We start from the raw sequence: 272,720 nt of genomic DNA on the forward strand, positions 1-272,720 counted from the left end.
AAAACCTCCAAATTAAACTACAAGTAAACTCCGCCTCAAAATGAACATGACTAATGACATGGCTAAAAACTGAAAAAAGAAAAATGAAAATACAACTAGAGTTATACTACCAACGTCTAGACGAAGAGGGCGAAAACATATTCGTATTTTTTAAAATATTTTCATACGAGAAACACATATAACAAATCTTTAATTTAATTAATTATTCTTTGATGAGACCCTAGACGTCCCTTTCATAATTTAAGCACCAAAATGAACTAGACGTTGGTAATATAATTCTAGTCTAATATATTACAAACAGGACAACCAGTGACCTACGCTCGGTTATGACCGGATTGCTAGGAATGTGGTCTAGAAGAAGACTAACTTTGATAGGGAAAATCACCGTAGTGAAAACTTAAGCACTTCCTTTACTCAATCTTTTATTTTACTCGTTATCTAGTCCTTTTGCAGACTTGATACAAAATATCAATTCAATCTTGCATAGATTTATTTGGGATTACAAACCTGATAAAATAAAACGAAATACACTTATTATGGGATATGAGGAAGGGGGGCTTTAAATGATTCATATAGAAAGTTTCCTGAAATATCTAAAGATTAAATGGGTTAAACGATTTCATGTGGGCAATGGAGACTGGCAAACATTAGCAAAATCAAAATTTAAATAACTTGGAGGAGATAGGCTTTGGAATTTAAATAAGCAGAAAATAAAGGAAATAGCAAGTGTAATTACAAATAAATTTTGGAAAGATGTTCTTCTATCCTGGAGTGAATTGAAAAGTGATGATCATCAGTCTGATATTTTAAATTATGTCACCATAAAGCATTTTAAAAATATTTAAATTATGACGAAAAGGGATTTAAAACAATTAGGGATTTTCTAGATGAAAATTTACTATTTTTACCATTTAATCAAATAAAAGAAGTCTGTCATAATCTAAATTTTCTGCAATATTTTGCCTTCATTAATAAAATACCAAAGGAAACAACTGAATCCATACGAATCACAGATAACAATGATGGAGATCTAGAGACACATCTACACAAGCTACTAACTAGAACAGACCATAAATACATTTACCACTCCGTGTTACAAAAGCAAAAATACTACCCTGCATCTAAACAAAGAGAAATGGAAAAGAGATCTGGGCATAAATAATGAAAATACCTTAAACTGGGGAAAAATATATACACTGTAGTGTTTGTTTTTAAAACATGTCCAGATACAAAAACTACAAAATTTTCAATTTAAACTCTTACATAGAATTTTAACCACAAATAAATTTCTATACAGAATTAAAATTGTAAGAGGTGAAAATTGTACTTTCTGTGAAAAAGAACAAGAATCTTTAACACACCTCTTTTATCAATGTGAAAACGTATATACATTATGGGAAGATTTAAAACAGTGGTTAAACAACATGCAAAAAAAATATCGCAATTTATGAATGGGACATAAAGGGAATTTTAATTTATTATAATGATTTTATTTTGATTAATCACTTGATATTAATAACAAAATAGTATATCTACACTTGTCGCTTTAGGAATGTAAAACCATCCTTCCCATGGCTTAAATCTGTAATCTCTGTACAGTAGGAAGTTGAACGGAAAATTGCCTTTGAAAACAAATCTTTTATCAATTTTGAGGCTAAGTGGTCTCCCCTTGACATTTAAGTCGGGTCATCTTCTTTTAATATCCAGAATACAGAATAATCCCTCCTGACAACCTTTTCATAGTCTCATGAGTCTTATACGTATACCCTGTTTCAAACTTACTAAGATTTCTTTATGCATATAATATTAGTTAAAAAAACCTTATATATAACACTGAGTTTTTTTTTTTCATTTTTTCTTTGTTATTCTTGTCAGGTATCTAACTGTGTCTATATATATATATATAACTATATATGTTTGTAAATCACATCTACATATGAGTTATTTTTAACATTTCATGTGACTATCAGTAGGTAATTTGCCAGTAATTATAATGATATAATATTCTACATGAATTGATACCTGATATTGAGCTTAAGATTTTTTGCAGACCATGCATACCACTCGTACTTGTTTCTTTGATATATTAAATGTAATATTTGTCTCTGTCTAAAACCTAGCAGGAAGCCTGGACCTGTTGGGTGTTTATGTATGCAGGTATGTTTTGTTTTGTGGTGTCAATGACAAAAAGACATTATTTGACATTATACCTCATGAATCAATTACAAATTAAGGAAACCTCACGTATTTTATCTTTTGATCATAACTACTGTCTCAAGTGTCAATATTATGGTATTATACGATAAACGTGCAGATTTGCATCCTTAGGGTGCCTAATCACAAAGCTAACCTGAATTGACTCGGGAAGTTTCTAGATTAATCGGTCGTTCTAGAACGTTTTCGATTATTTACAAATGACACATATATCAATTTATTAAATTTTAATTTAATTAATTATTCTTTGATGAAAACTAAGACGTTAAAAACAGCTTAATGTCCCTTTCATAATTTTAAGCACCAAAATGAACTGCTTGTATGCAGATGTAATATGTCTGACATTAATATGTTAATATGTTTATACAAGTATCATATGGAAATATTCATTGACATATACGATGTATATACTAAACATTAATTACGTAAACTAATCTTCAATGAATTGAAATTGACTACGTTTAGAAAAACTTCTTTTTGTCAGATTACTTTAATATACTTTAATGTTTCTGCGAAACGTATGATGTAGTATGCCCCCTTGAGGTGCCTCATAACAAGGCTGACCTAAATTCATTCGGGAAGTTTCTAGACCAATCGAATCACTGGAACGCTCTCGATTATCTAGATCATTCAAGAAAGTATACTATAGTAGGGTATATAAACATGGTGCACACAAGCTGTGATCAGAATCAGAAAAGAAGTTCGACACTTCTACTTGGAATACACACACAGCGGACTTAATACACGGTAGTGTGTATATATATCCAGCCTTTAGCGAGCGAGGGAGTGATCGACACGCAATACCTAAACAACAATAACTCTACTTTCGATTTGACATTTGAAGACGAATATGGCAGGCTCACGTAAATCTCCAGCTATTGGAATTGACCTCGGCACCACATATTCCTGTGTCGGAGTATTCCAACATGGGAAGGTGGAGATTATTGCCAACGACCAGGGAAACAGGACCACGCCTAGTTACGTGGCCTTTACGGACACGGAGAGACTGATCGGAGACGCTGCCAAGGGCCAAGTAGCAATGAACCCACAGAACACTATCTTTGATGCAAAACGTCTAATTGGTCGGAAATACGATGACCATAATGTCCAGTCGGACATGAAACACTGGCCATTTACGGTGGTCAGTAGCTCCGGTAAACCAAAGATTCAGGTGAACAGCAAATGCGACACCAAGCAGTTTACACCAGAGGAAATCAGCTCCATGGTGCTTACTAAAATGAAGGAGACGGCTGAAGCTTTCCTTGGTGAAAAGGTCAAGGATGCTGTGATCACTGTACCAGCCTACTTCAATGACTCCCAGAGACAGGCGACAAAGGACGCTGGGATCATCGCCGGACTGAACGTCCTGCGAATTGTCAATGAACCAACGGCTGCTGCGCTGGCCTATGGACTAGACAAGAACCTCAAAGACGAGAAAAATGTCCTCATCTTTGATTTGGGAGGAGGAACATTTGATGTGTCCATTTTGACGATCGACGAAGGATCGATATTCGAGGTTAAAGCTACTGCTGGTGACACACATTTAGGTGGAGAAGATTTCGACAACAGAGTTGTGAACCATTTCGTACAGGAGTTTAAACGGAAATATGGAAAAGACTTGAGTAAGAACAGCAGGGCTTTACGAAGGCTTCGCACCGCATGTGAACGTGCCAAACGAACCCTTTCGAGCAGCAGCGAAGCAAGTATAGAAATCGACTCTCTGTTTGAGGGAATCGATTTCTACAGTAAACTCACCAGAGCTAGATTTGAGGACTTGTGTTCTGATCTTTTCCGTGCTACTCTAGAGCCTGTGGAAAAGGCACTTCGTGATGCTAAGATGGACAAATCGAAAATCCACGAGATTGTCTTAGTTGGCGGATCTACACGTATACCAAAGATCCAAAAGATGCTCGAAGATTTCATGAACGGAAAACAGCTCAACAAATCCATCAATCCTGACGAAGCTGTAGCGTATGGTGCTGCAGTTCAAGCTGCCGTTCTTACCGGCGACAGCAGTGACGTCATCAAGGACGTCCTTCTGGTGGACGTGGCTCCACTGTCCCTCGGAATAGAAACAGCTGGAGGTGTGATGACCAAACTGATCGAAAGGAACACTAGAATTCCCACGAAAACATCTCAAACGTTTACTACGTATTCTGATAACCAGCCCGGTGTCAGTATCCAGGTGTTCGAGGGAGAACGAGTCATGACAAAGGACAATAATCAACTGGGAAGGTTTGAACTAAACGGCATCCCACCTGCACCCAGAGGTGTTCCACAAATCGAGGTCCAATTCGACATCGATGCTAATGGAATCCTCAATGTGTCGGCTGAGGATAAAAGTACTGGGAAATCCAACAAAATCACCATCACAAACGACAGGGGACGTTTGAGTAAAGAAGACATTGAGAAAATGGTAGCCGACGCAGAAAAATACAAAGATGAGGACGAGAAACAGAGGAAAAGAGTTTCTGCCAGAAATCAGCTGGAGAACTACATTTTCAGTGTCAAACAGGCGATGGAAAATGTTGGTGACAAACTTTCATCAGAGGAAAAATCCACTGTGTGTCAGGGATGTGAGGACAATTTGAAGTGGTTGGACAGTAACACTATGGCGGACGTGGAGGAATACGAATATAAACTAAAGGAATTTCAAAAACTGTGTTCACCTATCATGACGAAACTTCACGGGAGTTCACCACAGTCAAATGGCGGGGCACCCAGTGGAGGTTGTGGTAGAGAAGCACAAGGAGGGTCAAGTACTGGCCCGACGGTAGAGGAAGTGTACTGATCATTTTGCTATTGCTAGTCATTGTAAATTGAAAAGGACAATCTTGAATATTATATTACCATGTATTTGATTTTTATATGTGTGTTTTACATATACAACGAGGACATTATGTGATAGTTTATTATTTTAATGGTATTCTATGTGCAATTAAATTGTGATGTACAGTCAACAAATGTTGATAGATCTTGTTTGAATGAATCATACTCTGTTTAAGCAGTTATGTTTGTCGTTTTTATATTGTTATTAAATAAAATTGTTAAAATAAATATAAGGTTTTTCCTTGTTTTTTCTGTATTGCGCATAATTTCTTATACAACTGAGTCCTATTCAATTCGATATGAAATTAAAAACCATCTTCTCATTCTATTACAAACATAGGAAGGAAACGCCGGAGTAACGTGGTGTGAATAAGAGTGTAAAAAAATACACACATTGAAATCAACCAATCGGCCATTCATCCAGCGTTTCATCTCTAGGACTATATTAGCCAATGAGCGTCTTAATTATGTTTCATCTAATTGCAATCTCTATTTAAATTTATATTTGGTAAAAACTTGTGCTCTGTTGGCGTTACCAATTAAATAAAGTTACATTCTCAAATGAGAACTAGGTATACATCAACGGAACCAACAGGCAAACTAAGAGCATCAAACACGTCCAGATTCATTTCGCATAAAAAAATAGAATATTTCTACATGAAATCATGTAAAGTTCCCCTTCCCTTATTTTTCAATATTTGTGAACCCTTGTGTTATGAGTTTGTCAGAAATGGAAAACCTCACAATTCAAATCATCATGTTTATTATACAACTTGATGGCAAAAAGCTGTCCATGTTGGTTTCGTAGTAGGAAAAGATCGAGATAAGCAGCCCATGTCAAGAGTCTGTGTATCTTTGCGTTCCAGTTATGGTGGATACACACGATTGACGTAGTCTATAGATTTCTTGTTGTTTAAAGTCAAGATCTGTCAATATATCCGAAGGTGAAATAAAAAGACTTTGCAAGGTCCTTTTTACCCGTTTTGTTGGAGTATTTCAATTAATGTGTTTGTTAGTTTCACTTATAAAATTCCGGCTGTTGAAATCTGAATATTAGCAGTCATATATGCTATTTGAACTTCTTGATCATATCAGTGTTAGCATTTGGTAGGTCGGTTTCTTTGAATCTTAATAGTTTTCACTTGCGTTGAACTTCGAATATTAATTTTATTAGTTTCAATACTATGTAACTGACTTAATTTCCTGAGTTCTAAATATAATCCCTATCTAAATTTAGTGTTCTTTTATTGCACTGCTTCTGATAATTCATATTTTAAATTATGACAGATTTGGATAGTTATGAAATCCAATCTGTCTTTGCCTTGGAAAAGTGCATGGTTATAGTACCTTTCAATACTAGGCATATTCGCACAGAATTAAAAACAATCGTGGTTTCCCCGTGAAGGTCACTATTTTCACTTTCAACTTTAGCTTGTTACATATTAATTTTTTTTGATACAAAATCCGCATCTATAGCCGGTCGAGGTCTTTGTGATGTGTGTTTTAGTGGATATTGATATTTTCCATTTGTGTTGATCTTATAGGAATTGACGCTAGTTTCATCACGTAGATGAATCATACAATAGCTCATAATTAGGATTTTCCTGCATAAGAACGAAGTTGTTCAAGACCTGTTGATTTATGCACAACTTGTCCATGTATGTAAACTGATAATTGACTAGATTTACACAGATCCGATCCTAAAGGTTAACACTGTCTTAGAAATGAACTCGTTTATGACTACAGCTTGTGTTTTTTGTAATTTGTGAAGAATAGCTAACTCGAGTGAAAGATATACCAAATACCACTCACTTTGTAACCTCTATATGTTCCTACTCGGAATGGTCCATGTTCATCAGAACACTAGGGTCTCAAGTGTTTTTCTCCTTTGATGTTAGCGTGATTGGGTAAGACACTTTACTTTCATTTATTTTTTAAAAATTTTTTTGAGGACATGCGACAGGAATTTCGTATGTTTTTTAGCGATGTAGTGACTATCTTCAACAATTATACCACATCACAAAATTACCCAACCTCTTAAAGAGGCAATCAATCCAATAAAACAAAATTCAACACGGAGACCCCGCCTCCATAACACCATGGCTGTTCACGAGGCGATAAAACCTCCAAATTAAACTACAAGTAAACTCCGCCTCAAAATGAACATGACTAATGACATGGCTAAAAACTGAAAAAAGAAAAATGAAAATACAACTAGAGTTATACTACCAACGTCTAGACGAAGAGGGCGAAAACATATTCGTATTTTTTAAAATATTATCATACGAGAAATACATATAACAAATCTTTAATTTAATTAATTATTCTTTGATGAGACCCTAGACGTCCCTTTCATAATTTAAGCACCAAAATGAACTAGACGTTGGTAATATAATTCTAGTCTAATATATTACAAACAGGACAACCAGTGACCTACGCTCGGTTATGACCGGATTGCTAGGAATGTGGTCTAGAAGAAGGCTAACTTTGATAGGGAAAATCACCGTAGTGAAAACTTAAGCACTTCCTTTACTCAATATTTTATTTTACTCGTTATCTAGTCCTTTTGCAGACTTGATACAAAATATCAATTCAATCTTGCATAGATTTATTTGGGATTACAAACCTGATAAAATAAAACGAAATACACTTATTATGGGATATGAGGAAGGGGGGCTTTAAATGATTCATATAGAAAGTTTCCTGAAATATCTAAAGATTAAAATGGGTTTACGATTTCATGTGGGCAATGGAGACTGGCAAACATTAGCAAAATCAAAATTTAAATAACTTGGAGGAGATAGGCTTTGGAATTTAAATAAGCAGAAAATAAAGGAAATAAGTGTAATTACAAATAAATTTTGGAAAGATGTTCTTCTATCCTGGAGTGAATTGAAAAGTGATGATCATCAGTCTGATATTTTAAATTATGTCACCATAAAGCATTTTAAAAATATTTAAATTATGACGAAAAGGGATTTAAAACAATTAGGGATTTTCTAGATGAAAATTTACTATTTTTACCATTTAATCAAATAAAAGAAGTCTGTCATAATCTAAATTTTCTGCAATATTTTGCCTTCATAAATAAAATACCAAAGGAAACAACTGAATCCATACGAATCACAGATAACAATGATGGAGATCTAGAGACACATCTACACAAGCTACTAACTAGAACAGACCATAAATACATTTACCACTCCGTGTTACAAAAGCAAAAATACTACCCTGCATCTAAACAAAGAGAAATGGAAAAGAGATCTGGGCATAAATAATGAAAATACCTTAAACTGGGGAAAAATACATACACTGTAGTGTTTGTTTTAAAACATGTCCAGATACAAAAACTACAAAATTTTCAATTTAAACTCTTACATAGAATTTTAACCACAAATAAATTTCTATAACGTATATACATTATGGGAAGATTTAAAACAGTGGTTAAACAACATGCAAAAAAATATCGCAATTTATGAATGGGACATAAAGGGAATTTTAATTTATTATAATGATTTTATTTTGATTAATCACTTGATATTAATAACAAAATAGTATATCTACACTTGTCGCTTTAGGAATGTAAAACCATCCTTCCCATGGCTTAAATCTGTAATCTTTACAGTAGGAAGTTCGGAAAATTGCCTTTGAAAACAAATTTTTTCTTTGTTATTCTTGTCATGTATCTATCTGTGTCTATATATATATATATATATAAAACTATATATGTTTGTAAATCACATCTACATATGAGTTATTTTTAACATTTCATGTGACTATCAGTAGGTAATTTGCCAGTAATTATAATGATATAATATTCTACATGAATTGATACCTGATATTGAGCTTAAGATTTTTTGCAGACCATGCATACCACTCGTACTTGTTTCTTTGATATATTAAATGTAATATTTGTCTCTGTCTAAAACCTAGCAGGAAGCCTGGACCTGTTGGGTGTTTATGTATGCAGGTATGTTTTGTTTTGTGGTGTCAATGACAAAAAGACATTATTTGACATTATACCTCATGAATCAATTACAAATTAAGGAAACCTCACGTATTTTATCTTTTGATCATAACTACTGTCTCAAGTGTCAATATTATGGTATTATACGATAAACGTGCAGATTTGCATCCTTAGGGTGCCTAATCACAAAGCTAACCTGAATTGACTCGGGAAGTTTCTAGATTAATCGGTCGTTCTAGAACGTTTTCGATTATTTACAAATGACACATATATCAATTTATTAAATTTTAATTTAATTAATTATTCTTTGATGAAAACTAAGACGTTAAAAACAGCTTAATGTCCCTTTCATAATTTTAAGCACCAAAATGAACTGCTTGTATGCAGATGTAATATGTCTGACATTAATATGTTAATATGTTTATACAAGTATCATATGGAAATATTCATTGACATATACGATGTATATACTAAACATTAATTACGTAAACTAATCTTCAATGAATTGAAATTGACTACGTTTAGAAAAACTTCTTTTTGTCAGATTACTTTAATATACTTTAATGTTTCTGCGAAACGTATGATGTAGTATGCCCCCTTGAGGTGCCTCATAACAAGGCTGACCTAAATTCATTCGGGAAGTTTCTAGACCAATCGAATCACTGGAACGCTCTCGATTATCTAGATCATTCAAGAAAGTATACTATAGTAGGGTATATAAACATGGTGCACACAAGCTGTGATCAGAATCAGAAAAGAAGTTCGACACTTCTACTTGGAATACACACACAGCGGACTTAATACACGGTAGTGTGTATATATATCCAGCCTTTAGCGAGCGAGGGAGTGATCGACACGCAATACCTAAACAACAATAACTCTACTTTCGATTTGACATTTGAAGACGAATATGGCAGGCTCACGTAAATCTCCAGCTATTGGAATTGACCTCGGCACCACATATTCCTGTGTCGGAGTATTCCAACATGGGAAGGTGGAGATTATTGCCAACGACCAGGGAAACAGGACCACGCCTAGTTACGTGGCCTTTACGGACACGGAGAGACTGATCGGAGACGCTGCCAAGGGCCAAGTAGCAATGAACCCACAGAACACTATCTTTGATGCAAAACGTCTAATTGGTCGGAAATACGATGACCATAATGTCCAGTCGGACATGAAACACTGGCCATTTACGGTGGTCAGTAGCTCCGGTAAACCAAAGATTCAGGTGAACAGCAAATGCGACACCAAGCAGTTTACACCAGAGGAAATCAGCTCCATGGTGCTTACTAAAATGAAGGAGACGGCTGAAGCTTTCCTTGGTGAAAAGGTCAAGGATGCTGTGATCACTGTACCAGCCTACTTCAATGACTCCCAGAGACAGGCGACAAAGGACGCTGGGATCATCGCCGGACTGAACGTCCTGCGAATTGTCAATGAACCAACGGCTGCTGCGCTGGCCTATGGACTAGACAAGAACCTCAAAGACGAGAAAAATGTCCTCATCTTTGATTTGGGAGGAGGAACATTTGATGTGTCCATTTTGACGATCGACGAAGGATCGATATTCGAGGTTAAAGCTACTGCTGGTGACACACATTTAGGTGGAGAAGATTTCGACAACAGAGTTGTGAACCATTTCGTACAGGAGTTTAAACGGAAATATGGAAAAGACTTGAGTAAGAACAGCAGGGCTTTACGAAGGCTTCGCACCGCATGTGAACGTGCCAAACGAACCCTTTCGAGCAGCAGCGAAGCAAGTATAGAAATCGACTCTCTGTTTGAGGGAATCGATTTCTACAGTAAACTCACCAGAGCTAGATTTGAGGACTTGTGTTCTGATCTTTTCCGTGCTACTCTAGAGCCTGTGGAAAAGGCACTTCGTGATGCTAAGATGGACAAATCGAAAATCCACGAGATTGTCTTAGTTGGCGGATCTACACGTATACCAAAGATCCAAAAGATGCTCGAAGATTTCATGAACGGAAAACAGCTCAACAAATCCATCAATCCTGACGAAGCTGTAGCGTATGGTGCTGCAGTTCAAGCTGCCGTTCTTACCGGCGACAGCAGTGACGTCATCAAGGACGTCCTTCTGGTGGACGTGGCTCCACTGTCCCTCGGAATAGAAACAGCTGGAGGTGTGATGACCAAACTGATCGAAAGGAACACTAGAATTCCCACGAAAACATCTCAAACGTTTACTACGTATTCTGATAACCAGCCCGGTGTCAGTATCCAGGTGTTCGAGGGAGAACGAGTCATGACAAAGGACAATAATCAACTGGGAAGGTTTGAACTAAACGGCATCCCACCTGCACCCAGAGGTGTTCCACAAATCGAGGTCCAATTCGACATCGATGCTAATGGAATCCTCAATGTGTCGGCTGAGGATAAAAGTACTGGGAAATCCAACAAAATCACCATCACAAACGACAGGGGACGTTTGAGTAAAGAAGACATTGAGAAAATGGTAGCCGACGCAGAAAAATACAAAGATGAGGACGAGAAACAGAGGAAAAGAGTTTCTGCCAGAAATCAGCTGGAGAACTACATTTTCAGTGTCAAACAGGCGATGGAAAATGTTGGTGACAAACTTTCATCAGAGGAAAAATCCACTGTGTGTCAGGGATGTGAGGACAATTTGAAGTGGTTGGACAGTAACACTATGGCGGACGTGGAGGAATACGAATATAAACTAAAGGAATTTCAAAAACTGTGTTCACCTATCATGACGAAACTTCACGGGAGTTCACCACAGTCAAATGGCGGGGCACCCAGTGGAGGTTGTGGTAGAGAAGCACAAGGAGGGTCAAGTACTGGCCCGACGGTAGAGGAAGTGTACTGATCATTTTGCTATTGCTAGTCATTGTAAATTGAAAAGGACAATCTTGAATATTATATTACCATGTATTTGATTTTTATATGTGTGTTTTACATATACAACGAGGACATTATGTGATAGTTTATTATTTTAATGGTATTCTATGTGCAATTAAATTGTGATGTACAGTCAACAAATGTTGATAGATCTTGTTTGAATGAATCATACTCTGTTTAAGCAGTTATTTTTGTCGTTTTTATATTGTTATTCAATAAAATTGTTAAAATAAATATCAGGTTTTTCTTGTTTTTCTGTATTACATATAATGTCTTATACAACTGAGTCCTATTGAATTCGATATGAAATAAAAAAAAAAAAACAACAACATCTTATTCTATTACAAACATAGGAAGGGAAACGCCGGAGTAACGTGGTGTGAATAAGAGTGTAAAAAAATACACACATTGAAATCAACCAGTCGGCCATTCATCCAGCGTTTCATCTCTAGGACTCTCGCAACTAAATTAGCCAATGAGCGTCTTAGATTATGTTTCATCTAATTGCAATCCTTATTTAAATTCATATTTGGTAAAAAAGTGTGCTCTGTTGAGGTTTTCAATTGATTATAGACGAGAGATGAAAGAGGTTCTAAGAAGTATTTGATTTCATGAAAATGTAAAGTTTTTATTTTTCAATATTTGTGAGCGGACTTAGACAGGTGTAAAACAAACACCAAGAATATACCAGCATGACAACATAATTATAATTCAAAATCTACTTCCATTAAACTAGGGCAAAATATGAACAAAATAAATATTTTTAACGGAGACTTAAAAGACTGAGACTGAAAAAGCACAAGGAGAATAAGGCCAGGTGTTCCAGAGGAGTAAGTGTCTAGTAAACCTTGGTCAATTCAATTAAATAAAGTTACATTCTCAAATGAGAACTAGGTATACAACAACGGAACCAACAGGCAAACTAACGCTCTTCTATCCTGGAGTGAATTGAAAAGTGATGATCATCAGTCTGATATTTTGAATTATGTCACCGGAAAGCATTTTAAAAATATTTAAATTATGACGAAAAGGGATTTAAAACAATTAGGGATTTTCTAGATGAAAATTTACTATTTTTACCATTTAATCAAATAAAAGAAGTCTGTCATAATCTAAATTTTCTGCAATATTTTGCCTTCATTAATAAAATACCAAAGGAAACAACTGAATCCATACGAATCACAGATAACAATGATGGAGATCTAGAGACACATCTACACAAGCTACTAACTAGAACAGACCATAAATACATTTACCACTCCGTGTTACAAAAGCAAAAATACTACCCTGCATCTAAACAAAGAGAAATGGAAAAGAGATCTGGGCATAAATAATGAAAATACCTTAAACTGGGGAAAAATATATACACTGTAGTGTTTGTTTTTAAAACATGTCCAGATACAAAAACTACAAAATTTTCAATTTAAACTCTTACATAGAATTTTAACCACAAATAAATTTCTATACAGAATTAAAATTGTAAGAGGTGAAAATTGTACTTTCTGTGAAAAAGAACAAGAATCTTTAACACACCTCTTTTATCAATGTGAAAACGTATATACATCATGGGAAGATTTAAAACAGTGGTTAAACAACATGCAAAAAATATCGCAATTTATGAATGGGACATAAAGGGAATTTTAATTTATTATAATGATTTTATTTTGATTAATCACTTGATATTAATAACAAAATAGTATATATACACTTGTCGCTTTAGGAATGTAAAACCATCCTTCCCATGGCTTAAATCTGTAATCTCTGTACAGTAGGAAGTTGAACGGAAAATTGCCTTTGAAAACAAATCTTTTATCAATTTTGAGGCTAAGTGGTCTCCCCTTGACATTTAAGTCGGGTCATCTTCTTTTAATATCCAGAATACAGAATAATCCCTCCTGACAACCTTTTCATAGTCTCATGAGTCTGATACGTATACCCTGTTTCAAACTTACTAAGATTTCTTTATGCATATAATATTAGTAAAAAAAGCCCTTATATATAACACTGAGTTTTTTTCCCTTTTTTTTCTTTGTTATTCTTGTCATGTATCTATCTGTGTCTATATATATATATATAACTATATATGTTTGTAAATCACATCTACATATGAGTTATTTTTAACATTTCATGTGACTATCAGTAGGTAATTTGCCAGTAATTATAATGATATAATATTCTACATGAATTGATACCTGATATTGAGTTTAAGATTTTTTGCAGACCATGCATACCACTCGTACTTGTTTCTTTGATATATTAAATGTAATATTTGTCTCTGTCTAAAACCTAGCAGGAAGCCTGGACCTGTTGGGTGTTTATGTATGCAGGTATGTTTTGTTTTGTGGTGTCAATGACAAAAAGACATTATTTGACATTATACCTCATGAATCAATTACAAATTAAGGAAACCTCACGTATTTTATCTTTTGATCATAACTACTGTCTCAAGTGTCAATATTATGGTATTATACGATAAACGTGCAGATTTGCATCCTTAGGGTGCCTAATCACAAAGCTAACCTGAATTGACTCGGGAAGTTTCTAGATTAATCGGTCGTTCTAGAACGTTTTCGATTATTTACAAATGACACATATATCAATTTATTAAATTTTAATTTAATTAATTATTCTTTGATGAAAACTAAGACGTTAAAAACAGCTTAATGTCCCTTTCATAATTTTAAGCACCAAAATGAACTGCTTGTATGCAGATGTAATATGTCTGACATTAATATGTTAATATGTTTATACAAGTATCATATGGAAATATTCATTGACATATACGATGTATATACTAAACATTAATTACGTAAACTAATCTTCAATGAATTGAAATTGACTACGTTTAGAAAAACTTCTTTTTGTCAGATTACTTTAATATACTTTAATGTTTCTGCGAAACGTATGATGTAGTATGCCCCCTTGAGGTGCCTCATAACAAGGCTGACCTAAATTCATTCGGGAAGTTTCTAGACCAATCGAATCACTGGAACGCTCTCGATTATCTAGATCATTCAAGAAAGTATACTATAGTAGGGTATATAAACATGGTGCACACAAGCTGTGATCAGAATCAGAAAAGAAGTTCGACACTTCTACTTGGAATACACACACAGCGGACTTAATACACGGTAGTGTGTATATATATCCAGCCTTTAGCGAGCGAGGGAGTGATCGACACGCAATACCTAAACAACAATAACTCTACTTTCGATTTGACATTTGAAGACGAATATGGCAGGCTCACGTAAATCTCCAGCTATTGGAATTGACCTCGGCACCACATATTCCTGTGTCGGAGTATTCCAACATGGGAAGGTGGAGATTATTGCCAACGACCAGGGAAACAGGACCACGCCTAGTTACGTGGCCTTTACGGACACGGAGAGACTGATCGGAGACGCTGCCAAGGGCCAAGTAGCAATGAACCCACAGAACACTATCTTTGATGCAAAACGTCTAATTGGTCGGAAATACGATGACCATAATGTCCAGTCGGACATGAAACACTGGCCATTTACGGTGGTCAGTAGCTCCGGTAAACCAAAGATTCAGGTGAACAGCAAATGCGACACCAAGCAGTTTACACCAGAGGAAATCAGCTCCATGGTGCTTACTAAAATGAAGGAGACGGCTGAAGCTTTCCTTGGTGAAAAGGTCAAGGATGCTGTGATCACTGTACCAGCCTACTTCAATGACTCCCAGAGACAGGCGACAAAGGACGCTGGGATCATCGCCGGACTGAACGTCCTGCGAATTGTCAATGAACCAACGGCTGCTGCGCTGGCCTATGGACTAGACAAGAACCTCAAAGACGAGAAAAATGTCCTCATCTTTGATTTGGGAGGAGGAACATTTGATGTGTCCATTTTGACGATCGACGAAGGATCGATATTCGAGGTTAAAGCTACTGCTGGTGACACACATTTAGGTGGAGAAGATTTCGACAACAGAGTTGTGAACCATTTCGTACAGGAGTTTAAACGGAAATATGGAAAAGACTTGAGTAAGAACAGCAGGGCTTTACGAAGGCTTCGCACCGCATGTGAACGTGCCAAACGAACCCTTTCGAGCAGCAGCGAAGCAAGTATAGAAATCGACTCTCTGTTTGAGGGAATCGATTTCTACAGTAAACTCACCAGAGCTAGATTTGAGGACTTGTGTTCTGATCTTTTCCGTGCTACTCTAGAGCCTGTGGAAAAGGCACTTCGTGATGCTAAGATGGACAAATCGAAAATCCACGAGATTGTCTTAGTTGGCGGATCTACACGTATACCAAAGATCCAAAAGATGCTCGAAGATTTCATGAACGGAAAACAGCTCAACAAATCCATCAATCCTGACGAAGCTGTAGCGTATGGTGCTGCAGTTCAAGCTGCCGTTCTTACCGGCGACAGCAGTGACGTCATCAAGGACGTCCTTCTGGTGGACGTGGCTCCACTGTCCCTCGGAATAGAAACAGCTGGAGGTGTGATGACCAAACTGATCGAAAGGAACACTAGAATTCCCACGAAAACATCTCAAACGTTTACTACGTATTCTGATAACCAGCCCGGTGTCAGTATCCAGGTGTTCGAGGGAGAACGAGTCATGACAAAGGACAATAATCAACTGGGAAGGTTTGAACTAAACGGCATCCCACCTGCACCCAGAGGTGTTCCACAAATCGAGGTCCAATTCGACATCGATGCTAATGGAATCCTCAATGTGTCGGCTGAGGATAAAAGTACTGGGAAATCCAACAAAATCACCATCACAAACGACAGGGGACGTTTGAGTAAAGAAGACATTGAGAAAATGGTAGCCGACGCAGAAAAATACAAAGATGAGGACGAGAAACAGAGGAAAAGAGTTTCTGCCAGAAATCAGCTGGAGAACTACATTTTCAGTGTCAAACAGGCGATGGAAAATGTTGGTGACAAACTTTCATCAGAGGAAAAATCCACTGTGTGTCAGGGATGTGAGGACAATTTGAAGTGGTTGGACAGTAACACTATGGCGGACGTGGAGGAATACGAATATAAACTAAAGGAATTTCAAAAACTGTGTTCACCTATCATGACGAAACTTCACGGGAGTTCACCACAGTCAAATGGCGGGGCACCCAGTGGAGGTTGTGGTAGAGAAGCACAAGGAGGGTCAAGTACTGGCCCGACGGTAGAGGAAGTGTACTGATCATTTTGCTATTGCTAGTCATTGTAAATTGAAAAGGACAATCTTGAATATTATATTACCATGTATTTGATTTTTATATGTGTGTTTTACATATACAACGAGGACATTATGTGATAGTTTATTATTTTAATGGTATTCTATGTGCAATTAAATTGTGATGTACAGTCAACAAATGTTGATAGATCTTGTTTGAATGAATCATACTCTGTTTAAGCAGTTATTTTTGTCGTTTTTATATTGTTATTCAATAAAATTGTTAAAATAAATATCAGGTTTTTCTTGTTTTTCTGTATTACATATAATGTCTTATACAACTGAGTCCTATTGAATTCGATATGAAATAAAAAAAAAACAACAACATCTTATTCTATTACAAACATAGGAAGGGAAACGCCGGAGTAACGTGGTGTGAATAAGAGTGTAAAAAAATACACACATTGAAATCAACCAGTCGGCCATTCATCCAGCGTTTCATCTCTAGGACTCTCGCAACTAAATTAGCCAATGAGCGTCTTAGATTATGTTTCATCTAATTGCAATCCTTATTTAAATTCATATTTGGTAAAAAAGTGTGCTCTGTTGAGGTTTTCAATTGATTATAGACGAGAGATGAAAGAGGTTCTAAGAAGTATTTGATTTCATGAAAATGTAAAGTTTTAATATTTTTCAATATTTGTGAGCGGACTTAGACAGGTGTAAAACAAACACCAAGAATATACCAACATGACAACATAATTATAATTCAAAATCTACTTCCATTAAACTAGGGCAAAATATGAACAAAATAAATATTTTTAACGGAGACTTAAAAGACTGAGACTGAAAAAGCACAAGGAGAATAAGGCCAGGTGTTCCAGAGGAGTAAGTGTCTAGTAAACCTTGGTCAATTCAATTAAATAAAGTTACATTCTCAAATGAGAACTAGGTATACAACAACGGAACCAACAGGCAAACTAACGTTCTTCTATCCTGGAGTGAATTGAAAAGTGATGATCATCAGTCTGATATTTTAAATTATGTCACCATAAAGCATTTTAAAAATATTTAAATTATGACGAAAAGGGATTTAAAACAATTAGGGATTTTCTAGATGAAAATTTACTATTTTTACCATTTAATCAAATAAAAGAAGTCTGTCATAATCTAAATTTTCTGCAATATTTTGCCTTCATTAATAAAATACCAAAGGAAACAACTGAATCCATACGAATCACAGATAACAATGATGGAGATCTAGAGACACATCTACACAAGCTACTAACTAGAACAGACCATAAATACATTTACCACTCCGTGTTACAAAAGCAAAAATACTACCCTGCATCTAAACAAAGAGAAATGGAAAAGAGATCTGGGCATAAATAATGAAAATACCTTAAACTGGGGAAAAATATATACACTGTAGTGTTTGTTTTTAAAACATGTCCAGATACAAAAACTACAAAATTTTCAATTTAAACTCTTACATAGAATTTTAACCACAAATAAATTTCTATACAGAATTAAAATTGTAAGAGGTGAAAATTGTACTTTCTGTGAAAAAGAACAAGAATCTTTAACACACCTCTTTTATCAATGTGAAAACGTATATACATCATGGGAAGATTTAAAACAGTGGTTAAACAACATGCAAAAAATATCGCAATTTATGAATGGGACATAAAGGGAATTTTAATTTATTATAATGATTTTATTTTGATTAATCACTTGATATTAATAACAAAATAGTATATATACACTTGTCGCTTTAGGAATGTAAAACCATCCTTCCCATGGCTTAAATCTGTAATCTCTGTACAGTAGGAAGTTGAACGGAAAATTGCCTTTGAAAACAAATCTTTTATCAATTTTGAGGCTAAGTGGTCTCCCCTTGACATTTAAGTCGGGTCATCTTCTTTTAATATCCAGAATACAGAATAATCCCTCCTGACAACCTTTTCATAGTCTCATGAGTCTGATACGTATACCCTGTTTCAAACTTACTAAGATTTCTTTATGCATATAATATTAGTAAAAAAAGCCCTTATATATAACACTGAGTTTTTTTCCCTTTTTTTTCTTTGTTATTCTTGTCATGTATCTATCTGTGTCTATATATATATATATAACTATATATGTTTGTAAATCACATCTACATATGAGTTATTTTTAACATTTCATGTGACTATCAGTAGGTAATTTGCCAGTAATTATAATGATATAATATTCTACATGAATTGATACCTGATATTGAGTTTAAGATTTTTTGCAGACCATGCATACCACTCGTACTTGTTTCTTTGATATATTAAATGTAATATTTGTCTCTGTCTAAAACCTAGCAGGAAGCCTGGACCTGTTGGGTGTTTATGTATGCAGGTATGTTTTGTTTTGTGGTGTCAATGACAAAAAGACATTATTTGACATTATACCTCATGAATCAATTACAAATTAAGGAAACCTCACGTATTTTATCTTTTGATCATAACTACTGTCTCAAGTGTCAATATTATGGTATTATACGATAAACGTGCAGATTTGCATCCTTAGGGTGCCTAATCACAAAGCTAACCTGAATTGACTCGGGAAGTTTCTAGATTAATCGGTCGTTCTAGAACGTTTTCGATTATTTACAAATGACACATATATCAATTTATTAAATTTTAATTTAATTAATTATTCTTTGATGAAAACTAAGACGTTAAAAACAGCTTAATGTCCCTTTCATAATTTTAAGCACCAAAATGAACTGCTTGTATGCAGATGTAATATGTCTGACATTAATATGTTAATATGTTTATACAAGTATCATATCGAAATATTCATTGACATATACGATGTATATACTAAACATTAATTACGTAAACTAATCTTCAATGAATTGAAATTGACTACGTTTAGAAAAACTTCTTTTTGTCAGATTACTTTAATATACTTTAATGTTTCTGCGAAACGTATGATGTAGTATGCCCCCTTGAGGTGCCTCATAACAAGGCTGACCTAAATTCATTCGGGAAGTTTCTAGACCAATCGAATCACTGGAACGCTCTCGATTATCTAGATCATTCAAGAAAGTATACTATAGTAGGGTATATAAACATGGTGCACACAAGCTGTGATCAGAATCAGAAAAGAAGTTCGACACTTCTACTTGGAATACACACACAGCGGACTTAATACACGGTAGTGTGTATATATATCCAGCCTTTAGCGAGCGAGGGAGTGATCGACACGCAATACCTAAACAACAATAACTCTACTTTCGATTTGACATTTGAAGACGAATATGGCAGGCTCACGTAAATCTCCAGCTATTGGAATTGACCTCGGCACCACATATTCCTGTGTCGGAGTATTCCAACATGGGAAGGTGGAGATTATTGCCAACGACCAGGGAAACAGGACCACGCCTAGTTACGTGGCCTTTACGGACACGGAGAGACTGATCGGAGACGCTGCCAAGGGCCAAGTAGCAATGAACCCACAGAACACTATCTTTGATGCAAAACGTCTAATTGGTCGGAAATACGATGACCATAATGTCCAGTCGGACATGAAACACTGGCCATTTACGGTGGTCAGTAGCTCCGGTAAACCAAAGATTCAGGTGAACAGCAAATGCGACACCAAGCAGTTTACACCAGAGGAAATCAGCTCCATGGTGCTTACTAAAATGAAGGAGACGGCTGAAGCTTTCCTTGGTGAAAAGGTCAAGGATGCTGTGATCACTGTACCAGCCTACTTCAATGACTCCCAGAGACAGGCGACAAAGGACGCTGGGATCATCGCCGGACTGAACGTCCTGCGAATTGTCAATGAACCAACGGCTGCTGCGCTGGCCTATGGACTAGACAAGAACCTCAAAGACGAGAAAAATGTCCTCATCTTTGATTTGGGAGGAGGAACATTTGATGTGTCCATTTTGACGATCGACGAAGGATCGATATTCGAGGTTAAAGCTACTGCTGGTGACACACATTTAGGTGGAGAAGATTTCGACAACAGAGTTGTGAACCATTTCGTACAGGAGTTTAAACGGAAATATGGAAAAGACTTGAGTAAGAACAGCAGGGCTTTACGAAGGCTTCGCACCGCATGTGAACGTGCCAAACGAACCCTTTCGAGCAGCAGCGAAGCAAGTATAGAAATCGACTCTCTGTTTGAGGGAATCGATTTCTACAGTAAACTCACCAGAGCTAGATTTGAGGACTTGTGTTCTGATCTTTTCCGTGCTACTCTAGAGCCTGTGGAAAAGGCACTTCGTGATGCTAAGATGGACAAATCGAAAATCCACGAGATTGTCTTAGTTGGCGGATCTACACGTATACCAAAGATCCAAAAGATGCTCGAAGATTTCATGAACGGAAAACAGCTCAACAAATCCATCAATCCTGACGAAGCTGTAGCGTATGGTGCTGCAGTTCAAGCTGCCGTTCTTACCGGCGACAGCAGTGACGTCATCAAGGACGTCCTTCTGGTGGACGTGGCTCCACTGTCTCTCGGAATAGAAACAGCTGGAGGTGTGATGACCAAACTGATCGAAAGGAACACTAGAATTCCCACGAAAACATCTCAAACGTTTACTACGTATTCTGATAACCAGCCCGGTGTCAGTATCCAGGTGTTCGAGGGAGAACGAGTCATGACAAAGGACAATAATCAACTGGGAAGGTTTGAACTAAACGGCATCCCACCTGCACCCAGAGGTGTTCCACAAATCGAGGTCCAATTCGACATCGATGCTAATGGAATCCTCAATGTGTCGGCTGAGGATAAAAGTACTGGGAAATCCAACAAAATCACCATCACAAACGACAGGGGACGTTTGAGTAAAGAAGACATTGAGAAAATGGTAGCCGACGCAGAAAAATACAAAGATGAGGACGAGAAACAGAGGAAAAGAGTTTCTGCCAGAAATCAGCTGGAGAACTACATTTTCAGTGTCAAACAGGCGATGGAAAATGTTGGTGACAAACTTTCATCAGAGGAAAAATCCACTGTGTGTCAGGGATGTGAGGACAATTTGAAGTGGTTGGACAGTAACACTATGGCGGACGTGGAGGAATACGAATATAAACTAAAGGAATTTCAAAAACTGTGTTCACCTATCATGACGAAACTTCACGGGAGTTCACCACAGTCAAATGGCGGGGCACCCAGTGGAGGTTGTGGTAGAGAAGCACAAGGAGGGTCAAGTACTGGCCCGACGGTAGAGGAAGTGTACTGATCATTTTGCTATTGCTAGTCATTGTAAATTGAAAAGGACAATCTTGAATATTATATTACCATGTATTTGATTTTTATATGTGTGTTTTACATATACAACGAGGACATTATGTGATAGTTTATTATTTTAATGGTATTCTATGTGCAATTAAATTGTGATGTACAGTCAACAAATGTTGATAGATCTTGTTTGAATGAATCATACTCTGTTTAAGCAGTTATTTTTGTCGTTTTTATATTGTTATTCAATAAAATTGTTAAAATAAATATCAGGTTTTTCTTGTTTTTCTGTATTACATATAATGTCTTATACAACTGAGTCCTATTGAATTCGATATGAAATAAAAAAAAACAACAACATCTTATTCTATTACAAACATAGGAAGGGAAACGCCGGAGTAACGTGGTGTGAATAAGAGTGTAAAAAAATACACACATTGAAATCAACCAGTCGGCCATTCATCCAGCGTTTCATCTCTAGGACTCTCGCAACTAAATTAGCCAATGAGCGTCTTAGATTATGTTTCATCTAATTGCAATCCTTATTTAAATTCATATTTGGTAAAAAAGTGTGCTCTGTTGAGGTTTTCAATTGATTATAGACGAGAGATGAAAGAGGTTCTAAGAAGTATTTGATTTCATGAAAATGTAAAGTTTTAATATTTTTCAATATTTGTGAGCGGACTTAGACAGGTGTAAAACAAACACCAAGAATATACCAACATGACAACATAATTATAATTCAAAATCTACTTCCATTAAACTAGGGCAAAATATGAACAAAATAAATATTTTTAACGGAGACTTAAAAGACTGAGACTGAAAAAGCACAAGGAGAATAAGGCCAGGTGTTCCAGAGGAGTAAGTGTCTAGTAAACCTTGGTCAATTCAATTAAATAAAGTTACATTCTCAAATGAGAACTAGGTATACAACAACGGAACCAACAGGCAAACTAACGTTCTTCTATCCTGGAGTGAATTGAAAAGTGATGATCATCAGTCTGATATTTTAAATTATGTCACCATAAAGCATTTTAAAAATATTTAAATTATGACGAAAAGGGATTTAAAACAATTAGGGATTTTCTAGATGAAAATTTACTATTTTTACCATTTAATCAAATAAAAGAAGTCTGTCATAATATAAATTTTCTGCAATATTTTGCCTTCATCAATTAAATACCAAAGGAAACAACTGAATCCATACGAATCACAGATAACAATGATGGAGATCTAGAGACACATCTACACAAGCTACTAACTAGAACAGACCATAAATACATTTACCACTCCGTGTTACAAAAGCAAAAATACTACCCTGCATCTAAACAAAGAGAAATGGAAAAGAGATCTGGGCATAAATAATGAAAATACCTTAAACTGGGGAAAAATATATACACTGTAGTGTTTGTTTTTAAAACATGTCCAGATACAAAAACTACAAAATTTTCAATTTAAACTCTTACATAGAATTTTAACCACAAATAAATTTCTATACAGAATTAAAATTGTAAGAGGTGAAAATTGTACTTTCTGTGAAAAAGAACAAGACTCTTTAACACACCTCTTTTATCAATGTGAAAACGTATATACATCATGGGAAGATTTAAAACAGTGGTTAAACAACATGCAAAAAATATCGCAATTTATGAATGGGACATAAAGGGAATTTTAATTTATTATAATGATTTTATTTTGATTAATCACTTGATATTAATAACAAAATAGTATATATACACTTGTCGCTTTAGGAATGTAAAACCATCCTTCCCATGGCTTAAATCTGTAATCTCTGTACAGTAGGAAGTTGAACGGAAAATTGCCTTTGAAAACAAATCTTTTATCAATTTTGAGGCTAAGTGGTCTCCCCTTGACATTTAAGTCGGGTCATCTTCTTTTAATATCCAGAATACAGAATAATCCCTCCTGACAACCTTTTCATAGTCTCATGAGTCTGATACGTATACCCTGTTTCAAACTTACTAAGATTTCTTTATGCATATAATATTAGTAAAAAAAGCCCTTATATATAACACTGAGTTTTTTTCCCTTTTTTTTTCTTTGTTATTCTTGTCATGTATCTATCTGTGTCTATATATATATATATAACTATATATGTTTGTAAATCACATCTACATATGAGTTATTTTTAACATTTCATGTGACTATCAGTAGGTAATTTGCCAGTAATTATAATGATATAATATTCTACATGAATTGATACCTGATATTGAGTTTAAGATTTTTTGCAGACCATGCATACCACTCGTACTTGTTTCTTTGATATATTAAATGTAATATTTGTCTCTGTCTAAAACCTAGCAGGAAGCCTGGACCTGTTGGGTGTTTATGTATGCAGGTATGTTTTGTTTTGTGGTGTCAATGACAAAAAGACATTATTTGACATTATACCTCATGAATCAATTACAAATTAAGGAAACCTCACGTATTTTATCTTTTGATCATAACTACTGTCTCAAGTGTCAATATTATGGTATTATACGATAAACGTGCAGATTTGCATCCTTAGGGTGCCTAATCACAAAGCTAACCTGAATTGACTCGGGAAGTTTCTAGATTAATCGGTCGTTCTAGAACGTTTTCGATTATTTACAAATGACACATATATCAATTTATTAAATTTTAATTTAATTAATTATTCTTTGATGAAAACTAAGACGTTAAAAACAGCTTAATGTCCCTTTCATAATTTTAAGCACCAAAATGAACTGCTTGTATGCAGATGTAATATGTCTGACATTAATATGTTAATATGTTTATACAAGTATCATATGGAAATATTCATTGACATATACGATGTATATACTAAACATTAATTACGTAAACTAATCTTCAATGAATTGAAATTGACTACGTTTAGAAAAACTTCTTTTTGTCAGATTACTTTAATATACTTTAATGTTTCTGCGAAACGTATGATGTAGTATGCCCCCTTGAGGTGCCTCATAACAAGGCTGACCTAAATTCATTCGGGAAGTTTCTAGACCAATCGAATCACTGGAACGCTCTCGATTATCTAGATCATTCAAGAAAGTATAGTAGGGTATATAAACACGGTGCACACAAGCTGTGATCAGAATCAGAAAAGAAGTTCGACAGTTCTACTTGGAATACACACACAGCGGACTTAATACACGGTAGTGTGTATATATATCCAGCCTTTAGCGAGCGAGGGAGTGATCGACACGCAATACCTAAACAACAATAACTCTACTTTCGATTTGACATTTGAAGACGAATATGGCAGGCTCACGTAAATCTCCAGCTATTGGAATTGACCTCGGCACAACATATTCCTGTGTCGGAGTATTCCAACATGGGAAGGTGGAGATTATTGCCAACGACCAGGGAAACAGGACCACGCCTAGTTACGTGGCCTTTACGGACACGGAGAGACTGATCGGAGACGCTGCCAAGGGCCAAGTAGCAATGAACCCACAGAACACTATCTTTGATGCAAAACGTCTAATTGGTCGGAAATACGATGACCATAATGTCCAGTCGGACATGAAACACTGGCCATTTACGGTGGTCAGTAGCTCCGGTAAACCAAAGATTCAGGTGAACAGCAAATGCGACACCAAGCAGTTTACACCAGAGGAAATCAGCTCCATGGTGCTTACTAAAATGAAGGAGACGGCTGAAGCTTTCCTTGGTGAAAAGGTCAAGGATGCTGTGATCACTGTACCAGCCTACTTCAATGACTCCCAGAGACAGGCGACAAAGGACGCTGGGATCATCGCCGGACTGAACGTCCTGCGAATTGTCAATGAACCAACGGCTGCTGCGCTGGCCTATGGACTAGACAAGAACCTCAAAGACGAGAAAAATGTCCTCATCTTTGATTTGGGAGGAGGAACATTTGATGTGTCCATTTTGACGATCGACGAAGGATCGATATTCGAGGTTAAAGCTACTGCTGGTGACACACATTTAGGTGGAGAAGATTTCGACAACAGAGTTGTGAACCATTTCGTACAGGAGTTTAAACGGAAATATGGAAAAGACTTGAGTAAGAACAGCAGGGCTTTACGAAGGCTTCGCACCGCATGTGAACGTGCCAAACGAACCCTTTCGAGCAGCAGCGAAGCAAGTATAGAAATCGACTCTCTGTTTGAGGGAATCGATTTCTACAGTAAACTCACCAGAGCTAGATTTGAGGACTTGTGTTCTGATCTTTTCCGTGCTACTCTAGAGCCTGTGGAAAAGGCACTTCGTGATGCTAAGATGGACAAATCGAAAATCCACGAGATTGTCTTAGTTGGCGGATCTACACGTATACCAAAGATCCAAAAGATGCTCGAAGATTTCATGAACGGAAAACAGCTCAACAAATCTATCAATCCTGACGAAGCTGTAGCGTATGGTGCTGCAGTTCAAGCTGCCGTTCTTACCGGCGACAGCAGTGACGTCATCAAGGACGTCCTTCTGGTGGACGTGGCTCCACTGTCCCTCGGAATAGAAACAGCTGGAGGTGTGATGACCAAACTGATCGAAAGGAACACTAGAATTCCCACGAAAACATCTCAAACGTTTACTACGTATTCTGATAACCAGCCCGGTGTCAGTATCCAGGTGTTCGAGGGAGAACGAGTCATGACAAAGGACAATAATCAACTGGGAAGGTTTGAACTAAACGGCATCCCACCTGCACCCAGAGGTGTTCCACAAATCGAGGTCCAATTCGACATCGATGCTAATGGAATCCTCAATGTGTCGGCTGAGGATAAAAGTACTGGGAAATCCAACAAAATCACCATCACAAACGACAGGGGACGTTTGAGTAAAGAAGACATTGAGAAAATGGTAGCCGACGCAGAAAAATACAAAGATGAGGACGAGAAACAGAGGAAAAGAGTTTCTGCCAGAAATCAGCTGGAGAACTACATTTTCAGTGTCAAACAGGCGATGGAAAATGTTGGTGACAAACTTTCATCAGAGGAAAAATCCACTGTGTGTCAGGGATGTGAGGACAATTTGAAGTGGTTGGACAGTAACACTATGGCGGACGTGGAGGAATACGAATATAAACTAAAGGAATTTCAAAAACTGTGTTCACCTATCATGACGAAACTTCACGGGAGTTCACCACAGTCAAATGGCGGGGCACCCAGTGGAGGTTGTGGTAGAGAAGCACAAGGAGGGTCAAGTACTGGCCCGACGGTAGAGGAAGTGTACTGATCATTTTGATATTGCTAGTCATTGTAAATTGGAAAGGACAATCTACCATGTATTTGATTTTTATATGTGTGTTTTACATATACAACGAGGACATATGTGATAGTTTAATTTTAATGGTATTCTATGTGCAATTAAATTGTGATGTACAGTCAACAAATGTTGATAGATCTTGTTTGAATGAATCATACTCTGTTTAAGCAGTTATTTTTGTCGTTTTTATATTGTTATTAAATAAAATTGTTAAAATAAGTATTAGGTTTTTCTTGTTTTTCTATATTGCATTTAATTTCTTATACAACTGAGTCCTATTTAATTCGATATGAAATAAAAAAAAAAAACAACATCTTATTCTATTACAAACATAGGAAGGGAAACGCCGGAGTAACGTGGTGTGAATAAGTAAAAAAATACACACATTGAAATCAACCAGTCGGCCATTCATCCAGCGTTTCATCTCTAGGACTCTATAAATTAGCCAATGAGCGTCTTAGATTATGTTTCATCTAATTGCAATCCTTATTTAAATTCATATTTGGTAAAAAAGTGTGCTCTGTTGAGGTTTTCAATTGATAATAGACGAGAGATGAAAGAGGTTCTAAGAAGTATTTGATTTCATGAAAATGTAAAGTTTTAATATTTTTCAATATTTGTGAGCGGACTTAGACAGGTGTAAAACAAACACCAAGAATATACCAGCATGACAACATAATTATAATTCAAAATCTACTTCCATTAAACTAGGGCAAAATATGAACAAAATAAATATTTTTAACGGAGACTTAAAAGACTGAGACTGAAAAAGCACAAGGAGAATAAGGCCAGGTGTTCCAGAGGAGTAAGTGTCTAGTAAACCTTGGTCAATCCAATTAAATAAAGTTACATTCTCAAATGAGAACTAGGTATACAACAACGGAACCAACAGGCAAACTAACGAGCATCAAACACGTCCAGCTTCAGGTCGCATGTAGAAATAGAATATTTCTCCATGAGATCACTATGGTGATCTGAAAACTTCTCCCCCTCTCCCTTATTTTCATTAACCTACATCTTTTGAACCCCTGTGTTATGAGTTTGTCAGAAATCGAAAAACTCACAATTCAAATCATCTCGTTTATTATACAACTTGATGGAAAGCTGTCCATGTTGATTTCGTAGTAGGAAAAGATCGAGATAAGCAGCCCAAGAGTCTGTGTATCTTTGCTTTCCAGTTATGGTGGATACATACGATTGACGTAGTCTATAGATTTCTTGTTATTTAAAGTCAAGACGTCGTCAATATATCCGAAGGTGAAATGAAAGACTTTGCAAGGTCCTTTTTTACCCGTGTTGTCGGAGTATTTCCCTTAAAGTATTTGTTACTTTCACTTATAATTTTTTTTGATACAAAATCTATATCTATAGCCGGTCGAGGTCTTTGTGATGTGTGCTTTAGTGGATATTGATATTTTCCACTTGTGTTGATCTGATAGGAATTGACGCTAGTTGTTTCATCACGTAGATGAATCATACAATAGCTCATAATTAGGATTTTTCTTTCATAAGAACGAAGTTGTTCAAGACTTGTTGATTTATGCACAACTTGTCCATGTATGTAAACTGATAATTGACTAGATTTACACAGATCCGGTCCTAAAGGTTAACATTGTCTTAGAAATGAACTCGTTTATGACTACAGCTTGTGTTTTTTTGTAATTTGTGAAGAATAGCTAACTCGAGTGAAAGATATTCCATATACCACTCACTGTGTAACCTCTATATGTTCCTACTCGGAATGGTCCATGCTCATCAGAACACTAGTATCTCGACTGTTTTTCTCCTTTGATGTTAGCGTGATTGGGTAAGACACTTTACTTTCATTTTTTTTTTTTTTTTTTTGAGGACATGCGACAGAAATTTCGTATGTTTTTTTTAGAGATGTAGTGACTATCTTCAACAAGGAGACCACATCATAAAATTACCCAACCTGTTTAAGAGGCGATCAATCCAATAAAACAAAATTCAACACGAAGACCCCGCCTCCATAACACCATAGCTGTTCACGAGGCGATAAAACCTCCAAATTAAACTACAAGTAAACTCCGCCTCAAAATGAACATGACTAATGATATGGCTAAAAACTGAAAAAAGAAAAATGAAAATACAACTAGAGTTATACTACCAACGTCTAGACGAAGAGGGCGAAAACATATTCGTATTTTTTTCAATATTTTCATACGAGTAACACATATAACAAATCTTTAATTTAATTAATTATTCTTTGATGAGACCCAAGACGTCCCTTTCATAATTTAAGCACGAAAATGAACTAGACGTTGGTAATATAATTCTAGTCTAATCTATTAAAACCAGGACAACCAGTGACCTACGCTCGGTTATGACCGGATTGCTAGGAATGTGGTCTAGAAGAAGGCTAACTTTGATAGGGAAAATCACCGTAGTGAAAACTTAAGCACTCCCTTTACTCAATATTTTATTTTACACGTTATCTAGTCCTTCTGCAGACTTGATACAAAATATCAATTCAATTTTGCATAGATTTATTTGGGATTACAAACCTGATAAAATAAAACGAAATACACTTATTATGGGATATGAGGAAGGGGGGCTTTAAATGATTCATATAGAAAGTTTCCTGAAATATCTAAAGATTAAATGGGTTAAACGATTTCATGTGGGCAATGGAGACTGGCAAACATTAGCAAAATCAAAATTTAAATAACTTGGAGGAGATAGGCTTTGGAATTTAAATAAGCAGAAAATAAAGGAAATAGCAAGTGTAATTACAAATAAATTTTGGAAAGATGTTCTTCTATCCTGGAGTGAATTGAAAAGTGATGATCATCAGTCTGATATTTTAAATTATGTCACCATAAAGCATTTTAAAAATATTTAAATTATGACGAAAAGGGATTTAAAACAATTAGGGATTTTCTAGATGAAAATTTACTATTTTTACCATTTAATCAAATAAAAGAAGTCTGTCATAATCTAAATTTTCTGCAATATTTTGCCTTCATTAATAAAATACCAAAGGAAACAACTGAATCCATACGAATCACAGATAACAATGATGGAGATCTAGAGACACATCTACACAAGCTACTAACTAGAACAGACCATAAATACATTTACCACTCCGTGTTACAAAAGCAAAAATACTACCCTGCATCTAAACAAAGAGAAATGGAAAAGAGATCTGGGCATAAATAATGAAAATACCTTAAACTGGGGAAAAATATATACACTGTAGTGTTTGTTTTTAAAACATGTCCAGATACAAAAACTACAAAATTTTCAATTTAAACTCTTACATAGAATTTTAACCACAAATAAATTTCCATACAGAATTAAAATTGTAAGAGGTGAAAATTGTACTTTCTGTGAAAAAGAACAAGAATCTTTAACACACCTCTTTTATCAATGTGAAAACGTATATACATTATGGGAAGATTTAAAACAGTGGTTAAACAACATGCAAAAAATATCGCAATTTATGAATGGGACATAAAGGGAATTTTAATTTATTATAATGATTTTATTTTGATTAATCACTTGATATTAATAACAAAATAGTATATATACACTTGTCGCTTTAGGAATGTAAAACCATCCTTCCCATGGCTTAAATCTGTAATCTCTGTACAGTAGGAAGTTGAACGGAAAATTGCCTTTGAAAACAAATCTTTTATCAATTTTGAGGCTAAGTGGTCTCCCCTTGACATTTAAGTCGGGTCATCTTCTTTTAATATCCAGAATACAGAATAATCCCTCCTGACAACCTTTTCATAGTCTCATGAGTCTTATACGTATACCCTGTTTCAAACTTACTAAGATTTCTTTATGCATATAATATTAGTAAAAAAAGCCCTTATATATAACACTGAGTTTTTTTCCCTTTTTTTTCTTTGTTATTCTTGTCATGTATCTATCTGTGTCTATATATATATATAACTATATATGTTTGTAAATCACATCTACATATGAGTTATTTTTAACATTTCATGTGACTATCAGTAGGTAATTTGCCAGTAATTATAATGATATAATATTCTACATGAATTGATACCTGATATTGAGCTTAAGATTTTTTGCAGACCATGCATACCACTCGTACTTGTTTCTTTGATATATTAAATGTAATATTTGTCTCTGTCTAAAACCTAGCAGGAAGCCTGGACCTGTTGGGTGTTTATGTATGCAGGTATGTTTTGTTTTGTGGTGTCAATGACAAAAAGACATTATTTGACATTATACCTCATGAATCAATTACAAATTAAGGAAACCTCACGTATTTTATCTTTTGATCATAACTACTGTCTCAAGTGTCAATATTATGGTATTATACGATAAACGTGCAGATTTGCATCCTTAGGGTGCCTAATCACAAAGCTAACCTGAATTGACTCGGGAAGTTTCTAGATTAATCGGTCGTTCTAGAACGTTTTCGATTATTTACAAATGACACATATATCAATTTATTAAATTTTAATTTAATTAATTATTCTTTGATGAAAACTAAGACGTTAAAAACAGCTTAATGTCCCTTTCATAATTTTAAGCACCAAAATGAACTGCTTGTATGCAGATGTAATATGTCTGACATTAATATGTTAATATGTTTATACAAGTATCATATGGAAATATTCATTGACATATACGATGTATATACTAAACATTAATTACGTAAACTAATCTTCAATGAATTGAAATTGACTACGTTTAGAAAAACTTCTTTTTGTCAGATTACTTTAATATACTTTAATGTTTCTGCGAAACGTATGATGTAGTATGCCCCCTTGAGGTGCCTCATAACAAGGCTGACCTAAATTCATTCGGGAAGTTTCTAGACCAATCGAATCACTGGAACGCTCTCGATTATCTAGATCATTCAAGAAAGTATACTATAGTAGGGTATATAAACATGGTGCACACAAGCTGTGATCAGAATCAGAAAAGAAGTTAGACACTTCTACTTGGAATACACACACAGCGGACTTAATACACGGTAGTGTGTATATATATCCAGCCTTTAGCGAGCGAGGGAGTGATCGACACGCAATACCTAAACAACAATAACTCTACTTTCGATTTGACATTTGAAGACGAATATGGCAGGCTCACGTAAATCTCCAGCTATTGGAATTGACCTCGGCACCACATATTCCTGTGTCGGAGTATTCCAACATGGGAAGGTGGAGATTATTGCCAACGACCAGGGAAACAGGACCACGCCTAGTTACGTGGCCTTTACGGACACGGAGAGACTGATCGGAGACGCTGCCAAGGGCCAAGTAGCAATGAACCCACAGAACACTATCTTTGATGCAAAACGTCTAATTGGTCGGAAATACGATGACCATAATGTCCAGTCGGACATGAAACACTGGCCATTTACGGTGGTCAGTAGCTCCGGTAAACCAAAGATTCAGGTGAACAGCAAATGCGACACCAAGCAGTTTACACCAGAGGAAATCAGCTCCATGGTGCTTACTAAAATGAAGGAGACGGCTGAAGCTTTCCTTGGTGAAAAGGTCAAGGATGCCGTGATCACTGTACCAGCCTACTTCAATGACTCCCAGAGACAGGCGACAAAGGACGCTGGGATCATCGCCGGACTGAACGTCCTGCGAATTGTCAATGAACCAACGGCTGCTGCGCTGGCCTATGGACTAGACAAGAACCTCAAAGACGAGAAAAATGTCCTCATCTTTGATTTGGGAGGAGGAACATTTGATGTGTCCATTTTGACGATCGACGAAGGATCGATATTCGAGGTTAAAGCTACTGCTGGTGACACACATTTAGGTGGAGAAGATTTCGACAACAGAGTTGTGAACCATTTCGTACAGGAGTTTAAACGGAAATATGGAAAAGACTTGAGTAAGAACAGCAGGGCTTTACGAAGGCTTCGCACCGCATGTGAACGTGCCAAACGAACCCTTTCGAGCAGCAGCGAAGCAAGTATAGAAATCGACTCTCTGTTTGAGGGAATCGATTTCTACAGTAAACTCACCAGAGCTAGATTTGAGGACTTATGTTCTGATCTTTTCCGTGCTACTCTAGAGCCTGTGGAAAAGGCACTTCGTGATGCTAAGATGGACAAATCGAAAATCCACGAGATTGTCTTAGTTGGCGGATCTACACGTATACCAAAGATCCAAAAGATGCTCGAAGATTTCATGAACGGAAAACAGCTCAACAAATCCATCAATCCTGACGAAGCTGTAGCGTATGGTGCTGCAGTTCAAGCTGCCGTTCTTACCGGCGACAGCAGTGACGTCATCAAGGACGTCCTTCTGGTGGACGTGGCTCCACTGTCCCTCGGAATAGAAACAGCTGGAGGTGTGATGACCAAACTGATCGAAAGGAACACTAGAATTCCCACGAAAACATCTCAAACGTTTACTACGTATTCTGATAACCAGCCCGGTGTCAGTATCCAGGTGTTCGAGGGAGAACGAGTCATGACAAAGGACAATAATCAACTGGGAAGGTTTGAACTAAACGGCATCCCACCTGCACCCAGAGGTGTTCCACAGATCGAGGTCCAATTCGACATCGATGCTAATGGAATCCTCAATGTGTCGGCTGAGGATAAAAGTACTGGGAAATCCAATAAAATCACCATCACAAACGACAGGGGACGTTTGAGTAAAGAAGACATTGAGAAAATGGTAGCCGACGCAGAAAAATACAAAGACGAGGACGAGAAACAGAGGAAAAGAGTTTCTGCCAGAAATCAGCTGGAGAACTACATTTTCAGTGTCAAACAGGCGATGGAAAATGTTGGTGACAAACTTTCATCAGAGGAAAAATCCACTGTGTGTCAGGGATGTGAGGACAATTTGAAGTGGTTGGACAGTAACACTATGGCGGACGTGGAGGAATACGAATATAAACTAAAGGAATTTCAAAAACTGTGTTCACCTATCATGACGAAACTTCACGGGAGTTCACCACAGTCAAATGGCGGGGCACCCAGTGGAGGTTGTGGTAGAGAAGCACAAGGAGGGTCAAGTACTGGCCCGACGGTAGAGGAAGTGTACTGATCATTTTGAGATTGGTGTTGTTTTTCCGAATTGACAACTGCATTATTAATTTGCAATTTATTTGTAGAGATAAACAATATAGTATAAAATAGTATACATTGATGATGAAATCCGTGAGTAATTCACATTTAATACGGGTGTTTACTTTTACTGTTTACATTTACTGACATGACACTCATTTCCAACACCATGTTCTGTCTTGGAATAGATTCTTTAAGTGCATTGTATAATCTAGGACTTGAGGTGTGTCAAGTGTCCGTGTTATGGTCGGGCCGTATAATTGCAATTATCCGAACAATTATTAAACGTGTTCATGTTTTTTTGGGCATTGTTAAATGTATTATGAATTTGTATGGTATTTTTTATACTTTCTTTATAAATAAATATGAGAAATTACATTGTATGTATTTGTTTGATTGTGATACGAGTCCTAGGTCCGTGAAACCATTTTCAGGCTCAAGCAGCCTGGAATCTACCCTGATCTTAACGTTGTAAATAGTTTCAAAGAAAAAACATTAAACGCTGAAAATGATATCTCAGTCTTTTGCCTTAGCTTTAAACCATTAGAAATATTTATCCAGATATTAAGATTCATCACCGACAGTATTTGAGTCCGAGCACCGTGAGTTTCATTAATACTTACTTATATTATACACCCTATGTCGAAATAGATTTTAAGAAATAGTGACAGGTTGGTTAAGGCACAGCCAGTGTTGTTTCACATACAAATGTACCAATCATGACGTTTAGCCCATAATAAATTGGTTATCGATTGACTAAGGTTCGTGTGACAGTTCCAAATATTACAACATATTCAAATTTATTAGACTGTGTTTGTTTATTTCGATGACAAATTAATGATGTTCATTAGAATGATCACACATATATATATAGTTTACATCTACTGAAAAACATTAGTTAAGATGTTTTGCATCAAGTACCATTAATTAAGCTGTCCATAATAAGAACAATTGGCCAGTTCTCCCCATATTAACCCATGCCAGAAAGTCTACTAGAACGGACTTTTGTAACACTTTCATTTAATACTATCTAGGTTCTATCGTCATAAATAAGGCCGTATCAATGAGTAACCTGGAAGATATTACATCACATGTCTGTTCTGTCTTATCCATCAGTAATTCTGAGATGTACCTTTATCATCATGTAATCTATCCAACTGGTCACACTCTTATCTTCCCCACTAACATATAAGCTGGTGTATATTTTAGTGTTTGGCAGTTCCCCGACCGGTGTACACAAAATCTATCCGATCGCTAATGAAACTACTTGATCCAACGTTGCTGGTTTCGTCGGACTTCAAAGAAAGTACTACACTTTGTTAACTTCCTGCAATGCCACACGTTAACTTCATTTTCATTTCAAATACAATTGCAAAATATAAGACAGAATATTTAGTCTCCCTGTTGTTCTAGATTATATCTACAACGTTATAGGCCTATACCAAAGACATAGAATGCGTATGGAAACCGGACATGTGTAAGTCTAACAATCATATGCTAATAAGGAATGACGCACATCCTGGATCTGCGTCGCAATAGTACTTCAAATTCATGCATCCAGTATAAACGCACAAATGATCCGGGTCGTCCATTTTTAACGAATTTAATTTCTCAGTCGATTATTGTGGTCGATTAGAGCAGATAATAAACCCTTTATTAAACCCAAAATCAAGGAACATTAATACAACATATATCGAACATATTCAGTAATGGAATATGGTGTATATCGTTGTAAACTTCTTATTTTATAAATGTCGACGAAAGTGTCGCTGGGAGTTGTGGCGTGCTCCTGTAATCCAGCTACCTGGAGGCTTGGTGTGGTGGACTGTTTGAGGGCGGGGGTCCTGCTTTCAGGTGCTCTATGTCGATCGGGCGTCCGCGCTAAGTTCGGCATCAATATGGCGACATCGGGGGAGCCCAGTGTCACCAGGTTGTCTAAGGAGGGACGAAACGGCCCAGGGTGGAAACACAGCAGGCAAAAGTCCCCGTGTCAAATAGTAGTGGGATCGCGCCCGTGAATAGGCATCGGTTAGTAGCCCGTCCAACATAGTGGGACCCATTCCTTTTTCTTTTTTTTTCTTTCCTCGAACATGTTTCTAATAATTTCCACTCCTTCAATTTCAAATATTCAATTTTTGTTGTTAACCAAAATGTATATAAATAATATTCGCATATAAATAATTATCTACCCAACAATGAACATCTAAATTGGTTTTTGCATTGTTTGATTAAAAATATGCAAATATGCCCGCAAAATATTTACATTTCATAAGCATGTTACTGTCTTATTCTAACTTGATTTAAACATTGTAGTTGTCCTGTAAATAGATGATGAACTGATGCTGTTTTTATTGACGAAATGACAGTCATGAGCAGGATGTTCCATCATAATTCACATCACTCAATTTATATAGCAATATCATGTAATTGTGTATTTCATATATCACTTTTTTTCACCAACTTTTTAACAGAATTTGTAATATGCTGTGGATATGATCATAAAAAGGTTAAATTATTTAGAATCTAAATTGAAATTTTGAATGTTGCCAAATCAAAAACTTTTATCAATTGTAACACAACCAAAATATGCATTCCTATTAGGAAGAAGGCAAAATGTCATACAATAGAACACAAGACCAACTGAATTTCATATAGCCTTGATTTCAATATGACTAGCTGTAATACCTATACTGCTTGGCAAGAGGGATCTCTTTCGCTCCATCGACTGAGTATGCATGTGTATACCCAATGAGCTAGAGGTCCTGTGTTTGTTTCCAAATGAAGGCAGGAATTGAAAGAAATAAGATGACCTTTAGAGATCTGTTACATTATTTAAATTTTTTTTGTTTGTTGGGTTTATCACCTCAAGCCAGGATTATTTTGAGGTGCGGTCTCCCTGTAGTAGCTGGTCAGGTTAATATATTGAACAATATACAGCAGGCCTGTCACATGGAATCTACAGTAATTAAGTGTCTAGTCCAAGCACACAACCACATCAGCACAACCAGTCAAATTCTCAGCTTCCTGAGAAAGACATGCAAACTACCACTTTATAATAGGGATCATCGAACCACGTAACCTCGGTTCTTCACTCAAGGTTAAGAAAGACAAAGCTCTACCTGACTGAGTTATCACAGCCTGATATGACCTTAACCTCACACCTACCAGTCACTTGAAATTATAGCACTGTAAATTTATCAAAAACTTGGTACTTGTCAATATATAGAAAAAGGTAGTGACATATCATAGAGCATTATGTGTCCTAAATTTGAGAAAGATTGTTCCATTTACTTTATGAGAAAGAGTGATGACAGCTACTATTAATACACCATGATTTAATATCTATAAAAATCTGTGTAATATCTTATCAACATTGAACACTGCATGTAACATCAGAAAATGTTCCATAAAAATCCTTTTCTGATTCACTGCCCAACAGTTTGTACTGTGGCAAAGTTATTGCAGATGGATGTCAACTTAATATAACAGCACTATGAATACTTCTAACCTTTAGTACAATATTGGTACATAATTACAGTGACTTATTTTTACCTCTGGACACCTAGCTAGCCGTCAGAAATACCATTATCTGTAGAAAATGATAAACATCTCTACAACTACAAACCCATTTAATTGATGAGATGTATGTGTGATAAATGGAAGGAAATTAAGACACAGCAATTGTATACACTGGACAGTTTTAATGGTTCAGGGGAAACTGATTACTGCTCCCCCAAAAACAACATTTGTGGCCATAAAATTTTAACAGAGGGCAATATCTCAGTAATCAAGGGTTGCAGGCCCGATTTTGATACATTACAAATCGTCATAGCATGGCCAATGTATACATCATATTTCATTATCTTAGTTTAAAAGCAAGCAAAGTTATGCTCAAGACACAAAATTTTAGCAAAGAACAATAACTCTGTCATTACTGTGGTCAAAGTTCTGCTCTGGATGATGAAAGGCTTGATGGAATGACATATGGACATTCCAGCTCCCCTGAAAATTTAATGGAACACAAAAAAAGAAAATAAAACTCCCCAAAAAACAAGACAAAAATGATTAAATGTTTATATAGTTTTTATTTATTTTTTTTTCTATTTTTCAATGAGCAATCCACTCGTATAACAAAATAATTTACTCAAAAGAGTTCTTCTGTAAAAATATTCAACAAGAGGAAATAGATCATCAAACTCCTCAGAAATGGAATTCTGATAAGTGCAAATAATTTATTTAATACATGATATTTAAATTAAAAAGAAAAATATATTTAATTTAATCCATACAACAAAATGGTGCAGTATTAATTGTTAGTAGCGGACGGCATGGGCATTATAAATGTTAATCATATTAACTTCTGTATACATTATAAAATCATGGATGGAATGTTTAACAGAAAATAAACAGAAGAATTGAATGCCAGATAAAATAAATAAATATCTTGTTTTTCAAAAATTAAATATCACAGGCGTAAATGAAATCCGCTGATTGTCCGAGGATATCCTTATGAAGTTTAGTAATTACTCTTTAACAATTTCTTAAAAAAATAAAAACAGTAAAGTAACATATATCAATATATTGACCTTGTAAGCCGTGACTATTATAAGGTAGTATACAAATCAGAAACTGCCAAGTAACGAGTACAAATATTTGGACGGATTTTTTCTTCATACAACTACTGAAGAACAGTAAAAGACTTTGGTAGTTTGAATATGTATAAAGCATATACTGGAATGCATCGTAATTTTAAACAATTATGCAGTATCAACACCTGTGAAAAGACACATGTTACTGTTATCAGATGTAACGGAAGAATCATCAAATACAGACTCTCATTTTGTGTATTTTCATGCTGTAAATCAAGTCAGTGTTACAAGATGACTTAAGTCATTTTTCTCTTCAAAATATTTATCATTGTGATGATTCACAAATAAAGTCTGTCACTTTGACAATGATCTTTGAGAACATTCAAGTGAAACACTTTACTTCAACTTAAGTCAACGTTTGGGAATTTTTTCTTGGTAATTTATGTAAATTGTCTCTGGTAACAGGTATTGAAGCGTTTGAATGTTCTGTTTAATGGTTCAGAATGAGACATGTACAATGTTGTAACAGGTCTTGAATACGACACGGTCTTCAAGCTGTGAAGCCATGTTCTATTTTAGTCTGTGTTAAGGATGAGACACACACCCTGTAATGACCAATGGCTAATATGTTCTGTGGTTGCAAGGTCTGCTTCAAATACCAAGCCAACTCCCATTGCATTTCTTCTCTGTGAGGTCACATACACTGGTGTCCTGAATGTATTCTGTCAAAGTGAAAAATATGCAAATTTAAGTATTTATACCAAAATAAAATAGAAATTATTACACTCAATTTTCCATGGTTCACAAAATCTTTTGACTTATCTGAATGTCTTACTTCAGATGTATGTTATTCATCTAATTACTGTCTCATGGACAACGGCATTCATAAGAATATAAACATGAAAAGATGTCTATGTAAATTAACTTCATTTTCAGTGTTTGTTAAACCTGATGTTTTGTTAGTTTTAAATCATGATGGATGTGAATATAAAAGGGTTTCCCATGATTTATGCATTTTCTAACATATCTGCCATAAGAATCGAATGGAAAACATCTTTTTATATTTTATAAAAAACAAGATCTATGTTACCTGGAGCTTCAATCTGTGGGATTCTATCGGAATGATCTTAAGAACAGGTAACTCCTGGATGAGCTGTTTGGGATTCTGTCGGATAATGCAGCTTTCTTCCTTGCTCCAAGCTCCTCCCTCTAGATACAAGCCATCCACAAAACAACCTGTAACCAAGGCAACAATTAAAAAAACCAGTATCCATAGCACATCTCGTAACCAATTAGGCAACAATTAACAAACAGCCTGTAACCAAACAAACAAGTAAACAGTCTGCAAGCAAAGAAATAATTAACATACAACCTATTTCCAAGACAACAATTGTCAGACCAAGGAACAAATTAGTAACCATAACAACAGCATAATATTCTTTAACTAAGGACACAATATTTACCATGGTAACAGTAGCAGTATGACAGTTAGTTACCATCGTAACATAATTTTTTTTCCATAATGAAGGATAAAGATCAAAGAGTCTCCAACTAAGACACAAAACAGTAAATATACTTTTTGGCATTAAAAAATTTGCATATAATTTTGACAAGTAACTGGAATGATTATCGGGTCATCACAGCCAGCAACCATAGGTTTTATCATCTTAGGCCGACTTCATATACACGATCATCACTCCTTGCTAATATATGATTCAAACATGGAATATCATTAATGTGGAGTCTGTGTTCATTTGAAGCTTTGACTTACCTTGATGAGCACGCTCTGTAACATCTTCTGCAGTTGACCACTGAGTGACCGTGGTATAGAGTGTGGACTTGTCCAGTGGCCAGCCATTCTTACGACAGGTGGCCTGGACCAGAGCTGTCAGGTAGGATTCAGGAATGTGTAATCCTGACAACCACATCACACCTGGCTCTCCTTCATTAACCTGAAAAGTCAGAACATGTTCCCATTGTCAGAAATCAGCAAGAAAATTAACAGCATAATAAATATATATCTCAAGTGCAAAGTCTTTCTTATGTTAAACTTGGAATGGATACAAAATGTTCATAATAATTCTAAAAAGATTAAGCTTTCTTTTCATAACTCACCCAGCCGTTATACAGCTTGAATCTTCTCTCAAAGTGGAGCATCCAGTTGCCAAGTGACTTGAGAGTGACTGGTGCCAAACGCCTCCAGATTGACGGGATCATACCATTAAATAAGGCACGGGCGACATCATCAAGCTCACTGCTCATTCCAACTTCTCCAATCAGGGCCTAGGTTACAAATCACGCAACCAATCAAAATCAGCAGTGAAAGAATAAACTAAGTTTGTGTCTGGTGATATATTTTAGTTCTGATAGTATTTCCAAGAAAAATTAATTTTTCATATATTGTTTTTTTGCAGATTAAAATCACTTAATATTTATTTTATCATTTCAATATGTTATATTGTTCATTCACTGCCTAAAACACTTTTCTCACAGTGTATTTGAAAATATCAATAAACATTTAAAACATTTGTATGCATAACATATATCTATGGACATGAACTAAGCAGGTTTATAATGATGATGATGATAGCAACCTACCTTCCTCAGAGTTGACAAGGACTTTCTCATAATGTTGATGAGGAGGTTGAAACGATCCAGTTCCTGCAGTAACACAATGGTAGTGGGGGCAATATCAATACCATATTTCTTTTTAATCTTGTCCATCTCAAATTCCTGTGGCAGCTTGCCCAGCACCTCCTGTGCTATCTTGTCTATAAACTCTTCTCGACTGATTCCTCCAGAAGTGTCACCTGTTAGTATCAAGTCATAGTAATTACATTTAAGTTATGATTTTTCTACTGTGCTGACTACATGGTAGTAAATGTGAGTTTCCGAACTAAACGTGTCCATACGCTGGTCTTCTAAAAGAAAATGAAATTTCAATTACCTGCAGTTGTAATTTTGAGGATGTACATACATATTGCCTAATTCCTTTGATAGGAAATTTATCACAATACTTCCACTTAAATATACATAAAGACAACAATTGTTTCATGGTGTCAATTTTGTTAGTAAATATACTATATTTTCCAATAATATGCCCATGTCTGATAATAAGCCCAACCATGTAAAAAAAATTATACCTAATTTCATTGTCCTACTGTAATCCACATTCGTATCCTGGGATTTTGTAGGACAAATATTGTAAATTGAAAACATGAAGAGATTTCACTGCAAAGCTCAAATAAGAAACTGTTTAGAGGAAAAAAGCAGTAAAAGAGAGTGTTTGAATAGAAATTGGAGCAACAGCCTCATTTAAACATCTAGTTAATAAGAAGTCAAAAACACATCTATCAGCGCTTTGTATCAAACATCCAAGTCAAAAAACACTTCTATCAGTATTTAAAACATCTAATAATTTGTAAGTTAAAAACACATCTACAATGTCTAAAATATGTTGTATATTAAAAACACATCTACAAATCTTATCTAAGAGAGGGAGTCGGATCTTTCAAAAGTAGTAATAGATGTTATTAACAAATTGTACATCATATATATCTCAGATACTTGAAAATTAATTTGAATATTTTTATATATCATGGAGTAAATGGATTAAAAGTGTGACTTTACATAAACCAGAAAGTGCCAGGTTCCATAATGTAAAAAATAACATCATATTCATAGGACTCGAGAATTTATACTCTCTTTAATGGCTTTTTTCATTTGAAAAAATTTAATTAGTTCTTCCTGCCAGTTAAAAGCCATCTTAAAAACAATAACTTAAAAATAATTTTCATGATTTGGGATGATAAGAAATACCATATCCAACAGAATTTTATTTTCAATTTTCCTTTTTTTGTTTTAAAAACAATCATGGGTATGCGTATATAAGTACACATAGTTTTATTTGTATACATTTGCACTTTAAAAATAAATTGACAATAAAACCTTCATATTTACAGAAAATAGTGAAGATTATAAAAAATATTTCCATACTTTACGAAAAAGATATTTTAGTACTCAGATTCAGACTGGGAAATATGGGTATTGATGACAAGTATCTGTTTTTAAACAATAGTTCCCTCAAACAGGCTGATTTGACTGTATCCATACATATTGGTGTTAAAGCCAGAAGGAAATAAATTCAGTACAAAAGCTGATAAATTGACATGAAGTGCAAAAGTATCAAAATCTAAATGAAAGTGTTCAAAATAATCACAGCAACTTGTGCTGGCCTACTGTCAATGGCTGAAAACAAATCCGGTTTAGGATTGCGTTTGACTGGCAGCATAAGGTTAGTAAGTTGTTAAAATACACAGAGAAACCTTTCACACAAATAAAGTAGTTACTTATCAGAGACCAGAAAACATTATCTCTGTCCATATATTATAGCAAGTAGAGGAGAGATGGAGATAGAGAATGTTAAATGTACATGAAAATTTGTCATAATTAGGTAAAGAGATAAAAAATTGTACAACAAGGAAGTGTTTCAATTATACAATCACATAGAAAAAATATGCATACATACAAGTTTTAAATGTGATTATGTATAGAAGTACTGTGTATGCTATATACAGGTGTGATTGACTAATAACAGATACAACTTCAGGGAAAATCCTAGGAATTGAGAGCAAAGGATGTGTTTTACAAATTTATGTTAATGTCCAAAATGATGCAGTCATCCTACATAAAGGAGTAAGTGGTAGGTCTCAAATTCAGTTTTGAGTGGTCCAGGTCCCCATCTACGATTTTCCTTGAGACATTGAGAAGTCATAAAGGCAAATGACACATATAAGTTAGTTGTCGGACACTCCTCTATGTTAGTTTACACTAAATTCAACCCCTTCCTCCACATTCAACAAAAATTATCATTTCATGAAAAAAATAGCTTTGACACAGGGTAGGATGACAAATTACTAAAAAGTCTTCTCACATGAAAAAAATAAATTTTACAAATCCCAATCTGGATGTCATTAGCTCATGTCCCTGTGTTAAAGCACTGATCAGTATTATTTTGGAGGTTACATGGATTTTAAAGTACGTACCGGTCTGTGGCTGAAGCTCAATAAGATGAGCCCACATGTCTCTAGCTGCTTGTGTGTAGTATCCAATCTCAGCATTTGGATGGAGGCCAAACACCTCAGGGGTGTTAGCATGGGGTAGGTCCTCAATATAATCTATTGAATGAAATATTCACTTTAATATCAACTTCAAAGTTAATTCGCCCTTCGGGGAAAGGAAGGTAAGTTATTCTGATCATGGTATAAAAAAAAATATTGACTCGATAAACAGTCAGAAAACAATTTCCAGTCAGTTATATAAGGATGTATCTGATATCGAAAGGCTTGAAAATTAAGATCTGTAAAATCTTCTGTCATCCTGACGCTATACTTACCGACATACACATCACGAAGTCCATCATCAGGAATCTTGTAGTCAACTTCTTCGTTGCAGTAAAAGTGGAATGGCTGGAATGTGTCAAAGATGAAGTCTCCCATGTATTCATCCATGTAAGTGCTCAGCACACGACGGTCAAAGTTGTCAATGGCACGACCTCCGTACATCACCTTTAAAGACAAACAACACATCATTCAGTGTTGACAATATTCGTCATTTGCATTTCAAATCACCATTGAGTTTTGGTAACAATGTGAAGGACACAATAAGACGGTTAAATGTTACAATGTGAAAGTTTCCATGTAAGGTCAAAATGTGAAGGTCATAATGTAAAGAATAAAAAAATGATTGTTTAGACAACTTTATATCTTAATCAAAATTGACATTTTGAATTAAAGTGGTGTTTTTATTTCATTACCATATAATTCTAGTTTTGGAAAATTATGATATAATTGCCGACCGAACTGTTTATTCTTTATTTTTCCCTTCCTCTTTCTTATTTTCAATTTCAATTTGTTAATTTTGAGATTGAAACAATGAAGTAAGAAATTGTAAGCTATAACATAACGTCTGCAAAAAGAAAAGGAAAAAAAGAAATGGAATGCAACCTTTCTTTGCATTCACATTTTTTTTTAGTAAATCCATGATTTAAATTCAACTTGATGTCCAGAATTTAAAAGTACTTGCACTGTTCCACTGTTTGACTTCAGTACAGATTTGTTTCTAGACTAGATTGATAAAAGGTTTGCACTGGACACTAACCTCGCCTATAAGGTACTTCAGACTGTTCCATGGTATCTTGGTCTCGCCTTGTTCATGAGCTTTGGTCAGATAGGTGTTGAGAATTTGCATACACACACGGAAGTCGGACTCGTTAAAGTCATAGGATATATTCCAGCCTATCTTTCCGTACTTTCTTCTCTCCTGTACCACAGCATGGAAGAATGCGAGGACAAACACGAGAGCCGGAAAGGCTGGATTGGGACATTCTGACAAAGCAACAGCAGAAATCTTGTGGTAGGTACCACGCAGGTTCAGCTTGAGTCCATTTGGTGGTTCAGTCACAACCTATTAAGGAGAAAGTTATATCAGGAAATATGCACTTAGGGTGTAAACTTGAGTCAAAAAGAAACAGTACAATGAAATAACATTTTTTAAACACTTTTGCTATTATTTGGTAAAGGTGGGCTTATTACTGGATATAAATGATCTATAATTTCAAAAATCTCATTTAAGCAATTTTGTTTCCCTATAGTTATTTTTTTTTTCTAATTTTGCTTAATCAGATGTTTTGTGACATTGTTGGCATTTCATCAATAAGACTAAATGTTTTCTGAACTATATGGCTGATGTTTCAGTGATCAATGTTGGTTAACACAGCAATTTCTGTCCTGATCTGGGTCACATTTTTCATTTTGCAGTACCCTGACCATGAGGATTGCAGACCACTGACATATATTGAACTATCAGTCAGGGCAACTAACAAAGACACTAATCTTTAATGAATCACAAAATGGTCTACACACTGACCTTGAGTGACCTCTGTAGAATGCCTATAGGGAAACTGGGTGTTGGTTCAGTGGTCAACCAGAGACGGAAGTCTGGGTGAGGCTTGGTCAGTTTCTCCAGCTGCTTTTCAAGTTCTTTGAGCCATCTGACAAGTAAATGGCAATTTTGCAACATGAGCCACTGGCCACGGGCAATGGCAGTCTCCAGGTACTGCAGTGCCACCTATAAGCAAATCAAACATAGTGTTCAACTTCAGTACTTGATAGTGGATCAAAAATACAAAAAGAAGCTCCATATTTGCTTGAGAATGCTCATAAAGTATTTGAGTGTAAAAATGAAACCTCAAAAAGTTTTTACAAAGTGTCCAAACACAATTGTGTCTATCCATATATAACCCCCAGTATCTGGAAAAGACCATAATTCATAAAAAATAAACTCATAACAAAAAAGTTTTTCTTCCTTTTCTTGAATCTTACATGTAACAAATCCTTTTCTTGACCATTTTGACAAAGTTTTTTTACTCCGACATATAAACAAACCTTTTCTTGACCTTGACCCATGGACAGGAACTTGATTTTGTTAGTACCAAACTCTATTCTTTCAGCTAACTTCATAAGGTCACTGGCAGGATCAGAACCTGGACTAAGGATGAAGACGATTGGAGACATTGGTGTACTCTGCTCGAAGATAGCCTCAAAGCTGATGATAGGTGGAGTCACATACTTCTCTCCCATCACCTTTGTAACATACTCCTCCACAGCACGGTAAATACGATCAACACGGAAACATCTAAGCAATGCAAGTTTCTGGAAGTCTGACAGAGAGTCCACATACTTGAGGGGGAAAGGCTGCGACTCTGGTGTATCATGGTCATACCACTGTGTAAAAATAATGCATAAATGATAAAATTTGATATGAAATCCTTTAAAAGAAGAGAGAAAATATTGTCTATTTCTCTAAAGTATAATTCATTGTTCCCTGGCTTTAAAAAACAAAACTTGAATTAATTTTAAACAACAAACTGAATTTGTTTTCCCCACCTTCTTCCAGATTTGCTCGTTTCTCTCAATGTCCTCCAGAAGAGAGCCAAACTTGTCAGGTAAGACTTCCACCAGTCTGATACAGTCCTCCCATCCCTCTTCGGGGAACCAACCAAATGGACGCTTCCTTTTGCTCTTCTCGAGTGCTATGTTACCCTAAAGGACAGAAAATAAAACCTATATATCATCCAAATAAAAAGATTTTTAATTTAAACAAAAAATATTGTCATAAGACAATCCCTTGTTCCCTAACTGGTAAGAAAATTAAATGATTTTTAGCCTTTCCCAATAAAAAAATTCTGTAAAGCTGTGGATGGAATGAAAGTGAAAGGATTATCTAGATTTACTGCCATTTTGAGTATCATGTTTATGCTAAAAAGTATATTCTCTGACACATCACAGGCGGATTTCCCTGTTTACTAGGGAAAGATAAATATGTCTTTTCAAATGGAAAAGAAGCTTAGATGTGCAAAGGATACATCATCACTTGATGTATTGTAACTACATTGTATGTCAAATTTGAACACGATCATCTATTTTGATGTACAATTATTTGGCCATTGATAGCGGTATTACACATACATTTCACAGTAACTCCGAAAACCTTCTCATTACATTTTTAAGTATGAGAGAAAATATAATACAACATGGGTCTGCTCCATGGAAACCGATATCTCAACCCTCAGAACAGTGACATGTAAGATTTTACAAGCAATGTATAGCACGAAAAAAAACTTTGATTTACCTTAATGAAAAAGTCCAGTTCAGCCTGAGTCACTTTGCCTCGGTCCTGTTCTAGTTTGATGGTGATTTGGAATGAGAACATTAACTTGTGTTTCTCAAAGATACCAGTACAGCCATAGTTGTACATGTTGTGGGTCAGGGTATCCATGATATTCCTCAGACGCTTCTGTAGGATACTATCAGGCATGGACTTTTTGAGTGAGTACTCGAACACCTCAAGGTAGGAGGCCAACGAATACTGGTACATAGTGTTGATTGAGGACATTTCTGCCAGGATGAAAAACAAAATGGCTCCACGTCTTGCTGCAGGTCTGTATCCATCACGCAGTTTGTCAATGTCAATGGCTGTCTTGGCTCCTAGCTTGAGTTTCTCTGACACCTATTTCAAGAAAAATTACAGGAAAAATTTTCATATCTTTTCATAAATCTGAAGACTGACCAATATCAAATGCAAAAAATGGATGAAATCTCTCTCTCTGAGGGAGAGACAACATAAAAAAAATCAACTCTGAAGGACAAATGTTAGAGAAAATGATTTCCTGAGGGACAAACATTGTAAATCATTAATTCTACCTGGAGCTTTTTCCCACTGACATTTTACACCTGCGGGATCAGACAATGTTAAATAACTTGTGATTTCTCTGAAAGTTTTACCTCTGTGGCCTTGGTTTTGGTCTCTTCTAATGTTTCTATCAGTTCAACATTATCCAACATGTTGCCCTGTGACTGGGCCAACTCTCTCAGTAAAGCATCCTCAAGATCCTTCAGTAACTTTTTGTTGATGCTTGTCTCCTGGATCAAGCGTTCTCGCTGCTCCTCAAGCTCTCGGCGTTCAAACTTGACAATGACACTCAACAGCTGGTCTTCAAGACCCTTTGGAAAAAGATAAAATAAAAAAATCCTAAAATCTTGTCAAATTATAATTACAATCATGAAAAATGTTTGTGTTCCAGATGCTTATATCTTAGAATGCAAATTATATACATGTACTTTAAACTAATATTCCATTTTTAAGACAATATCAATAGTGTCTCATATGACAACATGTAGTATATTGTACTTTCATTGACTTCTTGTTTTCTACAAAATATTTTGTTATCAGTTCTGAATGTCAAAACACCTGCAACGTTTTACCTTAATACAAAAAAAGGCTGTATATTTGATTGTTAACCAAACAAAAGCAACAGATTAAGGTAAAAAATAAAAAAAAATTATTTATTTAATTTTTTTTTTTTTTTTAACTTTTGAAAAAAAAAATGTTGATTTTGACATGAAAATCTTGTAAAAGTACAGTGGAACCTTTGGGACTGAATAATTTGGCCGGTTTGTAGAGAGTTCCTGGTTGTAGAGAGTTCATTGTTATAATATTGTTGGAATTGGGACTTAATTATTTGACTGAATTAGGCAGAGTCCAGTTTAGACAGAATCCACTGTATAAAAATGAAACTGAAATTATAACAGCATGGAGCAACATGATCTTTCCCTTCAGTATATTTTACAATGGCTGAAATCAAAGAATCAAAGACAGAGAATGATGGTAAGTTGACAGATGGTAAGTGTATTTCTCATACCTTGAGGGTCACAGTGTAGTTGATGACCATGGACTTGCCAAAGACATTTGGAGAATATTTTGGGTTTGCTAGCTTGGTGTTAAGGTAGAGTCGGAAATTTGGGTCATAGTCCACTTCCTTATCACCGAGGATGACAAACTCACGCCCTTGTCCACCTGTCAATTTGCAAGTAAAAAACTAAGTTTGAGATATAATATAAAACCTATAATATTACCTGATATTCTTCCTTTAAATGATGGTAAAAAGTTTGGCCTTTAATTCAGAAGTTGAAAAAAAAAGTTTCAATCTCTTTAATGAAACCTAATGTATCAAACATATGTTATTTTTTTCTTTTGAAAGCTTATCTTTAGAAATTGAATATTTATCTATTAGCAAAACTTGATTAGGTAAACAGAAGGAAAACTTACAACATAAATACTATTTACAGCTTAGACAACAACAATTATTTTTTTTAATAAATCATAATTTTTCATAATTTAACATTTATTGAAATTTTCAATATACATGCAAACATAATGTGATATTTTCAAGCCTCTTCAGTGCATTTCAAACATAATGCATTATAGTAAATATGCATGACATTGCAGGATATTTTTCACAGTGAAAAGAAAGCAATAATTAAAAAAAAAATAAGATAAAACAAACAATCAGTAATAAATAAAAATAAATAAATACCAATATATTTTTTTCTCTCAGATTTCATGTTTTATTCTGAACATACAATAAAATTTCATGCAAGATACCTCAATATACAACAGAGAACTGTTACCTACCCCCTGTATCAGGAAATAGAAATACATGAAAGTGTTAACAAATGTTTATCTAGTTTCCATAAGTTCAAAACATGACAATATTAAACTGCATTTCATTAAACTTACAAACATAAAATGAACCAACTTTATGATCAAGAAATTGTGTTCAATAAAACCAGAATTCATTGTCTATTTCAATTTGTGTAACATTATTTCTAAATATTGTTTAAAAGCCATTTTTCTTTGGACACTAATACCACATAGATACCAAAACTAATGAAATGAAAAGCTTGTCTATAATAAATAATAACTTTAAAAAAAACCTCACAACTTTTTATCTACAGGGACATGTACTGTATTTTCTGTAAGTTTATTTGACAGCACAACTAAGATCAAAGTTGACTTAAACCCCATTTACTCAACATGACATATTCTTTAAATATACATTACAGGATTCTGATAATTTTGACAATAATGACAAGGGTAGAATTTATATAATAGGATATTGACCCCAATAAGGTTCTGCAAGAAAGTAAAATGCATTTTTGTGAAATTTCTGACATTGCAAATTATATGATAGAAATATGATTTCTTTCAAGAGTTTTTTTTCTGTGATTTTGTATTAGTACTTCAGGTTGGTTTGTTTACAAGTTATAAATGTGCATTCCCCCCCAACCTTCTCCAAACCTCTAACAAAAACTTACCTTTGATGTTTTTCTCCAGGACATTGTCAATAACAGGGTCAATGTACTCATCAACGTCTTTAAACAGGAACGGGAAGCCATACTTGATGGCGAGCTCAAGCTGCTTGAGGAAGTCACTGTCGTTGAATGTGCACACCTGTAATGGCAATGTATATCAAAATCAATAAAATCTACACTTGCCTATACTATCTACTAATTTACATATCTCATTCCTTTTAACCATATGTCTGTAATAGCTATCCCAGAAGGAAAACATCTCAGTGTCAGGTTTTCCAACATGTCGTGTTTAGATATAGTGTACCAGATCAAAATAAACACATACACTTGACAGTCAAATATAATTCAGTCTGAAACTCGAACTCGTCCAAAATAATTTGATGCTTTATACATGTATGAAAGTTGATAGAAATCCCCCAAGGAATGAAGCCCCAAGAGGTCTGACAATGATTTTCTAAAAATGGTAACAGTGACCTCGACCCCAACCCTGGAACTCATACTTGTCTATGATATTTTGATGCTTAATGAGTGTGTGAAGTTTGAAGAGAATCCCCCTAGGAATGAAGGTGCCTGAGCGTTGGCAACCTTTCACAGAGACAGAGATAAAAAGTCATAGTGGAAACTATACTCCCAAAGGTTTCACAGGTACGGGACTGACCAAGCCCCAACAATACACAGAAATCCTATCATACCTTAAGATTGTTTTGTTCTTCCTTGTGCATTATCCACTTGAGCGCCTGTTGTTGTGGATCGATACACATGGGGAACCGACTAGCTCGTGTGGTTAGGATACCGTTTTGTATAGACAGCTCATCTGGAGGTAGGCCTTCAGACGTCCATCTGTTTACAATTAAAAGTTATTTACAGTCAAATCTATGTCAGAAAACCCGAAATCAACCATCTGTTGATAGTAAATTGCACCAAGGAAAATTCTGAGATCAGACATCTGTTTAAACTTACACCTCACTTTACCACTTAAAACTTTATATTTTCTCTTTATTTTCTGTTTCATTACTGAATAAATTTAATTTGAAAAGATACATGTTTCTTTCTAGAAAATAAACTTAAATCAGTTTGACAAATAACTTACTTGCTGATCTCGACATCGTTGGTCAGAAGTTCCTCAAGTTTGTATGGATCACTGATAGGAATCTCTCTCGCATGTAGATCCTTCTCCCAAACCTCGTACACCAAATCGCTACGGAACTCCCAGCTAAAGGCACCAACGTAACTTAAGAAGGCCGAGCCAAGCAGACAATCACCTAGCAACTTGACACGCTTCTTCTTAAGTTCCTCAAGGTCATTATTCCATCTAGAAAAAACGGGAAAGTTGTAAATTTCTAAATGATCCTGAACAAAATTATAATTGCTTGTGTGATAGCATTAACATTTCAAAAGCTAGAAATATGGTCATTTCATATGACAGTGTGGTGAAATATTCTAAGATTAACCAGCTTTACCAAAAATTAAAGATGGTGTCAGACCTGTTTAAACCCTCAAGACACAGAATAAAACAAAAGACAGAAAGAATATGTACAAGTTCCTCCACTTATTAAACCAGTAGACAGTGATAACTACTGTATGACTGGTCTATAAAGATTGTCTGAATTTAAATACCCATCGCATATTTCTACATTGAACGAAAAACTTAATAATATGCATGTATATACATGGCCATCGGTTCCACGACATACATGAAATTAAATACCCCTGAACAAGCCCAACAAATCAGAATAATTATGAAATATTAGCCCCATTAAATTGAATTATACAGAATGATATACATGTCACAAGTGACTTACCTGACATTTTCATGTCCAAGACCCGAGATAAGTTTGTCGGCTGCGATCAGACGACGTTCCATGATAGCGGCCTCTTCCTCCAGCTTCTGTTTCTCGGACATGGCCTCCTCATACTTCCTACCGAGGTCATCCAGTTCCTTCTCAAGGGAGGCGACTTCGTTGTTGATTTTTTCAAGGTCACGTTTGGCCTGATGAAAACTTCTTTCCAATTTTGCTACCTGTTGATTTTGAAACAGATCATCAGCCAAATCATCTTGCTTATGGTGTGAAAGTTATCATAATACAAGATTTTCTTACAAAAATTCAAACAACACAAAGACTGATAACAGAAATTTAGATAAGAACAGTATATGGCCATGGCTGGCCTGTTGCTATGCAACACTTACCTTGTCTCTCTTGGGTTTGATTTCCCTAGCAACCACACAATAGCCCATCACAGCCTCCACAAATTTCAGCAGTCCAGAACCGGCCTTACTAATGCTTTTCATTGCGTCTAATGTCAGACTCATTGTTTTGTCACTCATTAGTCCTGAAGAAGACAAAATGAGGATAATTTCTAACTGATCAGCCATGCTTTGTCAAAATACCAAATTCTCATTCAAAGTACCAATCACTTCTATGTTAATTAATTCAGTGCATGTTGTTTGATTGAAAATTTTGTTACCTGACCACAACAATCACAGCTGTCAAGTACTGAATTTTCCTTGACCACTAACCTTTGACTGCCTGTGTCTGTCTAGTAGTAATGGCGTCAACATCCATCTCTGTGAGTGACTTTAGAAAGTTAGCTTCTGCCATCATGCCTCTTGCTGACTTCCATGATACCTCTTTAATGCCCCGTAGTACCACAATACACTCGCACACCCGCTGTACCTCTGGGGGAGGCTTTGAGAAAGATCTGATTTCTGTGACATCACCCTTGTCGAGGTCCTCTAAAGCTAGACGGGCAGCCTCCAGGGCAGGCAAGGCCTCGGCGAGAGCTTCTTCTGCTTCACCCTAGAATCAGAAACAGACAATTCTTTTGATATTCTATCACATGAATGCCCTGTTATTCAGTGAATATACAAATGTCACAATTATGCACATTACACATATGTAATATAATAGCTCATTGTTTTCATTTTTTCTCTTTTCTTTTTCCACATCTCTTAAAGATTTATCACATCTAACATAAATCAGTAAAAATGGCAATTATCTCCAATTCTTTTTACCTTTTCCTTTACAATCACAACACTCTGTTCAGCAATTTCCTTTCCTTTAGCCTCAGCTAATTGTTTCTTCTCTGTAGCCATGGTGGAATTTTTCGAGATCTCTGCCAACATGGTCTCACAAGACTGGGTTTTCTCTGTGACAGCTACTTTCTGAACAGCAAGCCGTTCATTAAGAACTGCCAACTGCTCACTAGCCTCAGCGATCTTTTGTAAACCTCCAGCAAGACGGTCACACTGAAAATGACAAAGAACTTTTACTCAAGCTATATCTAACAAAGCGCACTGAAAGTGCAGGGCAATATACGCCTTTTCCATGCCACAGGGAAATACATTTCCAAAAGGAATAAAATATGGCCATGAAAAATTACTGTCTAATCAAAATGCTGCTGAAAAACATTATAATCAAGTCTACCATTTTTGAAACAACATAGTAAAAAATCTGAAGAGAAAAACGTCACAAAAGACTAAAAAGCCGAAAAGAACATTAGGCAACAACTGCAAAATATAATCAAGTCAAAAAGATATATGTGTACATTAATACTCTACCTGTGCTAGAATGTATTTGTCCTTTTCCTCCAATAGGCGCAGATATGTGTTGATAAAGTCGAGGTAATTTTTAGGTGTAACATAGTTGTTACGGCGGAGTCGCTGCTGAAACTTTTTGCTGTATTCACCGACACTCTGATGGACGAGCACAATATGGCTGACCACATTCTCACGGTGGTTGTCTGGGATCAATGCATTCTACAACATCCATAGAAATTTATCCATCAAATATTGTCAAAACCAATTGCTATAATTTTATTTTTTTGTAAATGAACAATATAAAATTCAGGTTTTTTTTTTAAAACTGTATCCAAACCTTTAAAGTTTTTTAAGCAAAAGTGAAAGTTTCTTAAAATATTCATCTTAATAACATAAGTCAAATGCGAAATTTCCTAATATTTACTATATATAATAATTACCCAGTGTGGCATGGTACTGAGAAGAATGGAACTGGGGTTAAAGCACCAATTCATGTTATAGATCATTTCTTAACTTGTATCAGTAAAAATGACAAAAAAAGTTAAAATTTAAGAAATTTCTAGCGATAATTATTGTAACGATGTTGAAGGATAAGTATAAAGATAAATAAACACCAGATTACATTTGTAGTTTTCAAATTGAGTATATTTAAAGGTATAAGAAATCATCAGTGATAAAAATAATTGGACAGGAGGTGAAAGTAGAACAAAATATACACTGTTTGTCTGGATTATTTTGTTGTGTAACTTACATCTGGTGCTATGAAGACACTAGCCACAGCCAGTAAAGCCTGTTCTGGCCAAGGGAAGAACCAATCAATATTAGCACAGTTCACCATACCTATTAGAAAACAAAATATCATTGTGTGAATCTGGTTTGTAAAATAGATACAGGTGTACCTGCTGAATTTGTCCTTTCACACTGAAGATTTAGGTTTAAACATACACAAAACATGATTGCGTTTGAGAGTCAATATCATCTGATCAAATTATTAGTGATAAAGTGAATTCTAAATCTAAAATTCTTGCATCACATTAGTGAAAAAAGGGGATACAGGTCATAAGTAATGCACTGTAAACACACATAATTAGTGGTAATTGTATTTTAGAGTTTTCACGTTGAAAGTAAAGCATTAAAAATGATTGCCCTCACTGGAGTTTCTATAAGCTGCTTTTATAGTCATTATTGGGGATGCACAAATTTATCATTTTGCTAATATGCTAAAATAGTGATTCCACCAAATTATGTACATTTGCAGTATTAGCATTTGTACATGCAATATTAACTAAACTCAATTCTGTAGAATTGATAAATTAATTTTTCTAACAATGAAGTTCTTTGGACAGAAAAAAACAACACATGCAAGCATTGCCCATTTGATAGTGTCACAAAATCTTACCAGGGAAGTTTCTACAGCGAGTCCTAAGAGCGTCACCAACGGGAGACATTGCCAGGACAACATGGAGGTTGTTAGCACATTTATTGACGAAGAACTGCCACACCATCTCACGGGCATGAGGACAACCTGCCGCTATGGCTTCATTACGTATCTGTGGGCCAAAGGTCAAAAGGTTAATGAAACAGTTTGGCTGAGTTGTATTTACTGTCTTCAAAAAAGCCAGGGTCACATAAATTACGGACAAGTTCTACTGAAATGAATTCAGACTGACAATATCAATAACCACTGGTTCCAAACTGTTTCCTATCAGAACCTACCTGTCCTATGATAGCCTCTTTCTCCTCATCCAGGTAAAGAGCAGGGACCATGCCAGAGGTGAGCATGTTGTTGATGAGCTCGAGGAAGCCTTCCTCTACAACATGTTGATCTGTAAACAGAAAGACTGTCTTTTTGTTCTCAATGCCGAGTTTGTTATACAGAACCTTCAGATCTTCTCTAAATGACTGCTCATTGTAACCTCTACTGAGTGTTATCTCAAACACCTCACATCCAGCTGTGTATGAGGCGAGTTTACACAGACTTTGTTTACCACTGCCCCCTACACCCACTAAAAGGGCATGACCATTGTCCATACGAATTACACGATGTACACGTGTCAAATGTTCTAATGCGTCCTCAAAAAGCACAAGTTTCATGGGTGTGTTACTTTCGTTGTACTCCTCCAAAATCTGGAAGAGAAGAAAAAAATATTAATCGTAATTTTACTCTTACAGCAAAAATAAACCAAATTATCAATTTAATCAAAGCTACCAACTCATTACAGAAAATGATGTTTTATCTTCTGTATATTTGATACAACCATTTCATCTTTTAGCTAGAAAATTTAATCTCAACCAATTCAAGTGTATATTAAAAATGTGGAAATTTTATTGCAATATAAAGGAGTTCTGAAAAAGACAAAATAAGTTATTATGACTTTTTCATGATATATGAGCTAATTCATGATGCTGAAAATAATTAAATAGTAAAGTTAATTTGATTTTGGCCTTGACAGGTCATTTAATGGTAAAATGATCTTGAATTCCCTAGAAGGTAATGAAAGTCAACTTGACACTGACCTCATGAAAATGTAACTAATTAATCAGGCCTTGACCCTTTCAGAGTTTATCTCACAATAAATCCATATCTGATAATAAAAAGTTGGTAATCAGAGTAAGAGATATGTATTAATCCTGCGGGCTTATTGTGGCCTAACTATAGTGATGGTCACATGATCATTACCTCTTTAAAGAGTGCCTGTGAAGCATCATAGTCCTGTATGTCTTCATACAGTCGTGGCTCGCTCTCTTCCATGGCAGTACGATAATCTCCAAACAGGATTGGGTCTTTCATTACCAAGTCAAGGTAACTCTTATAGTTATCTTCTACCAGTGTTTGTAGTGTTTTCTAGTAAAATATCACACATAATTATCAGTTTATAACAGCAAAAAGTAGCAATCTCTTCATATGTAAATTAATTGATAGTAGATTTTTACTTCAGATAGACAGACCGAGAGCATCAAATCATTGTGTGATAAGATTCTATAAATACATGTTAAATATAGTAACCTTAACCTTGCAATCCTGAAACAAGACTAATCCAAGGTCATAACAGACTTTTGTTTCAAATTTGATAAAAGTCCCTTTAAGTACCTGGAGTGGTGATACTTATTTGGTACCAGGTAGGACGGGGTGGGTATTTACAACATTTCAACATTATCACAAAACAGTTGTCAATCACGGAAACACTTACCATAACATTGGTTTTGTCTTGGTCATTGATGAGTCTGTCTGATATGACGCGCATACATTCATTCCTCCAGACACGAACAAATTTGTCTGGCTTATTGAAACGGTCGGGCGTGGTGAGACACATGCCCTGGTAGATACGTGACAAATCACGCAGGTTAAAGATGTAATGGAACTTAGATGGAGTTGGCGGCAGGTCCTTAACCACCGTACTGAAAATAAAATCCATTTCATAATCAAAACAATTTCAAATGGAAAAAAAAATATAACCAATATGTTTCAAAGATAATTCTGTAAAACAGAAAAGTTCATATACCATGACCTAAAGATGAAATGACCTTGTTCCAACCATCAAAACAGAGTTCAAGGTTTATAAACAGGTTCAACAATGTTGTTTATGATGTATGATTGAGAGGATAGGAAGTGATTTTAGTTCTGTATTTATATATGACAAATATTGAATATTTGTTTACCTGTATAAATATGTTTACACATGAACATTGATTCTAATAAGTAAGTGTAAAAACTTAGTTTGAAGATTTGTTTACTCGCAAAGAGTTTTTTTATTTGTTATTATTGATATACCTGTAAAGATTTGTTTATCTGTTATGACTAGTTTACCTGACAGTATAAAGTTTACCTGTTATGACTAGTTTACCTGACAGTGTAAAGATTTGTTTACCTGTTATGACTAGTTTACCTGACAGTATAAAGATTAGTTTACCTGTTATGACTAGTTTACCTGACAGTGTAAAAATTTGTTTATCTGTTATGAAAAGTCTACCTGACAGTATAAAGATTTGTTTATCTGTAATGACTAGTCTACCTGACAGTATAAAGATTAGTTTACCTGTTATGACTAGTTTACCTGACAGTATAAAGATTTGTTTATCTGTAATGACTAGTCTACCTGACAGTGTAAAGATTTGTTTACCTGACAGTATAAAGATTTGTTTATCTGTAATGACTAGTCTACCTGACAGTGTAAAGATTTGTTTATCTGTAATGATTAGTTTACCTGACAGTGTAAAGATTTGTTTATCTGTTATGACTAGTTTACCTGACAGTGTAAAGATTTGTTTATCTGTTATGACTAGTTTACCTGACAGTATAAAGATTTGTTTATCTGTTATGACTAGTTTACCTGACAGTGTAAAGATTTGTTTATCTGTTATGACTAGTTTACCTGACAGTGTAAAGATTTGTTTATCTGTTATGACTAGTTTACCTGACAGTATAAAGATTTGTTTATCTGTTATGACTAGTTTACCTGACAGTATAAAGATTTGTTTATCTGTTATGACTAGTTTACCTGACAGTATAAAGATTTGTTTATCTGTTATGACTAGTTTACCTGACAGTGTAAAGATTTGTTTATCTGTTATGAAAAGTTTACCTGACGGTGTAAAGATTTGTTTATCTGTTATGAAAAGTTTACCTGACGGTGTAAAGACTTGTTTATCTGTAATGATTAGTCTACTTGACGGTGTAAAGATTTGTTTATCTGTTATGACTAGTTTACCTGTCAGTGTAAAGATTTGTTTATCTGTTATGACTAGTTTACCTGACAGTATAAAGATTTGTTTATCTGTTATGACTAGTTTACCTGACAGTATAAAGATTTGTTTACCTGTTATGACTAGTTTACCTGTTTACCTGACAGTGTAAAGATTTGACTAGTTTACAGTGTAAAGATTTGTTTACCTGTTATGACTAGTTTACCTGACAGTGTAAAGATTTGTTTACCTGTTATGACTAGTTTACCTGACAGTGTAAAGATTTGTTTACCTGTTATGACTAGTTTACCTGATTTGTTTACCAGACTCTGATGACTTATTTACCTGTAAAGACTCATGGTCATCTTTGTGATAGTAGACACACAGTCCTGGATGTCCTTGGCGAATGGTTGACAATGACCTTGAAGGATTGAATTGTAGATCAAGTACAGAGACTCATCTGAAGGGAATGTCATATTGAACACACAGAAAAGGGAGACAAATCTTGGGTCGGTCTCGTTTCGACCACCACCAGCGATACCCATGGCTGCGATGTAACCAATATCCTTCATGTTCTTCCAGTTGAGGTCTTTGCCTCTGTCATAACAGCCTCCTCTCTCAAGTAGGAGTTTCAACAGAGCGATTGGCTGCTGAGTACCATATGTGTCCACCTGTAAATAAGGTGAAAGATCAGGAGTAGATTTTCACTTGTGATAAAGTCAAAGGTCAATACATAATTTGTACAGTATTAAAAATTCCCTGCATGGCAAGTGACCAGCTCTCAATTCAGAATATTGTTCAATTTTATTTTTTGTACTTTTGAGTGTTTCAAAAGAGGGAGTGATTTCTCCAAACAGAAATTCATAAACCTTTAACTATCGTATCCAATAAAGTTTCATTTAAAGAAATTTGGTTCTTACAACATTTAATATAATATTTGGGGATTGAAAATGTGCTTAAAAGTTCAGAAATTCTATAAATAAAGATATATAGCAGTTATAATGCCAAAAATTGGAAGCCCTCGTGTTATTTCAAATGAATTTTAATTTTTTTTTAAATTAAGCTTTTTCTTATGCTTTTTAAATCATATGAAAATTGAAAGATCTCAATTGGCTGTACCTGTGGCATGTTCATGTCATCAATAAAGATAAGGAGTCGTTTGCCTGGTGGAGGTCCATATGTGTCCTTAGTTCTCTTCTCTACATTGGCCTCCAAGTTACGTTGTACATCAAGTGAGGTTGTACGACTGGAGAAGTTCATGTTGAGTAAAAGCTGGGAAAATTGAACAGAGAAAACCAGATAAAAGTAAAAATAACTTGACATTGCAATATAAATGTACAAATTTTGAAGACATACCATCACCCAACAGAACAGGTGTTAGGAAAAAATAGTTAACATTGATGTTCCGATCAATATTCATCATTATCTTTCTCCCACAAGGAAACTTACATGTGTTTCAGAGTCCATTGTTCGCAGGAAGTTGGATGTAGTAGCAGACTTCGATGTTCCGGTCTCACCGATCAACACGACAGGATGTTTGATGCCTACCATGAGTTCCAGCAGCCACGTGGTACGCACAGTGTCCACAGTTGGGACGAGTATTTCATTGAATTTTTTCTCTGGGGCATGGACGTAAGTCGGGACTTTCTTGGACCATGCTACCCACTTCTTTTCATCATTGTCATAAAAGTATTCATACAGGGTGGGTTGGGTGGTGGGGATTTCACCTGTAACATCAAGGATTAACTTCATTATATACTTTTTGGGTCTACAAAACCCCAAAGCAGACCTAAACTGAAAAAGGAAAGCCTTTGAACCATAATTCAAATGAGACACAAGAAATGATTATCATCAAAACTAAATAAATTGTCTTCTTTCCTTCTAATATATGAATACTAGGAAATTCCCACATCCCACACACCCTCCTTACACTTTACTTCCGTCAACCTTAATTTGTTATAAATAATTGGACAATAAAAATCAATTGATTCAATGAAATGGTATTAACATACAGCATGAAATCATAAACTTTGATAACTCGTTAAATTTAGCTAAATTATAAAATTGTTAATGAATTGATTCTCAGTACAATCCTAAATTTCTAGTATACTTGGTCTTACAAACTGCAATAAACTTAAACTCATGACATACCTAATCCTGCCAGTGTTTTACCCTCGTCTACAACCTGTGTGAGGGATGCAAGGTTCTTAACTTGGGCGTCAAACTTTTCGCGGCCATCCTCCAGAAGAGCCGCGCCAATAGACCAGTACAATGCTTGGAGGAAGAATGCCTCTAGCTCATCGGATTCAAGGTTCTCCTTCACCAACAGGGCATCCAGCATGTTACTCAGCTGGGTCACCTGTTAAACAATGAAAGAAATCTTTTATTAGTTGAATTCAATATTGAAAGAGTCACCAATAAGGTTGTACAATTACATACAGTAATCTAGTGCCAGAAGATGTTGCAGAGAGTGAAAATGATCATAACTCCTGGAGTATAAAGGATGAAAAAATTGAAAAAAAAAAACCCATGAATTAATAATAATAATATTTATAACCACACCACAGCCCATGATGGTAAAAACAAGTGGGTAATTTACTGGAAGAGGAATCCTAAACCCATCTTTACCATGTTAAGGTTTGTTAGTGGTATAATGGTCTTCATCTTGTCGCCTTGTTTTCCGTCCAACACTCCTTCAACGACCATGTCAATCAGAGATGGTACATATTTATCATACAGTCGCTTCATTTCGTCTCTCTCTGTCTTGCTTGGACGACTGTTCATCCATTTTACCCAGAACGGTTCATAACCAAGATTCTTTGGATCAACGTACACCATTCCACACCTAGACACTGTAGCTGGGGAAGCGTACTGTAAGTCAAACACCTGCAAAATCCAGATATACAGATTTATAATCCAGCTGAAAGAATATAACAAAGAATTCTGTTAAACTGATCAATAGAATTAAAATGAGCACGGGCTTATCTATAACCCCCACCTCTACATTTTTTCTCCTGATCATAATCTATTGAAGGGTTACTCCATTAGGGGTTCAGGATACATCTTGTACATAAGCCTTTTATTTCAAAAGTGGTCAAGGGTAACCTCTGACCTTTAACTCTGACCCATGACCACAAAATTCTGTCGAGGGGTAGACCTTGGAAAGGTCATGCTACCATGTGAATATGAAATGAATCTGTTAATGAGTTCATGAGATATGCTGGACACAAGGTTACCTGTAATAGACGCACGGATGCACTCACAGACAATGTGATAACAATATAAACAGTCATATATATGCCTGAACTGAATTATAATAGTTTAGACCTATTGATATGACCTCAAATTTTAAGGTATAAACACAAGTATGTTTCAGAATACATTCTGATGAGAATCATTGTCTGGATAAGACATTAACATTGACACAACTATGATTGGATATGTGAAAAAAAAGTTTAATTAGCATTCATGCCTCTTTGATTTGTAATTTTTTAATGAGAAAGAGCTAAGGAATATCATAAACAATGACCAAGACCAGTGATCAGAACCCCCCCCCCCCCCCCCCCCACCAAAAAAAATTGGTCATATTGCAAAAATCAACTCAACTGTTATGAATACAAAACAAATACAAAAGTGAATAAACAAAAAAGGTTTTTTTTTACCTCAAACAACATAGCACAGTGTTTCTGTAGCCGAATTCTCTCTCCATTGGCCAGAGTCAAAAGACGGTTGTCGTCCATGACAGAGTTCATGTTTTCTACCCAAAGGGCGTCAACGTCACCATCAAATACAATGTACTTGCGTTCCTTCTTGTCAGTAGGTCTGTTGATGTCTCGGAAGATGTTAGAGAGAAGACCATCTGTCCAGTCACGCGTAACAGGATCCAGGATACCGTACAAGTCAATCACGCTACGATCCTTGGGATTGATGACAAACAACTTGGTAGACGTTCCCAGTCTGTCGAGACAGTATATTTTCTGTTAGTCATATTTCACTTAAATGTATGTGACTATAAATTATAGTTAGAATCAATCAACAGAACTAGCAAGTTACTGCAAATGCTGCGTTTTCTTTTTGATTTTCCACCAAAACGTTAGTTAAGACAAGATATATCTCTTACTAAAGTCAGGAAATAGACTATGCTTCCTTTTTTTATGAATTTTGTTTTCAAGACATCTCATTTCCATAAAGATATTTCATCTCCACAATTTCGTTCTACCCTTCAAAATAGTGAAAATAAGATACCTTAACAAAAAAATAACACTTATTTGTTCAAATGTATTCATTGAGTATAGCTTTATAGTATTGTGAAGTAAAGTTAGATTTTTATTTAAGATCCTCTTTCCAAATATTTTTTTATCATTTTAAACCTAATATCAGGTTTTTACATTAAAGAATTTTAAAAGTCAATTTTTCTGTGGCTTTATTTTTTCAATGAAAAACAGAAATTTACAGGTAGAACAGGTTTAAGGTAAATAAATTTTTTCTGACATTCAATAACGAATTAACCTTTTGTAATAAAGCCATACTTACTTAGTCTGTGACTGAGCCAAGGTGTTGATGACAACAGATTTACCTCCCCCTGTTGGCCCGACGATCATGGTGGTATGTCGAGTCATCATAGTTTCATACAGCTGTACAACTTTGTCCACCTGTCAATCACATTATTTCTCATTACTATCTATTTAAAGAATAAAAAATTGGACATTTTTTCTCATCATTTTTACTTTTGGGTATTTTGTTTTAAAATAAATATGGTTTATGTTCATCCTAAAGAGACATGTTTTTAAATGTAAGAAATTCTTAATAAATCCTTTTTAAAGTCTGATAAATGGAGACAAAATGTACACAAAATTTATATAGAATATCAGTTTTTCAAACTCTTGATTGAAGACATGCCTGTAAATACTGTGTCTAACTTTTTGTTTTAGCTGAACATTAACTCATTTAATGACAACCTTACCTGTATTGGAAGCATGACATATCCGTTGTCAGCCAGAACCTCTTCTACAGCATCGTTGAAGTTGGGGTAACGTACACGTGGGCAGTCAAGGCCTGGGAACAGATCACCAATCAGACCCAGGAACAGTGGTACATCCTCAAACACAAACTTGGGCAGGTTCATATCTCTCAGGGCTCTCATCAACACAACATCCTGGATACAAAAAGGAAGGCAAGTTATAACAATATACTCTTGACAGAACATATTAAGCACATTCTCCTGTGACAAGTTTATTCATTTTTCATTCAAAATTAAATTATCATGCTTTTTTTTTTATTCAAATAAATTTGACCTGGTTTCCATGACGATTACATAAACACAAATAATTCTAACTAGATCTTTGCACCCGTTCTTGTTTGATCTTTATTTGTTGATCTATAAAATGTTATTAATAGTTTTCTTCCCTTCTTCCTGTTTTTGCTCTTAATAATATGAAATTTAAAAATTCCTGTAAGAAATAGCAATATAATCTTCAACTCTCATCATCCAAGATGGCCAGATGTCATCCATTTTGTTTTTCTAATCAGTCCCAAAATCAAGAAAGATGTCTTGCTTTTCTGATCGGCCAAAAACATTCAATCCAATACTTGAAACTTACCTCTGGAAGTTCTGCTGAACTTCTCTTCAGCTCACCAGCCATGACCAGGACAGATTTGAGGGCACGAAGACCGAAATCATAATGGTACTGTTTTGACAACTGTTCCTTGGCTAATTTGTACAACACAGTCATCTTTTTGGCAAGGACTTTGGCCATTAAGAATCCTTCAGAGAACAACATGATCTCACAGATCTGCTGAAGATCTGGTACAATTACCACCACGGGACGGAACAATGCCTTCACAGACTCAGGCAGCTCTGTACGACCAGCATAACCAGGGTTCATAGTGATGAAGATTCCAACACGTAGATCCAAGCTAATTTCTTGGCCTTCAAACTATAAGAAAAAGGTCAAATGCAAAAGGTCACTCAGACTACCAATTAAAGTAATAAGTATAAAGGAAATATTTAAATCAAAAAAAAAAAAAAAAAAAAGAAAAAGAAAAAGTTTTCAAAACTGTGCTACCTACAGTTGCTACAGTATAATTATGCAAATAATTTTGAAGAATTTTCAAGAAATTGAAAAAAATAAAAAGAATACTTACATGGAACTTTTTGAGTTTCAGAATAAGGCCATTCTGAATTGTCTTCAGTTGAGTGGAAATGACAGACAGTACAGACACATCAATTCTGTTGAATTCATCAAAGCAGCCCCAAGCACCACACTGGCACAGACCAGAGAAGATTTTCCCCACGGCCTACAACAGGGAGAAAACACATACACCATCTATTAAAAAAAAATTCTTTCTGAAATTTTTAAAAATTTAAATGAAAAAAATGGGAGGAAATATTTATTTTACATTCCAGTTTCAGGACATATGAAAAATTGTTTTTCCCTGTTTAAAAATTTTCTTTTTAAGATATCATTTATTGCTTTAAACACAGATATAGGATGGGTTTACTTCAATAATTCTAAATGGTAAGAATGTAATTTAATTGGGCCAAATCATATTACAATTCAAGTTGCAGGATAACAAAGATAAATTTTTAAATCAGCATCTTTTGTGTTGGTTACCTTGAAGTCCATGCCCTCTCCACAGTTGGTAACAACACAAAGTAGACCCAAAGCCTTTGCCAGATCCTTCACTGTCTCAGTTTTACCTGTACCGGCTGGGCCAGCTGGAGCACCACCAAGGTTCATGGATAACGCCTGTATAACAGGAGTTATATGTAAAGTCAAAACAATTTTGTTGAATCTTTTTGACAATAAGAATTAAATAGTAAAAACAACTTCCACAGGAGAGATAAGACTTATAGCTAGTTGTATTGACGAGCTGAAATTTTTTGTGATCTGCTTTAAAAATATTGTGATCTGAATTTAAAATGTCGCTGAATACATACATTCTCATTATATCATGCATTAAATTTTCACAATCATGTTAATGTACAGCGAAATAGCAAAAATGTTGTCCCTGTAAAAATAACCAACTATGTGGTAACATCTCATAAGAATTCATTATTTTATCCAAATAACTCAGTCCACAGAATAAATGTAATGGGATGTTCCTAGAATTTGAGTTTATGACTTCAACTGTAAATATCACAAACATTTGAAATAATTCTATGCAATGCAGCAACTACACCATAGCAAATTAAAAGATTTCTTCTGAGTGATGGGTAATAGTTCTGTAGTCATTTGCAGATGTGAAAGTACATGTAGTCTGATGATATTTTTCCCATGAAATTTTGTCCTAATTTGTTGATTAATTTCATTTTGTGTGGCAATACTTGATGTTATTTCAGAGATGGAGAGCTCCTGCCATCCATATTTAGGTCTATACCTGTGTGAGTGTTAGGTAGATTCTGTCAGTCAGTGGAGTGATGACCAGTCTGCCGTTGAGACCCATGTACTCATAACCGTAGCCAAACTCTCCTGTACACTGTCTGACCACTAGTTCATCTGGCTCCTTCTCCCAATAAAACCTCAATTGACTTTCCCACTCAAACTCTTTGGCATCCATGATACTGGAAATCGAGTTAGAGAGAGCTTAGTTTTTTTTCCAACCTGATAATCTTTTTTTATAAAAATTCTTACAAAGTTGTGACTTCAATTTAGAAAATCTTCCAAAAAACAATCCTATTTTGGACATAAATATTGACAGTATTTGATAAAAATTCTGAACATTTTATTGTTTGCAACTTTTACTTTTACATGTGTTCTAGACAAGAATTGGATAATAAACTAATCAAAGATGACAGATATTCAGACCAATGGAAAAGGCACCATCTTACTTCTCCATTCTCTCTCCCCCTTCTTCCCCAACCCCAGCCCTATTCCCCAAAAATGATGTAGGGTTATAAATTTGAAAGTGTAAAGAGAAAGACAATACATATGTCTCACTATTACTGTACATTTTGATGCTTTCAAAAGCCATATCCCAATCATGATTACTGAAAACACAAACCTGTCACGGACAAAGCCATCAATGATGTCACGTGCATGCACATCAATGATGAGGACAGTGTTGAATTTGGCACGATCATTTTTGGACAGAGGTGAACGAATCTGTACAACCACCTCGTTAATTTGTTTATGTTGCTGCTTAGCATAGTCCTTCATGGCTGTCTTCTGACCTTTCTTGACTTTACGGAATGTGTCCTCAACTTCCCATGTCCACCAAACCTGGTTACCTGCCAAACATATCATACCTTGGTATCCCAACATCCAGTCCACTCTGAAATATAAATATCACTTCAGGAATTAAAAGAGTGAAATTTATTGTAAAGATTTAATTCTATTCAGCCAAGAATATTTCATTTTTTTTACCAACTCTGCCAATAAACAGAAAAACAAATACTGGTATACATTTCACTTCTCCAAACTCATAAAAATCAAATTAATTCTGTAAAACTGATAAGACACATCACTGATTAGATTCTGTAGATTAGTCAGACCTTTACAAACAGATATTTGTGTGATTTTATTTTCCACAAGTAAATATATACCTGTTTTTGCCATCCTCTCCATAGTAGAAGACAGCCTCTTTTGTGATGAGACGATTGGTAGATCTCATTTCCTCTAAAACCGATGTCATCCAGTCTTCTACACGGCCTTCTGCAGGAATGTTTGTTCGGAACTCCATCACCTCTCCTTCAGCGGAGATCATAGCTGTAGCGAGGGTTTCATTACTACCTCCTTCTTGGAATCTGAGCGAGGCGATGTTATCATACATCTACACAAATATAAACAAGAAATACTATGAAGCATATTATTAGTGTTATATTAGAATATTGTAACAATCGACTTACCGGGTATAACACAAGCAACAAAAGCTGTCACATTCAAAAGGTTCTATTTTTGCAGACAGTTTGAAAAATATTTAAAAAATGATGATAGATAGGTATTACATGCCATGATAACCTAAATGTCAATAATATGTATAATTCCATGACCTAATTACAGATATATTTCATATACGATGACCTAATTAAAGTTAAATAAGTTTACTTACCTTTATAATGTGTTCTTGTACACAGTTTGGATCACTGCTACCCAGGATACTCAGCAGTTCATCATCAGAGATGAAGAAGAAACGTGGGAAGGCATTACGTTTAGAGTCGAGGTAGTCATTCAATGACTTCTGACATCTCTCCAGTCCTAAACTGAGACTCTCAAGGTCCTGCAGGCGGTTAGGAGCATGACATGCTGTCTTGATGGTTGGTGTCTTGTGAGTGTCTGTCATGATCTGTACACAAAGACATTAAATTTTATCATGTATTGAACTTTTTCTTCTTTCACGGATATAAAAATTGATGTTTTTGGGGTTTATGACCAGTAAACATGAGACCCTGGAGGGATCTTGGTGCTAATTATTCCAGGATCTACTAAATAGTTGAATCTATTTCCTTTTTTCCTCCTATTTTCTCTCAATTATTTGTGGTATTGACTTGAACTAATCATAAAAGTGCACAAGGGAAAGCAATATACAAATTTCAAAATGATCCCTGAAGTGATTTCTGAGAAAAAAAATTAATGAACTTTATTTGTCAAAATCATAGATGGCCTACTTTTCATCTAATTTGGTGGAGTATTTGATGAAAAACATTGTTGTATAGCAGGTGATCCCATATATTTTATGTCTTGTTAGGTAAGCAAATCCAAACCTTTGCAAATGGTGGGTGCACTAACCACTGAGCCATCTGGCTATCAGTATTTGAAGTTACCTTTTTAAATGTCTTGTCAATCTGATCAAACTTTTTTGCCTCTTCTGGCAGCTGTGAGCGGATGTCTCCACCAATGAAGATCCCTTCTAGGTACATCCACTTCCTCTGGACCACCATCCAAACCTAAAATAAAAGTACCAAACAACATATATTTAACCAGGAACAGATAGGAATTTCAGTGGAGTTCAATTTGATAACCTTTTTTCCACATGAAAAATAATGCAGTTTCATAACTGGCTAATATTTTCGATCACACAAAATAAAAAATAACAAAAAATTCAGGTGACAGAATTTCAATTGTTGTGACTGACTTACATCTAAAACTTCAGAAACCAGAGATAAACTCTTCTCCCAGTTCTGGACAGAGTTTGCAAATGGGCCAATGAAACGTGATGCAGCCATACTCTGCAGATTCATGGCACTGTCATCAAGGTTTTGAAGTACATCATCAATGGCTCCTAAGATGTAGCCGCGGTTTGAAGTCCCTTTCATGTATGGGACAATGGTGAACTTCATACTACTCCACATTTCTTCTACCTCTTTAACACCCTAAAAATGGAAGAAAATTCTAAAAAATTTCACAACTGCCAAAATGTTATAAAAAATTGGCGAAAAAGCAATCAAATGCATTCACAGAGCAACAGTCACAAATCTGACACCCACATCTAAAATTTTAAAGTTGCTGAATAAAAAAAATGCAAAAAAAAAGAAAATTTGAAAGTCAACTTTTGGAGGAAAATGGCACTGACCTTTTCAATACCCATTTCCTTGCTGGCTGCTGTTACTATTTCTATGATTGTCTCTTGGAAACGCTGTAGCTCCATTGCAAATACATTAGCCAGAGTAAAGGTTTCTGGGTTGATGTCAAACTTTTGTCCAGTCTTGTTCATCAACTCCTTCCAATGGCTGTGAATAGGAGACAAAATAAAAGTACAATATATGTAAACATTATTAAACCCCATCAATGTGCCATAATATAATGATCTTATCGAAAAATTATAAAATAGCCTTACTGACAAAGTTTTCTTCTAGACAAACTTTATTTCTGTTTGGGATTTATATTCATGCTATTCCTAGGTACTCATAATTTACAAACTCATAAGTCCAGGAATTAAGCAACTAAAATCTCACAGAAATGTTCAGTATTATTCATCCATGAAATCAAAAGCATTCGAAATGACAATTTTTTGAAAAACCACAAAATTTGGGCAGCGTGAAAAATACGAGTTTGAAGTGTTATTAATAATCTCACCGTTCTCTCAGTGCTTCGTGTTTGAGATCAACAAACAATGGGAGAGAATCGCGGAATTCCTTCATCTTTGATTCGAGGGCACGAGCAGCCTGTAGAGATTTAACATCGCGTGGCATTTTTCTGAGCTGTTTGAGGAAACCTTCGATTCCATCCTGTAGCACCTGGACATTGAGGTTGGACCAGAGAGTTTCGGACCATCCCTCTCTTGCCGCCTAAAACATATCACAAAAAATACATAGATAAAGGAGTTATTTAAATGCTTCAATCCAAACATGATGTTTCTGTATGGCATGCAGCAATTTCACAATAATGAAATCAATCAAAGTCAAGCAGGATATGAAGTCCTGCACACAACAAAAAAAGTTTCACAAAACATTGTCTTAGTGCTCCTACTTCTAGTCTCTTTATGTCCAAACACTTAAAAATCTAAAAAAAAGAACTTACAGATTGAGCCAAAAAAGAAAGTCATTGTAAAATACATTTTTTATTAAAAATGTTGACAAAATTGCAATTCAAATTTCAATTTGAAATGACAATTAAACACGAATCAACATGAATTTTCTAAATGCACCATAATACCTTTTTATTCTACCCTACAATTTGAAACTTTTCTCAGAAACTCACCATTTGTTCTTCATACAGTGCGTAGACCATCTCCAAACCCTTCATCTGTTTCTGTACCTCCAGTAGGTCAGGATACATGGTGATCGGTAGGTCAAACAGTTTCTCAGCATTGGCCAGTTCTTGTCGATCAGTCTCATACTGGGCAACTTCTCCGCGGAATGTTTTCATCAATTCCAGCCCTGGTAAAGTAAACCACCACAGATATATTTAAAGAAAGCCTAATTCATGGAATAGAACTTTGGGGAAAGAATTCTGTAATCCAAATTCAAAACTGAAACTTAAACTAACATGATACCACGCAAGAATCATCATTTATAACAATATTTGCAATCCTTTTATATCCCACAGCATTAAACATTGTCTTTATTAACAAGAAAGTAACGCCCTGACTAGTGAAGTGGTACTGAATGACATAGGTGGATTAACCTGCACATTTTCCCTTTTCCTAATGAAATTGAACATAAGTGACCTGTTTACTCTGGCCCCTAACTAATAGTGACACCAAACAAGAAAAACAATAATGTTGTCAATTCTTTTTTAATGCTAACTTTGGAAAAAGACCAATGCTTACTGATATTCTGTCATTTCTTCAGTTTATGTGACATTTTCTTTTTGAAAATTCATTCAAGACATTCAAAATATGATATTTTTAAGGATTACTATGAAACAAAACCAATGCTTGCTGATATCCTGTCATTATTCCACTTTACTAATAATCAATATAAAACTTCATTATCAAAATACACAACTTTTAAAACTTTTTAAAATTAAACTACACAATATCATGTGATGTTTAATAATCTGTCTTACCTTTGTCGAGATTGGTACCAACTGCTCCGGGACCTTTTTCGTAAAAGCGAGTCGCAAATTCCTCAAGGTCTTTCTTGAAGTCTTTGATCTGATCTTGTGTTATCTAGATAAGAAAACAACATATTCCATATAGCTGCTTAATATTGCGGGGATGATATTTTTGCTATTTAGCAGTACATTAATGTGACCATGAAAGTTTAATCTGTGAGATAATAAGATATGTGTAGTAGATGTCCTTTTATATCCAGATCAATAAGTTTGAACATATTAGAAATATAGTTTGAAACAAAATTTAAAACAAAAAATGCATACAAATTTTTTACCAATAAAAATCATCAGCTATACAATTTCTTAAAAAAAGAAAAAAAAAACAATTAAAAAAAATAATAAAGTCAAAGAATGTGAATGCTTTATCAATGCTTTATCAATTTATCACAAGGAATTCAATAACGGACACAGAACTTTCAGGTGATGATATAGACCACAGTATCAAAGACAGAAAGATCACTAAACTTTCAAATAAACTTATAGAGCATCTAAATATTCTGTACACATATAATACAATATACAACGTTTCTATTCATAATTCATTACCAAAGTGACCTACCTCTGTAAACCTCTTCTTCACCATAAACAGGCTAGCGTCAATGTTCTTGGATTTCCAGACAAGGTCATCCCAGATTTGTGGAAGTTTTTGTTGAATTTCCTTTTCCTCATCTGTAACCTCTATATCATACATGGATAGAGTTCGATACCGCTCTTGGATGTCTCGGATCTTTGCCTCCACTTCTAGGGATATTGTCTTGATATCAGAAATCGTTGTCAGCACAAACTTCAGATCCTCTAGACTACTGGGGGTCGATTCAAGGTCATCTGACTTGTCCTAATAGAGAAATGATGGTAAAACATTGTTTTATTTCACATGTTTTAAATTTGAAATTGTATTAGATCAATTACATTCTATCAAAAAAGTAAAATCTTGCAAAAATATAGAAGTTTCTGAAACTTAATCACAAAATGAAATTACCAGTATCTGATCAAATCAACACATTAACAAAAATTTTAGGTTAATATTCAAGCACTTTACCTGACTTTTGCAAAAAGTTTTGCTCAATCAAATAAAAATTAAAAACAAAATTTTTTGCATTTCAAAAGTATTCAAAATGATAGTTCTTTGTAGGTAAGGAAGCTTACATCCAGGTTGTCCCTGAGGCTGTACAAGGCTTCTTTGGAGGAATCCCTCAGAATCTTCCCAAGATGAGAGATCCATTGTTTGGCATGGTCCTTTACTGAGGACGCAAGAGGCCCCATATGAAGGCGAATACATTCCTGGTCCTTGACTAGTGGCAAACCTTCAACTTCATCGATTGTCTTGTAGTAGTACTGAAGCTTGTCGTCAAAAGCCACTACACTAGGGCCTTTCTGGTACCACTTGTCTGCAATGGTTTGCTGTATGGAAAAGCAATTCAATTATCAATCCAAAATGATGTTTTTCTTTAACTGATATCAGAAGCAATAAAAAGAAAAAAAAAAGGAAAGAAAATTATGCCCATAATTTTCCAGCGAATCAAAAACTACAACAATAATAATTCTAATTCTTTGATTTCATGGATTTATATGCTGCAATGGTCTTAGCCGAATTCAACAAAATTTGATATCACTTTTGAACTTTGACAAAAAATGAAGAACCAATTCAAAGTGCTTTACTAAAACATGAAGATTAATGACATTTAGACTCCTGATAGAATTAGTCTAAGAGAACTGAAAGCAATACAAGTAACCAAGATGTTATACTGAGGGAAAGACTACAAGTAACCAAGACGTTATACTGAGAGAAAGACTACAAGTAACCAAGACGTTATACTGAGAGAAAGACTACAAGTAACCAAGACGTTATACTGAGAGAAAGACTACAAGTAACCAAGACGTTATACTGAGGGAAAGACTACAAGTAACCAAGACGTTATACTGAGGGAAAGACTGAAAGAAGAGAAAAAAATTAAAAATGAAGAAAATCTGATCCTACCTTATCCACCTTCCATATGCTGCGGTACTTCTTCCATCTGTTGAGGTAGCGTGTCATGTTGGTGAGAGTATTTTTGATGTTGTTTTGGATACCCTGTACATAGTCGATCACTTCAGGGCTTACAGAAATGTCAGTGAAAAAACTAAACACATATGGTTCATCCTCTCCTTCTACTTTCTGAGGTGGTGTCTCTATACACGTTCCATTCATCCAGCGTACGAACATCTTTGTCCTATTCATGCAGAAAACGGAAAAATACAGCTTTTCATACAACAGTGATGAACTATAATGGAATTTCAGGTCTAAAAATTTCACAGATTTCTTCCCTGTTTTTCCTCCTCTTTTTGGACTATCAACCAGATATGCTTATAACTAATATATAATATTCAAAATAGGCAAGCAATCTTCAATATTAAACATTCAATAGATGAAAGTCTTACCCCTCCACACAGTCACGAACACACTGCAGGGTTAATTTGTACACCTCATTAGCCTGAGGGTGAAGCACCACATCTGGTGGGGCTAGGAGGGTCTCCACTTGAAATAAAGGCCGTTCTGACCTTAGAGCAGTCTCAAATCGACGCAAGTTGTTCATGATTAGCTATTCAACAAAACAAAATAACACTTGTTTAAATAAAAGTGGTTCGGAATTGTTTAGAAGTAACTTTCAAATTACAATTTTATATAGAAAAAAAAAACGAAAAAAGATTACAGGTTTACACAATCAAATCTATCCTTAGACATATAAATATTACAAGTGTCATAACTTGTCCAATAATTATCACAGGAACATCAAACCTTTCTTATTCCTATTTAACAATAATCCGTATTTACAACTAAACAAAAATAGCAAGTACATTATTGTTTATTTTTCAAATGTGGCTTCAATTTAAAACCAGAAATTTCATTTGAATAAAAAAATAGATATTTCTGTCGTGAATGAATGAACCCCTGAAGGAAAGAACACAATTTAGTGAAGAGTTTTACTGACAAACAGAAAATCACTCTAAATCAGTAACATTTACCTTAGTGAGTGCATCATAGACTTTGCGTTCCCAGTAGGCATAATACTGACTGAGTTTGGGCGACCGACCTGAGTTGGTATGCACCACCAAGCCCTCCATCTTGGTCAGAAGAGGGCCAATGGCACGATATTTTCTGGCTAGGATTTCAAAATCTTTACTGCGCTCTTTCTCCACATGTTCGTAGTACTCCTACAAGATATATACGATCATACACAAATTTTGATTTCAACTTATTCTGTGGTGAAACTTAGTATACTTAAATATTTCCTATATATATTTTGTCCATTTTCTTCAACATCAAATTCTCTCATAACAAATGTTATATCTGATCTCTCTCTGCATCAGTTTTGTTGGATTTTAAGATTATTATTAAAATCTGGAAGAGAAAATTGCTTTAAACTACAATTAACCTTTTAAATTCCACAAATTTTAGATATTAACCTGGATGTAGCACAACTGAGTTCAGCATAAAACAAATTAAAGTGACCGGAACAGAGATAGGGTTATTGAAATATAACTACATTCATTGACCTAAGGAAATATCAAGATTTGTTTCATACAGAAAATCATACCCTAAAGGGGAAATGTTGATGTACAAGGTAAAAATATTTTTGTATCTATCAGTTGACTACTGATTAACAATGAAATCCCCACAGATCTAACCATCAGCCTTACCTTACAGCTTGGTAGCATGTCAGGGTACTTTGGTGTCGGCCCTTTGTACAGGTTTGCATTCTCTATCATCCCTAATCTCTGGTTGATATCTTTGGCATTCTTCTGGATTTGGTTCACTAGGGACTCAAATTTTGCAATAGCCTGAAAAATAAATGTTTGTTTTTCTAAAAAATCATGAAATTATGAAATGAAAAATCCGTAAATAGATTAGGGATTCAAAAGATTGTAATACATTACTTTCTAAATAAACAGCAATTAGTTACATTATAGTGTGTTCCTATCAGAAATGATATTTGTCTAATCAAATAAAATACATACAATGTATCAAAACTGACATTGCAAAATTAATATTTTGAGAATTTCACACTCATTAAAGTTTACATTAATAAATGCCAAAGAACTCACAGCTCCTGATTTGAGGACAAAGTCATTGATACCCAGCGAGTTCCAGTTAAGACGTTTGGACCCTGGTCTTATGACACGACGCAAATCCCTCATGTGGTCTTCTAACAAGTTAGTCTGAAGAAAAATTTCACAATATGTTAAAAGATGACAATTGTTATTATAATTGGGCCACCTTTTAAAAGGTTTAACAGTTCAAATCATTCATATAAAAAAGATCATCCAAATACCTGGCATGTATTTATTAGGTTTTATGACCACTAAGTATGGTCTTTTGGTCTTTCAGTGGACAAAGAAATGAGTAGAGAGGAAATTGTATGAAGTGATGGGAGAGAGATAAACGAAGAGTTTACTTAAAGACTGTCTTGTATTTTTGTACTCAGTAATTCTTTTGGAAAACAAAAATAATAATTTCTACGTAAGTTCATGAGTTATTATAGGATTAGTCAATCTTCAGTAAATTAAATCTGCTAAAATATTAACTGGAATAATTGTGCTATTTATTTGTGTTTTATACGGTTTACACTTTGTCTTCCAAAGAATCAGCAGAAACTGCAACAATTACATCTGAAGGATCAAAGGGTGGGTGAGGGTGTGTATACTTATCTCTGATGAACTGAGGGAGGTCAGCTGTGGCTGGAAAGCTGTATGCACTTACCTCTAAGGGACTAAAGGATTTTACTTACCTCTGCAGGGTCCAGGGAGGCCAGTAGTGTATGGTAACGCTCCAACATATGTTTCAACTTCTCAACATATTTTATGTATTTTTCCTCCTGGTTAAAATAAAACATCTCAGATTAATCTTTACGAGTTACATGATAATTCAATTTCTGTAGAAAGATAAATTTTCTCCTATGAAAATACCTTGATATTATTTTTCTAAATCAATAGATACATGTATATGAATGTCAATATTTAGATAGACTACAAGCTACAGAATTTTCCATAACTCTTACAGTGATCAATTCTCCATCACCAGTTAATGTACATCTATGTTGAAAACACCCTGGCACATTGTTCGAATCCCAAACTTAGGATTGAAACATTGGACCCTGTACATTATTTCAATTGTTATTTAGACATATTTTAAACATTTGAAAATTATTCAGGAAAGTGTTATCACCATGAGAAATTGATAAAGGTCCTTATCAAGCTGATTGATCTTGAATACATGGAGTTCTCTACCTTCATTGAAAATATTGATCATGAACTTTAAGTGTCAGTTGCCACTGCAGCATACAGCTGTGCAGAAAATACCATCGCATACTGATCATGTGATATTTATAAGCTGTTGTAATAGCTTGTTTCCCGATTGTTATTGAGTGAATAAAATTCATTGAGTTCCAACCTGGAGTGCAACGTTTCTGGCCAGCTCAGGGACAGGGAAGCCTAACTGCTCCATGTACTTTGTCTCCGAAATAATTTCACTTAACATGGGGTCAAAGTCCACAAGGTACTTGATCTCAATTCCTGGAAAAGAATGTTTATGTGATTAGTAAAAAGTGGACAAACTAAACCTAATGCTTTAAAACAAACAAAAAAAGTTACAAGAAGGAAAAAATGTAATATAAAATTTCATTCACAATAATTGTTGTTATGCAGGAAGCATAGAATATGTTTTCCAGAACTGAAAACGTGAAAAATGATGGTTATATTATGAATCTGAGAGAGTGTATGACTGATCAATATTGTACTGAAAATAAAAATGATTTGTATCACACACAGTGAGTTACACCATGACGTAATGTCTACTAACAGCACATAATTATAATAACATAATGGACCATGACATCAATGTACAAGTAAATATTATAAATCATACAAGATCTATCGTATGTATACAAAGCACACCTGTCTCTATATAAGTATGTAAACAGATTCTTTTCTTATATATGTACTACATATACAGTATTCTGTCTTCTAATTCTTTATCATCCATAAAATTCATGAATTTAAAAAACACAAAATTTTTCATTTCTATCTAAAATTCAAATTGTGTCAACAGATTTCACATCAAATCTTTCCTTGTAAATTATTTAATAAAGTGCACATCTGATCTTTTTATAAGCTCAAAATGTCCTTATTAGGTCAAATACTGTACACCAAGCAGAATTTTTAAGGCAATTTCTTTTTAGGCTGTCAAGACTGAAGACAGAGTATATGATAAAAGTGAAAATATTTCAAAATCAATATCTAAAACTAAATCTAACTTCTATATATAGACCTAATTACTGTCAATTACTCTAAGATTTGAAGCAATGCTTTGAAGATTCTCTACCAAGAAAACTTTAAGACAAAGCCAGAGCTCACATAGGAAATTGTACATACACTTATACAGAAAGAAATAACCAAAATTATCACTACAACTTTTGCAGTGAATCTGAATGATACTGAAGAAAATTGGTCAAACCAAAAATAACTTAGGAGAGGTAGATAGATCTGTAAATAGTGCAATTCACCGAAAAAGTTTTCGAAGTGCTACATCAACACAATATCAAAGAAAGGCACTCAAACGAAACAGGTGGGAGGTAAAAAGAAGGGGAAGGCAAGGATATCACAACTTTGTACAATTCAAACATAAATAGGTTCAATACATATCACCAACTGAATCTATAGTATTTACAAGTCCAAATTATCCTGTACACGTAAAAACATAACTTGGCAAATTAATTTGATTTCGTGAACAATATGCTATTATTCATTTTCTTTTTTTGAAAATTTTTATTTTTTCAAAAGAAAGAACAGCATATTGCACAGAATTCAAACTTTTTTCTTTAGCTTTCTCATAAGCAAATAACCTTTAAAATACAGACAAAAGTGGTAAAATATCCTGAAAAAGTTTTCCCCTTCAAAAAATTGTCATATATATATATATATATATATAAAACAAAAACAATGTACTGATATAGATTCCATAAGTAACATCACAAATAACATACAGAAACACAAAATAAATTAATATATATAAATAAATAAAAGCATAATAACATTAATGAACTGGTATAAATGATTATATACTGTGGATAAATAATTTTATATAATTTCATAAATACATGAAAAAAACCCAAAATCCCTAATATCACAGGGCATTATTAGGACAACTGTTAAAGCACAGCTAGATACATTGGGTCCAATAAGATATGTGTCAATCTTTATTGTTGACAGACAGGAGACTTAAGAGCTACTGTTAAACTTCTTTTGTGTTTTATGTTTAGTATTTATTTAAAGATTTCTGCTGTTTCTGCACAAAGAAATAAACGTAACATGTACTTTTTCTTTTCTTAAAAATTAAATAATGACACAGAAAAAAAAAGAAAAAAATGGAGGGTGAAAACAATCTTAAAAATTAGCTTCTCCAAAACCATAATGTAGGTTATGATTCCAAATCATTACAATTTAACTCACTAGTACTGTTTGATTTAGAAAAAAAATAAATAAAAGAATTTGACATCTTTTTCATATACATGTATCATGGATTTGTAAATCAGAATGCAGTTTTGAATTACAGTCTTCAAAAAACATTTTACAGTATCAAAATTAAACCAAACTCAAAATTATAATTCCCATCATTGTCTATCATAACTTTGAAAAACAAAAAAAAAGGAAACTGATACTTTGTTGACCTGGTCTTTATACACAAATATGAAAATGAAGAAATTGGATTAAACGTCTGAAAAAGAAAGGTTTATAGTTCGGTGGAGGAATTGGGAAGAGGTCATTGGACTGACACAACTCAATTTTAGGTAAGTACACAGCAAACTGTGGACTCTGTAGGCCGAAAACAAAAGCAAACAGCCAAACTGTGTTATGTCTGATTCTTCAATAAATCCTTAAGGCATGTGTTTTTTTTAATTAAGTATGTGGTTTAAATTGTCAGTTTTTAAATGTGAAACTGAATCACATACACCATTTACTCATCTATTACTGAATAAATATTTTTATCAAAATCAAATAATACTTGATGTTCCACATCAAATTCCTGAGTACATGTGGAAATATGACAGCATCATCTATAAATATCTTATTAGTTGTGGCAAACATGTAAACTAGTCAGCCCTACCTTTCTCCTAATAAAAATAATTAAACGTTGTTTCAACAAACATGACCTTGAGATCTAATACACATAAATGTTATTTTAAAAAATGCTGAATCCCTTTGATCAGTTAGTAAATTATCCTGCAAGAAACTGCATTACTGAAATAAGATTGAGTAAATAAATTCTTGGTCATTAACATGTATTGTTTAGATTCGACAATGGGGAAAAAAGCCAAAGAGAATGCGAAAAACAGCTGATTCTCACACTATCAAAATCAGAATCCTCAACAATACTGATTGAAAAAAAAATCTGTATATATACATGTACTGTATATACACTTATCCAAAACTTTAAATTCTGTGCAAGAGGTGCATGAGCAGAAAGAATAAACTGTAGAGCTAAATAGAAAAATAAAAAAAAAAGTTTGATTGCACAGTTTGGCCATATTGCTACAAGTCTACTGACAGTCATGAGAGTCACACAAGTTAGTAGTCATCACACGGTTACCATGGTTACCATTATTGGTAGCCTGCTCTGGTTGGTCGGTCTGTGCTTGTTCTGGCTGTTGATTGGCTGGCTGAGTTGAGACCAGTTGAAGGTTTGTGTTATCAGTACCAGTTACCACAATTTCTGTGTTATGTAGCTTTACTAATCACAGAAAAAGGACATGCAAAATTGTTAATAACTAAATCTAACGCATAAAGGAGAAAATCAAATTGGTCAATTTCAACAAATTCAAGCAAGAAACATATTTTTAACAAAAGCAAAAATTTGAAATCTAAAAGCTCTGGTTAGGTTTAAATGATGCAGCAAGTGAATCTAGAGGAGTTTTTGTGAATGTTACAATGATATACACAGGTATAGGGCTCAAAGGTCTTCATAAAACAAAGTGCCTAACAGCACTAGAATTTTTATCATTTAAGTATATCTTTTTGAAAAGTAATAATGTGTTAAAAAATGACAATGCCATTAAAGACATTTACAGTAAAGTGTTTCTTTTAAATCAAAGTAATTTAGCCTGACTGTAAGATATTTTTGCAGGTCTCCTAAATCTGTTATGAAAAAGGAAATAAAGTTAAAGTATTTTTTTATCACATTATAAATGTAATTTTACAGAAAATGTGATTTCAATGTTGTTTTACATTGCATATGTGTAAGTGTGTGAAATCACTTCATCATATCTATTAGTATTGATATTTGTTTCAAGTTCATCAGTAATACTACAAAATTGAATATTATTATTAAATGTATTGTTTATCAAACTTTGTTATATTCTATTGTACCAAGGAGTTTTTGTAATAATACAAGTGTTGAATATATTTATATGTAAATATGTTTCAGATTTTCACAGATATGATTCTTAATGAAATGTTAATTATTATGCTAAAATATGACATCTTGTTAAAATCATAAAATCCAAATCTTTATCAGAATAAAATAACAACAAGAAAAATTTGATGAGTTTTAAAACATAGCCACTGATTTGAATGAATTAGACACTTCACTTCACACCAACCTTTCAATATAAAATGAACTCTTTTTCTAAACTCTCCCTACGAATCTCACCATACTACCAATCATATCATAGGAACTGGGTAAAAAAACCACAAATCACTGCACCATCCAATATCTGTGTTGGGACACATTGCAGCATTTCAAAATACTTAATAATGTTTGATGTCCTCTCCGTAACATAAGCACTTAACTTGTTGTTCAAAACACACCCACACATTCAAATGTTTAATTACCTGCTTCACCATGGTCATCATGGGCCTGCTGAGTCAGCTGTGAATGATGTGGTTTAACCAGCAGGTTTCGTTTTAGTAGGGATGGCAGGACAAGTTCAACATTTTCTTTCCAGGCTTCATATTTTTGGTCCTCATACAGTTTCATCTGTTTGGCTACACTCAGGTACTTAGCTCGTGCCTGAAGACAAACATAATGATATATGTCTGAAAGGTTGAAAATTCTTTTCCCTTTGTTTACATTTAACTATCCATGACTGTTTTTGTGACAAAAACTTGTCCAATTAAAGTACTTAAAATAAAATACCTTTTTCTGAGAAACATATCTATTTAATGCTATGGAGCGTCTTTATCACAGAGGATTGAAGAAGTTTATTGTAATACTATTTCAGAGCTGACAGTATGGTGTTAAAGTATGGCTGCTAAATGCGGTTTCTGTATTTTTTTTGTATTTCAATAATTGTGGATGCACAAATTCATCAATGTGTTAATTTGTGAAAATGATAATGCTTAAAAGTTTATTGTGCCAAATAAAGTTTCTTTATAATATTTTTCCTAAATCAAACTTTGACTAACATTTGTTAAGAGTGTGATGGAGTGTTATGTTAAAACACGAAAAAAGGAAATTAATTTTGAATGCAGACCAAAATGTTAATGACAAATATAATGTGTAACAAGTAGTTCAAAACTTTTCTAAATATTTTTGAAGTCAGAATATATCTAAATATCAAAAAAATAATAAAAACAATGAAGTACAGCATACTTACATGTTTGCCCATCTCGCTCTGCATCATATCCTCCATGGTGAGAAAACGTACAATGGTGTGTTTGATACGGTGGAACAGAGATCGCTCCCAGAAGATGGCTCCAGATACTGACGGGTGGTTTTTGTGAAGTGGTGGGTTTTCACGATGCTGTTGGAAAAGGTCATCTAAAGCGGACACCTGTGATAAAATAATAAGAAATTAGTAATCATAGACATCTGATAAATCAGCATATTAGGGAAATTTTTAATACATTCTTATGTGAAAGCTCCACCAGAGCTTGATCAGGACACTAGCAAAATTAACTTAATATGCCAAAGTTTTCTATCAAAACTTATAAAATCATAAATCATCTCATTTACCTCTGTGCTTACCAAAATTTCCCCTGTCAAGAATATTCTAGCAATTTTCCAGCAAGCAATTATATTTTAATCATTTCATGTGCTATTGTTACTGCCTATTATGTACATTTGGACCACACATAACCATAATAATACATTTTTTTTTTCTTTTTAATTTTACGTTTATATTTTTCAACCTCTTGATTTTCCCATTATAACTTTCCAGGACTGAAATTATACAATTGGTTCGTAGAATGAAAACAATCAAATTTATTGTTTACTCAAATCTATCCTTGATCTAGCTATGTTACATTAATTAAAAACTTCTGCAATTGCAATGAGCTTCATAAAAATAAGAATTTTCATACCTCTTTTTCGTATTGCACCAGAATATCTTTAAATTTCTGCATCATCTGAGCGTTGATAGCCTCCCTAGATCGGATATGTTTAAAGTTCTGCAGCATGTCAAAAGCACCTTCAGCTGACCTAAGGGACTGGAAAGACTCGTCAATAAACATGATGGCTTCTCCGTCAATGGAAGTCACTTGTTTTTCAAACTTGTCCATGATCTCTGATCGCCATGAACCTCTGTAGTTTATCATGAAAGGATCAAAGCTGACCTGTGAAAGAAATTGGAAAGATTTTTTTGAATATGAACTTTGATTATTTTACAACAGCTGTAAAACAAGTTATTCAACATACCTTTAACACTGTTGTCGGCATGGGTGGAAGCATTTGAGGGGTCTTAATGTGGGAAGCAAACAGAGTACCCAGGATAAAATCCATATGGCATGTGACCCATTACCTTTTCATATCCATTTGGGGAATCAGACCCTGGATGTCAAGGTGAAAGGCGGATGTGTCACCACTGTGCCTTCCAACCACTATACCTCACAGATTTATGAAAATTTCTTGTTTTCTTTGCTCTTTCTCATTTAGCTCAACCAATTAAACCATAAAACAATTTAAATCACGTTCCACATCTTACATTGGTTGTTCTGCCAACAATGTTAATTTTTTCCAAAGTCAGCCTACCTCCTCAAGGGGTTTCACTAAAGCATCCACTCGTAGAAGCACCTCCTCAATTCTCTTTGGATCTCCTGTCACAGCCTTCAGTTCTGGCCCAAAAATGTTGTAAAACTCCTCCAGTACCTGTTAAAATTCAAAATACCAAGAATTCATTTTGAGAATGTTTGTTTAGTTTGCTGGGTTTATTTTCACCTGAAGAGCCAAGATAATTTTGAAGTGGGGTCTCCTTCTAGCAGTTGGTGTGCTGGCTACCTCATTGAACAACATACACAAGGCCCACTACATGCCATTCAAAGTCTGTGGGATAGGGTGTCTTAACCAAGGACAATACAGCACAGAATAAACTGTAATCTAAGCCTGCTGAGAAGAACACACTGCCCTGAATAGGAATCATCAAACCACACACCCCTTATCTTCACATGAGTATCTTAAGTCTGATGCTGGCTGTCAACTGAGCTATTACAACATCCCCCACCTTTCCCTTTTCGGAGATAGACAGGAAAAACCTCATTTTCATACTTAACACTAAACTGTTTTACAGCCACAGGAAATAGTTTGTTGTAATTCATGTTATGTGATCAATTTACCAGAAAGAAACCTGTTCAATAGATCTCGGACCTCTTGAGTACCTACCTCAGCCACGTCATACAGATTTTGACATATGTTGGCCATGTAGTCTGTTCTCTCAAAAAGCTTTCGTCGGTCAAACTCCCACCGCTGGTCACGACCAGACGCTTCAATCTTTGCTCTCACATCAAAGTAAGACTCCTTCCATACCAGTAGCATCTTTTTAGCCTCCTGTGTCTTCCTCTTTACTTCCTCTGTACCCTCCCTAGGTAACACAAACAAGCCAGTTGTAGAAAAACACTTCTCTAACATTCATCTTCAGTCTTAATTTTTGTCCTGTAATGTCTTAATATATTAATCAGTGTGTACAGCACACTACCCTGATTATGTGAAATCTACATGAATATGTTTTAAAATATTGCTGTAAAAATCTAAAGAAGATTCTGATCTAATCCACTAGTATGGTATTCAGCAGAATAGCAACAAATGTATAAAGAGTCGAAAACTTTCAAATGAAATATTTAAGGATTTCACTCTTAGCAAATGTTATCAAGATTTTTCTAATGACTAATCTCTTAACTACTTAAACCAGGAGACAATTTTCTAGCAATTATATTCCAAAAAGTTCTTAAAATTTCAGTATTGATTGCTGGAAATAGCCTTGTACACTAGGAAATCTGATTTGTAAAATTGAAGAACTTAAAATGTTCTTGAGATTCTACAGTTCTGTTGTTTCTGATAACAATACTGAAGCATGTATGTTTCACAATGAGTACATACTTGATTTGTAATCTAAAATTTGTTTCATGTTATCTAAAGATACATCTAACATACTTGAATATGGTCCTTATGTTGATAACACGAGCCACACGCTCTGCAAGCTCCCACGCGATTCTTTCCATCAGTGGCACCATGCGTTCATCCTTATTGTAATGCCGTGAGATGATCCACACCATACGCAAGGCATTCATCATGGAAGGAATGGTTTCAATGACAACCTGAAATGTGGCACCGTGGGTAATGTTTTTAAAGTGACGCTCTAATGTTGACAAGAAGCGGACATTGTCTTTAGCCTCAACATAAAGTTTATTGAGTTCAACCTTAATGTCATCAAAGTCATTCTCCACGTGACTGTACACTTCCAACATCTGTGCAACCTTTGGAATCTTTAACTGTTCAGACAGCGCACTTAATGCTGCATTCCGTTCCCGCCAAAAATCAATTTCCGCCAAAGGTCCTTTACCGAGGGGCACCTTTTTCATCTGTGTCTCGAGGGCACCCCTAATACGTTTGGCCCAATCACCACATGTGTCTCTGATCACTTGCATTAAGTCATTATTTGCTAGCACTTCCTCTACATTTTCACCAATTTCAATCTCAGGGATTTCTAATCGCACCTCACCCTCAATTTGTTGTATAGTGCGATTAATACTTGAGGCAAATTTTTGCATGTTGATGAGGAACTCATCACGAAGAAGTGCCTTGGCACGAGACTCAGCTACATTGACCTTGTCTTTGGAATCATCTCCATCACCTTCGCCATCAGTCTTCACCGATGCCTGTGTATCTGTTCGACTAGGAGGACTAGTTTCCTTACGCATCTCACCATTCTTTTGTTGACTGTAGGACAACAGAGGCATGTAAACCTGTAAAATAGAAAAATCAAATTTATAAACTGGGAACACTTTTCATATAATTACTGTATTATAAATATATAGATATATTTGATACTACAATGATCAGGGTGATGTTGAAAAATGAAATATATGAAATACAAAATAGTGCAAAGACATCACTAATTATGTGAAATTTTATTTGGTCTTTTAATAAATCACTTGATTGTCCCTTTTATCATAATAAAATGTCTAATACAAGAATATCTTCCCCTCATGCAATTAAGCATCATAGTTTGACAATTCTCTATAAATAGCAATGCATTTTGTGACCTTGACCTCAGAAACATTAGTTCATCCAAGGTATTCTCAACCTTGACCTTTGTATCAACATTGCTCAATATCCCTAATAAATGATGTCACTGGAGTGATTGACTCAGCGTAGGATGGGACAAAACTGACAGAAATAGATTCAATATGTTAACCCAACCCATTTATAATTGAGGCATACAACCAATCACAATGATTCAAAATACAATTATGATGGCTACATCTAGTAATTCACTTTTTTCAAGAATACCAAATCTTAAATAGATTGAATAAAATATGGGCAAGTCATGAATTTCACAATGGGCTTGAAGTATTTAAAAATAGTTTAACTACACCTATTCTGAATGTTTTCCAAGCTTACTTCCCTTTACTAAAAAGGTTAAAACACAACTATGGTCTCTGACATATATGAAAAATGATCTATAAAGGTTTATGACTGACATTTAAATGTATCGACAGAATATTTACACATACCTGTGAGATGATCTGTTCCAACATGACAAGAGAGTGTCCGTTGAGGATACCAATCTCAAAATATGATGGCAGTGTTTCATCTGCCTCATCAGCACTTGATGGGAGAGGTACCATGCCTGGGGTGTTTCTCAGGAAATAAACGCAGTCCTGATCAGCCAGCTCCTCAGGCAAGTGTTGGTAACACATGTATAGGTATGTACGCATCACCTTCTGTTTGATGATTTTCTGGAGATAAAAATATAAAGATGCAAAATAAACAAAAGCATAAATTATAAAAAAAACCTGTTCAATTTTTACTTTTCAGTGCTATTAAAATTTTTATAAAATTATATAAGTAGAACATATCCTGGATTTTGTGACAGTGGTATGGATTCAGGAGAGTGAAAACAACAGCCAAGCATAGGATATACTTCTCAATGTGCCAGCCAAATTTGTAAAGCTAAGTTGAATGAACATCAAATGTCAGAAATATTATTTTCAAAAAATGAAATACAGTGAAAATGTACAGGTGAGAAACCCCGCCTCACTTATTGTTTAAAATCTTCTTTTTTTAAAACAACAACTGCACAGAATATTTGATGTTTTTTTGACAATGAGGCTACATTTGCTATAGTAATATGACTTACAGTTTTTGGTATCTTATTCTCCTGTTCTTCTTCCTCTCCTTGTTCTTCCCCTTCAGCAGCCTCTCCCTCGGGGACAGGTGTCTTGGTAGTATCTTCATCCTTCTGTTCATCACTAGTGGGTGTGTCCTTACCCTTCTTTCTTTTCTTACCTATAACACACAAATTGCAACTCACCTCAGAAAAAGTAAATAAATAGCCATAAAACTTCAGTTTCAACTCATCTACTGAAATTCAATCTAAAAATCTTGATTAACTTGAACTACATACATTGAAAACAAACTAATTGTGATAAAAGACATTAAATAGTGCCAATGTCTTCTGTGCTATCTCTTTACAATAAACAACTGCAGTCATCATGAGTAGTATTACAATGTATGTCTTTTAAAAACACAAGTATCAATGTATAAAAAAAAGTTAAAGTAACATCAATTTCTCTACATGTTCTTTTGGAATAAGTACAGCTGGAAAGTCCACAGAAGTAACACAGAGAAACACAGATTTTTTTATGAATAAAAATTTATGAATAACTTGGTATATGATCACACTAAATACTAAAACATTAAATTTACCTGTTCCTTTCCTGGGCGTTTGATCTTCCCCCTCACCAGTGCCGGTGGGTGAGGAGACTGGGAGGGGCTGGTCACCCCCTTCACCCTCTCCCTCGCCACCTTGCTGCTCACCTTCTCCCTCTCCAGCCTCTTCCTCCTCCTCAATACTTGGGATCTCTGGTTCTGTAAGTCAATAATGTCAATATAATCAGTAACAGGGTCAATGTAACAAACTAATGAGGTTATGATTATACAAGATTAAAAAGACAAATATTCCAAGAGCAGTGACTTTTGATATTACTGGTAGTTTTTAACAAAAAGGTTTGTTGTCATAAGTTTTCAGGAAATTCTTGCCATTAAATTTTCAAGAGTATTTGAAACTATATGACCTTCAGAATATATGTAAATCCATGCACAAATTAAGGAATTCTGCAAACTGGGTACATACTTCTTTGAAAAAAAAAAAAATATTGAAGAAATTTAAGAATCAATAACAAACTATTTAAATTCAACATATTAAAAATATACACTATTGCATAATAATACCTTCATGCCATGGCATACGCACCTGAATTGCATGCTTTTGAGAACATGAAAAGTCTCCAGGATATATCATATAATATCTTGTAATGTATATATAAATATTAATGCTTTCAAATAAGGAAAAAAAAAGTCCGAAGTTCTAAGATGTCTACTTGAATTTGTCCTGAATTGAACACCAAAATTCTATTGTGGTTCTATGTAAATACAATTAATTACACTGCCAGAAAATTCTGGCTGATTGTTTTTGGACAACAGCCAACTAACTTTGTTAGGTAACAGTCTGTACTAGTGTACACATTACTGGTACAAGGTTAACAGTACATGACTACTGATGACATTATTGGTACTTAATTCTTCATTTACTTTATTTTACAAATTTTCATACACACAAGGAAAATAGAAAAATGACAAAATATTACTGGAAAATTTATGTATGGGTAATATTTACAAATTCTTAATCAATATTTCATGGCTGTGTTTTATAAGGCACAAATATTTATTGTCAGTCAGAAGATTAAAATATTTTGGGTAGTTAAACAACTTTTTCTTTGTTTTTTTTAATTATTATTATTATTATTTATAATACATGTCAGCAATTGCTACTTTGACACTTGGTTCCTTAATAATTGCAACTAAAAAGTTGTGAAGGCACATAAAACAAAACATTGGTATGGTTGTTAACTGAAAACAAACAACATTTTTTGTAACTGTTTAAATTTCAATATAATCCTTCATTTGATACTTGATTGATTTTAAGTTTAAAAACTGAATGTCATGTGATCTTTCTTTTTAATATATCCAATCATCTTTGATGGTGGAAAGGCTTTCAAAGTTTGTATCTTAACTGTAATTCCTGTTCAATGCATTATTATCACCTCAAACATAGCAAAAATAATAAGGTACATCTGTCTGTATAAAAACTATATTGTGCCAAGAATTAATCTACAATTTGATGGCAATATGACAATTATCAAATATTACAGCCCAAACATCTTAATTATCCAATTAATATAAATTATACATAAAATCATCAATTTATTTAATTCACTTAATTGTGTATCATCCCAAAAGCTTCTGAACTTAACTAAATGAAATGAAAAAAAAAAGTCAAAATCACTGAAAAATCACATCTAAAAAATTAAGTCACACAAATTGAGAATCATGTCACACAAATTGAGAATCATGTCACACAAATTGAGAATCATGTCACACCAATTGTGAATCAAGTCTAGCTTGTTTAAATTTTCAAATATTAACTTTAACAAAAAAAAAAAGTTCAAACACATAAATTCCGATGAAAATGAAAGAACATATCAATAAATATCAAAGATTTCCACAAGTGCTCTAATTACCAGTAAAACACCATTCACATTCTGAGTCATCTGATTCTACAAAGGGTTCACAACTCATGAATTATGTTGTATATGAAACGTATTTGATTTTAAATCATGGGGAAAAAAAGCAAAATAGAAAGATATTCCTTTAGTGTAAAGCTATCAAAGTATCGATAGTACCGAAACAGGCAATATAATTATATCGATATGAAAAATACCGATTATGTATCTTGACATATTGCCAGGAAGTTAAAAAGTCTGGGTTTTTTTTTCTATATTTGACACACAAATGAAAGCAGAATATGTCTAATTGATTCTCAGCAGTTTACCTTTTTTTAATATTTCAAATAGGATATATCAAAATGTTTTTTTTTTTTTTTTTGCACTCAAATTGAATAGTATGATATATATGGGGATAATTTAAATGTCAGTTCCTGTTCCTATTGACAAAATAATTATATGTAAACATAACATTTGTCTTGTGCACCTCAGTATTGATTATCATACCAATACAAAGAAAGGTTATTTGGTAACTGCATGAATAATGGTCGATAATAAAATGGTATATGACATTTTGCTGGAAAAACAGTTGGTTGTCTTAAAGAGTGTAGTTTACCATAAGCTATCAAATAACTTAAAATTAATGTTTCATCAATAAAATGCAGGTACAAATGACAGCTTGATCACGGTGCACTTTATGTATATAAATGTAAGGGGATAATTTAGCTGGTTGGATTGATGCAACAGGATGAAAACTGGTCACAGTCTACTCCTGTGTTCAAATTTGACTTGGAGTGGCTCATCCACTTCCCAAGTTTTCTTAGGCTCCTATATATAGTTACAATACAAATCAGGGATAAGACTGTCTGATGGACTGTTTGGTGTTATGACAACACAGTTTTATTTTACATCAAATAGTATTTCAGGATATATCCCAATCATCTTAGGACATGGGCACTTTTTTATCGACAAGTCACCACAAAATTATTTTTGTGTATTGTCTGATGTAGAAGTCGAAAAGTTGGGATCAATCTGCATGGTATTTTATGCAATACAAGGACTGATATTAGTCTCTGAGAAAACTATCAATTAAATCTCACTTAACCAAAAATAATTCAAATGATCAAATTAATTGTTTACCACATTCTACTTCAACTTCTTCCTCCTCTTCTCGTATGATTTTGTAGAAGAGAATAGAAGATTCATGTTCCTCTGGCGTATCGTTCAGAAACTTCCCAAGTTCGCGTTCCTGTTCACCGTCATCCCTTTCAAGAAGATCTTCAAACACGTCATTTTCTTTAATGTCCAGTGCCAGGGACACTTGTTTCCCGATCCACTCAAATCTTGGATCATCCATCTTTCCAGATTTCTTTAAGTTTTAAATATTATTTAGATTCATTTCTAGCGGGCACCGTTCATTTTTTTGTGCCACATTACTACTACTTCTATATCAATGCGTGCATGAAGTGCGTCATTCCGACATGTCTTTTTTCGTTTTCCTCTTGTTAATATGTGATAAAAATTTCAAATCAAACATGCATTGTATACCTTGTTGACATTTCCAATATTATTTTGGTTGTTCTGATGCAGAGTTTTCTCAAATTCTATCTAAAAAATATCAATCCGCTTATTTTGACGGGACTATTTTTGCGATTTGCTGCAAGTCGCCATGTTGTATAAAGCGGTAGCCAATGGTAACTAACTAACCATTTGGAATACCTCAAGTGTCAAGTTATTGAAAACTCCAGAGAACACCCATAATACAACTTTGCAAATGTCAGCGCCCATTTACCAACACCCACTACTATCAAAATTACGCGCACATGTTTACATTTTCTAAATAATGGACAATTTTGGAATAATTATCGCACTTTTGGTTTTCACGGTATCTTTAATATATTTTCTTAGAAATCGGATTGTGTTCCAAAGGATGATACGATTAAATTTTGATGAAACATTAAAAAAATGTGAAAGCCCAGGATGTGTCAGATGCAGTATGTACGACAAAGTTTTGACAGATGCTACACATCGTTTAGAAGATATGTATCAACTCGAGACAAATAATCACGATTTGCAACGGATAAAGAATTCACTTAAAAAGAATATTCCTACAAATTCTTCACAGAAACCAGAAGTATTTTACCTAAATGGTTTGACAGTTATGCCATGGTGGACCTCTAGCTTTCACTTTGCAGGTGATGTGGAAAAATTAGAAAATAATTTCAAGATGATTTGTGAAGAATTTTATAAGGTGAACTCAAATCCCTGTGCCTTATGGAAAGTCAACAACACTCCTGACGGTCAGTGGAAAGTTTTACACTTGGTAAACCAGGGTAAAGTGCAAAGGAACATGGTAGATTTGTGTCCAAATACATTCAATATTGTCTCCTCTCTTCCCTCTGTCATGACTGAAAATGTGTTTGCAAATATTGCTTTCTCTGTTATCGAACCAGGAACAGTAATTACTGAACATTATGGTCCCACAAACATCAGACTAAGGTGTCATTTAGGTAAGTTAACAATTATAAGGTAATTCAGTTCTTATAATGAAATTTGAAAAGTTAAATTTAATCTGGTGTTTGTATACAATTACATCTGCACTAATTTGTTACACTTACCAATTGTTTTTTTTGTATTCTGAATAGTCAATATATATTGTGTTACCCTTGAAGTATTTATGAAGATGTAATCAAAAGAAACATTAAAGAAAATAATTCTGTACAAAAATATTTAGAGTATTGAAAATTCAATATGATTACCAGGTAGATCCTCTGTAAATTAGAATATGATTTTAATGATGTAATATTAATTAGGTTAAGCCACAGGCATATCTGTTATATATTTAAAATTCATTATCCACTAGACAAAATTTAGTAAAGTAAATAATAATTTTTTTCTTGCATTGCTTAATAGCAAGTACCAGTTCTTGTAGTGAACTCATGGCTTATTGAATTTGTAGGTTTAGTAACACCAAAGAGTTGTCGTTTGTGTGTGGCTGGATCTTGCAGTCAGTGGAGACAGGGTGCATGTCTCCTATTTGATGATGCCCATCTCCACAGTGTAGTGCATGAGGGAGATCAAGACCAATGGAGAGCTGTACTGATTGTAGATCTCTGGCATCCAAATGTGACTAGATCAGAGAGATCCATCATCAACAAAATTTTCAAATTGGATTAAAATATATCAGAAAATACTTGAACTGCATTGTTTTGTTAGTTGTAAGTTGCTGGTAACAATTCACTTCAGAAACACTGTAGGAATTTGACCTTTGACTTTATGCTGTGATTTTGATTTTCAGAACGTAGATCTGTGTTATATATTACGTGTATATATCTTTTCAAAATACGTGTAACTAAAAATAGGTAAAGGGAAAAAAACGATCAATTTTGACATTTACCTGTTCAGTTGAGTTATTTTTGTAATGAACGCACATTCTTCTGAAAAGGTTTGCATGGATAACAAGAGGTGCAACAGGCCTGCATCACCCATCTGGTAATTAATGTTCATCACAAATGCAATCAATTTTCAACACAAATACAAAATTATGTACACGAATGACATTAAAATGGGGCACATCCAATCAACTTTAACTTCATTAATTTCACTCTGAATAGTAATAGATATGAACTGGATTATAGAAAAATGTCATTTTCATGCATCCTCCCCTAAAAAGTAGAGGGTCATATAGCATTGTCCATGTCCGTTGCATCCTGTCACATTTCTTTGTGAGCAACTAGCAATTTCAATCTTTGGCATGTTTTGGTCAAATTAATTAGTATTCTGTGGACATCATGTTTCAGGAGGTCAAGGCCAAGGTCATCCATTCTGTATTTAGGTCTCTTTTGCATAATCATTTGAAACAGCTGGACTGGTTGAACCCGCCATATCTGTCCAAAACTAACCCGCTGAATATCATTAGTTTTCAGAATTTCGGTATAAAGCAGGGTTTGTGCATGCACATATTTCTGGAAGCATAATGCTCTTTCGTATGAGTGAAATGGATGTTATCTTAATTTTGGTTCATGGTTTATGCTCGAAAGAGTTAGTGGAATAATTTCAGATCGCCTGTACCGTTTCAACTGGGTTATGCAAAAGAGGCCATAGAAAATCATCAACTGATTCCATATAAACACATCATGGAATTCTGTTAAACTTTATGCTAAGATCAAGAATGAGAATATTTTGGACATTATTGTTTCAGGGGTCTTTCTTTATTTGCTGGGCTTTGACCTAAGAATCCTTTATATCTTGCTTCATAGTCTTTTGGTTAATTAACAAAATCTTTTAAATGTTTAACAAATTTGACCTTGAATATGGTTCAAAGTGAATTTTCTTTATGAAACTTTGTCAGGCTTCACTTGAGAGATCTACATGCCCAATATCATGTTTCTGTTTGTTTTGTGAATCAGAAGAAATGGGTTAAAGGTTTTGACAACTTGACCCTGTGACATTTAATCCGGGACAAGGTCATTTTCTTTTTGCACACTTTGTTAGGATTCCTTCCCGAGACCTGTCAGCCAAATGTGATGCTTCCATAGCTGTCTCTCAGTCAGAAGAAGTTGTTTAAAAGTTTTGACAAATTTGGCCCATGACCATGAATATAAGTTGAGATGATCTCTTTCTGCAAACTTTATTGGGCTCCAACCTGGGAACCTACCAGACAAACATCACAACTTTAAGTTTAAAAAGTTAAAGTTGATGCCTTCGGGGAACTGAGTTAAAAATGACACCAAAACAATTTTATTGATCATATACCTTTTTACTTTGTGTTCACTGTTTGTACTTCATATTGTCTGTTAATTGCACTAACAACAAAAACCTTTCTCACAAAGTCTCTCGGGCAAATCCATTATAGGTGATAAGATAACACTTACATATAATATACTAAATAATTATAATCAATTTCACTTCAATAAATATTTCTTAAACAATTTGTACAGATTAAAACTGCATTTCCTGATCATTCCATGATGAAAGGTAATCATCAGTGACAAATGCTTTTCTCTTATTCAATTTTCCTACATTTATGAAGATTTCAGTCAGTGACATGATTGGGAAGTTGGATATTTACGTTAATGAAGTACTGTTAGTCAAGTACTGGTAATTTTAGTTACAGATAAGTATACCTGCATATATACACTTTCAGTTTCTTTCATTATTATTTACAAGAGTTTTTGTCCCTCACTGCAAACAGAAATTTCAACATCCCTCGCATGTAAACTGTCGCCCAGTACATCCAACAAATAAATGTAAAGTAAAACAATTCTTTACTGTATTCTTCCCCAAGAATAGTTCAAATTATGCTGTTTTACCAATAAATTACAGTAAAAGCTGAAGCATGTTTTGTAAACATGAAAGAGACAATTTCTCTTACCAGTTTTTTTTTACAAAATTCCATCTATCAAACTCCTCGACCTATAATGTCAGCACTCAAAATCATTGATTCAGACCTTTTTCAATTCACCAACATTTTAAAATTTTTTCTACATTTAGTAAAACCTCCTATCTGAAATCTCACATCCTATAGATGCACATTCCTATCCTTTATCATTCAAAAAACCAATCATACAGTGCATGATTTCACTAGCCTAAAGCCTGGTACTAATAGATTTGTTGTCAGAAATAGGAAAAATGGTTCATTTACAATGAAAACATGGCCTTGATTAAAAGATTTTGTTTAAAGAAGGTGTCTACATTCCATATTATATCTTGAATACGAAATTACGCAATCCTTTTCTGAAACTGTATTTCATACTTATTATATATTTACACATCCCCCTCACTCTCTCTCTCTCACTCATCACAGATTTCTACAAAAGTCTGGAAATATATGTAAGCCTGGTCCCACAGTTTAACTTCCTCCTCAGTTTGGGAAACTCAAATACTAATTCTACTTGATTCAAACATAGTTTATAATAGCGAGTACAAAAAATTCACTATCCAATTCCAACACAAAAACATTAACATATCTCAAATGTCTGAATGTGTAATCTCTTATCACAGATGACCATAGATATCCTATTTCTCTTTAATCTCCCAGTGTATAACATACAATGTATTATGATCATAAATTTCGATTTTTTGGGAGTTCAGGATCTTATTGATATGGAATAGGCAATACATACGCATCATATAAGACTTTAAAAATTTTAACAAAGAAATTTATAAAGCTATACAAATTTCTACTGTATTAATTCTGTTAAGACTCATTTTCCAGCAATATCAATAACTCGTATACTTACATAACAGATATTGCACTCTTTATAAAGATATTAGACATTATCATTTATATCATTCATCACAATGAAGACGAGGAACTAATGAGCTCCAGCATTACAGTCTGTAGTTTATATTTCACAATCTTCTGAACAGGTATGGACAGTAAAAGATCACATTTACAGACTGATTATAGCTGATTTTATAGCACTTTCTCAGTATTTAACAACCATATAATTTGATTCCATATCAAATGACATACTGTAAACACACCTTAGTTTGGTGACATCAAATTTTTGAGCGTCATTAATTTTTTCGCAAATTAGCAATATACCCATACACAATTGCAATATAAACAATTAGCGCAATAATATTTTAGTACTTTCACAATAAAGACGCCAAAATAAGATGGTCACTAAAATATGTTTGTTTACAGTATGTTTACATTATCCATATAGTGTCATGTTATAGTCTCTTCTTTATAAGCTTTTCCAACTTTTTAATACGACTAGACTCAGGTTCTGGTGTAGAAGTCACAGACATTTCTGTATGACCACCCAATGCCATGGAAACAGGAATTCTAGCTCGATATATCTCCAGTAAATTACTTTGGTCACCTCTTCTTAGTCCCTGTATGAGAAAGTAATAACAGATCATAGACTTCAAATTTCAATATCAACATTACAAACACTTTATATAGTTTCATATGGGGATTAAATGTCAACATTATAACATATTCAATATATTTTTCATAACATCAATTCAATGCAGTTTGATATAAATGAAATTTTAACAAGAAATTCCTAATTGGGTCAAAATACTAGTTCATGTACTTACTTATAAATAAGAAGCAGATTATCATATGATGATTTAACCTATACATTTCCAACGGTCTAAAATCATACATTTCCAACGGTCTAAAATCATACATTTCCAACGGTCTTAAATCATACATTTCCAACGGTCTAAAATGATAAATCAATTATGTACAAAATAAGTTTGATGTTCTATCTTATAATCCAAAATTAATTGTATGCATGTTGATTTTACCAATATTTTAAACATATGATCTTTGAAAATAGTGTCATTTTGTTGATAATCTGCTCTCCATCACTGATCCAGGGGGAGGTAACTTATGTTTTGTCCACAACCACTGAGACAATAAGATTGCTGACACAATCCTCACATAAATTGAAAGTTGTGATGAGAGACAGAAACATGAGTGCATTGTCTATTGTTTTGCTTTACCTTCATCTCTAAGACTCGCTGGAATTCATTGATATCAGAATCACTGAGTAGTCTTATGTAGTTGTCAACAAATCCCTGAGGTGGTTCATGGAGGGACATTACAACCTGGAACATTACAATTGAAAAGATTTTCACTTCAGCTCAGATTATGAAATGAATACATGAAAAACAAGATTGAACTACATTTTGAGTAGGATACCATTATAACATCAATTTCTATAATAACTTCCATTTGGTTTCAAAATCAAAATTCAACTTTATCAGATGTGTGATTTTAAGTTCACTGCCAAAGGTTTCTTTCCTCTCTGCAATGAGTTTGTAATTACAAGAGCTAAGGGTCATGTTGCTCAAAGTATGTAAAGACACCTAAACAGAGATTGAACAACAATTAAATACAAATGACAACTGATGCTGAAAATCAATCTTACCTTAAGTATCATCTCAGCTTTTGTCATTCCTTTCACCACAATCTTTGTGAAACTGAAAATTTAACATACGGAAATTACATCCGATATATATAGACAGGACAGACATTTAAAGGCTTTCTGTTCAACGGATAAATCAAAAGATATTGCAAAAGGTTACAGCCTTGCTCAATCATGACTTTCTATCTCTGATCTGTTCACGACTTTGGACCTTGTTATTGAATTTGGACACATCAAATTTACAAGAAAATAACAAAATTTCATAGAGCTTTGAGAAGGTATGATCTTGAGATGAAAGGAAGCTTTGTTTTTGACCTCTTGTCTTCTGGTGTATTCTGAATTCATTTTCTGCAAATAATTTTAAGCTATTCAAAAGTTGATACTAAGACAAGAATATGTAATATACTGATGGCAGAACTTGTAAGGTTTCATGTGGTGTGACTTTTAATGAATGAGTGACAGCTGTCCATGTAACATCCTATAAACTAAAACTTGGTACACTTTTTACTGTCTATGACAACATACTGACCTGGCTGAAGCCAATTGCATATGACAATTTCCTAATTTGGCCACAGCTCTGCTACTATATACTAACCTGGCCAGAGCCTTCCTGTATATGGCAACACTACCCAGGTTGGAGCCTTACTGTATATTACAGTATACTAACCAGGCCAGAGGATTACTATATATTACAGTAACCAGGCCGGCGGATTACTATATATTACAGTATACTAACCAAGCCGGAGGATTACTATATATTACAGTATACTAACCAGGCCGGAGGATTACTGTATATTACAGTATACTAACCAGGCCGGAGGATTACTATATATTACAGTATACTAACCAAGCCGGAGGATTACTGTATATTACGGTATACTAACCGGGCCGGAGGATTACTATATATTACAGTATACTAACCAAGCCGGAGGATTACTGTATATTACAGTATACTAACCAGGCCGGAGGATTACTGTATATTACAGTATACTAACCAGGCCGGAGGATTACTATATATTACAGTATACTAACCAAGCTGGAGGATTACTGTATATTACAGTATACTAACCAAGCCGGAGGATTACTATATATTACAGTATACTAACCAGGCCGGAGGATTACTATATATTACAGTATACTAATCAGGCTGGAGGATTACTATATATTACAGTATACTAACCAAGCCGGAGGATTACTATATATTACAGTATACTAACCAGGCCGGAGGATTACTATATATTACAGTATACTAACCAAGCCGGAGGATTACTCTATATTACAGTATACTAACCAGGCCGGAGGATTACTGTATATTACAATATACTAACCAAGCCGGAGGATTACTATATATTACAGTATACTAACCAGGCCGGAGGATTACTATATATTACAGTATACTAACCAGGCCGGGGGATTACTGTATATTACAGTATACTAATCAGGCCGGAGGATTACTATATATTACAGTATACTAACCAGGCCGGAGGATTACTGTATATTACAGTATACTAACCGGGCCGCAGGATTACTGTATATTACAGTATACTAACCAGGCCGGAGGATTACTATATATTACAGTATACTAACCAGGCCGGAGGATTGCTGTATATTACAGTATACTAGGCTGGTCAGACACTTACTGTATATAACGGTATACTAACCTGGCCGGAGCCTTCCTGATGATTTGTGATCCTAATGATGGAAGATCCAATAACACTGTCTTCAGTGAGTGAGTATCCAGTAATAACTGTCAAAATAAACATAAACAATGTCAGTCTTAAGCTGACACAAGTTTTAGTTTGTATTCCAACCGTGGAATTCTTTTGTGTTAATGACAGGGTTTTAAAATGGGGAAAAAAAAATCCAAAGGCTATATCCTGCATATTTTTCAATTTTCTGGAAAGCTTGACTGAATTGTTAATTTGAGTGCTTGTCCAAGATATCAGAGGAAAGAAGGGTACTTGTACATGGCTAACTGTATCTAGAGCTATGAGAGGTAATGACAAAGTCAAATTTTATATATTAAAACTTGTATATGTTATAGCTTACACCCCCAACTACAACTAACAAATCAAGCCCTGTCCTTACTTGTTCTGCTGCCACTGTGCTGATGTTCTTGCATTTGAAAAGATGATTGATGAATTTAGGAATAAATGTACTGAAAAACAAAAAGATTTTGAAGACTTCAAAATGGTGCCTAATATGGTAATGTAGAAGGAACTTGTCACCATCAATTAAAATTACAAACCTAACACATCATTATTGAATGAAAATGCCACCTCGTATTTTAGTTTAACGTTTTACTTGGTTTAATATTTTTATGAAATCAAAAAATTAATATTGCTGACAAAATAGAAAATAAAGGTGTAAGAGAAAAACTAGAAATTCCAATAACCTTGTAACATTTACGGAGAACATTTTAAAGTAATTACAAGAAAAAAAATGCTTTATAAGAGACACATACTTTGCAAATTTCAGGCAAAATTGCGTGAAGTATTTGCGAGAGGAGGCGAGGTTGTCTCTGATAATTGGCAAGTTCTGTTTGAGATGGGAGGTCAGGGCTGTAACATAACCACTCTGGTCACCTACCGCCTCTATTGTAGACCAGGACATCTGAAATATAAAAGGATAAGCTATCAATTCTCCATTATCAGACAAAGTCTTTGGCCATTCTTACTTGATTAGTATAATTTCTAAGAGAATCAAGTTAGGGAATCAATCACAACAGCTTGGGAGTAAACTGATATGGATTTATTTTGAACTGTCAACCAGTTTCGCCCTCTCTGGGCTTCATCAGGACCTAACATTTCTAAGAGAAGCTATAGTCTTGGAAAGATGTGAAAATGACCTTTTCAAGAACCATTATTAAACATCCAGGCTTACCCCTATTTTCAAACAGTCTCTTCGCTAATGAAAAAAGATTCTGAAAATTGTTTTTTTAATGGAAGAACTTGTGAAACTTTCACAGTTAAAAGTAAACAGCTAAATCTTTCTTCCAATACATCTGTACATAACATTCTTACCTTACTCATTGCTACCAGAGCAGGTTCACATGCGATCTCCAAGTCCTGCACTAATAACTGGATACAGCTGGAAATTACACTGTGAACAAAACACATTGAAATCAGTTAGTAATTATAACAAGAATACAATATATATATATATATATCAGTAAATGCACTTCAACAATATACAATGCAGATATTTACCTCATAAGTTACTATACTTTAGCAATTAGTGAACTGAAGATAACCCTACCATATCTTCAAATTTGTGGTAGCATATCATCGTACTGTTGAAAACCAAGTTTTACTGATGACACGTAGTGGTACAGTAAAAAGGATATTTTAACTTACAATCATGATATACCACCAAAATTTTCAAAGCACAGTAGGGTTATCTATATCTTTATCAATATTAAAGTGAAGAAAAATATGATGTATTAGTGTGATTTTTGTGCATAATTTAAGAAATCTTAATTACTTGTCATAATGATTTATGACCATAGTAAAATTAAAATCAAGCAAAATTTCATTGAGCTTTGAGTCATCCTTTTGTTCTCCACATCATTTTCATGACATGTCAAGATTCCATCAAAGTTATTGACATCTTTGTCACTAAATAAATCATAGTAAATCATTGTACACCTACTTGTGGAAAGTGTCCTGTTCTGGGTTGAGATCTATCTGTAAAGATAATTCTTTGTCAACCTTCTCTCGTAACTTCTCCTCAAGTTGTTGAGAGGTTTCCATGCAGTACTCTGCAGAACACAGAATGCTACAGATTCTACATTGTTCCTCCTCCGTAAACTTTGTTACTTCTCCTTCCTTGAGGATGCTCTGTATCAAACCTGATGCGGAGCTGATGCCAGTGTTTTGACTTGTCATTCTATTACAGAAAAAACAGAAATAAAATGAATATGGGTACTGACCCAAACTTCATGAACTTTCTGTCACTTTATGAAATTCTTTGACTTAAACATCTTTAAGGAAATTCTTTTTGAAAACTTCCAAGAAGCATAATAATTAAGAAAAAAAAGGGGGAGTATGTAAATTAGTCCGAATTTAAAATTGATGGTGCTACAGATTTTTCCACGACAGATATTTATTATTTCAATACTTTATAATTTGTAGATGTGAAGTATTTTAAAAGTAAAAAGTTGAAATTATATAAATGGGTTATTTTACTTAAACAGTAAATTAATGAGAAAAAGAGATTTATCATTTGCAACCAAATCAATAAATCATTCTGTGGTTTCCTTTTGCTGTAAGTTCAAAACACATATCTATGACATTTTTTACATACTACACTATGGACTTAGTTTCAGGACAATCAACATACTTTGGGAGGTTGGTGAGTAGCACTTTATGAGCATATTCCCGAAGGTATTTCTGGAATGTCCGAGTAAGGTCAAGCATTGGCTGACCGGTACTGAGTTGTGAACACTGGACCATACATTTTTTGTAGAACACAAACAGGTCTGCGCAGCTTGGTAATACATTACTACTCTCCTCTGACTCCATACGTGGCGTGCCATGCTGGCGTAGGTCCTCCAGGAAACGATTGATCAGCTCCGCTAAATTTCTACAAAAAAAAAATGTTTCAACATTGAGTAATTTTCCTGTACAATCAAAATGAGTTGTAAACAAACACAGAAACAATTTGTTTCCCACATATATATCAATTACACCATCAAAATATAATTTGTAGACAAATACAGGGAAGGAAAATGTAACATGCAAGTTGAATGCAAGATTAATTCCCCTAATTAATGATGCCATTCAGATCGGGGCTTTTTGTCTTTCCATTAAGTTAAAGATCTTTCTGAATGGTTCAAAATGAATTAATCCATTTTAATTCATGCATTAATCTATTTCAGTTATATTAATACTAAAATGCTCCTTTAAGAAACATGTGATTAACATGAATGCTTTAGAATTGGTGTTTAGTATCAAATTCAGCTTCAAAGATAAGCCATATTTTTACATCACATCAGTTAAAACAATGCACTCACCAAACCATCAGAAGTTAAACATAGTATCTGAACCACATTTAGAAATCTACATGACAGGATACTTTGACAGATGTCTTTTATCAACAAAACAACCCCTAAAAAAATAAATTGGCAGGCGAGAGACCCATTTTGTCACAAGTATTAGACATACCTGTCTTGAGATTCTATATAGATACTGAGATGTGCCTCAAAACATCTGGAAATGATACCACTGAATGGTGACAGGATTTGGGGTTTGGGATCCGCCTATAAACAGTCATAATAAGTCATTTCATAATAGTCGGTGACAGAAAATAGCTTACATAACTGATTAATCTCCGAGATAAATCTTATTCCAATCATGGTATTTTTTAATTAAATCTTTAAAGTTTTGATTAAAATTTAACATCCAACTAGTAAAAACTGCATTAGTGCAGTCTGGATTTAACTTTAAATATCTGATAAAAGTTTATATTCACAAGATTTCCTTCAATGAAATATGAAAGAAAATTTATCCATCTGATGCTGCAGATGATGATTTTAATGAAAAGATATGTTGACAATGATCAAATATAATGTTCTTTAAAAAACATATATTTCTACCTTGCTTTCTTCACTTGGAGTTGTGTCCCCATCTGATGCTCCCTCAAATGGGTTGCTGGACTCCTCAAAAGGGTTTTCAGGAGGGGAAGTGGGGCTCACAACTGGTTTCACCTGACCCTCCTGTAATGTCACTCCAGTGAATCTTTTGGCTATTAGAGCCTCAAAATTGGTTGTCCTTTGTATGGCAAACAACAGAAGTTTGACATCAATCTCTGCACGTCTTCTGCCCATGATATTCCCAAGCTCTTTCCTGTAGTACAAATAAGGTACCTTACAAATAGTGAATGGTAAAACAAACAAGAATTTTAAGCTACAAGTTTCAACTTGATTTAGATGGACATCTATCAAAGGGACACAACTCTCTTGAAATTCATTCAAAATGTTAAATAATTCACAAATGCACAACACCCAATGGGTAGTGATTATGTATGTCAAGTTTCATTGAAACTGGTTTACAGAGTATTTATCTGAACAATTTCTCTATGGAATGATGTTCTGATTTCAGTATAACACCTCTCAACCTTTTATACAATAAATTTTACCATGCAAGAACATATCTAGGTCTTCTGTGAATAAATTGCCCGATACATGTACTTTCAATTGTCAATACTTCTGTCAAGTAGACATATGGTACTAAAATTTGAATGGGGGAAACAAAACCTTACATAAATTCTAAATTCAAGTTTCTTCTTACAATATCCTATTGGATAATGAATGGAAAGTCAAAGTAATCAATCTTAGAGAGGATTTTATCAAAGATTGTACAAAAGACACACAAGTGAATAACACCTTTAATAAAAATTAAGTTAGATACAGTAGAGCCAAACCGTGAATTAAACTGCATCATACAACTGTTTTGTCTTTGTATGGCTCGTCAATGATGCTAAGGACCTAAATTTTAAATTCTTTGAGGCAACTGAGGAAAATCCAAAGTACCTCGGTAATCAAAAGAAAATTAAAATCTAGGTGGTGAGGTGCAAACAAATCCAACATAACCTGAATTACTACTCACCTGGTAATTTCACAGAATTCAGCACATATCCTTTCACTGACCTCCCAGTCAGGTGGGAATAGGTGACCAAATTTCTCCTCGAAATCTACAAGAGTTCTTTTAATCCATGTATAGCGCCGATCAATCTTGTCCAACCAAGCTACCTATAACACAAATTTGGTATATAAAAATTCATTTGTACTTAGAGTTAATCATATTATTACAGATTCTGTTGATTTACATTTGAATAAGATATTACTTATTTTCAAGAAAGGTACCAGCTTTCTGATCTAGGTATTTTCTTTCCCACTAAACAAAGACAAAACTTTACCTAACAATGCAGGATTTGAAAGTTGTTGTAAATATTCACTTGAAAAGAAGGTATGACTACATTAAGTGGTGTTTGTTTTAAAAAGGAGGAAACTTAAAAACAGTTTAGATTAAAGAGAGAAAAAAAGGCTTGATTAGTAGCTATTTCTTTAATAGATTAGCTTTGATAAGTGGCACATTTGTAAATTCAAGCTTGACACTAGCAAAACTTTCAATTTCATTAGAAGACAACATGTCAAGCACAGACAAGACAGGAGACAGGACTTTCAGGAACATCTTAACCTCCTAATCCCATTGAAATAAAATTTGTCATACACAATTAAACATTGCAATTTCTTGCAATTTTGAAAATAAATTTTAGTATGGATTGATTACAAGATCAAGAATTCAATGATTATCACAAGACCAAGAGTACTACACTAAGGTGGTATAATCATCAAAGTATGATATGTAAATTTTGATACGTAAGAGACTGGGTTCCATGAATGATGGATATTGAATGACTGCCCATACCACATGACATGAGAAACAAAATTTTTCATTTTTTAAAATCATAGCTAGTAACTGTGTATGGGGAACTTTTCGCCCTTCTTTTATTTTCGCCTCTTTTTGTCCATGAACAGGGAAGGCAAAATTTTGTTACATTTATATAGCTCTTTGTGGGTGAAATGAACATGAGGTGGTGTATACTGACCACATGGGGAAATAACCTATATATAACACCAACTCACATCTTGGTTCTCCCCGAACAGCACAAGATACTCCGACAGCTGCAGCTTTACAAACCAGCTAAGGAGATCTTTCTTGACCTTGCTGTCCAAAACACTGACCACAAAACATGCCTCCTTTAGCTGTCGCTGGTTTCCAGGACCATACTGCAGGGGTAAAAATATATAGTATTATGTATGTCCTTGATAAAACAGTCAATAATGTTTTTCCTAACTCTGAAAGATAATAATGAGATTCTATGTTTTTTAACCTCCTTTTTTCTGATATTGACATGCTAGAATTGGCAATTATTTTGCCTTATCTTAATTTGGTTCTCCCCTATGATACCTTATATCAGTTCAAGTTCACATCCTCACCCAATGCCTTAACTTAGATCCTGCCCTCCTGACTGCCTCATTTTAGATCAAGCCCCCAACAATGACTTCTTTCAATCCAAGCCGCCTAGAATGACTTACCTTTGCCCCAGCCCCCTGAAAAAGCTTCCTTTAGCCCCAGCCCCCTGGAATGACTTACCTTAGCCCCAGCCCCCTGGAATGCCTCCTCAAAATCTGCTTGTATTTGAGTCCCTAGTTCTGATTGTATCTGTTTCACTCTGCATATCAAATTAAAACACAACTGCAATTTACCGGGTAGATATGATCAAACTACGAAAATGGAAAATGAGAAAAAGTATCAAAATTAAATTTGAAATAAACTATCTATGCCAATCAAAGTTTCTTCATTCATATCTTAATTTACATAGGCATCAAAGAAAAGACACACAAGGAAATAGCACCTTTGTAGAGCCAAATTATGAAATAAACATCACACATCTGTTTCGTCCTTATAGGACTTGTTAGTGATGCTTAGGGTCTAAATTTTAAAACCTAGGAGGTCACTGAAGAAAATTCAAAGTGATGAAAATTGAGTAAAAATCATGGTGGGAGGTTCACTTGCCCCATATTTCCATAAATTTTGTAATTTTTGTAAATCTGATAATTTCAAAAGAAAGTTAAGTACATGTGGATATTCTAAATTAATTAGACACTAACAAGAGATATCTGTCACATGAATGCAAATAAAAATGTTTTCTCTTTGATTTATGTAATACTTTTTATATATAATAAAGGCATCCTCATTTTCCATCACATGTATGTTTACTGGTACTTACCTATCTGCTAATTGTTTTATTTGCGGGATGCCCATATACTTCTGGAAGTGGTCTAGTACATTGAGAACACCCTGCAACAAGTTTGCTACTTCCCCATATTGTCTTCTCCTCGTTAGAGACCTGAATTAGTTCAACAAAAGTAGGTTATAGATAATGATAAAAGCATGCTAATATTCCCTTCAAAAATGATTTCTCATTTAGACTTCCAAAATTGTTTTCTTTTAAGTATTTGTTATTGTTTGTGAAACCTCACTATTAAGACCACCATTTGGACTAGACGAAAGTGGCCTTAATAGCAGGATAGTCTTAAAAGTAAGTATAACCCAACAGATAGACTTCCCTTAAGGCCATCTTTGTCCATATTTGGACAGTCAATATTCCTTTTATGTCTGTTTTATAACATTAAACACAGTTTGACACCTAAATATACCTAACTGAACTCACAACCCACAGATGTATACAGTGGAATACCCACCAGAAAGGTTGTTTTACAAATGGTCTGATTAGTGAGGTGAAGCTAACAATACAGAGGCATTTTTGGAACTGCAATCAAGTGGTCTTGAGAGCAAGGTAGTCTTGATTTTGAGGTAGTCTTTAAAAGAGGTTTCCCTACATCTAAAAAACTTTACATATAAATATCTCCTCATTTAGTTGACAAGTAACTTAAAACCACTAAACAAGTATCTTGAACTTCAGGAAGATTGATCCAAAGAATATTTGTGGTCAAATATGATCAAAATTGTTCCAGTTCAATGTTGAATTCTCCATGACTCATACATACGTGAGAGAATCCACACCTCCCACCAGCATGTGTAAATGATTTAGTGTTGTTATTGATCCCGTCAAATTCTTCTTGGCATGATCTAGCTGTTTGATATCTCTGGTGATTTCCTTGACCTAAGTCATTAAAGAATATAATAAATGTGATAAATAACATGATGTATTAAGATAATTTACATCTGAGTTAATAGAGACATGTACATTTTATATCATGATATCAAATAATTAGTTTAGTTACATAATTTTGAATAAAGTTAATAATACATTTATAATAGCACAGTTAAACCTGTATTAAATGTCATCTCTATATAATAAATACCTGACAATAAACCCTGATATTTGGGTCCAAGGTAGCGCCATCAAAATCATGAAAAATTGAACCTCTATATAAGGACCAGTTTCTCTGATCACTTTAGTGACCTTTATAGACAGGTTTGACTAGTTGCCATTTACCATTTCTTCTGACTTCTCTGCTTTGTCCTTTATGTCTATAATTTTGGCAAAGAGTTCCTGTATAGCCTTCTGTGCCTCTTCCAGGGCCAGTTTGCCATCCTCCCCAACATTGGTCTGGCCTCTTACAACTGTACGTATATCATCATCAAGTCTCCTACATTCATAATGGAATATTCAATTAGCCTCTAAAGAGAACCAGACTTTCAGTACTTGTTTGCTTGTTTTTCCCCTTTATCAAACAGATTATGAGCATCCTTGTTAATTTAAAGATATTCACTGTTTTAAGAAAGATCATTCATCATATATATTACATCTAGTAGATAAAAAATATATCATAAATCTTACATAGGTAAATAATTGGTGTATTGCATATGTTGAATTCATATACCTGATTTTGTGTCGAATTTTCCCAACTACATCATCAATGTTTGCTAAGGACTGTTCTGTAGGGAACAGTGTGTTGATGTAATCGATGGGGTTAAAATCGGCCTTGTCTAATGGGTCATCACTTGGCAGCACCTTTAAGTAGGTTTATATTTAAATTAGATTAAATTTGAGCATCAATATACTATCAGGGACTGTGGAACAATAATCTTTGCTTAATATTCAAGAAGATATGACATTAACTTGGAAGTACTGTGCATTCCTCATCTGAAAATGTGAACATCAAATAGGACAAAACAAGTTTTTGATTGAATTGTAATGGTTGTTTCCAGAATATTAATGGCCACATATTATCATTTTTTTTTATCTTTGGCCTCTAAAATATTCGAAAGAATAAAAAATAAAATACATATGTATTAATCAAATTGTCAATGCAGAATGTCATATCTTGACATGAAATAGGGTTGAACTGAGGTTATGAACTATTTACCTCTTGGAAAGACACATATTGCATCTGTGACCCCTGGCTTACCAGTCTCACACAATAAATCAAGCTAAAAGGAAGTTATTTATCTGAGGAGTGTATAGCAGTTATTATTTACCAGGGTTGCATACTCCCCCTCCAGGAAAGGAATTGTCCTTACTCCTGAGTTCTGACAAACAGGTGTCATAACTCAGATCATCATAAATCTCTTTCAATACCTCTAAAGCAACATTTTGACACAAAAAGCATAATAATGCAGTTGTCTACTTTTTGTAAGAATCACAAACTTTTATCATCTCCATTGCTTATAGATTGGCTAAAAAAGGACACATGTAAATTCATGCCTAAATATGACATTTGCAAAAAATACACAAAAGAACAGAAACAAAATGCTCCCAATGGCTATACACTGAAGTCAATGAAGAACAGTGGTATAAATTTTATTTCAGCATGAAGTTAAATAATAGAAATGTGTATACTTCTTATGCAAGTATATACTGCTGGAAATGCAATATTAAAAAAGATGATATCCCTTCTTGTTGCAAATGTTTAAAAGACCTTGTGTACTTGCATTTCAAATTATTCCCTCAAAAATACAAAATTGATAAAAATATTAGCCAATGCTCTGCCACTCAAATGCAAGACTGTTACATATGATGGGTTTTGTCCAATCTCTTCAGTTATAAAACGATGTCATCACCCGAGAGATAACTTCAAGAATATAAGAGGCAGCTTATCTAGACGTTACGGTATATATATATTGTACCGACACAACGCCTGTCACAAGATACTACATGTGTGTAAACTCAGTGTTCGAGTATCGACAGGTATGCATCTTAAGTATCATTGGACAAAAATACACCCAAATTGGATTGTACATCAGATATTTTTCATCAAGTCGTTTTATTTCCTATCCGACTTTTCGAAAAACACTCATAAATGTCTGTGAAAACAGTAGGGCAGTATGAGGCCGACATCGACGACTTGCCGTGGGATGGCTTCAAACGTAGCATAAAACCAGTGATATTTGGATACATGTACATTAAATGCCCTTATAATGAATATTTATGTATGCACGTGGCCAATTTATTGATACCTGGTCTATAGCATCTTGAACTTCCAATGGAAATTCGAGTAACGACTCCAAATGTTCATCATCTAACAAGTCATCGTCGTCAACAGTCGCCATCTTGGAACAGACGACGAAAGAAAACGGAAGTGAGCGCGTATTAATAATAAAATCAACAATATCTTTTTTTTCAAAATCTGTTCTTAAAAATAGATTGTTTCGTAAAGCTGCTGATCACAGTTATCATTTATGATTGTCAAGATGTTGTCCTTAAGACAAGAAAAAAGTGCATATAAGTGCACTACTTTTGCGTAACAATTTCCCCCATGGTGCTGGAGATGTTGTTAGGCACACCATGTGGATCTGGATTTACATGTAGAAAAGGCTTGAATACGCAAAATTTCATTTAGCAAAGTGAAACACTGAGGATGGGCAAAAAGAAAAGGGCGTTCAATTGGAAAGCAAGGGAACAAAACGATACTGTCATTGACAGATCGGCTGAGAAAAAAGTGGGTACTCATTTAGATACAATGTAATCTGCAATGTGCTACAAACACCGTACACTGAGACACGTTATAAGAGGAATACATGTATAGGATTAAATATTGAATTATAGATAATTATATGTATATAATAAAGATGCCAAATATATATAGGAGTTATAGTAATCAAAGAGTAGTTATGTCCCTTCTTTGAATCTTTGAGTATCCGAGTTCAACAGATTAAAAATCACATCAATACTTAGTGTCTGCAAGGAGGCTCACCCTCAAAAAATGGTCCTAGCTTTAAATGAGGTAATAAGCACATGGCTGACAAACAAACAACAAGTTTATACATTTTTCCTCAGGTTCAGTCTCTAGCTATAGTGATTAACAATTACTTTTTCCTCAATTCTAGATCAAGCTCGACAAAGATGTCTTAGGAGAGGACAGTGACAATGATGGAGACAACATGTTGGTCCTGCCATCAGAAAAGAGGAAGTCAAAAACTACAAAAGAAACTATCCATATAGTGAAACGACTCAGCAAGAAAGAAAGAAAACAACTTAAAAATGTGCTACAGCAAAAAGAAAAGAAAGCCAAGGTAACATACAGTCTATATTGATGGATTTAAACCTGTTCTTTAAGGATTTTCTACCATTGAATTTTAATTGAACTGAAACAGTGTACTGTTGTCATGTTTTGTGCCATAGAATATGTAAATATCTTAAAAGTTTGATTTACAGGAATAATGCTTATTAATTGGTTCTGTTAGGATCAAATCCTGAAATGTTATGAAAGTTTGGTCAAAGAAATAAACATTGAATATAAAAAGAGCATTTAAACATCTTATTCTAGAGGGCTGCCATATTGGAATCTCTAGCAAAAGTGCAAGCAAAACCAGAGGAAATGCAGCATTTTGTTGGAGTTGCTGCAATGCAGTCTGGACATTTAAAAAGGTATGATATGACTGATGATAATAATATATATGCTCTTAAAACATCTTACAGGGTGTTACTGATCCTATATCCAGATCACTTGGTACTAGAAATTTAGTACTATGAACATAAATATTAAGAATGTTTCATATTGTGCACGATAAAAATTAAATACCTATTTTATTTCTCATTGAAGTTCCAAAGGGTGGCATATATATCCATTTTTAGTCTTGTGGGGGGGGGTTAGGTGTGGGAGGGTATATTTCTCAAAGATCATTAAAGCTTCACGGAACAATAGCGATGCTCAGTTAAGATACAGTTTTTGGTAGTTTGGTAGTTGAGTTTCAAATTAAACGTTTTTCTTTCATGGAATCAGAGAAACAGAAACCCAACAAAAAAAATTAGCAGCTGACTCCAAAATCAATTTTGTGGCTGGAAGCAATAAAAAGACCAAACATAACCGAGGGGGAGACAACTGTGATGCTGAAGGGGATGACAGTGACGCTTCAGAGAGTTCTATAGACACATCAGATATGTCAACAGACGAAGAGCAAGAAGAAGCTGAAGCAGATTCAAAGATAAGTGATGAAGGTGTTAATGATGAATCTAAAACAAGCATCCATGAAAAATGTGAGACAGGAGAAAAGGAAAAAGACAGTGTAAAGAATGATAAAAGTATGACTGAAAAAAAGGTAAAAATGGATAAAGAAAAAGGAGACAAAGAAAGTAGCAAACCTGCAGTAAATATTCCAGTCATCAGGGATAAAGACATCCAGGTAAAGTTACTTTTTTTAACCTATTATGTTTATCAGTTTGTTAAACATTTTTCTTACAATGAAATTCCTATGTTTGAAATGGTACACAAACATAATGAAAAGAGAGGAAAAACAAGTATAATGGAGATAGCATTTTCTACTGATCATGAATCATAAATAAGTATTACCATGGTTGACAAGTATGATAAATACACCATTGTGTCTTTAATAATCTTTGTTTTATCCAGATTCATTCTTGAACAATTCGTTATCGGTATTTCAGGAAGCAAGATTAAAACTACCTATTTTGGCAGAGGAGCAAATAGTGATGGAGGCCATTAATGATAATCCTGTAACAATAATTTGTGGCGAAACAGGGTCAGGAAAGACAACTCAGGTTCCTCAGTTCCTGTACGAGGCTGGATATGCCCAGTAAGTACACAAAATGTCGTGTATTCAGTGGTAAGATACCCTAATACGAGTCACATCCACATTCTTATACAAATTACTTAAGATTTACTGTCTGGTAAAAAAGTTCCATATCTGTGATAGTGGTTTTAAGAATGATTAAGTAGCTACAAAGAACATGCCTATTTAATGTACATGTAGTTTCAGCTTTCAGGTAGAACATTTATATTCTTTTAATGACCCAAGTTCCTTCTTGGTATATTTATAGTAGTGATGGCATCATCGGAGTAACAGAACCACGTAGAGTGGCAGCTATAAGTATGGCTCACAGAGTTGGCAAGGAAATGAACCTGTCTACCAGGTAATATCACACTCTCATGAACCTGTCTACCAGGAAATATCACACTCTCCTGAACCTGTCTATCAGGTAATATCACACTCTCCTGAACCTGTCTACCAGGTAATATCACACTCTCACCAATCTGTCTACCAGGTAATATCACACTCTCCTGAACCTGTCTACCAGGTAATATCACACTCTCATGAACCTGTCTACCAGGTAATATCACACTCTCACCAACCTGTCTACCAGGTAATATCACACTCTCCTGAACCTGTCTATCAGGTAATATCACACTCTCCTGAACCTGGTAAATGTTCCCTGCTATTTTCATTGTCCTTCTGACCACCCCCTGACTGAGTCACAATTGTATGATTGACACCTTGGTTTATTGGAGGTGAAATATCATGATTTAATTTCTTCAGGTGAAATGTTAATATCTGTTTGGCATAGAATAGAAATATGAACATTTAGCACTATCAAAATATGAATGAAAGTTTTTATATTCTTTTCTGTTTAACAGTGAAGTTTCCTATCAAATCCGTTATGAAGGAAATGTCACTCCAAAGACTAGGATAAAGTTTATGACAGATGGTGTGCTTCTTAAAGAGGTTCAAAAGGTTGGTATAAAAGACCTCTGCATTCGGGCCAGCAAAAGTGATAAATATATTAAGCTTGAATCTTGTTTTGCAAATGTTGTTAAATAAAGTTTATTAAAAAGTTCATGATATTATCTTAACATATCAAGAAAAAATTTAAATTCTTGAAAATAAAACTTATTACTTCTGTTTTCACATACACATAGTAGGAAACATATATAGTATAAATCTGTTTGAATTTTCATCAGATTGTTACTATGTTATGATATTTGATGAGACTCTTCAATTGTTTCTTGGCAGGATTTCCTGCTGATGAAGTATAGTGTTGTAATTATAGACGAAGCACATGAACGTAGTGTGTACACTGATATACTGATTGGTCTCTTGTCAAGGATAGTGCCTCTCAGACACAAGGTATAGTTGTTTGTTTTTAAAAATCTTCAAATGTTTCTTAAATATATTTTGCATATTGCTTTCAGAAGAAACTCTAACAGTGAATTAATACTGTTTCAGATGTTGTGAACTTTGTAAAAAATTTCAAACATTTTGTGCACCGTAGAAATGTTTGAGTGACTTTGAGGTTTTAAACATATTCATTTTTTTCAGAAAGGATCTCCCTTGAAATTGATTGTAATGTCAGCAACTTTGCGAGTTGAAGACTTCACTGAAAATAGCAGACTTTTTAGAGTGACTCCCCCTGTGGTGAAGGTACATAACTTTTTCACATTTTTGTTATCAAATAAATAATTGACAATAAAATATTGACATGAAGAAAGAAGATTTTTCATAATCTTTTTACATATTCCTACCTGTAGACACTTCGTGTTTATAAAATCATTCTGCATTCCAATCTATGTCATTGACCTTGGTTGACTTTTGCAGGTGGACTCTCGGCAGTTTCCTGTTACCATACATTTTAACAAGAGAACTCCATTGGATAATACATATCTTAATGAGGCATACAAAAAGGTGAGTTTGTTGTGCATTTTAGATTGATTAAATGTAAACATACAGCTGGGCTGGAATGTTAATTACATGTATTAACAGAAATGCAAAACAAAACAAGGGAGATGTATCAGAAGATAATTTTTATAACTTGAAAATCTGTCAAAATATAACTCCTTTAAGTTATGCAATAAAAGTATCTTAGATTAATTTTCATTTTATTTGAAACTTTGTGAAATATTTCTTGAAGTTTAATATTTGTTCCCCCAAGGCTTTCAAAATTAGTAACATTTTCACTTTTCACTTAATCTGACTCTATGGTACATGTTGTATTTTATTTATCATTATTACATTTCAGAAATTCAGAAAAGTTAAATTTAAGTGCCCACTTTTCCTTACAGGTTTGCAAGGTTCATCGTAAGTTACCTGAAGGAGGTATCCTGGTTTTTGTCACTGGTCAACAGGAAGTGAACACCTTGTGTCGCAAACTCAGACAGACCTTTCCAGCTACCCAAGGTCAGTCACTCAGTGCAACGTCATCAAAGTACTTTTTCATCAAAGTACTTTTGATAATCAGAATATTAAAACATTTACTCACAAATAAGGATCCTGATTCCTCTTCTGTCAGAAATTACATACAATTTCCATCATTGTTATTAAATATTACAATGTATGTATGATAGTGACATACACACAGTTACATTTACATTCTGTTTTCCTTTTAAATCAAGGTTTCACTCATATGACTATTGATACATCATAGATCATATGACAAATATTGACACAGACAACACATCTCGTAGCTTTGCTTCAATCACTCCGATGATTCTGATTTTCAGGAAGTTCTATCAGTAAATACTATAAAACATGATCAAAGATTAATCTTTTATAGAAAACAGATTATTTTTTAATTTAAAAGTAGATATGAACTTTTAAAATTAAGACGTTTTATTTTCACTATGAATGCCATCTAAATGACAGGTACACGACATTCAGACTTAGATTTTATAGTTATTATGAATATATGTAAGCTGCGTTATACTGCAATTTTCTCAAATGTCAAAAAACATACACATAATGTATATAATTGCCATCTTTGAAGATGGTTAGTTTCAACAAAACTTAAGTCTTGAATTTGAATTTTTGATTGTTTTGAATAAATTTAGGCGGTAAAAAGCAGGAAGACAAGATGCTCAGTAAAAAGAAGAGTAAAAGAACAGAATCTCCAGAGAAAAAAAATCTACCCAGGATCAGTCTTGACAAGTAAGTGAAAATGAAAGCTCTCGGTATGAATATTAAACTGTGATAAGCTTTCCTGTCCAGGATAGTGCGTTAATACTTCAGTATTACTTCTGTTGTCTTTTGTTCCTCTGTTGGTCATTGATCTTACTTCTCGTCTGTCTATCCTTCTGCAATTTTTCTGCTATAATGATTCATGCGTAGGATCATTTCATGATATTGAATTATCTTGAACAGTTAAAAATATTCAATGACATGACTTGAATAAGTTCATTACTAATCCTGTCAACATGACTTATAGGTTTTTGTTCTCTCTGTCTTTTTCTACAGTTATTCAGTGGAGCCAGCTGATGAGGAACAAGAGCGAGAAGGAGGCAGTGACTCTGAGGCAGAGTTTGAGGAAGGTTCAGATGAGAGTGACGAGGATAATTTAATAGAGGTAGGAAGAACATGGTGAAGAAGATGACTGAGCTATGTAGAGAGTTTTACATGAAAAATGACCAGGATGTATATATTCAGGGAAGCCTAGACAGATCTCATAGCAATTTATTTCTGTTACTGATAAGTCTCTCTGCTATAACTGTGAAAAATCATATTTCATTGCCATTATTTTCCTGTTCTGCTTAACTTTGAGATAAATGACTTTAAACATTTAAATTTTTATACCTTGTTTTTTTTTTAAGTTACAGTATCCTTCCTTAACAGGACATCATTTTGTTTTGTTCATAAAGTGATACACTTGACATATATATGCAATAATAACAAAAATCATTTAAAAAGTTATTTTACTTTGATGCCGTTTTAAAGTAGTAACTGGCTTAGTTGTACTAAGTACCTATATTACTCTTTTTTTCTCACTCCCTGTATTTATCCTGTAGTAAGTACAGAGGGCTAATTATCACACATTTTCTGATACAAGTTGGAAGGTAGCTAAGGTATACATGTATAAACAAAGACATCAGTTAAACAACATTGTTCTAATATCAATTATATGTAAACTTCATTACCTACATACACACATTATGCACTGTATAGACAAGACCGTCAACTAGGTCTTTCTTTTGGCATACAACTGTCCTTTCTCATGCAGTGTTCAATTTACTCTACTAAAACGCATACAGGTGTACTTAAATAAGCTGGAATGTGTTAAGGTTATCGTATGTGTTGATTTATCATTGACAGGATGATGGTGGATGTTCTGACCCTATGTATGTACTGCCACTCTACTCCATGTTGTCTTCTGATAAACAGGCAAAGGTATGTCTTATCTGTGTCATCAGACTTAAATTGACTCCATTCTGTCTTTTGATAAAGAAGGGTGAGTTTTTCTGCCTTTTTTTTTACCTCGTATTTTCTTTAGACAGACAATCCTAAACCATGCTGTCTTCATTTTAAAGTTACATCATATGTATTGGCTTTCTTATAATGTTATTGGTTATCTGTTTGATTGACAGGTGTTTGCTCCACCTCCAGATGGTTACCGTTTATGTGTTGTGGCAACCAACGTAGCAGAGACATCCCTCACCATTCCTAACATCAAATATGTGGTAGACACAGGCAAGGTTAGACTTACTGTTTCCATCTATTTAAACACATTTTATTGAGAGTACATTCAGGTTACTTTTGTCATTTTTGTTGTTGTTATTGATAGATTATGAAGAGTTTTTATTTCAAATTGAATGTAACTAAATTTGGATCTTATCTCTCCAAAATGATAGATGTTACAGTCATTTTTCAAGAATTAAATCAAATCCTTAAATTACGGTATTTTCTGGTTATAAATCGCACCAGTATATAAGCCACAGAGCCAGTTTTTTAACATTTGTTTTTAACAATTTGACCCACATATAAGCTACACCTGAATACAAGCCACACCCTTTCTTTGGTAACCATAATGTTGACCAAAGTTTGCTGATATAACAGACAATGTTGGGCAATTTATCAAGATCGTCGATGAAGCATTTGATCAAGTTTGCAAATGAATTATACACTGATAATCCATGTATTTTATTGATGTATTCAAAAAAATATAAAATTGCAAATATTTAACTCATTTGGCTTGGAGGCCTTCACAGATTGTCTACAAAAAGAGCTATGGGCCTGACGTTACATACGGTTTACTAAGCAGTCTCTCCATCGGTGTCTATACTGTTAGAAATTAATGAAGGCCCTTGCATGCTGATCACATACTTATAGTTCCATATTATTTCTTCTTGTAAATTACATGAAGCCATTTATATTGTAAATAAGCGTGGCGATTGTTCTAGAATTTGACCTACCGGTATAACTCAATGAACTATCAAACCCAGGATCCAAATATGTAAACTTCCATTGTGGCTTCAAAGTAACAAGTAAAGTCCTGAAGAATGATTAATGAAATCCACGAGAATGTTATTTTTATTTCAAATATCAAATTATTCTGTATATGATTGCAAATGATGGTACTGGACAATATGTTTTAAATTATAAACACTTGATGGGTAGGTATTTGTAAAAAGATCTTAGTACCGCCTCGTAGTCGTGTACTGGTACACTTCCTGTTGTTTTTTCATTCTGCAAATCTTATTTTTGATCAATATATAAGCCACACCGGTATATAAGCCATGAGCAAAAGTAGTGCGGCTTATAATCCAGAGAATACAGTAAATGACATTTCATTTATTATGAATTTGTAAATTGATAACAGAAAAAGTGAAAACATCAATTTTGAAGCAAAAATATCGCATCTTTTGATATTGGTAAAGGACAATATGGAAAGATTTCTTTGAATAAATTATATATTTTCATACACAGTAATAGAAAATTGCAATGTACTTATGATTTTGTTTAGCATTATCATAAGAGGCTACACTCATGTCAGATAATTATATTGAAATGTGCTAATTTTAGTACTTTTATATACAAAATCAATTGCAGTGTCATAACTTTGAAATAAATTCCAGGTAAAGACGAAATTCTACGACAAAGTAACAGGTGTGTCAACGTTCCGAATAACTTGGACATCCAGTGCCTCAGCCAACCAGAGAGCAGGGCGAGCAGGACGAACTGGGCCTGGCCATTGTTACAGGTATGTGATGTATATCATTAAATCTGAAAGTGACACATACTGATTAATCAACTGAAAAAAAAGCAACAAAAAAAACATACGTTTAAATTTGACACTATGATTTAATTTATAAAATTTTAATCAATAAATCTGTAAAAATGTTTTCAGATTGTACTCCACTGCAGTGTTTACACATGACTTTGAGAAGTTTTCCCCAGCTGAAATAACCAGACGGCCTGTGGATGACCTTGTCTTACAGATGAAGGTGATTTTTCCATTTTCAATACACAATTATATATATTATCCATGAAACTAATGGAAATATTTAGCTGCTGTTGAATTTTGTGTTAGTTTGTTATGAAGCTATCAGTGACCATTGTTCTCTTTACAGGACATGAACATAGATAAAGTGATGAACTTCCCTTACCCAACACAACCCGATGTGGAACAAATCAAGGTATGAAATTTCTCTAAATAGTGAGACAAGAAGTCAGAGCACACAGCAAAATCATTATACAATTTTCTTAGATGTCAATATTTCAAGTTGATTTTTATAAAAAAAAAAAATTTCAGAAATTTATAGGACATAACATGATGTGTTTTGAGAAAAATATTCCAAGAAAAATTGTTTGCTTGTCTATTTCAGGCTGCAGAGAGATTGCTGGTCTCATTAGGAGCTCTAACAGCACCTGTGTCACGCCCTAAATCCCAATATAAAAGTAAGGTGGAACCAAGTCAGATCACACCCCTTGGTAGGGCCATGGCCCACTTCCCAGTGTCTCCACGGTTCTCCAAAATGTTATCCCTAGGACACCAACACGACCTCCTCCCGTACGTGGTGGCCATGGTCGCTGCATTGTCGGTAGCTGAAATCTTTGTGGAGCTGCATCAGCCACCAGATGAATCAGGAGAGGTGAATCTTCATTTTTAAAACTTTATATCTTTTTACTTTATGAAAAAAACAGTGACAAGGAATGGTTTTATTTCAGAGAAACTGAAGACAATCAACTGTCAATACAATTATTTTAAGAACCTGTTTAGAGATCTAACACGCGAATCTGTTCTGTTGAATGTTGAAACTAAAACATTGGGATTCAGATGTTCTCATGTGCTAAATTTCACCACTGTAACCAATGTATTGTGGTAATTGACAATGGAGAATGTACAAATGTATAGAACTAGTCTTTAATACGCTGTGAACAGCAGTTGTGGTGTGTAATTAGATTAAAACAGTGTTTAAGGTGTCCATCTGTGTGCTTGACCAACTGTACACTAAGTGAGTGTTTTTATGCAGACAAGTTGAGATAGATAGTAGATACAACAGTAAGCAGAAAATATTACTCCATATAAGAATGCTGATTAGTTTATCATACTAAAAGTAAAATAATGACAGACGTTTAGAAACATCATTATCTGCAAGATCTATGGCTATTAGCAAAGAGACTGATCACTGTAGTGTAGACTCACATAGTCAATATCTTGCTTAAAGTTCTTGATTGCATGCAAAATATGACATAGCATTATGGTGTTTTAAATCATGATTTTAAAAATGGCAATTGATACTTGATAAAGCAGTCTTTCTTGTCATGTATTGAGAAACAACAAAGAAAAGATAAACGAATGACATAGATTTATACTGAAGAGATCAGGATGTGACGCTATGAAAAAAACTGGGAGTATATCTAAATACATTCACAAATTAAATATACATGTGTAATATTCACAAATCTGGAAAAGAAGTTTAAATTAAATTTTTGTGCTTTTAAGTGTCTCAGTTCAAAATCATATACATGTATACTGTATACAAAAAGAAAAAAAATGCCAAAAAAATGTTTAAATTATGTAAATATTTATTATTATGTATTGAGGTTTTTATTCGTATATGTAGGTTTCAAGGTAATCCTTTCAGATTTCAATTGTCTTTTATTTCAGAAAGATGAATTTAAGAAGAGATTACATCACTTAAAGCAGATTCAGAAGATGTGGGCTGGCACTGTAAGTTAACACTTGTCTATAGTCATCTCATGAAGCTTTCCCCCTTATAACCTTTACTTTACATCTCATGTCTTGTCACTTATGATTTAGTCAGGTCTGCTGCGACTTGCTGTGCTCATCACATGCTGTCTGGTGAAGTACAGCATTTATCAAATAATTAGTGTGATAATAAGCCCTTCCATATCTATTAATGTTCAGTAGCATTACCAATGTTGTATATGTACTATTGTTCTGTAATAAGCTTATCCCTTGTCTTTGAGTCAGATGTAATGTGTTGACCCCTTGAGCCTCATCCATTTTAATTTTCTGGTATAAAACTGTCTCATAGATTCTTAAAAAATAACAATTTTTTATGACTATTGATAGGATTCACTTGATTGTTGTTCATGACGAGATAGTACAGTACATTGTATATGAATAATTCATACTCACCCTTGAAACCTCCATTGTTGATGATAGATAAAAGTTTTGATTTGAACAGAAATTATTTTGCAGTGGTTGTACCATCGGTATATTTGTTGAATGTTGAATGGGAGACAACTGATACAGACTAGAGTCACAACAATATCATGTACCTTTTACTACTGTTTTCTAGGGTCATTCACTGTTGCTAGGCGATTTGACAGTGCTGCTAAAGGCGGTGGGGTCATGTGAGTACCAGGGCTGTACTCCAGAGTTCTGTCAGAAACATGGGATACGCTTTAAGGCTATGAAGGAAGTCCGGAAACTCCGTGTACAACTTACAAACTCAGGTACAGAAACCCACCCTAATTACATGTGTTGGACACTTTAACTTTAAGCAGAAATGCTAATTTCTTGATGTAAAGTCAAGGACATTAATTTTGAAATTTGTTGAAATGACAACTCCACGATCTTGTAGCACAACAGGGTTAGGTAAGACTAGAGGAGATTTAAGTTAGTACAGGTGTACTTCTGTTTCATAGGATTTTCCAACAAAGATTTGAAAATCTTCTTTAAACATTCTGCACATTTTGAGAAAAATATTTCTAAAGTGTTTTTGTTTCTTTTCATAACAGTAAACACTGTGATACCAGATGCCAACCTTTGTGTTGATCCGAAACTTGACCCTCCTAATGACCTTCAGTCCAAACTCCTGAGACAAATTATCTTGGCTGGTCTTGGTGACCATGTAGCCAGGTAAGAAAATGTACAACACAGCATAGGTGACAAAACACTGATTTTCAATATTCTTTATGAATAGTAAATCATGTTATTTTTGTCGTTTTCAAATTGTATGGTTTTACAAAATATTTATTTTCATTTCCAATTAATTTCATAGATATATCCTATAAATCTACCTGTATTAAGTTGGTGTCTAATTTTTTTGTGGTTATCATTTTGAAGACTTATGATAGATTAAGAGTAACCATGAATTCAACAAAAATAATAACCCACCAAAATTAATGATTTTACTGTAAAAGTAGTTGATTACTTTTTGCATCAAAGTGATATTGTCCTGAGATATGAAAATATTTTGTTTATTTTAAACTCGGCCTGGCCTGCTGTCCTCCACGTTTTTACTTAAAAAGTGTACAAATATAAATTTTTGTGTTATGTGATTGAAAGTGTTATAAGTTTAATTTCAATTTATGTGAGTTTTGATGATACATGACACAGAAACTTTATTATTTTGCTAGCCCTTTCATTCAAGATAATGTATTTACTGTATAGTGCAAAATCCTTTTCCTAAAAACTGTTTTGTGTGGTGCTGATTTATTTGTGGACACATGAATTTGTTGATTACAACTACTGACAAAAATCAGTGAGAATCAAAATTCCATGATGATTAATTATTTTACTGTATACCTTATATATTTCATAGTTTAATAAAGTCAGGAATGTTAGTTTTGGCCTCAGGACTTTATCAGGCCTTAATGAAGCCCAGAGAGGCCTGAACTAGTTGCCAATTAGTACATGTAATAAATGTAATGAATTCACTCTGATAATGTTGTGATTGATATTCCTGACTTGGTTTTCCCTACTGTTCACCCTGCATACTCTCGGGTATCCAGCTGAAGAGTAAAGGAACCCACGACCCAACCAACCAGCACGAACGGTGTTGGCTCTATTGGTAAATCCTTTTAAAGTTTAAGTAACTGTCTTAATTGTCTGGAGATTAAAAAGATGTCCTGGTTTTGTTATTCCTTCAGAAAGTACCCAGACCCACCACCAGGAGCTGATGATGAAGCCAAAAAGTTAAAATATGCTTATCAGGTCGGTACAGTTGAGAAAGATATTCCACATGAGATGAATATACTAAATTTGAGTCTTGTTAGGGAAGACTTTGCTGTTGCTATAAAATATGGTGATATTGTCAAAAAGTTGTTGTGACCAAGACATCAGGAAATCTTCATCTAATTCTGATTGATTTGTTAAACTCTGCATTGCTGAGGTTTAGATGATGGTTGCTTAATTTTGGTATGACAGTGATGATTAGTGGTAGCTGGACGGTAGGGCAGAGGATAAATTATGGACAGATGATGAGGAAGTAGTAGAATTTTGATAGTGACAGGAAAATGGGGACAACAGGATTATTGATACCTGGATATAGTGTGTCAGAATGTTCGAACGTTGACCAATAGATGGATATTTAGCTTTAATAGGTTTGATATTTGGTGAGTAGTATTTGTGTTGACAGTATGGCAGAACAGCTGAATTCAATGATGGCTGCCTTAGAAACGAGTTGGTTCTTAAATTACTTCTCTCGATGTCTGTGACCACAATTACTGATTCCTATGATATAGTGTGCTTAGTTATACGAGTAGTTGTTTGTCCATCCCTCCTCTGTTCTGTCACTGTGAAATCGTAGTTTTTTGTGTGGCTTAATTTTCATGGTTTTACAAAAAAAACAACACATTTTCATGGACCTTTGATTGAAGGATAGATACAGCTCATTAGATATATTTGCTACCTTTAAACATTTGATGATGTATCAATTTGTTGGTTAAGATTACCAATGAAATTAACAAAAACGAATCTCCATGGATGACTTATGACCTCTGACCTATTCCACTAGTGTAGTAGTGTACTGCGATAAAAAAGCTGTTGTTTATCTCTCTATTCCTCTTCTATTCTTTATTTGTGACATATGACCTTTTTTGACCTGTGAACTGATTGGCTTGTTGTAGTGTGCTGAGTAAAAAGAGTCCTAGGTTATCCGGCCTTTCTCTATATCTTATGTGACCTATGACATTTGACCTGTGAACTGATTTGTCTGTTGTAGTGTGCCGAGTTAGAAGAGCCTTTGTTTATCCATCCCTCCTCTGTGCTATACAGACAAAATCCACCTTACCTGGTGTACCAGCGTATAGAGGAAACTTCCAGGTTGTATATGAAAGGTAAGACAGCTTCTTAAAAAATCAGAAGCAAAAATGGAGTATACTGTATAAATGGTACCCCAGGTATATATTTTATAAGCAAGTCAACTACGTGTATTTAGAGAAAAAGCTCTCAGAGGCACTACATCAAAAGTCATCTTCCATTTGGTATTATTTACAATTGTACTCGAGTGATTTAGATATAACATAGAGTAATTAAAACAAATGACCTTGGTTGACCTTTCCCGATCACCTCTGTCCAGGACTAGTAGCTGTGGAGCCAGAGTGGTTACCAATCTTCTGTCCATCACATTGCACATTTTCCAAGCCATTGGATGACCCAGCACCAGAATTTGATGAGAGCAAAGGTGAAGTGAGATGCCATATGACCAGTACATTTAGTCGCTGTACCTGGGCACTGCCTGCTATAGAAATGGAGTACCCTCTTACACTGGAGAAATACAAATGGTTTGCAAGATTCTTACTGGAGGGCAAAGTTATACCTGGCCTTGCTAAATTCTCTACTATGCTGTTGTCTTCTCCATCAACAATGGTCAAGACCTGGGCAAAGTGAGTGTTCAGATATTGTCTTAGTTATCAGAAAGTAGTAGATAAGAGAACATTGGGCAATCATATTATACCGTGTATCAGTGTATTTACATCAGCAACATCATTGTTTCCAATTTTATTTCTTTTTTTTTTCTTTTACTTATGTTTTATGAAAATTGAAAAAGTAAGTTACTGATTTTCAGAATGTTTAAAGCCCCAATATACATAAAAATCACTATAAAAAAACAAACTTTATCTTATTTACCCCGTAATATATGTAACAAAACAAATACTTTCCTTTAATTAAAGAAAATAAAACTGACTGTTTTCAATTTAAATAAAAATTGAAAAAATCGGAAAATAAACAATGTGGGACCCACAATAATTCATACATTACCGCTCGTAGCGATGACATTGCGCATGCGCATATGCCGCGTGTGTAAACATGGCAGACACAGTACAGACGTCCACCAGTCGCTTCCTTTTTTTCCAATCATACATCAGGCCAATTCTGAATTATTACGTTATAATTGTGCGTCGTATCGTTTCTAAACTAATTATTCCTTCTAATAATTTCCCAAGAACTGAATGTTTATCACAGGAATACCTCAAGTCTACGACAAGACTTCGCAAACAATGTTTGTAAACAAAATCTTACCGTAGACGTATCTGCATGTGCTTCCTCTATAAGTAGAAACCTCAACTCTTGCGAGATCAGGTCATGAACTTTCCGACGTGGTTCGGCAACAATCGTAATTTCGATGGCGGCGTGTTTAAAATGGAGGTGTGTTTACAAATAGCGAGTTTCAACTGCTCATATATCAATACTTTATGCACAAAGTCATGGTAACTATTGTTTGAATAACTTAATTCTAACTACATCTTAGAGAATATCTCAATAATTATGTGTGATTTTACACTAAATTTTTGGTGAATGTTACGTATATTGGGGCTTTAAATCCTTGTAACTGCACATGCCAAATTATTCCATACAGTTTTATATGCGGTCTTTATCCTTGATAGAGAATTATTTTTTTCTGCAATATGTTGCAAGGTTACAACCAAGGACAGAGGTCCTCCTGAAGGGTCTGGCTGGTGAGGGAGTCGACAGCAGGGAGAAGCTTCTCAACAAATGGAAGGCACAGCCTACCTGTAAGTAATGATTCTACAGTCAATCTGTCTACCTGTAAGTAATGCTTCTACAGTCAATCTGTCTACCTGTAAGTAATGAGTATACAGTCAATCTGTCTACTTGTAAGTAATGAGTATACAGTCAATCTGTCTACCTGTAAGTAATGAGTATAAAGGCTGTCTACTTGTAAGTAATGAGTATACAGACCATCTGCCTACCTGTAAGTAATGATTCTACAGTCAATCTGTCTACCTGTAAGTAATGAGTATACCTGTAAGTAATGAGTATACAGACCATCTGTCTACCTGTAAGTAATGAGTATACAGACCATCTGTCTACCTGTAAGTAATGAGTATACAGACCATCTGTCTACCTGTAAGTAATGATTCTACAGTCAATCTGTCTACCTGTAAGTAATGATTCTACAGTCAATCTGTCTACCTGTAAGTAATGAGTATACAGACCATCTGTCTACCTGTAAGTAATGAGTATACAGACCATCTGTCTACCTGTAAGTAATGAGTATACAGACCATCTGTCTACCTGTAAGTAATGAGTATACAGACCATCTGTCTACCTGTAAGTAATGATTCTACAGTCAATCTGTCTACCTGTAAGTAATGATTCTACAGTCCATCTGTCTACCTGTAAGTAATGATTCTACAGTCCATCTGTCTACCTGTAAGTAATGAGTATACAGACCATCTGTCTACCTGTAAGTAATGAGTATACAGACCATCTGTCTAACTGTAAGTATTGAGTATACAGTCAATCTGTCTACCTGTAAGTAATGATTCTACAGTCAATCTGTCTACCTGTAAGTAATGATTCTACAGTCAATCTGTCTACCTGTAAGTAATGAGTATAAAGGCTGTCTAATTGTAAGTAATGATTCTACAGTCAATCTGCCTACCTGTAAGTAATGAGTATACAGACCATCTGTCTACCTGTAAGTAATGAGTATACAGTCCATCTGTCTACCTGTAAGTAATGATTCTACAGTCAATCTGTCTACCTGTAAGTAATGAGTATACAGACCATCTGTCTAACTGTAAGTATTGAGTATACAGTCAATCTGTCTACCTGTAAGTAATGATTCTACAGTCAATCTGTCTACCTGTAAGTAATGAGTATACAGACCATCTGTCTACCTGTAAGTAATGAGTATACAGACCATCTGTCTACCTGTAAGTAATGAGTATACCGACCATCTGTCTACCTGTAAGTAATGATTCTACAGTCAATCTGTCTACCTGTAAGTAATGAGTATACCATCTGTCTACCTGTAAGTAATGAGTATACAGACCATATGACCATCTCTGTAAGTATTGAGTATACAGTCAATCTGTCTACCTGTAAGTAATGATTCTACAGTCAATCTGTCTACCTGTAAGTAATGATTCTACAGTCAATCTGTCTACCTGTAAGTAATGATTCTACAGTCCATCTGTCTACCTGTAAGTAATGAGTATAAAGGCTGTCTACTTGTAAGTAATGAGTATACAGTCAATCTGTCTACCTGTAAGTATTGAGTATACAGTCAATCTGTCTACCTGTATGTAATGATTCTACAGTCCATCTGTCTACCTGTAAGTAATGAGTATACAGACCATCTGTCTACCTGTAAGTAATGAGTATACAGTCAATCTGTCTACCTGTAAGTAATGATTCTACAGTCAATCTGTCTACCTGTAAGTAATGATTCTACAGTCAATCTGTCTACCTGTAAGTAATGATTCTACAGTCAATCTGTCTACCTGTAAGTAATGATTCTACAGTCAATCTGTCTACCTGTAAGTAATGAGTATACAGACCATCTGTCTACCTGTAAGTCATCTGTATTTGTAAACACTATATGTACACTGTACGTCTGGACAACCTGTCTGTGAAAACCATAAGTGGTCCTTGTATATGTAATATTGGAAAATTTATCTGTACACACAGTGACCAGTTTTGATTCTCCTTTTACAGATCTATTTGATGCCTTCAGCCAGTGGATACCCCAGTCAAATCATTTTGAGCTAGAAGCAGCTTGGCCACCAATCACGTGACAGAAAGCCAAATAAAACTTTCAGAGTCAAGGTCAAATTCTACAGAATGAATTTTTTAATCTGAAAGACAAGAATTATCAGAACAAGTAACTGGACCATATGGTTTACGGAGGAAATGAATCTTGTTTAACAGGTTAAAGGGAAATTCAGCTGGAAATACCATATAGTATTTGGAGACACTGCAGTGATACTACTCCTATGTGACCAAATGTTGATCTTTTTTTCAACTTGTCATTTACAACTGACAGCTCTGACTTCAAGACGTATACTGTGTCTTAAAAAGCACATAGTAGACATTATGTCGCTGGAGAAAAAACTTGTGAACTGAGGCCAGGAATGAGCAGTTTCCATCAAGATAAAAGTGTTATTGCACATCTATTTGCTAATAACTGTGAAGTTCTGAAGGGAAAGCAACATTGATGTGATATATACAGGTCTATCTGTGATAGATTGGTTTTGAGCCTTTCATTAGGTACTAATACACAGGTGGATTGGTACTCCCCTAGCCCAGGGCTAGTAAGCTGTCAGTGGAATACAAAAAAAAAAAAAAAGAAAACATTCTTACTGTGACAGTTTGGACAATATTTTGTTTTTTGTTTCTTTTTTTTCAAAAATTGTTCAAGCTATACAATGTTGACTAGAAATTATTTTTGTGACTGATGGTATAATGATGATAGTGCCAAATTATCTCAGTAAAAGACAGGAAATCTTTTAATTGTCTTTGATTATTTTATTATTCCATAACATAAGAAATATGTCCTATTTAGTAGCACAATAGATGCAACACTAATGTGAAGATCAACAATGAAATCTAACAGACTTAAAAATATAGGAATTTTACAACTCCAAAAACATTTACATTTAAACAAGTCAAATTTAGTACTTAAAACCCTTTCGGATGTGAAATAAGACTTTGTCAAATGACTTTATCCATGATACTCCCCTCTTTACATCCCATTCTGAATACATCTTATTTCCCAGACTCTATATAACACAGACCCAGGACATTTGATTATTTAAAGTTGTGTAAAGATTGTGACTTTGTGGTTAAAGGCCTTCCCATGAATTAATATGTATGCTGATAGCCTGGTATCTTAACAAAAAACCTTCTGGTTGTTCAGAAGTAGTTGTTTTTCAAATTTAACATACTTGACCTCTGTGGCCTTGACAGCGGGTAGAGGTCATCCGTCTCTGGATGCTAATGGAATATATCAAGACCAAAGTTAATGAGAATAAGTTGTTTAATAAAAACTTGATAAGTTGGTAGGAACCGATAGAACATGGTTGTAATTCAATAGCATAAGCTCACTTGCCCTACATACAGGCGAGGTAAATACTCCAGTATTAAGCTCACTTGCCCTACGGACAAGTGAGGTAAATACTCCAGTATTAAGCTCACTTGCCCTACGTACAGGTGAAGTAAATACTCCAGTAAACATCTATTAAAACATGTTCTTTACTTGCTGTCGATCAACTAATATCCATGAACTGATTTTTTTTAAATTTACAAAGTTTCATTAGAATTTCATGCCCGTTACTGCAGTTTATACATGAACTCCCACTGGCATTTATGAATTTATAAATGACATCTATACATCATTGTTGATTTCATATATTTTCTCAAAATTTAATGCAACATTGGACAACATCACAGTAAAGTTCACTTGAAACAAAAAATGTGGTGTAATGAACCAGGTATACCGGCAGTGGAAAGCAGAAAAAATGTCAGAAGGGTGTAGAGCTATTTAATGTTATGACATATATTGATTGTGAGATGTCCTTTTATCGGGGCCTGCAGGAGGATCACGTCATTCATGAGCTAATGCCTTTATTCATCAACAACTGTTATCGTCAATGAACAAATCTCCATTTCTTTCCATTGTCTGTCTCATTTCAACTACTGTTGTGTAGAAGAGCAAAGGAATAGTCTTTTGGGGCAGTATGCCATGATGTGGTTTCATGTAGAAAAAGCATCTTCAGAGCCTGACCATGAACTATGTTTGGTCAGTTGTCTCCATTTCTTCCCGCTGTTTGTCCTGTTTCAAAAATTTTTCCTCAATATCCTGCGGTATTTCTAGAGTGTCAAGGTTCTCCATACCAGGCTCTGGCTCATCCGCAATCAATAAGTCAATCAAGTTCATCAAAGCGTGGAAGTTGGCTTCATGCTCCTCCCATTTGTGATATTCACGCATAATGATGTAAGTGTTTTTCTCCTTCACAAAATGCCGACCATTCTTTGTTGCACATAACTGTAACAGTTAAAAGATGTTAAGTATGTTAAAAAAATTTCAGAGAACTTTTACCATTTTTTCTTTCATCACTCTTAACATTTTTTGTGCTTTTGATTTTAAATAAGCAAAAAGCTTAATGAAGATATTTACATATTTAAATGAAGATTTTAATAAAAAAAACTTCTTTGTTTCCATTTAAAACCATTCAGTATACTTTAACTTCATATTTCATGGAGCTCAATTTTTGCATTTTTTTTTCCAAAAAAAATACTTTTTTGTGAATACATGTATTTCATTTATTCTTTTTGTTTTTAAAAATATTAGTCAATAAATTTACTTTTACTAATTCTATCAGATTGTTGACATACCAAAATTAATGATTTTCCAAGACGGAGCCTAGTTTCAAATTTTTTAAGCTACAAGTAGTATGTAATATGATATTTATATAAATATATTAGTATGTAACAAAAGTTGATGGCAAAACATTATCACGAAGCTGTAAACTACAAACATTCATATGAGAATATTATCAAGTCATAACATTTAATTGCAATATAATGAAAAACATTAATATACAAATAATACAAAAAGACATGATGTATAGAATTCTTACTTACAAATTAAGCAGCTCCTTCATCAACAAAATTATGTATTTTCAAATTACTGTGGGAGACCTATATTAATACTGGTTTCAGAGGTCTTTGCAAAGGTCTGGCAAAACAAGATTAGTAAGTCTATCCCTGTTTCATAAATCATAGTCTAGCTTGGCGGAATAATAAATAAAAGGGGCCCAGAGGTTTATGACGTGAACTCGGAAATTAAAATGTTCTTTTAACAGACTCATCAATCTACCTTGAAGATTGTCTCAATGAGCATCTTCCTGATTTCTGGGTCAGGCTCACGTATTTTGTCTGGGGGCAAGTACTGTAGGTCATCTGGTAGCTTTTCATTGTCATCGTCATCAAACTCCTCTGGACCAGCCAGAGGAAGCAGTAACCGTGGCAACAGGTCAACAGTATCACTTAACAACCATTCATGGCAATCTGAAAATCATAGATCTTTGCAAATTATTCTGATAACCACTTCAACAGGATATATTTTTTTCATTAAAAACTAGGTTTAGATAATAAAAATAGCAATATGAATCATGCATACAATAAAGGTGATCAATAAAAGAGGTTAAGTTTTAGCATTCCTGAATGCCGTCTTGATTTTTGTGAAAGGAGCTTGGCCTTGATAGTCTTGTATTTACACAGATCTCACTAACTACACTTGTATATGCATTAACGTTCAGATTAACCTGTCTAATCTAGATCATAAGTATTCTGACATCTTATTGAACCCAACATTATATGCTTGCCAGCTGTAACCCTATTTACAATAACTACCAAAGGGTTACATCAAATCAAAATATGTGTATTCTGGTATCCTGCCTAATCTGAGTAAAATCTTGTGCTGGATTAAGCAGGTTTCACTGTAACCTTGATCAATACATATATTGAATAAACAATTCAAATGTTCATACCAACATCAAAGCAGCAATTCTTTAAACAAGCTATGATCCCATGGCGACGTGTTTTTGAATCCTTGAACTCGATAAAAGGTAGAAGTCTCTGAACGACAAACTGATCTTCAGCCATGACCTTTGACCTGATTTCACGAATCTGGGTCAGGTTGCCAAGCACTGTTGCCAAGTGATGAAGGTTAGCTTTTGGATTGTGTTTGGTACTGCAAAGAACATTTACCAGATTGGGAACACCTTGATCAGTGTGAAGCAATACTGAAGCAACCTTCAGAGCACAGTTTTCAGTTCTAGTCACATTAGAAACTAATTGACAAACATAATCTGCCATTTCAAACTCTGGATCCAGCATCTCTTTAACAAATTCAGCAGCCAAGTTGGGGTAGGAAGGCAAAGATAAAAGATGATTAGATGCTGTTTCCAGGTTTGTTAGGTTGATCAAAGTCTTGTAACTCTTTTCAACAATGTCTTTGGTGTTGTCTTTGAGAAGAGAAACAATCCCCTCCAGAAATTTGTCACTGTTGCCTACAAATAAACATCCTTCTTTTCCACCACTGAGTCCTAGGAAGTACTCTATGGCAATACCCTTAACATCCAGTTTGGCTTCAGGGTTCAGGAACGGACCAAACTCCTTTTCCAAGTGTTCTTTGTCAAGTCCTTCCATAATGTTGCTAATAAATCATTTCCTGAATCTGGGGGAAAATGGTCATAAAATGATGTTACAACAGACGTTAACATCAGTAAGTAATAAACTGTTCAAACCAAATCATTGGCTAAATATAGCAATGGTGATTAACTATATTGACCAGGTTTACATAAAGATGGTGGAAATTAAAATGGACAGCTAAATTTGCATAAATGTAACAAGTTTAAAAAAACAGAAAGTTATTGTAGCAACAAAGTGCAATTATTCTATAAACGCTCTACTGTAAGTTTTCAATTCCATAGTCATGACGATACAACAGAAAGGTTATACACTTTGAGAAATCTGAAACTGTTGTAGTCTTTCATTTTGGGGGGGATCTTTTTTTGTTTCAAAAAGAAATATAGCTCAAAAAATGTACTTCAACTTATTTTAACAGTTCATGGACATATCAAATTCGTGAACTGTGAGTGTCAATGAAAGCAACGAAAATAATTTCCACGCAAATATTCACGATTTTACAGTAAAATGAACATAATCAAAATTATAGTATCCAGATTAGACAGAATCCAGTTACTTTTACGGATGGTGCAAATAATGGGAACAAAATAACAAATCCAGTATTGACCGGGCATGAACTGAATTTGGTTTTGATATTCAAATGTTATGTTTTAATGTACTACAAACAATTTAGCGGATCAATAGTTATGACCGTTTTCTTTGGGATTTTATATATAGTACCACTACACAAAGATTTGTGTAATTTTTTCCAGGTATGAAATATGCCGTAATAAATATTTCAGAGGAACAGCTACAAAGCGATGAACTAGGCTGATAATTTCTATCTTTCTAGTCTTAAACATTTTATCGTTGTTTACCCGATTCGTCTTGAATATTGTCTTGAAAGTTTTGTTTGCACAGAACGTTTAAATTTTTCAACTGAGAAGTCTCTTTTACAAATTTTCTCACAGATTAACGGTAGAAAACATCAGATCATTTACAAAAGCGTAATTATTCAGCCCATTAAACTTACGTATTGTGTAGAATGTGTCAATTTCACACGTGTTTATGTAGGAAGTGACATTTTGAAGGGGAAGTCACTCCAGATTTACAGTCTGCAATTTGTCTCCCTTGGGTACTTGTTGAAAAATGGCTGCCACTGGGTAGCAACGAAGACCCTCTCAAGTTTGATCACGAAACAAGTCTAATATTGACATTCAAATTCAAGTATGTTCACATCGCAATATATTTCTAATCTCAGCTATTTCACTTCTAGTTACTTATACAACTTATACTTAACATATGGAGAATGAAAATAAATCTTTAAACCGGAAATTACTTTTCTGGATCAGGTGTGTCCAATAGAGACGGCGTGGATATAATTTGCATATCAAATAGGTGACATGCCACAGTAGGTAAACTGACGAGAGGACAATGTGCTAGGGGAACTACAGATATATTACATTTTCTGTTGTTTATTCTAGATGATTGAGACGAAAACGTACATCTAACCCAGATAATGGAATAAGGAAAATGTAAACGTGAAAGTATTTCTGGATTTGACGTTACAATAATGAATATTTGGTAAGTTTATATTTCATGCTTTTTGTCAGTATATACAAGCAGTATATACACATACCAGTGTTTTGAGAACTGTGATTATATCGCATTATGACGAAAACTTCTATATACAACACCTTTATTTGCAAATGGTATCAGATAGTATGGACGGCACTAGTTTGTTTACATGCTTTAGTGTCAAAAGGTAGGTAGCCTTTGATAAATATATCTGATTAGCTTTAATGTTATTGTTTTCATATATACAGGAAAAATATAGTGGACTGTAGTACTTTAAGTATCAGAGTGTGAAGAAGATCTTGGCATGCGACAACTATTTGATATTTAACAAGGCACGTAATATTTGCATATATTATTAAAAAATAGGGGGTAGTAAAATGTAGGCTCAAATACATGTTCTATATAGAGACAAATACACAAATGATTTAAGGCTGTTTATGAACCCTCAGGATAATTATATGCTATTATGTACCCTGCACAAACACTTTAAAGTTCATCATTTGCATATATTGCTACTGTATGGTTTATTCATGAAGTACATCCATTGTTTGCTTTGCTTGTCTTGTTTGATAATGGCCATCCATTCATTTGACATGTGCATTGTATAGTTGTTTGATTTATATTTTATAGATTTAAAAAAAAAGTTATATAAAGTTTGAGACTTACTTATATAATACTAATTGATAATAAGAAGTGATATGTTCAGTGCCAAAAACATAACTTGGTTCAATACATTTTTCCAAGAGTGAATTCCAAATAACCGTAACTTTGCATTGCAGATGAATTCCATTATGATATACATTCAAGTAATTGTTTTCAGTTAAAGCTGTGCTCTTACAGATAAGCAGAAAAGTGAAGAGTTCAAATTTGACATTGATTGGTCTTACAACTTCCACGGAGTTGATGCTAGGGTTTGTTCATTGATAGATAATTTCTAAATTTCCCAGGCCTGTTTTTGTAACTGTTTTTCAGACCTTTCTTTGTACCTGTATGTTGTCTAAGTTCCTCTGCCGTGTCTTTGGTATAGTCTTCTAGACAAGAATTAGAATGTCAAATGTATATATATGTTACTGGTTTCAAATACTAAATACTTTATTCCCCACCTAACAAAGTTCAGTGCATGTTTAATGAAGCTGCTGTGACCTGATTGAATGATTTCTTTAATCACTCTCAGATGCTGCTATTTTCGTGATATCTTTTAAAGAACTGGTCAGATTTTTATAAAACTTAGTTGGTACACTGGTTACCTTAATCCCTTGTTAAAGTTTAATTATCTGCAAATTCTATACATGTTTAATGAGGCTGCGATGACCTGATTGGCTAATATCTTTTCCAGTTTTCCTTGTTGCCCCTTTAAATGTATATATTTTACAATGAACACGAGTGAGGGATTTTAATGACTATGTCCTTGTCTTAAAATAGTCATTAGAAATCTGAAAAAACCCACAAAAAAGTGAAAACACAAACCAATGTGTATGATTTTAAATTGAGAATACTAGCTTACAAGCAGATGGTTTTCCATAATTGTTACTTGTCTAAGATATAATGTTATTGCCATAACATTAATGTATCTAATATTATCAATATAGTGAAAGATCTAGTAGTTTTTTATCTCACACGTAGAAATTATCTACCTTGCAACATGTCAATTTCATAAAAATGTAGAGGTTTTCTGCTTCCCATTGATTTCGTTTTGTTTCCAGTTTTGACTTTAATCTTTGGTGTTCTCCTTTACATATTTACAAATATTTTAACCTTCCTTATTTACGAGGGAGACTCCCAAATTAGGACCCCTAATTTTGCTATTTTCAACAAGTTCATTTAAATCAACAACCTACAGGATGCCATTTACAAGTGTTATTTCTTTACTGAAGGGTATATATACACAGATTTCATTTATGCCTTTTTGAGCTTGTAAAATTTCTCTCATGAAAATTTCAAAAAGTTGGCATATACTCATCTTCATGTTTATTCATCAAAACAACAAAAGAGTAACTAACAACCATCAAATATATTTGTAATTGTGTCATTGTGTCCCACACACATGTACATTAACCTTACTGACCAAGCACATAGAGATCATATATTTTGCAGATTGAAAAGAAAACTAGATTAAAATTTGCTTTTGATATGCTACAAAAATGTTGTAGCTTCCAGATATTGATTTGTGTACGATGGACTGATATGCGGTAATTAGCCATGTGTTATGCACAGGTGACTTTCTACTCTCTGTGTACGTATTGACTGATTTCGTCTGAAAATGTGCCAATGTTTTGACATAAAATATTTTGACTGAAAAATCACTTTGACTCAATTGAAGTTTCAACTCAATGAAATTTGAGTCATCTGAACTTAAATTACAAAGATAAAGAAGGAAAAAAATAGGGACTTGGAAATCATTTCGACTCAAGCAGAATTTCGACTCAAGTGATTTTGAGACAACAAGTTTCAACTGTATATTGATCTACTCAATGCATACATTGATTAAACTTTTGAAGTCTTTGATAGAGAATTCAAATTAGGTTTGTATATAACAGTTAAAAAACTGTCAGAAACATATTAAAAATGTTATTGTATACAAAACTGTCTCTTTCCATTGGTATCCTCTGTTTATCACAAAGATTCTGATCCCTGTCTGCTCATGAAATTTTAATATTAAACATGTGTATTGTAATAAGTCTGTTGACAGCAGACTGATAAATAATGCTCATTGATAGCATGCACGCATGTCTACAGGGATTTTCTTCTAAAATCTAATAAACATGGCAAGATAACAGGTGATGTCCCTAGCTTTTCCAGAATCAAGGTTATTGGGTACTCTCACAAAAGTACATTTGTGTATCTTATAATTTGTATACACTCTGTACTTATTTCATTTTTGGTATTTACAGTTTTACTTATTAAAGAAAAATTTCAACTGAAAACTTATTCAAAATTATAAATTACAAAACATCTGAAATTCTTAACTCAGTCTATAAAGTACAGTGTTCATACATAAAACTTGTATCATCACTGATAGGCAGCATGAAAAATAAATTCTACCATTCTAACCAAGGAATGTCCCTTTAAAGATGTGTGATATATATGCCCATTTTGTCTGAGATCAGTTGGTACCTGGTAAGCTATTGAACATATTTGTACTGTTATTTACTGTACAATGTATTCTTACAACACAGCATAAAATCATTAGACTTCACATTTAACACAGAGGAAAATTGATTTTTACAGCAAATCAAAATGAAACATTTTAACTGTATTGATAACCTACAAATGTACAACATGTTCTTTTATCATTAAGTTACTTTATCTGTGAATAGTAACAGGTGAGCTGTAGAGGATTATTTTATCAATAAACTTTTAACATATATATGCTATACTTCTTGTTTGAAAAGCCTTTAAATCTAGAATGAGATTAACCTACCTTGGAATACATTTGTCCTTTCTGTTAAGCCCTTTGTCGGATTATCAGGCACATATATATTACCTGGGAATGGTCTCTGGTCTCTTTATATATGTTGTAGAAAAATGTATACATTTATGTCTCTCATTGCTAGCACTAATTGTACCAGCTTGTTCATTGCTTTGAAAAGAAAGCAGTCTGTGAAGTCCCATGCTTTCCTATCAACTTACTTTCTCTTCCAAAAAGACTATCATACATTTTCTCATTTTTTTACTCAAAACAATTGAGTTACAATATACTTCAATATACCTTGTATCCCAAGAATAAGCCCATGTGTCCCAATATGCCTATCCATTTCTACTACTGACCACCTTCCTCTGTTTTCTCCCTTAATTTCTTTTATGAGGTAACATCTATTTGTGATGAACCTCCTATGAGAGACCATCCTTCCAGTTAGACCCTCATCTGTTATGAGGTTACTTTAGTTATTGAATCACTCTCTGTGAAGAAAATATGTCTGTGAAGAGACCACATTTTTGAAAAAGATCACCTTTGTTTAGAGAGGCCACTTATGTTGAAAGACCATCTTTGTTAAAAGATCACTGGTGTTAGAGACCATTTTTGTTAAAAGACCAGTTTTAAGAAAGTACCTCCATTAGAGACCATCTTTACCAAGAGACCACCTCTGTTAGAGACAGCCTCTTACAAGAGACCACTTCTGTCAGAGATCTGTTAATAGACCTACAATATAAGCTTGTAAGTCTTTGGTGTCTTTGCATAAAGATTTTATTGTAATTACATAGCAAAAGTATGTAGAACTTTAATATGGTATCCCAGACTATGGAATATGTTTATCTAAATGACTATTTCAGATCAATTTATCACCATCAGTCGAGGGGCGAAATTCTCAAACAGATTGGGTTTCAGGTAAAGACCTCTCTGTTAAGTACAGTATTGGGATTTCATGATAATAACATCCTTGTGATCAATACCAGATTGACTGACATCACAGAAAAAGTCCTTGTTTTATGGAGAAAGTCCTTGTATTACAGAAAAAGTCCCTGTATTATAGAGAAAGTCCTTGTATTACAGAGAAAGTCCCTTTATTGTGGAGAAAGCCCCTGTATTGCAGAGAAAGTCCCTTTATTGTAGAGAAAGCCCCTGTAATACAGAAAAAGTCCCTTTATTGCAGAAAAAGTCCCTTTATTGCAGAGAAAGTCCCTGTATTGCAGAGAAAGTCCCTTTATTGTAGAGAAAGCCCCTGTAATACAGTCCATGTTACAGAGAAAGTCCCTGTAATACAGTCCATGTTGCAGAGAAAGTCCCTGTAATACAGTCCATGTTACAGAGAAAGTCCCTGTAATACAGTCCATGTTACAGAGAAAGCCCCTGTAATACAGTCCATGTTACAGAGAAAGCCCCTGTGTTATAGAGAAAGTCACTGTAGTACAGAGAAAGTCCCTGTATTATAGAGAAAGTCCTTGTATTACAGAGAAAGTCCCTTTATTGTGGAGAAAGCCCCTGTATTGCAGAGAAAGTCCCTTTATTGTAGAGAAAGCCCCTGTAATACAGTCCATGTTGCAGAGAAAGCCCCTGTGTTATAGAGAAAGTCACTGTAGTACAGAGAAAGTCCCTGTATTGCAGAGAAAGTCACTGTAGTACAGAGAAAGTCCCTGTAATACAGTCCATGTTGCAGAGAAAGCCCCTGTAATACAGTCCATGTTACAGAGAAAGCCCCTGTAATACAGTCCATGTTGCAGAGAAAGCCCCTGTGTTATAGAGAAAGTCACTGTAGTACAGAGAAAGTCCCTGTAATACAGTCCATGTTACAGAGAAAGTCCCTGTAATACAGTCCATGTTACAGAGAAAGCCCCTGTAATACAGTCCATGTTACAGAGAAAGCCCCTGTAATACAGTCCATGTTACAGAGAAAGCCCCTGTAATACAGTCCATGTTACAGAGAAAGCCCCTGTAATACAGTCCATGTTACAGAGAAAGTCCCTGTATTGTAGAGAAAGTCCCTGTAATACAGTCCATGTTACAGAGAAAGCCCCTGTAATATAGTCCATGTTACAGAGAAAGTCCCTGTAATACAGTCCATGTTGCAGAGAAAGCCCCTGTGTTATAGAGAAAGTCACTGTAGTACAGAGAAAGTCCCTGTATTGCAGAGAAAGCCCCTGTAATACAGTCCATGTTGCAGAGAAAGCCCCTGTAATACAGTCCATGTTACAGAGAAAGCCCCTGTGTTATAGAGAAAGTCACTGTAGTACAGTCCATGTTGCAGAGAAAGCCCCTGTGCAGAGAAAGCCCCTGTAATGTTACAGAGAAACAGTCCATGTTACAGAGAAAGCCCCTGTAATACAGTCCATGTTACAGAGAAAGCCCCTGTAATACAGTCCATGTTACAGAGAAAGCCCCTGTAATACAGTCCATGTTACAGAGAAAGCCCCTGTGTTATAGAGAAAGTCACTACAGAGAAAGTCCCTGTATACAGTCCAGAGAAAGTCCCTGTATACAGTACAGAGAAAGCCCCTGTAATACATGTTACAGAGAAAGTCCATGTTACAGTCACTGTAGTACAGAGAAAGCCCCTGTGTTATAGAGAAAGTCACTGTAGTACAGAGAAAGTCCCCAGTCCTGTAATGTTACAGAGAAAGCCCCTGTAGAGAAAATACAGAGAAAGTCCATGTTGCAGAGAAAGCCCCTGTACAGAGAAAATGTATGTTACAGAGAAAGCCCCTTACAGAGAAAGCCCCTGTAATACAGTCCATGTTACAGAGAAAGAGATGTTGCAGAGAAAGTCCCTGTAATACAGAGAAAGTCCCTGTAATACAGTGAGAGAAAGTAATAAGGAATGTTACAGAGAAAGTGTGTAATACAGATGACAGAGAAAGCCCCTGTAATACAGTGTGTTAGAGAGAGAAAGCCCCTGTAATACAGTCCATGTTGCAGAGAAAGCCCCTGTAATACAGTCCATGTTACAGAGAAAGCCCCTGTGTTATAAAGTCACTGTTACAGAGAAAGTGTAAGAAAGGAATGCGGTGTGTTGCAGAGAAAGAAAATTAAGGAATGAGTGTGTTATACAGTGTTTAAGGAAATGTTACAGAGAAAGCCCCTGTAAGACAGTCCATGTTACAGAGAAAGCCCCTGTGTTATAGAGAAAAGTTAAGGAATGAGTGTGTGTAGAGAGAAAGTAATAGGAAGAGGTGTGTTATAGAGAAAAAAGGAATGAGGTGTGTTATAGAGTCCATGGTGTGTTATAGCCCCTGTGTTATAGAGAAAGCCCCTGTTATACAGTCCAGTGTGTTAGAGAGAGAAAGAATGTGTTATAGAGAGAGAAAGTTAAGGAATGAGGTGTGTTATAGAGAAAGTTAAGGAATGAGGTGTGTTATAGAGAGAGAAAGTTAAGGAAAGAGGTGTGTTATAGAGAGAGAAAGTTAAGGAATGAGGTGTGTTATAGAGAAAGAAAGTTAAGGAAAGAGGTGTGCTATAGAGAGAGAAAGTTAAGGAATGAGATGTGTTATAGGGAGAGAAAGTTAAGGAATGAAGTGTGTTATAGAGAGAGAAAGTTAAGGAATGAGGTGTGTTACAGAGAGAGAAAGTTAAGGGATGATGTGTGTTATAGAGAGAGAAAGTTAAGGAATGAAGTGTGTTACATAGAGTGAAATTTAAGGAATGAGGTGTGTTATAGAGAGAGAAAGTTGTGAGGTGTGTTATAGAGAGAGAAAGTTATAGAGAGAATGAGGTGTGTTATAGAGAGAGAAAGTTAAGGAATGAGGTGTGTTATAGAGAGAAAGTTAAGGAATGAGGTGTGTTATAGAGATGTTAAGGAAAGTGTGTTATAGAGAGAGAGTTAAGGAATGAGGTGTGTTATAGAGAAAGTTAAGGAATGAGGTGTTATAGAGAGAGAAAGTTAAGGAATGAGGTGTGTTATAGAGAAAGAAAGTTAAGGAAAGAGGTGTGTTATAGAGAGAGAAAGTTAAGGAATGAGATGTGTTATAGAGAGAGAAAGTTAAGGAATGGGGTGTGTTATAGAGAGAGAAAGTTAAGGAATGAGGTGTGTTAAAGAGAGAGAAAGTTAAGGAATGAGATGTGTTATAGGGAGAGAAAGTTAAAGAATGAGGTGTGTTATAGAGAGAGAAAGGTAAGAAATGAAATGTGTTATAGGGAGAGAAAGTTAAGGAATGAGGTGTGTTATAGAGAAAGTTAAGGAATGAGGTGTGTTATAGAGAGAGAAAGTTAAGGAATGGGGTGTGTTATAGGGAGAGAAAGTTAAGGGATGATGTGTGTTATAGAGAGAGAAAGTTAAGGAATGAAGTGTGTTATGTTTAAGAGAAGAGGAATGAGGTGTGTTACAGAGAGAGAGAAAGTTAAGGAATGAGGTGTGTTATAGAGAGAGAAAGTTAAGGAATGAGGTGTGTTATAGAGAGAGAAAGTTAAGGAATGAGGTGTGTTATAGAGAGAAATGCGGTGTGTTATAGAGAGAGAAAGTTAAGGAATGAGTTGTGTTATAGAGAGAGAAAGTTAAGGAATGAGGTGTGTTATCGAGAGAGAAAGTTAAGGAATGAGGTGTGTTATAGAAAGTTAAGGAATGAGAGAGTTAAGGAATGTTAAGGAATGAGATGTGTTATAGAGAGAAAGTTAAGGAATGCGGTGTGTTATAGAGAGAGAAAGTTAAGGAATGAGTTGTGTTATAGAGAGAGAAAATTAAGGAATGAGGTGTGTTATCGAGAGAGAAAGTTAAGGAATGTGGCATGTTATAGAGAGAGAAAGTTAAAGAATGTGGTGTGTTATAGAGAGAGAAAGGTAAGGAATGAGGTGTGTTACACAGAGAAAGTTAAGGAATGTAGTGTTATAGTGAAAGTTAAGGAATGATGTGTGTTATAGAGAAAGTTAAGGAATGAGGTGTGTTATAGTGAAAGTTAAGGAATAATGTGTGTTATAGAGAGAGAAAGTTAAGGAATGAGGTGTGTTATAGAGAAAGTTAAGGAATGAGGTGTGTTATAGAGAGAGAAAGTTAAGGAATGAGGTGTGTTATAGAGAGAGAAAGTTAAGGAATGAGGTGTGTTATAGAGAGAAAGTTAAGGAATGTGGTGTGTTATAGAGAGAGAAAGTTAAGGAATGAGGTGTGTTATAGAGAGAGAAAGTTAAGGAATGTGGTGTGTTATGGAGAGAGAAAGTTAAGGAATGAGGTGTGTTAGAGAGAGAGAGGAATGAGGTGTGTTATAGAGAGAGAAAGTTAAGGAATGAGGTGTGTATAGAGAGAGAAAGTTGAGGTGTGTTATAGAGAGAGAGAAGAAAGGTGTGTTAAGGAATGAGGTGTGTTATAGAGAGAGAAAGTTAAGGAATGAGGTGTGTTAGGTGTGTTATAGAGAGAGAAAGTGAAGGAATGAGGTGTGTTATAGAGAGAGAAAGTAAAGGAATGAGGTGTGTTATAGAGAGAAAGTTAAGGAATGAGGTGTGTTATAGAGAGAGAAAGTTAAGGAATGAGGTGTGTTACAGAGAGAGAAAGTTAAGTTAAGGAATGAGGTGTGTTAAAGAGAGAGAAAGTTAAGGAATGAGATGTGTTATAGGGAGAGAAAGTTAAAGAATGAGGTGTGTTATAGAGAGAGAAAGTTAAGGAATGAGGTGTGTTATAGAGAAAGTTAAGGAATGAGGTGTGTTATAGAGAGAGAAAGTTAAGGAGTTATAGAGAGAGAATGAGGTGTGTTATAGAGAGAGAAAGTTAAGGAATGAGGTGTGTTATAGAGAGAGAAAGAATGTAAGGAATGAGAGTGTGTGTGTTATAGAGAGAGAAAGTTAAGGAATGAGGTGTGTTATAGAGAGAGAAAGTTAAGGAATGAGGTGTGTTATAGAGAGAGAAAGTTAAGGAATGAGGTGTGTTATAGAGAGAGAAAGTTAAGGAATGAGGTGTGTTATAGAGAGAAAGTTAGGGAATGAGGTGTGTTATAGAGAGAGAAAGTTAAGGAATGAGGTGTGTTATAGAGAGAGAAAGTTAAGGAATGAGGTGTGTTATAGAGAGAAAGTTAAGGAATGCGGTGTGTTATAGAGAGAGAAAGTTAAGGAATGAGGTGTGTTATAGAGAGAAAGTTAAGGAATGAGGTGTGTTATAGAGAGAGAAAGAGGAATGAGGTGTGTTTAGAGAGAGAATAAGGAAGAGGTGTGTTATAGGGAGAGAAAGTTAAGGAATGAGGTGTGTTATAGAGAAAGTTAAGGAATGAGGTGTGTTATAGAGAAAGTTAAGGAATGAGGTGTGTTATAGAGAGAGAACATTAAGGAATGAGGTGTGTTATAGGGAGAGAAAGTTAAGGAATGAGGTGTGTTATAGAGAGAAAGAGAAAGGTGTGTTATAGAGAGAGAAAGTTAAGGAATGTGGTGTGTTATGGAGAGAGAAAGTTAACGAATGAGGTGTGTTATAGAGAGAGAAAGTTAAGGAATGAGGTGTGTTATAGGGAGAGAAAGTTAAGGAATGAGGTGTGTTATAGAGAGAGAAAGTTAAGGAATGAAGTGTGTTATAGAGAAAGTTAAGGAATGAGGTGTGTTATAGAGAGAGAACATTAAGGAATGAGGTGTGTTATAGAGAGAGAACATTAAGGAATGAGGTGTGTTATAGGGAGAGAAAGTTAAGGAATGAGGTGTGTTATAGGGAGAGAAAGTTAAGGAATGAGGTGTGTTATAGAGAAAGTTAAGGAATGAGGTGTGTTATAGAGAGAGAAAGAAGGAAAGGTGTGTTAAGAGAATGAGGTGTGTATAGAGAGAGAAAGTTAAGGAATGAGGTGTGTTATAGAGAGAGAAAGTTAAGGAATGAGGTGTGTTATAGAGAGAGAAAGTTAAGGAATGAGGTGTGTATAGAGAGAGAAAGTTAAGGAATGAGGTGTGTTATAGAGAGAAAGTTAAGGAATGAAGTGTGTTATAGAGAGAGAAAGTTAAGGAATGAGATGTGTTATAGGGAGAGAAAGTTAAGGAATGAGGTGTGTTATAGAGAAAGTTAAGGAATGAGGTGTGTTATAGAGAAAGTTAAGGAATGAGGTGTGTTATAGAGAGAGAACATTAAGGAATGAGGTGTGTTATAGAGAGAGAAAGTTAAGGAATGAGGTGTGTTATAGAGAAAGTTAAGGAATGAGGTGTGTTATAGAGAGAGAAAGTTAAGGAATGAGGTGTGTTATAGAGAGAGAAGAAATGTGGTGTGTTAAGGAATGAGGTGTGTTATAGAGAGAGAAAGTTAAGGAATGAGGTGTGTTATAGAGAAAGCTAAGGAATGAGGTGTGTTATAGAGAGAGAAAGTTAAGGAATGGGGTGTGTTATAGGGAGAGAAAGTTAAGGAATGAGGTGTGTTATAGAGAGAGAAAGTTAAGGAATGAAGTGTGTTATAGAGAAAGAGAGAAAGGTGTGTTATAGAGAGAAAGTTAAGGAATGAGGTGTGTTATAGAGAGAGAAAGTTAAGGAATGAGGTGTGTTATAGAGAAAGTTAAGGAATGAGGTGTGTTATAGAGAGAGAAAGTTAAGGAATGGGGTGTGTTATAGAGAGAGATAAGGGATGAGGTGTTATAGAGAGAGAGAGTTAAGGAATGAGGTGTGTTATAGAGAAAGTTAAGGAATAAGGAATGAGGTGTGTTATAGAGAAAGTTAAGGAATGAGGTGTGTTATAGAGAGAGAACATTAAGGAATGAGGTGTGTTATAGGGAGAGAAAGTTAACGAATGAGGTGTGTTATAGAGAGAGAAAGTTAAGGAATGAGGTGTGTTATAGAGAAAGTTAAGGAATGAGGTGTGTTATAGAGAGAGAAAGTTAAGGAATGAGGTGTGTTATAGAGAGAGAAAGTTAAGGAATGAGGTGTGTTATAGAGAGAGAAAGTTAAGGAATGAGGTGTGTTACAGAGAGAGAAAGTTAAAGAATGTAGTGTGTTATAGAGAAAGTTAAGGAATGAGGTGTGTTACAGAGAGAGTTAAAGTTAAGGACTAAGTTAAGGAATGAGGTGTGTTATAGAGAAAGTTAAGGAATGTGGTGTGTTATAGAGAGAGAAAGTTAAGGAATGAGGTGTGCTATAGAGAGAGAAAGTTAAGGAATGTGGTGTGTTATGGAGAGAGAAAGTTAAGGAATGAGGTGTGTTATAGAGAGAGAAAGTTAAGGAATGAGGTGTGTTATGGAGAGAGAAAGTTAAGGAATGTGGTGTGTTATAGAGAAAGAAAGTTAAGGAATGAAGTGTGTTACATAGAGTGAAATTTAAGGAATGAGGTGTGTTATAGAGAGAGAAATTTAAGGAATGAGGTGTGTTATAGAGAGAAAGTTAAGGAATGAGGTGTGTTATAGAGAGAGAAAGTTAAGGAATGAGGTGTGTTATAGAGAGAAAGTTAAGGAATGAGGTGTGTTATAGAGAGAGAAAGTTAAGGAATGAGGTGTGTTATAGAGAGAGAAAGTTAAGGAATGAGGTGTGTTATAGAGAAAGATAAGGGATGAGGTGTTATAGAGAGAGAAAGTTAAGGAATGAGGTGTGTTATAGAGAGAGAAAGTTAAGGAATGAGGTGTGTCATAGAGAAAGAAAGTTAAGGAATGAGGTGTGTTACAGAGAGAAAGTTAAGGAATGAGGTGTGTTATAGAGAGAAAGAGGAAAGTGTGTTATAGAGAGAGAAAGTTAAGGAATGAGGTGTGTTAGAGAGAGAAAGTTAAGTAGAGAGAAAGTTAAGGAATGAGGTGTGTTATAGAGAAAGTTAAGGAATGAGGTGTGGTATAGAGAAAGTTAAGGAATGAGGTGTGTTATAGAGAGAGAAATGAGGTGTGTTATAGAGAGAGAAAGAGAGGTGAAAGTTACAGAGAAAGGTGTGTTATAGAGAGAGAAAGTTAAGGAATGTGTGTTATAGAGAGAGAAAGTTAAGGAATGGGGTGTGTTATAGGGAGAGAAAGTTAAGGAATGAGGTGTGTTATAGAGAGAGAAAGTTAAGGAATGAAGTGTGTTATAGAGAAAGATAAGGGATGAGGTGTTATAGAGAGAGAGTTAAGGAATGAGGTGTGTTATAGAGAAAGTTAGGGAATGAGGTGTGTTATAGAGAGAGAAAGTTAAGGAATGAGGTGTGTTATATGAGAGAGAGAGTTAAGGAATGATGTTTGTTATAGAGATAGTTAAGGAATGAGGTGTTATAGAGAGAGAAAGTTAAGGAATGAGGTGTGTTATATAGAGAGAAAGTTACAGAGAAAGTGTGTTATACAGTCCATGTTACAGAGAAAGTGTTATAAGTCCATGTTACAGAGAAAGTCCCTTAAGGAACAGGTGTGTTAGAGAAAGTTAAGAGAAAGGTGTGCCCCTGTAATGAAACAGTGTGTTACAGAGAGAGAATACAGTCCATGTAGAGAGAGCCCCTGTAATACAGTGTGTTACAGAGAAAGTCCCTGTAATACAGTCCATGTTACAGAGAAAGTCCCTGTAATACAGTCCATGTTACAGAGAAAGTCCCTGTAATACAGTCCATGTTACAGAGAAAGTCCCTGTAATACAGTCCATGTTACAGAGAAAGCCCCTGTAATACAGTCCATGTTACAGAGAAAGTCCCTGTAATACAGTCCATGTTGCAGAGAAAGTCCCTGTAATACAGTCCATGTTGCAGAGAAAGTCCCTGTAATACAGTCCATGTTACAGAGAAAGTCCCTGTTATACAGTCCATGTTACAGAGAAAGCCCCTGTGTTATAGAGAAAGTCACTGTAGTACAGAGAAAGTCCCTGTATTGCAGAGAAAGCCCCTGTAATACAGTCCATGTTACAGAGAAAGCCCCTGTGTTATAGAGAAAGTCACTGTAGTACAGAGAAAGTCCCTGTATTGCAGAGAAAGTCACTGTAGTACAGAGAAAGTCCCTGTAATACAGTCCATGTTACAGAGAAAGCCCCTGTAATACAGTCCATGTTACAGAGAAAGCCCCTGTATTACAAATGTACTTCCTGTAATGGAAAATGAAACAGTTTGAAAGAATATAATATTTCAAATTTGTACCAAATATAGCAAAGCAAAATATTTGGTTACTGTCAGTAATCTATGAAGTGTGTGGATATCACAATACCACAGCCAAGAACCCAATATCTAACTTGTTTAAAGGGAGACCTAAATACACAGAAACCTATTAAATCTCCAAGTTAATTTATAACTCTCCTTGCTGGACTACAGATTTAGATATCAACGTCCAGACAGGACAATGACCAATATTGACCCCTCACTATTGATTGAAGGGCTGTTTGATCTTACACACTCCTATATTGTAAAATTACTACAGCATTTTGTTCCACCTGAGACATATAATAATGGTTTCTATGTAAAGAGTAACCCAGTATACAATTGAGACTTTCAGGATGTAACAAATTGTGGTTAACTGTTTTTCCAGAGATGTTGTATTTGTGACATGGCCATTATATAAAGGTATAACAATATTTACAAGAAGTTAATTGTCAGAGTGGCCATGACCAGTTTAATTTGTGTGCAACCAGAGACAAGTATTATATAACTTTGACAGGGACATATCTGCTCTTTGTTTGCTTAGTATATTGCCCCATGAACAGCAAGTTTAGATAACAGAAACCTATTGCCTAGAAAATATGTTGTTCTTGGACATTTACAATTTGCTTTTTTATGTATTTTAATTGGCAAACTTAAATATGAAAACTAGATATTTGCTCCATTTTAAATATAGTATAGAATTAATACTTAAACATTACAAAATGTTAACTTGTTTGTGACTTATTTGCAACTGTTATCATCCCATGAAAAGACAATAGTCATTAATTAAGACTCATGGTGTCTTGTTGTTTCTGGTGGCTACCTCAATGAACATTATGCTGGAGACCCATTTCATATACTAGCTATCCATAACATTTGATTTAGACTGACTTGCCGGAGCGCACTGCTATGACAGCACAGGACAATCTGTGGTTTCATATTCATGACAAACACAAACTACCCCAGGTAGAACTATTACTCAGGTACCTCTGTAAGGCTCTGGTTTTCACCTGAGAACAGCTAATTAGTCCAATGTTCTACATGCTAAGGTATCACAGTCTCTATTACTTGTTAATAACCATCATAAAAATACAGAAAACATATTTCTGACGTGCATGTATGTCTCTTTTTTGGTCACCAATAAAACAGACTCACAATCAGGTCCAAGATATATAATTATTTATGAAAAGTAAATAGTTTACCTATGTAAGTATTAGCTTTATTTTAAATACCTGTGTGATCGTTAACAGGTATGAATCCTGAGTAAACCTTTCACTGTGAAGTATTCTTTAGGATAAGTAAAAAACCATACAACCTGTGAGTACTTGTATTATATAGCTATAGCCATAAATTTGATAATATCTTTTGCTTTATGTAGGGCCAAAAATTTCTTGGTCGATCTCATTGAAATCTTTTCTGCCAAAATTCAAACCCGTTTTTGGAAAATGCTATGTACATTTCACAACTATTTTTTTTCTTCTGAAACCTGTTTAGTTTTATGTCTCTTAATCTTTCTTGATTTAAATACCTTTTGTCAAAGTGGGGTAACATTGTGCAATGCGAAAGAATTTCTATAGTATGAGACATTTATCAAACCATTAATTTACCATATGTTAATTTGCTTTTAAAGCATTCTATTCATTACAATCATGGCTTCATCAAAATGCATTTTCTGGTCTGACTGTCTTTTACCTTCATCTGACATGTCTTGTGACGTCTTGAAGAAACATATTGCCATCCAGTCTCTATTTTCCAAATTACTTTGAGTGTTTTTAGATTAACTATGGTACATGATATTTTTACTGCTAACTTGAATGGATACAAGAACTTTTCTTTTACATTATCAGCTTAAAAGTGGATTTATGAGCACACAACTTGGAAGCAGATTGTTATTAATAGATTAGTAATTTATATTGTTGCAAGAATGAATCTATACAGGTCTATGTTTAGACTTAAGCTGTAACAGGTGTGGGGTCAATAGTGATTGTATTGGGATAAAACAAATTTCCTGTTCTGCCCTGATATCTGTAAAATGTAGCATTTATAATTCATTTGTAACAGAATTCCTTGAAGTTTTCCAAGTTGTGACTGTCCAAATATGTCTTTAATAGAACTGTTGAGAAATGTATGATAAAGATCATATAAGATACAGATTCATGAAAGATAAATATTCATGTATGATAAAGATTTATCTAAGATAAATTTGAAGATTCATATAGGATAAGTATTTATAAGATAAAGGTCCATGTAAGATTAATATTCATAAGATAAAGGTTCATATAAGATCAATATCCATTTACAATAAAAGTTCGTGTAAGATCCAGGGCTCTCGATCTGCCAGATTTAGGGCCGTTATTCGGCCCCATTCCCAATGTAAAATAGTATCTTTTTTTCTCAGTTTAGACCCCAAGTTTTCCCAATTCTAAGGAAAACGCTGCTATTTTTCCCTATTCTAAGGGCCCCGGGCCCCAATCCCAAAATGGGGTGTGAGAGCCCTGCAGATCAAAATTCATATAAGATACAGATTCATGTAGAATACTGAAAATTACTGTACAACACTCTGCTTTGATAGTAATATAACTTTAAAAAAAATGTATTTGTCAATAGATTTAACAATACAAAAATATCCTTCCTATCTGTTGATCTGCTTGCATGCAATGAAATAGTGTGTGTATATATATGGTGTAATGCTACCATATACAAACCCAGTAATGTGCTGTATTTCAGGGTATCAAAACTATTTTGTTGTACTTATAAACAAATTTGAATGGATGTCATTATTGACATTGATCCTGATCATTAGGCCCCAGTTGTTCAAAGGTTAGTTTGAGATAACCAATGGTTAGTCAAACATTTACATTTTTGCCACTGAAAAAAATCCAGGATTTGAAAGGAAAATTTGGCAATCAAAGAATATCAATCTGACCTGTTTCAACAAATCTACAGCTATGAAATGACAGAGCATGCTTCCAATTTTGTTTGATTTGTGTTTGAAAATGTTTACTAACCGCTTGTTATCTCTAACCAGCATTTCAAAAACTGGAACCTGAAAGAGATTAAAATCAGCAAATCTTCTTTATATAAAACACAAAGAAAGTTTTTACTGCTATCTTCTTTTAATGAATTTTCTAAAGGTTAATTGCCCTGCTTTAATTTTTCATTCTTTGATAAATGCACTACATGCTGTAATGGGACTTTCCTATTTTTCTGATTAATATTGTACTCAGTATAACTTTATTGGATATCATATTGATGTGTGTCCAAGCAGCAATTAACTTTTTACCTCTCTTTCTCCTCCCCTACACCCCCCCCCCCTACACACACACACACTAACCCCTCCATCACCCCTACCCCCAACTCCTCAACTCCCCCACCCCCGGACACAGACACAGCACACCACACTAACCCCTTCATCACTCCTACCCCCAACTCCCCCACCACCGGACACACACACACAGCACACCACACTAACCCCTTCATCACCCCTACCCCCAACTCCCCAACTCCCCACCCCCGGACACACACACAGCACACTTCACTAACCCCTTCATCACCCCTACCCCCATCCCATTGGCCCAAGATTCATAAAAATCTAAAGAAATTATCAAATTTAGATGTCACATTTCTTTACCACTATTTTATCAGACTAATACAACAAAGAGTCAGTGTTTTAATGAAGTCTATGGATATTTTCCTATAACATGGGTCATTTGTCATAAGTCTAAAGAACTTAATATGTCATTTAAACTCAATTTTTCGAAAGACAATATGTAAAATGTCAATTCATTCTAGGTCATGACACGTGCAAGCTTAATGCTAAATGTTGAGTTTTTTAAAATACATTATACCTGTATACCAGTAGAAAGTTTAGTTTGTCATGTCAAGCTTATCAAACTTTATTGGAAATGAAGTATAGTATTGATTATTTGATTTACCTGTAAGTACTGAACCACAATACCTGTGTAATGATTTATAGGTAAAAGTGTCAGATAATGCTTTTCTCTGTAATATTCCAACAGGTGTATCATTATTATAACAAAGGAGTAATTGATGGTGTAGTACGGCTCTAGCAGTGACTATATGGTGTTATTACATAAATCTCAAATACTATACTCACTACTCATATCTTATACTCAATTGTCTGTAAGGAATAAACCTTTCTGTAATTCATTTGTAAAATTACTTACAAACTAATATGCATGACAGTACAAATAAACAATTTGTGGATTTTTGACTAGAAATATTGGCTATCAAGTTGAATTTGGGTTTATCATAACATGAATGCCATATGGTGGGTAGTACATGTCATACTTCAGTAATCTTTACTTTTTCAAATTGAAATAAAATTATAGCATATTAAATTAAATGCAATTACATGCAGAACGATTCTCATGATTTTTGTCATTGTTACATTGAAAAAGTAATTTGAAATTGCCATTCAGTTAAAAATTTCTTGTATTTCAAGGAATGATTTTATATAAGAACATCATGCAATGTGTTTTTATGGGAGAGCAAATGCATCTAGGTGTGTTAAATCTGTGTCTCTGAGTTTTAGTCAAAACATAAGTTTTTTTCTTTTTTAAATAGAGATTTAGATTGACCATTTAGCAGGATTTGCTTTTTCTTTCTTTAATTTAAGTGTTTTAATGTAAATAGCTTGTTGAGGAAAACAGTCAACTTTTCCTTTAGAAGCCCATTGTTTTATTGTATGTTCCATGCATTCTTGCAATCATTTGTTTTTAATCTTTTAAATTAACACCTGTCTTGTATTTGTTGACAGTGGGCCACTGTGCTGACACCAACTTTCCCCAAAGGAGAGTGGCTACTCATAGGGTGCCACTAAAACAACCAGGAGCACGGAGCCGCCACCCCCAGGTCAGCCACTTCCGGGCGATGCCGCGGCTGGCAACATGATTAAACAGGGCGTCGTACAGGAAAAAATTTCTGACCTCACCACTATGAATCAGCTGCCACCCCTGAGCACGCTGCCACAGTGGTCACGGATAAATACTTTAGATAGGGGTCGCTACCCCAAACCCTTCGTCAAAGATAAAGTGACTAGTGGTGCTGAGGGCCGAAAGGAGGGGGAAGAAGAGGAGCGTGATGTTGATATATCAGAACTTAACCCATCACAGAGGATACACCATCTTGAAAGGAGTATCCATTTTCTTCGTCAACAACATCAGGAAGTTCTCAAGTCTCTCCATGATGAAATAGAGGTTCTCAAGAAAGAGAATAAAGGTATTTAAAGGCATTCGTTCTTCATTTTCCTCTCCTTTGTTCTCCTTCTCATCCTCCTTGTACATCTCCTTCTGTCTCCATTCTCCTAGTTCTCATTTTCCTTCATCTCTTTCTTAACCTTTTCCTTAGCTTTCTCCTCAATTGCAAATTAAAAAATTCAGTTTCTAAATTAAGATTGAAATAATTATCAATTAACATTAGACATCTGAATCCTGCCTACATACCAAGAAAAAAAATACAATTAAAAAATATAGATGAATTGATAGATAAATAAACCTGCATCTTCTTTTGCCAAAACACTTGTTGTAGGATGAAGTGACCTACTTTTGTTTTTTTATTCCGTTTGAAGAATTAGGGGATGTTAATACACAGCTCTATCTTTGACTAAGAACTAGTATGTGAAAAGTGGGCTGTTAACAGCACAACTATGTGATGTCGGTATTGACTGGGAAGCTGTTTGATGTATGATCCAATTTGCTGTATCTATAAAATATGCGAGGGGAAAGGAAACTTCATCAATACTTGATTACAAACGAGCTTACCTGGATGTTACCTGAGGATGATAGTGATGGAAATAGACATTCTCACCTGGCTGGGTTTAATTAACGTTTTTACCTTAGTAGCAATGAGTATAATGCTAGCAGTAAGATACATATAATACCATATTAGACTATGGGACTATTTTATGTTTTCTCTCTGAGCTTGTTACATATTTTGTTGTAGGCAGGCTTTTAAATTTTTTTGATAGGTTTTGAAATAATTAGTGACATCAAGAGAACAAGATATTTTTCCAAACTATATTTTCATACCGTAAGATTTTAGAATTGGACGTTTTCCATGGGTGTTCAGTACTGGATGTAACAGTCATCTCCGTTTAATGCCTAGTTAGATTATTGCCAGTTTTTATGCATGACTGAATGATTATCTTTCCAAATTTGAAAACACATTGAAGCCCAGATGACATTTTACTTGGCTATTAAAAGGCAAAACCAGTTTCAATAATAGATGTAAAAGCTGTTGAATAATGATACAGAATAATGGAATGATGTAGGTAGTGTAGGAGAGCGAATATGCAAATACGGATGAGGTCAGAATTTCAACCGAGGACCTCTAGCATCCAGACATTACTTTTGACAGACACTTAAAAACCGAGACAAACAGCCCTATGTTATCATTCCACCCAGGCCCACTTAAACTAAATCCTTAACTATTCATAGCAGGTTATGAATGTATTTGGACTTTTGTGAATTCATAAGAATGTTTTGCGTACAATGACAGGGAATTTGCGAGGCTTTAGTTTGTGTTCAGTTCTGTCAGTCCCATTCACAGTCGAGAATTTTCCTTAATCTTACATGATCAGCAGCTTGTATGATAAAATGTGTGAAGTCTTTAAATAATTGCTTGCATTCACTGTTTAAAATAATCCCCCCAAAATAGGAAGGACTAAAATATATTTCTGTTAACCAGTCCTGTACTGCTTATTGAATGAAAAATGAATGAATTATAGCTATAATGTTGGTTGTTTACATTGTATTTTGATATTTTGCCCTGTGAATAAAACACAAATAACTGATGCTGTTCTCCCAATTTATAAAACAAAGACATGACGTAATTTCCCCAGTTTTAATGCATGGTCCCATTCCCAAAATGCCTTGCAAAGTCCCTGAATAAAATTACTGTATATTAGGTGAGATGTGTTTGAGTTGTATCTTAAAGCCACAGTACATTAATACACTACTTGTTTAAGGTTATAACTGACACCAAACAAGACTTTTTGTATGATGTATGGACAGATGTATAGATACAATGTGGTTGAATCCAGTCCTCTGTTCAGACAGATTACTATCAATTTACATTGTCTTGTAGTTATCTCGATATTGTAAATATTTAATATATATCATTATCAAATGAGGCGTGACCTATTGTTTACATGTTAAATCTATACTGCAGACAGTATCACTCTTATTATCATATTTACTGACTTTATTCGTGCTGAATAATGGTGGACGAGTGTCTGTTCCAAAGGTTAAGGTCAAATGTAAAACACCAGCTGTGGGAAAATATGTTTCAAATAAAATATTGCAAGACAACTCAAACCATAATAGACATAAAGTTGAATAAAAACATACATTATCAAATGTGATAAACATTTATTATTGTGTAAAAAAGATCAAAAACAGAAGTAAAATGGATGTTATGTACATGTAATATATAGTGCTTTTGTCTGAAGTTTGCCTTGGTCCTGTTTTAATTTGACTTTGTCCAATCCAAATTTTTGTCTGAATTTGACACTGTCTGATCTTACTTTTCTCTATGCATTCAATATTGAAATCCAACATTGTTTTTACATGAAAAGTTTCATCTTTCCTTATTTTTTCTCCAGATTTACATTTTAAAATTGTGATGTCCCAGAAACAGCACCAAGAGAAACAAAGTGCCAATAGTCAGCGAGACAGTTCTAAAGACCGGTCTCGGAATGATGGCAATTCTCGTGCCCTGGAGAAAGGTAATACAATTCTATTTTTGAATTTCTTTTGTTTCCATGAAAAAATGTTCAGGTTTTATCTTTAACTGAGCATACAGCCTACTCTGTACAGCTTTCCCATGAACTTTTGAAGACCACTTTCTGCTCCACAGTTTTACAGTTAATTCTGTCTGTCTTGTTCAAAACACTTCAAATATCTCTCACATGGAAACCTTTGGGCTAATTTCATCCTCCTTGTGTACACATCACCACTGTCCCTGCGATTCGCTCTACTCTCTTTTACCTGTGATAAGTTAATGCTTAGAAACCAATAACTCTACCCTAGGCAGACATTTTCTAGTAATATTAATCAGAAGACCTCCCCTTGAAATAAGTATCACAGTGTCATTTATGATATCATTAATGCCATCACAGATGCTCAGATACTTTAATGTACATGTTCACTGTATTCCTTTTGACATCCTGGCTATCATGACATCATTTAAAGTCTCAGATTCTAAAGTTTACCCAACTCAAACAACTCTCCTAAAAGTGGATCAGTATGTCGTTGCTGTGTTTTGTGTATAGAAACAGCTGTTTTTATGCTCCTTGTTTTATCATCACATGATCTATTTCTTGATCACATGACTTGTTTCTTCATTGACAAATCTATGGTATCTCTTTTCCTTTGGTTGATATTTTTGTTTTAAGGTTTCATATTGCATTAGTTTCTTTATTGTCTAGCTGTAAGGAATTTTAGGTTTGACAAATCAATTTCCTGGAAGTTGTACATCATACTTTGGTCAATATTTGGGTTAGAGTTTTGCATGTGCATGAATGATGGACTAAATTATGGCATGAAATTGATGTATGATGTTGTTCATGACCAATTAATAGATTGTTTAATTTCAAACTTAAATCTTCAAGCAATTAATAAATGTGAAAATAGATGTTGGCAATACAGCAAACTTTAAATACAAAAAATATACAATATTTTTCCAATAAGATAACAAAATGTAAGTACATATGAATATTTGTCAAATGTAATTAAATATTCAGGTACATTTTTATTTCAAACTCTAGAGAAAAAATCTTTCAAATTTGATCTAGTTTTTATTTCAAGTTGATGCAGCAGTGCTTAGGGTTCTTCATACATTTAGAGAAATTTTATCATCACTTGTTTGCATAGTGGTCATATTTATAGCAAATAGAGATTTATTATCAATTATGCACAATGTTTAAAAAAAAAAAAAAAATTAATAAATGATATTGTAATAGGAAATTTTAAATAGTTTGATAGGGTCAGAGTTTGAATTAAAATCACATGTTATTGACTGCTTGAGTAATATTCTATCATTCAATATATTTTAATTTTGATTTCCTGATTAATCTTTATTGAAGCATGTATTTCTCATTTTGTGTTTATTTCAACATAAATCTGTATACAAGCTGTGTAATATCGTTGTTGTCTTCCCTAGCACCCAAATTTTTGTATACAATATTCCCCAACCTCTCATGTATTTTCCGACTTCAATTTTCAATGCACGCTACCAAACATTTCTCAGAATCAAAATACATAAACAATTCATTGCAACATATTATCTTATTTTCTAAATGTAGCTGTTGAGATTTATATCTCTATAGTTTCATGAAATTATTTTTTAAATGTTGTCAAAGTTACCAGAAAACAGAAATGAAATTTCTAAAATCTTACTTTAAAATTTCATTAATTAAATGATAAGTCATAATTTTTAGTTCTTTTTTCTTTTGTTTTTGGTTTCTCTTTGTTTTTTTTTTTTTTTTATTTTTACTTTCTGCACTTTTTCGTTAAAGTGATACCAGTAAATTGTTTATGTAATATGCACACAACCCAGAGCTATACTATTCAAAATGCATTCCCTTTTCTCCAGAACTCTGGTTCCTGACTTCCAATGAAATTATGCATTGTCATAATGAACAACAACACTCAGCTATCAGGACAAACGTTACACTGTAATTCCTGTCATTTTCTGTGTGTATTAAAGAGTATTTTCTCAAAATCACCAACTCTGGAGGTGTAATTCTTTTAAGACAAAGCAAAAGAAAATACATAAAAAGACATGATATTTTGAGTCATACCTGTCCACCTCATTGCTTGGTGTTTTGCTGATCTCTCAAAGTCACAGATCAGAAATGTGATAAACAACTTTAAACAAAAATTACAGGATTATCAGCATAGTCATGATTAATCGTCAATTTCTGAAATGATCATTTGTGATTTGTGTATCGGTCTAATAAGTGCAAAAAATAAAGAGATTCTTCATTTCAGATAAAAAAAAACATGTTATGGTTTTCATTAAAGAGAAAATATAACCACACCTGTGACAGTAATTTGGAATAAATATTACTTCAAGAAAAGAAAGAAAATTTAATCACATGTTTAAAGTCTCAAAATAAAAACATATAGATCTACATACATACTGTTTTTAACCTAATTTTAATATACTGTCTACGCTGACCCATAAATATTCTGACCTCTTGCAAATCATTTTATCTGGCCTACACATATAATCCCTTTTTCTTATAAAAAAAGAAATCCTTTCCATTCTTACACCCTGCTTAATACAACCCCTCTGATCCCACAGAGTGTCAGATAAGACAACCTCATTCATCACAGTGTTTCCACATCAATTCTCAAACATCGACTTTATACAGCTATTCTAACCTTTGCACTAATATAAACCCATGGCATGTTTTCTTTTCAGAATATTCCTCCAATTCTCTCATCTCTCAAACTCTAGATTTAAGTAGCTCCGCCGGCCGTTCCCGTGGTAAGCCCTCATTGCAATTTTTCACTGTAGCACATCCACAGCCTATAGCTATGGTAGAAACACTCCCACACCAAACCTTGGCTGTATGTCAGAGGTTATCCCAACCAATTGTAATCAGTTATACCATACAGGAAAATGTGGGAGAGATTAAGAAAGGAGAAGAATTAAAAAGATTAAAAAAAAGGGGGAGTGAGAAAACATATCATTGAAAGTATCATTAACAGGTACCGGTATACTTACTTAAGTGTATCAAAAATTAGATTCACATCAAAATTCTGTAGTATTTAGATATCAAATATCTTTTTTATTTTTTGACCATGTATTTATTCATTAAAAAATCATTCAGTGCATACATAAGCATAAATTTTCGTTTTAGTTTTCACTGAAAAAGAAATTAAGACAGACTTGTAGACATCATACTGCACAAACAAATATTTGAAAATTCTAGATTGGCTGAATTTAGTTGTATATGAATATTATGTCATAGACGTTTTGAATTTTGCATCATTGGACACATTTTTTTCCCTTTTAAATGTTGGAGTTATGTTCAATTTCATTTAAATATTAATATATACGTACCAAGTAATACACTGTAATATGAAATGAAAGCTACAAGATATTAAACCTTCTGCAACACATAAATAACGACACATATTATAAAAGTTAAAGGTTTGTGATCGGTGATGCGAAATATAATTTTTTACAACTTCTCTTTAGCGTCATGACATCTTTAAAAAAAAGGGGGGGGGAAAGAACAAATCTATTTACATAGTCAATAACTTAATTGTCAGACATGATGTTAGTTAATTATACTGTGGTGATAACAATTTACTTGTTGCTATGGTGACTATGAATATTGTACACTGATTTAGTGGAAGCTACCAAGGAACGCTTGCAAGCAGGTAAAGTGTGGAGAGTTGTCCCCCCTCTGTCACAACAAAACTTATTGACACATAATGTTTAATAACTTATTTTTATGGATGATTAATTTTTCTTATACATGTCTTGCTTGGTTTGGTTTGATTGATGGAAAATCTTGCTGTTAACTTCAAATGTGTTTACCCAGTGTGTGTGAAATTTCTGAAATGATATTCCTTTTTAATGTTTGCCACATACATGTAAGACATTTCAGACATACTTCTTAATTTTTTTATACTAAAGGTATATTATGTGAACTATGAATTAACAGTTTTTTATCTTCAATATATAATCAATTTTGTTCTAACTAATCAACACAAACATTGCGTGTCCATGTTTTGTAAATTATCAAGTGCTGTATTTCGAGATTCGTCCTAGTTATTTGATCTGTATCTCGTTTGTACCTTTCATTTTCCCCACAGAACTTCAGTTTTCCTCTAATTGACTTTGATTAGTGTCAAGTATGTTCTCAGAAATCTTTTTTTTTCATTCTAATTTTTTGTTTTTAAATCAATTAAATGACATTGTAATAATAATGTAGTTCTATGATCCCTACCCAAGTAAGCTGAGAAATGGACAGATCTCTGCTGATATGGTTGCCCTTAAATACTGTGGATTGCATATAATGGGCCTCTTGTATGTTGTTCAGTGAGGTAGCAACCTGCTACTATATGGAGATCTGTCTCAAAATGACTGTCTGTTGACAGGGGGGATAAATCCACCTAACAAATAAGCAAAACCTTCAAGGGAAAACAATCAAAGTAGCATGTTTATTGGGAAAATATAGATTACTAATTTGAAATGAGGGGTGAAGGATGTTAATTGGCAAGTGTTCCCTTTTTTCAAGAAATATAATATCTAATATCTTAAATGTGTAAACTGGTTTGACATGTTGTTGGTAAAGAACAGGTTGTGTTTCCTATCTAATTTTGCAGCTCTGTAATGCTGTATAAAGTTATAGTGTTGATATTTCTGATGCATTGGGGAATTTCAGGAGATGTGCAACCACCAATGTTTTAATTTACAACCTAGACATTGTATGATATGCTAATAATTCTCATGTTTCCAGAATGTTGATTTTTTAATGGTTATTGAACTGTGCAGAGAATCCATGTATTTTAAAAATTCATCATGAGTTGATGAAATCAGTCTAGCTTGATTTTCACCCGACCATAAGTGAATGAAATCACATCGATTTTACAAAAGATACAAATTTTATCTTGCCAATTAATGAGGAATGTGTTAGACATATACATATAGTTATGGAATGTATGAAACTTGTTTCTATGACAACAGAGGATCGACTTGATGAGCTCAAGATCATCTTTCTGGAGGAGGAGATTAAGGAACTGAAGCATGCCCTTCGTGATCTCAAAAATCGAAATAACTTCCTAACACAGAGGCTAGAACAAGAGGAAGAACACAAGAAAAAACAGTCAGTATTTCATTCTTGGTCATATCATTATATATGTGTTACTGTTGTATTGTTAAGGCTACAGTTAAGCCTGTCTTAAACACATTTTTTTCAAGTAATCTCGGTCAAATACAGTCTTGATTTATCCTTGTTAGATCTCAAGAAAAGTAAAAATCCAGTTGATGCTGAAGGAAAAGTGTTTATGCTGAAAATGATTGTAGTTGTCATTTTTACCCCAAGAAAAGAATCAGTGATTAAAGCTGATTATTCTTTCCCCTGAGAAGGAAGTTGATACCTGCACAGCCAAAAGGAACTAGTGACTAAATTGAAGTCCTTTGGCAAACTGACAAGGTGAGGAGCTGTGATAGCTCAGTTAGAAGAGTGTTGGCCTATGTAACCTCCGGTGAAGATCCGAGGTATGTAGTTTGACGTTCCCTCCCTGTGGCAGTTTGTGTTTCTCAGGAAGTTGTCTGTGCTTTAATGATTGTTTCCAGGGGCAAGACACTTTCGCCCCTCATGCTTTGGATGACATGGTACATTGTTATGACCTCTAGTATGTTGTTCAGTAAGATAGCCACCAGTCGTAACAAGGAATGACCTGTGTTTAAAGTGATGCTGGCTGTTGACAGGATGATAAATCCAGCGAACAAACTGGTGAACTGATTCTCAACTGAGGAAATAATATGTTATTTACATATGTGACTGTCATACTTATAGGACAGTAAGACAATAAGACCACCCTCTGATTCTGAAACAGTAAGTGTAAGTTAACCCCTTAGGCATTCTTCAGGATAAACACAGTATGTTTTAAAGAGTATTTGGTGTCTGGCACTCATACCAGCATGATCATTAAAATATTTGATATTTCCTATCATTCATATTTACAGACTGGCTAAGATTGAGAGCCTACAGTATCAGGTAGCACAGGGAGGGGGCCCAATGGCAGAGAAAATTGCTGCTGGCAACCTCAACATCTTCAGCAACCCAAATCGTCCACCGACCTTGACTGAATGTGAGGTCGTCATTCGTCATTTACAGTCTATCAATGAGCAACAGACACATGAGGTAACATTCATTTTCATTGTGCAAAATTTTTACACTGTTTGGTAAATATCCATTTCTGGAAATCACAATTTTGCTTGCATTCAACATCTAATTTCAAAACTTTGATATGGAGTACTTACATATGAATATACTTTAGTTGTGGCAATAATTACCTCCAATAGGTTTCATGTGGATAATGTGAGATGGAAAATAATTGTAAGAAAAAAAATTGTACAAACTGTGAGAACCTGTTCTATATATTTGATATATTTTAACAAGTGTCACATTTTTACTGCTGTTTTGACAATCGTTTGTATTTCTCATGGTGACTTTAACAGCTGGAGCGCCTAAAGTCAGACCTGCGTGACGTGTTATACTCCCACAAATGGACGCCTGATGCCTACTTACTTGCCAAGGCTTACATTGCTGAAGATGATGCCAAGGACAAGGAAGAAAAAAGAGCTCTTCCCAAACTTAAGAATCCTTCCAGAAAATTGTAAGTTATGTAAAAACTATATTAACTCCCAAACTTAAAAACCTTTGTTAGTTGTGATTTGTTTCTCTTTTTCTAAAGTAATGATCATTTTACTGTAAGAATATTAATTGCAATTTTTTTTAAAAAACAGTAAGATTGAAATTGGAAAGCCTTGCCTAACTCCAGTGGAAATTTCAAACCTCCTCTGAAGAAAGTCAATTACGCTAAAATGTTCAAAATTTCCCCTTGGTTGTGGGTGTAGGCTTTCATGTTGCTTCAGCATCTCTGGATTAAATATGACTTAATACTAATGCTAAATGTGATTGTACATTTTCCCTGTTTATCCAGTATTAAGCCCACCCCCATCTTTTTAACAAATACTACTCCATTGTCCTAAAATAAGCCCACCCCCTGACTTTGAGTCCAAGGTTAGTTGGCGGTCCTGTAGACTTATTTCATGATATATAGAGATTTTATATATATTCATTTTGTATGTATACATTTTATAAAAAAAAATTTTGTTTTTTTTTTCAGACCCGATATTGCATATATCCAAAGAGATACTGTAAATTTACCCGCATTGAAGCAGACTGTTAGTAACAAAGCCATAGAGCGGCGTAAACGTACCCAGATCCTCCAGAAAGCTCGCCTACACAAAGAAATTCTGCCCTAACATCTCATGAATATTAGTAAAGGAGAGATGCATCTACAAAAGGGATTCATTATAGTATAAATATGTATAGTGTTGTACATATATTATTGGATGAGTCTATATGTAACAAACTATATCATTTGCTGAATGATACCTTATTAGGTTATGTGTATTAGGTGATAAATAATTTTAAAGATTTTTTGTAGATTTTAAAATTTTATAGGTATAATTTTACGTATTTTAAATGTGGTAGACAGTGAAATTTACAACAAAGTGTGCCTATATTTCTCACCAGACCAAGAAGTCACAATATCACTGAGTGAGAAAACTCAAATAAGATTATATAAACATTTGACAAGTTCTGCTGAATAGGAGAAATTTGTCCGTCTGTTGTGCTGTCTACTATTGAAAGAAGGGAGACAACTCCCGTGTGTTTATTCTGACTGTTGCTATTACGTCTATTGTGCCTCCCTGTGTTCTCCCATTCGACATTGATATGCATGTATCATCATCCATTGTAACAGGCCTAAACTTTCTTACTGGAATTCACTGATAATATGTGATGGATGTGTTTTCTCTTTCGAAAGAAGATTTTAACAAAATTAAAACTAATTTCCTCTTTTTTAAGTTTTTAAATTGTACTTTGATAATTTTGTTTCCACATTTTCATTGTCACAGTTGTGGTTCAAAATGATTTTTTTTTTAATTTTGTGATGTAAGAACCTGATATGTTGATTACTTAAACATACAAGTATTAATTTGCTGTTATCCCCACCAAAAATTTCAGACATTTACAAAGTTTTTATTGTAATGAAATTTGGTTTGTACATCATGAAAAATTTAATCTGAAAACAACTGAAGATATTTTTGTTTGTAATGTTAAGTTACCAGGTTTCCTTTTTTATCAGATCGTTTTGTCAAATATTTTCAGATAGATGATAAAAACATTTATCCTAAATGATTTAAAATGAATATTTATAATAAGTATGATGCATTAAAACATATTCTTTTTCCTTTCCCGAACTTTTAATCTCTTTTGGTCCACTTATAATCTTCACCAGTATTTATATTGCATGCCCAACCTATGAAGAAAAAAGTTGCGGCTTATAATCCAAAAATACGACTCTCATATCATACACGGATTTATCTGACAAGTATCTCAAGTCTGATAATAAGCCCACCTGTATCTTTGTAGTAGAGGTAATATATCAGCCCCAGCACTTACAATAGGATAAACAACAGAGCATTAGTGTCAAGAAGATTTCAGTAGATCTGAAGTGCATGTGTTTGTGTATTGTGAATGATAAAAATATTTGTATGTTAAAATGATTTTTTTCGTAATTGTCTACTCAACTGATAGTTTATGTCAAGTGCTAGTCCTTTGTGATAAATACAGATAAATCCTTTCAGGTCGTGTATTTCATTATGTGTGTGTATAATTCCAAATGTAGCTGTATGTTAAGATAGCTTATATATGGTCATTAATATTAAATGGAGAATTAATATTGTATGAATAATGCATAAAGTTATTATATAACTTTTTTAATCACTGGTATAAAAGTCTTCATATCATGTATTTGTTGAATGTTTAAAAGAATGTGTTTTTTTCTGCACTTTGTCACCATGATTTTATGTTTAATGTTCTCAAGATCTAATAAGTATGGAGGTTTGAACAACATTAGGCATTGATGAAGATTTATAACATAAATATGAAATATTGAAGTCAACGCATAATGAATATTTTTATTTACAAAATAATTCTCAGACTGTCAGCATTTAAGGGAGGCAGACCACCATTTCCAAGACAGAATTGTCAAAGTTATTAATTTTGTTTCCGAACAAGTCAATGTTACTAGAAACAAAACAATCTCATCTTTTTAGGTTCTGTTGTAAAGAATTTTTGTTTCTTATGTGTACTTATCCCAAACATAACACAGGATTTCAGATAAAATTGGCTTTGTGATAAACAGAATTTCATAACCTCATATTGAATGCTTTATCATGATGTACAGTAATGTCTGTTTAAGTTTGTAACAAATATTTTCACACCTGTCTCATTTGACCCTTGATATTGCAGATGTTCTCTCAAAATCAGACACAAAATAATTCTTTAATCTGTTATAATATGACCCCAGTGAATTCTTACACCCATCTTATTTGACATCTGATATCTTTTCGAAAAACAGTTATTGAGTATGAGGTATTATGTAAACCTGGAAAATCCGAGTAAAGAAACATTCTGTGAAATCTTAACACTGTATCTGAAATTTGACATTCTGTCTTCATCTGGTTCCAAAGTTTTCAAACATGCTCTCTAATTCTTCAAATGTTTTACTGTAAGATTAAATAGGTTTTGACTGTATATAGCTTTAAGTGTAATGAGATGGAGTGGAGCAGACCATACTTGTACCAGAGTAACTACTGAAAGATGTATAATATGTCTCTAAAGTCCATGATACTGTGATATTTATTTATCTTAAAGATTATTAGAAGTTTAGTTTAGGAAAGAATGCTGTTCTTCTACACCTTGTGATCTCCATTATTGTGTCTTATTAGTTTGAGGTATTTTAGTGTCTGTTCCCAATTATGCAGGCATGTTTTCCGTCCCTATCCAAACTGACTTGTTAAAGTGTACAATTTAGTTCATACATTGCCATAAGTCATAAGTTTATTTGGTTGTTAACCTCTGTGGTTTAAATAAACCTAAAAATCTTGACACCTCTTTTGTGAAATAAGAACTTGTCAATGAAAAGTTGCAAGAAAATAGTGGGAAAGATGATACAGGTTTAACACCTATTAAATGAATACAACAAAAGTTTGTTAATATTTAAGTCATATTAAGGTTAAAAAGCGGTCTTAATCAAGGTTTTGTTCTCACAAACCATTGCTTCAATATTCTGCAGGTATCTTTATCATACAGAACAAAACTGTTGTATGTGCTTACATTCATACATCTGTCTTTTCTAGACAAGTATGAAATACATACCTAGTGTTAACTTGTTCTCCAATCTATTTCAAATTTGTTATGTATGCATGTTCAAGTACATATGTGCTGGCCAACTCTGTGGTGTCACCATTTCATGTCCAAATAATGGATTATTTCTTTTATAATATTCATTTGTTTCCTTTTTTACATGTGTGCATCGCTTACATACATATATTACGTACATTTCTGTATTAGCAGTTTTGCTTTTTACATAACTAAATATGTCATTGCATTAAAAATGACATGGATGTAGACTGGACACCTTTAATCAAGAGACTAGGACTGTTCTGTATATTCTATTAGTTATATTTCCCCAGGGTCCTAGTTTATAGATAATTCTTACACTGAAAAATTTTATCTTGTACCACATTTATCCAGTAATAAGCCCAGGTCTAATAATAAAGCCCCCCACTCTCCCCACCATCCCTGGGTTTACTACAGGAGATATGCCAGGAGGGATCATAGTTTTACTTCCACATTCATTCAATGGGATGGGTCGGTTGAAATATGAGCTTTAATACTGCATGTAAACCACGTTTCCAATGGGAAATTCAAAAACAGTTAATGATATAGTATTATTAAGAACTCGCTTTGTATGTTATGTAATCATCTTATGCTTGTGTGTATGTCTACATTATGTACTGGCATTTCTATGAAAAACGTGCTCATACAACATAATTATATACATACATATGATAGTTACGATGTGTTCTGTTGAGCTTCTCAATTTTTTTTTTTCTGAAATGGAACAAAAATCAAATTAAACATATTCATATCAATGGAGTGTGGCTTGTTATATTTTTTGTTCTTTAAATGTTGAAAGATTCAGACACTTCCCGAGTCAAAAATATTTGTGAAATACATACAAATATAAGTATGTAATATCTCACAGAAGTTTTTATTTCATGAGAGTTTATGAAATGAACCTTAGGTGTGTATTTCCTTTCAGTTTCAGCCAGCTCATTACAAGCTGAAACAGAATTTTGATTGGCCCTCATCTTTTTTTTTTACTCTAAAAATGTATATTTATTTCTGTATTCAAAAATTAATTTTAAATAATAGCAATGATAAAAACTTACAACAATCTCTCTTGAAGCGCAAGTGGCTTTAATTTACTAAGAGAAAAACTGGAGTATTCAGGGAAAACTGATGTTGACCGGCCGGTGACCCCAGATCTTTTCAATAATGATCAGGAAATCGAACCTGGGTCAACTTTGTGGATTGCGAGTGCCACTGAGCTGCCCAACTTTTCCCCATTTACTAGGTTTCTCTCTAAGTCATGTTGTTTCACTTAGTATTGTTTTGCAACATTACAATGGATTATAAAACAAATTTCATTGACAAAGTCAGTAAAACAGAAAACTAGTCACACTGACCTACATTTGATGTAATGGTGTAGTGTTCACAAAATGTATTCATCCATGAAAACTACATGATAATTAAACTTGACCAAAATCACTGACCCAGAAAAAAGACAGGTCACAGTGACCTGCATTTGCATATGTGATATATTTATATATATTATATTACAATATATATAATTGTTCTCCAACAGTATCAATACACTACACATGTCAAATGTGATTTTCAGATCTTTGTGAATATGGTACCATCTCCTTGATGGAATTGATGAGACAGTGTTCAAATGAACGGAAAACAAAATCGAAAGTTCGAAGAAATCGAAGCGAGTCAAAACAGGTGAAAGAAAACAAACACCTTGAATTTTATTTCAACACTCACAAGGACTGTAAATTGTGTTAAAGCAAAACAAATACCCCAAAGAAAAAAAATTCTGTACATTTATTCCAGTCATAAAATCATTGACTTTATGTAATACCATACAACATATGGAAATATGACGACTTTGTTCTCGCAACAAGTACTAGATCAAGGGTATGATTTTCGCACCAGACTCTTAAACACAATGCTCTCAGCACTTACGTTAAACATTTTGGTGTTTTTACCCTGGTCAAAACCAATAAGAACTGTTTGTGAACACAGGTATAATGTCATATGCCATTATTCTTAAAGCCCTGCATTGTTTTGAATTCAGAGAGGGACTAATGTTTAATTTAGAGTTAAAATTCTAGTGCAGAGACTTCTGGTGATGTACAAACCCAGTTACTGTAAGTATCTGTAAAGTTTCATAATGCTTTACAATTTACTATAAACATAACCCAAATATTCAATGATAACAAATGTTTTCCTGAGTGTATGAAGTCTCCTACTGCATACACAGCTTTTTGCTACACCTAAGTAGTCTCCATTCATAGAACAGAACAGAATAGTCACTACTTTGATTTAAATATATGTAGACATGTTTCAAATACACAAAGCTTGTCCATTGTCCTCGATTCCATGATCAGTGTGTTTCCTTTGTCCAGTGGTGTTCTGAAAAGACCTGTCAGGATTACTTGACAATATCACTTCCTGTAATATGAACACCAAGTAGAACTGTAACTGTTGACAATAATCATGTTTCTCTTTTGGAACAGAATCTCGAAATGAGGTCACTTTTGCTATCACAAGACCAGGGTCAGAGGTCAATAGTTATGACTCCTGCTGTCAAGCAGATCATTGTCCGAGTGAATTTGGCACAGCTGATATTTTACAAAGTCTTGCTAACATTCCAGAAAGCTGCAGTAATGAGCTGACACCCTCTGCTATCCTCATGTGTGTGTAGCCAATCTCCTGTAAATGATAAATGTATTACCAGGTTCAAACATTTATCAGAAGAGCAAAACAACAGATTGTAAAATAATTGTTTATGAAATAAGGATGGACCCAATGATTTTCACTTTTTGACTCAAGTCTTTTAAGGGTTATATAACATTTGTAGTCCAACCCAATTTATGCCTGAAATGTGACACTGAAAGTGCCAACAAGCTGGTTTTCCCATCTCAATGAAAGATCACGTTTTTTTTAAAATAAAATATGAATTATGTTTATGTAGAAAACATGACAAAAGCCAATAATAAATTTTATGTAGAAATGTTTCAAGTTACCTGGTTTTTTCACATTTATCAAAACATCACCCAAAGCGCTCCAACTAATGTTTTTTTTTTACTGTATTTAATGTTGATACAACCCACTAAGATTTCATACATACAAATTTCTTAAAATAGATTTAAAGTGAAGATCAATGGAGTCAATGAGACAAACCTTGATGAATTCAAGTTTCAGAAATTCTGGCATGCTGTGTGTTTTACAGACTCGGAACACAATTGTCATGATGTCCTGGCAGGAGTAGCCGAGCTTCCATAGATGAGCCATGATCTTGTAGGCCTCCTCAAGGGCACCGTTCACACAGTGTTGTAGCATGTCCTTCACTAGTACAGGGTGAGGTTCGTCACATACCTGGGATACCATAGTTAATTCCAGATATTAAATAAAGATAACTGCTTCCATTTTGTTTCTATTTTTCAAAGTATTATAAATCCCTCCAAAAAACTAAATAGACAGTTAATTTCTTCTATCAAACTTAACCCACTGCATCATAAGACAAAATATATTACAGAAGAAATATTTGATAGAAATGGAGACAAACTACAAAATCTGGTCATAACATCATTCAGTTTGTGTAGAGTTTGGCAGAAAAGAATCACAGAAATCTCATGATATTTTCATTTTAATAGTTTAACCCTGTACAAATCTCCATACAATATCAATGTGAAATTTGTGCCTGAGAAACTGATCTACAATTAATGTTTATTCAAACCATTAGACAAAGAACTATGCTAAGTACATCTCCAGTAGACCTGCCATTTTTATGGCTGGGGCTAGATCAAAAGATTTTTTCTCTTACCTTGAATACATTTTCACTGTTTACATGTCCAAATCCTTGATGAGTGGATTGTAGGTTATTTAATGCCTGTAACATATTTAGAAACCAAAGTACGATATTAAGGAATCTGAATCAGAAACTTGTTTCTTTGTATCAATGTTAAGTGTTGGATTTGGTTGTCAATTTCTGTATAAGTGATTAATTCTCAGAGTTTATATTTGACATTTGACCTAACTCGAGCAAGGTAGCAAATCCAATATTGCTCAACAATATCTTCTTAAAACTTAAATATAGTCAGAAAATATTCATTCATATATCTGAACATTCATAAAATAAAACTTGTGGTACACATACATGATTTTGATAAACAAATTAGCTAAACTCCATCTTTCACAAATATCACTGACTCCACAGCAAAAGCTTTCCTTTAGTAAATAATATTTGAAATTTATCAGGAAAACCTAATGTATTAGGATTAAATATAAATGTCCCAAGATGACATGATAAGAAAGATGTTCTTTAAAAGTTTGATAATTTCCCTTCTTTGCCATCACTCCAAAATTAAGATATATACAACTAGGGACCAAAGGGACAAATTCAACCATTTGCTGATGATAGTGGGATACAAAAAAAAAAAAAAAACAAGTGCAAGGAACTATTTAAAAGCAGAGTTTAAAAAAAACTTGACAATTCCTCTCTATCATTTCTTTCTCTTGCACTCAACTTCTTATTCACTTTTATTAACATATGAATTGCCATACAATGTCATTCTGCAGTGACCAAGGAAAGAAATGTTACTGTCACAACCTTAAATTAGTGGTCACATCTAAGTAAGGTAGAATTTCACATGTTTGTGTCGCCTTGTGCAAGGAAAACAAAGGGAGGTAAGTTATCAGATTTTGGTAGTGTGGAATTGTACCTGTCTCATGTCACCTTAAGCTTTGAAAGCAAATCTAGAAACACTACAATTTTACCTGTCTCATGTCACCTTGTGCTGTGAAAACAATAGCCTCAATCCCGTCATCTGTATAGCTAACACTTTCCTGTTCACAGATCTCCAGTAAACGTTTCAGAACCTGTGCATCTGTTAACTTAGAGTATCTTAGCACAGCACATCTGGACTGAATAGGTTCTGTAAGGAAAACCAACATCAACCGTAGGGCAAAACTTTATATTCCAGAGAAGTTGGGAGTCAAAGGCATTGTCTCAGTGACCATACTATTGACAAAACAGACGAATACAACACATATCAATACAGTAAGATTTAGATAACTTGTGATTGATGACTGTATTTAGACACATGCAAGGATATTGATCATATTGCTTACAAACTGTTATCCAATTTACCTATGATCTTATCTGATGCGTTACAGGCGAGTGCAAATCGTGTCGTCTTTGAATATATTTCCATTGTCCTTCTCATGGCTTGTTGTGCTCCATCAGTCATACTGAAAAACAGGATTTTTTTTTATTATCAATGGTTATAGAAAATTTAACTTCCATTTTGGTTTAATGATTGAAAATATCAGAAATGCAGCAAAAGAATAATTCTCTTCACAAGTCACAACCCACATTTATCAACCAAAATTCACAACTCAAGAGTGAAATATATGGTTATAGCCACTTAAAACATAGACTATGGGGTGAAAACAAGGGTCAAAGTCATCATAACTTTCTGGTGTCATTTTCTCAACAGTTTTTTATTCAAACGCGCAGCAAGGAAGATGTACAGAAATAATGAATCCACTTTATATCAGTAATTATATAAACACTTGATTCGTTAAAACTTTATTTAATGGTATTAGGGTATCTCAGTATATTTCATATTGTTGTAGAATCAACCAGCAATTAAAGTACCACTTTGGATGTTTCGATATTCCAGTAAGTACAAACACACTTATTGTCAATACCTAGTTCCAATCTCTAAACATCCCTAGATAAACTTCTATTACAGGTACCATGGCATTTTGTGTTCAACAGGAAGTTGAGAAAATGACCAGTCTCTGCTGTTATGGTTGTGTCCTTTATTGGGAACAACACTTTACCCTATTTGCTCTGAATGGCATACAATGGGCCTCCCTGATGTTTTTCAGGGAAGTAGCCACCAGCTAGTATAAGGCATCACCTAAATGACCCTTAACCCATTAACAAGCAATTGGATTTATCATTCTCTGATTGTGACAACTAGAACTTACATATCTTTTTAGCTGGAAGAGTCACTCACCCAAAATAAAAATATGACACTACTTATTCATGTAAGATCACTTTGTTCTGCCACATCTTGCTCTAATCTCATTAAAATTATTCTTACAAAAATTTGTTCCAAAGATGAACATTATAAATAGTTCTTGTCATAAATGTTGAAAATGTTGTGTAATTGTCCCAATTATCTGTTAATGCTAAATGTGCTGCCTTCTTTTTACACCAGAATTATGCACATATGTTGCAGAAGTTTTACAATCTACATACTTTAGAATACTTTACAATGAGAATGACTGTCATAGTCACTTTGTTTTAGACATTTAAATACTGGTATTATTCTAAATAGACTTGAGCTTATCTTACTTAAAGGAGCTGCCTTCAGCAGGCTTGGAAAGCAATTGCAGACAACTGGAGAAGTATGTGTCCTTAAAACAATTTGAAAGAAAAACAGGTTATCTGATAGGTCAAATGGGCTAGTACTACTTGTACTATTGTAAATAAAGGGTTGACCCACTGATTTTGGGTAAGATGGCAACACTAGGGTTAAAATGGACAGAGTTTAATTTCTGTAATTTTTTCCAATTTTCAACTCTACAGTACCTGTCTGCTTCATCCAGTATAATAACTTTGTGACGACCTTTGGGTAGTGTGACTTTCTGTTGTGCAAACATCTTGATTTTGTTCCTCACCACATCAATACCTCTGAAGATAAAACAGGTAATTATTTTTACAGTTAATCACCTCACTCTACAAAAAATGAGTTTTAATGCTGAAAATCTATAAACCAAATGTCCAAAGTTCAAATATTATATAACTTTTCCTAAATGAATAAAGAATTTTACACTGCTCAGTGCTTGTTGTAGAGGAAAACATGTTGAATATACTTCTAATTTATTTTTCTTCATTTTGGGGAAAATACACAATTTAAAGGAATAGCCTCTCTGACAACTGTAAAACAAAAATGGAAAAAAAGCTGCATTAACTTTCAATTATACACATGTATGTATAAAATTCTTTAATTCTGTAACATATTCCAGTAATACATCTATAATCCAAAGCAAGGATTTCAGATTTTCTTTTGGGGTACCACTTGTAATTTAACTGATAACTTGCTTAGAAGTAATGGACAGGAACCCGAACCATGGATAGGGGTGATTTATTTTGGAGTCCTGGGGTCAAGAAGATGTTTAACTGGAATAGTCTTTATAAGAAAACTGTCAGGTGTATTTTAGACATTACCCTCTTTAGTTTCTAAAGTTAGAAAGTTGTCCATTGAATTTAAAAACATTTCAGGTGCTCTTCATATAAATATTTAAAAAGATAATTAGAAAACAAACTGATAATCTCCATTCAAGAGAAAACTAAGGTTTACATAATATAAAGTTGGAGAATATGCTAATGAGACATATTAAAGAATTATGAAGCAGGAATTGATTAGTAGACTTTTTTTGTTTGTGAAATTAAATTCTTTCATGAAAATAAGCAAAGGTACATCGAAAGTGTGCTGCTATTAAATTCACCTGTCATTAGAGGCATTGAGTTCCAGCACTGCATCCCTGTAGGAGGGCCCTAATAAGGCGCGGGCCAGACATAGTATACTTGTTGTCTTTCCTGTCCCTGGTGGTCCCTGAAAGTAAATTTAACATACATGTCAAAGGATATTAATTTATATAAATTATATTGAATAGTAATATGATCAATAAAGTTTTACCTTTAAAATGTCCCCTCCCCCACCCCCCAATACATACTAAAATATTTGTAACTGTTTAATGAATGTTGAAATAATCATTCTCATACTTCAATTATCTTTGTTTTCACATCTTTTTTACATAAACTAGTTAATGTCTGTGAGATATAAATGACCCCACCCCCATGAATTTAAGTATCATTGCTTAATCTAATGAACTTGTCAAATATGACTTCCTCTTTAGAAAATTTTAATACAGATTGATAAAAAATAGAATCAGAACAATTCAAATCTTGTCATCTTAAAACATATTAAAAAATCACTCACAGCAATGATGACATTGGGTACATTTCCATCCCTCGCAAACACCTGAAGGCGACTGATGGTTTCTTCATTTCCAACAATATCTTGTAATTTTATCGGCCGATACTTTTCCACCCTGCCAGCCAATAATATGTATGAATTAAAGTCATTATCATGAGCTTACCTTAAGGTTAAGATACTTTGAAATTATCTTATAAATCATTATAATAAACATACATTTATACATACACAGAAAGTAGACCAAACAAAGGGCATTTTTTTCCTTATTTGAAACCAGTTACATTTAGGCATAAAACTGTAATGGTATCAGGGAAAACTTGGGGACTGAGAGTAACATCTCATTTTCAGAAAATTTTAGTCAGTGTAGGAATTAAGGAGGAGCCAGTCTATGTAAAACAGAAATAAAATATAACTACAGAGGGGTTAATTTCTAATTTATTGTTGACTGGCTAATGGCCCCTTGACCCCTCCATGTGATATGGTATTTACGTTTGTCATAAATTGTCATAAATGACAGCTTTGTAGGTAATCATCCCAGAATATGTTTCTGTCATTCAATAATGAAAGCCACAACAGTACGTTTCAATACTAGATTTACATTTATGTAAGACCTATACACATGTTGCTATCTCATGCCCGTTATAATTTGATTCAAACTAAAAGAATTTGAAGACACATTATCAACAGTGTTCAAACAGCAAATTTTTGAAAGTGAACAGTTTTCTTTTACCAACAATATTGATGTTACGTGTACTGGACTGGTCATACTCTGGATGTCATTAATCACATTTCTGTTTGATAATCAATAAATTTATATAGTGGTAATATTAATAATATTTCATATGTCATCACATTTGTATGTGGTCTAGACGTTATGTTACAATACTTATCATCATAACTCTTGATCAAACACAGAAGCTCATAGTTATAGGCGGAAAGTCAGGCTACACATGGATTATTGAAAGATTTTCTTATAATCTAGGTATCTAGATAAGTCAAAGGTTAATTTGTACTAGTCAAGTGACTCTTGTATCAACCCCCTGCTCATGCCTTCGAACGAGCGCAACGAAAATTCCTTCTAGATCCTAAACGAATCTGTCGGACATAACTATAAGGAAGGGATGGGGAAATGAGATTCATGACAAACATTGAAACCAAATCACAACCAATATGCAATATAGCTCGTGAGATGCTATCATAATGTCAAAGTGATGTGAAACACACGTGTTGTACGGAAGGAATTACGTTACGGCAGGTAAAGTTTGATCTCAAAAGTGACAAAACGGCTTTTCGATCAGGAGCGTTTCTTAAGTTTTGATCAAAGCGACTTGTAATTCTAGTGGTGATGTCATACGATATACTTAATCTTTACCATGGTAACTCATGACTCGACCCTGAGCTTCCTCCAGCCTTAGGTTTACTTTTTGTTGACTCGACAGAGTCCACTTCCATTACTTCTACGTCCGCCATATTTTCCCGCGATAATTTTTTGTTTACAACAGGGGAGCTTACTCTATGAAAAGGCCAAAAAGGCCTGTACCAACAGAACCATTGAAAGGATAGTCATCTGATAATTGGACACATATATTTACAACACTAATGACAGTACTTTTCTTCAAAATACATGACTACAAGCAATACACAGATAAGACAAAATTTAGGCATCTTATATTATACGATATCTAATGTTGAGAGAGAGAGAGAGTCGGAGTCGTTTTGACCTATAAATGTAGGCTACACGGGTTACGCATCTATATTCAGATGTACGTATTATTTAAATTTACCCTAGAGAGGTCGTAAACAAGAGAGCTGGCACGGTTTCTCATTTGGAAATTAAGTATGTTCAATTAACGTAAACCCCACACCTCAAGCATTTTCTATATATTATTTCTGTCTTACTGATAATTGATTAAAAGTAATTGAAGGTTGTTTTATATCTGTGTCATTCCACATGTTTGTAGTTAAGGGGGGGGGGGATTCACCTACGTAAGAGATACCGTGAAGTTTTAGAGATTGGGGCCCTCTATGTTAGCATTACATTTTACATCTCAAAAAAATCGATGATCATAGTTGTCTCATATTCTAACGGTTCTCGCATGAGTCAAAATTGAAAAATAGCAAGTGCTGTCCCTTCAATTACAAATATGTATTATCAACCACCACCCGCGAAAGGCACAAAAATCACGAATAATAAAGGGGGATTCGATCCAGGGACCTTTGAAGTCGAGAGCAGATATATAAACCACTGTACTACCACTACGTTACATATGATTAAGTGAAAATTTTTAAATCTTATTTGTTCCCTCCAAGTATTGAACACATTCTGTATTTGTATTTGTGTACATCGGAAAATATGTTACATTTCCATATCATCAAACCCCTTAAACCCACGCCCTATACACACACACCTCAGATAGTATACATTACACAAGTGTGATCTCTTATTGGGGAAGCGAAGTATGTATTCTTTGTGTATTTGTCTTTGAAATATCCCGTATTGCAGTATAAAATGACGCGTTTAGTATGTGTTTACATTTTTCATGATTTATGTATAATCGTTACAAAAACTCGTCTTCGATTTTATCATTTGGCACTGACTGGTCATATATTAATGAAATATAAACAACTTCATTTTATAATTGCATTGCGTTTCGATAATAACAAAAACATTTTTAACAGAAAATGAAAATGTAATAAGTAAATATGCAGTTCTTTATGTTCCAATCACTCGCAAAATATAAAAAAAATTCTAATCCTTGTTAGCTACTTTTTTATACGTAAATTCTGATCAAGCGCAGACCGGAAATATCGGGTAAAACCCAATTTGCATATTTAAATAACTCATCATATATGTTGTCAAATTTGGACACAGTGACGTTTTAAAAGATTTATTTTGAGACAAAACTCGCCCTCCGTCCGCTCTAAAGTGTGTTTTTCATATTTGTTTCATAAAATCGTGTGTGTGGGTGTAGAGTCGTTAGCATACATTGTAATAATTCACTTAAAATTCAATGCAACGAATAAAAGCAACCTATCGAGAGGTATCCATGTTTAAAATAAACAACTACGTAGCAACATTTTCACAAAAATGAAAAGAAAACAAAAACTGAAATATAACATGTTGGCGTGCTAGTATCGCATTTAGTGCACTGTTTGTCACGACTTTTGACTTGCGCAAATAAAAAAAAAAATCAGGACTTGTTGTTTGAAAACTAAGAACATAGGATAATGTTGCAACAACCAACCAAATGGATTACATAAATGAATTGACTGCTATTTATAAATGTAAGTCATAAATCTGAATGAGAAATAACATGCACGAGTACATTGAATTCGAGATTTGCTTGGTTCTATGTATTTATAATGGATAGAAGCAGTGAAAAAAAAAAGTTTTTTTTCAAAAATGTTGCAGTTAATCAATTTCTAATCATTTTCATTCTTTTCCTTAGTGTAAAGGATTACTTCAAGATATAGTTAACGGTAGATGTTGTAGATCCCTTCCGATCCGAATCCTTGTTCAAGAGTTCTCATTTGTTAATCTTCAAATTTTAATTGCTACAGTAATAATCAATTGTTCTATTCGAATGTATTTTCAAATTCTAGATCTTCTCGCAGCTTTATTTGTTTTAAATCGAATCCGGAGGTGTCTTTATCACACGTCCCTGACCAAATCAGATGATTTCATCGTATATTGACTGTAGTAATATGTGAAATCATAGAGGACATAGAATCAGAGGATGAGAAATTGGCCCACGAAAGAGATGGCTATAGTTCACACAGGTCCAGGTAAACCGCATGACTTCTCAGTTGGGGGTTTACTGGCGCGTTCTTCGAAATAACTGACCATATGCACTTATATAGTAAAATGTGATGTTTTATTCATAAAATATTGTTGAACTGAATTGTAACATTCTGATTTTTATAATAATCATTGAAGGTGGTTATTTTTTGTTTGTGGTTTTGAACATGTATATTTATGCTATCATGGATTCAAATTCGAAATAAGTCCGACATATTATGTACCGTATTATTACGGTAAGTAGATGTGTAACATTAATGTAGTCTACAACAGATACCTATATAACAATGGCTGGACGGATCTCCAACTCGAAGTCTGATAAAATCACTCATCCATAAGTGACCCCATTCTAACTGTGCGCTCACGTGCCTACGATTTATAAGCGCTAAGGGGACGTAACCCATGATATCCCGTAGAAATAAATATAGGAAATTAACCAAATAGCTTCGAGATATCACCATTTTTCGTGAAAATATTGCTACGTAATTTATTATTTTTAACATGATTACCTCTCGACAGGTTGATTTTATTAGTTGCATTGAATTTTAAGTGAAACTGTGTATCGTGAATGCAAATAAATGTATACCTACAGACGTCGTTATGGAACATGAGGAAGGACACAAAAAAGTTTGATGGTGAGAGTGACCTCTAAGCTCGTTAATAACCGAAGCAAGAACGTTAACCCCCAACACGGGGTTTTCCTACCTGCAACCCGATAAACGCTAGTTGCATATGAGCGAGATGTTGAAGCTAATGGGGTCTGGTGTAGCCGATGTGTTTTGCATACGTTCAATATACGTTACCTTTCTCACGATACCGAATTTGATAGTCACAATTTGCAAAATGCAATATCCGACATTGCTTTGCTGTCTGATTTCGTTGGTATTCTTAAAGTGGTGTATTTTGAAATGAATGGTTTGAAACACCGCGTTTATAATTTTTCCTGTTGTATATATATTACAGAAACAGGAATTCAACACGTCTTCAAAACGATGCCAGGTGTGATTCTCCTGGTAAGCCTGGGTTGTCACATGAACAAAGCTACCGAAAATAGTGTTGTCCCTATACTCCTAATCGCTTTTAAGAATTCGGACGCGCAAAGCTGAGTTTCGATACACTCTTGAGGTTAGCAAGGTAATCGTGTCTTTAGTCTGTTGTCCGGCACCATAGAGCAGAAGCATTTCCCCCTCCAGCCGGAGCGGCGCGACCGTCGGAAATTGACAATACGTGTCCAGTAGCTGCCCTCTTAGATGTCCGACGAAGGTATCGTCTCCCATTTGGACGGGTTCTACGGCAAGGTGCTCCATATTTACAGAGAGGAGACGGAGATTGGAAAAATTTCCTTGGAAGCAGGTACCAGAGTCATCACCCTTGTGATGCTGGATGGTTACCAGGTCGCCATTCCACACAGAATGAAGGTTTTAGGCAAGACGGCCCTGATCGTGGAGCCAGGTCGACCCCAATCTGTCTGCGGTGTCAGCAGATCGGGCACTTGAGATCCCATTGTTCCGGATGTCCTGAACCTACCACTCGTGCTACCTATTCCGGGGTAATACGGTCTTCAACTCGGGATCCTGTTCCACCGACCGAGTCAGAGGGGCAAGTGCCACCTGCTCCTGTTGTCGACGCCGCGAACCCCTCAACCGAAAGGAGCGGTGCAGCCGTGAACCCTTCGTCAGGAGGGAACGGTGCTGCCGCGAGACCCTCGATCAGAGTGAGCAGTAATGACATCCAACCGTCCTTCAAACGGCCGAGCCCTGTCGTAGACGAGGATGGATACATGGGTTTCAAAACAGGAGAGGCACTTCTCGTTTTCACCGACGTTACAGTCAAATGGAGACCTGGTCCCTGGTAAGCACCTCCCAGCTGACGACGGCGTCTCTTACATGTCTGATGATCCCGACGACAGATTCGTCATCAACGAGAAGGTTCCAGGTGTGTAAATTGTGTTTTGTTTACTCGTTTACTGATCCAAGACTTATTTATGGACTTATGGCGGCGGAATTGCGATCCCTTGCGTGTCCCTGGATTTTGCCTCTTTTTGTGCTTTCCGTAAGTGTTCGTGTTTTTTCATGTTTTATTTTGTACTTCAACCATATTGTTGTTTTTTTTTAAATATATTTACCGATAATTACTGATACTTACTATCCTAGTTTACATTATTTTCTAAACATGCACACTTGGTCACTTTTCGTTTATTTTTGTTTATCATGTTTATTATCATTAGTATTGTTCTGTTGGTTCTCTTAAGATGGTATTTACCTGGCGTACGCTTTGTCATACTTCCCGGGGCGCTCGTGCACAGACTCGCTTTCGTGCACTCCATACCTTACCTGTGCTTCGGTTCGGTGGTCACTATTTTATTATTGTCCGCGATATTCTGAATGTGGTTTTTTATATTAATCGTTGGCTCAGCGGATCTATCATACTTTGTGCGCGTTTTCACCATATTTGCGTTCTTTGTTCCTCTTCCTCCGTCAGTGGTTATCTGCCCTTGGTGGTATTTTGATAGTATGCTTATACTTGGAAATATGTTATAATGAAGGATAGTGATAATATAATTATCATGGATTTGTATGAAATGAGTGAATTTTACATAACCATAATATAAATGTTTTCTATTACAAGAAACTCATGTTTCTAACTTTTCTGTTTGTAAAAAGATTGAACATTTTTAAAATGTAAAAGCGATCTGGAACTTCGGTTCGTCTAATAGTAGGGGAACTGCTGTGTTGTTTTTTTTATTGACGTTAATCTACAGAAGTTTGATTTAGACAGAGATGGGCGGGCCATGTTTCTTGATTTTAAATATTTTTATAGTGAGTTTAGAATTATTAGTGTGTACGCCCCTAATGTTGATGAGGGGCGTCGGTTTTGCGTTTAATGATTTTGAAAGAACATCTATTGGAAAAGAAGATTCTCCCATCTGGTTGTTAGATCATGATTTGGTATTTTTGAAAATTAAACTATTTTCGGAGGCCAAGTTTAGGCCCTTTAACTGGAAATTAAATAAAAGTACTTTGAACGATAGGGCCTTTCAGATTGCGTTTATAGACTAAGTTGATAATAATCCTGTTTCTCTAGACCATTGGGATAATTATAAATTTGTTACTAAATATCTTATTATTGAATATTGTAAACGTAAGGTTAAAAAGTTAAACGTTCTGTTGTTAAATCTTTACAAGATAACCACAATAAGTTGTACACTTTAGTAAAAAAAAAACAATCGCCTGGCCACTTTATTGACCAAGTCCTGTCTATTAAGAGACAATTACTTGACTTTCTCACTGATAGATTTAGAAGCTCTATGATGAGGTCTAGAGCTAAGTTCTTAGATTTTTCTGAAAGACCTTCACGTTACTTTTTATAATGGAAAGTGAAAAGGGTAAGAAGAAATTCATAGACAAAATTGATTTACCAGATTCTTCCCCTTTTACTGATTCGAGTGTCATTTTAGCTCCTTTTCGGGTTTCTTTTTTTAAAATCTGTTAACAGGGGGCGCTATCGATTTTAAGTTGTCTGGTTCTTTCTGTGAAAACTTTCACAAACATATCGAACTTGATAGGATAATGTGTGAAAGCCCAATAGGGAAGAGAAAATTATAGTTGCGATGAAGCGTATGCAGAACAATAAATCCCCTGTTAATGATGGTCTCACTAAAGAATTTTATGTCAACTTTTTTATTTATTAGGTGACCATCTTGTCACTTTATAAAACGAAATTTTTCAGAAGGGAGAGCTCTGTGCCACTCAGAAACTGTCGCATTTTTCTTTTGTGTGTGTGTGTGTGTGTGTAAAGATCATAGTAATTCTACCAATATGAAAAACTGGAGACCTACATCGCTCCTTAATATTGATTACAAAATTTTATCTAAGGTTATTATTAATCGATTAAGTAAAGTTATTGACAGACTTGTTGGCATTGACCAAACTTGTGCTATAAAGGAAAGGTCTATTTTTGAGAACTGTCACTTGTTGCGTAACATTGTTGATTATGTTAATATAAAATGTTCAATTTGTGCTTTTATATCTCTGGACCAAGAGAAAGATTTCGATAAAGTGAACTATACCTTCTTTCTTATAATTTCTGTCCTGATTTCATTAAGTAGGTGAGTGTTTTATACAAAAATTGTCTGCTCGTCACTTATTGTAAACGGGTTTCTTTCTTACCCCTTTACTATCACTTGTGGTGTAAGGCAAGGTTGTAATTTATCTCCCCTTTTAAATGTCATGGAACACTTTGCTAAAAAGGTTCGTGATGATCCCGAAATAAATGGTTTAGTTAAGGGTATTTGGATTGGGAACTGGAAATCAAGTTCTGATAATCCTTTCGGCATTAGTTGGGTAGAAAAACACAAAGATTTGTGGGGTTTTTAGTCGGTAATAACATCACCCCTGACGATATTTCACAGACGGTTTTCCGAAAATTCTCCAGACCCTTGGAATTATGGAAAATGAGGAATTTATCTCTAACACAAAAATCTATTGTTATCAAGGTCCTGGCATGCAGCAAACGCTGGAATATTGGTACTGTCGTCATAATGCCAAGGCATTATTTAAAACATTTTCAGAGAACTATGTTTAGGTTTTTATGGTATTCTAAGTCTGAGCCACTTGCACGCTCTGCTGCCTATGTCCCTGCCACTAGTATTATTCACATTAAGTCTAAATTTCCAGGTATATATTTAAAACATTTGCCAGAACTTTGTTTTTGAAGACACGGAAGCCAAATGGAGGTTTTTCACCAAGCACTGGCTATACTCATATTTTCGGAAGTATTTTGCTGATGGCAATAATTTATCGCATAGTCAGTCATAGGAAAACGTATACATAACGTTTTAGTTACTTAGTCAGAAGGAATCTATAAATTGTTGCGGAGGACCACAGATCTTACTGAAGGTATGTCCATCTTGAAGCTACTATATAAAGGCGGAAGCAGACGGTTTGGGGGAAATGGTACATAAAGCTGGTATCAAACGGGAAACTGTTGTCCGAGAGATGGATGGGCACAGTTAGCTTGATCTCGACGTATTTCGAATTATGCGTAACATGCAAGTAAATGTATGAGCGATTGTGAACGATTGCATAAATCTATTTGAGCTCCGCCCGCGTGTTTGAAACGTATGAACCAAACGTCGGAAAATGTTGTGCATCAACAAAATCTTACAATATCCTCTCCGTTCTACGACTTGTGCAACCAGCCTACTGGTAATTACACTAATCTGACTCATAGCATATTCGATATACGCCAGCATATCAACCATACTTTTCACACATCAACGCTGGCCTAATAATCAATATTTGACTAGCTTGAAGGGTTTACAACTCCCAAATAATTTCAGTTCTGACATTCATGGTGTTGTGAAGAAGATGTTTGCTTAATTGGTCCGAAGGATTGGTGAGTTAATGCAATGATGCAGTTTTAACATTTTTTTAGATCGCTTCTATTCATGAACGATTTTTCAGTTTTAGACAAAATTTGATGAGAAATATCCGTTGGGAATCATTAAGTATTTTGTAACTTTTAATTTTACAATACAACAAGTAGCTGTTGGGTGATTAGGGAATGGAGGCAACTAATGTTTGTCTTTTATTCTTATATGAATTGATGAATGAAAACCCATTCAGCACTCTATCTCCAGTTTGAAAGTGTGAACATTCTGTATGCCATAACCCATTCTTCTTAGATTTAACAATGCTCATCACACACTGAAAGTGTATCACACAATGAATACATAAATAAGGCCGACATGTAAAAGCCCTTATTTTTGGTCCTCAGTTAAGATTTACATCCTTCATTTTACTTACAACACTTGTATAAGATACAACCTTATGTAGAAGTGCACTTTAAGTCTACTTACAGGGTGTTACGTTACATAATTAACGTACATCAAATAAAACCCAACAGCTAGGTTAAAATTCAACAATTTAATAACAAAAAATAAATTCTATGCAGTAAAATTACAAATATTGTGATAGTGTACAGAGCTAGTTACTAATTAATCAAAAGTCAGAATTTCTCTATCTGTGGAGTCCTCCAAATCCAGAAGAATTCACAAAAGATTGACCAGAAAACAGGATAATCGAAGGGTAATCCAAGAATGGTTTCCTCGCTGGGTACATATAAGTGCAAGTCCACTTATCACTGAATCACTATACAAGTCCACACTTTACAGACTGAAGTCTGTAAAGTTAAGCTCACTCAAGGCGTTAATATTTCAAAAAGGCTACTCAGGCTCAGCATGTATATATACACTGAAGGTTTCTAGAAAGTTCTTTTCTAAATGATTCTAGACTAGCAGGTACCTAGTTTGTTTACATGTGTCTCTAGAAACTTCCGGAAACACACAGGTCATTCTAGTAACCGAGCTTTCGAGAAAAAATCAGCCAAACATTTTCTACACATCTTGTGCCAAATAATTATAAACAGGTTTTTATGTAAACAATCAATATGATACAATGCATGTAAACACAGCACATATGAATTTAGATTAATACACAACATTTATACATAACACAGGGGAAGATAGTAGATAACATCCTTGGGAAATTGGGGAAGAATCCAACCCGTTCTTCTGAAGAAATCACGATAGCAAGCTTTCATTTTCACAATACATAAAATTAAGTTATATATTTTCTACGATATGTAGTTGGCAAAGTTTGAAATTTATCAGTATAGCTGAAACACCAGTCAGTACGTGAAATTCGGTCGTTTTAACTCGGTAGCTGTTATCTCTATTTTAACGTCATAATACTTGAAACATCAGACTAGATTGCAATGTATGCGTGCATACAAATTTACTACATAGTTTATGAACTGAAAATTGTAAACATTGTCATTAAGATCATGATATTAGAAAATGTGCGTGAATGGTGTACAATGACATTTATATTTTCTATAAAGCATCGTTGCTTATATATAGCTAGAACAGAAATAACACAATGGTCTGTTAGTAATCGATGCGTCTTAATTATGATGAAGATCTAAATGTTACCTCAAAAGGTTGTGAAATAGATATATATAACAAAAACAAAAAACCAAAAATTCTCTTTCTTGATTTTCCTTGCATTATTTAACCCGCATTTAATAAAATATTGTCTTTGAATTAAGTTTCGTTGTTTTTATTCAAAAGCATAACACATTATTAAATGCACGGTCTAGACGTATGTATCTAATATATGGTTTCCATAGTGTAATGCAAAGTTTAAATTGTCATGTCTTAAATCAGGAACATCGGAGTGAAACACTTAGAACAATGGTAAATCAAGTATATAGTTTAACGTTCTACATTTTCGTAATGTTTTAGATGTACGTAAATATAACCCTGCGCATCTACAAAGCCCTTCCTTCGACCACAGATTCAAAATCATACCAAATAATTTAAATGTACCTGTCAAAAAACAAAACAAAACAAAACAAATGTCAGTCTAGTTTTATAAAAAGGACTACATGGGGATACACAATTTCTCTACATAACATGGATTTTCCGTGAATTCATTGAGAATTCACTTTATTTGGAAAAGTGCTATTTGATATTTGAGTTGGTCAACTCTCTAGAAATAGAAATACAAAATACATTTTAATATTTAAAGGAGATGCATCCGACACCAATCGATATACTACTACTACCTGTGATGTGTTCTATATTAGTGCTTTATCCTTTGTCCTTCATTAGAAACAGCTAGCAATATCAACTTCTAAACATTTTCAGACCATACGATATGTAATTTGCCTATTATATTCAAATGAAATGAAGGACGTTTATATTCTTTCTCCTCATAAATTTGGAGTTTAAAGAACAATCTTGTTATTTTTCTTACAAACATATTAATTTCTACCTAATTAAGTTTTATTAAATTTGTCTGAAGAGCAACTCAGTTCATCACGAGGGAGGGGTGGGGGTGGGCGGGTAATTACGGTGGCGTTGTGTGGACTTGTTTCTTAAATTATGAAAAAGCTGGATATACCAGCATAACTTTCGAACGTCCACAAGTTTCGTTTGCATGCCATAATTTCATTCAGTCGAATAGTGGCACGGTTCAGAGTATATATTATCAGATAAATGAATCCACTTTCCTGTCTTCATTTTGGTATTTTGTGGGATTTTAATTGTCCTCTTACGCCACCATGGTTTTAAAATTTAGGCCCTTAACATCACTGATAAGTACTCGAAGGACAAAACGGCTGTATCATGCAGTTGAATCCAATATGTAGTAGGGCACAGCTGAGTCAATATAAATACTAAACAGGATCAGCATATTTTCTCGTAAAAATTATACTATAATCACTAACGAATTTTCCCTTCGTATGGTAAATATTCAATAGGTCATAGTAAATTAATTGTCTTTATGTTCATATAGTTTCCATTGTATGGCATCATGAACCTCTAGCGGCGAAGTAATATTGATCTGATTACTCATTATCTGTGTTCAGTTAGATTGGTATTATAACTAATAGCATGTCGAAGCTACTCCGTAATGGCAGTGCTACAGCATAAACAGCGCGGAACGTGGCGTACGAAAGGGATTCAGCATTCTAATTTGATGTGTTAAATGAATGAATACTACTCGAACGTTGCATCCTCCTTACTGTTTGACCTCTAAATTGAGTTGACATCTTTTTGAACTCACGTGATAAACGTGTTGAAAGCTTATGTATCTAATTCTTTTTATGACTAATTGGTTTTTTAATATTCATCTGTTCTCGTGATATTTAATTTACAAGATCTGACCGTTGAGTCAAATTCGAGTGCACATACATAATTCACCAGCACTTTTTAACGATTGTAAAGATAAGCATTTTTTTCTTGTAAAGATAAAGCTCTATTTACAAAATATAGAAAAATGATTATGGAACAATCATTTCCATAATGCTTTTTATAACCGCAACGTCCATTCTCGATTTTTTTTAAAGGAACAACTGCCTTGTGACTTATTTCAATCAATATCCTGGAAGTCAAAATCACACCATTCCGACCTAAGAATTTGGTTCCAATGTAACTTGACAACAATACCGATCTTGCGCTGTGAAAGATTGTACAAAAGACACACAAGCGAATAGCACCTTTACATATAAATTTAGAGGTAGACGCATTAGTGCCAAGCAATTAAAATTCAAGATACATCTCTTTTGTCCTTTCAGGACTCATCAATGATGATATGGACCAAACTGTTGAAGATCAGAAAGCAACTAGGAAAAATCGGAAATGATCGAAAGAAATGTTAAGACCTATATGGAAAGGTGCAAATTCAAAAAAAATTCTTAATTTTCATATCTTTGTGTCTGATAATTTTAGAAGGACATCACGTATGTGTAAATTCTGAACCGCGCCAATATTCGAATGAATCTTTTTTTTTCCAAATAAATTATATTTTTAACATATGAAAAGTCTAACTACAAAACATATGCTTATATCAACATATTTTAAGGCCGTAAACCGTATAAGATGTAATTTAATCCGTATTCGTTAGATGATGATGATGATGATGATGATGATGATGATGATGATGATGATGATGATGATTGTATTCAGAGGATTCGAAAGCCACATTGACTGAATCATCTTTACGTTAAAGCTGAGAAATACATGTTCTTAACGCTTTGATTGATTTATAACAACTTGTGTCGAATAAAACAACACCAACACGTAGTTCCCCACCTCAACCTTATTCCTACTCACATCATAAAAATTTCTAGAAGTCTCTCTGAGGTTAAATATTGATAACATTTCTTAACTTTTCCTACCAATGTAGGGTAAGAATGAGAGCACGTGACAATACTTATGTCATCCTCATTAGGTAACCACTGCAATTAGAGGGAGTAAGCGGACAAAACACTGTTAAGCCATTGTTTTCAAACACACACACAGCGGTAAATGTAACGTTTCTTTACATACTATTCGACTACGGCAACACAACCATAATATAAAGTAAACGAGTCCCTGGTGACATTTCCTGGTATACTTAATTAACCTCACTTTATTGTTCATTATTATTTATGTCATTTCGAACAATGCTTAGCGTCCACGATGTGCGTCGTTCTGAATAACTTTTTGTCAAATATAAAAGCATAGCTATATAGATTATTTGATGAACAATAGGTAATTGATTTGAAAAATTAAACATACTACCACAGTGAAAAGGATCGACCTTTCCAATTATTTCCATTTTAAATGAGACATATACGCATGAAAGAACTACATAAACATGACTTACCCGACCAGCGAGACATCACGAATGCTACACGAAGTGTCACAATAAGTCATGAGGCTCCCCAGCTGTTAATTCATGTAACAAAAACCTAGACAGGAGTTCGGAAAGAATATTCCTGATGGCATCTTACTGCATTTCGTAAGTGGCTAGTAAAAGTAACCCCGTCCCCCCAAACCGGGTTGCAATGCCTGGAATATCAGATATTTTTCCTTTAAGGGTAGATTAGAAAACCACTCTGCTGTATTCACTGCATATGCGTTAGGACTTACAGAGAGCTCCTTGCAGAAGTGGATGCTTTCTGCTGTATTGTCTACAAAGGGACATTGGACAAACCCAAACAGATCGGTGTCCCCATTTCACAGCAACTATCGGTATCTTGATTGTTTCTAATCTTTGACGTTTTTCTTTCCTTTCTATCCTTATCCCCATTCTTGGTGACGGACTTGACATCTATGTATATTTGACTGTGACTGTTGCGAGAAATTAAACTGAATACAAACAAAACATTGGACATAAGAATGATTGATTGTTTTCGTATGCCGTTATTGATGTTTAAAAAAATCAAATATTTTTAATGAATAAAGACTACTTTTACCTATCAGCTATTATTCTAATGAAAAAGAAATGTCAGGGGCAATACAGTTGTTAAAAAACAAAACGTGTTCTATCGGCAATAAGATATTTTTAAAAATTAGGAAAAATGCTACTTTTAGAACAATTAAGACTAAATTAAATATACACCGGAAAAATATATTTGTTATTGATCCTTAATTTACTCATTATCATTTATGTATGTGTACACTATTTAACAGCGTGTTGTTAAAATATAAGGAACTGACAATTTTCATATCTCTTACGTCAATATACACTGATATGGTGTGCTGTTACATAAAAAAAAGAAAAATACGAAAATTAATTGAATGCATTCTTGTATATTAGCTGCAGTTTTAGTTGACTGTTAAAGGAATTTAATTATTACGAATGCAATGTATATCGGAAGATTTTAAATGAAGACAAGATAATCCTTTGTTCTATTTTTTCACCAACATCATTCTGACCTTTTTGACCGCTGTATAACTGGTGTCAGTGGCGTAGAAGTACTTCCAGACCATGGATTGATAACCATTTTCTGACTGGTATATTCCAAACAAATTTGAGTCAATACACTCATCGTACCACCATGCTCCATGAGCACTACTTGCGCAGTTGCCACTGAATCCATCGTTATCGTTGTCCAATGTAGAGAAACGCCTACCGTTGTGGTAGGAAAGGGCGTTAACTGAAAGAAAAAAAAACATTTTGATGAAAAATAGATATATGGTAGTGGATTATAATGAAGCGTACTTCGTGAAAATACGTCAAAATTAAGATAAAAGTATACGGAGGACGCAATGATCAAGTTTCTGGTTGACAATATCTTCATCCTGTTTAGTGGTAAGATTTTCCCAACAGACTACCTACGGAAACTGACAGTATCCCAATGCAAGCTGAACTGACTTTGTTTCATCTAAGGCTTGATTTATCTCAGAGCTCATCAAAACATTCAAAGCAGGTCACAAAGACCTTGCAGAGTTCTTTGATGTCACTTTCAGACAACAAGATATTTTTTAAACACATCCATCGTATATACCATCCAGAATTGGAAAGCATGTATACGACAGACTCTTCTACACGGGTGTCCTATTTCGATCTTTTCTTACAACGAGACCAAGATGAACAACTTTCCACAAAGCTTTATTATCTATTTCTGGACAGCATTTCTGCATTCCAAACCAATTGTCTTTATATTTCGATATTCAAGGACAAGTTCCCAATATCACGAATTTCATCTAAGGTGTAAAGATTGCTGAAAGTTATGGGGAGATTTTACGGTCGTGATCTCATTAAGGAATATTGTATTTCTTTGTGGGACATGAAACCGGACATGTTTTATATCCGTTTGTTTCTTGGTTCCACTGTTGTATCACTTGTTTTCATTTGTAAATGTGACATTACATGAATTGACCAAGTTTTACACGGCGGGTGTTGTCGATGTTGCTTACCCTTACTTTTCCTTCTCTTGTTCCTCTTGTGCGTTTGATTGGTGTATACATATATTTTATTTTGCACTAGTATTAAAGAATATGAGTTTGGATGACGATTATGTTTACAAGTTTCTTGATGTTTTTATACGATGACAATTCTTAACGTTAACAATGATATATATATCTTCTCATGTTCATATCTTACATTTAAGTTAGATCAAATACTAATCTACATATAAAGATAACAAATTTCAGAATTTTCCATCAGCACTAACACAAAAATATTTAAATTGATGAGCTGCTTTACACTTTCGTTCATCCGCAGAATAGTGACTATCGTCAAGAATAATTTTTTTTCACTCGTTATTTGAACTCAGAATTTATCAATATCAATTCGAGAATTAACACTTCAAGAAAAGAAACATTTGTGAATGGTGGATGGCTCAGTGATAACACACTCGCCTTTCACCTAGGCGTCAGGGGTTCGATTCCCGGCACGGACGTGAAAAGGTATAGGGCTACCTACCCGACCACGTGGGTTTTCCCCGGCTATCCAGTTTCCTCCCACAATCAGACTTCAGAGTGGCTAGTATATGCTTAATGCTTGTTTTGCATTTGGTGTAAAGTAGATGAAGTTTATTTCTAAACGATACATGTGTGTCTTTTAGAATAATAAAACAAAAGCGGAACTCTTCCTCCCGACTGAAATTGAAGCAAAATCAATATTTTACAATCTCTGCTTTAATGAAAAGACATTGTCATATCTGTAGTGTCGACTTACACAGTCCATCTGGAGTGTAGTATCCACCGACCGTCAACACGTATTCCGACGCCTCGTCTGATATCTGAAATGTACTGTACTCAACGTATCTTTGGGTTCCACTCCATCCTTCCATCTCGATTCGAAGTTTCATATTCTGGGCAAGCAGGAGTCTTAGATTCTCGAAACCTGACATAGAATATAAATACGTTTTATATATCAGAAAAAAACTACTTCGTACAAGTAGTTATCATGATGTGAAATCTATTTTCAAATTAAGTTTCTTATCTTCATAACATATGGTGATGTACTTTCTATTTATTACTTTCATTTCAAGAAAAAATGCTTCATGTTTATTCTTGTACTGAATGACCAGTGTCCTAAATGTTTTTTTTATGAACATTTTGAGTTAAGAAGACTGTAACACTATTGTTAGACATAATTATTTATGCGACATGCGATGTATCGTACCTAGCCAGAACTCTCCTGTCAAATCTCCAAAACCATTCCTGTATTCATTCCATGTTTTGTAAAAGTCTACAGACCCGTCATACCTGTTAGCGACAATCTAGAAAATGAAAAATGACAGTATATTGATTTCACATTAAAACAAGTCTACATGATTAAACTCAAGATCAACAGGAGCAAAGAAAATAGTTAGCATAGAAAATCTTTAACACGCTATTCTTTGAAATAAAATTTCAATCTGACCTCTACCTCCAACACTAAATTTGCATTTTTTAAAAACTAGAATTTCTCAATTTCAATTACAGTCACTGATAATGATCAAAAATCAGAATTACAAGAAACTCGAAGTAATAAAAACGTATAAACATTCAAGAAAGAAGGGGTACATATAAAACTAAAATCCGAAGAGCACTAACTGATGTATCACCTTATTAGCATTATTTAATCTGTAAATACGGGTATTTGTGACGTGAATCAGGAACAACATACCGTCCATGGTCCCCCGGCAGTGTCAATATCACAGTATACGTCGATGTTACTAGTTCCGTCTATTGTGTACACTCCCGAACAATGAACATGGGGCACATCTCCACAGTGACTCAGAGCTAAATAAAATAAAATAAAACAAGATTATTTATGTTTAAGGCATGCTTTATAGCACAAACATATACCTTTCATATAGGATTAATAACAGACCTAACAATTACCAATTACTAACAATCTATCAGAGTCACTTCCCTTCTTTCCTTCCTATCAGTACTTCCTCCTCTGATCAGTATACCAAAAAACGAAACTATGCAAGACACAAGAAAATGGTTATATCAATTAGTAACATCAACACATTGCAGTGGTCAGTTTATGTCACGTTGTATTTCTCTAGACGGCATCACGATGTTGTAGTCGGCAATATAGCCGCCGACGTTACCAAGCTCTTTACCTTTGACATGTGCAAGGCCATATTTCGTTCACGTCTGGGACACAAAACAAAATCTTCCGGAAGTGAAAGGTATAAAGCACAAATGTCTGAACTTAAGCCGTAACTATGACAACATTTTTGCTTTTCTGAATTTGTTCTACATACTCTAAATGTGTACTAAACATAAAGATAATTTTACACAAATGAACTTGGCCGTAATTAAAATGTCTTTATTCCTCCAGGTACCCGGCATATAACTTCACCAATATCAAGACATGTTAGCATACACACAAAACGTCAACGTCACAATAATTGCGCTATCCATCACTAACTGTAGCGCGCCAAATTTTCTTTATTTCTTAAAGCACTAAAGTTAACCAGAATTTATTTGGTGTTTTTCTTTCTTGATACTTTCAACCGACTCGTATAATGATAAGCGTCGTTTCGAGATTCTGAACGTCCAAATCAGATACATATTATAGCAATCGTGTCATTACTATGATCTTTTGTGGACTTATTTGGAACCTAGATATTTATATGTGAAAGAGAAACTTTCTTTTTAAATGACGTTAAACTTAGTTATTCAAACCAAAAGGTACTAAATATGTTTAATAAAATTGGTTAAAACAATTGGATGATTACTCCTCTGTTATGATGTGGTGAATGTTTCCCAATGAAATGAATTATTAATTTATACAAAGGTTCGCCATATCAATAAGTGTTGATATTAACCTGAGTGAAATATAACGGCAACGTACCAGTTTTCCCAAGAGAAAATCATATCTATTCAGGCAAGAACAATTTAAGTAGTGGGTCAAGCGTCGTTTTGTGTGAATACTAAGTAATAGTCCAGATATCTCTCCTACCTTAGCGTTTAACGTAAACAGCACATCTGCACATAGACTGTTTAAATATATACTTCGGATCAAGAACGCCTAGCTTCATATCACACAATTCATTTAGCCCTTGCAAGAACTTAAAGAGAGGTTCTGCAACGAGTGGCAGTTTATTATCATCGTTATCTAACTCGAGTTAGTTAATTCTAAAATTTAGAAAAGACACGAAGCTTTGCCGAGTGTCTTTTCTAAATTTGAAAATGAACTAAAGAGAGTTTGATAACGATGATAATCAATTGTCACGAGTTATAGAACTTCTTTCTGCCATAACCTTTGAACGTAAAAATATATGTATTGTGTACAACATTGTTTCGCCCCCATTGACACTTTCGCGTAAGAATACATCGTAGGTTGTATGATTGTGAAGCCAATTGTCGAAATGTATATCAATTACCCTTGTTGGCACGGCTGGAAGTGCGCGAGGCTCCTAATGTGGCAGGATTCGTAATACATTGTAAAATTCCCAGGTAGTTCATCATTTATTAACTTTAGGCGTTACAGCCCATCAGTACATGTACATAAATCAAATAATACAAAATAATCAAATACATTTGAAGGCATAGCTGTGTAAGAATAATAACGTACAACGCCAATAGTAACAACAAAAGTAAGTACTTATACAAAGGGAGCAAGAAAAACAGGTTATTATGATTTATATGTCATATTGCGCACAGCATTGCAATTTAAATGGACAATTTGTATACCTTATACTACACATAAGAAATCAGGTAAATAGTAGCAAAACAGATCTAGACTAGCAAATATGTCAAGACGACGGGCGGCCGGACAAACCTATTGAAAAAGTCGGAGAGACGGACAGTAGTCAGACGGATAAAAAATACAATACAATTATACAATTCTAAGCTTGTGTGCTTCATGAACGTACCTAGCAAATTTAATTCCTTTAGGTTCTGAGAATTCAAAAGATCGACCATTTTGAAAACTGATGGCTTACGCCAAAATAACTCTTAATGTACTTTTTCCTCAGGTCTGCATAACACTGGCAAACAAGGAGAAAATGAAATTCATCTTCTATATCCATAGAATTACAATTTAAACAAAGTCGAAGACGCCTATCTATATTTCTGTATCTACCATACTCTATGGCCAGGTTATGAGAAGCAAGACGAAATTTGGTTATCATAATTCTTCTTTGTTTAGGTAAGGATTTTGTTAAATAAAATTGCAGAGTTACCTTATCAACAATATGCCTATACAGATAACATTTGCTAGTAGTTTGCAAAGAACTAAACAACATTTGATTAGCCTGATCTTCTATTCTCTGTTTAATACTAGTGAGAAGAATAACATCGGAGGGCGACTGCCTTATCCACACGTATCCAAATCCTAGTTCAAATAACTTCTGCTTAATATGAGCAAGCCAAGTATGTTTTGGATTGTCTTTCTCTGCATCTATATATAGAAAATTATACGCCTCTTTTAAAATGCAATTATCAGTCTTTAACAATTTAAACCAGTATTTGTACATTCTATACAATTGTGTGTTAACAAGAGGCAGTCGTCCTAGTTCAGTGTAAACCATAGCATTACAAGTAGACTTCTTAACACCAAGCAGATTTTTTACAAAACTCAAGATGGATTTTTTTCCAACTCAGTCGCTTTGAGGCTACCCCAAACTTCACATGCATAAAAAAGAATACTTCCAACGTAAGTATCAAAAAGATGTAACTTAGTTTTAACATTTAGGTTCAAAGAATTACATTTGGTACGAAGGCCAAAAATTGCTTTACGTCCTTGATCAGCAACGTGCTTAATCATGCAACTAAATTTATTATTAAAACGAAAAAGAGTGTCCAAATAACAAAAATGGTCAACAATATCAATACTTTCCCCTTTGTATGTCCAACACTCATTTTCTTTGACAATACCTCCATTTCGGAAAACGACAATTTTTGTTTTCTCTGTATTAACAATTAGTTTCCAATTATCAGCATAAGAACTTAAATTATTCGGCAAGTTTTGTAATCCTTCAACCGTTTCGGAAAATAAAGCCAAGTCATCTGCATATAGAAGGAGAAAAAGACTGAGATAACCAAAATCGTAACTAGTCGCGCCCTTCTCAATAAAACTTTGTTCGAAATCATTAATGTAAGGGGAAAACAACAGAGGTGATAAAATTTCCCCTTGCATCAATCCGACATTATTAGGGAAAAAATCTGAACACTTTCCCTTTAACAAAACACAATATTTTACTGAGTTATATATTTAAGATAAACATTTACCACGAAACACTAGCTTATTTAATTTGTACCAGAGAATTAACCTATCCACTAAATCAAAGGCCTTACGGAAATCTACAAAACAACAGTATAACCTTTTTTTATTGGACAATGTTTTAGAAATAATCGTATGCAACGCAAACGCATCTGTAAGAATGTTGTGTCTTCTACACTCATCTAGCAGTCTACTGTTTAGAATAGACGTGAACAATTTGCATAAACAACTAATTAGACTAATACCACGAAAATTATTAGGATCTGTACGATCACCTTTCTTATGAACTGGTACAATCACAGCAGTAGACCAATCAGGCGGAAAACAACCTGAACTTAAGATGTTGTTAAATAAAGTTTGAAGCAGTGGTAACAGAAAATTTCTGCCTTCAATAAAACATTCATTCAATAAACAATCTTGACCATGTGATTTGCCACGTTTCAGTTTCTTTATTGTAGAAAGTATTTCATCAGTAGAAAAATATGAATCTAACTCTTCAAATATTACCACATTATCAGCGACACTTTCGTATTCAAGTGAGGGGTTTGAAGCAACCCTATTGTTAATATTAGCAATACTATTAAAATGGTCAAATAATTGGTTCAATGACATTTGGGGTGTTGAGTTACAGTTACTTTTTTAAAAAAATTTATAAAAATATTTAGGATTGTATTTACGCAAATATTCCAACATATCAACCTCATAAATCACGTATTGACTTTTCAACTTTCTTTCTAACACTTTATAACGTTTCTTCTTTGCAATTAAAACCTCGTGCGTGGTAGAATTATCATTTTTATTAAAAATACTCAAAGCATTTAAATATTGCCTACGTAAGAATTTAGCTTCAATGTTAAACCATGGTTTGTCTTCACCTTTTGAGTGGTTAGCTCGCCCACAAGCAGCTTTGTCAAAAACATTTACAGAAACAGTTTTCTTGAAAAATGGCTCCATAATTTCTTGTAACTGGTTTGTAAAATTCATAACACTACCATCAATAGTTTCCTGGTTGAGTTCGCCACTAATTTGAATGTGCTCCTTGAGGCTATCTGAATTTATATTCAATGCCTCTAAAAATTGATGTTTGAAATTGTCATCCCAAGTAAATTTAAACCTGGAATTTTCTACAGGCTCATCATGATCTTCATCACCTTTTGTCACTTTCAAAATATTGGAAAAAAATTGTACATGTAAAGGAGCATGATCAGAAAATTCTGTAAAATTACACACAATAAATATTTTAACTGTAGGAAATAATGCAAAAGGCATCAAAAGGTAATCAATTACACTCATACCATTATGTCCACAAAATGTAAAATCATTTGACAACCCATCTTTATCTCTTCCGTTTCTTATACGGAAACCCGTGGACTTACACAGCTTTATTAATCTTGAACCGTATTCATTAGAGCCAGAATCAGGGTTACTACGTGAAGGAAGATTTTTGTCAACGTCATCACGTACATAATTAAAAATAGATTCAATAAGATTACGGATACTCACATGTATGTTATCATGACAAATAAAATCATCTACATTGCAGGTTCGACTATTGAAATCTCCCAATAGCATTAACTGCTTGGAATCTGATGAATCAGAAATTAAAGACTCGAGCTCGTTAAATACATCGCAATTATAATACCAATAATTTTGATGAACTTGGTGGAATATATGTAAAAATTATCATGATATCTTTTTTCACTATTGTTTTACTAATGGTTACAGGAATAATAGTGTCAAAAAGGGCGTTACCCACATATGTGTCTTTGTAGATACTCTTACATAAAAGTAGCACGATACCTCCCCCTTGTGTATAACGTGTTAACTTTCTAGGGATAACAATGGAAACAAACTGGTCAATATCTAATGCATAGTCCTTTGGAATCCAACACTCCGAAAAAAATATAATGTCATAGGTAAGTATAAAGTTCTTGAATGTGTCTATAGTGTCCAAATCGCCGTTAATATTCCAGGACAGAATTTTGATATCGCCAACCAAGCCAGAAAGTCCGTCTTTTCTAGTTAGGCAGGCGACCCAATGCCTTCTCACGTTCTTTAAGGCTTAGGTGACAAGCATTCACCCAGAAATGAAATGTCCTTTTTTGGTGTCGAAATACGACATCATTACTGATGCCACAAGTGGTATGGGACTGGCGTACCGAATCCGAATATAGATTCTCAATTGTAATTGGCTATGAGTACATTTAAATTAATTAAAACATTATGTAAATTCGTTACAAAGGTAAATACAATCCGTCCACACCTGCTTCACGGGCCAGGGTAATGTGATAGGGCTAGCATGGTTAGATGGAACTAGCACATCTTTGGCACCAATACAGTACGACCACGTGTTCGGTACGTGTATAACTTCATTTATTTCACCAATAAAGGCGATAATTGTAAGATAGCAATCTACTATTAAAACCATTGTTTTACTGCGATTGTCACTGTAAATGGGTTTCATGCAACATTTTCGCTTTGTTTGAAAATCGGTATTATTTGTTTTTTGAAATCCCTTACCTGTGACTAGTGCTGTGAATAAATACTCTAGATATGACAAATTTATCGTTGACCCGAGAGACTTTCGGCACGTAAATTGCAGTACTTTACTTTAAAAACCAACCATCATGCAAAAAGAGACAAAATCGCTATTTTTGGAGCAAAATACGTATTTATTCAGTACTCTTGTTTGGAAACATCCCGTACCATTAGTTCAAATGTGAATGCCTCGTCCAATAGATTTGACTATCACCAATAATACACGTGTGTATTATGCGTATGAATAAACAATGGATATGGTGTTCATGCGCAGGTTATGGTAGAAAATCAAATAAATGTTTATACCACATGGAAACTAAAAAAATTGAAATGGGATTAAAGGAGACATGTTTATGAAAAAGGAATAACGGTAGAATATATACTCCCAGAAGATTTTCCGCAAATTATTGTTCTTCATCTTTAACATTACGTTCTTACATGCATTCTACTCCGACGGGACCTGACTATCTATCCTAACTATAGTATTTGTCTTTTGTTAGGATCGATAGGTAAGTTTCCGTTCCATGTGAACACACTTAGAGACAAATGCTTTTAAACAGCGCTTGTAGGATAAATGGGTGAATGTGGTTATTTGATTAATGACTGCCAATGATTTTAGCATGTATTTGGATACAACAAATTAATCATCCTAATGATATCTGCTTTGAAATGGTCGCATGGTTTTGAATCATGTAATAAACTGTCAGAATGTCTTCCCTTGAATGTATTTTATTTCACATTATTGTCGGCGAAGAAGGAAAAAATGAAACGGGCAATAGATAATCAGAACCAATGTTTGTTTAAACTGATGAGTAATTATAACTCCATTTACTTCTATCGACATGAAGTATCATCAATAGTTATACAATGCTCTGGAATATCGGAAAAATGAATTGTGTCTGAATATGACAAACAATGATATTTAACGAGATATGAAACAATCGATTACAATTCTTTCCGAGCCAGCTTTTGTTCTGTATCCCGTGGAATTAGTATTAAACCGGCCTAACAGCTTTGTACAAAACAAACACCATGGATATCAAAAATCGTGATTCTAACTCGAAATCGACACAACTAGGATTTATTTTTAAAACAAATGAATAAACAAAATAAACTATATGCAAAACCCGAGGGTATATCATTGTAACTGTTAAATATCATCTTCAGAAAGGAAATTAGGTAACAAAGGCAAATGAGACAAGATTGACATCTATAATGCTTTCAACGATAAAAATATTGTTTAATGAAATAAGTGTTCTTGCATAAGATAAAGAATATATTTTTATCTATACTCATATACTATTTTTAAGATATCACAAGCATAACCTATGATTGATGAAGACAAGGTTGGATGGAAATTTCGACGCTTTATAAACATATCTAACCTGAGTAAAGTGGATCAATATGTTGCGCATAGCCATGGAAAACATCGTGATTTGACGTTTTATCCAGATTCCAATAAAAACAAAACATTGTTTGTTGCAGATGTTAAGATTTTTAAACTCAAATTTAAATTGTAAACTCAGTCCAGTATATTTAAGACATAAAATGAGAGATTGTTTTAATACAGAAACATAGTTTGTTTATAATTTTTCATCATAAAAAAGAAAAAAGGAATGATGCTGTTTCGAAATCGAAAAACTCTCCTCCAACAAACCTGCAAACATACATGCATCTATATATAATCTATCAAATATGCACGTTTGTTATGGTCTATGGTACATGTATATGTGTCTTTGTACATTACTGACTATTGGTAATGGGTTCAAACTGTACTGATCACTTCATACCTATTTACTCATACTTACAGCTAAAGATTACCACTTTCGTGTAGAATCGAAGTGAAGATGACGTGACACCGTCGTCATGGTAACAAATCTCTTCCCCATAAGTCTTGCATTCCAGTGTGACAGAGTTGTAGGAGAAAGACAGACAATTGGAAGTGTCACACGTACTAGCGCATCCCAGCTTATAATTCCAAAGCGATGTTTGTAAAACTGCCCCGACGTGGTTCTGTTCTTTTGTTTTTGTCACTTCTCTGAAGTTGTAGTCCGTAGAGATGGCAGAATTCAGTCTGAAAATTGATCCCAATATGTACACCATTAAGACATATATCCCATAGTGTACATGTTTGGTGCCTAATGATATTGTTAAGAACGACATTTTGTAACATAAAGACTTCTCACCACTTATATTTGAATTCATATGAAATGTCAACAAACACTTAAAATAACAGACGCGACATTATTACATCTTGACGTTTTTCGTTGAAGTTATTCGATGGACTAAACTCGATCTGTTACAATCCCAAGACTCCTGGTTGTCAAAGAGGAACCTTAATGCACCAAGCCGTATATACCGTATCATTATGACACTCCAGAACAGCCAATCAAAAGCGTCTGCAAGAGTATGACTCTGAACAATACCGCTATATCGTGAACTTATCCTCTATCAATGTCTCCGTTATATTGATTTTCTAGGTAACACTCTTTAACAGTGCATTATTAATTAAATGATAATACATTTGTTTTAAATTGGATAGGTTAATTGTTTTTTTACTATACATCGCTGAAAAAAACAGAGATCCAAATATACAAATAACATGAGCGTTATTATAAACATTTCATGTATCTCTAGAAAACATAAATGTAAACAACAATCTTAAAAATTTAATGAATTTAATGTTAAAATATTCCTATTTAATTTCCTGCACTATTTCAAATTAAAATCATCATTGTTTAAAGGTAGTCTTGTTGGAAAGTGTATTTACATTACAAAAGCTAGGTACCAGGTGTGAAGCCAAACTAATAATGAAGATTGGTATGTCCTCATACAAATCTTACAGAAACATAAACGAGAAATGATTAATTATTATTCTTTATCTTAATATTGCGTGGAATATATGTTCTAAAAAGAAATATTGACGTTTATAAATGTTCAGAAAATACGGATAACAGTAGAGACAATTACCGTTATGTGCGTTCTCGATTGTTGTACATCCTAAAACATTTACAGTCGAACCTCGTTATCTCGAAGTCGGTAGGACCACGTGAAAAGAAATTAATGAGTATTCGATTTAAGTTAGTTCGAATGTTTTGTGACACGTTTGTTCGGGACGGACGAAATACTTCGAATTATACGAGGTCTGCGATTTAAAAGAGTTCGAGAGAACGAGATTCGACTGTAGTAGTAATCTTCGCCAACGCGATTAAGCTTGAAAAAAATTAGTACTAATCGGTGGAAAAGAAATTGGATGATAAAATGTTGATTTGATCATTACAATCATTATCCTCCTTGACATGTTAGTATGAATGCATTTTTGATTGGTGGTATATCCTGCAACATGATATTTGAATCACAGCTGCCGAAGGATTTTCCATCACCTTTCAAGGAATGTAATAACATATCATTTGTGAGTCATTGTTCCCAATACTACAAATACGAATCAGTACCATGGATCGCCGTGCTTGGCTCTTGTTCTGGATAATAATCTATTGCAAATGTACAGTTCTTAACTTCTCGATGGAAATACAGGGAAAGCTAATATATTTTTATGTGTGAGTATAGGCCAATGCAATAAAAATAAGATAAAAAAATCCTAAATAAAAAAACCCTTTTTATCGAAAATGTTTAAAACCTTTTCAATTTGAACTAAAATGTGATTTACAAATACCAATCACATGAACAAGCTCGTTTCCGATGTAAAATGTGAAAAAAAAAAAAAACAAAAACAAAAAATACCCAAAATCCTTCTAACAATAAAATGTTTGATAAAAGGACACTTGTACACCGACTAACTAGAGGCTTTAATGACGTAATATAATAGATAATTATATCAAGATGATAAGACAATGTGTTCCCCTGAAGGGTAAGCGTCTTCTGCTTCATCCATGAAACCTGACAAATAAATTTTGGTTAATCCAAATAGTTTTCGTTTTTTCGGGTTCAAAATTGATTCTTTTCATGTTTTCGTCCCGAAAGACGAAAAGTGAAAAGACGAAAGAACGAGAATTAAGGCTGATTAATTCTTGTATTTTCGGGGCGAAACGACGAAAAAATGAAAACTTAGGTTTGTTTGTTTTCACCTTTCGGGGCGAAAGACGAGAATTAGTGTTGGTTAATTCTTGTTTTCTTTTCGCTGCTTAAAGACGAGATAACGAAATAGCACATATCAGCCACCGTATTCAACAGAATTTCATATGTTCTCTTACATGCTTGAATGATAAAAACAAAAATAAACACGAAAAGTCTTCTAATCTTCTCCTGGTTTTTAACTCTAAAGCGTCACTAAAAGACAAAACTCTCTATAATCCGACAAACAATTTCCTCAACATCAAAGATGACGTCCACGTGAAGATTGTTATTCACAGCAATTGTACTAGAAGTATCTCTTTATTTCCATAGGTATATTGCGGAGATACGTTTCTTTTATGGTAATATAGTTACAAAATTTGTTGCTGTATTTCTGGTGTTAAAAATTTCCTTCGACAGTTAGATTCCCCAAGGTTTCAGTCTAATACAGCAGTTGACATAGCGACGTGTATTTTCCAATACATTATTCATGGAAATTTACGTTGATTAAGGACTTCGTTCCAAATCAATAACATATCATTAAAATTGATAAAGGTTCTGATAGAGTCATACCTATCCTTAACAGCTCATTATATTAAAGGGAATATCGATTGCTTTTATAATCGATATTGCGATGTTATCGACCTTTATGACTGCTCATTATAATGAATAACTTACTTTTTATAAAATATTTAAGTATTAAACTGTTATCATATAGGATATATACACAGTTGATATGAAGACAAGCCGGATTGAAGATAAATAGAATAGCGCTCGTTATGGCGCGATCGATATTTTTTGTCTTCCATAGCGATAATAATTTGATGATTTTGTCGCAAAATTACGTTTGCCAATAAATGTTCTGTTATCATTCGATATCTTTGTAAAGACACTCAGTTTTTGTGAAGGTTTTACTTCAGTCCAATAACTTCAGATATGTCAGTACACTGTATATCAATACCTAAGAGAAAGTGACTGGTGACCACTTTTGTTTACCTAGAAGACGTGTAGATTTATTGATTTCTTCACCGACCGAATCACTGTAAGTATTTAAGATACAGTCTTTATTGCGTAAAAAGATATATAGGAAAATGCAACATAGAATGTAAATATCACATTGATATCTACCAGGATTCATTTTTGGTTGAAATCTTACCTTGACTACCGAATATGTATTCATACGCTTGACCTGGGTGTTCATAGCCTGATATGGTTTACATAGAACTAAACGGGAAACTAGTTGAAGAATGAAATATATGTTTGTTTTACATACATTGTTAATTGTGAAATGCAGTCGTTAACTTAACCTATATATTGGACCATCCATCTTCAAATTTCTGGATTTTTTAATAAATGAGGACTTCATTAGCCTGCCATTTATTAGGGTACCCCAATTTACATAGTGTAGGAATAACGACAGTTGTCAGCCCGATCCCTTACATCGCACAAATATAGCGTCTCTAATTCTGCATGAAATGAAGTTCATAAAGACATTGACTGTCCGAGGAGGATGTTATTCCATTCCTCGGTAAGTTCGATTGTAAAATGGCGAAGGTTATTTGGGAAGTTTGCTCGATTCCGTAATCTTCTAATTCATCCCGCAAGTGTTCGGTCGGGATCAGATTGGGGCCATATGGAGACCAATCAATAGGGACGATGTTCTGGGTTACAAAAAAGTCCCTACAAAACCTCGCAAAGTTTGGTCTAGCGTTATCATGCTGAAGAGTCAAATGGTACCAAATAATATACCACACCAGGCTTCCGGATCTCATCTCGATACCGTACATCCATTAAATTCCCGTTAATGACAATTAAAAGCGGTTTTTGAAACCATGGGAAATTCCTCTCAAACCATAACCGATCCATCACCTAATCTGTCGCGCTCTAAAACACAAGCGTCTTGCAGATGCTCATCTCGACACCTGTACACACGTTGACGGTCATCTGCTCAAATAACGTGAATTGAGATTCATCCGTGAAGGTCCTCCTACGTCTCGTAGGGAAACACGTCTGGGTATATGTGTCGTCAATAATCGCATACGACGAGCTCGGCGTTCAGATGCTTGTGGTAAACTTGCCCCTCACAGTCTGTTTCTCACAGTTTTGAGTGGATTCGACGGTTTCTATTAGCAACGGTATTTGGTGCTGTTTCGGCATCCGTTAATCTCCTGTCACGCAAATAGGCAAATCTAATGAACCACTCTCGACGTCGCGATGTTACACGTTGACGTCCGGATCTCGGTCTGTCATCAACTCTTTCCCTGGCGTTGAGAAGTAAAACCGACCTAATTATTGTCGATTTTTGAACTCCGAAGTGAGTAGCGACCTGCTCTGCAATGCTACATTTCATGAGCATGTATTGCGAAAGCCCGTCCTTTATCAATATGGGATGGTTGTGGCATATTTGTAAAACAATTATTGGTTTATCGGTAATTTAGGCGTATCAGATAGATATATGTATTATTACGTCACACGATTCTTTAAACATCTATAACACACCGTATTCCATGTTCTATTCAGTTGGTTTTAATTCCTTCAACATAAGTCGACAGGTAAGACACACCTGTCATTTCTACGTTTCCTCTGACGAAAAGCACACACACAGAAAAAAAAAATGAGCAAAAAAAGTTGACAATTTCTTTTTTTTATATATATATGTAGTAACTATGTCGCGCTCAAACTTATTCTTATCTCAATATGTAGACGTTTTGTTTCTCATCAGCAACGAAGTTACGTTATTTTGGCAAGTGATGAAGTCATTGTAATGTAAGCGAATATTAAAATGTCAATAAATACGTGTGCTATTGTTTCACTGAAGGAACGATTTATCAACTTCAAAGTGATTGAAGAGATATCAGATATAAAATATGTATATCTTCTGCTTCGTTACAGGTGTGTATACTTGTTCAAATGTTACTTGATGATATATTATATCATATCGCTTCCTAGGATCAGAATATTAGATGCAATTGTCAATAAAAATGAAACAGTAAACACTGATTAATTTAATAGATACAATACATAGATTCGTTAAGTTTGTTGTCACATCACAACAAGGATGAACAGTAAACACTGATTACTTTAATAGATACAATACATAGATTCGTTAAGCTTGTTGTCACATCACAACAAGGATGATAACATTCTGATACTGATTATGTCATTTGAAGTGTAATACAAAATGGTGACCCAAAAAGACATATATATCTTTTTAGAATTTTCTCTGATTCTGTATGTACCCATGTTTCCTTGCAGTTTGCCACTTAATGACTTCATATGACAAGTGTATAACAATGTAAATAAAGCATGTAGTGCAGCTGTAAACAAAACATTTTAGAATTATACAATATATTGAACAGCCAATTTTGTTTCTATTCGACATGGACTCCGTTACCTTGCGGTATCAATAGCCTTTCTGTAAATCTCATTTCGGTCTCGATTATAAAAATGCTAATAACATTTTTCTATTTCAAGAAAAATATTGGGCAATTACCAGATATACATATAGGATCAATGAATAAATAACGACAGTATGGAAAAGCGAATTGTTAATTTCCGAGAAAACCTGCCCCTTTATCAAGACACAAACAAATAACATTACAGACATAGAACATAAAAACAAATACAAAGCTATAAAGATAAATAGAAAGCGGTGGTGTAAATCGGCCACATTCTGAATGAGGAATTGTTTGTTTAAAAATAAGAAAATCTATCGTGAAAAAGAAACGCAGGGTAGACTTTGAAGTAATTCTAGGCAAGACGGCAAGTATAATGTTTAATATGAAGATTAATCCATATAGAACAAACAGCAAATTCATATCTGGTAATTGATGTAGGAGTAATTGAAGGAATTGAAAGAAAACTCTGTAATCTGAAATTGAAATGGACTGATTGTAAGAGCTGGCTAGTTAATACCGGATATGTTCCCAATTCGCTCTCTCAATAGGCCCGTTTCTCTTAGGCATGGAGTTCATGAGTGAGTTTTCCTATTCACTGGTATGTTGGCCCATTCTTCCAAGAGGGCTGCTCTCAGTTGACGTCATCGAACCTGTCTATCCAGCCGATCCCAAAAGTGCTCAATAGGGGACAAATGGATGGATATTGTTAGTGAGAAAGCGACAGGTGCTTGCTGTATGAAGTCGAGCATTATCCTGATGGAATGTGAGGTTGTTTTGTTGCAATAATGGGACAACATGGGGTCGGAGGATCTCATTTCTATACCTAGCGGCAGTTAAATTACCTAATACCACTACCGGTGGTGTTGTGATAAAATTTCATGTGAGATTCCTCCCCACACCATAACTTATCCACTCCAAACCTAACCGTCTCTTCTATTTAGCAGTTGATAAAACGTTCTCCATAACGTCGGTATACACGAAGTCGACCGTCTGCTCGAAACAAGGTGAATCAGGACTCATCAGTAAACAAGACCCCGCCTCCATTGCCTCAATGGGAATATTGTGGGTGATGTGCCGCCACCTAAGACATACGACGCTGGTGTCGGGCAGCGGGCAGACCTACAAACGGGTGACGTGCCCGCAGATGAACTTCCGCAATTGTTACCTTACAGTTTTTGCATGGATAGGACGGTTATGAGTACCTATGGTACTCAGTGGCAGTAAGGTGCCGATTGCGCAAATGCGCGAGATGAATAAAGCTGACGTTGAGACCACACGTGTTGACGCCCAGACCTTGATCTGTCAGCCACCCGCCCAGTTTCCCTTAGTCGTCTAACAAGACATTTAGCGCAAATATTGACGCTAAAATCTCTGGCAACCTGTATTTGCCTTTGATCTTGCATAATCATCGCAATGGCCTGACCTCTCTGAACTTTCGTCAGTGTTTAATGATATCAGAAATTAATCAAAATATCGAAAAAAAGATGTGTCTCTATGAAGACAACCTAATGGTATGACGAGCAGTGTAACTTAATGTCAAAACACTGCCGTGCACGAGATTTTCCCGTTTCGAACTTTTCCAGAAAGAAATCGTCTCGCAATGCAATAATGCAACATTTGATACAGGACCACGTGCACTGTAACCTAGAGAGTTGCTTGACTGATTTTACTGTTTTGGGATGACGCGTTCGCAAGATGTTGCAAATAATGTTACCATACGTTTCTTTATCCCTTGAGTATATATGAATCTCATATAATGTAATAGGGATAAGCTTGTTCGAGTTATCTCCCATTTCATATAATAGAGACAAACTAACTGTTTAATTTTACTTAGGCTTCAGTGTTAATGTTCTGGGGATATCATTAAATCCATTATGATCTATAACAAATGTTTAAGGTCTCATATACAACTTATCAAAATAAATGGGGAGATCCTTCATCTCAACTTTTTGAAGGGGGTAGGGGCGGGCGTGTTTGCAAAAGGATCAAGTCCGCAGTGAAAATTCTTCATTTTTTCCTATTCATCATATGAACTTAAATTTTGAACAATAACTCAAACCAGACTTACCAAATTTATATCAACATCATTTATAAATAATTACCTATCAGGACATATATCAGTTTTGGAAATGCATAATTTACCGGCCAATCAGTGGCGGCCAAACTTTTTTTCTTGGGTTCAACCTCGATTATACAAAAGGGACCATTTCAAAACTTAAAACTCTGCTATTCAGTTGCTTGCTTGTTCACTAAACTCACGTTTTTATGTAACTGAGCTCAGGATAAGAATGATCAATGTATTTCACAAATAATCCACAGTATACATGTTTTAACAAATAATGTATTTCAAAACGTCAGATTATATAATATCTGTTTGGTACTATATAGAACTCAACTGCATGCATTAAAATTTTATCGACAAAGATATGATGTATAAAAAGATAAGTTTGCCAAAATAAAAGATAATTTATATGATAAATGGGGCATACTTGCTGTTCGATACACGGAGTTTCTTGATGACTAACATGCTATTTCCAAAGTTGTTTAACAGGCTACAACACCCGAAACCATATAATTATATGTATCGCTGTTATATCACATACTTGAGAAAATCAACCGCATTCTTGTGTTACGGTTACTGTATTCATTCGTATGATTATGAAAAAGAAATCACCATGTATGTGATTGATCAAAGGACGTCATGTTTATAAGAATATAACCTTAGATTTCATGCTCAGAAAATGGTGGATTCATCGTAAAAATGGCGACATAAATATATAACAAAGATATGCATGTGCTTTAATATCACTTTTGCAAAATTGACGGCTTTCCCGCAAGCTAAATGATAAGCGTGATGACTTTGATTTCTCTATCGTGAATTTTCCATTTCTGGATGTCTTCAGCACTGCATTCCCAACTTACGGCGAGATTCAATGGTGTTTCCCATTAATACGATTTTCAAGCAAGAAGTGGGCAATTGTCGGACAATCTCGTAACAAAAGGTTTCAAAACATGCAGGTAGACAAAAATTATGGAGGAAGTTTTATGGTCGTCATTTCGAACTCATAGAAAATATTCTATTAGTGCATTATAAAGCTGGACATGTTTGATGCTCGTTAGTTTGTCTATTGATTGACCAAGATTTACAGGTGTGTCGTCGATGAAGCAGAAGATGGAGCATCTGGTCTTATTTTCCGTGTACTTTTCATGAATTTCCGTGTAAATATTTCCTTTGAATTTGAGTTTGGATCATTATGTTGACATATTGGTATCATCTGTTTATTTTTGCTGTCGATATGCTTATTTTGTGGATTGAAACATTGTCTACCTCGACTAATGTTTGTAAACACACAAAACACACCACGGAATGAAGCTTGCAACAAAGAAAGCTAAGCCGAATTGATCACACATGGTTGATCACATGACAAATCCATGCTACTGCGGTACTTGTGAAGTAAGCATCAATAAATGTGTGTATTACTTACGAGACTTTCAAATATAAGTTTTCATTGAACACATTAACACTGTGATTAAGTCTTGACTGTGAAGGCAGAGACAACATACCGTGATGCTATATGTATATAAACTGTATTTGTATATTTCATGTCGCCCACATTTTTGATGTTATTGATGGCATTACCTGGGTTCACGAGAAACCCTACAATGATGTGATAAATGATGATATTCCTATTTAACTGAAATTCTAGGGGACATTCAAGGCTCCATTTATGAATGCTGCTCTGAGGAAAACAGCAAAACAAAACAAAAACCTGTTAATGAAATTTACCTGTTGTAAGACTTCAAAGAAGAAAAAAGGGGAATATTAAAGAAAAAAAAAAAAAAAAAAAACCACATGAACCATGTCAAAAACCCTTCACTGAGAAATGCCAAAGCAGACAAGGATAAAAAGATTCTAGCCGCTGACGAGCTGATAATCCGACCAATTTTTATCAACCAAATGTAACACAACATATTCAGACTTTGAAATATATAATGATTTCTTTGCAAATGTTGCTGCAGACATGGTAAAGATTCATCATGTCCAATAAACGTATCCCACCTCAGCGTTCCAGCAATCATCTTTGAAAATACAGCACTGATGAGCAGAGTAATTTTCCAATTGACTCAGTTTTGTGGCACGTTACTTTCATTTTTCGGTATCATTTTTACCGCAAAATTGAGATTTGTTTCTCAATGGCTGGGAAAATTGCTCTGGTCAGACCAGTCATCGTAGAAGTGAATAGGGCCTAGGTAGAAGGTTAGATGTTAGTATAAAGAAAATTCTGTCAACATTATCATAACTATAATCAAAGTAACAAAAAAACTAGGGCAAAATATGAAAAACAAAAGAAAGATTTACATGGAGACTTCTGAAAAGCACAAAGAGAATAAGATCAGGTGGTTCGAAAGAATAAGGGTCTTCTGCTTCATCGAAGGTACCCGTCATGTACATCATGTAAATCTTGGTCAATCCAAGGTTTAGAGGATAGTTATAGCTATAGAGCAACAAAGACTGCAAAACTGGCATGGAAATTAACGGATGTGTTATCCTTTATTTAGTCAGTCTCTTATATCATTTTAACTAAATAAAATATCATATATAATATTGAATATCTTATCTTACATACACGATCTTATAAATAACTTGTATATTTTGTTAATAATATCACATTTCATTTCATGAATCATTAAATCGGCATTGATCTAACATGTTAAGTTGCCTTGCCATTTACAAGTCTTCAGTAACATTATTTGTTTGTTTTGAACATTATTTGAATTTTTGTTATATCGTTCCTTCAAACATCTCATTGGATTTCCTGGAATAAATGAAAAAGTTACTTTATTCTGAAAAGTTTACGAGTGTTAAAGTAAAAGTTTGAAAACTGACATAGAAGAGGGAAATAAGAGCAAAAGGATGTGGCATTATTCTTTCACTTATTGTGTTCATTTTATGCAATTGTATAATCAATTAAATGTCTTATAACTGGTGTTTTTCGGTTATAGGTTGTCTTCTGTATAAGCAGATAGCTATTCTGACAATTTATAAATCTGAGATGAAACTCTTACATTTCCAACAAGAACCAGCTTCTCGGTCGTCTGAACTGTGCAAATAAACTCTATCTATTTATTCTTTTAAAGCCCTAATAAACGCAACTTTCATGAAAAAAAATTTGTAAAAAATGTATTTACATCGCTGTGAGAAATACTCAGGAGAATACCTGTTGATATTCATTTTTCATTACACATGCCTCTATTTACGATCTTTGTCGAACCGAAGTTGTGAAATCTTTTATACATGTCGGGGAGATATAAGCATTTTAGTTCTAAAAACTAGGTATTAAGACCAGGTGTTCCGAAAGAGCAAGAAAAGTAGGAAGTAGGAGACTTACTTGTTATTCTTTTACTTGATACACACTAACATTTGCAATTGCATTGTATATAATGAAATATTCTTCACATAAATTAACAAAATATGGAACTACCAAATATGAGTATAAATGAGTATCGTTAATAAGTCCATTGCAGTGCTGACAAATTGAAATTTTCAGATAAATAAGACGTAACTTACGTTTCCGGTAACAATATCGTTTTTCCCACTGCCTTTTTCTTTGAGCAAACTGTGAAAAATATTCCTTTAAGTATTTATACTGCTACGAATATATAAATGGATATTTCAATGTTAAACTTATATCTCAAATGCCTTGTGAATGAAGCAGAGGAAGGTTAAATGTATTCTGACGAAGTCGATGTACATTAGAGGTGCTTAAAGCATATTTGAATTATCTAATGACACTTTGATAATGTTTCTTTACATTCATTTGCATTTTGTATTATTTCATTGCCGTGACTTCTTCAGATTCCAGAAAACACACAGGTAAGTTGTACAACAAATAATAAACTGTATAATACATATGTGCTAGGATAAAAAAATTGAAAATATAGGTAGGGTATACATTTACACTATTATCAAATATATTTCATAAATTTCAATACTGGTGTAGCATGGTAATTACCCCCACCCAGACCTAATTTTTGTTATTTGTGTGTTTATATGATTGAATCGAGATGATAACAAAAAAATGTTGAAAAAATTTAATAAGTAAAAAAAATAATGAAATACTTCACTTTACCATGGCCATGGTGAAGTAAACCCCTTGCTCCATCCTAAATTTTCCCATCCCAGACATTTTTTTGTGTTTGTATGATTGAATCAGTGCGTTGGCGGTACAATTTATCGTACTACACTGGATGAACTTGTGTATATATTCTAAACCACAATTCTAACGTGGAACACGAGATTTATTACGAACCTTTAAGTTCATTAGCAATCTCAAGTGATAAAAGTCGCATTATCTACTTTTCAATACATCATCATCTCCTTTTTTATTCCTTAAATCTGATATCAATGATAAGAAAAATGATATGTTACTGTGCCCTTTAAAACAAAAAAAATACATGTGTTGTAGAGGTATACTTTGTACATAAATGCTTAGAATGATTTCATATCATATAGTCACACACTCTAACTCAGGAACTGTATACAGAAATATTATTTATTTAACTGCATTAATTGAATAACCATCTGAATAAAAGCTAAAACCTGGCGTCGAGTTTGCAATTGTTGTTACTTTATATCGGCATATACAATACAGCTATTAACATGATGAAACATTACTGACCAAATATGGCAAGTTTGTATAGTATCGTACAGAAGGGTTAGCGATAAATTATTAAGTCTTAACTGAATGACGAGGTAAACTTAGAGTAGAACGAGCTCAGATGTGTTACAAGTTATGGATGGTCTTCTCCTTCTGACATGTTGGTACCTTTGTTGCTGTTGTAAATCTACTACTAAACTGCTTCGGTTTGATAGATGGAATAGGTATGTCTTTTTGTGATAAGTATAACCGCGGTCACGTCAATTTGATGGGAAAGGATGATGTCAGCTTAACAAAAAGAATTGTCAATCAACAGCACAAATTGATATTTGCAATGGTTAAATAAATGTAGATGTTGAAAGCATCTATTTCATTAAGAAGACAAGATGTTTCGATTTAAACGAAGTTATTCTTTTGACAGTTTGATTTGTTGTACATGAAAAAAATAAGAACTACATGAAGTGATGAATAATTTCTAAAGACAACAAAAACACGCTAAATAATAGGGGAAAACACACACGAAACAATACAAAACAATTTAAAGAGAAATAATTAAACTACGAGTGATTGTAAAATCCAAACAACAAATTTACATCAATGATAAATTAAATAAATAAATTTAGATATTTTCCTTCAATGTTCTTTTTCCTATATGCTCAATTAATTACGGTATTTTCAAACACTATTTTTGTCATTTCTGTCGTCACTAATAGCTCTGCTCATGACTACCAGGCTGTAAACCTTTGGACTGTTCTTCAAACAGTGGTGGTGTCACCATTTCAACATATAGGCAGTCTTTTCAATAAGTTGTTCCACGTCCTTGTTCATATTGTTACTTTCGTTTCTTTTTTAAAGATTTTTTTTTCAAACGTTTGCCGTTGACTTGCTATGGTTTCTTTTTCAATTATGTTCCATGTCAGCGTGTATACTCTGTCAACAGTCAAGCAACAGAAAATCTATTTTGATTTGAGGAGTTACTTCCCCTACTCCTTACTTAGCCCACATGTCGGCTTTTATCAATAGTTACCTTATATGGTTATACTTAATATTTTACGCTATTGTTTGCATTTTTATATACTGCTACAAGTACACATATAAATATTCATATTAATATCTTTCGTCCTTTCAGTTATATTCTTTTGCAATATAATTTATAATATGAAATGATAATGATATACCGTTTTTTTGTAGGACAAGCTTTAATTTTTTGTGTTATTGTTTTTTTTAAACATGGTCAAGTTTTATAATAAAAAATCATGGAAGTCAATGCTTATGATAAAAGGAAGATCCGACTTTCTCCAAATGACACAAGATGAAAAGATATTTGTATTGCTCAAACCTATTATCATTGAAAACAAGTTATTAAATAAGATTTTCAGTGACAAGGTGTCGGGTTTAACAAGAGTTAAATTTCTTATTTTCCTTGATGCCCTTTTGCACCTACTGTCAAATGATTTTATGGGATCGACACTGTGATACGTATATATTATCAATCATCCAAATGTAGAATCTAGTCGGTCTTATTAAGATTTCGTATTCATACATAAGGAGTTCTGAAGAAAATGTGTCCAATATAATTTTGATAAGCTGGTAACGATTCTTCATTCATAGAACATTTGTTTCAGAAATTGTTTTGATAATGCAGTCATTAAAAATAAGAAAACTGATCTAATTCACAATTGTATGTAGTATATATACAATCTGTTTGTTAATAGATTTTTAATATGATTATTGCTCTCAAAGTAAATACATTCTTGTAAACCTAACGATCTTTATACAAGAAGGTAAAAGATAAATCTACAATATGTGTTTTGTGGCCTTAAGTTGCCATACTGTCCCTTTAACAAATATCCTTAATGTACAGAGACTACACCAAAGAGTTCCCGTGATATTACTTTATACCTCAGAACAGCGTTGTGACAATAGTATACATTATTCATATAGTCAAACCCAAGGTACTCAATATGATCTAAAGCAGTAATATAGCAGTAGATCGTAACGGGTCGATATCATCTGTACTAATTGATGATCAACGTACTGCGTACTGTAAAAGGAATATTTCAAATCTCGAGCTTGTTTCTTGAAAATTTTACACTGTACATGTGTAAAATCAGATACGATATCTTTACTTTTTATAAGTATTATGGTAGTTTAAAAACAACATCATTTATCGTTTGATGAGCTAGAAAACAGCCTTGCCCAAAGCGTTAAGCTGATCAGGAATTCCAACACCAAGGACTCAGTTGACAGATGGCACAATAGCAGTGTCGCGATCAACCATAGCATCTAACACAGCTTCACGGTCACGCATGCGCAGTCGCGACAGAAATAACGATCCATTCTAGGCTAGGGTGTTGACAAGCATGTGGTAGGATATATAGCGGCTAGTCGTATTAACGGTGCACGAATGTAGCAGAATCACAATGTCAATGTCTGACTTAGAAATTGGAAAATAATTCGAAATTTTGTTGGATTACACTTTAGTATCTTAATTCTAGATTTCTCTTCCAAGAATTCTTGGTTCCGAAAAATCGAAAGTAAGTATCAAATATGTGTCATATACTCACCTTTGTATAAAGTTTGAATATTTTTCTTTATGTTCTTATGATAGTATTGAAGCTATAACAGTGTTGTGGAATGACGGCACAAATAACGTTAAACAGCTAAAGGTTTTGTGATGTGATTAACCTTCATCGTGCTTTTAATAGTAAAACATATTATTGCTTCTCCTTTCAGGGAGTCGACAGATGATAATACTTTAACCTAACCGAGTATGTGAATCTATAAATAACCTATTCCTAATGTGTATAAATACACGGGTTCTTTTATTCTTTAATTTGAAATTACTTAGCACTTTTATATTGGCGATATACGACCCATTAATTTGTTATTAGGAATTCCAGTCTCTTTGTTCTTATGGTAAATGGCGTATAAAATCTAAGGGTCACAGAATGTAAGGCTGAAATTTAAATCAATCATGATGATAAAAAAGAATTACGATTAAATAAAAAAACCCGCAGAAGACCAGGCATTCCTGATGGGTATGCGACGTCCTCTGTCTGCTGCGGATGCCTCAATTTAATATCTTGTCACGAACATTTCTGAATTCATCCAGATCAATGAAATGAATTTATAAACGTAATTCTATTGATGAAGTTGTCGGCTGAATCGAATGCTTACTAGCTACATGAATAATTACTTTATAGGTACTAGATATGTAAGACTTGTTTTCTTATTATGTCAATGTGACACAGGAAATCAATTTCCGAATTGATTTTCCTATATTACACTACTATGATGTTTATTACGAAAACATCGTGCATGACGATTGACATTGCTCTGAGATTTCTTACTTACTGCAGAATCATATGTTTTAGTGGTGCGAAAACTTCGTGGTTTTTTATCTTTCCTGTGGGTCCTTTATTTCGAGGGTTTAAAATGCTCGCTAATACTGGTAGTGCCAGAATTGTATGTAAATAGATAAAATAGATGAAAAAAATCCAGTCATACGAAAATATATGACATTACAGTAACTTTACCAATACCGTCATTGACAGCTTCAATCCATGTTCAATAAAAATGCTCGAAACGAGAACATGATCTGATGACTTTTGTACCGTATAATTATAAATAGTAAGGACGCGTACAGATATTTAACTGAGGGGCAAATACAACTTTTCAAAGTTATCCGTATTCTACTTCTTTCGTTTAAAAGATACTACAGAGACTAGTTATTATACTATATAAGTTTATTGTTTGTGTATTCGTTTTACAAAGTTATCATACATATAATCTATAATTATAAGGTTGGTTTTCGATGAAGATAAATAGCATACCTATTAGACAGGGTCTTTCATATTATCAGGAAAACCTTTATGACTTTAAAGTCAATAAATTAACTAAAGTAATGTCCATCAAACTTATCTAAATGAAATGTATCCTGGAATTTTTTCTTTGTATATTTTTTAACTCTTTCCAAATGCAAATTGTAGCTTAATCGTACATTGGGTTTATGCTTAACATGATTGCTCTGAACGCTTCTTATTTTGTTAATCCCTTGCTAATGACTGTATACGTTATGTAATATGATTTGGTTTTCCGGCACTTTGTGTATATTTACTCTAGATTTTTCGAAATTTAAAAGGCAAATGCGTTATGTAAGTGTTGCCCATACAAGATATATATAAAACGATTGCTTTAAACTCTAATTTCTATATCAGCTACGACAATGGAGGATGGAGTCGGAAAGGAACCAACCAAATCTGCCTTCAGGAAAGGGCCTGGAAGGAAAATCAAGTTAAAAATGTCTTGGAATAAAAGTTCTAGTGTAGATACAGACAGTTCTGAATTGATCGACGAGTTTGTTAAGGATGTTATTCAGAAAGCGAAACAAGAATATTTATCGGAGTGTAACGGATTTAGATCAGACCACTCTGGATCTAACGGCTATCACCACTACTCAGGTAAATATATATTGATTCCACTTAAAGCATTTTTTACCTATATCTTTGAGTATCTTCCATGCAAGTTATTTCACTGCCACACAGATAATGTTTCAACTTTTTCAATGGAAGTGCTATTCGCAGAAGGCTTGAATTTAAGTAATTATTTCCATGTTTATATCAAAACTTCATCTCTCTATACGATTTACAGAGTAAAGAAAGATGACAAATAGTGTAAAATATCATCTACTCAATCTTTATTCATATTTTCTATTCATCTTGACGTACGCCTTTGTCACCCCTTAAAATTTAAAAGGAGACAGCTTTGACATGCATTCAAAAGATAGTAAAAGACACAAATCCCTTTTTAGTGACTATTCTTGAAACAGCTCCCAAAGAGCTCTATAATAGACATTATAATTTTACGAAGCTTCCATGCTACTGGATCGAATTTTACAGGCTCTTATTGGAATTGATTGTATCATATGATAGCGTTAAGAATAATTGATCACGTAACGCTCTCCATAATACTTTGTAATAGTGTTTAGGCCTGCATGCTGACGAAAATGTCGTCTCAGATTAGATCAAGTCAATGCCTTAGAGAATGACACAAGACTCTATATATAACCCCAAAAATACAGGATAGGTTGCGTACAATTTCCATTTAAAAATATTGAGTGATATATACATGCTACAAAATGTGGGCAAATTAAATAAATCACGTGAATTTATATCAGCATAAACCAAATTGAATAATGGTACACAAAAATATATTTTGTTTACAAGTTTATTCAATTATCCAATCGATAACAATGTAATACATTGTTTATTTCATAAACCGTTGTTTAGTGATCCTTTTCCATTCTAACTTGATTCTTAAAAATCTAATGAAACACATCTTTCTCCTAAGTGATCTTTTTGGTCTTAAATATAGAAGTCCACTTCTTCACAATTTTCAAACATAGAAGAAGCGAAAAAACGAACTGCAATAAAGCTCTATTTCAAGCCCTCAATGACGCCAGTAAAACTCAATTTGCACCAGTATCAGCACTGTTTTGAATCAGCAAGCTTAAAATAGACAAGGCCTACCATTTTCTAATTCCACTTTACGCCCAACTGGAACACAAATCTCGAAACAAGAGATTGAAGCCAAATGCCTTGATTTGCTTCATCTCATGCAAGGTAGGGACGATATCAAAAACAGCATAAAAAGACAAAAGTGAAATATTGCAAAAACAACAAAGAAGAAAACGACATGTCAACAAATTCTTAATTCAACTCAAATTCGATGAAACTTAGGCAAACCATTTTAAAAAATGAGAAAAATACACAAAAACTCCTGAAAATGGTACAAGGGAAAAGAGATCAGGTGTTCCAAAAAGGTAAGTATATTCTGCTTCCCTGCTGACGCCGGCCTTAGAAGGCTGGTAAAACCAAGCAAAAATGCCATGTTCCAAAATGTGAACGAGGTGAGCAACAACAGAACAACAAAATAAATGGTGATAAATGTAAAATCCTATGATGTTTACGTGTCGCAGTTGATTTGATATCCATGTGCCTATTCCCATTATCACGATTTTCGTGCAAGAAGAGATCAACTGATTGGTTTCAAAAGATGCATGTTGATGAAAATAATGATGATTTTATACGGCCGTCATAGTGATCTCATTGAGAAAAAGTCAATTTTCTTTGTGCGATATGAAGCTTGACGTGTTTTCTACCTGATAGTTTCGTTGTTTCGTTGTTCCCATTTGAGAATGTGTCCTTATTCACTTGGATTGGCAGGATTTACATAGCGGTGTCGTCAATGATGCAGAAGATGCTTACTCTTTCGGAATACCTGGTCGTATTCTCCTAAGTCTTTTTCAGGAGTCTCCATATAAATCTTTCTTTACTTGATATTTGGCTTAATTGAATATCAGACTGAATATTGATTATATTGATATGTTGGTATTATCTTGTTGTGATTACAAGGAAGATTATAAGTTTAACAAAAAAGGAATCACGACATGAATGGTTTAAATGTAAGTGGAAACCAGAATTCCTAATCAGAATGTGGCATAATATTTCACATCTGATTCGGGAATGAAACACCACCACGTTTCCAGCAGGCCAGACCAAAATAGCCAATATATAAAACTAATTCTACTTTCTTGACTTTTATCTGAAAACGCATAATTAGAAATGTGATTAATTTAACATTGATTTAGTTTCAACGTCATGAATTGTATAACGTTCCCATTCCTAACGGAAAAGGAAGAATATTATCTTCCATTTATGTTTCCAAGAATTAAATCATTGGGAAAAACAGATAAATTCATGAAAATTGGATTGTTGTCATTCACAATTTGCAATGGGAATTTTGATCCATATCCGAAATGGAACCCACCTTGCTTTATTGAATACTTAGGTACCATTTATCACTTAACTCAACTGATATACGACCTGATAGTGCTGTCGCTGCTATAAAATCGATTGTCTCAGTACGAATTCCGAATCGTCAAGGAGATGTTCCGGCCGCTGACATATGTTTGTCGTTATCTGAAATCGGACAGACAGACGGATGACCATTAGGGATATGCCCAACATCGTTAGATATGACACGGTCTTAACTGTTGACAAATATCAATATCATTTTTCAGCACGCACGAGGCGATATCTCGTTATGTCCGCCGTGTTATGTCTTTGGTTAAGATGTCAAATTTCATTTGTCTAGGTTTTCCCTTGGTTGTGGTTAAGAGTTGCTTCATCGAAGTCCAATTATATTGGTTTCTACAAAACGATGGGATATTCAACCCATTGTATTTATTCAAATTTGTTCCTATGTTTTCATCATATCAAATTTGATAAAGATGATTGGAAAATCCAATATATATATATTCACACTTGCAGCTAAATTAATATTTTGAGGCTAGTTATAAGTGTCATCTGGCTGAAATATTCTTAATTAAACTCATTTCTTAAGTATTGACATAAATGAATAAGTCTCGCAATAATGACAACATACGTCTAACATTAAATCATCTTTTCAATACATCTACAAATACCATCATCAAGTCATCATTTAAATGTCTTAGATTTATGTTACTTACAAAAATGGTACTGTCACGTCAGGTACAGAAAAAATAGAGATATTTAAGGATCTTAGTTTGTTTTGAAATATTTGCATTGAGCGTATATCATCCTTCTACCCAAATACTGCAGATGATCTATTCTGTAGTGTGTCGAAGTGTTTTGAACTACATTAACCTCGATCGTTACTGCTCTTTGGCTATCCAAATTAGCAACTGTGACTGAATTTTGACTCCTCGAAATCTTACTTGAAAGTGAATATTTCTGATATACAACATTTTACAGGACATAGTTTGGAATACATGTACGCATATGATGCTGAGTCGCACTGTGCTTTGGTGAGTGGCATTGAAAGTATGGCTTTTCTTTGGGAGATTCGTTGACGTATGGAAATGATTTTAAGAATATGCAGGTACTTGACGTTCTCTAATTTTTTTCGATATTGAAAATTAGGTTGATGTACTTTCCCATCTGACTTTCAACCTTTATTTCAACCCATGTAAATTTTCCTCAGTTGCCTCTAAGCCTTCTTCAGTTTATGTGCCAATATAATGCAGATGCAACTTACTATTAATTTGTATCAAAATAAGAATTCACTTTTGTGTCATTTCTACAATCTTTCAGAGATGTGAAATTACTTGTAAACAATTATAGCCTTTGTTATTCTATTTTTTATTATATGATATTTATGTTATAGCTTCAATTGTCCAAGGCACATATAGTCAATGCAATTAGAGACAAAAGAAAGGGAAAGTTCAGTGTACGATACACTGGTTTTGTCTATATTTCATAAACCGGAAAAGACAAAATCAAACTAACTTTAAGAATCAATATGAACTGTTCCGAATAAGACGTTAACAGATCACGACATCAAGCCATTTCTGACAAATCAATAAGGAGAAATCCGAATGTCTAGTTCTCTTCCTGCATACTTATCTCAGAGAAAAGAGTGATTTGTTCATATAAACCAACACTTCTAGCAGTAAAAATATATTGTATTCGTGTACTTTTTATGGGATCTTAGAAAAACAATTAGAATATACATTTTGTACATTTACAGAACCCATTATGTTGTATGTTATGTAAACTGGGCATGCTATTGATTGTTTAAGGTTTTCTTTTTTTGCAACCAAACTTAACGACTAACCTCAAGATAAATGCGCTTGAAATATGCTCTTCTTTTCACTTCGATATGAGTATCAGGACGTTTCTATTTTTGTTTTGTCCACACATCAATTTACACCATCATAACACAAACATTCACTACACACATAATGGTTTACATCATCATCATCATCATCATCATCATCATCATCATCATCATCATCATCATCATCATCATCAGTCATTTCCAACAAGATAATCTGACTATACTGCAGTCATAATCAACATCGTTATATAACTCATTTATCATCACCATCATTGGAACATATCTTTTGGCCATTATACCGTTACTGCAGCTGGCATGCATGGTTTCTAAAACAAAAGACTAGACAACACATATTGTAGAAAGTTGGTATTTATCTGAGGTATGGAAAACCCTTGAAGGGAGAGAAGTCTTCTAAATTTAGAATTTACTCCTGTCTACAGAATCTCAAAAGATAACGATTATTTAGTGTTTCTCATGGTCTGAAGACATCTTGATAGAAAAAATATGGCAGTTCTGTGCATAAGAGTGAAAATACTTACTTCCACAGTAGTTTCTGGAGATCATTTATTGATTTTAGTATTGAAAACCATTGACAACGACAATAAAAAAAATATCCTTATCGAGCATAACTTCAGATAATTAATATAAGTTATTATATTAATATAATATTTTGGCACCATTCCAAATGTTGTCAAATAATAAGTTCAAATGAGTCGTATGTTTTTCTTTGGTGAATTGGATAAATTAATAGATATAGTTGTGAAACCTACAAAAATTTGATAACATTTAAGTATTATTTAAGAACATTAAGTTTGATATTTTCTCTATCAAAGTTCAGTTTTGAAATTTCAATTAAATCAATAATAAGATGTACACCCAAGAATGTGAAACTTTTACAACCCCGCTGTTAATTAAGATTTGTGTGGTTTTCAATTTTTCTTTGAAATATCTTTTCAGAAAAGATTTAAGATTCCACTTTATGGTACCGTTCAACACATAATATGATGCTATAATTGTTGATATGTTTTCTGCATTAATTATATTATTACACAATAGAATACTATACTCTCAAAGGAATCAAAATTCAAACTGAAATTCAACACAACTATGACAAAACATGAAACAAGGAAACTCCCAATATTATGTATTCCTAAGTTAGGGTCTCCTGCGTCAAGGACGAAACCTGCTCTGTAAACCTTGGTCAATACAAGTAGATAATTTCCAAATGAGAACATGGTAAACCAAATCGGAACAAACACGTATACTGACAAGCTTCAGATGTGTTCCAACTTCATGTGGCCAAAAAAAAAAAAAATTAGAATATTCCCCATCGAGATCATTTTGATGACAGTAAAACTTCTCAATCATTTTCATCAACCTACGATTCTCGAAACCCAATCTATATCTTTTGCTCATAAATACTTAGTTTTTGTCAATATCAGGTATTTTCTTCCAATATCGTCGTCGCACAACACGCAAGTTTTCATTTCCTTCGAAGCTAACAGTCAATAACACACAGAGAAGCTACTAGGTAAAATAAGTATTCTTCAGCTTGATTTAATAATCAATGACGTCAATTCCTCGGTAGAGATTGTTTTTTTCATTATTTTTTTTCTCCCCGCCCCTTTAAAATAATCTTTCAATTAAAATATATTATAAGCATGTTTTACTTGCTGTATATACTACTAATGTTTTAGTCTTATTTTCGATTATAACACGATGTTGAAGCTAAACTGGCATATTAAGATATCTTGTTTGGTTTTAATTAAAGTTGAAGATTAATTCTTTAGTGTATACCTACTCTGTGTGTTATCGTATTCCATAACAAATGGATTGTTGAAGCAGAAAAAAAATCGTTGCATGTGATCAAAGTACTAGTTATGCGCCGGTTAATGGGTTCGCTTCCGTATTTTTCCCGAAGACGGCTTGATTTTTGCTAGAAAACATATAAATCATACATGCTTAGTTTAAGCCTGCAACTATGGTTTTTATTGTCAAAAAAGGTCCATATGTAAAATCTAGAAAAAAAAGAAGGGCAAATCTGATTGAATTTTCCATTAGTCTTACTATCCGAAAATAATCTGTTTTCTATGGAGAGGTGGTAGCATGTTTACAAAAACTAAACAAAAAAAAAATGTCTCAATTTCATTCATGATAAAATAAGGAATTCTGTAAATTAAGAATTACCATTTTTTTTATTTTTAATTTTCTCATAATGGTCAATTACCTGTATGTATTTCATACATTTTTTCTTCAAAACACCATATATGTATGGACACCCTACAGCAATTTGAGTCGTGATGATATTTTTAACCATCAAAGGGTTTGAGTTTTATCTATGAAGCAAGATGGAATTAATAGTCTAGGATGGGTGCTACATTGTTGTTAGTGTTGCAATAAAGACGGAAAACATTATAGAAATTGACATTATGAAGCAAGTTTCTTTAAAGAATGTTTCTGCCCGAAGCTCTGAAAGTGTATTGATTACCTAAACTGACTGCATGAAGCACTTCAGAGCGGATTGACAAAGACAGATAGAGTGCTATGTGAAATGCGGAAAAACGATAAAGGAAACGACAAAAATCGATGGACACCAGTTTTCTAAGTCGAAGATTTAAAAAGTTTTACAATAAAGTAAAATCCACGACAAAATTTATCAGTGAAGTGTTTGAAATCATAGATCTCCATCTATTTCCCATTGGTGCCAGTCCTGTTTGACGGTAGAAATAGCTTTTAAACAGTCTGATATAATATCAACATGTTTAAAATCACATCTTTAATGTCAATCAAAATGTCGTAATGATACACACCTGAGTACATTAGGACTATTTATTAATGCATTGTTTACGTGTTAATGTTTATATATATAGCTCTAACCTGAATCTTGGATCCAAGACATATAAAAAAACTCTCCCGAAACATATGGTCTTATTCTCCTTGTTATTTTAGTATCTGTTGTTCATATTTTGCCCCTGCTTTATTGAATTTAAGTTTGGATTATGATTATGTTGACATGTTGGTAACATCTTGATGGTTTTGAACATTTAAGAACCAAGAAAATATGTCAACAAAATCACATTCGAACAAACATCGTCTGTCAACACGATGAGAAGATTAAAACACGTAAAATTGGGAGTTGTAAAAATGAAACTCCAAACCATAGAGAGCTCTAATGGTAACTTTGCTCAGTTGAGAACATTCTCAGAAAATTTGAGTACGTTTCACCGAAGAACATACTTGAACATGGACATTTAAGTTGAAATTGAGCTTAAGCATGATTACATGAATACATACCCTGATTACAATACATCTGCGCTAGGAGATCGATGACCTTTGTACAGTTTTAGGACGGGATAAGTAGGCTACAACATCATAATATCTGTATTAATTAATTACTAGAATATAAACTTGTTAATAATACCTGGTAAATCGCAGGATTAAATATATTAGTTATGTATTTGAAACCAACCAATACAGTTAAACCTAGTCCAATATCATTCATCATATTAGCTATTGATCCACCACCCCACTGGTAGTTTATATTACAGTACCAAGACGAATATATAGAAAATCAATTGGAATTATGCTAGTTAATGTGTCCATGGTGTTCGCTCGGTAGGGGGCATAACATGTACTTTTAGTGTAAATCAACAGACAACCGTTAATACGAACCCCCCCTTCAAAAAAACCAAAACAAACAACAAAAAACCCAACCAAACAAAACAAAAACACACACCGAACAAGAATTTCCTTTAAAGAGTAAACCAATACGACGGTAAAACACAGTTCAATGTAAAATCAAAGCTTTGAAGTAAAAAAAGGGAGGGGGGAATGAACAATAGAGGCAAGCGGATAATTCACGGGGATATGACTAATCAACGCCACAGCAATTAGAGATCACTTGTAGAATATTCTCTTATTTTGCTTTTGTATCTAATTCATGTCTCAAAGAATGAACGGTTTTTGTAAGTTTGATAAAAATGCCCAGTGCGTTCCAATTCCCAACTTTAGTAACGACAGCCAGGCAAGAAGAACGTAAGGGAAATGCTAAAACAATTGCTTATCATTCATCCTTCTGATGTTTGATTGTAAAATTTCATAATGCAATATATACTGTATATTCTTCCTGTTTTCATAACCTATCTTTGTCTTCTAAACTCGTATTACAGTGTAAGGGTTTCACGTCATTGCTGGTGCATAGTAAAAAAAGCGGCAGAATCTTCTTACCAGCAAACAAGCATGGCATGGTCTTGTCCTATTTTTGCATAAAGCTATTCCAAGCGAAAGCGAGACTAATTGTATTATCCTGTGTTTCTACAGTAATAACCACGGTTATCCAGAAATGGTCAACATAATGACATATATATGTATAGGTCTGGCCATTTTTAAACGCCGGATATCGACAGAACTCGATTAAGTTAATGCCTGGAGAAGTGCTTGAGGAACACTTCTAGCCATGAGTGGTCAATTATGTACAATATATATATGATAGAGTAAATGTGTGACCAAAGTTTATATTAACGACCATTAAGAGTCTCGACGGTAGTTATAAGGATATTATTGAATTTGCGGGAGTGGTTTGCCAGTATTTTATCATAATCAGTGATAATGTAATGATACTGATAGCATTTATATAAAAAGTGTGCAATATGATAATAGGAAACAGCCTCTATGATACGAGCGAACACATGAGAACAGGAAAAATATCTTTACATACTTTTTTTTATTTCAAGGCATCAAGAAAATTCCAACATGTGAAAATAATCATAATCCAAACTCAAATTCAATAGAACTAGGGTAAAATTTAAACACAACAAAGATCTACAAGGATACTGAAAAAAATTCAAGGAGAATAACACTTTAAGAATAAGCGTCGTCTTTTTCATCGACGACACCCATCATGTAAATCTTGTAAAAACCAAGTAAGTCACTTTCTCAGTAAGATCCAAAACTCAAAATCTAATCGTTGAATTCTGTAGGGAATAAGACAATGATTTCTTTCTTATGTTGTAAATCTTTTACATTTGGCGTGGGAAATTTTTTCGCGAATTTAAATCCCTAGCGAATATTTGTGCGAAAACAATATCTTGATGACATCCATGTTGATTCGGTTACCAATACATTCCATATATCCAATATTTCATCGCTCGCGAATTTAAAGTCATTTCTAGATCACCGTTTGCGTAATCTATGTGATTTACGGTATCATATCGTATCTCAGTTTCGTCTATTCAAGGAAGTTATGTAACGACGACAGACTTGTTCTTATTGTCGAGCCGGATGTCTTTGATAGATGAAGAAAAGAAGACGCAACAATGATGGCTGCTGTTTAGAAAATGATATGGCACAAAAACACACCTTTCAGTACAAATTCGTGAATAGATAGATAAGAGCCAGATAACAAATTAACTACACAATATACAGCTGTTTTGCCCTACAAGGATTCTTCAATGATGAGAAAGGTCGACGTATGAAACCTAGAACAAGACTGAGGAAAACCAAAATTACTCGAATGAAATGTCAAATTAATAATTCAATAAATTTCACAATTTTCATATATCTGATAATGTCAATATAGTTATAATTAGAGGTTGGATTTTTCTCCTGGTAAATTCATATATAAAATAAGTGACGTGATCTCAGGAGAATGATGGATGAATCTGTGAGCACTAGGTTGACATGTCGTTATTCTGGGTAAAACATTGCTAGTATACTTCACTGCGGGGTGATTGATCACAGGAAGGTAACATCGTTTTTACATCGAAATCAGTCATTTAATTTAGCAATTACGTCGAGCAAAACTGATATCGCTACTGCTAGAAGTCAATACGTCGTTTATCGTGATCATAAAACAGATGACAATAAATATCTAGGGAGGAAAATCTGGGAAATACGTTCCTCAGAGCATTGCATTATGGGTATGATATACACACAACAAAATGGCAACTGATGAATGTCGGGGTTTTAATTGTATGTTTAGAATTGAAAGAGGGTTCTTTATTCAATCGAATTTTAGAGTAGAATTAAACTACTGATTGTCCTGTTCCTTACCTTGGTATTTATCGGTTTTCTATAGATTTGTTGTTAATTATATTTACTTTTATCAACCTGAATCAATGCTAATATTTTCACAAGGTCATTCTAGCATGTTTAGAGCTTTACTAATTGACGTCGCTAACAATCCAGACGAGTTCTAGCAGAAAGGACGTGGAATCTCTGCTGCATCTCACTTTAAATTTGTATTAGAAATAGCATTGAAAAAGCTTTGTTTGACATTTACGGAATATTTGTCGTTTTCAATTATTATGATTGAAATTGACTGCATTTTCACTTCGTTTCATTATCGATTAAGATTGAAATACCGGATAGTCACTTATTTTCTGTAGTACATGTCCTTTAACATCCAGATCGCGAAATCTTAATTCCTTAAAAATAATCCGTTCGTTTTAAATGAAAATCGCGAAAATTTTGACCCGTAAAAATTACTAGCTTTACGGTAATGAATAATGAAATATTAGTAGATAGTAAGTTAAATATCAAAGTGAATTTGAAAATGTAATCGAATCTATTTGTATAGCATATAGACACGTTTTACTGATCTTTCAACTCAAACGAACTGATAATGTGTATGTCACTTCGTTTGTGTACACACACCTTGTTAAACATTAAAACATTTGTCATTTCCCATGTTGCTGGTAGTTACAATAATGCCAGTCTCTAAACAATTAAACCAATTCTGTTTTTTGTTCTAGTCAATTCTTTTGATGTATATATCATGTAAAACAAATATCTGTAGGCTGGTCTTTGTCAAATTTGACTCCACGTTAACCATCTCTCCAAATGTCGATATGATCATAGCTTCAAAGATTTTTCTCGAGAGCTAATACTTTTGTGTTCTACCTTATAAGGCAATGACCTTCTTTCGTGTTGACAATGATACGTGCGCTAAAAAATTTCCTGCAGTCAGTTCTTTTATTTAAAAAAAGAACAGAATATTGCTCAGAGTTGACGGACAAAGAAGAATTTCGATGTTATAACACTATAGTACTGTTAGAACATTTGTACTGTTATTTTTCAATTACGATATAAAGTTTTTGTATTGATGATGACATAGGGACAGTCTTCCTATTACTTTATGTACCTACCTATCGTGACTTTAATTTTATTAGATAACTTGTTCTGTTTTGTCAGGAAAGAGTTCTGCTTTTGTCCAGAATCTTAGACTAATGTACCAGTTGCCTTTAGTTCTAAAGACTCTTGGATTCCGCCGGCGCCCTTTATAATCCATTTTCTTTATATAGACGGACATTTATTGTAAATTTTCTTTCTTTAACTAACCTTTCCTGACAAATTTGGCTCTGTTACATTAAACCAATAAATATCAATGCTATTTCTTTTTACTGATGTCCATTCCTATTACAAATCCTACCTGACATCGCTGCCATCTTGCACTGAATCAGTTTCAGTAAATAGCTTTTTTGTAATGGAATTCGGTCCAATATAATGTGTAGATTTACTAGCCTCCTTACAAACTCTGCTGAACAATTATCCAGCTTAAGGCATGCCCGCACAATATAAGAAAGCGGAAATGTACATTATATTAGGGCAATATGCATGGGAATTTCAATAGGGAAATATTGATCGTAAAGGGTTTAAGTCATTCTGCTATTGTGTGTTTTATCTGAAATAAACTGCTACAAACAAGGAAGAAGAAAGGATAGAACGGTGGGAAATTATTTTTGTGTTTCATTTCCAGCACTTGTGACGTCAATGTCTCGATGTACATATCCGGCCAGTTGTCAGGATAACGTTGCCATGTAAAGTGGCTTTTTCATGCATTGAACGGTCGTCTGATTCAATTTATCGACAATAAAAATGCAATCTGGGTAACAGAATCACGTCCGTTATGACCGACTTATCGTTAAATTTTCATTACAAATGATATCCCAAAATGTGACTGGTGATATCGAATGAATTTTAAATGTATTTTCGTTGTTTATTTTTAGAAAGAGTTGCCTGAAAACCACAATCATCTGAATGATTGATATATATATACTGAAACGAATAAGAAACGCAACTTCAAATTGTAGGTTTAATAAAATAATACTTGTGAGCATTATGTCTAAATTTCATATGTAATAGTTAATATTGAATATTGATATAACATCCTCTAAATGTTTGGAGATTTTTAAAAAAAGGTCACTTCGCTAGAAGGTCATGATTGGTAGTACCCTACGTGAATCCAAGTTGAAATGGCAGCAGTTTTGAAACCGTGCCCCAATATCGTGTGTGTCCTCCTCGAACAGCTATAGCATCTCTAATTCTTCGTTGCATCGAGTTCATCAGGGCATTGACTGTCCGTATTGGAATGTTATTCCATTCTTGGACGAGTGCATTTGCTAACTGGGAGAGGGTATTTGGAGGGTTACGGCGATTGCTAATTCTTCTGTCTAGTTCATCCCACAAATGCTCGATTGGAGACAAATCGGGGCTATATGGAGGCCAATCTATAGGAACAATGTTCTGTGTCGCAAGAAAGTCTCTACAGACTCTTGCAACGTGTGGTCTCGCATTATCTTGCTGCAAGGTTAGATGATGCTGCCTAACAAACGGCACAACATGGGGCCTAAGGATCTCATCCCGATAGCGTACGGCCGTTAAATTCCCATTGACTATCACCAAAGGTGTCTTCAAACCATGGGAGATTCCCGCCCAAACCATAACTGATCCACCCCCAAATCGGTCATGCTCCAAAACACAGGCGTCAGCAAAACGTTCGCCTCGACGCCGGTACACACGTTGACGGCCATCTGCTCGAAATAACGTGAATCGAGATTCATCGGTGAAGGGCATGGACCTCCAACGTCTCAGAGGAAAACGTCTGGGCATATGTGCCGTCAACCATTGCATACGACGTGCTCGACGTTGCGGTGTTAGTGGTAAACCAACGTACTGTCGCCTTGCACGCAAATTAGCCTCACGCAGTCTGTTGATCACTGTTTGGGGATGAATCCGATGGTTATGATTACCAATCGTATTCCTTGCCGTTTCAGCAGCCGTTAACCTCCTGTTACGCAAGTGTGTCAGCCTAACAACCCGGTCTTCACGTCGCGACGTTACGCGTGGACGTCCTGATCTCGGCCGGTCATCGACTCTTCCTGTGGCGTTAAGACGTGAAACTAATCGACTAATAGTCGATTTATAAACTCTGAAGTGTCGAGCGACGTGAAGCTGCGTGCTCCCTGCCATAAGCATCGCGATAGCACGTTCTCTATCAACCTGTGATAACCGTGGCATAATTGTAAAAGGAATTATTGTTTGCAAAAGTATTGGCGGTGATGTGTCTCGATGTTAGTGATAAATTGATACTGGTTTGAATGAAAAATAACGCATATGTTTGTACAGGCACGGTTTTTGATGTTTTTACCGCGCCGGATGTGCATAGGTTTCTCGTCACACCTGGTTGATTTTGAACATTGGTTAGGGTGATAGGCAGGATGCACTTTTATTTCCGCGATTTTTATACAGCTATGTATATTTAATACAAAATTAATAACAATTTTCCAAGTTGCGTTTTTTTTTTCGTTTCAGTATATATATATATAGAAAGTATTGACGTAACATACATCAGTTAAGCGCCTAAATAACAAAGTAGGATTTTCTTGTGATTTCTAGAATGTATCTGAGAATCAGCATTGCGTAAATGATAGCCTTCATGTCAAATGTGAAATACAATATTATATTAGTGTGATGACTAAACGAAATGTTTCCGCAGCTGTGCTCTCCAGAACTGATATCTGTTGACATTGTTTTTATATGGTGCCTTTCATATATATAGTGATCGAGGTTCGATCCCTTGATAGAACGTGGAACAACATGAATAATTTATGCCCGGTACTCAACTGTCCTCTCGTTGCTGATAGCTTATTCCGTCTGGGCAAACATCAGAGATTAACATGATTTGATATAACACGTATCATGTCCGGAGAAAATAAATTTCATATTTTCAGTATGACTTTTATTAGAACCTATTTAAACACTGAACAAGAAAACACTATTATAATCTTAATTTAAACAGTGTTGAGCATAGCATTACCATAAATTGACCAAGCACCCAATCTGATATGTAAATTTTTCCTTAAAGAATTATTGGATCAATCAATAGAATTGTTCTAAATCACGAAACAACCTGCTGCCATGCTTACCTCAGCAATAGAGTTAGAGTCAGAATTCCCTACCGTGGAAAACACGACGTAAAGTTACCCAGATGATGAATTTATTTTCATGGTAACATAAACCAAAACTCTGTGATAGACATAGGAAGGTCTTCAACAAATACAGCCACGCTTAAAATTGATGAACATGTATTACATAATTCATTCAGATAGTGGCACAGTTATAAATATAAGCACATACTTGGCATTCTTATAAAATCATAAAATATTGCAAAATATGCTTTCTTTTTTTATTTTTGAGTTGGTGCACCTACCATTTAGGCAGACCAACCATTTAGGCAGTCAGCATTCCTAAAAGGAAGAAACATTTGTATGATGGAGTTTTACACATTATATAACTATGCACTTTCTGGCTCTGAAGTTGAAGGTACTATACACTTAAGAATATTGTGTAAAATCTTTCAAAGAGAATTTTTTTCATTTGTGAGGCAACAGCGGAAATCAAAATACTGTATTTTTCAGGATTAACATTATTCATTTACATGTCTTGAGCCATATATACAAATGAAATTTAAAAAAAAACACACACACAAAAACAAAAAAAACAAAAAAAACAAACAAACAAAATGAATGTACTCATATATAACGGACTCTTTTATTTGATCATTTCTTATTTGCCTGTTTGTTCTTTGTTGTATACCTTGTTTCTCATTTGAGAACGTGACATTACTTATATATACTCTGATTGTCGATGAAGCAGAAGACGCTTACTCTTCTAGAACACTTGGTCTTATTGTCTTTGAATATTTCAGGAGTCCAAGTGTAAACTTTACTTTTGTTTATGTTTTGCTATAGTTGTAGTTATTTTGAGTTTCGATTATGATTTTTGTTGACATGTTTGTATTTTCTTGTTGCTTTTTTGTTACATCACCGCATTTGCCAATCAAAGGTGACGTTACAAAGTGACAATAATTTTCTTTATGTTATGCGGTAAAAAGAATGTTAAAGAGGATAAATTAAACGCTGTTAAATAAAGCCTTTCCATTGATACCTTAACTACACATGTATATGTAAACATGCACTTATATACTATTACTATTTTTGAGCATAAAATCTCGAAGTAGCGGGTAAACCTACATGAAATTCAGACACAAACGAGCTGCACCCGCAAATCGTCTTGATGATAAAAACGATAGACGTAACATAATCTACACCATTTATTGCTGTGGTAGTGTAACGTTATGGTGCATCCGGTTCTAATATCAACCAGCCCACATTTTTGTAATAGAATTTCGATCGCACAAGTCGTAAACTGTTTCAATGACAGTCACGTGCTAAGGATAAACCTCATTCTCCAACGTATTGAAGGGTTCGTAAGCAGAGTCATGTATTACCAGTTATTTTCAGTAGAATCAATCCTGGTCGAAGTGAGACGATTTTAACTAGATTGATCCTATTAACTATCAAAGATCTATTTCAGGACATATAAAATCAAATGTCATGTAGATATCGATTTTATGATGTTCATACACTAGTTGGTGTCGGTGTGGCAATATATTCAGTTGATAATATGTATACACGCGGAAACGCGAAAGTTAAGTTGGTTAGAGAGTTGGCATATGTACCGTCTGGTGTAGATCTGGGGGTACATGTTTCGACGTTCACTACATGTGGCTTGGTCTGTGCTGATGTCGTGTCCTTAGGTTAGACACTTAACCCTAATTATTGTGAACAGCATGCGACGTGCCTCCCGTATGTTGTTCTGTATAGTAACAAACAGTTATTACTAAATAAAATCGTTATTTTGCCTCAAAATGATACGAAGTTGGCTCTTTCACCAGGCAATAAACCCAAAAGACAAAAAAAAAAAAAAAAAACAGACAATAAAACCATTAACAAAGAGGGGCACTGAAAATAAACATTTTAAATTTCAATACTCCATATCTGTTGCAGATTTCACACCCTGTCCTGAGAAAGAAAACGTAGATAAAGCTTTCACGAACTGTCCACAAATAATAATTCGTTAAATACATTAGCACTGTCGGTATCAACCAAGGATGGCCTCTCTCATGTTCACTGTACAGAAAAACGTGACAATCCATATACTTCACTGCTGTGTCGATTCTATCTGATTTAGAATGTACCACTGTACCGTAGGTCTCCCCAGTGTATGGCTATTTGGACATTTCCTTTATTCGCACTGGTATTGAATTAATCGATATACATGTAACATGGATGTGTTTTTCAGGCAAACAGGGGATTTGTTTGTGATATCAGAAAGATACCGAATTACGCAATTTATTTGACCAAAGGCATTCTCCCGTTCTAAGATAACAACCAGGTCGCGGTTGCTCAAAAATCAACCAGTGGCTAGTAAAAATAAGTGTTTCCTTTAAAAGAATAAATGTTCAAATGCAAAATTATCGTTTAAGATATATTTATCTGACCTGTCTCACCAGACCTAAACCTTTTCATATCTATTACATAATATTTTATCATATCAACAAACGACGATGATGCCGTTTTATTATACAGGACTGGCAGAATGAACCTCTAATGATCTTGCTGATACCAATTGGTTTATTTTTTTGTTTTTTGTTTTTGTTTTAATGTTTTAATTATCACTTTCGGTGATCATCCGAGTCCAACATAAATCAAGCGTTCACTGTTATTATCTGATTCAAAGCAGGAAGTTTGATATCATTGATTGACGTCACGAAATGGCACTTCCACATTTTAGAGGAATTCCCAGAAAAAACATTTTTGATGTTTATATTTCACTATTACTCTTTTGCATGTTAACAAGCTTTCGTAATTTACCATCAACAGTAAGTGTGTTTATCTAACTCCAACTTAAGGTCACGTGAAACACCCCTTGATTTGAATCGATGGCATGCTTGAGCATAAAGCATAGATTTTGTAAGACACAGTCACGTTCAGCATGCATAGTAAAGACAACAATTTTGATTTTCAATAGCTTTCACAAGGAACTCATTCCATGTAATAACATGTTTGCAAATTTACATTTGTCGGATCGTTCAATTTTTTTCATCAGGATAAGCACGGCTATTAAGCAAAACGTTTGCAAAAAAAAAGTGGTTGTAGAGATAAATTCTTAATCTAATATATACAGTGTATATCATTAGCCTAATTGAATTATACAACATTGTTTAATGTATTTTGCCCATATCAGCATGTGAATATATTTTTCCATCCTGGTAATGTCTCCCTGAGAAACAGCTGGCATTGTTTGCGCTGTTGCGAGGGTACTAAACCCTTCGGGGAGAGTTGTTTATGTCTGTGAAACAAAGCACTTCAAATCATAGTCATATAAGTGATTGATTCGCAGCCTTTCGTTTCACTATTTGTCGAGGGGTATCAAGCGTCAAATTAACATGTATAACGTTTACTAAGCTAGTTAAAATCTTCATTGGTTTTATTTTCGAAGTTCATAACAAATCTTTGTTTAGATTTAGAACAGCATATATAATTCAGGTTTACTTGCCATTTATTAAATATCACACATAAAAATTACATTTTACTATACGTTTTGAATAATTTGACAAACTACTCTTTCATTCTACATACATATGATTGTATCGGTAACTGGTTAAACGTGTATATAAAGCAAACTATGAGTTAATTGATCGTAAATATATCGAACCCAGACCTGAAGGTAGACAAATTGATACCTGATGTCTCCATTGCATGATCTTGAAAAGTCGAGTTGTTTTCCGTCTCTGTAACTGTTGCTATCAATAGGCGTTGTCTCCGACCATCCCGCCGATATGTTAGAGCCGACTGGATTCCGGATCTTAATTCTTACTTAGTTTTCTGAGAAAAAAAAAGTTTCTAATGCTCGCTGTTGGCAGATCTCGCATTTGGTCTTATTGTATTGGACATCGGCCCAGGCGTGGTTGTTTTTCGGTTCTGGTCCTTGACCGAAACTAAAAGAATATCAACATAGATCTGTCCTATGAACAGTAATATCTCAGCCTTGTGTAAGAGTGTGGATAGGCAGCACGAGGTTTGCTGCACAGCTTTCACTCGATGCTTAAGATTGATAGACCATTTCAACATGCTGCTGGTGAGATAGGTGGGTCCTAACATGACGGGAAATATCATAAAGTTTACAAACAAAATTCTTGCTGAGCTTTTACAACTTAAATATTTTTCTGGGTGGTTTGAGATCACCATATCTCATCAATAAGGGGATGACTGACTTTATTGCTCTTACCGTCCTGGCTTTATGAGGTACTCGTGTGTGTTTTGTTGTCCTTAGGGTGAGACAAATGTGATATTTTCCTAGCTTGGGGTGAACAGAGAAAAATCTACTCAAGAAGGAGATTCACGAGTGTCTAACAAGATATTTTGCAGAGGGTTAGACAATCGACTATCAGGAATCTCCTGCGAGGATTGGGAGTAGGGCAGAAAATCTCTACCCCAGGAAGCTATTCAAGACGCTATGAAAAATGAAATGAAAACGGAATGTTATACACAGAATGTGTTATGACCATTCCTGCTTATAACATTTAGATGAAGTACTTCTTTATCTAAAAGCTCAATATTTTCGATACTCTAGGGGGTTTACGATCACTTTCTCTCCACCCCTGGAACAATTCATGGCAAAGTTGAAGATTCCATATGCTAGCTCATGTGGACGAGAAGAAAAAAAACTACTTTGATAATTTAAATTAATCTTGAAAGTCGCATAACGGTATATTGTTAAATTGTGAAATTGGGTGGCGCTCCTTTGTAATCTTCAAATGAGAGTATCAACCTGTGATTGGTCAATGTTTGCTCCCGGAACCCGGTCTCGACCATTCAAATTGCTTCGCTTGTACCCTCAATTTTTTCTTCGACGTGTTCCAAGTGTGCAGAGAGCGAAATAAAAGCGTAACCCCTGGAGCATCGAGGAAGAAAGTTCAATAGCTGTTTTACCATATCCAAGTAGAAGTTATTTATATAATTGTTACTAGGTGAGTGCTAATAAGGAAGCAAACATGACATAATCACTACCTATTTAATGTCCATATAAGGATTATCGTAAATACCCGATGTATTACACGCATGCCAACGAACGCTAAGAAATTTGATATTATCTTATTTTTTACTCCCTTTTCTGTCTTTCCATATCAGATTGGAAATGTCGTGTTTGGTTTTTAATTACTATATTCCATTTCTATTCTATGGGCTTTTTTTCTGTTTCTTTTTTTTCTTTGTGTTTTCATTTTTTCTCACAGTATAGACATTTTATCTCTTCCTGAAAATCAGGTATATTTAGATTTGCAGCAACAAAATGTCTTATCACAGGTAATCATTTCCAATAGGCAATGACGTATTAGACAGCTGTCTCTGAAGACACGCTACTGTCCATAAATTGATTGATGTATATATATATACATATATATATACTACATCTATTTAACACTACCAGCGAGAAATCCTTGACATCCGTGTTTGGTGTTGTAAGTGAACACGAAAGATTCTGGATTCCGGATTAATGAGAACTTTTAATGACTCATCGTACAAAGACTTAACAAAAAACTCTAGTTTTGACTAAAGTTTTTGAAATTATACACGAAGCAAAGCTTTCAAAAGAATTTGATTTTAATTAAGAAACGAGAAATGTTTTCGAATAAAGGAGTTCAAATTGCGTGTGGTTGATATAATTGCTAACAAATCTAGACGACTTTGTTTTCAATTATTGTAAAATCGTTGTTTTTCGATGGTCCAAATTTTCGTGATCCCCCAAAAAACTTCCAAGCAGAAAAGATGTGTTTTAACAGAAATTTGAGGAACGGTATGAATATAAGTTTTAATTTAAGGCGAGATTATTTAATGTTATCTCCCTAAAAAAAAACACACAGAAACTCTCCAAAATCTTTGCATTGATTCTTAATCATTGTAATACGTGACATTGAAACAGTTTCAAATCATATTACAATCGCACTCAAAAGACTGTTAGCTTGCTTTCAAACATATTTTTTCTCATTTTTTCATTCAATTCTTATTTCAAATTGTTTTACAGTTATACTTAAAAGGCTACAAGTTTGCATTTGATTTTTTATGAACTTAAAATCAATTTGATATCTGACTACCTCAGTTCAGTTTCGAAATTCAGTTACCAACTTAACCGAATCGGTGTTAAAAAAAAAGGAAAAAATGAAAGAAAAGAGTTTTGCGAATGGATTTAAGTGGATTTTGATCATGAAAATAGAAATGAAAACGGGAAAATGACAGGTAAGAAGGATTACAGGAATAAGGTCTTCACTCTTCCAACTGGCTGCATTGCTGCATTGAGTTTTACAGACGTCATAATGACCTTGTTGTGAAATATTTAATTTCCTTTTTTATATGGAGTTGTTCGTATTTGATGCTCGTTAGTATACCTGTTGGTGATGTTGATGCTCATTTGGGAATGTGATATTATTACTTTGGTAGACCAATATTTACATAGTGGGTATTAAGCAGAAGACGCTTACTCTTCCAGAACACATTGTCTTATAATCATATGTACTTTTTCAGGGGTCCTCTTGTAAATCTTTCTATAGTTTATATTTTATCACACTTTTATTAAATTTAAGTTCGGATTACAATTACGCTGACCCTTTTCCCCGTCACCTAAGAAAACTTGAAACATTCAAGCCAGGGGACAGATACGCATATGAAAAAAATATGGTCTTGTTAACATAACCAACCAATAAAAAAGTCATTATTCCGTTTAGCGTTAAAAGACAATACTATCCGATGAAATAGATTTGCGGTTAATACATTGCTAGCTCTGATTGTCTTACATCGAAGTATGTATTCGTGTCATTTCGAGGTCATTTGCTGGTAACATCTCGATACATGTTCTATTCTAGACATTTTCCCCCGGTTGTATCTTGATGAGATTCACACGTTAGCCTAACTTGTACATTATTTAAGGTCTGCCTGCGACGTCTACATGCTGAGACACATGATACGTACATATCTGGATGTGGCAGGGCTGTCCTTTTTTAGACTAATACGTCTGAGGTATATCTCCTCTAAACTAACAAGGTTTGTTGTATAGAAAATTCCATCGTTAAAGGCAAACCACATACTTAAACCAGCAAAGAAGAAAGTGGATTAAAGAAAATTTTACATCAGGCAACATCTGTGACACTCTCTACCTTTAAAATAACGTTTTTGGTTTTCACAGCGACAAAATTTCCAACGAATAGTTCACGTTGTATAGTGAGTCAAGATCACAACCGAAGGACATTAAAATGTGATCTTTGTAAAACAAACAACATTTCAGGGTATCTTCTCCAGTAGTTATAGACACAAAATATCACATAAGTTCAATATACATATGTATATAGGCGATCAGAGGATTTTTGATATTGTGTTACCGTATCAGAATTTAGACCGACAACCCGTCATAATGAAAATGAGTCCGAAACTGACGGACATATATATACATGGTCAGTTTTAAAACGAGATTAAAATAATTACAGTGCATACTGGTAAAGCTACGGAACTCGAATATATGGCCTCCATGATAACTGCTTTCGATATATTAAGGACCCTACATGTAGAACTCATAGGATTGTAAAAAAAAAAAAAAAAAAAAACACACACGTGACACCATCTTTTAAAATATAAATAGAATTCGATACAATCTAACCAAATATTCGTCCTTCTAGGACTGTCGTTAGTGATTCTACATTATACAGCTGTTTCGTCCGTCTAGGACTGTCGTCAGTGATTCTACATCATACCGCTGTTTCGTCCTTCTAGGACTGTCGGCAGTGATGGAAAGAGCCCAAAGTTTAAACCTATGAGGTGAATGAGGGAATTCCAAAGCAATCGAAAGAAAAGACAAAATGAGATGGCACACCAACCCCGTAATGCAGTAAATTTCGTAATTTCCATATACTAGATAATATTAGAAGAACATCATCAAGTACATGTGTATTTTCTGGACAATGCCACTATTTGATGGAAATAAAACGTGACATGCATGTTATATCTGTTAAAACTTAGCTTCTCTATGTTCTATAATCCGTTCCAAACGGAAACGCAAAAGCAGTCGTAAACATGGCAAGCGATCCAGAATGGCAATCCTATAATTGTTGTCAATCGTACTAAAAATCGATTGCATTATAGAACATTATCGGAAAAAAGCAATTGATTCCAAATAATTCGGAACGAGAAGATATATAGAAGTCGTGCACGTTAATTATTAAAATATTTCAGACCTTTTTTTATGACATAAAGTCAACTGGTCAAACTGATGTTCAATAGTGAATGACTGAAGAGCAATCTGCTTACAAGTGGTTTTCATTATCGTGTCGATTAAGAGCACATGTTATGTCTCCACATCAGCCCCGATAAAAAAGGTAGTATCGATCAATATAGACTTAATGAATAGAATTATACTGCCGTCAAACCGATTCATCTTTAAGCACTTACCGTCCACTCACTGAGCTAAATGGAACGATTCGTCGTACTCTACGACCAAAAGGTCACGTGAGATTAATTAATTTAAGGCTCCTTACGATCACGGCTTCGTAGAATAGACGTCATGCTTTTAGCTGATCAAGTTAAAATGTAGGAAATTAAGGTATAGAAGGGGTTTTTGTACGATAGAAAATCACATAGTTATATTTGTTTATTGACTTTGCACGTGTGTGTGTTTGCTATATTCATCGTTCTCTGGAGTGCATTTCAAACGAGGTAGTAACACCACAGGTACGACAATGCAAGGTTGCGAAATTTTCGAAGAGATCCGTTCCTAAGACATATAAAAAACAAAGTATCAGAATTTCATTATTTCATGTGTGTCACACAAATTCTGTATCCATTTTTCTACGATATAAAACGAAACATGTGAATTCATAAGGAACTAAAGCATTTCATGACATCAATGACATCGAAAAGAATGAACCTTAGTATAAAAGAAAAGACGAAATAAGAAAATGTCAAAGAAAATAGGATAGCACAAAACGCATGGAGATATGGTTTCACTAATTAAATCCGGGAAATACCATTACGCTAATAAATGGACTACTTCCGGTATTGCAGTACATGTCTGTTCTGTATGGCATAAAATCAACAATGTTTGTAACGTTTTCGAATTATCAATATAGATATATACAAGGACTATGCATGCATAATGATAAAATAAAAGATGTGACGGATATACTACAGTAGTCAGGGCTTTTCGGTCTTTTACTATATAAATATGAAACTGCTTTTGCGATTGAATGCGTTGCGTCTAGTTTACACGAGAGAAGCCGATAATATATATTTTTATTAAACGAAACGTTGTATATAGAAAACGATTCTTACTTCATGCCATTGTAATAATTTCGGTAAAAGAAAAGAAAAAAACATCTGTAAATTTTGTTATTTTTTCAAGGGAAAGCATCTACGTACCAACCGTCAAATGACCGTATTTCTCTCGTGTGTACGGCCTTGTAGTCTGTACATCAAAGACACATCAAGGATATGAGGCGATGCTATGTTAACCTTTTATACCTATTCTCATAGAAATGTCGTGAAAAAAGATAACGCCCGATTGCACGGTTACATGCTTCGAAGCATTTACGTCTTATGAATGAAAAGTCAATTAGAATTTTCAGAGAGCACAGGCGTGTAATTCCGCCGGTGTCTTGATATATTGGATCCGTAGGGAGATTTCTTGGCCATTAATAAGTCTACTGGGCTATGGGGCTCTAAAGGAGTATGTATTTTATGGGGATCTGTGGTAAAGAAGCCACAGTTAAAAAACTGTAAATGCCGATACATTGTTCGTTTGTAGAATAAAAAACATCTATAAAGTTCAGTGATTAAAACAAGTAACTTCGATGAAGTATGTTGAGTTTCTGAAGTGATTAATTTTAACGACTTTTGTCATAAAAATGTATAAATCCTTTTGCAACAGTACGTATAATTCACATTGGGATTGTAAGAAGCTTTACCTTGTCAACATATCCAAATACATTGTACCAATGTTGGTAAAAACATCTAGTTAACATCGTAGCGTCTTCTGCTTCATCGACAACACCCGCCTTCCAAACTTCGGTCAATCCAAGTAAGTAATGTCACGTTCTCAAATGAGAACAATGTATAAAGCAACGGAATCAACCGACAAACTAACGAGCATCAAATACATCCAGCTTCATATCACATCAAGAAATAGATGTTTTCTCAATGAGATCACTATAACCATAATACTCCCCATAATTATCATCAATCTGCATCTTGTGGACCCTTTGTTTCGAGTTTGTGAGCCAGTTACTGACTTCTTGCACGAAAATTGAGATAATGGGAACAGGCTCTTGAATATCGAATCAACTGTGTTATTAGCTTTCATCAATATTTAAAAAAAAAAAAACGATATTAAAATAAATGCTTCGTAAAATGCCAAATAACACCTCTCACTAAAACTGTAAACGCATGCATTTTAGCGGTAATGTTATTTTAGCGCTTTTTGCATTGAAAGTATTGCGCTAAAATTTGATTTCTCTTATCGCAGTAAATGAAGTATTTGTTATAGATACAGTCATGTATCATTACCCTAATTTACCAAACAGTGATTATGCGCTTAAATTTTAATTCGCAAAACAAAGTACGTTTCCAGTAAATATGACTCTCATCAAATAGAGCTGTATCTACAGTTTATGAATTTTGACCAGAAAGCGTGAAATGCTGTGCTGCTCGTCAACGATCTTGATTTGTAAGTCATATATCTATGTTTAGCTTTATTACATACGATGTAAATACCCCTCTATGTTCTGAAGAGCTCATTCGGTTTATCGTTATACCTCTGTCATTATATTAAATGTTAAAACAATGTTTATCATCAAGTGGTTTCCAACCAGAAAGTGTGTACATTTCACCAGCAATGCTATTCTTTCACTCATCATACTGATAATTTTCACGGGTCAGAATTTTTACGATTTTTCATTTGACCAATGGACTCATATTTGATTGGATTCAAATTACGCGATGTCGTCCTAAAATGATATCTGATACATATGTACCGCAAAATAGTGGAAATATCATCCCCGAAAAAAAAGGGATTGGGGGGTGGGGGTGGGGGTGGGGGGCTGTATGGTATGATTCATCGATAAACATATGAAATGGAAACATTTATTTAGAGACTCTAAGAAAAAGATCATGATAATAAAAATAGGGCATTTTTGTTAATAGTATTCTCTTTTGTTAAGGTCATATTAATCGTAGTTAACATGTATCAGAATTCAAAAGCAAGAATAGACAATAGAGGTGCATCCAATTCTTGAATACTTTGTCATGGACTTCGAATATCTATTCCAAGTCCGTGGTTAGATATAAAAAATCATTTATGTATATTTTCATAACGATACCAGACATTGGTGTTGAAGCCAGAACATATTAAATCTTGAGATATCACAAAACCCCTATAGTAACAGACGAGTCTCCATATATCTCATTTCTGTTATGTTAATATCACACATCTCAAATTACGATCTCTTCCAGCACCTTAATCTTTTCTGTGGTATTTCTAATTTTAGAAGTAATAATTACGAGGACGTTGAACTCTTAAATAACGATACTTTTTCATGACCTTCTCTGTAAAAATTTATGATGATGTATATCCAACATACGGATCCCTGAGTGTTTGCTACTGGATCAGACTAAACTGACACTAGAATGCCTGTCATAGACTCTGGGGGTTACAATCACTTTCGCTCTCTGAACCACTGGAAAATGTTATAGCAAAATTGAACGCACAAAAGTAATTTTATTGGTTCCAGGAGATAAAACTGACCAATCACAGACTAATATGCTTCTTTTGAAGATTACAAAGGAGGAACACCCAACTTAAAAATCGCTACAATAATACCGTTATGCGACCCTGAGATTCGTTTGATGAACATCAACGGACCAAACTAGTCTTTTCGTCGTGTCCACAAGGTGTCGCTCACGCAACCTTCAATTTTGCCATGATAAGTTCCAGGGAAGCAGAGAGCGAATGTGATTATTACCCCTGGAGTATCGAGGATGACTATTGTGGTGCTGTTTCATTGTACGGAATAAATCACAGGTCAGATTGGGGAAATGAATAGGTGGAAATTGAAAAGAGCTACATAATGTGCACGTAATGTAAGCTTTCATCAATCTACATCAAAACATCTTCATAATACTATGGGCATGTAATCAAAGGTCTATTCGGGGCCGTGGTGCCATAGTGGTTAAACATGACTGACTGTCTTCATCACTTGCCCTCCACCTCTAGGTCGCGGGTTTGAGTCCATCATGGGGTAGTCGCCAGGTACTGGCTGCAGGTCGGTTGCTCCGGGAACTCCGGCTTTCCTCCACCTACCAAACATGGAACGTCCTCACGTGATCCTGGCTGTTGATAGCACGTGAAGTAAGAACAAAAAGAGACATCTCTCTTTAACTTTGTTTGAGAGAAAAGACGAGTGTCTTGTCGCAAAATAAGACATGTATGAGTGTGCTATCCGCTGATGCGTGCCTCTCCCGCGATATATCAGAGAAAGCAAATTGATTCGTTGCTTCCTTTGCAATGCTTAGAACTAGGAGTTATCGTGAATCGAAAGATATCCAATTATTATGGTAATCACAATGTTGTCTGACCAAATAATATGTGCTGATTCGAGGTCTAACGACAACTGAGGGCAATATACGGTTATACAGATGTACAAGGTTTTCCGTTGAATGACTATCCAGGGTCTTCTGAACCGTATTCAACGAGTTAAGGTGCTTTTAAAAACACTCGGGAGTATTGAAACGTACGAACCATAATTTGGTTATTTTCGATATTTACAAACATGGTGAAAGGCTTCCGAAAGGGTATAAAGTCGTTACCGATTGTAAATGAACGATGTTTGCCTACATCTTTGAATGCTGTTGCCGTTTGGGGGTATCGTCCCGTGAGCAGCCAGGGTTTGATTCAATACAGTGTCTTCGTGTAATAGATGATTGCTACCTCACTGAACACATTACGAGAGGCTCGTTTCAGGACATCAAGATCAAATATGTTAAAGCGCCTTCCCCAGTCGTGACTGGGATTGGAATGGGAAGAGACATGTAAAACACTTATATGTAATGTTACATGATATCTGTAATTACATCTAGTCATAAAAAAATCTATTTAATTATTTGCTCTTAGATCTATTTTGTTTTCAATAACGCCCAAGTTGTGGAAACTACTGCTTCCGGTAAGATATGGCCGTTCGTATAATCTCGCCGATGTTCTAATCATGTGTATAAAGTTATTCAATTTCAAAAGTTTTATGAAATTTTTGTTAAGTGTAAATATAAGGATCGTTTACCAAGTCATCTGTAGTTATGTTAAAGCAAATACAGAGCGATGTACGTACCGAAAGTAAAACAATTAGCTAATAATTCCGTTTTCGAAAACTCTATATAATCTTGTATGTTGAAGAAGCTGCAACACGTGAGTTAGACTCTGAACACATCTGCCATTCATGAGTTAGCAGCAATTCAAATGTTTATGTTGTTATGGTAAAAAGTATCATACAACACATATAAGACGGAGCCAACACTAGAACCGTTACCTACATCGGAATTTGTCTCTTCTCAATACCATTCTGCACTTTAAACGCTGATTCTGTAAGAATACAACAAACCCCAGCCTAACTAACTGTGTAATTTACTTGTCTCCTTCAAAGCTATTTCGATTCTTTTGTCAATAAGAAAACTATTAATCTAATGAAAACAAACGACACTACTTGTTCGGAAGAGCATAAAACCCCTTCATTATCTGAATACAAATCGAGAATTTTCGTCTAGCACCTATCGATTCTGCCGATGGCCTGGTTTTGTTGGGAGCATAGTATCCTTACTTTGAAAAGTTCTTGGTTTTTTAAATAGTCATTGAGAGATCACACGCAATTCTTCCAGGATGGTGTCTGCAAGACAGAACAGAGTTCTTTTTTTCTTTTATTATATATAATTTTTATACAAATGTTCCCGCCGCCAACTAATTAATATAACTAGATAATAATTGTCTTGGTTCAAGGGCCAAAACTCTGTAAGTATAAGTTGACGGGAAGAAATAAAGTTTGAATTTAAATCTTTTCAAAATAGAAATTAACATCACATTTCAGTCAAAGTGGCTGCTATGGCTCAGTAGGTTAAAGGGTTGACATACGTATCCCATGGTGAGGATCCGAGGTGCATGGTTTGACACAATCTGCCCTTATTTGTTTTTCTCAAGATCTGGTAACGGACTGGTCTGTTCTGATGTGGTTGTGTTCTGAGACAAGGCTATTTACTTAGTTCCTCTGAACGACATGCGAAGGCCTCCAGTATGATGTTGATTTTGAAAGTCATCAGCTATGGCAAGAAAACCACGCATTAAAACACAGGGATAATTACAACAACAAAAAACACATTTCGGTTTATTATCCACAACTAATCTGAGAAAACAAAAAAGTAACATGCGATTTCTCGAAATGTTCTTAGTTCAGAGGTCATAACTTTGGAAAGGAGTAGGTTGACAAGAACCAAATAATGACTTCGTTTGCATTTTGATAGCATACGCTAGTACATACCAAATAACAGCTCCTTATCTCCAGTCTTTAAACTGTTAAGGAGTGGAAACTGAATTTTCATGATAAGACGGTTAGCACCATCATAATACCACAGGTGAATAAAGCTTCTCTTTTCATAATATCTAGGATTTCATGAAGATGAGAATATCGGTGTTATGTTGGTAGAATATCGTACTTACTTCATAATGTATACTAGCTTCTTTCTTATACAATCTTTGGAACTTTGTTTCAAAGTCTTTGCGATTCATTTAACAAATGTTATCAGTGATTGTAGAAAATGCCAACTTTAATGTTGAGTAACTTTTAGATGTAACATTGGATAAGCGACAATGGTAAGATATCCTTTTCTTCTGTTGATAACGACGTTGCTGACATAAGACACATATGCACAACACCAAAATCTTACCGAAACGACTCTGACATACGACGTACTATCTGAAATATGTACGTTACACGGTAATATCATCATTCATCGCACACAGACCATGTTAAAAAACACTTGTTTATTTTGATCCTACATTGATTTATTGCGATGGAAATATTCGTTATATACATGAATTATCTTCGGAACAAAGAATATGACAGAACACGGAAGTATATTGTCTTCCTGTATATGTTGCACGAGGAAAAAATAATATTCCAGTACTTGTGGCTGCTAAATCATTGTTAATCTATTTCCTCTATTGAATTGCACCAACGATTTATATGAACGTTGAAAACAGCTTATATTGATTTTTTCCTAGTTTCCCTTGTAATAGGTAAAAAAAGGCAATGAACGATATATTTCTTCCAATGTAATATAAAGGACTCTTCATTTTTGTCTCCGTTATCGAATATCAAAATATAACTACACCTCTATCTCATCATCTCTCTAAATGAAATTTACCACTAGGTTTTGAACATCCCTTTCACCTATAGACACCCTTGTTATCTATCTGTTTTCGAATTTCTATCTTTACCAACATGAGTGTAAAATGTAGACAAACGTCTGTAAATGACGTCAGCATGATATAAACAATGTGAAATATTGTCAATGTTTTACTTCCATTTCAGGACGAGTGTCCCCTGAACTACCCCCTCCGGTGTCCAGTGATGACGAAGATGAAAATAATCATCGTTCAAATGAGAGGATAGATGAAGAGGACAGATTAAACTCAAATGTAGGTTTCGAAGTATTTTTGTGCTCTTTCAACGTGTCACTTACTCAAAATGAGATAAGAGTTATAAGGATAATCAGTAATACCTTTGGTGAAAATGATCTGATATGTTTACATCGCAGTCATGTCTATATTATCTAAAGAAATTTGGATAAACAAATGTCCAGAATGCACACCGATTTCTTCCATCGAAACGATGACAGTTTCATATTTGAAGTAGTGTCTGCATCAAAGTTTTCAAAATCTTTATTTTGAAAAATAGATTTTGTTTGCTATGTTAAGCTGTCTCGGTTTCAAATAAAGTGCTGTTGTTAACTGACATGTACTGTAAGCTACAGTGTACATATCCTCGCGCTGATGTAGGCTGTAACGTGTCCAAACAATACAGCTTCATTAACATTTATTTAACAGTTATTCGATTGGTTGTACGCTTCACCAGAAGTATGTGTATTCTGGTTTCAAGGGATCAAATTAAGATGAAATGGCGGTTGTGCTTTTATGATGTCGCTGTTAAGTCGTTGATAAAACGATTGTTCTTAGTAGCACGTTTTTTACAAGAAAGCTGACAGATAAACATACAATACAGAGTCCATATGATGTAGATGGATGAAGACTATGGAGAGGATAATGGCTGTCCATAATACCATTAGCAGTTATTCAATTTCCTAGTTCGAAATAGGTTAAATGTGCTTGATGCTCGTTGATGTGCATGATGGTTTCAGGTTTGTTAACATTGTTCTCATTTTGGAACGCAATATTTTCCTTTATTTGATCAACAGAGGTTGACATTGCGGATGTTGTTGATAAAGCAGGAAACGCTTACTCTTCCGGAACACCTGTCCATTTTACTTCGATGGATTTTTATAGGTTTAATTACAAAGTTAAAAACATGTAGATATTATATCTATGTTTTCAATTAGATATTTTGGAAAGGCGACAAAGGGAGAGAATTTTGAAAGAGAGGGTACTGGGAAGTACAGTGATGTAAAGGCGACAAGAGGAGACAATAGTGTTGTGAAAGAGAAGAGAGAATGGGAAAATATGGGACTGGAAGAGAACGTGGGAAGAATATTGTGAAAAAAAGAGTATAGGAAGTAGCAGGCCGGAAGGGGGACATGTGGAATCAAACGAAGGATTTTGCAGGAAAGATAATTCATTGTGTTGTGGAAGGTTTCTACATTTGAAGGCAACTTCTGATTGCATATGTTTCATTCCAATGTCAATTTAATGATTAGTATTAGATGAATTATATTAGGTACCAACACAATACTATAACTATATCCGGCAAGTATCCGACATTATGTGAATGTATTTAAGATGTTTTCCCGTTGAAAGTGTTGCGTTAAGATATCATTACAACGTAATTGATGTGAAAGTGCAAACTTATCATTACCAGATTTCAAAAATAAGATAATACGCAAAAAATTTGATTGTGCCAAATAAAAGAATTCTCAGTATTTGAGAAATTAAGAAGATTGTCATTATTATTATAGGGTAGCAAGGACGTAGACAAGAATCTATTTCATAGGTGTCAAGGGAACGTGTCCATAATCAATTACACGCGCAGTATAATTTCACATTAGCTAAAACCCTTGTGTCAACATGTCTAGTCGTGAACGAACAAATGTGATAACAATGTATATGTAGAAGACATAATCATCCCACTAATCAGGTTTATCAGATGCAGACAGCTGTGCACTGGAACATAGATGCCCGATATCCACTATAAGGCTTTTGTTCTTCAAAACATTGTTAGCTTCCCGTGGTACTTGTCAAGCATTCTTAACACAATGTGTATTGTATTTCTACTTGTCCTATTTCTAATATTTCTGATGCTAACAAGTCATTTGTATATTGGTTAGATTGTCACATGAAAATAGAATCTCCAATGCGTAGTTGATGCTCTAATTTGCCGGATGGTTCAGTTGATATGAACCATGCTCTCATTTAAAAAGCTGGTCTTATTATCCTTGTTCTTTTTTTGCAAATATCATATTCATACAAATCCCTAGATTTGTAAAAAGGCTATTTAAATTATGTTGCACAAAAGACAAAGTGAATTACACCTGTCTATTGTTTTTAAATATATACAACTTAGATAAATAATGAAACATACAACTGTCTCGTCCTTCTTGGACTAGTCAGCAATTCTAAAGGCCCAAAGTTTATACCTGGAGGGCGACTAAGGAAAATCAAAAGTGATGAAAAGTATCACAATCTAAGTGAGGATATGATCTAGCCAGCATCCATAAGATATGATTTCCTTGGCCGAGTCGGAAAGAAGTGATTAATACGAGGGCTGATTGATAAGTTGTGATCATTGTATTTAAGGCCTTGTCTTTTGGCGGAAATATTACAATACTTTCCAAAATAAACCCCTTCATTATCTATACACTTTTGCCGGCGATGCTTCAGGGCCTCAATGCCACTTCCAGTGAAGTAGTTTTCTTGACAGTTCAGACAGTCCCCCGTTGCATGCTTGACGTCATCATCTGACCGAAAGTGGGTACCGAAATGGCTTTTTTCAATTTTTTGGAAATAGATGGAAGTCTGATGGAGCGAGATCAGGTGGATGCTCAATCAATTTAAAGTCACAATCGTTAATGGCAGCCATGACAATGAGACTTGTGAACAAGGGCACAGTGCTGGTTGAACAACATACCTTAACTACGTTTTACGCTGTGCTTGAGCTTAATATTTTCTATAACCTGACTTAGAAATGATGCATGATATGTGCCATTGATTGATTGTCCCTTTTGCAGATAAGTTACCATCAGAGTATCATCAGCATCCAGAAAACGGATGATATAGCCTTTCCAGTTGATGCTTTCTTTCTTTGGGATGAACCAGGTTGCTTCCGTTATTTAGATTGTCGTTTGGCCTCTGGAGTGAAATGCTGAATCAACGTTTGTCTATAGTCAACTCCTGTGCAGAAAGTTTGCAGGATCTGCCTCTAAAAGGATCAGATTAGCACCCGACAACGTCTGCCTGGTGTGCTTCTGATCAATTGTCAGAAACCTTGGTACCCAACGGGCTGAGAACTGCCTCATTGCAAGATCCTCTAGGACGGGCGTCATCCCCACGGCTCTTTCTGCCACGCTGAAATTCCGCCATCCAAAGTTTCATTGTAACAAATGAACGGGCATAATTCTTTAGTGTTGCTACTATATCAGTATGGAAATCCTTAGATGCTAGACCTTTCTTATGCAAATATTGAATCACTGCTCTTTTGGTGATTTTGTCCAATTTGCAACGGTCACTTGCCTTGTTTACTTTAGAGTGCTACGTCTTCGTCATAAACTGACCAAATGACACCCGTCTGCGGGTACACGGCCTTAAATAGTTAGGGAATACTAGTGCTAAAATAGGACATTCCTGCTTATCTTCTTCAATACAAGGTTCACAACTTATCAAGCAGTCCTACTATTTTACTAGGATGACTTATACTGCTTCCAGAAAGCAATTAATCAACTCGTCCTCGAGTTTCTAGAGGTAACATCGATGCTTGTAAAAAGGAGACAAGCATTTTGTCAATATTCCTCGCATCACTGCACGTAACAGTGATCGCAAAAATTTTCATTTGAACATTAGGAATCGAACCCGGGACAGTTTGTATAACTTTTCTAAAGTTCTAATGAATGCGTTTAAAATTTGATATATGACGAGACAAATGGAAGTAACTTGTATTTTTATCAAAATGTCATGAAAGAATATAATTTGCCTCTAACTTCCCTATTTGTTTATGTGACATTTATTGCGACCATTCCAGTTTGATTTTGCGCAGTAGTCTTATATGTTTCAACAGTTTAGTACAATAACCTGATTTTGATTGATTATCTGAATTGATTATTTGATTTGATTGTATCTAATTCTGAATTTGTATTGAGATATATTATTCACTAGAGTGTTATTTTCATTTCCTGCAGAGCTATGATGAATTTGATACGTGAACAGTAACGGCCTTTCTGTAGAAATCCCACTTGTACAGAATTACACATCCATGGGCAATAATTAAGATACCTACATTGGGTAGTCGGATGGCGAAGTGGTAACGCACTCGCCTTTCACCTAGCCGTCCGGGGGTTTGATTCCCAGAAGAGACGTGAAAATGTTTGGGGAAATCTGCCCGACCACGTGGGTTTTCCACTTGTACTCCGGTTTCCTCCTACAGTAAGACCCCGCGCGCGCTTCAATCTGGGTCAGGAAGAGTGATTAATATAAGCTGAAATTTTTTCGCAATTGTTAAATAAATCAAGTTAGTATTATATCAAAATAACAAGATTCACGTGTCTGGAAAATATGTTTACACTCGCGGAATAGATTATTGCCATTGTATAGAAACGTCATACAGAATTGTCATATTACCGAGAAAACAAATCAATCACAGAATCTACCTCAAAATGATTTTCTGTCAGATGCCATCCTGTGTCGAATAGGTTTGTCAATGATTCAATATGACAAGTATTCGTTATGGAATGGGGAAATTGTTTCTCAAAACTTTGCTTAAACTAACATCTTAAAGGTAGCTATATTCCAATCGTGTTCTAAAACGCTTATGGTTTTTCACTTTCAGACATATTGAAAACAGTGTTCCCGTAAAGGTTCATTAATTCAGAATTTGAAAATTAGATTAAATTTCTCCCAGCCTTAATGATCACTTAAGAATCGTAAAACTTGTTTCCTCAGATATATTAACTTACGCTGTGTTACCAATTTTTCAACAGAGAAAATAATAATTAAAAAACCATATTAACAAGAAACTGTGAAGAATCGATTTCTCCGAAGATAATTGAAAATCGTTTAATATTAAGAAAAGAACATTTGATTTTCAGCTCTATTTATTGAAATGGCGTTCATTCAGTAGGGCGATGTCTGTTTTCATTAATGTCATCTTTCACATGGAAGAGAATTACAATTAAGAAGATTAATGAGTTTCTAAATTTTATGTGTCCTTTCCATAAATTTGTTTTGACATGCCAGCATTAATAATCGATGCAAATTACAAAAATGACGATAATCTAACATTTGCTTTATATCTGTTGTTGTTGACACGATGACAGTTAATGACTGGGCACTTTCCCATTATGTGTGTTCAAAATCTGTATGACACACATATAATAACGTTCGTTAGATTCAGGTTAAGTCACCTTAATCATAAAAAGGATCATGTATTTTGTTGAGAACATAAATAATCAAAAGCTATCTGAGAGTTTATCGTGTTCAACAATATGTTTTCGTACTCCATACAATGTGATATATCAGGCCCATCTAATGGTATAAAAGTAACGTATATCAACAAAATACAAATTTTATCTAAATATTATCATATCAAATATATTGGGAGTTTATCACTGACTGTAGTTAATTAAAGCGTGCTAGTACATGTTATTCTTTGTAGATTTAACGTGTCATAGCTCACAAGTGTTGGTCGCCTATTTCCATCACTTTTCAGAGGGCTTGGGTTTAGACCGTCACGTTTCCAATTGTCATAGCTCACAGGTGTTGGTCGCCTATTTCCATCACTTTTCAGAGGGCTTGGGTTTAGACCGTCACGTTTCCAATTGTCATAGCTCACAGGTGTTGGTCGCCTATTTCCATCACTTTTCAGAGGGTTTAGGCCGTCTCGTTTCCAATTGGAGAAGCTAAAATACTGTTTTACTAAGTCAATATAATCGTTTCTTTTGTTTCTCACTGGCATTTATAATAATCATGACATTCGTAACTGAAATAATTTCGTTAGGACTTCGACACGATTGCATTTGCAATAAAATACCAACATATTAACAGAATCAAGTTTCACAGTCGAAATTGATAAAATGTTGGTAAATATGAAATATCTGCAGTAAAAATATCAGAAGGTCAAGGATAATGAAACCGCGTGTTCCGAAAAAGTGGATATGTTTTCTCTGTCGACGATAGACACCTGCGATGTAAGTCTACGATAAACCAAATAATCTCATGTTCTCAAATTAAGTGTCGGGAATGTCCATGTGTGTCAATACCATCAATTATTATTATTACGATTATAACCACTATGACACTCGTACTATATACCTTTTAAAGCACAGGCATGCAATGACGTGCTGACTTAATAAGGCTGTGTGTCGTATTGTTAATACAATGACATCTAAAATTGCTTAAAGGAAGAATATAGGGTATGTGGTGAAAAAATTCATGTTCCTTCTGTATTCAAATTATTCTTATTTTGTATTGAAGGATAGCATTCTTTTGTGTGCCTTTTATATCGTCCTCTGAGAATAAAGGTTTTAGACCGCTGATGATCTTTTCCCTAAAGCTTGCCAGAACTGGCATTCAAAGACTTTCGGAAAAGTTTGATGTTCCTCAGTCCTTTGACCTTAACATCATTGACGAATCCTACGAAGATACAGCCCTGCTGTGTCTAGTTGTAAATTTATATTGAAGGTGCTATTCTCTCAATCCTTTAATCGATGCATAAATCCAAGTGTTTTCCGTTCATACTTCATCGCCTTGTTACTTATCGATCGATGCAGGTTTGAAGCCTTAATCAAGATTTCCATGTAGATGAACAATCACAAAGATGGCATTAAACACAAAAAGATAATCCGTCTTGTCTTGCCGTAGGAGAAAAAACGCCTACACACACATATAATTGAACATTTTATTACTGAAATATCTGATAGACAAATAAAAAATCGTTATTAGCCGCTATGCGCAGATCGATAAACGTGACATTGCTTGTTTCGTATTGCAGTAAGTATGGGGATGGCAGGACATTGTTAACAAGGAGTGTCACTGCCATAATTGCTGTCGTTTTCATAATAGTCAATCGTATTACTATTGATTAAAAAAACATTTTCCTATATATTATGTAAACCATTCTATTATCGTGACTTTCAATTTTCGCGATCTTTCTCCCTTTGCCTACTTCACTGCGATGCAGTATTTGATATATGTGTTGATAAGTTTACACGTTCATAGTGATTATTTTTCGCGTCTGTTCTAATACATGGACACTAACAGGAACAAATCGTTTACGAATATGTATTGGTATGTAGTTCTCTCCAGTTATTTGCTGTATAGAACATATACTTATATATATATATTTTATAAACTCTACGTATTTGACAACAAATACGAAACACCTTATGTTAATTGTTGACCCGAGTTGAAGCGCACGAGGGGTCTTACTTTAAGAGGAAACCGGATTAGCCCGAGATAACACATTACCAGATGGACAGATGAACACTCGCTGATTCGAATCCCGTGCGCCTTGATGAATTGCGAGTGTGCTACCATTCTGCCTCTTGACCTGATGATATCTAGGTGTTCACTTGTAAAAAATGTTTGGCCTGCTGTTTCTCAATATTTTCAATACTGTTGTCCAGTATTGTTTCCATACATTTCTAATTAGATGAGACATACCTAGCTTTTTTATTGTTGGGAAAGGGATTCTATAAAACAGCTGCTTTAGTGGACAAACATTAAGTGCTGACATTTTTTCCCTCATAAACTGTTCAGTTATTTTAAAGAACATATGTAGAACACAAGCGCCGATATTCACGGGTTTACATTTATTTGCCTATCATAATCCTAAGGCGTATACAACACGCCAATATGGTATTTTCTGGTTCCTTATTGGTTGCATGTTGCATCTGAGATAAACTGTACATTTGTAGCAAGTCAAACCTTACATGCATGCTAGCTGCTTAATCCAATCCTACTCTCACATTATTCGTGGGACAACAGAAATTTGTCTGATATGTCCCAACTAGTCTATAACGCCAAGCAGGCACGTAACGACCATATAATGGATATGTATTGACAGATCAAAGTATCGCCTTGGGGCTTAACCTCCCTGATTACAGAACAACACCAGTACCTAACGGACGGTGTTTAAAATCTGTATAATAGAACCCTTAGGCTAAACGTTGGTAGATTATTGGCTAAATCAAAATATACGAAGCCTAGTCATCTTAATGAATTTTTTTTTCATTTGAAAGTTCTTTACAGAACTAATGGCTAGAGTTTGAAATGGATGGCTTCAAAAACCTATCTAAAATATGATAAAGAAAGAAGTTTGTATATTTCTTTTAATAAATACACATTCATTCCGTCACCAGTTAAGCTGAATCATTATTCAGAAGTAGATTCCATGATCGAGTAAGTTAATTGAACTCTTGCGAAAGGAAATAGTCAGTCTTTGCTTGGTTAGCTTAGCTGCATTATATATCTATATATAGATATATAATCTTTATGACTTTTAATGTAAAAAGTTATTTCTATGGATGTCAGTGAAAAATATTAAGAAAAAATGGTATAGAATTAGTAAAACCATACACCTAAATATCAAAAACCTATCATTAAGCTTGACATCTATGTAAAGTGTGTGTATCCCGATCCCATGGGAAGTGTAATTACAAGGTTCGAACAAAGCAATGGGTCATTTACCTTATTGTTAACAACAAATCATGTATTATAAAGATATCAAATATCATACGAAATTACAGTAAACACCCACTATTGTTGACTCTCTGCAAAGTGAATATAGCTATTATGTTATTATACAGCACAGTGATATCAGGATAAAAGATCAATTAAAGAAAAAATACACATATATTTCTACAATGAACAAACGTGCGAAAATAATTTTTTTTTAAATTAACGAAAAAAAAATAAAGAAATGATGAAACGTGAGGAAAATATGATCAAAAGAAAATTTTACGTACAAAGACAGTCTGATTAGTTGAGGGTGAATGTCTTCTGCTTTATTTAGGTCAATTCAGGTCAGTGATTTCAAATAAGCAAAAGAAAACGAATATTGGCATACAAACGAGCATCAAAATCTTCATGAAGTCGGCCTTAATCTTTCCCATCGTCATCATAACAAGATATTCCGTTGTAGCAAGCAGCGTCTACATGTTAATCGAGGACACTCGCCTTACATAATACGGGTCAGTTTCAAGTAATACCACGTTCTGCAAGAGAAAACCGGGGAAGCGTCAACAAAAACAACGAGTAATGTTTCTAAGGAGCATACGTATAAAGGTATCTTTGTATTTGCTTCAGTGTAGCAGAGCTGTCAGCGAGGGTATGAAGCAGTTGGAGGATCATACCCACAAGAAACAAGTTGGAGAAGGCACTGGTATGTGTACTATTTACTATTTCAATATCATTGATATGTATATGTCATCAGTCAAACCTTGTTTTATATGTTTTTATATTTTACCAGCTATAAAAGTGAAGAAAGTTTTTTTGCCAAATCAAACAAAACCAGGTAAATCTGTAAGCACTGGGGGGAAAATATGAATACATTTTAGTAGATTTTATCTCCAAAACATCATTTCGTTGATTATATAGTACAGAATATGTGTGTTTATTTGAATATAAACATAGCTTTGCACAACTCTAGGAATTCATATATATCTGAATAATGTGAAAAAGGAGAACAGACTTTTCTTTGAAATGATGTCAAAAGTCTGATGTTAATAACCTGTATATTGAATATCAGTTTCATAAAAATATTGAACTGATCTGTGTATTTAACTTTCTTAGAAAAACCATTGGTCATTCGCATAAAAAGATTTTCTTTTAAGTATTTATATAGCTGTATTTACGTTTATTGACGGCAATGAATTGAAAAAAAAACACATTCATTTTACCTTATTTTGACGAATGTTCGTTGATCATAGAGTGTCCTAATATTTCGTTTTTCAACTTTTCAAATTACAGTTCAAAATGAGCGAAAACCATTAATAGAGAAGTCTGGAACAGGAGGCCACACATGTCTACAGCATATCTACGCCCTACTATGTTGTCAGTGCATCTGCGAGACATATGAAGTCACATAAAACTAACTTAATGACGTCATATACTACAGTGATGACGTCAGACGTTAAAAATGAATATATATAGGATTGTACAGGACGACAATATGTTATATTTCAACTGTTATGTTTTCAAAAGACAAACAAACGTTGACATTAACTTTCTTTGCGGAAATTTAAGCCTTGCGGTAATCCAAAGACTTGACTAATCAGAAGTCTTACATCTGTCCTTTTAACATTTCCACAGTGTGCTGTATTCATTTAAATATTTTTACGCGTGATTATTGTATATAATTATTAAAAAGGCAATGGAGAGAAAACTTTCATTTGAGATGTTAGGTGCATCGTGATAATTCAACAACCAACCCATACAGATCACAATGATCGGTCGCCTGGTACAAAAGAACGCACGGCACTATCGCTGCTCTTGTCCCAACATAATCCAAGGACGCGGAGAAGAATATGAGTGAACGTATGAATATCGAATATTCTGAGAAGTTGTGTTTGGTGTGTTATCCGCATCGTTTAGGTTATAAAACTGACGTACGGTTCGAAACAAATAGTTTTTTAACTTCTTAGCACAATCATGCCAAGGTCTGCTTATAAAACACGTTTTTGAAGTAGATCATTAGAAGCGCAGGAGAAGACATATTATTATATGCATTCTTGTAATACGAAAACAAAAATTTCTGTGTTAGATAAAAAATGGTAACCGGAAATTGGTGGAAGTTTTCTTGACAGAGGCTAATGCGTGTTGTTTGTTTTAAAATGGAAATGTATTTTCATACTTTTATCTTACTTTATCTATAGTACTGTAGATATGCATCCTCGATACTCCAGGAGCTACGATCACTTTCGTTCTCTGCACCCCCGTAACATGTCATGGCAAAAATCAAAGCGGTGAAAGATGATTCGTGCCAGGAGAAGAAATCTGACCTATCACAGGCTAATATGTTCTTTTGGATTTAATAAACGAGCTACACACAACTCCAAAGCTATTACAATATACCGTTGTGTGACCTTGATATTCGTTTAACGTACATCAAATGATCGAACTTGTCTTTTGTCTTGTCCACAATGTGTTGCACATGAAACCTTCAGTTTTGCCATGAGATGTTCCAGTGGTGCAGAGAGCAAAAGTGATCGTAACCCTTGGAATATCGAAGATGTGTAGAGGTCATATAAATATGACAAATATGTTTCATTTTTCTATAACGGTGAAAACAGTTATCCATTCCAGCTTTTTGTGGTCTCGTTGAAAAAATTGTTGTAAATGCGTCCAGAAAAATCAAATCGAACAGACAAGGATTTTTTAAGAAACAAAATGTTTGTCAAGTAAATTGGTAATCAATGTTTACGAATTAAAAAGCTAAAATTCTGCTTGACGCAGAAGTACACAGTGCAATTTGTTTTTAAGACTAACACAGAGTTATAAGTGATAACTGAAGTTCCCATGGTTACTGGCAATAACAAGTAAATTAAGTTCAGTATTAATTGCATGATTGTTATTCACAAAGCACACAATTTCTTCATAATAAATATGATACTTACTAATACTGATAAGAACTTATATCATGCATATTTTTCGACAAATGGTCATTGTTAAGCTAAATCGTAAAATGAAGAAATACAATTTACCGTTTATGTGTACCGAGTGTCGTAGAGCTTGTTAATTTTGAGGGGATTACAATTTCGCTCTTTCATGGGGCAATGCGATCGCGAAAATTTGGCCCCGTGAAATAATGTGATGCGTGTGAATATTCACATATCAATAACATAACTATGTGACTTGTCCTTTTCCACAAATACAATTGTTTAGAACGGATTAAGTGGTACGGTACATGCATTGTTTTTGCCTGGTAGACTCGCAGTCATGTACAAGAATGTTTACGAAAATTACATAACATCTTTCATCAAAATCACGAAAGTTTAAAGAAAAATTTAATTCGTCAAAATTTAATCATCTTCTTTGAAACCAAATTGTGAAAAGTTTGACCCATGAAAATAATCGGCCTTATGTCATTTTTCTTATTGAATGCTACCAGACGTACGTCATTTTTCTTATTCAATGCTGCCAGACGTATTATTAAGATCTTTGAAATGTTTTCCCCTCCACATTTCTTCTTTTGTTATACAAGAATCCGGTAATCCATTCGGTTGTTTTCATATTTAAACTAGAATTGTAATATGCTGTTAGTTCAAGCGAGGGTTTAGTTTGCATTCAACTTGCTTTCGATGTTAAAAATCGAATCTGAATATAGAATATTTAATTTTTACATAGTGGCTCTAACACATTATAGAAAAGAACGAAAAATAAGGAACTTTTAATAAAAAAAAAGCTTACAAAAAGGTGCTTACAAATGGTAGGGGTATTCATTCTTTCTGTAAAACACTAAATTCAGCGTTGTCTACAAAACACTAATTACTGGACGACTACATGGTCGAGATTACTGATGTACCTAACCGTACGTAGAGAATTCCTCTTTGTTGATGATATTCAACAAGTCTCAGTAGGAATTCAGTTTAACAAGCATGTTTAACACACTGTTTTCAATAATGATAGTGCGTGGGTCCTGGAAAGGCGAGACAGCTGTGTGATTAAGTCTTACACATTGGTTAACTCTGCTGTATCTATTTCTAGAATGTGTCGTTCGCTTGTGTGTCTTTTGTAAAGTCCCAGAGATTGCAGATGGTAAACACTGCTATTGCACTTTTAGCCCCAGGTTGTCCGTAAACTGCATACCATGTTTTAATTCTTCAATTAGTGGCACGATTCAGAATTTTCACATGTACTTTTGAAATGATAAGATATACAAATTAAGTAATTTATAGAATTATGTGGCTTGTGCCCCTCCCCTTCAACATTTTGACATTTCTTTCGATTGCTTTGGCTTTCTTAGGTCGCCTCCAGCGTTTCAGGGTATTGGCCTTTGGCATCACTGGCAGGTCCTGGAGGGGCAAAGCGTGTGAAGAGTATGGTACAGTCAAAAGCATCGTGGCTATGTCTAAATTAGTATTGGAAGGCTCTGTTCGCTTGTGTTTTTTTTCTCAAACTTCTACATTAGCTGGCGATACCAGAATACTGACTAGTCATACACCCTCACATCTGACTCTTGCATTAATTTTTTTAAAAGTGTTTTCCTTTTTTTGTTTTAAAGCGTCATTATGATGATAGTGCATCCGATACAATATATTTGCACCAAATAAGCAACAAATAGACATTGGTATGGAGTACATTTGTAATGACATTTCATTTGAAAATAGAAAAAAACTACATATCATTCTATATATTAAGCATGGAAATTGTAATATTATTGATATGTTGGGGAAAAAGATACGCAAGTTCTAGTTTATTCCAAATTATAGTGTCTTTTTAAATTTTCAGTAATTCATTTCCTTTTTATTAAACAAGAGTTCCAACTGTCACTAAAGTGTATGATGGTGCGTTCCTGTTTCCGAAAGAGAGTACAATGACGTTTCTTTGAATTATTTTGGTGATGTATTTATGTTATATTATACTTGAAGTGTTCATGTTGTATTGGTACGCTTCTATGAGGCTTAATTGCGACTACGATATATAGTTTGGGTTAGAAGAGTAATATACATCATAAAATTGGCTATATATATTAACATTTGATAATCACCATTACGAAGGAATTTATAAAGATATTTATTTTTGAAATTATTATTCATTGACTTTACTATGACATAACATTAATTTATTATATGTTTATGTATTCCTCAATTCTTAGCTATTATTAAAGAGGAAGTTATATTCCGCTTCAAATCTCCTGATCAAATAAATCATATGATATTATATTTTATGGGTAGTGCTATCATGTATTTCCGGTTAAAAGGAAAGTGATATGATAGTCTATGGGTAGTGTTATCATGTATTTCCGGTTAAAAGGAAAGTGATATGATGGTCTATAGGTAGTGTTATCATGTCTTTCCGGTTAAAAGGAAAGTGATATGATAGTCTATGGGTAGTGTTATCATGTATTTCCGGTTAAAAAGAAAGTGAAATGAAAGTCTATGGGTAGTGCTATTATGTAGTTCCGGTTTAAAGGAAAGTGATATGATAGTCTATGGGTAGTGTTATCATGTCTTTCCGGTTAAAAGGAAAGTGATATGATAGTCTATGGGTAGTATTATCATGTATTTCCGGTTAAAAAGAAAGTGAAATGAAAGTCTATGGGTAGTGCTATTATGTAGTTCCGGTTTAAAGGAAAGTGTTATGATAGTCTATGGTAGTGTTATAATGTCTTACCGGTTAAAAGGAAAGTGATAAGATAGTCTATGGGTAGTGTTATCATGTATTTCCGGTAAAAAAGAAAGTAAAATGAAAGTCTGTGGGTAGAGTTATCATGAATTTCCGGTTAAAAGGAAAGTGATATGATAGTTTATGGGTAGTGTTATCATGTATTTCCGGTTAAAAGGAAAGTGATATGATAGTTTATGGGTAGTGTTATCATGTATTTCCGGTAAAAAAGAAAGTAAAATGAAAGTCTGTGGGTAGAGTTATCATGAATTTCCGGTTAAAAGGAAAGTGATATGATAGTTTATGGGTAGTGTTATCATGTATTTGCGGTTAAAATGAAAGTGATATGATAGTCTATAGGTAGTGTTATCATGTATTTCCGGTTAAAAGGAAAGAGATATAGAAGTCTATGGGTAGTGATAAAATGTATTTCCGGTCATAACGAAAGTGATGTGAAAGTCTATGGGTAGTGCTATTATGTATTTCCGATAAAAAGGAAAGTGATATGATAGGATATGGGTGGTGTTTTAATGTATTTCCAGTAAAAAGGAAAGTGATATGGTAGGATATGGGTGGTGTTTTAATGTATTTCCAGTAAAAAGGAAAGTGATATGATAGGATATGGGTGGTGTTTTAATGTATTTCCAGTAAAAAGGAAAGAGATATGATAGTATATGGGTAGTGCTATAATGTATTTCCGGTTAAAAGGAAAGCGATAATGATAATTTATGGTTTTTGAAGTTTGTATTATATATCTCAAATTTTATTTGAAATATTAGTAATATACTTAAGCTCCGGGAATATGGTAAGTGATGTAATCTGGTATAGCTAGTGATGTGATATAGGTCCGGAGAGATCGGATGTGACATGAAATGTATGGCTAGCTCCGGAGAGATTGGCCGTTAACATGATATGTTAAGGCTGGTGATGTGATATAGGTACGGAGAGATTAGAGGTAACATGATATGTTAAGGCTAGTGATGTGATATAGGTCAGGAGAGATTAGAGGTAACATGATATGTTAAGGCTGGTGATGTGATATATGTACGGGGATATTGGAGGTAACATGATATGTAAAGGCTGGTGATGTGATATAGGTACGGGGATATTGGAGGTAACATGATATGTAAAGGCTGGTGATGTGATAAAGCTCCGGAGAGATTAGAGGTAACATGGTATGTTAAGGCTGGTGATGTGATATAGCTCAGGAGAGATTAGAGGTAACATGATATGTTAAGGCTGGTGATGTGATATAGGTCCGGAGAGATTAGAGGTAACATGATATGTTAAGGCTGGTGATGTGATATAGGTCCGGAGAGATTGGAGGTAACATGATATGTTAAGGCTGGTGATGTGATATAGGTCCGGAGAGATTAGAGGTAACATGATATGTAAAGGCTAGTGATGTGATATAGGTCTGGAGAGATTAGAGGTAACATGATATGTTAAGGCTGGTGATGTGATATAGGTCCGGAGAGATTGGAGGTAACATGATATGTTAAGGCTGGTGATGTGATATAGGTGCGGGGGTATGGGGAGTTGTATGAAAGATATTGAAAATGAAATGTTATTAATAGTTTTGAATATTACATACCCCCGGAAACATTAGCACTGATACATAATAAGTTATGCCAACATAATGCTCCGGATATACTGGAACACTCTGATATTGTGGATATTTTATTTAAAATTGATATTGTATAGTTTGTGAAGGAAAGTGTGGCCATTTCATTTAATGTGTTACATTTAAATAGGAAAAAATCTAAGGTTCGTATGATTTTTTGTCAGTTTGACAATTCGTTAAATGAGTAAAATTTCGAAACTATTTGATAAAATTTCGTTTTATTATAAACAGTTTACTTTTTGCTTGCTTATTTAGACATATTCTGAAAATATTAGTTGTGTTCAGATGCTCCACTCAAGCACATTGATGTCCCTTTTAAACTGATTACTGATGGTACATTCTGATCAAATCACATTTTTGTTTCAGTAAAAAATATGATAGCATCAATAAATGTGACATGATTGTTTTTTTTTTCTTTTTTTTCTCGTGCTCACTCGGCACTTGTTGAATAAATAAATGAATGACATACTTAATTTAAAATAAGATGTGATATTAAATTACGTGACTGAAATAAATATTGCTGAACCCTGCGACATGTGTTTTGTTTGTCTTCCTGATTAGATGACCAGATTGGGTTGAAAGACTTGTTTGCATAGTGTTAAATGTGTCATAAATTCTATAAGGAAATTCAAGTGTCATTACAAATTGAGAAAACTATTATTAAACTATGGCCTGTGTATCTGTAGCTCAACAATTGTCAAACAACAAGGACAATTTGGTTCGGAGAGTGACCTTTGGAACAGTTTGCACTTGAAGTTTAATGGGTTTAGTTTAACCTCAAGGCTCAATATTTGGTTAAAGATTGCATTACAAATTTAAAATTTCACAAACCAAGATAAATTCACCAACCACTTTCGGTGCCGTAGTCAGCTTCCTCTCTACCTTGATTTTATCTGAACTGGATACAGGAATACTGACTTCTTGTTGAAATCCATTCGTGTATATTAATGTTGAAATGATTAAATGACTAATGAAATTAGACACAAGGAGTTTGTAAGAGAGCCGAGATTACAGGGCGTACTTTACCTTAAAAACTTAATAACATGCGACGGACATGATGTTCAATGAGGTAGTCTCACCCTACTACTGGCATGGGAAACTGACTCAGACTGTTAACGGGGCAACAAACCAATGATCAAAAGGATAATTTCTTTTTATATATAATGCGGGTATGGACAATGATATACGGTCGTTCAGCCAGGAATTAACCTTTATGCCGCAATCAAATATTTGTTCGTCTTGTTGCGATTTTAATGAACATAAGCCTTACATAAGGCATATAATCTTTCATAAGCTCTTCACCCAGCCATGATTCATCAAAAAGTTGCTAATGATAGACAGCTGTTTTAGCAATATTGTGAATCACTGTCAAACAGGGCACCTGCTACAAACCATTATCAGTTAACATTACATCACAAATGTTCGAAATGTCAGCTGGATGTGCTGAAGATTAAATGAAAAGCTTCTTGGATTTGAAATTTATTGATTTATTGATGCACTTTGCTTTCCTCCAATGTTTAGACTTCAGCATCATTCTATGTCGCTCATTAATTTGTGTCATAATTAGTACAAGATAAAAGAGCTCGCTGCTCCAAGGAACAGTATTTTTCTTATTTTTTATTTATGTCGCACAGAAAAGAGGAAAGGAATAAAGAAAAATTCTTCATATACAATGTTTTGATAAAGTAATATCTTTGCGAATAATCATCGGCGTATGTTAAAAATTGCAAATGATTTTGCGACGTCAAGTACCAAATGGAACGAAATCATCTCTGATTATACTCGTAGCTTAAATACGATAAGATATCTAAGGATTTGATCTGCTATAACGCCTTGATTCAATTCAATATCAAAGCAAGGCTTTATGGTCAATTAGTATAATCAGTTCATACTGTCCAATCTTTTAATCAGGAATCAGTATTCGATAACTATGGACTTAGAGTGCATCTCAAGCAAAGTTAAACAAATGACATCGATGGTAATGTTACGGGCAGAATCGTGAGCAGTTTCATGTACAGATTCATATCTAGATCAATTACAGCAATGCTGCATTCTGAGAATAGGCACCAAGACCGTAATACCAGACCTAGCAGACATTTGTACAGGATCAAACAGAACAATAATATATAATTACAGTGACTGACATCCCATGTCACATGGTTACATGTCTTCTCTTTTATGTTTGTACTATATGTATCCACAGATTCACAAATATCCATATGTTTCCATATTCATATATATTCAGACGGACGGACCGACGGACAGCCCATGTCACATGATTACATGTCTTCTCTTTGATGTTTGTATTACATGTATCCACAGATTCACAAATATTCGTTTGTTTCCATATTCATATATTTTCAGACGGACGGACAGACGGACAACCCATGTCACATGATTACATGTCTTCTCTTTGATGTTTGTATTACATGTATCCACAGATTCACAAATATCCATATGTTTCCATATTCATATATATTCAGACGGACGGACCGACGGACAGCCCATGTCACATGATTACATGTCTTCTCTTTGATGTTTGTATTACATGTATCCACAGATTCACAAATATCCATATGTTTCCATATTCATATATATTCAGACGGACGGACCGACGGACAGCCCATGTCACATGATTACATGTCTTCTCTTTGATGTTTGTATTACATGTATCCACAGATTCACAAATATTCGTTTGTTTCCATATTCATATATTTTCAGACGGACGGACAGACGGACAACCCATGTCACATGATTACATGTCTTCTCTTTGATGTTTGTACTACATGTATCCACAGATTCACAAATATTCATATATTTCGATATTCATATATTTTCAGACGGATGGACGGACGTACAGACATGTAAATAATCCGTACACAGAACACAGATATCTTAAAATAAACAGTTACAGATTAATCTTTATGCTGATATCAGATGGTCTGAGCATAAAGGAGTGGGATAATTAATTACAAGTGTAGAGGTAAATTGATCTAGATGGTGAGATTAGCTTTGTTTGATCCTCTAGATATCCAATACATCAATGCAAGCAATGTCCGTCTGTGGACGATATTGAATGGAATCAGTGTAATTATATCCCCTCTACAAGCTATTACGTGGATCGATCCCTGCATTGTTATTAGCGAAAATCCTTTACATCCGGCATCTCCAAAAGGTCAAAACCCATGCAAGAAAAATGCTTACATGTCAACAAAATTTTGGATCAAATTCGATAAGATATGATTTCAACAAATCTGATCCAACGAGAAAACAATAAGGAAATGTTTGAATCAGACAGATGAGGTCAGGCGTTCCGGAATAATTAGTGTATTTTGACAATGCCTCTTGTGTAAATGTGGGTCATTCCAAGAAACAAATCCCACGCTGGTAAATGATTAAACACACTTACAATCAATGTTGGGCAACTGTTGCCACAAAATAATTTAAAATAACAAAATAGCAATATTTAAAACGCTTACTATACAATATGTTTACATGTATTGTTGATATTTAGATTTATCAATCAAGAGCTAAAATTAGTAAATTGCCAAGTACCCACATGTCTAATGATTTTACATGTATATAACTTCAGACGAGTGGTCAAGGCGTTTGACCGTTTGTATCGATAGCCCTGCACCTCTATATCGTGGGCTCGAGACCTACGTGGGGTACTGACCGCAGTTCGGTATTTTCCTCCGGGAACTCCGGCTTTCCTCCATCAACAAAACCTGGTACGTCCTTAAATGACCCTGGCTGTTGATAGGACCTTAAACAACTGTAAACAAATAAAGAAACATTCACGTTACAAAACATAACGTAACTTGTATCATGCCTTATATAGCTTTGCAAGGTTGATTAATATCATCCTGGAATTCAAGTGTTGTAATTGTACTGAGCATGGAAACTTGCTATGTTTAATTAAATTATAACTCTATCCCAAATGGGTGCGTTTGATAATAAATGACTTCATCTCACGAAGAAAATAAATTATTACACAAGTTCATTTCGAAGAGACTCTGATTTTCTTTTTTCTTTTTCTTTTTTTTTTCAAATGTTTTCAAATGATGTTTTAATTGATATATTCAGAACTGTAGCTGATTTATCAATACTGTGTTCAGGAAGTAAATGATAAAAATAGCCAACTCTGTGTAGGCATGTAGGATAACTAGTATTCTACTCTCGGATATAAAACTTACGTTTGGAACTCCGACAAAGCCTCGGTTCTGACCCAAAATATATACCTCGGGTAGGATATTCATATCCTAGATGCCTGTACATACATTGTAGTTAGCTCCGTGGATACTCTGACTAAATGTTGGAACTGTGTGTACTTCCTGAAACCACCGGCAAGTTAATGCTATGACCTATTCTTTATATAAATACCTTGATAAAAAGACTTTCAGTTCGCAGAGAAATAGCTGGAGACAATTTTCTACAGAGTATTAATTTTAAATCTCTGTCTGTTTTGGCGAATTTTCCTCCGCGCTACGTTTCCGGTAAGGTCCCTACGGTAATTGAGTTTGCAACATATCGGCACTCACAATGTTCGCTGTCACGACGGGGTTTATCTGTATAATACACGTGCTTGAGAATGCAAGCGGTGTAGATTATGGAAGCAGAGAAGTGTCATGTAATCTATTCCTTTAGAACAACAATACATCTCTACAAGAATATGGTTGAACAAAACAGTGTAGTTAATGCTCATTTGTATTTCTTTTTTAATTAAGGCCATCAAATTAAAATAATCAAAGTATGATCGTTAGTAATGGTGATTTTCGAGAGATATGCCTGGTAGTTCTGTTGCTGATAACTCTAATTTATCTAACAAAGACGCTTCTCCTTCTGAAACACCTGGTCTTATTATCATTGTACCTTTAATGGTGTGATTGTTTAATCATATTTTGCTTTATATTCATCGAAATTGCAGTAATATTCTTTTCAACTGTCGCCATTTACAAGGTTGTTTGTATACAACAGGGACAAATAAATCCATGTGATTCTCAAGTCCAGCTCAGACCATATAAAGAAACGGAAATAAAGATAATATATGGCACGTGATAAATTCCTCCTCGATAATCCAGGGGTTACAATCACTTTCGCTCTCTACACCCGTGGAACATGTCATTGCAAAACTGAAGGTTCCTTGTGGCAAGACGAAAAGACTAGTTTAATTCTTTTGATGTACATCAAACAAAACTCGAGGTCGTATAATGGTGTGTTGTACTGGTTTTGATGTTAGATATCGCGCCTTTGTAATCTTCAAAGGAGCGTATCAGCCTGTGATTGGTCAATTTTTTTCTCCTGAAACCAAATTACTTGACTTGAGCCTTCAATTTTGCCATGACATATTCATGGGGTGCAGAGGACGAAAGTACCTGGAGTATCGAGGATGGTGATGTATTATTTTCATTTCGAAAACAGCTGCATTGATTATTTCCGACTGCAAGTATTTGATCACACAATACCCTTTAAGCATGTATGAAGCGAAACATGTAACCTTAACCGACCAGTTCGTCTAAAGAAATTGTACAAAAACACACAGAACAGAATGTAGCACTTTTCCATATCAATTTAGAATTACATATATATAGAGTATCGCCAAATAATTGTTTAAACTGCGAAAATGTCGACTAATGCAATCAACCAATGAGGTTGTTTGACCCTTGTCACGTGATGTATTGAACAAGTGTGGACACCGTGAAAAGGGAAGTGACATGAATTGGATTGCCTTATATTTTGATCGTCGGGTTAAAGGTCTAAGATTAAAGATTAACATATGAAGATTGAAGTCATGGTTAATAAAATTATCCTTGATTTTTGTGACAAGATCTTTAGGGGGATTATTGACTCCACAGTGGAGCTAACTGCGTGAGCTCTTCGTCGGCAGATTTTTTTTAAAAACGATTTAAAGTTCATCACAACAGCTATCAAAGACCTTTCGAGTCTTTTTTTAACTTCACCGTCAGATACATAATGTATTGATAATGTCTCGTGTTCGATAACCATTCTAACGAAAATCAGATTTCTCACATCATCCTGTTTTCAATACCTCTTTTCACGAACAAGCACCATGTAACGATGTGAAAAAACAAAAATTGACAAAGGTCTTATCCCAATATCATGATTTCCCAGATATACCGGTATTTCTACAACAAACCGCTGACAAAACGTAACAAAATAGTGTTTCGAAGGATGTAAGATTGTACAGACAAAAAAGCTATTTTTATAATCGCATTCCATGATCTCATTTGGAATCCTCCACTCCCTTGTAAAGTATGACGCAAGAAGTCGCCATTATCTGACCATGTCTAGTTTTCTCCGAGTTAATAATCCAGTAGTTATATTGAGAACAAGCCATCATTCGGATTTAAAAACAATTTCTTTTAGGACCAAAACCCTCAAAAAGTGTTATTTATAATCACATATGTTATCCTTAATAATCACTTTTTAAAATCGTAATTTTATCAATTAATATGCCAGATGCAATGGAAAAAATTCTATCTACGAAAAACTACGATGATTTTATCCTAAAGCTGCTTTCCTGTTGATTCGTACACAGCTGAGTGGTTAATGTCATGCTGACATGCAGAACAGAGACAAGGCTGTAATGAATAGTGACTGATCACCAATAGATGATACTCAAAAATGTGCCTTGCCATGTTCCATACTAATGAAGTAATTTTCAAAACGAATCTGTGGTTGTCAATTTCCGGCTCGCAAGAGTGTCAGCGTGATCACGTGGAAGTTCACAGTGTCGAGTTGCAGTGCTAATTTTATTAGCTTTCAAGCGTTTCGCACACCCAGAGGGAAAACGTCGTTTGCAAGAAATTGAAATGGCTAACCTTATTATCTAGCTTTAACAAGGTTAAATTCTCATTTTGTTTCAGAATAATCCTGCAAGGATTGATTACGCGAGCAGGTTAACAGAACAAATTATTCACATGCCAGCACGAATTTATCTATAAAAATGCATTTTAGTAATAATACATTGCGTTGTATGCCTCTGACAAGGGCATTCAGATTTAAACACGTTCAAAGAAGTAGGCTACATTTTATTCATTTTTAAATCTAAAATTATGTTGCTCACCAAATTCAATTATTCAGTGTATCATTTGACCTATTATGTAATACTAGCTGATCCGTTCTGTCGTGTCTTGCAATATTTCTAAGCATACAAGCCACTGTTAGAATTCGGAGAGTAATTAACTATGATTATCTCCGCCGTTGTCCCGTTTACAAATTTTTACTGCAAAACGAATGACTTGTTTACTGAAAAGAATTGTTCTTAATCAAGTTAATTAACTTCAGGGGTTAAGTGATATCTGAGTAGATTTCCTGCAGACCATATTTGTACAGACATTCACCGTCGATAAGAAATGTCAACTAATATTGTTACAATGGTATGGTTGTACTTTTACATACACTTCTTTTCAATCAATCGAATTTATATAAAAAAAAACATCCTCAAAAGCTTCACACTTTACACCCGGACCGGATTTACCTTAGAGTATGAGTACACGGGACAATGTTTGAAAAGCGATGATTGGAACCACGGTTGTTTCAGTTCAGATACGTCAACAGGGCGATGTTAATTACAGGTCGTTGATTGGTGATCACTGACTTGCGAGCGGAGCAACATTGATGTTATACGCACTGACTGAACAGTCCTGTGGGTTTTGCTGATGCATATCTCAATACAATATATAAATTACCAATACACTGATATCAAAACATAACCTGTCAATCTTCAGCTTTTTATTTATTGATTGATTATTCTTTATCATTCCTCAATCGCAGTTTAAAGATTTTGGAATGCATCCACGTATAATACATACATTTATATAATTCTATGATTCATCAATTAATATCCGGAATTTACCGTCTTGTATTTAGTGTGTCAGTATTTTCGTATCGTATGCCCTTGTTGGTTCTTTGTTTAGCTGCGTCGTTAGTTTTTTTCCGGAATAAAAAAAAAGAGTTCACACGTGTTCAGCTCTCACTGTGAAAAACTAAGCATTTCCTTAATAGATGACACACGTTACAGAGAATCTTATTTGTTAGATATGTGTAAATGTTTTCTCACTTGCCTTTCAACAGTTCTTTTTCTATCTTAACCAGCGGAAAAAAGAAATGCAAGTTTTGTGTATTATAACTTTTAGACACTTGAACCAACACTGAGCTACATCCGTGCACTTAGAAAATGTTCTTCGGTTAAAATTCAGCCGACCTTGACCTCGCTCGACGCTGCATGCTTTCAGCATCTAGGGTACTCCTGCATCATATATGCTGGTAAATCGTTACAAATCGAAAATCGGAACAATACAGATCAGCTACACAACATTTCTTTTCGAAGTGACTGTATTGCGAAATGTCGCGATTAAGGGAAGGCGATAGGGGTAAGGTCATTGTTCCGATAATGCAGGGGCATTCGCAACGTCATGTAGCCTAGCAATATGGTGTACATTAGACAGCAATATTCCGTTTAGTTGGGCGTCTAAGAGCCACATGGAGATTGGGTGACCGTTCCAGGAGCGGATGTCAACGCGTTACGTCGTGACGTCAAGATAGAGGCATGCATCTCTCGCACCTCCGTAACCGATTTCAGGAGGCGACGGAGACGGCACGTCAAGTTGCCGACACTCATGGTCGACCAGTGTGTCCAAGAACGGTTAGGAATGGGTTGCAGGGGGTAAATTTAAGGCTATGACGTCCCTATATTGGTCCACCACTTACGCAGAGGTGACGACCAACGTCGTAACCAGTGGCTGCTTGCACATGAACCTAATAGGTTTCGTTTGGCCAGTCGGAGACGCGAATTCGTCAGATGGACGACAACGTGTCTATTGACGTCGTGGTGAGCGATATCCTGACACTAACGTAACGGAAAGCAACAGATTCGGAGAGAGTCTGTCTTGTTATCTGTAGGAATATCTCCAGACGTGAAAACGCCTCTCGTGGTTATCCACGGCAATCTTACAGCAGTAACATATCGGGATTACGTTGCCGCAGGACAACACGAGGTTCCATGTTGCTAGGATTTGTCCTGACTTTCTGGCTCAAAACAACATCCCAGCTCTTGATTGGCCACCATACAGTCCATATTTGTCCCCAATCGAGCATTTGTGGGACGACTTTGAAAAGGAGGGTTAGGAAGTGCGTCAGAGTCCAATATTACATCGCTCATTTCACGCAGGCCCTTATGCAGGAGTGGAATGGTATCCCTCAAACGACAATAAACACCTTGATGGGGTCAATGTTAAAGAGAGTAAGAGCAGCGACTGAAGCCAGGGGTGAGCACACAAGCTACTGGTAGGGTGTCCTTGTTTAAACACTATTCATGCAAACGCCGTGTGTGAAAAATCATCAAAATGTATTCAGCAATGACGAAATAATGAACAAATTCAAACAATGAATTAGTCATCAATGAATCATGTAAAGTAATAACGGATGAAAATTAACTTTTTCCTGCCAATATATTTATACTACATCAATAAATAATCATCATTCATGACGTTATCGTTCATTTACGTTATATGCATTGACGGAACAGCCATTTTTGTTGAAAAAGGCAAATACAGAATACACACAGGAAATGTTTATATATGAATACGAGAACTCGTCTCCGGAAATACCACCTTGCCCCTCCCTTACTTCATCACGACTTTCTAGTATCGATTAATGTTACCGCAAAATCCACACTTGTGTTGCATAGTCTCGTCTCAGGATTAAGTTTACCAGCTCCAATGTTTGTATTTGTCGATATTTACACATGTCCATTAGCCTTGCTCTAGAGTATTCGATCTTGTCATTATCTGTGCTGGTTGTAAATGTTGTCACTGACGCCAGGTGGAGCCACCTACTATACTTTCGTTATCATATGGTTGTTCAGTCGAACTCTACGCTGTTCTTACGATATGTAATTTTTACTTTTGTGGTTAATAAAGAATAAAGATAGTGTTTTATACAGCAGTGTATAGCTAAATACAGACACAACATTAAACGTTGTGCTGAAACCTCACCACTGAATTGAAAGATCGTTCGACTGCATTCATTTTCAAAATGAATGAAATCTTGGTGACAGATAGATAGAACTTATGTCATAATTACAGACATGTATGCTTATTTACTACTGAAAGAGCTTTCTCCCCCAAAAAATTGTGATCGTCTAAATGATTGATGTAAAGTTTTAATGCAAAGCCTTGACGTAATGTAAGTCACTATATCGCCAAAAAGGAGTCATAATATTATCTTTTATCTATACTTCGGTCAATGAGATCAAATAAGCAGTAAGCTTAAACCATAATTCAGAAGGTAAATATGTCGCGAGGTCCGTTTCTCCGAGTCAAGTTTATATTCGATAAATCTTTGAAGATGATTTGTAGCAGATACATGTTTGTGTCATTAGATTATTTTCAACAGTACTTCAGTTTTTCGTTCTGAAATAGATAAAGTTTCGGAAACGAACCTTACCCCATGATGCACCCTTTCGGTGGAGCGTAAGACTTGATAGCCAAATGTCCCGAGTTCGATTCCTAGCCGAGGTATTGAAATAACTAATGATACATATATCTGTGAAATTGGCGGGAATCGATCGAGACTAATATTGTATTATGGTCCTTTCTCGAAGGAACGGTACACCTATAACGTTGTCTGGAGAGGTATAATTCCTTGGTTCAAGTAATAACCAAGTGATGTAGTAGTCATTGCCTCTCAGACATTGCTGTGTAAATCCTGTAAACTTATGGACGATTCCTGTTCCGGAAGGAAAGTAAATAACCCTGGTAAATATTAACTGCAATATATCATTCGATCAGGGAGAACTTCTCTTCAGATTGAAAAACTGAGCGTAAGACCAGAAAATCGTATGTCGCGCGTTTGTATAAACTACCATTAGTGATCGAAGGGATGTAACTCAAAAATCAATTGATTCAAGATGTTTTTTTTTTTTAATTTCCTTTTACGAAAAACTGATATCCTAAGTAGTACAAGCAAATGCCGACTGTTTTATTCTCTGTTTACGATGACTGATAGCGGACTAACAAAACAGTGTCACAAGTAGTACGTTTTCGCCAGCATAGTGTGAACGTAAAAATTCTGTGTCAAAAACTTACAACTTGCAACATGTTTTTTTTTACCACAAAATTTGTCCGTGTCTTTATTAATCACCGGCACAGTCGTATATTGTCTTTTCCCGGTAAGAATAAGTGCAAACAAATGAAATTGTCAGTTTTTCTTTAATATTTGTGTTTTTATGAATATGATATAAATTTCGTCTCGCATGCGGCTCATTTCAATATTATCGATTTTGTGATTGTTGTTGTGACAGGTACCACACTCCAATAAAGAATTTAACGAGATATTACGATATTCTACTTTCCTGTGTCCACCGACAAATCACTTACATTGAACGATTTGCATTTTTCATCATAATGTTTTCATCAAAATATTTTCACCCTCTCATATGAGTTTACAACAATTTCCTGCCCTTACTGTAACCGATTACAAAGTACCAATTCAGGTCACATGGAAATTCTAGAGTTTTAAGAACTTCACCTGTGGAGTATAAACAACAACGTGGTATGTGATATGTGTTATATAAGTGGTGAAGACGCTAACAGCGAGTGTTGCCTCTAATCCAACTGTTAACAAAGTTATGAAGCTGACAAGAATGTGTTTTGTCCTCACATAAAAATACTGGGATTCCAAGGAATTATGGTTCGCTCTGTTACTGTATTAACCATCTATACTCTCACTAGAAACGATTGTTGTCCTTAATGTACATACTTTTTTACTGTTAAATTCTATTGTTCAATTCTAAAAACTTCTTACCAGGCTACTTATAACGGTGGACATATGTAGAAATAGTGATGTACATCTTACAG

The 272,720-nt window shown here is 34.5% G+C and overlaps 15 protein-coding genes across 15 annotated transcripts; 10 read left to right on the top strand and 5 right to left on the bottom strand.

Annotated features, from left to right (window-relative positions):
- Positions 1–2,897: 2,897 nt before the first annotated feature.
- On the top strand, positions 2,898–5,276 carry LOC132548827 (heat shock protein 70 B2-like). Its single transcript, XM_060212721.1, has one exon. The coding sequence runs from the start codon at positions 3,065–3,067 to the stop codon at positions 5,003–5,005; it is 1,941 nt and encodes a 646-aa protein (XP_060068704.1). The 5' UTR covers positions 2,898–3,064; the 3' UTR covers positions 5,006–5,276.
- Positions 5,277–9,753: 4,477 nt separating this feature from the next.
- On the top strand, positions 9,754–12,127 carry LOC132548824 (heat shock protein 70 B2-like). Its single transcript, XM_060212717.1, has one exon. It carries the CDS (start codon positions 9,921–9,923, stop codon positions 11,859–11,861), a length of 1,941 nt encoding a protein of 646 aa, XP_060068700.1. The 5' UTR covers positions 9,754–9,920; the 3' UTR covers positions 11,862–12,127.
- A 2,833-nt stretch (positions 12,128–14,960) lies between these two features.
- LOC132548825 (heat shock protein 70 B2-like) lies at positions 14,961–17,334 on the top strand. The gene has a single exon (XM_060212718.1). The coding sequence runs from the start codon at positions 15,128–15,130 to the stop codon at positions 17,066–17,068; it is 1,941 nt and encodes a 646-aa protein (XP_060068701.1). The 5' UTR covers positions 14,961–15,127; the 3' UTR covers positions 17,069–17,334.
- A 2,832-nt stretch (positions 17,335–20,166) lies between these two features.
- On the top strand, positions 20,167–22,540 carry LOC132548829 (heat shock protein 70 B2-like). Its single transcript, XM_060212724.1, has one exon. The coding sequence runs from the start codon at positions 20,334–20,336 to the stop codon at positions 22,272–22,274; it is 1,941 nt and encodes a 646-aa protein (XP_060068707.1). The 5' UTR covers positions 20,167–20,333; the 3' UTR covers positions 22,275–22,540.
- Positions 22,541–25,390: 2,850 nt separating this feature from the next.
- On the top strand, positions 25,391–27,508 carry LOC132548832 (heat shock protein 70 B2-like). Its single transcript, XM_060212727.1, has one exon. It carries the CDS (start codon positions 25,535–25,537, stop codon positions 27,473–27,475), a length of 1,941 nt encoding a protein of 646 aa, XP_060068710.1. The 5' UTR covers positions 25,391–25,534; the 3' UTR covers positions 27,476–27,508.
- Positions 27,509–32,446: 4,938 nt separating this feature from the next.
- LOC132548828 (heat shock protein 70 B2-like) lies at positions 32,447–34,920 on the top strand. Its single transcript, XM_060212722.1, has one exon. The coding sequence runs from the start codon at positions 32,584–32,586 to the stop codon at positions 34,522–34,524; it is 1,941 nt and encodes a 646-aa protein (XP_060068705.1). The 5' UTR covers positions 32,447–32,583; the 3' UTR covers positions 34,525–34,920.
- Positions 34,921–39,708: 4,788 nt separating this feature from the next.
- Positions 39,709–90,952, bottom strand: LOC132548837 (dynein axonemal heavy chain 10-like). The gene is made up of 68 exons (XM_060212732.1): positions 90,736–90,952; positions 87,740–87,901; positions 87,171–87,319; positions 86,545–86,769; positions 84,962–85,773; positions 84,194–84,392; positions 83,567–83,683; positions 82,900–83,151; positions 82,194–82,370; positions 81,430–81,607; positions 80,198–80,329; positions 76,994–77,115; positions 76,332–76,418; positions 75,649–75,762; positions 75,244–75,384; positions 74,569–74,757; positions 73,984–74,144; positions 73,544–73,775; positions 72,712–72,966; positions 72,125–72,400; positions 71,518–71,620; positions 70,708–70,886; positions 70,084–70,295; positions 69,581–69,737; positions 69,147–69,380; positions 68,832–68,954; positions 68,120–68,353; positions 67,614–67,840; positions 67,073–67,342; positions 66,449–66,632; positions 65,683–65,817; positions 65,213–65,365; positions 64,669–65,004; positions 64,032–64,223; positions 63,602–63,720; positions 62,731–63,025; positions 61,697–61,954; positions 61,220–61,427; positions 60,518–60,795; positions 60,188–60,340; positions 59,414–59,739; positions 57,577–57,784; positions 57,066–57,230; positions 56,102–56,512; positions 55,785–55,935; positions 55,137–55,225; positions 54,407–54,604; positions 53,861–54,094; positions 53,366–53,645; positions 53,036–53,178; positions 52,650–52,867; positions 51,938–52,159; positions 51,540–51,687; positions 50,851–50,986; positions 49,395–49,549; positions 48,478–48,696; positions 47,825–48,202; positions 47,080–47,235; positions 46,579–46,917; positions 46,061–46,261; positions 45,293–45,598; positions 44,529–44,700; positions 44,179–44,310; positions 41,732–41,943; positions 41,249–41,416; positions 40,905–41,085; positions 40,224–40,369; positions 39,709–39,855 (listed from the first exon to the last, which is right to left on the bottom strand). The coding sequence occupies exons 1-68, from the start codon at positions 90,950–90,952 to the stop codon at positions 39,709–39,711; spliced, it is 14,088 nt and encodes a 4,695-aa protein (XP_060068715.1).
- A 498-nt stretch (positions 90,953–91,450) lies between these two features.
- On the top strand, positions 91,451–92,894 carry LOC132548850 (aspartate beta-hydroxylase domain-containing protein 2-like). Its single transcript, XM_060212745.1, has 2 exons — positions 91,451–92,105; positions 92,555–92,894. Exons 1-2 carry the CDS (start codon positions 91,526–91,528, stop codon positions 92,770–92,772), a joined length of 798 nt encoding a protein of 265 aa, XP_060068728.1. The 5' UTR covers positions 91,451–91,525; the 3' UTR covers positions 92,773–92,894.
- A 2,103-nt stretch (positions 92,895–94,997) lies between these two features.
- On the bottom strand, positions 94,998–109,570 carry LOC132548817 (vacuolar protein sorting-associated protein 53 homolog). The gene is made up of 19 exons (XM_060212709.1): positions 109,478–109,570; positions 107,902–108,032; positions 107,514–107,667; positions 107,062–107,177; positions 106,281–106,400; positions 105,644–105,722; positions 105,133–105,276; positions 104,093–104,235; positions 103,081–103,330; positions 102,650–102,744; positions 101,826–102,068; positions 101,136–101,372; positions 100,508–100,586; positions 99,949–100,097; positions 99,573–99,642; positions 99,146–99,231; positions 97,488–97,539; positions 97,060–97,164; positions 94,998–96,441 (listed from the first exon to the last, which is right to left on the bottom strand). Exons 1-19 carry the CDS (start codon positions 109,568–109,570, stop codon positions 96,277–96,279), a joined length of 2,511 nt encoding a protein of 836 aa, XP_060068692.1. The 3' UTR covers positions 94,998–96,276.
- Positions 109,571–109,827: 257 nt separating this feature from the next.
- LOC132548793 (probable ATP-dependent RNA helicase DHX37) lies at positions 109,828–127,979 on the top strand. Its single transcript, XM_060212688.1, has 27 exons — positions 109,828–109,959; positions 110,348–110,533; positions 110,788–110,888; positions 111,244–111,643; positions 111,906–112,054; positions 112,299–112,391; positions 112,894–112,990; positions 113,270–113,383; positions 113,576–113,677; positions 113,852–113,938; positions 114,316–114,430; positions 115,081–115,177; positions 115,484–115,592; positions 116,336–116,410; positions 116,608–116,715; positions 118,096–118,220; positions 118,368–118,464; positions 118,591–118,656; positions 118,846–119,112; positions 120,132–120,194; positions 120,790–120,946; positions 121,232–121,352; positions 122,366–122,429; positions 123,439–123,553; positions 123,796–124,102; positions 125,136–125,233; positions 127,185–127,979. The coding sequence occupies exons 1-27, from the start codon at positions 109,879–109,881 to the stop codon at positions 127,262–127,264; spliced, it is 3,474 nt and encodes a 1,157-aa protein (XP_060068671.1). The 5' UTR covers positions 109,828–109,878; the 3' UTR covers positions 127,265–127,979.
- On the bottom strand, positions 127,980–132,750 carry LOC132548796 (protein HGH1 homolog). The gene is made up of 4 exons (XM_060212689.1): positions 132,694–132,750; positions 131,021–131,709; positions 130,348–130,538; positions 127,980–129,513 (listed from the first exon to the last, which is right to left on the bottom strand). Exons 2-4 carry the CDS (start codon positions 131,679–131,681, stop codon positions 129,259–129,261), a joined length of 1,107 nt encoding a protein of 368 aa, XP_060068672.1. The 5' UTR covers positions 131,682–131,709; positions 132,694–132,750; the 3' UTR covers positions 127,980–129,258.
- Positions 132,751–133,217: 467 nt separating this feature from the next.
- LOC132548849 (coiled-coil domain-containing protein 74A-like) lies at positions 133,218–161,689 on the top strand. The gene is made up of 9 exons (XM_060212744.1): positions 133,218–133,244; positions 151,395–151,855; positions 154,239–154,361; positions 157,064–157,129; positions 158,002–158,031; positions 159,344–159,482; positions 160,349–160,526; positions 160,844–161,001; positions 161,515–161,689. The coding sequence occupies exons 2-9, from the start codon at positions 151,525–151,527 to the stop codon at positions 161,651–161,653; spliced, it is 1,164 nt and encodes a 387-aa protein (XP_060068727.1). The 5' UTR covers positions 133,218–133,244; positions 151,395–151,524; the 3' UTR covers positions 161,654–161,689.
- Positions 161,690–166,400: 4,711 nt separating this feature from the next.
- LOC132548826 (replication factor C subunit 2-like) lies at positions 166,401–174,085 on the bottom strand. Its single transcript, XM_060212720.1, has 9 exons — positions 173,988–174,085; positions 172,619–172,730; positions 172,125–172,231; positions 171,205–171,306; positions 169,750–169,850; positions 169,377–169,534; positions 168,424–168,489; positions 167,781–167,975; positions 166,401–167,309 (listed from the first exon to the last, which is right to left on the bottom strand). The coding sequence occupies exons 1-9, from the start codon at positions 174,083–174,085 to the stop codon at positions 167,193–167,195; spliced, it is 1,056 nt and encodes a 351-aa protein (XP_060068703.1). The 3' UTR covers positions 166,401–167,192.
- A 13,571-nt stretch (positions 174,086–187,656) lies between these two features.
- On the bottom strand, positions 187,657–198,625 carry LOC132548813 (fibrinogen-like protein A). Its single transcript, XM_060212706.1, has 5 exons — positions 198,271–198,625; positions 190,367–190,482; positions 189,881–189,977; positions 189,431–189,598; positions 187,657–187,904 (listed from the first exon to the last, which is right to left on the bottom strand). Exons 1-5 carry the CDS (start codon positions 198,623–198,625, stop codon positions 187,657–187,659), a joined length of 984 nt encoding a protein of 327 aa, XP_060068689.1.
- Positions 198,626–214,818: 16,193 nt separating this feature from the next.
- LOC132548797 (uncharacterized) lies at positions 214,819–254,977 on the top strand. Its single transcript, XM_060212690.1, has 4 exons — positions 214,819–215,053; positions 245,044–245,162; positions 254,196–254,271; positions 254,859–254,977. Exons 1-4 carry the CDS (start codon positions 214,819–214,821, stop codon positions 254,975–254,977), a joined length of 549 nt encoding a protein of 182 aa, XP_060068673.1.
- Positions 254,978–272,720: the final 17,743 nt, after the last annotated feature.

The sequence above is a fragment of the Ylistrum balloti genome, unplaced genomic scaffold (genome assembly GCF_031769215.1).
Source record: "Ylistrum balloti isolate Yb309-2 unplaced genomic scaffold, AGI_CSIRO_Ybal_v1 Utg370028, whole genome shotgun sequence".
NCBI lineage: Eukaryota > Metazoa > Mollusca > Bivalvia > Pectinida > Pectinidae > Ylistrum > Ylistrum balloti.

Coding starts and splice junctions, on each gene's coding strand:
- LOC132548849 (XM_060212744.1), top strand. CDS start 151,525: ATGATTAAACAGGGCGTCGTACAGGAAAAAATTTCTGACCTCACCACT. Junction 160,527..160,843: donor ATGAGCAACAGACACATGAG/GTAACATTCATT, acceptor TGACTTTAACAG/CTGGAGCGCCTAAAGTCAGA. Junction 161,002..161,514: donor AAGAATCCTTCCAGAAAATT/GTAAGTTATGTA, acceptor TTTTTTTTTCAG/ACCCGATATTGCATATATCC.
- LOC132548826 (XM_060212720.1), bottom strand. CDS start 174,085: ATGGCGGACGTAGAAGTAATGGAAGTGGACTCTGTCGAGTCAACAAAA. Junction 167,976..168,423: donor ACAGTGAAAATGTATTCAAG/GTAAGAGAAAAA, acceptor ATGGTATCCCAG/GTATGTGACGAACCTCACCC. Junction 167,310..167,780: donor TGAAACTTGAATTCATCAAG/GTTTGTCTCATT, acceptor TATCATTTACAG/GAGATTGGCTACACACACAT.
- LOC132548828 (XM_060212722.1), top strand. CDS start 32,584: ATGGCAGGCTCACGTAAATCTCCAGCTATTGGAATTGACCTCGGCACC.
- LOC132548824 (XM_060212717.1), top strand. CDS start 9,921: ATGGCAGGCTCACGTAAATCTCCAGCTATTGGAATTGACCTCGGCACC.
- LOC132548829 (XM_060212724.1), top strand. CDS start 20,334: ATGGCAGGCTCACGTAAATCTCCAGCTATTGGAATTGACCTCGGCACC.
- LOC132548837 (XM_060212732.1), bottom strand. CDS start 90,952: ATGGATGATCCAAGATTTGAGTGGATCGGGAAACAAGTGTCCCTGGCA. Junction 72,967..73,543: donor GCATATGGAAGGTGGATAAG/GTAGGATCAGAT, acceptor TTTTCCATACAG/CAAACCATTGCAGACAAGTG. Junction 55,226..55,784: donor TCGCTGTAGAAACTTCCCTG/GTAAGATTTTGT, acceptor GTTTTCTAATAG/GTATGGTGAACTGTGCTAAT.
- LOC132548797 (XM_060212690.1), top strand. CDS start 214,819: ATGGAGGATGGAGTCGGAAAGGAACCAACCAAATCTGCCTTCAGGAAA. Junction 215,054..245,043: donor CGGCTATCACCACTACTCAG/GTAAATATATAT, acceptor CTTCCATTTCAG/GACGAGTGTCCCCTGAACTA. Junction 245,163..254,195: donor ACTCAAATGTAGGTTTCGAA/GTATTTTTGTGC, acceptor TATTTGCTTCAG/TGTAGCAGAGCTGTCAGCGA.
- LOC132548793 (XM_060212688.1), top strand. CDS start 109,879: ATGGGCAAAAAGAAAAGGGCGTTCAATTGGAAAGCAAGGGAACAAAAC. Junction 113,384..113,575: donor TAGTGCCTCTCAGACACAAG/GTATAGTTGTTT, acceptor CATTTTTTTCAG/AAAGGATCTCCCTTGAAATT. Junction 115,593..116,335: donor ACGAGGATAATTTAATAGAG/GTAGGAAGAACA, acceptor TATCATTGACAG/GATGATGGTGGATGTTCTGA.
- LOC132548850 (XM_060212745.1), top strand. CDS start 91,526: ATGATACGATTAAATTTTGATGAAACATTAAAAAAATGTGAAAGCCCA. Junction 92,106..92,554: donor CAGACTAAGGTGTCATTTAG/GTAAGTTAACAA, acceptor TTGAATTTGTAG/GTTTAGTAACACCAAAGAGT.
- LOC132548832 (XM_060212727.1), top strand. CDS start 25,535: ATGGCAGGCTCACGTAAATCTCCAGCTATTGGAATTGACCTCGGCACA.
- LOC132548827 (XM_060212721.1), top strand. CDS start 3,065: ATGGCAGGCTCACGTAAATCTCCAGCTATTGGAATTGACCTCGGCACC.
- LOC132548817 (XM_060212709.1), bottom strand. CDS start 109,570: ATGGCGACTGTTGACGACGATGACTTGTTAGATGATGAACATTTGGAG. Junction 106,401..107,061: donor GGAGGTGTGGATTCTCTCAC/GTATGTATGAGT, acceptor GAACTAATTCAG/GTCTCTAACGAGGAGAAGAC. Junction 105,723..106,280: donor ATAAAACAATTAGCAGATAG/GTAAGTACCAGT, acceptor TTTGATATGCAG/AGTGAAACAGATACAATCAG.
- LOC132548813 (XM_060212706.1), bottom strand. CDS start 198,625: ATGTCGTTCTTAACAATATCATTAGGCACCAAACATGTACACTATGGG. Junction 189,599..189,880: donor GACAGGAGAGTTCTGGCTAG/GTACGATACATC, acceptor ATTCTATGTCAG/GTTTCGAGAATCTAAGACTC. Junction 187,905..189,430: donor CTACACTCCAGATGGACTGT/GTAAGTCGACAC, acceptor TTTTTCTTTCAG/TTAACGCCCTTTCCTACCAC.
- LOC132548796 (XM_060212689.1), bottom strand. CDS start 131,681: ATGGAAGGACTTGACAAAGAACACTTGGAAAAGGAGTTTGGTCCGTTC. Junction 130,539..131,020: donor GAATTGCTGCTTTGATGTTG/GTATGAACATTT, acceptor TATGATTTTCAG/ATTGCCATGAATGGTTGTTA. Junction 129,514..130,347: donor TCATTGAGACAATCTTCAAG/GTAGATTGATGA, acceptor TAACTGTTACAG/TTATGTGCAACAAAGAATGG.
- LOC132548825 (XM_060212718.1), top strand. CDS start 15,128: ATGGCAGGCTCACGTAAATCTCCAGCTATTGGAATTGACCTCGGCACC.